The sequence below is a fragment of the Acipenser ruthenus genome, chromosome 23 (assembly GCF_902713425.1).
Source record: "Acipenser ruthenus chromosome 23, fAciRut3.2 maternal haplotype, whole genome shotgun sequence".
In the NCBI taxonomy this organism is placed as follows: domain Eukaryota; kingdom Metazoa; phylum Chordata; class Actinopteri; order Acipenseriformes; family Acipenseridae; genus Acipenser; species Acipenser ruthenus.
In genome coordinates, this window is record NC_081211.1 from 317,814 (window position 1) to 606,171 (window position 288,358).

At 41.7% G+C, this 288,358-nt stretch overlaps 2 protein-coding genes across 3 annotated transcripts; one reads left to right on the forward strand and one right to left on the reverse strand.

Annotated features, from left to right (window-relative positions):
• Positions 1-48,785: 48,785 nt before the first annotated feature.
• On the reverse strand, positions 48,786-60,301 carry LOC131699727 (uncharacterized protein C1orf94-like). 2 transcript variants are annotated; one of them, XM_058997664.1, is made up of 7 exons: positions 59,817-60,301; positions 57,480-58,168; positions 55,540-55,983; positions 55,019-55,215; positions 53,138-53,230; positions 50,236-50,411; positions 48,786-50,156 (listed from the first exon to the last, which is right to left on the reverse strand). In XM_058997664.1, the coding sequence occupies exons 1-7, from the start codon at positions 60,155-60,157 to the stop codon at positions 50,033-50,035; spliced, it is 2,064 nt and encodes a 687-aa protein (XP_058853647.1). In that variant the 5' UTR covers positions 60,158-60,301; the 3' UTR covers positions 48,786-50,032. The 2 variants fall into 2 exon arrangements, with proteins under 2 accessions (XP_058853647.1, XP_058853646.1); XM_058997663.1 differs by having other exon boundaries at positions 57,480-58,171.
• A 2,503-nt stretch (positions 60,302-62,804) lies between these two features.
• Positions 62,805-224,338, forward strand: LOC117413239 (CUB and sushi domain-containing protein 2-like). The gene is made up of 71 exons (XM_058997322.1): positions 62,805-63,119; positions 75,338-75,554; positions 85,521-85,633; positions 107,076-107,270; positions 107,381-107,588; positions 137,842-137,954; positions 139,217-139,294; positions 141,018-141,105; positions 142,579-142,703; positions 145,791-145,912; positions 148,738-148,841; positions 149,398-149,510; positions 152,652-152,834; positions 155,334-155,660; positions 157,086-157,280; positions 159,245-159,383; positions 160,319-160,506; positions 161,766-161,954; positions 162,315-162,431; positions 162,701-162,916; positions 163,298-163,486; positions 163,961-164,130; positions 164,281-164,437; positions 165,091-165,282; positions 166,255-166,381; positions 175,782-175,984; positions 176,114-176,305; positions 177,132-177,270; positions 177,650-177,837; positions 178,003-178,197; positions 178,299-178,415; positions 179,704-179,817; positions 181,081-181,176; positions 181,394-181,597; positions 181,842-181,966; positions 183,209-183,305; positions 183,576-183,680; positions 185,301-185,419; positions 185,852-185,921; positions 187,016-187,132; positions 187,365-187,574; positions 188,862-189,050; positions 190,160-190,337; positions 191,784-191,929; positions 192,789-192,869; positions 194,471-194,584; positions 197,489-197,677; positions 198,695-198,841; positions 199,425-199,613; positions 200,178-200,363; positions 200,824-201,018; positions 201,313-201,486; positions 201,692-201,865; positions 201,996-202,169; positions 204,128-204,316; positions 205,538-205,711; positions 207,481-207,663; positions 209,857-210,033; positions 210,697-210,876; positions 212,240-212,413; positions 212,662-212,835; positions 212,951-213,024; positions 213,599-213,710; positions 214,162-214,341; positions 214,458-214,520; positions 214,653-214,814; positions 214,976-215,088; positions 215,390-215,477; positions 217,745-217,883; positions 218,358-218,536; positions 219,330-224,338. The coding sequence occupies exons 1-70, from the start codon at positions 62,936-62,938 to the stop codon at positions 218,515-218,517; spliced, it is 10,818 nt and encodes a 3,605-aa protein (XP_058853305.1). The 5' UTR covers positions 62,805-62,935; the 3' UTR covers positions 218,518-218,536; positions 219,330-224,338.
• The last annotated feature ends 64,020 nt before the right edge of the window (positions 224,339-288,358 follow it).

A 288,358-nucleotide genomic window follows, 5' to 3' on the forward strand; every position in this document is an offset into this window, starting at 1 on the left:
ACGGTGCAGCGTTTGTAAAGCGAGTTTAGAAAACCGCACAGCCCGGCAAACTTCACAAAAAAAGAAGCTATTACAAGAAACACATTCATCTCAATAAACCTGCCGAGCACGCTGGCACTCCTAGCTCTGCCGGCGTTCTGTGAAAGCCTGTTCCAGCTCCACTGTCAGGTGAGGAGTTGGAGGGACTGTCAGTGTTTTTGGAGAGTGTTGAAGCTGTGACATTGAACGGTGCCGGGAGCTGGCTGGCCAAGTGCAAGCTGTTGTTCACCTTGTGTCTGGATTGAATCCAGCCCAGGATGGAGTCGCTTCAAGTTTGATGTGTCTCCATTTAACCTAAACTGTTAATTTACAGCTCGTTCGACTGGGGAAATAGCATCTCCAAGGCAGGATTTTCAGCAACGCAATCTGTCTTCTTAAACTGGAGAGATTGTTTAGTGCAGTCTACAGTATATAAAGTACACCAACGCTGTCAGGTCGCTCTGGAAAACTTTTGAGTAGAGGCAAGCACATTAGTTTAGTTGGGAGACTGAAATCATCTCTTTAAAGCATTATTAGAATTATTAGAATTACATTGCATCTTCTTCTTCTTCTTCTTCTTCTTCTTCTTCTTCTTCTTCTTCTTCTTCTTCTTCTTCTTCTTCTTCTTATTTTGGCTCTGCATGTTGAAATGAGGAACTCAAAGACAATAAGCTGGCATTCTCGAGTAGCAATGCATTCAGCTGAAAGTAGAACAGGCACAGGCAGCTATAGTGAAATGCAAACATCATACAGGTCGGGGGGAGGGGATCTTACATTGAATTCTAGAATCTGGCTGTGTGATTCTGCCCCTTCTTTCCAACTAGCTGGAAATGATTCTACTGTGACATCACTACCTGTCTGTGTTCTTCAGCAGTATGGGCTGCATCAGTAGCACCTGATCATCGCTTGGAATGGATATATTCCCCCTTGAACAGAACCTTCAAAATGCACCATTAAAATGAGAGAAACAAAAAACCCATGCGGAACAAACCGAAATGCAACGACGTTTGAAATCCGAGATTATTATTTTTTTTTAAATGTAATATCCTTTTTTTACTCTCCATACTTGGAACTGTCAAGCGTGAAATTAGCAGTCGAAAGGTGAGACAATCTGATATTGGTTGCCAGCACATAGCTACTTTTTTTTTTATCAGGCAAGTCTTTACAGGTGGAGACCTGACACTAGAGCAAACCCAGTTAGACGACTCTGTTCATGAAGTGGATTGATGTGCAGATGGCAGAATACCCTCTCCTAATTGTGATGTTAATGTTTGTGAAAGGATTTAATGGCGTTCCTGTAAGACGCTGTGGGAAATTGATGAAGTACCGACAACACATTACGGTGTTGAAAGGAGCAGAACTGGTGAGCAGTCATCACAAACAAATGGGAGCCGTCAGCCAAAGCATACAGAATCATTACTTTAGGGAGGGATGAGGTCCTTTCTACCCCCCTCTGGTTCGGATTACCACCAATAAAAGAACCATTCGTCATAGTTTTCTTTATATGGCATCTATTGGGGTTGTGATCTATTAGTATTCTTGTTAGTGACATACCAGACAATGTGAGTCATCCGGCTTGTGCGTTGTTACCCACGCTGTTGTCAAACTTGGGAAAGCAATTTCATTTGCTGCTCATTATTTAAGGACTTTTTCTGTTTTCTGTTTTAACTTGACAGATGCAGACCTGCTGGTATCGTTGAGACATGGGCCGCAGCTCTCTTCAGATCCCTTCTGTCCTGTCTTCACAAACAAACAAAGCCAGGTAGCCACAAAAACCTTCCAAAGATCGTCTATCTATCATGGTTAAAATACACAATGATAACTGGGCTGAGTCTTATTCATTCATAATGCGCATAACACATGTTAGTTTTTGATGTGATGCGCATAACACGTTATTTTTTTTACCAAGAACAAATAACATGGTTTATCAATGGAAATGTATATAGATAGTACAGATAATTCAAGAACAGCAAACAGCTCTATATCCAAGGGGAATCAGGATCCACAGGATACTCATCAGTCACTAGAAATACTTGAACTATACTAGAAATATAGCTAATTAATAAAACAGAGAGTTTTCAGCTTATCAGTTACTTTTCTTCATTATGCAGTTGTGTGCAAATGTATTACAACACCCCATTGTTTCTCTAGTTTTGATTTGTTGTGCGTATGAAATCAAACCAATGCAACTGAACATCTTGGAAAACTGTCAAACTAGGCAAATTAGCTTGATTGATGACTTGAACAGACCATACGTGCCATTAATTTAAAATAGAAAGAGAAAAGGAACATATAGCTAAGCAGTTACCTGCTGTTAACCGGAATGAAGCAATATACAATATATGCAGGCGTATTGTCTGGTAACAATGGTAATAAATGGGTTTTTATTTCCCAGTTAATACAACGCTGGAACTCACATGCAGTCACATTTTAAAATAGTACAGGATGCAATACCTTAAGGATTTCAGCTCTTCTTTGTTAGTTCTCTGCATCCTGTCTTTCACAGAAACATTCAATACTTTTAAATAAAAACCCACAAACAAACAAAAGAAGGAATGATGGTGAAAAAAAACCTCCCATGAAAATGAAGGTCACCCTGCCCAATTTGTGCCCTCGTCTCCCTTGACACGAGCACCACCGGAGGCGCTGACATTTCCAGTAATAATGTGATGCTGTTTCACACCTCCGCAAGCACATGTTTTATTGATTGGGGTCTCCAAAGCAAGATGTTAAAAGAAAGGTCGGGGGTTCACTCCACTGCGCTCTGCAGGTCTTTCGTCTTCAAAGCCCTTTATTCAGCAATCAGCATTGAGAGATGACGAGTTATACACACAGCGTTCATCTCTCTCTCAAGTCACATTAAAGGACCCAACATGCCAAAATACGCTGATATACACTCGCAGAGCAGAGCTGAAACACCTCTTTGTTCTGCTCATTGTACGCTATGCATTACAGGGACAGTGATGTGCGTGCTCTGCTGGAAAATCCCATCACTGGGTACACTATTGTGTGCTCCCATCATATTAGCTCTTGACTGTAATCTAAGGATTTCAGCATCAATGTGTCATATAATAATTCCATGACTAAGGGATAAGTATGCCGTTTATTGTGTTACATATAAGCTTCTGAGTAGGGATCCATTAACAGTGGTGCACAGATCTAGAAACATGTTATTAATTATGATGTTAACAGTTATTTGTCATGTTTAGTAATAATAACACCGAGTGGCAATACACAGGAATTAAAAACAGAAATAAATGGGGAACCATCTTTTTTCTGCTCCCAGATTAACACATGGTTTGCGTTACAGATTTTTCGAATTCCTTATTTTGTTCATGAGGAGCACTCGAAATACCTCATCATGCTCTTCTTCAATAAGAGATGGCTTCCGGATACGAACACGCAGGCACTCAAATTAGCAAAGCAGAACATTTCTCTGTGAAGTACTGCCTCTATTCAAAGGCTGATACCACCCCCCTCACCTATTTGGTTTAAAAGCTCTCAATGTAAACCCCACAATCATTTAATTAAAATTAAAATTTTAATTAAAATCTAAAAGCTGCAAAGATGTGCAAGGAGGGAATAGAAAGGGCGAGGAGGCTAACCCATTAAACAAAACAGAAGAAACACAAAGAGCAGTGAACAAACGGATTGAGAAGCTTTCAACAGAGCGGTGCAGACTGATCACCCCGACGCTCAGCCCTGACTGTGAATGTTTAAATAGGTCTCTCTCTCTTCCCTTCTCATTAACCTGCAGAAACCACAAGCAAACACAGGAGTACACAGGTCTGAGGCAGTGAATTGCTTGTGTTATATATTGAGCGGCCCCAAAGCTAACAAAGGAACGTGGAGATAACCAAGACTGTTCAAGGTTCAAGACGGTCAGAAATATCATCACTGTCAAGGCTTTGGTTTTCAGAAACCTTCAAACAACTTTAATAACATCAGCTTTGCACTGGAATTTCCCGGTTTAGCAACGGCTTGCGCGTGGCAGGATTTCGCTGTGGAGTAATTAGAGAAGTCGTCCTGTTTGACAGGTTGGAGACGAAGTGATTATCGTTTTGTTCTCCGTTGTATCGACTAAATGAAATATCGAGGGAGAGACAGGTGTTGTGTGATTCGCTGGTTTTAACCCCTAAAACACAAGCTCCTCCCTGGTTTATAAAGGCATAATTATTTTAGAGATATCTGCTATTTTACACAACTCACTCAAGAAGCTTTTCTTTTAGTGTGATTGCTTATTTCACTGTTGCTTTGTGGCCTCCCGCACAGTAATAGCCGTTTCTTTCTACCTGAACCTCACTTCACGCGAGGCATTGCTGGTAATCCCACAATTCCAAAGTGCAGTAGACCTTTCTTCCTGGTTAATAATAATAATGGGCAGTACAGTTTTGGGGAGGTTTGGGGAGGTGAGAGCATTAACCAGTTGGGTGACCCTGCCATCTTGTATCCTTGGCTCTTCTGTTTGTAAAAGCTATTCTATTCAGTCTGAACAGTGCTTCAGGCACAATGCATTGTTAGCATTTAATCAATGGATGTGCTGGGTAACACTTGTTCGCTCATTAGAACTCATTTAAAAATTCATGTTTGTTAGCCTTTTCTGTCAACGCGGGCGCTGCTCTTTCAGGTAATTATATTTTTTTGTGCTTGGGGGTAAACAAACCAAAAAAAAAAGGTTGAATCTAATAGCTTTTTGTTTTTCAAAGTCCTGATTTTCTCCAAGGCACACTATAAAAAGACCCACACTATGCAGCACCCACTTTTGAGTAGATAGGTCATCTGGTTGTTCTGCATGCTCGTTGTGTTTAATCAGTGCGACTCTACATGATCTCGACAGTGTTATGCCATATAGACACACACACAACAGAGTCATTGCTAACTGATAAGACATTCCTTGAATCAGCATCTCTTATACTCTAAGGAACAGAGTACAGCCTCACTGTTAGCAAAGGAACGAGTGCATCTTGTTTGTGTTTGGCTCACACTTCTGCACAATGGGCTGCTTAATGAGAGAAGATAAACAGTGAGAAGCAGTGTGCTGCTGCTCTAAAGATCACCCCCCCCCCCCCATTACTCCTTCTTCTGAGACGTGCCTCTGCCCCGGAGAGGTAAGAGCAAACAGCTGTTTTCAAATCCATTACGACCCCTCAATGATTAGGGTTGAACACAGGAGCACAGGTGTTCACAATGAAAAGCCCCTTGTTGATCCCGTTTTCCATCCCAGTACCTGGGAGACTGAATCAGTGCAGCAGACGGTTACTTAGTTCAAAAAGGGTTCCCAACCTTTGCGTTTGCAAACAGACCTGTGCTGTTTCCCAGGGGTTTTTGTTTACCACTCATACGTTATTAAAATGAATCATTCTGGCACTTAACAATATCAAGAGACCAGATCTTATTTAAGTACTTTATAAAAGAGGACTAGCCAAGATGACTGTGTATTTACATAGCAGTTACTTAGTAAATACACGTGTAATTAATTACATAATTACAATGCTATTACTCAATGCATAGTCACAATGTACTTAATGTGCACATTTTTTGCACGACAGAACCCAAACCCTTTTCTGATACAAGTGTGTGCTTACATATAGCTTTGGGCTAGGGTTGTATTTTGCAAGAAGATTTACAGTTTCCAATGCAGCAAAGTATAATAGAATGAATGCAACAATTATTTCCTTCAAATACAGTCGTTATTGATCTTGAGTTTACCAGGAATGCTCGTTTAATTATAAATGAGTTAGCATTAAGGTTTTGAAAATTAAAAGTCTATAGAGTTTAGGTATTTGTTCGTTCAAATCAAATAAGCAGACACCATTAAGAATTCAGAGACTTCCATATAACAGTTGCGAGACAATCCTCTAATTAACTTGAGTTAAATACACAAGACTCTCAGTTACATGCAAAGCTTGACAAGCCATTCATTACTAACGAATGCCCATTACTTTGAAAGATAGTAAATCAATTGTCGCGTGTTCTGGGATCATTTGTTTTATTGGCTTTGTAATACATTTTTTAACAGCACTAAAATCAAATACTGTACCTAATTACTTTTGTGATATTTATATAACTGGCCTTTTAGTGCAAACATGATTGGATCGATCTGATCTTCACTGCAGATCAAGAGGCCAAGTAAAACTAATTGATACACTCCATATCCCCTCCCACCTCAGATAGTTTAGTGTAAAAATATTCAGTTACGAAGCAATAGTCGACGAGGGAATGAGTATCGTTTGTCATTACCAGCTAGTCATTTTTATTTTTTTTTGCTGATTTAAAACTGATTCACTTCATGGGACTTAAAACAGTCACAAAAACAGTCATATAAAAAAGCAAACAAAATAAATAAATAAGTATAAAAAAAAAATTCCGATTGGCGTGATCATGATCGTAGTCAGTATTTCAAGATTTGCAACCCTGGTCAGATTTGAAATACATGTTTACGAGTGATTTAAAAAGGTATTGTGAAGAGGCTGTTTTAATATTCAAAGGGAATGAGCTCCGAAGCTGAGGCGCTTGATATACAAAGGCCCCCACGCTGGCGTCCCCCGACGCTGTCCGCAGAGAGCAGTGTAGCAGCTGAGCTGAAGAAGCAGATGGGGGGAGAAGGGTAGACGTGTGAGGGTTAGGTCGAGGCAGCTGCATTAAGAAGCCAGTAGAGGAACCTGGAAAGAATGAGCAGTATATGTAGAACTCGCTTTCACAGTAAATCAAACTGCAGCTTCTGCGTGTCTGCCTGCTTATCCTGGGCCTACATGAACCATGGCCCACAAACACAGCCCTAACAGCCCCACAGCAGCTCTTGTCTACAAGGCAATCAGATTAGATGTAGGTTAGAAGCAGGGCTATCCAGTACATTCTAGCTTTAGCTGGTAGACATTACTGGGTGATTCAATCACTAACCAATTTTGGGGGTGGTTATTCTTCGAGTAAATCAGATTTGTGTCTCCTTTAAATTGATTCGAGCAAACAAAGAAAAATGGACTTTGCAAAGTGGGATGCAGTTCTGGCAGTACAGTGATTGCAGTAAGCGACTCAGTCTGGTTGTCTGCTTTATTGGAGTTCTTCTCTGATAGCTTGAGCTGTTCAAGCCAGACAGTTTGCTGCATTAAGATATTACACCAAGGTGTAATGCAGTTAGCCAGGAGGAAGGAAAAATACGCTGATGCAATTCAGCTTTGGAACAATGACGTTTATATAGGTGGCGTGGATCACATGACACCTGACGCGACCGCGTGCATTGTAGACCGTGGAATTTTCCAGTTGTACTTACGTTTTCTTTGGCCATTCGGTGGAAATATATTTATTTTTTAAAGATTTGAATCAGCAGAACACTTTTCATCCAGAACCCCGAAGCCAACTTAATATTTCAGGATGATATTTCCAGTTGCCTTTTAATTACACACAGCATGATTTGGTGACAAGAAGGTACAAATCACAGGGAAAGATACATTTTTCCGTACAGATCAGTTGGCACAGATATTTTTTAGCAAAAAAACAGAGACCTGGAAATCCCAGTGTTGGAGCAACAGGATTCAGAACTCCTTAGAAAACGAGACAGCAAGACACACACACACACACACACACACACACACACACACACACACACACACACACACACACACACACAATCCCGGGAATCAGTTCCTTATCTATTAATTTGAAGAAAAAAAAAACATTGATTCTTTCTATGTTTTAGTTTTATTGATCGAATTGTAATCAATCATCAGGTGGACGCCAGCATAGCTACAGTATGATTCCAGTAATTGACACATCTAAATTACGCTGCAACGATCTCATTAGTGCGTCTGATGAGAAATGACACCCTTTCCTGTGCAAAAGTGACCCCAGCCATGACGCTATGAGTTTGATTAAGAATCCTCGGAAAAGCTCTACTTGGGATCCAAGCAAACTCATTGGAAATAAGTAGGCCAATATATCATGGCTGGGAGGTTAATTAGATACTATTATGTAAGCTAGCCATGTGCAAAAAAAAAATCATTACACTAATGCTGGGCAGAAGCCTTTATCTAAATACAGGGCGCTTTGCTTAATCTGAGTGTTCCCAAGGTTGTGGCAGGGCCTTTATAAATCATTTCAGCTAAAGTTTTTGCCTGTTCAGTTTGTTACTGTGTAGAATTCACCTGTAAGTCCCCTAACCCCCCTTTTTCATTTCTTTACTGAATTTAAACCTGAATTTTCCAGCGTGTGAGCGAGCGTGCAAGCGTGTGATTAATTATTGTTTATAAAAGGGATCTCTTTGAATGTCAAAAGAATCTAGTTTTGAATTAGAAAAACGAAACGAATCCAGAGTGAATGCTTGTTCAGTTTAAATCCACTGGGGTGTATCGCTCCTCCCTCCTCTTCTATTCTCTCCTGGGAGTTACTTATAAATAATTTTTTTGTTATTTTTTTTGTTAATAATTTAATTAACTGAAATAAATGTAGTTCACTCTTCCAGAGCAGGCTAGCACATTGTGGGTTAACTCGTAGTGGCAAATTGCTTTACACGGTTTAATGCGAATAGACGTGACATTTTATGTGCGTGTAATTTATTAATGGTAAAATGAAAATACTTTATTAATTATGCAAGATAAGGCCCAGTGTGGGAAATCCCACCTGTCACATTTTATTAATACATGACCTTGGCATACAATCTGAAACCGAAAACACTTTGTATTAAAGTGATCATTCTCGCAATGCCCCTGTTTAAAAACTGCCACTGAGCATCGCTTTCAATTTGTCACGTGCTTGGATTTCTCTGGGACGGCAAATAACATTAGCTAAGTGTTCAACATAGTACAATTGATTCCCTTTCAGGGCTGACTCAATTGTACTGCATATCATGAAGGCCATTTAACTCTCTGCCTTTTGGCTCGTATTTAATTTAATGATGGATAGAGCTGATCATTAGAGTACACACCCAGTCTTTGGCATGTGATCGCATGATGCAAGGATGTTAAAGGTGTGAAATAGCCCTGAATACAGCAGAACACCTTTCTAAAACTGACCAGAGGTTTATACTCTATCCCTGTTTAAAATGTTGCGTCTGCATGTTCATAACTTCACTTTTAACTAGTTTTTCCGAGTTGAATGGGCAGTGTTCATTGGGTTGGGATGAATGCGTCACCAAACCCCGCTGTTGATTCATCAGGATGCTTCAAGAGCCACCTGGAATCAGCCACCTGGTATCAAGGATCAAATCTTATATTCCTTCAAATTCAAACCCCTGCTTCTTACCTATTATTATTATTATTATTATTATTATTATTATTATTATTATTATTATTATTATTATTATTATTTATTTCTTAGCAGACGCCCTTATCCAGGGCAACTTACAATTGGTACATATCACATTATTTTTACATACAATTACCCATTTATACAGTCGAGTTTTTACTGGAGCAATCTAGGTAAAGTACCTTGCTCAAGGGTACAGCAGCAGTGTCCCCTACCTGGGATTGAACCCACGACCCTCCGGTCAAGAGTCCAGAGCCCTAACCACTACTCCACACTGCTGCCCTAGCCTCTTTCTTTGTTGTGTCTGTGTCATGATAATCCCGTGAGGTGCCTTATCCCTTCCTCCGTACAGTAGCTGGACATTTGTGTTTAATTAAGACGTTTCAGTCAGAAGTCCGAGGGGATGTTCTGTAGAGTAACGGGAGCGGATGCAATAGCCAGCTGTCTGATCAGGGTAGCGCTGGGAAGCCGGTAGTCAAAGTGCATTCCTGGCGGTGCGAGGGTTCAGAGTGCAGTGCCACCGTGGCTCAGAGCTCTGCAGCCTGCCTCTCCATTATCTACCTGCTGGCTGGCAGATGGGCTGGGATCTGTATACCCAGGGATGCGATCTGGAACGAGGCTGGAAGAGTAAGAATGGTAACACACCTGCAGGACAGCTGACAAGCTCTGCCTCAGCGCAAGTGTAAAGAGCTGAAAGCCCTCAATATCACGTGATTTCTCAGATCCAGGAAGCAGAGAATGGGCACGGCAGTTAGACGTGGACACCTGGATTCGGGCAACGTGCAATATATCAATATTCTCATTGTCAGTAAGTGACAGGCCAATCAATCACGGATAAACTCTGAATGGTGCGTCAGAGGGGTGACTAATCCCCGGAGCAGTTCAATAATTGATTTGTAATGTTTCAAACAGCGCTGAGCAATATTTAATATCAGAACTAACATGTGAACCACGGTTAGCACTCATGTTAGCTTTCGTTCGTTATCAAACAATATTCCTGAAGCCTCAGAATAGGAAATGGAAACATCTCATTTGAAGAGTTCCATCATCTCTTCTCTCTGACCTGAATGCTTTATCAATTCCCACCCCCTCCCCACTCCTTGATGCTCCTGGAGTCTTATTGCAGCTTTCTGGTGCACCATTCACTTCAATTTTTCAACAAGCCCCCTAAAGGAAATATCTCATACAGTATAATATCTGTCCCAAATCCCACTGTGTGATGTTTAATGTATTGAAATGTGCAGTGCTTGCGATGAATACTGCATAGCCTTACAGCATTGGGGAAGACCCAGTGGCTTGTATAATGTTCTTGCTAATTACTCGCGCTGTCTCCTGTGTACACCGGCTTCTTGCATTTTTATTTTGGAACGCAGCCTCCAGTGAAGCTGTGTGAGTATGTGAAAAGTTTTTGAAACTCTAGCTTGTGACGAGCTCTGATTGCAGTCTGAGAAAGCAGCTTCTAGCTCTGTCCAGAGGGCTGAACTGATCAAACGATACCCTGCTCGGACACAGCTGAACATTGTGGCTTTCTCAACACCTTCAATTTCTTCAAGACTTCTAGTCAAAGCAATCGTAATTAAGGTTTATACATTTCTTTTAGCTTTATTACACATACCACCACTGAGTGTTTTATACTTAGATGGGTCGATTTTTAAAGCACGCATTAGCACTGGGGAAGCCTACCTACCTGTGGCTATTCTGGGATTACCCCCAAAAATAGGTGGTTAAGGAAACCCAGGGCGAATCCCTGGCAGTGTGTGAAAGCAGAGATACCCAGACTCTGATACCATCAGCTTTTATTTTATTTTTACTTGTACTTTTTTTTTTTTTAAACTTCTACTGATTTGATTTGATGCCTAGTTAAAGGGAGACAACACATCACAAGCCAGCTTGTTAGAAATGAGATTCCGGTTGCATTAAAAGCCAGCCGCTGGAATCTTTCAGCAATGTTTTCCGCTGTGATTGTGACAGATGTCAGGGGAACGGTGAGTAAGCATCATTCATCTCTTATCGTGTGCTTTATTGCTTTCTTCTTTTCGCTGTTTCATGTATTTTAATTATCAGGCTCCGCTGACATGTATAATCTGTGTCCTGACTACCTGGGAAACTCTCTTTTTTTGCTTTTTAACATATCAATCAGTGCTGACACATCTTTTGATTTAAAACATTTAAACACTGGTTGCCGAATGAAGACGGCGATGATAGAACGTCAAAGCAGCTTTCATCTTTTATTATTTTATTGGAGTGAAGAGCAGAAAGCTGTAAAGAGAAACACACCCACTCAAGTGCTTTGATATCTCTTCCTCTGATCTTTCACGCTTGAAACAATTGAATTTATTTGTTTGAATTTGTATTGTTTTATTTCCAGAATATTCCCCCAGCATTTCATTTACACAATGCTATAGGCCCAGTTTAACTAATGTTCAACTAACACAAATACTTAGAACCACTTCGAAACTCATAACTATTTTAGTTTTGATTCATTATTGGCAATGTTTGAATTGAATGAAAAGTTGCCTCTTGTTCATTGCGTGTGTTTATATTCTCCAAAAATGCAAAAAAGCAGCACCCAAGCTAATGCCATTGGGCTGCTGTAACCACAAGCAGAACCTGCTCCCCAGTGCTTTCACAAACTAACACTCTCCTGGGAGCTGCCTCCCAGCTCCTCTTTATGCAGACGGGCATATCCAGACGGGCAATCAATTAACCAATTAGGGGACTGGCCGCATTCCACACCTGTATCTGCAGGGATGGGATTTTAACCTCATCCCTGCCAAACTTAAATTCAAAATAGACAAATCCTACTTTACTAAAACACACACACACACATGCACATGCACACGCACATGCACATGCACACACACACACACACACACACACACACAATATTTACAAAATTACATGTGCGTTTACCATATAATGCTACCCTATGCTTTACTAGACCTCTCTGTGCTTTACAATGCTTCCCTATGCTTTATCAGACCTCTCTGCTTTACAATGCTTCCCTATGCTTTACCAGACCTCTCTGTGCTTTACAATGCTACCCTATGCTTTACCAGACCTCTCTGTGCTTTACATTGCTTCCCTATGCTTTACCAGACCTCTCTGCTTTACAATGCTTCCCTATGCTTTACCAGACCTCTCTGTGCTTTACAATGCTTCCCTATGCTTTACCAGACCTCTCTGCTTTACAATGCTACCCTATGCTTTACCAGACCTCTCTCTGCTTTACAATGCTACCCTATGCTTTACCAGACCTCTCTGTGCTTTACAATGCTTCCCTATGCTTTACCAGACCTCTCTGTGCTTTACAATGCTTCCCTATGCTTTCCCATCCCTCTCTATGCTTTACAATGCTTCCCTATGCTTTACCAGACCTCTCTGTGCTTTACAATGCTTCCCTATGCTTTCCCATCCCTCTCTATGCTTTACAATGCTTCCCTATGCTTTCCCATCCCTCTCTATGCTTTACAATGCTTCCCTATGCTTTCACATCCCTCTCTATGCTTTACAATGCTTGCCTATGCTTTCCCATCCCTCTCTATGCTTTACAATGCTTCCCTATGCTTTCCCATCCCTCTCTATGCTTTACAATGCTTGCCTATGCTTTCCCATGCTTTCACTGTGCTCTATTACACTTTGCTGAGCTTTTACTGTTGAGAACTCTTATAAGGGATGGTCAATGACTAGGGGGAGGGTCTGCAATTGTCAAAAAAATTGATGATGTCATTCTTGTCCTCAAACTTGCTTTTTCGCGGGGTGATGTACTGCGGTGTGTGTTTTCTGTACCGAAGCAGGGCGCTGAAGGGTGAATCAGCCCTGGCAGCAGAACCCTGGTGATTACTACTCAGACAGTGACAGATGCCCACGGACCGAGTCTGGGTATCTCAGGGTCATCTGTAACACTCGCTGCTTTACTGACCTGAGATTGTAGAACAAATTGAGGGCTTCTCCTCCCCTCCCCTCACTCTGAAATGCCCCCTGTGGCCGGCTTGAGTAATCGCCCTGGCGCCCTGTTTGGGACCTTGAGCAGACAATCCGTGACCCATGCTTTCCTTGCGTGCTGCTAGGATAAAGCTCTTCTGTTTGCATTTGCTTTGTGACGAGAAGTGGCAGAATCTAATCTAGAACTTGCTTGCTTTTTAATTATAATGTATTTCAGTATAGTGTATTTCAGTTTCTTCAGCTCCTTGCTTTTGAAGAGCTTGCTTCTCGATGCATCACTCATTACCTGCTCAGGTATCCGATGAGGAGATTGGGTGCTTATTGCAAATCTATAGTATGGTTATATGACTATTGTGGAGAGCAGACTTGACACCCACAAACTCCTCTGCAGGAAATCAGAACCCCATGCCAGGTTCCATCAGTTTCATCCTGGCTGGCCTCATAGTCAGTGCTATGTACGGTCTGTCTGATTTCCTATTTTTATTTGTCTAGCCCCTGTCAGCACCGATGATTGCTCTGAACTCAATTCCAGAGATATGTCCTTTTACACACGAGGAGAAGATAATTAACCTTTTAAGAGAGATGCTGGCATACCATTAACTATTTAATGCTTCACTGGCTCAGTCCCCAGTTCCACATCAATCATTAACAAGGATTACATTTTCATCTTTCCCTGTGTAGTACCACCACTTCATTATGAAAAATACATCTAAGAAGAGGCTAAATGAATGAGCCGAGTGTTCTGCTCTTTATAGACAAGCTCAGCTGCTTCTCTCCAGGGGTTGAGCTAGTAGGAAAAGGCAGCAAACACAATTAGAAACCCCCCCAAAAAACTATGTTACTGTTATTACAGATCCAGGGGGCAAATTAAATTAAACCCTAAACTGGAAAAAAAAATGCCTTTTTTTTTTTTTTTTTTTTTTTTGGAAATGTTATTGGACGGGACCTTCGATCATGGTAAAAAAAATAAAAATTTAGACATTTTCCCATTTCCAACAAAATTGTGTTTTCCGATTCATTCATTGGCTGCTAAGTGCCTTATAGTTTTACAACTGAATAAAACAAGTTAAAGAATCACAAGTGGTCTCTCTCCAGCGATAAGGAAAGCAGTTCCCACGTTGCTAATGTAAATCAGAGATAAGGCAACTCATTTTAGAAAGCTGTGAGAGGAATCAAGTCTTCTTTGTAAAAAAAGTTCGTTCTTTTTGTTTACGCTGTCAATTATTTTTCCCGGAATGGGTTTACTAAGAGATCCGCAAGAGGCAATATGCTGTGCTAAGAAAAACAACCACACAAAAAAGCAATTCCGTTTCCTTCTGTATAGCTTGTGCCCCTCTCTGAACATGGCAAAACACGACAGAATTCACTGAGTGAATGGAGCACCTTTCTGTACAGTTTCCAAGTCTGGGATCTCAAATGTATTTCAACCAGTTTATCAAGAACCCCTTTGAAACTAAGGGGAAGCGATCTTCATAGACACAGGCTTGGGGTAAACATGGGTCCACTGCGATAGGGGAGGAGGGGACGGATAAGCCACTTAATTACCTCTGTCAATTCTGTTCCTATTGCTAATTTGTTATAATCCGATAATTAACGAGGCGAGATTCCAACCTGCGTATTGTTGGACGTATAAATCAGCAAGGTGGGGCAATGTGAAAACACAAGCCACTGCGAGTAATATGCATGTTCTGGTGTGAATGACACAGTGTCCTTGGTGGCTAATTATATTTGGCTCAGTGATGTCGGCTCATAAAACTTAGACCCGTCTAACACCTGGGAATTGGCTTTCAGCGCTGCCGTAAGTCTTCCTGTCATGTTAGACATTGTGTACCCTGTGCCCCGTTCCAAACGACCTGTAAATCTGATCGTCAAGGAAAACAAAGAGAAGCACCAAACAAACAGCACTAAACCACTTGCTTCAGTGCAACAGTGTGCATCGTATGCATTGCTCATATTAGAAGGGTGTGGTTGTATTGATGATGCTGGGTTTATTAGCACGCTGATCCCCACACCCCCACCTCACCTGGCCCTCGAGACAGACACAGTGATCACAATTGTTACACTCGCCGGTCCACGGACAGGACGTACTCAGAGGTCAAGATCAGCGGCAGCGCTTTATTTTGAGGGTCATAAATGAGTATTTAATTAACGTGCAATTAACCGTTTGCTGATGTTTAGTTGCATGTCCATAAACAGTCAATAGATATGCCATGCATGTGTGTATCTATCATAAGCCTGCCATTTGAGCTCATATGTACAGTATGAAATACGAGGCGACATGGATTCTCCATATCGCCTCAACCCCCCGTCCCCCAGGTCAAAAACACAGCCTTTTTTATTTTATTTTTTATAGTGTTTCATTTTTAATTTCTGAATATTAATAGGTTTGCTCCATGCATGAAATTGCCTGTGAATTAGCAGATGCTCTTCCATGTTCATTTATCTGCTGCACGTTCAGCTTTCAGCTTTACCAGCTTTTGATTGAAAGCTGCTACCAATTAAATAAATAAATGGGGAAAGGCTTATCTGTAATTTACCTGGGCTGGTGTGTGAAAATACAAAGTGCAAAAGCAGCCCTGCTTCCTCTGTGTGTCTCAGGCAGCGAGGACAGCTGCAGCTCTCGTTTCATAATCCACCTGGCATTTCCAGGGGTTCATTAAAAAAAACAAAGGCATGCCGTGGTCTCCAATGAGCCTGATCGCTAGCGAACCACCTGGTCTGAAATACTTACAGAGCATCTCCTGCTAACGATTGCAACAGTGATGAAATGCCTGTCTGGGCTCCCTTCACAGAGGAAAGTTTGATAGCACCAGTGCATTACCCTTAGGGAACCTGTAGTGCTAACCACAGCATTACTGGCAAGATGGCAACACAATGGATATGGAACATGAATTTGTTGTTGTCCTGTGATAGCATGCCTGTGCTGATATGGAAACTTGCAATGATACCAATTTAAAATGACAACACATGAATACAAAAGGGTCCTGCCATTGTACAGTATCTGCAGTGTAATGGGCAGTGTTGAGTGATGGATTCTGATCCATGTGGGTGGGATGGTGTGAGGTTAAAGGCTCTAGAACCATGAATGCAGATCAGCCTGGCTCTTTTGCACAGTGGTTAGGACGCTCGTTTGTGGTGTAAGTGGTCGTCTGTTCCTCAGTGCTTATACATTTAATCCCAAAGCCACAGAAATAGAGTCCAGCATGGACTTCGCTTCAGCAGCCCATACAAACATATACCGGAAGCCACAAGCCACATGGTGCTCCTGCATCATACTGTATCTCCATTTCAATTAAACACAGCTCTTATGTTCACAAACATGGATACACGTCTGTACTATAAGCTTTCTCATCCATACCAATGCCCCCTAAGTGCTGTGCTTTGTACTTGAGATGCCCCATATGTGCAAACAAACTACTGACACAATTTACTAGCTACCATGGAATACGTCCAAGCGCAGTTAAATCAATTTACAGCATGGAAACGTGCTGCTTTCAAGCAATATGTGAACTGTTCTCAGTAAACTGTCCAGGTCACAGTGCTGTATGCACTGTAACAGAGTCTGTGGGGCATGTGCATGTTCACGCAAAACATACTTCATTATAAACTGAGTTAAATAAATGTGATAATTCACTAATTCACTGATTAAACCTGTCGCTAATTTGCCGTTTTCAATATTTAATTTTTTCTTGTGTGTAAGACAGATGATGAAATACTGAGGTAGCGCTGTAGTGTACTTTTTTTTTTTTTTTACTGTCTTTTTTTCCAGTGTTATTTTTGTAAAGAGCTTTTGGGCTTCGGCTGTGAAAGCCGCTGTTTTTAACACTGTGTGCGACTATTTAAGATTAGAGACTGGGGAGTGCATGGATGTAGTTTTTGTCTACTGGGTCAGAGTGAAACAGCGGGTCTAGGAAAAGCTAAAGCATGTGACTGTGAATATGTGAGTTCAATCAATGACTCTGCTGTAAGGGAAGCAACGACAAGCTGAGTACAAACAAAAAAGGATGTTGAGTCTCTTGCCTCGGGTTGTACTCGGCAGCAGAGCCACGGAGAGCCTGCATCAGGAGCTGCTGTACCTTTTTTTAATTCTCATCATCTAGCTGGCACAGTATGTCTTCAGATTCAAAATCAATGAGCTTTAATAACCTGACATTGCACGCTGCAGCGCTTAATACAAATCCTGGCCTGGTGTCATCACCAGCCACAGGCTAGCGCCGTTTATTGGCTTAAGCACGACTGAACCTATTTCACACCTAACTTCAAAACACAATAAATGGATATTCAGTGTAACTAAAAAAGCAACTAACTGTAATTCTAGCAGTAAAACGCGCACTCATTTTTGGAGAATGTCCCCATGCCATAAATATGATTTGCATTATATGTTAAGTGTGCATTATTCTGAGATTGAATGTATAATCGTATTTGTTCCTTTATAATATTTAGAGCAGCAGTTTTTTATTCCCAATTTACAATTACGTTTCCCCAGCAGCAACCGCTCAGGAGACCTGGAGGCCAGTGTGCGTCCTCCGATAACACAGGCAAGCGAATCCCCACATTGCATGTACTAATTCAGCAGCGGACAGGTAACTAAAGGGGGCTCAGTCACGCGAAGTCATACACAGGACACCTTTATATTTGTTAAATTCCGGTAGGTATAAAATTGGACCTTGAGACGCGACTTCGTCAATGTCTTTCACGTTACAGCAATAACTGACAAAGACGTTTGTCATTGAGACGTCAAGCTGAAGCAAGCTTAGTCTTTCTGAGCCTTCGCTATTACCAGCCGACCATCACTCCATTAGTCAGAAAAACCCTTAACATACCCGCCGCACAATAATATTTTATCTCTCTGAGAAAAAAAACACTTTTTATAATAACATCTTGCCGTTCAATTAGTTCCAGCTGATTGGAGGTAGAAAAACTAATGATGATCTGCTTCCTGATTGCTGGCAGCTCTTCGTCTATATTGCTAATGAGCTGAAGCTCTTTCAACAGCTGTTCTCAGTGCTGACAGGGAAATGGCTATCAGTCTAAAGTGCCAGTCCTCTGTGTAGACATCAACCCCACAAATTCATTCACACATACATACATGCATACATACACGCATACATACATACACACATGCATGCATGCATGCATACATACATCACTTGATAATTTTGGGTGACAAACCATATGTTTTAACCCTTGTAGAAATCTTTGATTAAAAAGATCTTTTGTAAAAAAATGACTTTGCAACTTGGATGCCATGCTTTTGTTTGCCTTTAACGTCTCAATGATTTTTTTAATAACAATCCATTTCACTGTCTGCATGCTGTAAGTATCGCTCCTTTTGACGCTTTTAGTTGTTTGCTTGTCTCCACGTGTCTGAGTGCAGTAGCCTGCCTACAGCTTCTTTCCTGTCATTACCCAACCAGCTGCTTTTCATTTCAGCCAGTCACATGGTTTGACACAGAGGACTGGCTGAGGAAATGACAGAGGAAGTGCAAGTGTAGCAGATTAAGGTACGCAAACTGAGAACTTTCTTTAAGCTAGTGTCAGAGATTTAGTACCAGATATCATGTTTTAAAATTAACATTGTAACTCACAAACAGCTATATATATATATATATTGTGACAAAGTTAGTCCTTCTTTGCGTACTTTGTTCACAAGTATGAGCGGGGACAACACAATAGACACAACAAGTGTAAGTTTATTTTAAACAGGATGTTACCTGCGTGTTTATTTTCAAGGGAAGTCCAATAATCAGAGTTGTAATGTTAATCCAGAGTGTGCCAACAATCAGGTAGTCATCCAAAATAGGGTCAAGAAAGCCAACAGGGTTATCCAAACAGTCCAGGGTCATACACAATATTGCAATCCAGAAATCAATAGAACACACAGAAATCTTCTCAACACACAGCACCAAACTCCTTCTACTCCCCTCTCACTATGGTGCTGTCAGTTTGCTCCTTTTATAGGGCTGGTCATTACCCTTGATCACCTGCAGGTGTGCTGACATACCTTAATTACCTGGTAAGGATCCTGGGTAGTGTAGTTTGTGGTGGGCGACCATTTTGGAAACTGTAGTCCTATTGGGACCTCCATTTTGTGAACGGACAAAGTCCTAACAAAATCTCTGCCCTCACATATCTCCCATTCAGGACCATGCCCTGAGGTTTATCACATATCCTCCCCCCCAGCATCGACCCCACGGGTCGAGCGATAGCAGCAAAAAAAGAATGGACACGGGATAATCCATCTGCATTTCCCATGTCTTTCCCTGCCCTATGTTTGAGTGTAAAAGTGTAAGGCTGCAAACTCAAAAACCACCTCATCACCCTGGCATTTTTGTCCTTGGACCTGTGCATCCAGGTAAGGGGGGCATGGTCACTGATTAGGGTAAATTGACGGCCTAGCAAGTAATACCGTAAGCTCTCCAAAGCCCATTTGACCGCTAGGCATTCCTTTTCAACAATTGCGTAGTTCTTTTCGCGGGGTTCCAGCTTCCGGCTTAAGAAGAGAACGGGATGTTCAACCCCCTCTATCTCCTGAGACAGTACGGCCCCTAGCCCCACCTCAGAGGCGTCTGTCTGTAATATAAACTCTTTTCCAAAATCAGGGACAACCAAGACTGGATCACTACACAGGGCTTCCTTGAGGCTACTGAAGGCCTGTTCTGCCTTGTCATCCCACTTAACCATATTGGGTCCCTTGGCCCTAGTCATTTCAGTAAGTGGAGTTGCTATTGTGGCAAAATTTGGTATGAACCTGCGGTAATACCCTGTAATACCCAGGAATGCCCTCACCTGCTTCTTGTTGACAGGTTTGGGCCAACCCTTTATAGCTTCCACCTTTGTTATCAGGGGTCTGACTATTCCCCTCCCTACCTTATACCCCAGGTATTTGGCCTCTTCTAGACCTATACTGCTTTTGGTTGGGTTAACTGTCAGCCCGGCCTTTTTAATGGCGTCAAGTACGGCCTGGACTCGAGGCAAGTGTGACTCCCAGTCCGGACTGTGAATCACCACGTCGTCCAGGTAGGCTGCCGCATATGCCCGATGGGACAGCAATATCCGGTCCATAAGTCGTTGAAAGGTGGCCGGGGCGCCATGTAGGCCAAATGGTAATACAGTATATTGGAACAGCCCGTCAGGGGTCGCAAAAGCTGTTCTTTCTTTAGCTCTAGTAGTTAGGGGGACTTGCCAATATCCTTTTGTAAGGTCAAGGGTGGTGATGTAACGGGCTTTCCCTATCTGATCTAATAGTTCATCTACTCTTGGCATAGGGTAAGCATCAAACTTTGAGATCTCATTTAATTTCCTGAAATCGTTACAGAACCGCCACGAGCCATCCGGTTTGGGAACCAAAACTATAGGGCTTGACCACTCACTGGTGGACTCCTCAATAACCCCTAATTCCAACATTTTCTTTACTTCTGCCCTTATGGCTTCCCTACGAGCTTCGGGGACCCGATACGGTCTCATATTCACTTTCTTCCCTGGTGTCGTGATAATGTCATGCGCTACCACCTGTGTCCTACCTGGTATCCCTGAAAACACCCTCTTATTTTTTCCCACAAAACCTTTCACCTCGTGTGCCTGTTCTGGGGAAAGTGTAGGTGCAATGTTGATTTCAGGTGTTCCTACCGGTGGGATGGGATACGTTTCGATCGCCATCAAAACATCTCTGTCTCTCCAAGCTTTTAATAAGTTGACATGATATATCTGTTCAAGCCGCCTTCGGCCTGGCTGTCGGACTTTATAGTTCACTTCCCCTACCCTTTCTATCACCTCATATGGTCCCTTCCATGTGGCTAGCAATTTACACTCAACAGTCGGGACTAAAACCAACACCCGATCCCCGGGTTGAAACACCCGTAGTGTGGCCTGTCGGTTATAGGTAAAACGCTGGTGCTCCTGTGCCTGTCTCAAGTGTTCTCTCACGATTGGGGTGACGGCTGCTATCCTATCATGCATGTTAGTGATGTGCTCGATCACACTATGATAGGGTGTGGACTCATGTTCCCAGGTTTCCCGTGCTATGTCTAATATCCCCCGTGGGTGCCTCCCGTACACTAGCTCAAAGGGTGAAAATCCCAGTGATGACTGTGGAACCTCACGTATGGCAAACATCAAATATGGTAACATGAAGTCCCAATTCTTCCCATCCTTATCAATCACCTTACGTAGCATAGATTTCAAGGTTCTGTTAAATCTCTCCACTAGGCCATCTGTCTGTGGATGATGCACTGAAGTACGTAGCTGTTTTATGTTAAGGAGCTTACAAAGGTCCGCCATAACCCGTGACATAAATGGGGTGCCCTGGTCTGTAAGGATTTCTTTTGGGATGCCCACCCGACTAAACATGAGCATAAGCTCCTTTGCTATGCCTTTAGAGGCCATGGTACGCAACGGGATGGCTTCAGGGTATCGAGTGGCATAATCCAAAATAACCAGAATGTACTGGTGCCCTCTGGAGGATTTCGGTAATGGTCCCACTAAATCCATTGCTATCCGGTCAAATGGTGTTTCTATTATGGGAAGAGGAACTAGGGGACTACGAAATGCCGGTTTAGGGGCAGTCTGTTGGCATTCTGGGCATGAATTACAATGCTGGGACACATCTCCATAAACACCTGGCCAAAAAAACCTTCTTAATACTCTCTCCCGAGTTTTTTCCATCCCCAGGTGACCCCCTAATATATGTCCATGGGCCAAATCAAGTACTGTCTTTTTGAAACCAGCAGGTACCAGCAATTGTTCAATTATTTCTAATCCTATTTTATCCACTCTATACAACAAATTATTCTTCATCATAAAGTAGGGATAACTGATAGGCATGTTTTCTGTATGTATGGGGGTCCCATTAATTACCTTCACATTTTCTTTTGCATGATATAGGTTAAGATCCTGTGCTTGCGCCGTCCCAAAGTTAATGGACGATACTTCCAAGTCAGGAAAATCAATGTCCTCAACTACTGGGTGGACTGACAAGGGGTTAATGCCTTCCCTACTAGTGCTGGTACTGGGTTCTTCCTGATTGACACCCGTACCTGGGTCACTACTGGTACTAGGCCCAGGGGCGTTAAGCTCCTCCTTATCATTATTGTCTCCTACTAAAACCTTTACACGTGGCTCATCAAAGTCCACACCTTTTTTTCCCTTAGGTTGTGGGATTGAGGCTGCCTGCTTTTGGCTCTGAGGGTTAAAACCTCCCTCTAGAATTGTGGTGGGCGGTTCCAATGTGCCCTTGTTTGGCCCCAATTTTGTGAAATTAGGAAAATATCGCCCCAGTATTACATCATATGGCATGGAGGGTACAACGCCAACCTGATAATCAAGAGACCCTGCATCTGTCTGAATATGTACTAATGCGGTGGGGTATTGGCGTGTGTCACCATGTATACATGTAATACTGACACCCTGATCTTTATCCAATTTTTGGGTCTGCACCACATTTTCGGCAACCAGTGTAATCATGCTTCCGGAATCGAGCAAAGCTGTCACCTCTCTCCCATCAACCTTCACAGTACACATATGTTCATGATTGGGATTTTTTCTCTCAGAAACAGCAGTTACAACAGGACAGGAATACAAGACAGTGTCTGCTTCATTCTCATTACCCATATTGCATTGCATGGGCTCTTCTTTAAGAGGACAGTGTGCAGCAATATGTCCAACTTTGTTACAATTATAACAAATAGTAGGTCGGGGCCATGACCCTCTATACACCGGCCCTTTACTGTCAACTTTTGCCAGTGTCCTTGTTTCTACCCCCAAGTCTCGTACTGTCTTTACAGCGCTCCGCTGTTCATCTTCCCCCAAGTTCCTAGGAACAGACTTACCCTGTCCGCTGGTTCGCCAGGGCCTGGGGAACGTATGTCTGTCATCCTGCCACTGCTCACCGGACTCTGCTGTGTAATATCGCTCAACCAGACCGACCAGGTTGTCAGCAGAAAGAGCTTCATTCTGCCCGACCCAGCGACGAACATCCCTGGGCAGACATCGCTGGTAGTGGTCTAGGACGACGGCCTCAACGATCTCAGCTGATGAGTGGGCCTCAGGCTGTAGCCATTTTCGAGCCAAATGGATGAGGTCAAACATCTGGGTTCTGGGGGGTTGTCCGGGTTGATAGGACCATTTATGGAACCGGTGAGCCCTCACTGCATTGGTCACTCCAAGCCGCAACATTATTTCTGTTTTCAGTTTGTCATAATTTTTTGAGTCTTCGACCTCCAGATCGAAGTAGGCTTTCTGGGCATCTCCGGCAAGATAAGGTGCGATGAACCCTGCCCATTGTTCTTTTGGCCACCCTTCTCTCTCAGCCGTTCTCTCAAACGTGGTGAGATACGCCTCTACGTCATCCTGCGGAGTCATCTTTTGCAGATAGTGGTTTGTGCGTATCTGTTGTGCTACAGGCTGGGGTTTTGGTCCAATCCTGGAGGCGAGCTCCTGGATGCTTGTTTTCAACTCTTTAGCTACTTTTTCTTGCTCCTCCCGCAGCAACTGGTTTGTGGTGTGCTGGATCTGTAGCGCCTCCTGATGCATCCGCATGGCATCTTTATGCGCCGTCTGCTGGACCCTGGTTGCCTCCTGCTGGGCTGTAACAGCTTGCATCAGTGCCTGTACAACTGCCTCCATTTTGCTTTCACAGAGTCTCAGTTGCTCTTTTCAATTTTGTATTTGTGTTGTCAAATGTAGTAGAATTGCCCGCATTCTCCACCAAATGTGACAAAGTTAGTCCTTCTTTGCGTACTTTGTTCACAAGTATGAGCGGGGACAACACAATAGACACAACAAGTGTAAGTTTATTTTAAACAGGATGTTACCTGCGTGTTTATTTTCAAGGGAAGTCCAATAATCAGAGTTGTAATGTTAATCCAGAGTGTGCCAACAATCAGGTAGTCATCCAAAATAGGGTCAAGAAAGCCAACAGGGTTATCCAAACAGTCCAGGGTCATACACAATATTGCAATCCAGAAATCAATAGAACACACAGAAATCTTCTCAACACACAGCACCAAACTCCTTCTACTCCCCTCTCACTATGGTGCTGTCAGTTTGCTCCTTTTATAGGGCTGGTCATTACCCTTGATCACCTGCAGGTGTGCTGACATACCTTAATTACCTGGTAAGGATCCTGGGTAGTGTAGTTTGTGGTGGGCGACCATTTTGGAAACTGTAGTCCTATTGGGACCTCCATTTTGTGAACGGACAAAGTCCTAACAAAATCTCTGCCCTCACATATCTCCCATTCAGGACCATGCCCTGAGGTTTATCACAATATATATATATATATATATATATATATATATATATATATATATCAAAACAAACCCCCCTTTGCGTTTGAATTTTGAAACACGATCGGTATCATCATAACAAGCTTTCTTTTTTTTTTTTTGTGTTTTTATGACATCCACCCCAAACCTCTTGATTATATTTCTGACACATTCCAAACAGGCTCTTCAGCTGCTGTTCTATTGCAAATCATATTAACATGATGACTTGCAGATCAAACCTTTTGTGTTTCAGATCCGCTTCTCTCTCAATTACGCTGATGGAAAAAAACTGTGACGGGGGTGAGGGGGGGGGCTCTGATAAATCAACGTTGTTGAGATGATGGTCCTTTTCCTTCACAGCTGCCCGGGCAATAAAAATCATATTTAAACATTGATGCCTGTTTAACATTTCCTTGAGGTGAACCTCACCTTGTAACAGTTTCAAATGCACACCGAAAGCTCTTTATAATGAATGTCTCTTTGTCCTGCACGGCTTGTGTTTCCCAGCTTGTTAGCAATACCCAGGGTCGCTGGTTGATTTGTTATAGCATTGCACATTGCATGTTAGACACTGAGCACCGTGCAATAGGTTCCCCGACAGGCAACATTGGAAGACAAAATAGCAACCCTTATACATATAAAGTAGAGTGCACATTTATTACAACACCTCAACATTTGCCATTTATATCCTTTGCATGCCTACCTGCATCAAAACCTCTGCGTGTGAGGATTTCAATTCTCAGTGCTATAGAAACAACAGGCACTCATGTGTGAAAATGTTAGACCACTTTGTGTTTTAATTAGGCATCTAAACAACTTCAAAAAAGTCTCATGCATTTTACCATTTGTGGCTTTGTGTTAATTTTCAAAATAAGACTATGCAGGCAACTTGAACACTGAATAATCCAGCCCATTAAAATACCTTAAGAAGTATTTAATAAGTCCTGCTTTTTCAAACCCCAGAAAATAAAAATAAAATAATACTGTTGCTCACATGCTGTATTGTAACAGGAGTTGTCAGGTTGCTGATCTAGCCATGAATTATCATAAAGGATAATCGCTTTATTGAATCAAACATTTTGCATCATTTAAAGCGGCTTCATAAAGCCTTCATAACGTAGCATTTCACACAAGAGGCAGAGAGCAGGAACACGCATGGTTTCTTTTCAGATCTTTGTTAGCACGCTCTCTTGAAAACACCAGAGTCCACAGCTCTGTCAGCAACACAGGATTCCAAACAGAATGCCGGGCACCGCCCCTTTTTATACACTTAGCTCCGCCCCCGGTGCAAATCAGGGTTCGGCGCGTACACACATCCCGTTGGTCCTCGGCCGCACACTTCGGACCAATGGGAGCACACACAGACGGTACCAATCACAGGGGAGGCACGGAACACAAGCAAGCAGGGCTAGAATTACACACACAGAGGTACACACAGCGGTGACAGTAATACAGCGTGGGAAGCACAAATGCACAGATCGTTACATTAACACTGTACAACTACAAAACATTTGAACTATGAGACTGCATATTCAATGACCTTACATGTGATTTGTAATGCTGATGTGATGCTGTCATCAATACTTGTATGCATGTTGAACCACACATGCAGTTACACTGTAATTACAGTGTAATCACAGACACTTCATGTAAGGTGTTAACTACAGCACATCTATGCATCTTGTACTCACGCCTCATTCATTAATGCCAGACACCCATGCCGTTGTCCTAGCAAAAACGTTGCTACTTTTAAATCCTCTTCTGTGTGCACATCAGGGCTTGACTTGATACAGCACCCTTTTAATAATCCGCTGCACAAGCAAGCACTCTCCAGGTAACGAGAGCTAACCAAATACACAGAGGCACTGATGGGAAGATGCACTTTATTTAGATCTGCTGCAGCTGAGATCAATTGAACAGACCTCGCTATCTTTTAAAGGCGGAGATTGATCTAAGATCCAGGGGTAATGCAATTCCCCTGCACTGTAGCAGAAGCCATTAGACACTACACACGTTTGCCAAGTTTACGGAGATGCGATTACTTGATTTCCTGTCGGTTCCACCTAGAAACAAACAAGAGAAAGACTGTGCAACATATTGGGAAGGTCTTGTGTTGTAATCCTCACAGCAGATTGAGTTTGATTAATCAAATCCAATTATAATACAAGACGTGCAGCACCACCATCTAAAGAGAAGGAGTTTGATAATTTTAATTACAGATCAAGAGTTTTTTGTTCATGATTTTGCCATGCTGGAGTTCTTTTTTCTGTAATAAGGAATTGCCGTTGTCTTCCACCTATGTTTTATGGTAACACTTTAGTATAAGTGGTTATAATTGGTTAGAAACAATAGCAGAAAAAAACAATGGCAAAAGTGTATAATAACTTTTTTGCAAAAGCAAAGCAGCCCCATACAATTGGTGAGACAGACATATAAATATAGACAGACATATAAATACAGACAGACAGACAGACAGGAATACAAGGACAAACAGACCTGAAGACAGGCAGACAGACTACCGTACAAACCGGTGTATAAGTCGCACCTGTGTATAAGTCGCCCCCCCCCCTTTTTTGAAAAAAGACATTATTTTTTACAATAGAGAATAGACTTGTTTTTTACTATAGAGGACCAGCTATCTGCTACAATCTTCATCTGCACTGCCAGCGTTAGCAGTGTCTGCCATTATACAAAAAAAAGGGTGTGATTGTAAAAGAGGAATCCATTTCATATTTCTATCGATTTTCTCTGTCGAGGTCAGGATGCCCAATGTAAGGGGGGTAAGGGTGAGGGTTAGGGTTAGGGTTAGGGTTAGGGTTAGGGTTAGGGTTAGTCAAGCCAAGAAAGTTCGGGAAGCCCTACACTAGAGGTTCTGCTTTTATAAGTGTTCCAGTTATAACACTGTAACCATGTGGCGAGTGTCACCAATTAATTTCTTCTCCGTTCCCTCAGATCCTGGTTGAGATGGTAACGGCAAAGCTGCTGGAGCAGAAAGCCACTGTCCTCCTTGACATCTTCATTTCTAAGCAACAGCGGGAGCCAGTTCAGCGGCTGGGATCATTTCTCACACCAACCTTGTTCTTTTTTCTTTTCTCTTTAAAATCATTAAGATTTCTAATGGTCTTTACATTAACTACCTATTATGTCATGCATGAATAAATACAGTTTAGGGAGTCTTGTGCTAATTGTTGAGTAATCCAGGTTTTTGAATAATCGTCATGCCTCCACGCTCCATCCACTGCCCTGAATGTTAATAAGAGGAGGCAGGACTGGCGTACTTCAGTTTTGAGAGACTGATTTCGAATTGGTGAAACAGATATCGGGGTTTGTTTAACCTGCCTTTTAAAAGCGAGCTAATGGAAATGTGTCTTTATTAATGTTGGCAGGATCTGGTTCTACAAGAAACCCAAATTGTTTGGCTCTCTAACTTATGGGTCAAAGTCTGGGACCATTTAGCTTCCCCTAAGCCCAAGCATATTGTGCTTATGTGCCTAGAAGATTAAATGATTAAACGCTTGGGGAAGCTATTGCTTTGTGGGTTTTCAAGCTGATACGCTATTGATCTGTTGACCCATTCTCCAGCTTTCCAGTCTCTAACGTTCACACTCATTCAACTCCACTCTTATTATTTTCATAGTCAACTGACGGTTATGCTTAGAGATGGCATTGCTGAAGAGCTGAGGATCACGTGACCTGTGATAAGGACCACACTGCCTCTCGCTGTTATATTGGTATTTTACTGCAGGTATAGATATAATGGCTATATTGCACATTTTAGACAAACATTTTAACAAGAAGGTTCCAGGAAACAGCAGAGGTCTATAAAGGGAAAACAAAACAAAAAAAAAAAACTGCAGTAATAAGGTGACAAGTAAAAAAAAAAATGGAATGAAATAACTGGACGCCCGACTACAAAACAAATGGAAAGCATTAGACGGCCAGGCAATGCCATTCTTCAGAGGGACTTTCGCAAGTCAGTCTTGGTTAAGTGGAACGCGGAGCGCTGTCTGAATGCCATTGCAATTGGATGAGTGTCTCCCGGGCCCTGGCTGTCTTCATACTGGAGGAGGCTCATACAGTGAGATTTGCTACATGACCTTTAAATAGCAGCATTATTCAGCTTCATTACAACAGCAAAGAGCTGCAGGGAGGGTTCTTGCAGCCCGGATTTTACTGAAGAGCACGACCTGCTAAGTCTACATCCTGCATCTGCACTAGCCTGAAACACAGACACTGCACACAGAGATGCTCCTGATAGCCCTGGCAGATCTCTTTAAGGATCGATTCAGCTTCTGGGGACTGACGGCAAGAGATCTAATATGGCATTCAGATACTGCCAATGGCTGGGAACATTACCTGCTTTTATAATTTGCTGCCTATTGCCCCAGGGCCTCACTTAATAAAGACATGCATGCGTAATTTTAAAAGATCATGAAAAGCGGCAGTGTCACTTTAACCTTTGCATTGCGGTGCATGGACTGTCCACACGAGGGAGTCTAGAGTTCAGTAATAGGTCCCAAGCCTGAGCTCCCAGGTTCACAGTGTTGTATCATTAGCAGTGGCCCCGCAGCGGGGCGCCAGTCAAGTCTAAAGCAGCAGTGCAAAATGCAATACATTTTCAAACTAGCAGGAAGCAAGACATCCACGATTCCATCAGGACTGATTTAAAAAGGATTTGAAATCAGACTCGTTTGTTTTAATAGCAGATCAGGATCAATTTGATTTCGATTGGGACTCTGTCAGCACCATTTAAGATTGTGGGTCGTCAGAACTCTCTCCAGCTACATTGTAATTCCACTGCAGTAACAGGTCAATTACTTATATGATTGTGAAGTTGCAATGCAGTTGTGCGCTGGTTTTACGCACGTGGTTAATTGCAATGTAATTACCATGTAACTATGTATGCAATTACAGTGTAATTACTGTGTAGTTAGAGACCCTTGACCTAAAGTTTTATATTTGGTTAAGTTGTGGGTAAGACTCCTATTGCATAGCAGTTTCACCCATTCCGCGTTTTAATGCAAGTTTGATTAACTACAGTGTGTATGTAACAAGCTGATGTGAGTCTTATTGAACTCCTAGTAAAACCAGGAATGGAATGAACTGCTGTGCAATGGGTCTTATTCCCATAACTGATGTGTCGCGATTTTCTGTTCCCTGATCCTTTGTCCATTTTGTATGGTTATTGTTTTTTTGTATTTAGTCATGTGATTATTGCATATGTTTCCACTTAAATCGGTCATATATATATTTCATCCCAGTCTTTTTGTTTCAACCAGGTGCTAAATATTGATTGTACCATATCTTTGACTGTGTGGTGCATGTGTTACACACACTGCAACACTTCTATAGATATTTTGCTGACTGCAAACTAGGGAAGGCAGGAGACTCAGGAATCCGTGCATACTGTAATGCTGTACCGGGAGGAGATCAGAGGACTGGGGTAGCCCGGAGGGTTTCTACTATGGAGGAGTGAACGGCCGTGCCTGAGGTGGTCCCTCCATAATCCCCCATTACCACCTGACAGCCCATCATTGATCTTGCCTCAGAGCAGCCCAGGAATAGCTGCAATCTGGTCGGAGTTGGGTTGTGATTTATGGCAGGGTTTTGTTGGGGTGGCAGGCGGACGCTGTGACAATCTGCTAGTGTTTGCATGTCGCCTCTCCTCACCGGAGTTTCTCGCTGGGACCGGAGAACCCACTGTAAGAGTAAATAATGACCTGGAAAGCAAAGGTGTGCATCTCTTTGTATCACTGGAAGTTGTTCTCTGTTCTTCCTGGAGTTTCCTGATTACTTTTCTTTATGAAAGTTCAAGGTGGTTCATTTGAATGGTTGCGGAGGGATGCTCTTCCCATCAGATCAAAGAACTGCTATAGTGCCAGGCCAATGGTCCAATTTGAACGGGCTCGGTGATAACATTTTGTTGCATTGTTTGTGAATCGTATAGAGTCTTGCACACTTTTGAGGCAGTTTTGCTGCAGTTGTGTAGGCTTGGTAAACTGCAGGTTCAACATGCAAGTTCACAGTGGTCTGCTTTTACTGTATAAAGGAACTCAGGCATTGTGCCCATAACTGTCAGCAATGTTTTTAATCACCTATATTCCTGAAAAGTCCCATACAGTGTGTTAAGAAGGCTGAAGTTTGATAGATCTTCTGCAACATGTCGATGATTCATTCAAAGGTCTGAGAATCACCAACCCGCGCTTCATAAAGAGCTGCGATTCGATCCTAATGGGGAGAAAACGTGTGTCTACCTGTCAGCGGAAATGGATTGAAATGTATTCAGTTCCACTTTGTTTTAATTAGCCAGCTAGCAGATCAATCTACAGGCAGGATCAGGCTGGAATTAGTAGTTACCCATCCAAATGTCAGCGTTTTTTTTTTTTTTTTTTTTTTTTTAAATCTTGGATACCTGCCATTAAAAATGTTAATGTGTTGCTTTCTAGCCTTTATGCAAAATGCATGGCTGGCGGGATCCCTTGTAGCAGATTTCTAAAATGCAAAATAAGAATACTGCCTCCCTCCAGACCCCCTAAACAAAGGGAGTAAGATAAGAGAGCAGCAAGGAGATCGCACTGGAGGGGAAACTCGCAAGGCTGGCAGAAGACAGGCTAAAGTGATTGCTAGTCAGACGACGCATAAGAACAAAAGCAAAAAAGTTGTTTTCCTTTAAACACATGAAAGGCGTTATCTTAACTAATATTTTTCTTGTTGCTTTAATCTTTTTCTATCAGAAGTAGAAAGATCCCCTGTAGACCCGGTGAAAACCATGCCTAACCTCTAAGTACAGCTGGTACCCCAGTGTGAAAGCATTAACTTGTTCACATGCACACCCTACTGGAAGGTCTGTTTGTTGATGTGTCTCATGCATCCTCTTGGGGCAGAGTGTTGCGGGGGGGGGGGCGGGGGGGGGGGGGGGTTGGGGGCATGTTAGTGGGTACACTCTGGTGTACCAGCTGTAGACATGACTCTGAGAGATCTACTGAAGCCAAAGAGGATGCTTTTAACTTCTGATGATGACTGAACTGATACAAAGTGAACCCAAAACAAGAAGAAGACTATATTAGTTTAGATGCCTTTGATATTGCACACCCATTCCAAGTGGCTCATCCATAGTCAATTCCAGAAGGTGGTGAGAGATTTTCTGTGCAAACTGCTCCCCGAGCCCCCTTTGAAAGCGCAGCGGAGCGTACCCGGGAAAGCATGGCTTACAGTCGCATAGAACTACAAAGCACTGAGAAGAAAAAGGGGTGTAATTACTTTGAAAAGTAGGTCAAGCCTACTCAGAGAAAATGACCTCAGAATTGCTGATCACACACAGTGTTTTCTATCACTACAGAGAAGCACAGCATCTCTACTGTAGTCATGTCTTACATTGTTCCTAAACGTGAAGATCTAAGAGAGAGGGCTTTCACACCACACAGAAACGGCAGCTCTCTTAACAGCACTTTGGATATAACAATATTTCGGTTAGAAATAAATGCATAAATAATACATTTACTGCTTTCCAAATAGCCCTGCGCCTTATTGCTGATTGTCCTAACACCACGGCACATTGCATCAACACCTTATTTTTAGTGGTGATCTTGGGATAGACATGGTTAGCTGGATGATACAGCCCAAGTGCACTTCACAGTGCTAAAAACAAATCCAATGCTGGCATTGCACAGGCTGTCAAAACCAGCCTGTAAGTTTGTTCACCCTCTATAAGAATACAGACCAGCTAGTAAAGGCTTGCCATTTCAAACCTGCTTTGTGATGGTTTGATGGGTGGAGAACTGGTTTCAATATAACTGGATGGTTTCAGGAAACGAGATTCGGATGTATTTGAAGATGGGGGACGACTTGTTCAGGGCACCCAAGATATTTAGTATTCAAGTATCCTCGAACCAGCTCAAAAAGACTGACAGTTTTGAAATATAAATGTAAGCAGTTTACAATACCTCCAGTATTTTTAGGGACTTTCTGTATATCTGAGCTCCAAGATCTTAGAACCACATTGGAATACAGATGTTGCTTATTTTCCAACCATTGCTTAGTTTTCTTTTACATTTTCAGAGGCTTATTTATACAGCTTCAAGTCATCCGGCATAAGCTAATTCAAGTGAAGAGCCATTCCTGTGGAGGAGAGCAGCTCAGATGAAACACAGGCTGAGGCATGTTGCTGATATGCGTGCTTCTTATTCTTCTGCTTCTTCTCGTAATCAGCAAAAGCTGTATTAATCAAAGCTTCCTAGCAGCAACATCTGTTTAGGTATCAGCCGGCATATGCTCTTCTTTCTCAGTGTAAAATATTGCCAGATCATTTCCATATAAAGTACCCTGGAAGCCGTGATGAACTTTCTCAACAGGGGGGATCGCTCACTTTACTAAAGATCGACGTCGTCCGACACAGACAGGCGGCTTTCGCTTACTCCTCGTCAGCAGATAACGTTTTATAAAGTAGAAAGGAGTGAGAAAACTAAAGCATGTGTCATTTTTTTTAATAGGTACCCAGCGTCGTGTTTGCTATGCTCACGAGTCCTGTCCCTTTATTAAACGCAACGCCATTGTCACGGCTTGCTGCGGTTCCCATTTGCAATTTACATTCAGTTAACAGACAGTATTGGGTGAGGCACTGCTATTACAGATTCTGCTCATGCAATCAGCGATTTCAATACAATAATACATGAACTAACATTACATTTCACCAATATAGATTCTTACAAATCAGAATACCTTTAAAAATGTAAATGTTTCAGAACAAATTGCCTTTTTCACTCCATTCAATTTGTAAAATTTCCATCTAACGTTTGGCATTTATAGCAAGTCTGTTGCTCAGCGAACCAGCACAGCTAGATTCACAGGTTCAGACACAACTGTCTCTCCTTAACATAACATAACGGTTATTGATTGCCATGGCTTTTATTGTGCAAGCCTCAATTACACTTGTCAATCGGTGAATCCACCTGGAGCTGTAGCTGGAGCCTCGCATATACATTACATCAGCACATGCATGTCTATCTGTCTGTCTGTCTGTCTGTCTGAGTCAAAGCTGATCTGCAATACAATGAAAATGATCAACACACTGCACACACACACACGCACACACGCACACACACACACGAACGCACACACTCACGCACACACACACACACACACACACACACACACACACACACACACACTGTGACTCCCGGAGCAAAGTCAATGATCCACTGCTGTACAGTATATTCCCTGAGTTTGTTCAGCGATACTGTTTACCACTGAGATATCTGAGTACCCCAGGGCCATATCAGTCACCTCTTATCTATTGCCTGGCAATCATGCTCAGAGCCAGAGCCAGAGCCAGAAGCAGCCTCGCGCCCGAGCCTGACTCCTCCACCCCAGATCCTTTCAGACAGGTGCATCTGTGTTTCAAGGAGGCTGGGAAAGGCCAGTCAGCTTGGGACCGTTCAGAGACTGCTTTTAAAAACCACCTCATCTGTGCAATCTCGTGCTAGGAAGAGGTTTGGTTTACCCTGCGGAGCAAGCCAGGGGGATTTAACAGCAAGAGACACCAGAGGGATTAGCGTTACTGTCCTCTCCTTTCTCCAGGAACATTAGGATCTGTGGTCGGATCGATTGATTTTTTAATTCATTTTTCCCCATGGTTAATTCCGGCTAACCAAATGCAGTCTTTACTTTATAATGCAAACAAGAGTGTCCAACTGAAAAAAAAAACATTTTAAACAGGTGGAAGAAGAAATGGAAATAATGCATTAAAAACTTTGGAGATCTATCTGTATTTTAGAGCAGGATTGCCCAATCCTGGTCCTGGGGACCCCCTGTGTCTGCTGGTTTTCATTCCAGCTGAGTTCTCGAGTACTTAATCAAACCCTTAATTGAACTAATAATGTGCCTAGTTAGACCGTTTTAATTGTTTTCAGCTTTTAAACAGCTGGAGATTTCAAGTTAACTATACAGTTGTATAAGTAACTTGAAATCGCAGCCAGCTTTTAAAACACTCTTTTCATTGCCATAGAGTGACCCTCAATTGTAAGGACAGCTTTTCCTCTTAAAGGCAATTCTGAGTCTGAGTATCAGCACAGCTCTACAGAGGACAAACACCTGCCATAACAGTGTCAGCAGGGTGTAGGACCATCGTGAGCTCAGGGTCAGGGTAGAGGTATGTGTCTGCTCTGCATAATGGTTCATATAATTGTCCCTAATGAGTTTATTGTGAATGAATAAATAAATACAAGCTATGCAACATGGTAATTGTTTCCTAATCAACAATAAACAACAATACCAGAACGAATTGCAATAATAATAAGAAGAAGAAGAATAAGAATCTCCTGGCTCATTCATCAACAAAAAAAAAGAGACTCCCTGCGTTTGATCCCATTAAATAAGTGAATGGATGAGCGAGCAGTTTTATAAAAACTCACATCTCGATTGTCTGTTTACCCTGTAACTGATCTGCCTGCCCTGCACACCTCAGGGAGGAAGGCACTGATACACTAAGCAGAGCTGTCCTTTCAGCACCACAAACTGGCGTCTTTTTGTTATTTTTTGTTTTGTGTCTGCACTATGTCAAATCAAATAGACTTTCTCAAGCTGCTAGGAACAGGAATGTATGTATGTATGGATGTAGGCATTATTATTATTATTTATTTCTTAGCAGATGCCCTTATCCAGGGCGACTCACAATTGTTACAAAATATCACATTATTTTTACATACAATTACCCATTTATACACTTTGCTCAAGGGTACAGCAGCAGTGTCCCCCACCAGGGATTGAACCCACGACCCTCCGGTCCAGAGCCCTAACCACTACTCCACACTGCTGCCCCAATGTATGTATGCATGTATATGCAATGTAACTATGTAGCAATCTATATTTCTGTCTACTTTTCCCATTCAACAATCTCAAATTCTTGGATCCAAAGTAATTGCAATGTGAATGTGAATGTACCTCCGTTGCTCCTCCGGCGCAGAAGGGGCCAGTGACCCACTGAAGCGGGCAGTGATTAGCCTGCCTCTCTGCAGACAGAGATGTGTTAATTGTGAGTGCTTGGCGGTGTGCTCCGGGCTGCTCTGCTGTCTGTGGCAGAGCTGGCAGAGCTGGCAGATGGCTGTGCAGGTGCGCCGGGGCCGCCGTGCTGTGCCGAGACCTGGGCTCCTCCACCGCGCTCACAGGGGCCCGTCACCAGACTGACGCCTGCCAGCACCTCGGAGCCTCAGAGCGGGGTGAGAGAGTGAACAGGTGTGTCCAAGAGGGATTCTGTCCTTGTGGCTGTCATCACCAGCAGCAGCTGATACAGAGCGCACCGCCTATCACTCTTGAGACAGCCTGGGGGGGATTCACAAAGCATTTCATGCACAACATACTACAGGTTCAAATGAATAGCCTGCGTGGCTGTTTTAAATAATGCGTCTTACTAGTTCTGCAATGTTAGAAGAATGCTATTAGTTTATATACTTCTCCTTGCTTTGCATTCACAGCATCTTGTACATTAAAAAAAGTCAAAGTTACATCAAATTAGAGCTCTTGAAACACGTTTGATGCAATGCGATACAATACAATACAATACAATACAATACACATTTATTTTTAGATCACACCCTTCATGCCAGAGCATTGTATAAAGTTAAGAACAAAACAAGTTAAAGGATTCAGACCAGGTAATCTATATAAATCACAAAGATGAACAGCATAACCCAGTTTGGTTATAAACCTCAATGAAGAATGGTACAAAGAATCCAACTCATGTATTGGAAAAAGAAGGATTCTTGAGATATTTGTTCTTAAAGGCTCCAGAGATGTTTTAACTGCTGTAGATCTGTCTTCTGTATTGCCGTACAGTACACGGCAATATCTAATGAATCTCACGTTTTTTGGTACAGTAGAATGCTAAAACACACTGTAATTATCTCTTCAGGGAAACTGTTTTATTTCGAAGGAAAATTATTACAGCTGTTCATAAACGTGTTTTTCTCCTAACTTACTTTTTATTATTTACATTGTACAAAATATAATAAATCTGTCTGGAAAGCTGTAGACATTCACAGGTGATTCATAATGAGACGAGCTGATACATTTGAGGGTGAGGAACCCAGCAGTCTTTCCTAGGGGGCATTAGGACTGCAGCCACCCCACCTTGCAGCCTGCTTGGAGCCTGATCAGCTTTAACAAGCTAAACAAGGTTGGGCTTAGTCAGTGCTTGAGCTCCATGGTAAAGCAGGCTCTGCAAGGGACAATCCTATCACTCTATGCCAGGGATCAATCAATGCTTCAGCATGGGTCTGGCATTTGGACGAGATATAAACAATTTGGCTGACAATTGAATTAAGATTCCCTGGTGGACTTGAGGTTGTGATTCAGCACTAACACTGCCATGGGTTCGAGTCCGTGTTTTATGGACTGGGTAACATAGCCACGTTGTTGATGCTGAATCACTGGGATCCTTCAAGACCCGAATTGACAACGTTTTCAGATCAACCCACTGGGGAAAGGGTGAGCACGACTGTGCCGCATGGCCTCGTTTGTAAGATTTCTCACGTTCTTAAAATCCAACCAGATCTATTTCTCAACAAAACAAGACTTCAGGTCCGCAATCCTTGTAAATGCAGTGCTGTTTATCACTGCATCTGTCCTGCTTGAAAATCTTCTACTAATAATACACATTTTACGGGCAGAGCTGGCTCTCTCCACTGCCAAGTATTATAGCAACTTGGCCACCTCCTGTAAGATGGCATTTATCTGAACTGCTCATCTAGGATATTCCTCTGAGCATTACCGAATTAAGGACCACGCTTCTTCTGTCCTTGTAAAATCATTACAAATCCATCACTTGTGTTTGACAGCAATGCTCTAAACACAATCAAATAATAATCAAATACCAGATGCTCCCATCACTGTGCTCCCATCTCCATAGAGAAGCTGAAGGTTGATCCATGGGCCACGGTGCCCTTCTCAAACGTGATTACACTTGGACAGCTGATAAGCCCTGCGTGTCGAATGGGTCTGTCCGACTCGCTCCTCTTCGATTGAATGGGTTTCTTGTCATCATGCATTGCCAGCGAACCTTGGCGTGACCTTGGTGTGAACACAGACATGGATCAAGGCACTGAGATTTTCTCCTTTTAACCTGATTGATTATAAGTCAATCCGCGGTGCGGAGGCTGCTGTTGGGTATAATGACATCATTTTTACTCGCGCGTTGGGTGTTTCGTGTCCTGTAAGTCACCGGGTCAAACCGTATCTATTACCTTGTTAAGTAAGAATTGCTTATGTGCGATCATTTCCTGCTCCGACTGCTTTGAGACACTGTCCTCGCCTGACAGGATGTGTTCTGTCACAGCGGCAGGACCCGGTGTCATCTACATTCAAGTGTTAATTGCTAATCAGCCAAGAGTGACTGAGCTGAACCCTGTGACCCTGATAGCTGCAGTGCAACCTCTTTGCAAAGTGACTGCACGCTGTGAGGTTACAGCACGTGCAGCTCGCTGTTATTCAGCCTTGCTTGTGCTATTTCTTTTTTTCGAGGTTTGCTTAGATTGCTGTACAAATATTGTACTTAGCTTATTGTTTTTTTTTTACTAGATCTAGGTACTTTGCTGTTACACATCTATTCTGTTAATGAAAAAAAAAATGATATCTGGTACTACACTCAGTCTTGTGTTTGCTTTGCCCTGTACATTTCGACTGCCGTGTCAGTACAAAAAGATTAAAACAAGAGAGATTATGAATGATTTTAAAAGCAAGTCGACAAACCTTTTAACTTAACCTCCTATGTTTGGAGAATGAAAGCAAACTGCTAATAAAACTTTTTCATACAGTAGCGGACAGAAGGAAAGGCTTTGCACAAACGCGGCAAGCAGACACAAAGAATGCAGTTTAATGTGATTGCATTTTTGACTTATGCATTATACTGTGTAATTATGTACATGTCCTTGCAGATACGTCTACCTGAAAACCAGCTCCCCTCAAGTGCAGTAATATGGTGTGATAGACCGTCTTTATGCATTCGCAAAAGAGCAAGATTTATCTTTTGACAGTGCAACATCACACAGAGCCATGCCCCCGAGTTTGTCATGATGAAAGGGTCCCCCACCGAATGCAGAAGGGAAATAAATCCCAGCACTAATGAATCTACAGCACCCTGGCTAGCATTCATTAAATGATGCATATTCCGAGAAGCTTAAACTTTAGCTTTGCAGGGCATGTGTTCACCTCTGCAGCACCGGAGTGTGTGTAGCTGCTGCAGCAGATGCCATTAGCAAACCCTTTCAAAGAGCTGCTGCAGCAGATGCCATTAGCAAACCCTTTCAAAGAGCTGCTGCAGCAGATGCCATTAGCAAACCCTTTCAAAGAGCTGCTGCAGCAGATGCCATTAGCAAACCCTTTCAAAGAGCTGCTGCAGCATATGCCATTAGCAAACCCTTTCAAAGAGCTGCTGCAGCAGATGCCATTAGCAAACCCTTTCAAAGAGCTGCTCTAATGTCTTTGCTGGTTGCTAGCTGCATATTTCCAAGGCTTTGATGAATCATTCATACATTTCTTAAAAAAAAAGTCTTGTGTATGGTAAAAACAAACAAAAAACAGGATTCTTATGATCTCAGATGAGAAAGTGCCTTAAAGAATTAATTGAACATTAAGCTAGAAAGAGAAGGGGGAGGAAGAGAGAGAGAGCGACAGAGTGGGGAAGGGGGAAGGGGAGAGGATAAGCAGGAGAGAAGGTTAGGGTAGAATGGAGCTGGTGGCTGAAGCAGGAGTATAAATAAAACTATATAGAAAGGGAGGGTACACGGAGATGAAAGGGCAGAGAGGGAGGAGGGAGAGAAATCTTACTTTGTGTCTTCTGCTGGCCTGTAGCCAGTGCTTTCTCAAAAGAATATTTAAAAAGAAGCATACAGCATTGATTAAATCAATTTCACAATGAAAGGGTACCGAGCCTTGCCTTTTTATTTTAAAGTCTACTGGATATGTATAATGTAAAGTATCAGAAGTAGGTATGATAATTCACTAGAAGGCAATCCTTCAAGATTTCAAAATAAGTGCCTTCCCATTAAAACAACTGAGCTTTTGAAATAATCCTACAAATCTTATCCTCGCTGTGTTTGCAACGTAAGTCTCCCCTCCGTGGTTTCAGAAGAAACTCAACGGCCAAATTCAATTTAGAGAACTTTTTCTGATGCACCCGCTTTGCTATGCAAATGTCTTTACAAAATTCGAATCACCTGGAATATAGTCTACCCTGTTTTTACTCGCGTTGAGTTCAGTCATATTTAGCAAGCATTGTAACTTGCTGCGATACAAGTTTCAAAAATATCTAAATGATGAATATGGACATGCATCGAAGACATGCATGAGAATTGGTCAAGGATCTCGGTTTTGAAATTAAAACCCCCATGCACTTGATGACAACATAATTTAACAGCACTGAGACACAGCTGGTAAATGAATTATCCCACAGAAGCATTCTAACAGTGCCTTTCACTGCTCGTGATTCCTGCGGTCAACTGCAGTGTCACTGAGTGCCCGAGTGAAAGGGGACAGGTACTGTGGCTAGTGGACTGGTAGAATGTGAAATGACTTGACAATAAAGACCCAGCCTTAAAGTTGAATATAAAGTGTTTTTTTTTTTTAATTCAGTGAAGACAGCTTATATCTACTTTTAATAAACTCTCCCGCATCCTTAATGTAAATAAGAAACGCAGCAACTCTTCAGCAAACATGCAATCTGCAGATGAGACCCTCCAGGGGACGGTTCACTCATCTGAGGATGCCGCAATGATTTATTGATATCTCGGGGCGATGCCTGTGTGTTGTTTGCAATGAGATAATTGTTCCTGTTCATTGTTTTGATTGTGTCCGTGATGAACGGGTGGACCGGTTATTAAACAACAGAGCATAATACTGTCACGGAGGTCACTGGTGTCATTGTGCTTTATCATCTATCTGTTCCACCAGTGAGGGGAATCTGTTAACAGCGCAGGCGTAAAGAAACACAGAAAAGAGAAATGCATCCAATAAAGTTACCCAACCAAAAAATAAACAGCTTTTAATCCAGGAGCTTGAATGGATTATTATTGTTGTTTCTTGCAAATGACGATTCTTTAGTAAATAGTTTTGAGAATGTAGCCCTGTATGTTATTTGAGTGTCTGGATCTGAATGGCATTGCTGGGGTGTGCAGAGTGCTATAGATATCCAATGATGGTCTAACCCTTTGAAAAGCAGGAGTTTAGCAAAGCGTGAAGTTTGTAAATGATAGCAAATGCTTAGCAGAGTATAACTACCATCTTCAACAAGAACTTTCCATCAGTCAGCCTAAACCAATGTGCTACTGCAAACTAATGGAAACAACTGATCTGTTTTCCGCTAAAACCAATTTAACAGAACATTGCCGTTTGCCAATGCTTAAGTGAACGACTTATGCAGTCTCTGATACAGTCAAAGGCTTTGGGAATGTAAAGCACATCACAGCACTCAGTGCAATGCTTGCATGAAGCTGCTAGAGGCTACTGGGGAATAATTTAGGAGACATAATATTTAGTGTCTTAAAAAAAAAGAAGTACTGTGGTTGGAATCAGTTTGTTTAGACTGAGATGTCGAGCTCGCTGCTTTGAGTCATAAAGAAAGAGTCGATGGAAATGGCCAACTGTCCAGGTTGCTATGGCGATTGAAAAATTGTCGCTGATGTGAGTCAAGCTGATAAGAAAAAATTGTAACTGTATACAGGAACAGAATATCTGCTCGCTGCACCTCATGCGTTTATATAAAGAGGCTCCCGTGACTGAATCCCTGACCTGTATCCTGAATTATATACAAGCTGCATCTCGCTTGATAGTTTCAGTCTCAAGATAACTTGTCTTACAAGTTCTCTCATGGTGCAAGAGCCACTCTGATGGTACGAATGAATTGGGGTGAAAACTGCCGTGAGTGTGGCTGAAATCTCTGACGTGTTATTAGGACTCCATGAGGCCGGCTGAAGAGCTGATAACTGAAGAGGAGAAATTCCTACATGCTGTAGCGGGCAGACATTCCTGCATGCTGTAGCGGGCAGACACTGCCTTCTCTGAGCTGGTGGGGCATTACAGTTTCTGAACTAGTCATGCATTGCCATTCAGACCCCACTAGATGTAAGTGCTGAGGCTGAGTAATGTTGCGAGATGGGTTTGCAGAGATGACCATGAACCCTTTCTGGGTGTCTGACACTTGCCATTTTAGGTGGTAATGATAGCTTCTGATTAATAGTATTTCAGATCAGTAAGTGGGTTGCAACATTCGAATTGGGCATTTCGAATCAGGTTAAACCATTTCTTTTTTAATGATCCAAGGAAGCAATCGCTATTTAAACGACAGACGGTCATCTTGTTTAGTAGGGGGTAGGCTTCTATTGAAAGCTTGCTGTTGTATACCCTGCTCTTATTATTGAGGTGGAGGGGGTACATGTACTGTTCCACATTTCAATCACGTCTCTTCACAAGCAGCTGTCATCTGGACAGACCTAGGGGAGCACTTCAGCTTCAACACGCCCAATAAGAGCTTCATCTCCAGAGACTGCAGAGATTCAGCCCCAAATTCAAATCAGTACATATCACTTAGTATATTAGGCTGAGCTGCTGTTTGCCTGCCTGGAACATATGGTACGGCTTAACCCCTTCAATGCCGCGGCTTCCAAAGCTCTCAGGTGTGCAGGCTTGAGGTACACAGACCATCACCCCCCTGAGAGAAAGGGGGATCCCTCCACTCTGGTGCAGGCTTGAGGTACGCAGACCATCACCCCCCTGAGAGAAAGGGGGCTCCCTCCACTCTAGTGCACACTTACTGCTGCTCCCTGTGCCCCGAAGAGAAAGGGTGCTCTCTCCAGTCTAGGGTAGGTTTGAGGCAAGGAAACTGAACTGCTCTCACACCCCCTAAGAGAAAGGGGCAGGCTTGGCAATACTGACGCTGTATTTGTTATCCCAGCTCTGTGCATAAATAGAGAGCACCATTCATTTAGCTAAATCTCCAGTATTGCCAACCCAGCACCTTTTACGAGACCAATATTCATCCGAAAAATGTTAAAAAATGAAACAGAGGGTGAGTGAAGTGCGGTGCTCGTCTCTGGAGCTGTGTACCAGTGAGCAGTGAGAAGCAGGGGAAAGTGACAGCAAATCATTGTGCTGATCTGTATGAGTCGTGGCTGGGCTGATGGGTCAGGCAGATACCACTGCCTCTGACAGTGATGGATTGCAGTCTGGAATTGATGAAGAGATGGGAACTTCAACAGAGGTTTGGATCAATACCTAGCTAGCAATTTGACTTTTTTTCCTCTCCCTTCTTTCACATACAGTATTCGTGCCCAGTCCTCAGAGGGCTCGCACTGTACATAAATACATACTGAATTCTCCTCTTTATCGACTGATTCGCACATTGTTTGAACATTTAATACCTGCTGTGTTCTAGTTTCTGTTTTGTAGCCAAGTGTTTTTCTTCTTTTATTTACTCTTCAGAGGAAAAGGTTTTGAAAATGTCTCCCCTGCCTTTCTGTATTTGGTCAAAAAAATGACGGCGATGCTAAATCATTTGAATTTCCGGTAATAGACAAGTTCAAGCAAACATTTTGACAAGACCACCTTCTTTAGTTATTATTGACTGATGAAAATTCGAAATGTGTTTAAATGCACAATTCCGTTTCTTTCAGTATTACAGTAGAGGGTGTGATTGAGAGTCTGGAAAGTTATGGATGGACAGCATTGCAATTTGAAATAAAACCAGTTGAGATAGATTTGAGTAACGTTAATTAACTCCTGCTCAACGAGCGCGAGGGGAAACATATAGCATATAAAAACCAAAACGAAGCTAGACCTTGACTCATTAGAACGACAGTCAGCAGCAATAACAGCGCATAGTGAGAAATGAACAGGTGTCAAAACACAAACAAGAATTTAAATAAGAATCTGATGAAAACATGCCGCTCACAAGTCAATCATTAATCACTTTAAAAGCACTCCATTATTCTAAGTTGCCATGCAAGCTGCTCTGCAGTCCCACGTGTTTGCAGTGTGCATTTACCATCATTTACTGTCTTTGTTTCTGCTGCTCTTAACTGCACTGCAATGCAGTCACTGTGGCGTACCGCGATACACTTTCATGAGGTTAGAAGGGTTTCAGGGTCTGCAAAGTTATTCTACATTGTGAAGTCTGCAAGAGCGATCTGATGACAGCAAAGCTCTTCATCAAATCTAACCCTATGGTGGCCCCTGTATATTATGTGGGTATTGACTGGGTATTGACTGGGTATTGACTGGCTTCCCAATTAGGATGACGGATTGATCCGGGGGGGGGAGTAGTTATCAGCCTTAAACATATTTAAATGAATGGTCATTACTTCTTGCAGGTCCAAGGGTTACCAGGGTTAAAAAGTCTCACATCCAAGAAAACAGCAGTGGAAGGCAGAAGGTCAAAGTATATCACAGTATCTGTGGGTCTGTCTGTAAATCCAGCTATCTGTTCTGCCTGTGTGTCTGGCTATCTTTTTTTTCAGTGCAAATTGGAAAGAGAACAGCTCACCAGCACTGTAACCACAGAATGAAGTGCTACTGGTATGTGTTCGCACAAGGGTCGCTTTCAGCCCCCGTTCTCATTTCAATACCAGTCATTGAAAACAATGACAAATAGGCAGGCTTTCCTTGATTCTATGTTTCAAACCCGTGTCTGTACAGCAGAAGAATACTGTAAGATTCTGCCTGTCTGTGCTGCCTGACTTTCTCTCCTCCTTAACAGCAGCTATCACTACGTCTTCATCACAGAGGCTGGTCCCTCTGCAGAGCTGGAGAAGGCTGGCCCAGCACAGCAATGCTGAGGACATACAGTACCTCTTGATTAGTACCCTCCACACAGGCCCTGCGTTCCCGTGAGCCATCGTCAGGACAACACAATCTCTGCCTCTGTTTATCACAGTGTGAGGAGGATAGTACAACACAATCACTGCCTGTGTTTATCATAGTGTGAGGAGGATAGTACAACACAATCACTGCCTGTGTTTATCACAGTGTGAGGAGGTTAGTACAACACAATCACTGCCTGTGTTTATCACAGTGTGAGGAGGTTAGTACACCAGGCGCTGAGGAACACACCATCGGGATCACAGAGCTGGAGAGGTACCCCGGAATTCTGCACAGAACCCCAAAACATGTCCTGGGCTCAGATCTTATTCTGTTTATTTCATTTATTCATCATCATAATAATAATAATAATAATAATTATAATAATAATAATAATAATAATAATAATAATAATAATAATAATAATAATAATAATAATAATGAATTCCATTACACGAGAGTAGATGTTAAAACTTCATGCTGATTTGAACTCGGCTCTCGCCAAGATAAGCACCAACTAAGACGTAGCTTTACAGTAAACTAATGTGATCCATATGCGTCTCCATCCATTTACGTTTCTTCTTTTCAACTGTTCCTCTTAATCTTTCCAATGCAACGCAGAGATCTGTGTTTACTGTGTCCCATGCAGTTTTCTCACAAGCTCTTGGCCATTTAACTCCAGGCTTGTGCCCGTTGAGGTTCTTTTCTCTCTTATGCTGGTTTGTCTGACCGGGTTCACAAGGATCATTAGGTTCATCACTAACTGTGTCCATGCAAGTCCTCCTCACATCTATGACAGGGGTGCTGATATCCTGCGAACTGTGGTTTGCTTCCTGTCGCTGGATTTCATTCGACTGACTTGACTGACTTCGTAAGAAGTACTGATCAATGCGAGGCCCTTGTCCCTTCTTCCTCAAGCATTTCATTCTCCCTTGATGAATCTTCAAACCCCTGACCGTTGTCGCCTTGCTCCAGCCGCAGACACAAACCTGGAGTTCTATGTCTTTGTTAACTGCAGATCTTGAACTAGTCTTTTGTGAAGTACTCTCCATACTCATATCCGTTTCCGTTCCTAAGTCGTTAACCGTGTTGTCCAACGTTGAGTCATCTTCCGCCCCCGCTCTCGCAGACTCTAGGGGTATTTTTCTCTTTAATTTCTTAGAAGCCTTGGGCGGGTGTCTCCAGCATCCTGTAAACACAGAGCTGGATACTGCCGACAAGGGTAGCTAACCCTTACCAGCCCCAATGGGGTCTCTTTCCTCCTGTCAGCTGTCTCTCCAGGCTGTCACAAGGTCTTTCCCTTGTTGCCAGCTGCACTATTCACAGCAGTCACTGGACGTATCCAGATCTTCATGATTTCCATTACACGAGAGTAGATGTTAAAACTTCATGCTGATTTGAACTCGGCTCTCGCCAAGATAAGCACCAACTAAGACGTAGCTTTACAGTAAACTAATGTGATCCATATGCGTCTCCAATAATAATAATGCTGAATATTATGTTTTTTGTATTATAGTTCATCATACATTCTGACTTGCCCCAGACAACATCACAATCCTGTGTCTGTCAGTATCTGACAGGCTTTTACTTGTCGAATCAGAACCTCAAATCACATTCCAGCTTCTCTATTTCAAGCACTTTTTACAGCTCTGCCCTTTTAAGTGCAATCCATCAAACCATTAAACTAATAAAAGTGACCTGGTGTATGACTACACTAGATAATAGGTCCAAGCTTTTCTTTGTGAGTAACGGACCGAATACACAGTTATCAGACCTATTAGGGGCAGACGAGAGACTCTGCTCTGCTTGATCTTTCAAGGAGTACTGCGGTAATTCCATGAGTTAGGCTGGATGAATAAGCGACGAGCCCCACAAAGAGACGAGTCGCACTGCAGAAAGTGCATGAAGAATTCAGCTTATACAATAAGCAGAATGCATATGAAAGGATGTATGGAATCACATTCCTTACGTCAAGCAACACGAGACACTATTACACAACAAGTAAAGAGATCCAGCATCTGATATCCTTTTCGATGCTCCTGACTGAATGCATCCATGCTGCTTGTATCCATCTCTTCAGAAAAAGCATTGCTTAACTTCCTGATATACTGAAGGCTTCGGCATATCCGAGCTATTTAGCATGCAGAAGATGCAGGACAGGTTAACTAAACTGCATATCGCATTGACCTCAATTTTCCACATGGCAGTAGACCGATTCTCATTCAAAGCGCTATCTTCCATTTGGTAGTTGAGCCCCCTTACTCTTACTCTTTCTGTATATTGTGTTCCCTGGTGTTTTCACCTGCTTCTTATTCTCCTTACCCTTGTTTTCCCCAAAGTTTAGCAATCGCGAGCCATTTCTTTGAACCCTATCTTAACTACATCTTGTGTTAAAAAAAATGTACGAGACAAATTATTTAAATACCGGGGGGGGGGGGGGGGGGGGGATTTTGTTCAGTTTTGTCTTTTAAACTCAAAGCAGGCTTTTAAACAGCCGATATCCCTGAAGCATCACATCTCATCTCCACCATGCATTATCAAGTGAGATACGCACCGGACTTTATCAATGTTTAAGCATTAATTTGAATCAGAATTACCATGTGCGCACATTCAGCTGATGAGAATGGCTCCACGCACAGATGACATTACATGAAAATGACTTTTTTTTTCTCATCAAGTGCATCCCAGCGCATTTTCATTACCATGACAATTGGATGTTTCTAAAGGCGCTTGTCATATCATGGCAGTTGCAATTGTGCCCAGCTTCAGTCTCAGCCATTTGCTTTAAGGTCACATCAGAAACAACGCGCCGGGAGGTGAGCAGCTTGTCAAAGTCTCATACTCCACCAGTTTGACCCCTTTTCTGTCTGCTATTTAAAAACAGGACTGCAGTGCATAGTGTTGAGAAAATATAACAGCTTAACGACGCTGTAACCACACACTAAAGTGGAAATGATATTTTTTCACACGACACCATCGCACATGGAAACCTCTCTGGGTACACAAGGGCTCTGAGTTCAATACCATCCATTCAAAGCAATGACAAAGTGTTTTTCTTAATTATGTGTTTCAAATCCGTGATGTCTGGAGAGCATAAACAGGCATCATTCTGTGACTCACAAAGTCAGTCAGCCACAGTGATTTCAATTTGATTCTACTCGGGAGGTACACAGCAACGCTTAAAGATATGCAGGATTCGCTCTTAACTCTAATGATGATCATTTAGGCTTCTGCAGTGCCTTAAATCCCCAGCCTCCAGTGAAATAATATATACGTGTTCCTGAACCATCAGTGCTCGCTCCGTCGTCCGATTCACACAACCAGTTAGCAGCGCTGCATTCTCAAAGCTGTTTACTCCAACACGTCATTAGCATGATCTATTCACAAAGTAATAACGCACCCGAAAAAGTTACCAAACAACCTAGGCATCTGGTGCTGGGGCTTGCGAGCAGTCTGTGCTAATGGAGTAAATAGCTTTGAGAATCCAGCCCATTGTCTTCCATTCATACCAGATCTCATACCAACCAGCTTAAAATGTATAAACCCGATTGCTTATAGACCTCCTTTTTGCTGTATGAGCCGCACCAGGACCCCTACGACTTTAACATCTGAAATGTAATGTTTACTCCATGTTGTTTTAACACGCAGCCCAGAACTGACCAGTCATGTTTAGGGTTTAAAATTAAACAACTGGCAGCTACTGACGGCACTTCCCTGTGGGTTTGGTTAACTAGCAAAACTTTATTCTACCAGAAGCTGGGGATTTAACACACTGTGGATCACAAACTTTAACAAACTTCTTAAACGGGTTTGGAAGATATTGTTTTTAACTACCCTGTTGGGAAAAGCCAGCAATGGCCAGCGCTGGTCAGTCCTGGTCAGATCTGGTAATTGTGCCGGCTTGCTCGTAGGTTAACAGCAATAGCAATGTTATTATTGATTTTTATAGTGCCTTCAAAAATCATCCCATAAAGCCATACGAGTGCTGTCTGAGGTGCCAGCTCGTGCTGGCAGCACGTTGCCAGTGCAGGGACGTTGCGTTGCTGTGCAAGGGCCCTACGCGAGGAAGTGCTGTATTTCACAGTCAGATCTTTTGATGTTTAAATCAGCTAAATGAAGAGGAGTGGAGAGCACTGCCTATGTAGAGTGCAATCGAGTGTTAGGTGCGAGGGAGAGCTCGCTTCAGCCCGGTTTCAGAGGCTGTAGATCAAGCTGCCCGCGCACTGACCTTGGTTTAGCGACAGGCCTGTAGGAGAAGACACTGAAGAAAAGCCCTCCTCCTCTTCCTATCCCCCTCGGATTGATGATCCATTGAGAAGTGCAGAGGCTGGCTCTCCGTTAACACAGAGGTGAGAGAAGGGGGTCACCTCCCCGTCGTGATGGATTCTGCACCGGGCTCTCGGATATTGATCCCGTCTCGTAGTTATTAAAGATAATCAGCGATTTCTGCAGGCTGGTTTATTTTTGCACATACTTACATTTGATGGATGATCATTTTTATTACATACTGTTAGTTAATGAACCCTGCAGTGAAACGGTGGCACTGAATACATTTCCCCGTCTCCAGGGTTTCTGTCTTTATTTCTTTTGCTTTGCATCTTATCAGATTTACAATGGTTTACAATACTTTACCATTGATTCTTGGGTTGCTTGGAGAGTCAGTTAGCATGTGCATTGACTGGGTGATTGATTCTTGGCTTGCATACATTTTGCATACATTTCTACCGTACTGTACATTTTGGAACAGTGTTTTTAACCTTATACTACAAGTTAATACCATGTGTGTCGGGTGAAACCTGTAGACAGGATAAGAAGACAAAGCCTTAACGGTGATTAATTGATTTCTTATATGTGGTTTAGAATGTATAAAGGAAGGCATGCGATTAAAAAAAAAGAAGAAAAAAGCACGGGGGACCATTGTCTTGCAAATGAAAAAAAAAGGTTTACAAGTTTTATCAAAATGACATTAATACAGAAACATCTGAATAATAATAATAATAATAATAATAATAATAATAATAATAATAATAATAATAATAATAACAACTATCTAACTGCTTGTCCTAATTTCCGCAGTGCTCAGCTACATGGGCCCCATGTACAATCCATCGGTCGAGAAGCCTGGAGGAACTGGAAATGAAGAAAAGATATTAAAGTCATTGTCAACACAGTGGAATCCCCCAGCTGCACACCAACAGATGGCACTGCAGTGGGAGGTGGCCTAGTGTGAGCGCTAGGGACTGGGAGTCAGGATCACAGTTCAACCCAGTGAGTCTCTGCAGCTTCTCTATAGATAAGGTTTGAGAAGTGAGAAGTAGGCGCACTCGGAATTGCCTTTAAGAAGTATCTAGTTAATTGCCACGGACTGGTGCTCAATTGTTAAAACATGATATCTGGAACTCTCGGTTTGCAGTCCTTGTTTTAAAAGTCTTGTGCACTTTTTGTTAGTCAGTTCCCCCTGGGGTCATCCCCCGCCCTTCATAGCCTGCTTTCCTGTCAGCACATGTGTCATCTACTTCCCACCATGACTGACATGTCTTGCAGCCAGTGGGATGACCCAGAGCACACTGCTGAGGAGAAATTACAGTACAGAGGAAGTGAGGCAGTAAAAGACTTCCTGGAAGGCAAGGCAAGCAAAACTAGGAACTTTCTTGACCCAGTGTGAAGCTCACCTCAGATCTGATGACCTCAGAACCCGACGCAAAGGATTCCCCTCGCAGCTCAAACTAAACACAGTGAAAGAAAACCCTACCATTTGTGTTGCTTGTGAAATAGGGCTGACTGCTGCTGCTGCTGCTGCTGCTGCTGTTATTGTGGTTGTACATGTTTCTAGAGTGTGGGGAGCTGTATCTGTAAAACAAAGACAGTGGATATGAAACATTGTATACAATACAATACAATAATGGGCTCTGGTGATCCGGTCCAGTACCTGTATGCGGGTTGGTACAGGTACTGAGGCCCGTCTCCCGCCATGCCTGATGGATTGCTGCCGGGGGGCTTGGAGCCTGGGCCCTGCTGGTAGGGCTGCACCATGGGCAGGAAGCCGAAGCACGGAGGGTAGATGAGGGACTGCGTCATCTGGGGGTAGGGGAAGTGATTCACCTGCTGGGGGGCATGGAGGAGAAAGGAGAAACATCAGAGTCCTGTCACTAATCCCAGAGAGGACCACCAGAGGCAGCAACTACACACACATACTGCACTTCTAAGAACGCTGGAATAGCGCCACAGAACAGGGAACAAACATGGGTGCTGTGCCTCCCCTTCACTATTCTTTAACACACTTTACTATGCCTTTAGCACCGCATACCTCAGTTAAACTTCCAACAGGCAACCTTGAAACAGTATCTGTTGCATCTGAAGCAAGCCCGAGATGAGCGGTAGACTTTTCGCGCTGCTGTTTTTTAATTAGCAGTTTGAAATTCAAAAGACAAACTCACATAAACAATTTAGAAAGGGCCGAGTAAAACATTCCGTTCCTGTAGTGCATTCTGGGAGCCGGGAGCTGACGGCATTGCACCGCTGTGTTCCAGGCGTTAGGAAGCATTTGTAGTGACTGCTCTATTGTGTTGAAGAACTGAAAAGTTCAGCTACACAGTGATAAGGGGAGCAGTGAAAATGGAACTGGCTTTTTAAATCTGCAGACTTGCGAATTCATTTACTGATGGAACACATTTACTGATGGAATCACTTGTAGTTTTTATAATCTGATTCCAGAAATATGACAAATACAGCATTTAAATTATTCATTTTTTTTTAATTAAAATGTTGTTTTTAGGGTGGAAACGGCACTTAATGTATTAGAGTTTGCAGGAAACATTGACAGTGCATACTTAGTACTCCATGAATATTAATGCCTTAAATCAATGTACAAATATCCATACGCTGCAATGCTACAGTCTTCATTATTCTGTTTTCATAGTACTTAAGGAAAAAAAACCCACAAAGCTACTAATGGTTCATTTGCAGTTTCTGTTGAGCTCTCCAAAATGTACCTCTAGGCTTTCTTTGATTAAAAATGAAAAAAACATCATAATAGAGGGTCCGGGGTTACACAAGTACTAACGATGAATCATGAACCACACTCACATGAACAAAATTCAATCATTAACATCTTCTGTGAAATACGGTTTGTTGTGTCACTCACTTAGAAAACGATTATGTTAAAACATATCACTGGAGGCATTCAAGATAAAGCCTACAGGAGGCTGTGTGGTCCAGTGGTTAAAGAAAAGGGCTTCTAACCAAGAGATCCCCGGTTCAAATCCCACCTCAGCCACTGACTCATTGTGTGACCCTGAGCAAGTCACTTAACCTCCTTGTGCTCCGTCTTTCGGGTGAGACGTAATTGTAAGTGACTCTGCAGCTGATGCATAGTTCACACACCCTAGTCTCTGTAAGTCGCCTTGGATAAAGGCGTCTGCTAAATAGACTGATAATAATAATAATTCTAAATGCTTCAGCAAATGAGTTCAAACAATTTATTTTGAATGACCTCATTGTATAGTCACAATATGGCACTCCAGGGCGTGTGTCACAGTGCGATATTGACACAACACGGGCTACATTGCTTACTTACTACCTGACAAACAGTGTGCAGCCACCACAACGCTAGTCTTCTCAAGTAATTCAGCACAGAGATGTACGGTAAATACAAATCAAAAGCAGTGGAGAAACACATGGGAAAAACTGCAAAATGTACCATGCTAATCTCTCCTAGGGCTGGTCTGAGTGCTGCACTGAAGACGATGCTTCTGATTAGAAGAACATGAGAAAGTTTACAAACGAGGGGAGGCCCCATTCAGCCCATCTTGCTCGTTTGGTTGTTAGTAGCTTATTGATCCCAGCATCTCATCAAGCAGCTTCTTGAAGGATCCCAGGGTGTCAGCTTCAACAACATCACTATTACATCTGGAATATGGAGGGAGTCGGATTCATATTCTGAAGATTTCTTCTCACAGTGGAGTTATTGACCCTGGCCCTTCGCTCAGCACAAAACCACACAGCGCACCTGATCAGGAATTCTGCTAAAACCCTGCTGCGCACTCCACTGTGGTGTGAAATGAAACTGCTGCGTGGGACTTGAAAAAAAGAGGCATCGCAGGGGGGCACAGCCATGCTTTAAATACACAAACACCAGCTGAAAAAAAGCAGGAGACCCTGCGACAGTGCTAAGCTCCCAGTTAAGGATTATGCACTGACGCCTCTGCAACACTGATGTGCTTCCAACTGCCTCGGTTCAGAAAAAACAACCTCGAGGAGTCTTTTCAGAAGCAACCGCTGAAATGGAAACGACACTCGAGAATGACGGGGATGAAGATATTTAAGCGATGATTAGTTTTTCAGTGTAGCGTAGGAGGAGGTGTGGTTCTTCGGTCTTGATACCAGCACATGGATTTTTTACACAGCAGATCCCTGTGTCTCAAACCTAACAGGGAAAATATCTGCAAGGCAATCTAAATATTTATGATGCATGTGCTGTCTGTTTAAGGAAAACAATCTCAACTTGCTTAGATAATAAGTTATGCACCATTGGAAAGATGATAGGGCAGTGAACACTTTTGCAAGCCTTTGTGATTTACAGAACCGAAACTGGATTTCTGTTGCAGGGGGGAGTGTGATAACTGCATCCCAATGTTCCATGCAAAGACTCAGGGCAGCTTTGCAGACTTAAGATAAAGGGTGCTCCCTCAAGTCCAAGGCAGGCTTGAGGCATGGAGACTGAACTGCTCCCACCCTTAACAGAAAGGATGCTCCCTCCAGGCCAGGGCAGGCTATTCTGTGCTTCCCAGTCTCCCAGTGCTAGCAGTACAGCACTAGTCTACCTCACTTACCCGTCGTGCATGATATCCAGCCTGGGAGTTCAGAGCCTGCTGGTAGTGTGTCTGGGCTCTATGCTGCTGCTGCTGCTGCTGCTGAAAACAGTTCTGTGAAACGATACACAGGATTCAGAATCTAAGCAAATACACACATGCATAGTACAACTTCACAATCAAGGCTACTCTCGTTACAGTGCTGATCTGCTCATATGGACAGCAATATAAACCCATCTTTAGCATTAGGTATTCAGTATAAAGAACAAACAAGCAAACCCTTTGAAAATGTGGAAGCGGCATGATGCAGCTTGATTGAGCTTAAAAACAAAACATTAGACAATAACACCAGTAAGATGGAACTGTTTGCTTACAAGATATATATATATATATATATATATATATATATATATATATATATATATATATATATCATAGAATGGAGGAAATTGATAGTTTTATACAAGTGGTGCCAAGAAAATACCAATACAATGTTTGGGGCAGATTTTCATTCCTTGTTCAAAAAGTCGACCGGGATGTCTTGTCGTTTAACCCAGAGAGAGCGGCTCTGTAACAGAATCGAGCTGAGCAGTGGCATCTCACAGACACAGCCTGCAGTCCCACGCTTTATCAGTTAACACGCCTTGCGTCGGTGTTATATAAGAGATGTCATCTCGTGCAGTTTGGGCGAGAGGACCGCGAAGCGAAGCTGAGACGCTGTGGCTGCTCCAACTGTGCGCAATAAAGGATAAGATGTCCAGGATAATATATACTGGATATGTGATTTATAATGACTGATAATGTACTCAAGGTACTTATCAGAAGGATTGTTGTTTTGTGTGTGTGTGTGTGTGTGTGTGTGTGTGTGTGTGTGTGTGTGTGTGTGTGTAACAGATTGATGAAAAGGACCCCTGCTGTATTCTCATCATATTAGTCCCTCTCTCAGCCTCCTGGGGTTCTGCAGACAATGTGAGATTCAAGGGTCACTTTAAAGCTGTCTTTAATTACAGAACAGTGACACTGAAACAAAGAGAAACAGCCAGCACGTTCTGGTGTAGGTAACAAAGGCTACATGGCATGCTCAAGGGGTTTAGGAATATTTCAGCTCTATATACGGCCAGAATGTTGATTGATAGAAAGACTGATGGATTGAAATACATGCATGCATGCATACACACATACATACACACATGCATGCATACACACATGCATTTCACTATGGTAAACTGTTTATAAGGGAAAACACTTTTTTTGTCAAGGATCTGTGTTGCCTAGCAACAGCACGCGGCGGAATTAACTGCATTAAGTAATTAAGGAAGCCGGCGAGGGAAAGTTGTGAAACAAGTGTCTGCCGGTAGTAGACAGAAAAAAATGATTACAAAAAAAATTGCTTTTATTATTATTTATTTCTTAGCAGACGCCCTTATCCAGGGCGACTTACAATTGTTACAAGATATCACATTATACATTATTTCACATTATACAGATATCGCATTATTTTTACATACAATTACCCATTTATACAGTTGGGTTTTTACTGGAGCAATCTAGGTAAAGTACCTTGCTCAAGGGTACAACAGCAGTGTCCCCCAGCTGGGATTGAACCCACAACCCTCCGGTCAAGAGTCCAGAGCCCTAACCACTACTCCACACTGCTTTTATTTGATTAGTAAACGTTAGGCATTAATCAGGCCACTGTGTAGCAAAGCTGAGAACAGCTGCTCAAGCCCTATAGCACCCTAACAGCTCAGAGAGCAACTTTTTCGTGGTAAGACATGGTTTTCCTCAAAGTAACATCAACTCTGCTCTACAAGCTATACAAGGGACCTGGATCAAAGCAGCAGTTCCCAACATTGCCCCAACCGACCCCATCGGCGAAGCAATACTGTGTGGCTGGGTTACCTGGTAAGGGCTGAAGCCGGGAGGGTTGTGTGGAGGGGGCTGGCAGCTGATCAGCGGTGTCCTGGGCACAATGCCAGCCACGCTGCCTGGGATGAAAGTCTTCCCGGTGTACTTCAAGGTGCTGCGATGCTCTGAGGCTAGTGAACACAGCCTGCGGTCCGGACAGCACATCCTGCTTTCTTCAACAGCACAGGCAGCTGTTAAAATGACAGCATTTCAAAAAGCGCAATAAAACATGGTACAGCAGAGGTAAGAATTGTAAATCCTAGAAAGGTATTATAATGCACATTATAAAATATGACAGACCGTGGTAAATTATGGTAAACAACATAAGCATGAAATAAAACATGGTCAAACTGTTAAAAGGGTTAGCTATTGCCTTCATCAGTGTTTCTTATTTTCCTGTTAACCCTAAATGACATTCAACTTTCTATTGCCTGGGCTGTTTAAAACCGAGGGTCATTTCCAACACACACAATGACAAAGAGCGAGTGGAAAAAGCCAGTTCCTTTTTAACTTACGGATAGATTCTGGCGGACCGCTCGTGTGGACCACCCTGCAGCTGACTGCAGCCTGGCCATCTGGTCTCCTGACATTATCCAGGAATTCGTAGTGCAAGCCTTTCTCTGGCGGAGCAATCTGCTTCCTTGTGCAGTCCTGCCCGAAGCCGGATGAGCTGGTGGCTCCGAGCCTGTCACTGGCCTTGCTGGGCATGTTGGGGTCCTTCTTCCATGGGAGAAGCTGGGGTGCCAGACTGGCCTGTCTAATCTGGGCTGGCACCCTGGCTACAGCTGGAGAGCCTGGGTTCAAACAGCTGGCGGGACTTGGCTTGCAAGGCACATGTATGTCTTGCCCCTGGCAGGCTCCTCCAAACAGGCTGGTGTTCGACATGCGCAGACGAAACTCTGCAAGGGTCTCTTTGGTGATCAGGATATGTTTGCTGACAGTCTTCAAATCAGATTCAGCTGAGGAGGATAAAGGAAAGAAAAAAATCATACATATAATATAATATATATATTTTTTTACTGATCCCTGGTTTCAAATCCTGACTACGTTGTATAATGCCCTTTAAAAGTTTCAGTGCGTTTTGACAACAATATCATGTCCACTTGATGCTTATTTCAAAAGTTACCTTTAACTGCTGTTATTGCAGGAACAGACAAAAAGCAACGCGGTTGTACCGGGAGCTTTAATTTTGATGCTTGGAAATGTAATGTTTTCGAATGTCAGATCTTCCAATTTATTGGAACAAAAAGATGGGAAGTAAAATAAAAAAATCAGTTAAAAAAAAAAGACAACTGGCTTTATTATCTTCCTTCTCCTGTGCTTCAGTCTGTCTTCGGAATCGATGTCTTATTTTGGCTGACTGGGTATTGTTCCTCATCATCGCTCCCTGGATTCAAGAGGAATTAACTGCAATAAAAACTCATTGCTGACTGATTGCATTCAGCCCAGAGCAGTATAAACAGCATTCATTTTCAGAAAGCCATATTGATTCAGTTCTATGGAAACCTGGTGGAAAATGTTTTCGCAAGGATTTAGTGACGTGATACCTTTGAGTAAATGCTAATCTGATCAGTTCTTGAAGGACTCTTTGAATGTGCCCATTGATCCCCCCTCCCCACGATGTGTTTTACTGCCGTCCCAACAGAGGAGGGGTGCCTACACATCAAATTGCAGCTGACCCCAAAGCACAAATGCCTACACACCCTCCACCCCCATACTCCCCCACTCCCCCACCCCTGCAAACAACAGCGATTTTTAATCCTAAAGCTCTGACAAACTACTTGTGAAGAAAATGACTTTAATTTATCTTTCAAGCCATAGGTGTGCCTTGCACAAAACTGGGAGATTAATTAGTAGAATCATCTATTCACCAGCACAACCCGGATCTCATGTCAAAAACACACGCCAGCTGCAGTCTGGCATCATGAAGCACCTTTTAATTACCCAGCTCTGGGACGTCATTAATATTAATAATAAATATAATCAGCAGCACCCTTTGCCTGGACTGTTTACGCATTATAAAAAGACAGCGAGCTACACTGTGCAACTGAGCAAAGTTATGATAAGCTGTGCGGAGTATCTTAATGTGACAGTGTGCAGAAGCATTGTACCCTCTCAAAAAAATTCTAATGAATAAATATATAAATCATTCCCTTTGGAAAAGCCAACTTTCCTTCCCGAAACCGCTTTACAGTTTCAAATGGTTATTGATTATTTATTATCGACGCTGGTAAATGTTCTTGGGATGATTAATGAGTTTTGCAGGCAACACAACTCAATACCTGCCTGTCTAAATAGACAATCAGTGTAAAAATATATAGAGATATCATTCCTGGACCAAACTAGCAGCGAAAGTGAATGACTGTACAATGCACTCAAACTATGATGTTACTGCTCTATTATTGCAAGGAATTTACAGACTGGCACCTGTGGTATTACAGTGATCCTAGCATACCTATGCATTGGGGAAGCCCATTCCTTTGCTTCTCAGGGGTGTGGAGTCTAGCAAACACTGGCAGCAGCTGGGGGGTCTTCTTGCTGTCCTGGGCCTCTGCCGGGGAGGGGGTGGGAGTGGTGATGGGGGAGGCGGAACAGGCACTGCCACTGCCCCTCTGATCACGGCCGCCGCTGTTACCACTCTCACTGCAGCTGCCCGAGCGGAAGATCCTGTCCTGCAGTAAATCCCGGATCAGTTTGGCTTCCTCCAGCCCCACCGTGTTATCAGGTGCCTGGCCAGTCTCGCTCGGCTCCTGAGGGGACTCGGAGAGGAGCTGGGAGCCCTCGCTGTTTAAAACAGAAGGAGAGGGGGAGGCGGTGGCAGGCTGGGACCGGCGCCGGGAGGGAGGGTGGACTGCAGAATCAGGAGCAGATGCCCCCTGAGCCCCGGAGCCCCTGCTCTGCTGCTGCGTGCATTCGATCCCCCGGATGACGGACCTCAGGTACTTCTCGATGTTTCTCCTCACCTCCTCGGCAGCGAGGGTCAGCGAGGTCCCGGTGGGGGGGCAGTCCCATTCTGCTTGGCGTTCCTGTGGGTTCTGGCTGCCTTGGGAGTCAGCATGAGAGGTGAACTCCTCAACCAGGCTCAGGTACTCCTGCTGGACCATCAGTGAAATGTCGTTGTTCACCTGATGACACCTCACAGACCTGCTGTTTAACACAAACAATTGAAAAAGAGCTTAACCCTAGCATGACCTCTTCTAGTCTTTATATGGGACATGTGGGAGACACACATGCATGATAGGCTCATATGAGGGTGCAATGTTTTCCCCATATAAAGCAATGGATTTAAAAAAACAAGTTGAATAAAAAATGTATTTATTATGTGTCCAAAACTACTTTTTTCAGCTATTGTTTTAAAATATGTCCTGCATGAAAGGGTTAAGGATATGGCCTTGCCAAATCTTGCCAAAATTCAAAAGCTAAGAGATTGATTTGATCAATTCATACCCTGATAGACCACAGCTGGATTTTTTAGAGCATGTTACAGCACTGGGGATCACATTGGATTGCATCAACGATCTATTGGTGTTATTCCAGGATTAATCCTACAAAAAAGGTATTTGATGCAATCCACGGGGATTCCCTGGTGCTTTGACCCATTCGATCAAAGCTTATCAACACCAACACCTTTCTGATTGATTGTCTCCAATAATCAATGAAGGACAGCTTTCCTCAAACCAATCTGGACCCCATTGAAATCCAAACTAAACAGGACCAGGCAGTGTATGGTGTAAGAAAGAAAGAAAGAAAGAAAGAAAGAAAGAAAGAAAGAAAGAAAGAAAGAAAGAAAGAAAGAAAGAGAAAGTGCTCTTCAGGGGATAGTAGCAGTGACACCAACACAGTCAGCTACAATGCGGCAAACGGTGTTCTATCTGGTCTTAAAAAAACAAATACATATATAAGTAAGCTGCACGGTCTGATTGACAAACGCCGCACAGAAGCCTCTACCCCGCTGTGCAAATAAAATTAATTAAAATGTTCAAATGAAATATAGCACAGCTAAGTTTTGTTCCGGGCCCGGTGGGTGCCTCGGAATTATCAGCTGCGCGAATTCAACAATGTATGCTTTCCACTTCATTCGCATCCGTGACCCTTTGCATCTCGGTGCTTCAAATTCCGCTTCCGAATCAAGTGAGTATGTCATGTTATCTTGTAGTACAACACCTCCCGTTTCTCATTACAGCGCGCCCGCCCTGAAAATGCAAGCTCAGCGCTGATGACACTCATTACAAAATGCACTGTGATATAATATCTTTCTCCTAATGACTAGTCTCAGCTTTGTGCTGCTGGGCTGCTGTAGCTGCGCGCCCCGGTGTGACCTGCGAGTCCTTTACATAAGCTGGACAAGCTGTCTCCATGGTCACCTAGGACAGAATGCTCCTGTGGGCGTTCCAAACGGAACCATAGGAACCAAATGAACCATAAGTGTGCGCAAACACTCAAACAATAACACCGGTCCCTTACACCTCCAATGACACTCCAGTGACTTTTTTAGGTCTTGAAAGAAAGCTAGTGTTTGTCCACACTTTTTATTGCACCCTTTTCTTCTTATTTTAAGTATTTTTTATTTTTATTTTTAGCAGAATAAGATAGCACTTGGAGACGTATCATACTAGCAGGCCCACTTCTCAACCACTGCTTTTACGCAGTCAGAGAATAACATATTGGGTTCTAAAAAAAAAAAAAGCGAAGTCACGGCTCTCTATTATTATTATTATTATTATTATTATTATTATTATTATTATTATTATTATTATTATTATTATTATTATTATTACGTGGGTTTACTCACTCTCTTGTCCGCTCCGCTCCCCTCTCGCTGCTGTAACTTTCAATTGCCTCTTGTTGCAGAAAGGATGAATCATTAATACGCAGACCCTTGTTATTTATACCGGAGTCTTGGTTCTGAGGGTGGGTGGTCGATAAGCCTTCCTTCGAGTGGCCGGTGTTTTTTGTGACCGGTGCTGATGCTGTCGATATCCTTTGAACTCTTTTCCAGATTTCGTAACAGATTCTGTCCAAGGCGTCCTGCGGAGTATCTTCGTGGATCCACACCGACCTGGGGAAAGGTCCGAGAGGACAGGATCGTTTCACTTGACGCTGAGGATGGACAAAATTCACCTCAGCTAACATTTCTTTTTGGGGGGGTGTGGGAGAGACTTTCGGTTCGTTATCACGTCCTGCTTCTCAAGAAGAAATGGGACAGTTTTGTTTTTAATCAGTACGTGTTGGATCAGGGTGTATGATGGAATGTTTAGTTTTGAACTCGTTGTTCTTTAATTAAAAACAACAAAAATAAAAAATTGATTGTCAACAATACATTTAAAAAACCCTAACAACCAAAAGCCTAATATCAACATATTGTATTTATAAATTTGTTTCTTTGCACAATACACGTTTTATATTCGATGTTAATAGCTCCAAGCTCTTAAGATTATTATTATTATTATTATTATTATTATTATTATTATTATTATTATTATTATTATTATTAGTAGTAGTAGTCGTAGTAGTAAATGGATGTGTGTGACAGCGCTAGTTAATAGTAAGGTTGGACGATTTAAACAATGACGTGATTATTTGCTGGTTTTGAAAGCAAGGCTTTGGCTCTGTACGATAGTAACAGCATAAACTGGGAAATGACGCCTATCACCTGTAGATGGCGCTAAAGAGAAGGAATCCACGCTGAACAGCCTGGCTGGTCTGAATTCGACTGCTGTCCGCGGCGCAAGGTACTGAAAGTGGAAGCGTTCACACTAACTCACCTACTGTACAGAACACGCGGTTAAAAAAATAAAAAAATAAAAAAAATCCTATTGGCTGCATCGTTGTCATGCAGCCTGTATAACGCACACTGTTACGTTTTAGCATTTTATTATTTAAAAGGCACGCGTTTCACTAACCAGATTATTTTATCACCAAGGGCATAATAAAACGAATTACCTGTTACATGCAAAACGCAAATGCCACTGGAATTTATTAGCGTGTGTTCCGTGCTGCTAGGAATCCAAAGAGCAAGTTTATCGAGCAAGGAGAAACAGACACCAAGGGCATACAAAAATACACCATCGTGTAGGCAGGGGAGCGTTACAGACAGCGGTGTGGATTTAAATATTTAAATCGGCTTTCATTGCTGTTTAACCCCGTTACTGTGGCTCGCGGGAAATGAAAAGAAAAAGTGATTATTTCGAGCTCAATGCTGTCCAGCTTCTAATTAATAAAGTTTAGCTGAAGAATCGATATTGTAAGAGCGAGGCATTGACATGTATCATTTCCCTGGTGACTAGATAACGAGGAAGTAATACCCAGAAGACCCAGCTTACATGGCCTCCAGTTTATCATGGCGGCTCTGTAATATAGACCGGGGCTCCTTGTGGCGTTCCTCGCTATTCTTTAATGTTCTATTAAGAAAATAATATTATATATATATCCGACCGACTGTTGTGGAAACATGATGCAGCGTCTCTCTCTCTCTCTCTCTCTCTCTCTCTCTCTCTCTCTCTCTCTCTCTCTCTCTCTCTCTCTCTGTTTAATTGTAAAGTTTTGTAAAATATGCCTAAAAAGTTTGTAACTTGTGTTACCTTTGCCACACTACCGCAGAGTGACACGCCTGTTATTACAATGCAGATTAGAACTTGCGCTTCCCTTAACATTCAGCAAAGTCTTCATTTCAGGGTCCGCTCTGCCGCTTTGAAGCGGGTAGCGTTGGCTGGTCTGAATTCCAACGCCTCGCCGAGGCACAAAGCGCCTCTTTCATAGTCGGGGTTTGGTTGCCTTGGCTGCTGGCATCAGTTTATAAACTTAACTGCAAAGTAGGGATGGGGGGGCAGGGTTTGGAGGGAAGCTCTAAAAAGAAAGAAAAGGAGAGATTGATTCTGTCAAGTCTACAGAGCGCGATATATATATATATATATATTTTCCTTTACGGCTGTCAAACGGGTTCATTGAGGACAACTGTGGCAATCTAAAGCGGAAAGTAGAGGGGATATACTCCCAGTGTGGGGCTGATTGTTTCGGGTTCTAAACCTGTCTCCACCGATACAGCTTGAGCCCCAGCGATGAATGGAAAACACTGTGGCGAGTATGCGCAGAACCAACGATTCTACACAGCGAACAACAGAGACCTCTGAAGTTCAGTGATAAAAAGAACAATACCCCCCCCCCCCCCCCCCCCCCCCCCGGTAAATCCATTGAGTTGAAGCTATTATTATTATTATTATTATTATTATTATTATTATTATTATTATTATTATTATTATTATTATTATTATGTGGTGAGTCTTTATACAAAAGGATATGGCGATTCAGTATTTGACAGGTACGTTAGATAAATACATTCTGGAGCACGCCTCCGACAGCCAACTGCTGTTTATCATCAAAAGAGAAGAAAACACTCACGGTGGCATATTAAAGACAGCGGCAAACACGAGGACTACTCCAGGATGGACACCGTTGGTGTATTAGAAAATCAAAAACAGCACACAGACTGGCACCCACAACTTTGATAAGAGAAAAAGAAAGCAAAAAGCACACGACATTCCACCGCACTATGAGATTGGTCGCCATGCAGACCGCATGATCCTATATAATAATAACAATTTATATACAATAAAAAAGGGGCTTGGGTCTTCCAAATTTCACGAGAGAGAGAGAGAGAGAGAGAGAGAGAGAGAGAGAGAGAGAGAGAGAGAGAGAGAGAGAGAGAGAGAATCAGACGAGTCAGACGAGTCAGACGAGTCATTTTGCTGAAACCTTTCCCTGCAAATTCGCCAACCCGCAGACTCTGGGCGATGGTTCATTCCAACCGCAGGAGCGGAGCCTCAATGCATTGGGATTTCTCTCAGCGCCGACACGAAGTGAATCTTCCTTTTAAACCCTCCGGTAACGTCCCTGCCCAAAAACAATCCTGATATGAGAGCCGCTTCGCATTGTGAGGGACCGGGACTGGGGAGGACAGCATGTAGGTGTTCACTGAACGGGACGAGGAAACGGGACAAAATAGGATTTTCTGCAGTGATGAAGGCGGGAGTACTCGTGCAATATTGGAGTCGGGTTCTGTTCGTGTATATGGGGCTACTGGCTGCATCTGCAAAAGGTAAGCTGCTCAATGCACGGCAAACACAGGAATGCAGGAGAGGAAAAGGCACGCTTTCAGTGGCTTATGTGTGAACATGCTGGAGGTATAATGTTCATTATATGGAAGTTTCACGGGCTTGGGTTTGAATGCAGCGGTATTATTATTATTATTATTATTATTATTATTATTATTATTATTATTATTATTATTATTATTATTATAAGGAGGTGCTATGGGTCTTCTTGGTTGGCTTGGGAATGAATAGACGGCAATTGGAGTACCCGTTGCTGTTTGGAGTGTTGCATTTAATTCATAGAAACGCCGAATTCCAATTGGCACTTGTTTTTTCGTGTGTCTGGATATAATCACTCCATTCTTATTAAGCGCATCGCAGGTAGTCACATTAGCAGGGCACGCTGTTTATCCTGTACATGTTTATATGTCCTGTTTTCAATACTTGATTGTTTTTCTTAACCCCCCCCCAACCCCATTACACATTCCCGACGCGCTGCAAATGTATGTCGAAAATGACATAGGAAGAAAACCAAAATTAAACAAATAAAGAATATATCAATATTGATCTATTTGTGTATTTATTATCACAGGGACAACACGATGCGACTTCATAATGCAAATAAAACAACACAAACCAAAAACAAAGCTGGGTTTAACTCATACACCTGTCGTTTATGCAACACGCTAAACCCAAAACAGCAAAACTGGAACCCTGAAATCGACAGATATTCTCGTTAAATAAACTTCAGTTGATGTGCTAGTTAGGTATTTTATTGTATGCGTGTTTATTAAGTTGGGAGTGGTATGCACCAGCGCACATGTTTAATGGAAAATGGTTGATTACAAAATTCACCTTGAAGAATAGCCTTTACTGGACATGTTTTACATGTTCAGGACATTGTATGGTTTCCTAAATAATTGAGTTAATATCCCGACACTGGTCAAACCATGTTAACAGCTTATGCCGTGTGCTTACAGCTTGTATTTCCACAAGGATTTATCATATCAAACGACTTGAACGTTACAATATCTGTAGCTGCTCATAGATATTTGTCACGGGTGTTATTACCATTGCACCCTTGTGAATATGACGCTCGAGCACAGTGTGGGGATATTGGAGTGAACTAGAAAGGTTTTTTGGACATATTAGCCCAAACCAGCATGCACGCTTCTCGTTTTAAAAGTGCAGGGGTGCCCTGTACTGTTGTGTGTGGATTGTGCAAGGCTTGCGACTTGTTCCTCATTCTAACCAAATAAAATAACATGACTGACGGCTGTCTTTCTGCACCGTTAATGAACAGGAAAAGAAAACTCGTCAAAGCGAAGCTACCCCACCCCCAGGACAACGTTGCGTTTGTGTGTCTGTGTGTGTGTGTGATGGTGGCGTGATTTCCAAAGCAAGCATTTCCAAAGTACCACCAATGTATGCGCTGCGGTTAATAATAATAATAATAATAATAATAATAATAATAATAATAATAATAATAATAACCATTTAGGCTTTTAAAACGAACTGAGCTCCTTTTTCATTTCTAATATTTAACAGTACCGATGAAACTAGTCTGCTGCTGTGTTTTTTTTTCTTATTTCGTTTGTGTTTTACATGGTAGCATTCAGACTCTTTTAGAAGGCAGCAGTTGCCTGCTCTTCCCATTGAGCGGCACCAAAGCTTTACTTTACCCGGGCCTGTTACGCAATACAGCGAAGAAATCAATAGGAATACCCGTGCTGAGAACCTATCTGAAAGAACGGATCCTCACATCCAAATGCACAGACCGATACAATAGCCTTTGCAACAAGGTCGCCTTTTCACCACTCCTTAATGGTGGAGATTGATTTAGTAAACGGAGACAAATCAATTCAAATAAACACCAAGACTTCATTCTTAAACATTTAGCCTTTGAATCTCTCTCTCTCTCTCTATCTCTCTCTCTCTCTCTCTCTCTCTCTCTCTCTCTCTCTCTCTCTCTCTCTCTCTCTCTCTCCTGTTTTAAGCAGACAATTATTTTCCAGGATAACTGTGTAATTTGGTATTTACGTATTTTTCACACCCACATAATACCAAGAGAAGCTATCAAAGGTTATTCACTTTCTCATCAGTTACAGAGACAACCGGTGTCAAGTAGGCGTTTTTTTTCCCCTGAGGCAATGATCACATTATTTTGCTTTATTATTATTATTATTTTTTAAAGTAAACTATTTCTATCTATAATTCATTCATATGTTTAATGAAAAGAAAAACAGAGACTGGATGTACTTTACCTAACCCTACCCCCGTTTAGAAATGTTTGCATTTCTATGCAACACCCTTGTAGAATATATTTAAAGCCTGTCAATATATCCTTTTTCTTTTTTTTTTTTTTTTATTTGCGTGTCAGCCAACAAGCTGTTTTGATAAGGCAGGCCGAGTCAATGAGACATGTATTTATTCCTTACTAGCGATGTCAATGGTGGTTTTGATTTACTGTAGTTGCGCGTGACAGCATCGTTTTTACCAGTGACTCATTTAATTTCAAACAGCAAACCCCACACACACACACAAAAACACAACCCACTGCTTCCGCCCCCTTCGCCCACTTTCTCGATTAAATACCAGCCCTGCGTCATAGTGTTTGATTAGCGTTAATGATCGATTATGACTTTCTTTTAAATGTGCCCAGTGCTGGTTTACCGCTTGTATGAATGTCACAGTAAGGCGATGCTCTAAACCAGTCACTGATGTCTCCTTTGCATTCCAGCTGCACCCTTAACTATTGAACCGAGCAGTTCAGGCAAGTGTTGTTCCAATCAGGAATTTAATGGGTTAACTGAAGCCAGGTGTGCAAATCATTCATTATTTAATTAATTAAGTACCTGAGTGGAGCATGGTCACGGGTTTGAACAGACTGACTCACAATTCACACTTCCCAAATAATCACGTGTTGACAATTACAACTTCTGTGTTTTAAAATACATTAACAATGAAGATACAAGGACTGGGGCTGGTTAAATGATGGCATTTATCGATGTTTTCTTTATAGGTGACCTTTTTCATTGGTGTTATAAGCATTGTAAAAAACAAAGCTTTCTTTTTTTAATCAAATAAAATGTTAGATTTTGCTGCACAGCATTGGTGGTCATGCCTTAAAGACTATTGAAGAGTTTTTTTTTCAGTCCAGTCTCCACTCCACTCATATCAACAATGAAGCGAGGTATGCACGGATGGTTAGTTCACCATTGCTAAGAACTGTTTTATCACTTTGTGGAGACATTATTTAGGGTGCAAAATGCCTTATATTGGTAAGCACTTTTTTTTTTTATATAAAAAGCTTTGATGTGCACGGATGCATATTTGATTATTTATAATCATGAATGCCTTTGTGCTCGTATTTCTCACATAAAGCAAGGCTTCATTTTGCACCCCTGTTTTTTCTTTCAGTTTTGGTTTTGAATTGGCTTAAGTGCTCCTATTTCTTTAAGATGCAGTAGAATACTCACAGAGTGCGTTAACAATGAATGTGAAATAAAATAATACCTATGCAGCATCCAGCCTACATGCGTGGGTGACAGGGATACAAAGTAAGAATGCGAAAGTCATTTACATAGGTAGAAAGTTTGTGTCAGATGGGGATATTATAAATAATGCACATTATTTTCTTATGCCATGTTTTTAAATAGGAAGTCTCATGTAATCTGTGAGATCCTCAGAGGTACTCAAAAAAACCAAACAAAACAACAAAACAAAACAAAAAAAACCCATCTAATTATACTTTGACCTCGTTGCTGTGTGTTCAAGTTACAGTGACAGGGTGAATTTAATTTACAGGGGCCTATTCAAGTTTCTGCTGAGAATGTATGCTCATGTCAAAGTGAGGGGCAATGGCAGTGGCTAGAGGTGAAAGGCAATACTGCACCCTTCACATAGCCAACAGTGCCTGCTGCTGGACAAATGTGGTAATGACAATTTATTTCAATGGGATTTTCCCTAAGCATGCAGTGCCTGCCGGTGGCTGAATGTTGCCATTGTTCCTTTTGGGTATTTAAGTTGTCCTAGACATGCAGATATTAAGGCATGGCTCATCTTGAACCTTGCAATGCTGTAAATAAGCACAGACCTTTATTGCAGCTGTTACATTTGCCCCCTAGCTTTAAACTGGGGTTTTGCAATTCAATGATTATGGTGATCCAAACGTAATTATTGTGTGCATTTCCATCTTAAGGAGTTGTGGTCTGTTTAGGGACACTCCTCGCCCCCCTTCCTACATGGAAGCAGTTTATTAAGCCAGTCGTTACTGGCGATACTCACCAGCTCTTCATTTGGTGAGAGGTTCTCAGGGTTCCATTGAAAAGCTCTATTCACTCAAATGATAGTCACTTGATCTTAGTGGAGTTTTGAGGGATACGAGTGTTCTAGAAATATTGCTTTTAAAGACTGGGAAGTAGATTTGTAAAGATGAGGTAATGGTCTTGTTTTCAACATATATAAATAAACACAAACAGATGCAAAACGCATTACATTCACAGATATTATTATTATTATTATTATTATTATTATTATTATTATTATATAGAGATGAAATATAGTATAACATATGTACGTCCCCTGATAGATGGTTTAGGCTCTTCTGATTGATGTGTTGGCAAACTTTAGGGTTGATGTTGCTCTGCAGTAGGAGGCATTTTAAGTCTTTGCTTTACAAATCTCCCTGACATGACCATCTGTAGTCGAATCTCACCGCAAGTCTTTCGAAGTGCTGCCTGATCCACGTCAGAAAGGATGTACCGATTGAAGCCTGAAGAAATGTTACATTGCTTTGCATTAGCATAGAGATCAAACCCCTGTTTCTTCGCATCGTGGAGCCCCGTGCTGCTTTCAGTTCACAATGCCAGCCTGCTGCAACAAGGTTTGGAATTCTTTCAGGCACCCCAGTGGAGCGCGCTCCATTTGTTTCATACACCGGCTCTCTCGATATTAATGGGCAGGAGGAAAATGATGTTTAATTGACTACACAGAATTCACCTTTTGTAGCGGATTGTTCCTGCAAAATGGCATTCACCTCAGAAATGCACGCAAGGATCTGGAAAGAAATCCACTGAGATGGATATTTGTTAGGGGTTTAGCTGTAGGATTGGGGGACAGTGAAACACCAGGGACCGCTGTTCACGCAGGGGCTGACCCAACAACCCTTATCAAATGACCTCAGGATGTTTTCAGGGTCACATATTTTATTTTATAGTGTATATCTTTTTTATTCATTCTAAATTGGCCAAGCAGGCTATGCACTTGTGTTTTAACCTTGCTTATTTCACATCGGCAGTCAGCTATGCTCTATAATCCCCTATACCTTCTTATAGAAATGTACACAGGGCCCTCTATATTCTTAATAGCGATAAACCGTCTGTACCGTTGCACAGCCCATTATCTAGCAAGCGACGCCCACTGTGTGACATATTTATGCTTTTGACACATGAAGTACCCACAAGGGCATTATCAGACAATAGCGCCCAGTGTGTATTATTGCCATTAGGACATATTTGCTGAACAATCACATTCATGGCTCTTTCTCATCAGTGGTGTTATTTTGTAGGTAGCAGGCACCTGCTCCATCAATCAAATACTGATTCCACAGTTTAAATTGCACAGGAGGACTAATTGATAAACAGTAAAACAACAGACATACAAATAAACACTAGAGACAGAGACAATTAACTCCAATCATTGGGCTTGCTTCTGTCTCGTGGCAGGGCTGATCTGCAGTTTGTTTAGATCGAATGATGTTGCTGTTATTAGGCTGTCATTGTTTAAAGGATTCGATGCAAAACTGAGATTGCTGTTTGAAACAGGCTGACAGCCATAGATCTCTGCAGGAGTTCTTTGTGTTTCTGTTCTGCTGTGGAAGCATTGCCCTCCAGAATCACACCAGAGAAGAAGCTTACTTATATATATATACATATACAAGTGTGGGTTCAGAAGTTCTGAATTGAATCACTCCCAGTTAAGATGTTGTGCTCAGTTGTACATTCGAGCCAGAACGCGACACCCAAATCAAAGATTTCTTTTTACAAATCCGACAGAGTCTTCTACGTTCAGTTAAGTGCCTCTCTGTGTCACAGGCTCTAAAAACGATCAGGGCAGCAGGGGTGAAAATGGTATAGAAGATTTTAAAGCTGCAAATTCAGAAATCCGTGCTGTTTAACAAGACGTCTCCCAGACACCCTCTTTTTTTTGCGTTCTGCTGGTTTTTGTGGTACAGCTTAGTTCTTTGACATCAGCGTTTTCTAAGCTTTGATCCCTTAATTAGATTAATCTGAATCTAATTTTTTTTTTAAAAGGATAATAATCATCTCATTATTTTAGCCTTGTAACTAGTTTTAACTGTTTGTGTCCCGGTTTAATTATCTAACTTTTCTGCTAATTCCTGGGAATTTGTGCAGGGAATATGTGGGAAAGAAACCCAACTGAAAATTAAAAGTGCTAATACATTTTATATTAGCAGTATAAACTGTTCCTTAAAATAGAATGCATATCTTGTCTTGCAAAGGAGCCTCCATTACAAGGAGATTCATCTAGAGCCACAGCTACATACCCTATTATACTGAAACCTCTAAACTGTCCCACGAGTAGCTAAGCAATGAACCTGTCTCATCGGCCCCCTCCTTCTTGCTTAAACTTCAGAAGAGCTTCTGGCGGTATCAATGCATTTTGATTGTCGTGCTTATAGTTTCTCTTGTGTTCAGAGTAGTGGGACTGGGAGCAGGATTGATGACAGTTTGGTTTATTGTCGCTTTTATCACACCAAGCGGTCTGTCATCAACCTCCGAAGTGGGACTCAAGCAGAGGCAGCACCTGTGCTGCATTTAATGGCATCTCTGCTCATCGAACTTCCAGTTTCAAAGTTAACACCCTGGGGAAGCGTGCCGGGGTTCGAGGCTGGGGTCAAACTAAAGGATTCATAGAGAATTGGGACAATATTTCTAAAGTCTGTTTCCATGTATATTTTTATTCGTTGTATATTTTTGTTGCACATAATAAACTGAATGGCAGACGTTTCACACAGAAGTCTTGCTCAATGTTTAACTGTAAATCTTACCTAACAACTTCTAAGGTTGGTTTAAAGGTGCAAAAGTGTGCCTGTGTTGTCTGTCACTAGACATCTACAAGTTATCTTCTCTTAAAGCCCTTCATAGAGCAACATTCCAATAGAAAAAACTTTTTTTTGTTATTTGGTACTTTTTAAAAAGCTGTGGACAGCAGTGCAATAATTAAAATGTCCTTCCAGCTCTGTGAGGCTGTGTGTGTGCCTGGCACCAAGTCGGTTCTGAATTAAAATTCACGGCAGAGCCAAGTCCCAGCGCTGATTCACAGGGGAGGAGCGGACCTGGGCAGACCACATCTCCATGATTACCTCTGTCATTTACATAACGTGCCTCGCATCCAACAAGCCAAGCCTGAATATTAAACAAGCCAGGGAGCAGCGCTCTGCTCAGGCAGAGTCCGCACTGGCTATTATGGAGCTTACTTACTTTCTACCTGAACCCTGCCATACCTGACTCACTGCGCGAGGCCGGGGGAGACGGGCGGGAGAGCTGCTCACTTTACAAGAAAAACAACTCAGCGATTTAAAAAACGAGCTGAGAAATGCAGGGTCAAGCAGGAGTGCAACGAAGCAAAAAAACCTCAAGTGAAGCCCTTTGTTCAAGCACTTGAGAAACCCACTGCTTTTGAAACAGGATTTTTTTTTTAGAAAGCAAACCTTGAAACACGTGCAGCTTTACTTGCATGACTTTGCTAACATGAAATGGAGCGCTCTTGCATGGTTTTGCTTGCTGTCTGTGTGTGTTTTTCTGACACGATACCTACAGCTCGACGTCTGAATGGTTTTTAATACTCCCTTCTCTCGGGAGGTAGTTCAATTAGACCCACATGGAACATCAAACCCACAACAGACACACTCAATAAATCAGGGTTTCTTTTCTGTGCAGATCTTCCATTTCTTTCCCCCCCTGCCCTGTCCAGGCAGTGACTCAGGAGCTTGTTATGTCCCTATACATGCCCAGACAAGGGCAGGCTGCTGTCCTATTCTCGTATTCTCCCTCTCGTTTCACGGCTCAGCCGGCACTGTGGTTCCATGGCAGTTTTATTCTGTATTACAGTGTTGCAACGTGAGCGCGAGACTCGGGGCAGACATTGTAATTACAAAGATATCCAAGGGTTAGATCCTGCAAGAGTGTTGTTACCTGTCAAGATTAACTTGAGATGTCTTCAAGCTTAAATCACCGTGGAGGCTCAGAACAGCAGTATCTTACAAGAACACGAAACCCATGAAAACTCTATAACTACTGCCTGATACATTTTCTCTTTTCAGCATCCGGCTCCTTTCTCAGATTTCTTCATATTCTGTTCAGTTTTCTCGTGCCACAACGGCTTATCGACAACTACAGTATAAAGCATTATTTCACTCGTAAAATTATTTAAAAGATGTTTCAAAACATCATCCAATCACGGCTTAGGATTTGTTAAAATACCTGCTTTGTAATAAGGGTAGCACTTTAAATTGCGTGTCTCTAATTACTGTGTAATTACACTGTAGTGTCTTAGTAATTGCACTGTTATTATGCATAGTTATAATGCACTTAATGTGTACATCTTTTTGCACGAGTATTTTGCTTCTTTCCTTCTCACAGGCCGTGGTATTTTTTTAAACAGATTTTCTTTTCATTTTAACAGAGGAAGATTTTACATGTATTGCACTTTGAGCATGGTCCTGACTCTACCTAGGAGTCCCGTGAGGTTCCAATGTGGTTCCCTACGGCATATGTTAACATACAACGCTAAGAAAGCCAGGGCTGAAAGGGCTAAAACAGTAGCTTTGGGGATCAAAATTTTATTAGCATTATATTTGCTTGTTTCTGTTTTTTAATATTTATAAAGAATGTAATGTGACGACTATGACTGCTATGACTAATAATAATAATAATAATAATAATAATAATAATAATAATAATAATAATAATAATAATACATGCCTCCCTGAATGAATAAATGGTGTCTAAAGCCGTTCCTAATCTGTTGCTCCAGGGCTGAGTTTGCACCATTTAGTATTCAGGGAGAACAGAAAAGAATCTGTTAATGCAAGAGGTCATCACATTGTGAAAATCAATGGGCTAACCAAGCAGTTAACATTGCCTCCAGGAGCCCCTCCCAAGCCCTGCTCTGTTTGCTTAAACCACTGATCGGGCAAAGGAGCCACCGATTACAAGCCAAAGGTGGCTGGGGTTGTGTGCTGATGCCTTAACCTTGTGGAGTGGCATCTCCGGGGGTCTCTCTAATCCGAGAGAACAGAACTGAAAACTGAATGGCAGCTCGGGATGTCGTTTAACTGTGCGATGGTGTGGTCTGATTTAATAAAGCAGATATCCGCGTCCCTTATCTGTACTGTATGTTAATGACGCTTGGAATGAGTCATGAGCTAGAGCAGTGATCTACAGCTGTGCAGAGCTTTAAAAAAAAAATAAATAAACTGATTGTCTTTAGTTACTGGCTGTTTTATTTATTTGTTTAGCAAACGGCAAGCACATGCACACTGGCTCACAGTGCATTTCCACAGTCAGACACAGCACACAGGAAAACGCTTTCTTTAATGCATGGTATCAAGCAGCTCAGTCTCACTCCAATGGCTTTGCAGCAATCAGATCACGTGATCTAACACACAGGAAGTGATTCAGTAACAGTGTCTTTGCCTACTGAGAAAGAACCCGATCTTTGAAGACATTGAGAAAGACTTCTGGTCAACTTCTGGTTTATTTTTATTAAGTTTGTTTTAGCAAGTTAACATTGTGCCCAAACTTTGTACTGTAGCTCCACACTTGGCTTCAGAAAGCAAGCTGGTTACAAATTCCATTACAAAAAAGCAAAATCAACAACGTCTCATCTTTTAATATTTTTCAGTTAATGAATTGGTTTCCCAACGATCTGGCTTCTCATTTCTCACCTGGAGAAATGGGAAGCACTGGGCTGCACACCAGTTATACTGTTATACTGTTAGTAGATAACATCACCTTTAATCGTATCCTGCAGTCACCCTTGACAGCGTCAATCCCAGTTGGAGCCCAGCATTGACCGACCTGCTGATCGCCTCCAGGGCCAGCATGTTTACAAGCCAATAACACAGTCATAATCACAGAAGGGATTGTGCTTGAACTCCATGCTTGGTTAGTGTGGAAATGCAGTACAGGAAAGCTCTATGTCCGTTATTGATTTCTTATACAGTTGAAGACACCGTACCTATTTAATTAGTTATCCCCAGGGTCGTCTTTTTATGAAGTTACTTTGTGTTGAAAGAGTTAAGCAAGACGGTATAAAAAAATAGGATGTGTACTTAGTGCATAAGAACATAAGAACATAAGAAAGTTTACAAACGAGAGGAGGCCATTCAGCCCATCTTGCTCGTTTGGTTGTTAGTAGCTTATTGATCCCAGAATCTCATCAAGCAGCTTCTTGAAGGATCCCAGAGTGTCAGCTTCAACAACATGTATGCAGTGTGTATGTAATGTGTATGTGTGTATGTGTTTGGTAGCTAACGGCAAGTTTCTCAGGAGAGGGGGAGTGAGGTGCAGGAGGGGTGTAAAAGGAATGCACGAGAATGAGGTCCCAAGCTCTCCGGATTGTCTCGTCGTTCACAGGAAAGCGATTGCAGTTCTGACTATAAACCGATAGCTCCTTTATTTAATAACACAATGAGACTTTACACTCTTTACTAATGCGTGGTCTCGGCCGAACGTGTTTGTAAACCAAGATCCGCAGCACAAAAAGATTGAACATGGAAATGAAGGGAAGCCTGTCAAATGAGCAGCCTGCAGTGTGTGCATGACAGCCTCACCCGAGGATGCAATTGAAAAAAACAAACATGCAAAATATATTTATTATCCAGAATGTATCGTCCCAAAACTGCATCCAAAACTACTTGTTTCAGATAGTTTTAAACAATATGTTGTGCATGAAAGGGTTAATACTGCCAGTCTATAATTCATAACCCAGATTTGTCCTCATTTTTGTTTTATTTGTATTGTTTGTAGAAATGTTGATTAGTCTATCAGTAAACCTCTCCTGATGTTAACCCCCCAGCTGGATTAATACAGAGTTAAAGAGCCACACTACTGTCTAGATCATTAAATCAATGATTACCTGAAGGTATAACAGATTTACACAATTTTTCTGCCAACATATTTATGTGTTCTGCAATCAGAGATTTAAAACCAGCCCCTGAGTGTTTTAGTTATACATCCACACTCAAGGGATATGTTTCAACGTTTATCCCTTTAAAGGAAATATGAGTCACACAAAAAGATAACTATATTATGTTTTGCAAGGAGGTGCACCAAACAGGATTTTAAAAGTACTGACAGGTCGGGTCTGGTCAAGCTCTCTGTATGGCTTCAGGACTGCTGTTTTGTGAAGTGCACAGTATGCTGCAACCTTAGCAGACGTTTAAAAGCGTGATTAAACGTACATTGCACAAACAACTAGCATTTAAAAGCTGGCAAATTACAGTATGTATTTTAAGCGATGTTGAGCAAAGCTTTAACAGTATACATATTAGATACAGGAGACTGCACAGTCAGGGGAAAAAATAGCATGCAGCTTCATAAATTGAAGACCTTATGGAGGTTTGTTGGCAGAGTGTGGAGTTAATTACCTTTTGCTTTGTTCAGCAACTGGGACTCACAGAATCTTAATGGGAATGTGGACAAAAAAATGGACGAGGTTATTTGGAAATCAAGCCAGATGAGTAATTTGGCCCGGATTGCTGAAATGTTATTGCAATTTAATATAGAATACAAAATGCAATGAGTAGCCAGTGGAATACATGCAAAAGAGCATCTACATTAACCTAGCATTGTTCCATTTCGATAGGGCTTACTCAAACTATACACATGCATTTGTTAACACCATGTTACTGTTAAACATGTTATCCTTTTTGATCTGAAACCTATGTGTTCTGTATAAAGTGGTGCCCTAATACTTCTAACCCTTCCCAAAACAGTTGACAAAGATTTCACAAACTGCAAACTTGATTTGGTTAATCAAAAACAAAAATAAACAAAACACACAAAAAAACCTTAAACCGTCCTTAAAGCTTTGTGACCCAATGTACTTAACAAAACCCAAGGAAAAATATTTGAATATGATAATGGGACACCTTTCATGACGATAATCGCTTTTTTTTTTGCTTATCTTTCAGCTCAGAATTGCAGCCACACTTTAAGCGGGCCGAACGGGACGATAGAAAGCCCCGGATTCCCCTACGGCTACCCCAATTACGCCAACTGCACGTGGACCATCCACACACAGGACCACAGCCGGATCCAGCTGGTGTTCCAGGCGTTCGCGCTGGAGGAAGACTTCGACGTCCTCTCTGTGTACGACGGGCAACCCCAGCAGGGGAACTTAAGAACAAGGTACGTGTGTCACTAGCATCTCAGTCTGGCCCTTATGACAGTTTACCGCAGTATCTCTGCAGTTTCCCCCCATGCTTTTCCCATGATTTTACTACGCATTTATCATAGTTTAACCTGGTTTGCCGTGTTTATTAATATGCTTCACCATACCTCGCTACGCTTTACCATGCTTACCTATGCTTTACCATGCTTTCACTTTGCTATGCTTTTGACATTCTATAAGGGCGGGCTCGTACCTTTTTGAGACAGCCAGCATGCTGGCAGCTTCATTAGCATCTACTGGACAGTACTGCTGATGTTAGCAGAGAGAGGGAGAAAGTCTGTGTGTGTGTGTGTGTGTGTGTGTGTGTGTGTGTGCACCAGATTGGTATGTCATGGCGTTGTGAGTTGATGGGAATGCAAACAGAAAGGGCTAGACAGTGGGAGGTTTACTCCACCCCCCCGCACCCCCCCGCACTGGGTCTTTAATATTTGAAAGGTTTAGCATATTTTACAATCACTGCTTGTTGACAGATTCCGAGAGAATGAAGACAAGATCCTTAATTAAACTGGGACTTTGGCTCCAGACCAGCGTGTCATTTAATGAACCCTGTGGAGCATTGCCTGACCCTGAGGCAACAAACAGCACAAGAGAGGGAAAGGTCAAAATGAATACATTACATTAATAAGAAGGGACTGCTTACGGCTCCAGAGTGGATACTTTTTAATAATAATAATAATAATAATAATAATAATAATAATAATAATAATAATAATAATACACATTAGTGGCTAATACAAGCTGGGACCGACATGTCAGAGTTAAGCATGCTGATCTGCTTTCATCTTTACATCAAGGTGCGTTTTGCATCATTTTTATTTGTGTGAAAGGAAATAAAACTGTTGATGTCACCAAGCTGTTGACAGGCGATCCATCTCTCTACCTGCTTAGATGAATAGATGCACGGGCACAATGGATTCATTCCACTACATCAGCGTGGATAGAAATGGCCATGTTTGCATGTCTCATTTCTTAGCAAGGTGACACATCATTTTTCCCCCCCACTTCATAAACACAAGAGTACCGTGTAAAAGTTGTCATTCAAGTCGTTTCTTTGCAGGAAGACTGACGGGTGCAGTTTTGCAACATTGCATTTGTTTTACACCTGCATTTGTCTTCAGACATTTTTTTCTGAACACGTAGTAACACCGCTTAGCCAGGCAATGTGCTGATGAGTCAAGATGCATAACATGCAGGTTTCTTATCGTTTTTGTGTTCTGTTTTTAATTGGGGTGCATCCCGTTCACCTGGTTCATCTGCTCTATCGGTATCCGGAGCCAGCATTTCTTTATTACTCGTGACCCTTCAGGGGGCACGGTGGACAGTTTTCTCCACTGAATCAGTTTGGTGTTTTCTCCTGCAGTCTGCTTACTGAATGCAGCTCATTTATCATCTGATTGCTACATCCTAGGACCAATGTGCCATTTATCAGCCCTCAGACAGTCAGGCACTGGAGTGTACAGAAGGGTTCTTTCTGTTGAGAGTGGAGAGGAGAGGAGAGGAGAGGGATGGGGGCCAGGGGCGAGGAGAGCAGAGGAGAAGGGAAGGGAGGAGAGAAAGGAAGGATATGCATGTTGTTTTTCATGTTTGTTTGTTTAATAAGATATCCCTTCTATATCTTTCTTGAATTACACACTACATATTTAATTCCAAGTAGCAGGCTGTTCAGATCTCACAAGTGGCATGTGGGACTCACAAGTGGCATGTGGGATCCGAATGGCCTCCTCTCGTTTGTAAACGTTCTTATGTTCTTATGTTCTTATTCATTTAGCTGTGATTTCTGTATGACTTCCTGGAATCTAGAATATTAACAGTATGCTGCTGGATCACAGTGCATTATTGCCGCTAGTGCTGTTGTCTGCTAATGGTGCGCCTCTGGTTTACTCAGGGTAATACACAGGGGTTACAATGAGATCCCAGTGAGGTTTATCACACTTTATGTGAAAGAGCCCATTGCCAGTTGTGAAGGACAGTTTCATTGAATCTATCTATTGCTATTCATAATGCTAAACCATCTGGAAGGGGAAATAAAGAAAACAGCCAGAAAAGGGAGCTCCGTTGTGTGTTGATCCCACATCACCATCTAATCTCCAGCACCTGTGGATGAGGGGGATTTGTTTTCAGCAAATTGCACTCAGCACAGTGCAAGAGAAAATGCTACCGGGAAGCACTTTCCAGCCCAAGACACTCCAATTATCTCCTTATCTGCGACTGTCAGTCTCCGATTATTCCTGTATGATTGGTCTCGTATGAGAATAATAACCCAGCAAGTTTCTAAGCAGACATGAGGTAATGGAGGACGCGGATTATCAGCCATTAATCCCCAGGTCTCAGGGTGTGTGTGTGGGGGGGGGTGGGGGGCTGCAAATACAAATGCAGAACATCTGAATATTTCAGGACAACAATAACACTGGTTTGTAAACTGCCTGTGATGGCAGGTCTCGGAGTGATGTGCTGTAAACAGAAGCAGCTTCCTCAGTGAAACATGTTGGTTTGGGGAGAACCAACTCATTTTTCAGATTCGTTACACGACTGGAAATTTAGGGTGCAATTTGAACAAGATCGTAATTTTGCACAGCAATTTTGTAGTTTTCCCATGCTTTTCCTACGGTTATACTGTGCACTTAGCATGTTTTTGAAACTTTCTTTACCTTACCTCTCTAACCTGGAACAGACCCCTCTCTACAGGGTAACTTAGTACCAGACTGTTTGTCGCCTCAGTGAATCGATACAAATAATTCCATTCAAGTCATTCCACTAGAAGCTCCTCGCATAGACTTCAGTGTCAACACTCGTTTTGCTTTAGGCATCATTAAAACCAGATGTATTTTAGCAGTGAATTAAAAAAAAAAAAAAAAGTCTTCACGATTACTGACGGTGTTGTAACTGAATCTAAAGAATAATAAATAAATAAATAAATAAATAAATAAATAAATAATAACACAGTTTCCCCATTCAATCCATTTATTGAATACATTTAGGATTTCCTAAATGTGAATCGAATTGTCACAGTCTTGTGACATTTCCTAAATGTGAATCGAATTGTCACAATAAATGTCTTGTGTTCACATGAATCAGAAGATTGGCAGGATTTAGGAGAGGATGACTTTGCTGATCTTTCAAATATGATTTCTTATGGCTATACTGTGCCGAATAATCATATTTCAACCAGGGATGTTTTTAGTATTGGTTATCGAGGGTCCAAAAACTTCTCATGAAAATGTTGGAGCCCACAGTACATTTATTCAAATGTGACCCCCCAAAAGCATTAGCAAAGTGTTTACAAAGTAATCCTTGACTAGGATGTTATCTTGTACTTCTCTGACATGCAGCTATTGGGGAAGGAAAGGGTTATAAGCCTGAGCGAAAGCCAGAGTGGCTATTGATTACAAATCAGCGCTTGGGATCAGCCGTTTCAGCTTGCGCTGCTCCCCTAAGCCTTCTCTGATGTTTTAAGATTACACTCAAGCCATATCGGAGATTAGCGAAGCCATGGACGCGCTTCACTGCTGATAAGACGTCTTTTTGACAGGTCTCAGGAAGAGCCTCATCCTCTCCTCTTGGTACTGTGTTCTGACGTCACCTTCCCCCAGCTCCCTTCTCAAACTGTAAAGCACAATCGGCTTTGATCTTTCCTGTGCTGCTCAGAGGAGGAGGAGAAAGGAACCAGAAGGGATTCAATCAAGTTTTATAAACCTTGGGAGAGAGGGAAACAAACCCTGCCTTGGGGGGCTGTGAGTGTGCGTGTGCGTAAAAGGGGGGCAGGTGCACTGTTGGATTCCTCTCTGCCTAGAATTCTAGAATTTCCATTACCTCAGCATTAAGAAAAGTTAGGAGAACCGGGAAAAAAGTAGGCATTTGTTATTGAGCAAGTAAAAATCCAGGCCGAGCACAGCTCCTGCCCTGAAAGGATGTAACTCCCAGGCTGATATTGTTGCCTGACGTTATTGATTGCTCTGGAAACCATACTTCATGCCGGAAGCATCATTAACCATCTTGTCACACTGGTGCTGGTTGGAAGCAGCTGTCTCCTTCTCCCCTGAGCCGTGTGCAGAGCAGCGTTTCAACACTGCAGACCCCACATCGCTGGGACCTGAATCTCCAGTCCGGTTACTCAGGATAATTAAAGGCTGGAGCCGGGAGGGAGGAGGGGGTTTGGTCATATCTATGCATCACGGCACTTCAAGATCGCTTTCCTTTTCTATTTTATTTTTATATATATAAATAATTAGCAATGCACAGAACTTCCATGCCATTACCAATTTTACAGTTTCCCCAGTACGTTTCCCATGGGTTATACTATGCATTTTCTATGGTTTTCCGTGCTTTTAAATACGCTTTGCCATACCCCTCTCTGGGGTTCACAATGCTTGCCATCTGCATTATCATGGTTTCACTATCCTTTATGACACTTTGCTATGCTTTTAACATGGGCAGCTTTTGTAAGGGTGTGCTCTTTCGTTGCTGCACGATAAACGGCAAAGTGACTTTATATTTTTACAAAGTGGCAAAAAATGAAGCCGTAATGTATTCTGGATCCCATAGGATAGAATTAGCCACCAAATAAATACATTTAAACACAGAGTCCGCTGTGGATTAGAGGTGGGAGGGGGTGCTGGGGACCTGTGAAGCAAAATATATGATGGAAAAATAAAGGAATTAGATTGAGACAGTACTCTATACTCTAAAGGATGGACAGTGTGTGTATGCTCTCAGGTGAGAGAGAGCAAGGAGGCTAAGAAAGAGGAAGGGTGGGGAGAGAAAGGTACAGAGAGGAAGAGAGAAGAGAGGGAGAGAAAGAGATGAAGGGATGGGATGAGTGACTGGGAGGAAAGGGTCGAAAGGAGAGGGAAGGGAAACAGGTCGAGGGATTGCATGAGAGAGAGAGCGAGAGAGAGAGAGAGAGAGAGAGAGAGAGAGAGAGAGAGAGAGAGAGAGAGAGAGAGAGAGAGAGAGAGAGAGAGAGAGAGAGAGAAACACAGCCATACCCTGATAGAGACAAGACTGGCATCTTTCTGATTATTTTATAATTGCCCATCTCCATTGCGTCTGAATTAAAAAATGGAACAGGGTGAAAAAGTAATACAGAATTGTTTAGTAAGCTGATGTATAATGCAAGCCAGGATGGAATTTATGGGGGGATGTTATAAAGTGCTGAGAAATGAAGGCTGACAGAATGGGTTCCAGGAGGATGACAAATAAATGAATCACCACCTGTGTCCCATTTCATACAGGGGGAAACAACGGGAAAGAGCTCAATGGATTGAATCCATTGTCATATTGTAGCTCCCGAATATGCTCTCAAGAGTCAGAACCAAATGTGTGATGGCTCAGTCTGAAGACCCTGCATTGAAACAGTCTGTTTGTTACACCAATGAATCATCCATATCACACGTTTGGCAATCCCAGGATTTTGATGGGGATAGGTCTTATTCTAGTACACACGTTTTATCATCAGAAAGCCTGTAGTCTGATCATGATTATATATCCAGTGTAACTCATTTTCATGGAATGACCCAGGACCAACGTTTCCGCTCTAAGTCCAGGACATACTGTCACTCCTTATCTCTCTGTTTCGGGCAGCGTTATAAGATGTGGTACCCAGTGTAGACCCTCTAGCATCTCTTTCTATAGCCATGCTTCGTGTGCCCTTTGCAGGAGTTCTTACTTTCCGTGCCCTTTCTGCTCCGGCAGGGCAGTGTAAATATGTACAGTATACACACACTCCCTGGTGTTGAGAACAGCCTTGCTCTTGAGCCGAGGCTGAAGAGATGGACGAAACATCTTTATTGGTGTTAAAGGTTAATGCCACGGTTCCCATTCCCACTCCCTGGCTTCAATGAACGATTGGCCACTTGACATTCAGCAGTTGCTGTCAGGGGAGCAAATTATTGCAGGTTTAACCTCTAACTCCAGTGGGAAAACCAGTTGTGATAATCGAGGAGAAATGTGATTGCACTGCCGTCAGTCATCACGTTCCCTTGGCACTTACTGTAATGAGATTTGCTCCTCAATTCTTGTTTCACACTGTAACTAAAGAATTGAGCCAAATTGTTATAAAAAAAAAAAAAAACAAGAGTGTAAAGAAACTTCTTAGACAATATCTGAGGGACGTTCTGTAACGTTACCGGTTAGTTTTCCATTCACAAAAAAATGCTGCAGATGTATTCCTGCGCTCTTGTTTAATTACACTGCTAGGCTGTTGCTCATGCCAGTTTACAGTGTCGCCCTACTTCAGTTTTGCTGCAGTAGGTTTTCATGCATAACTGTTAAAAGGAATTTTGCTTTGTGTTTAAGACAGTGTGACTTGTTTCTCAAAGCTAATCCAAATCATTAGAGATTTTGTTTCAGAAAGAAAAAAAATTGAAATAAATATCAATAAAAAAAGCAATTCCAATAAAGCTGCCAAATCATAAGTAATTTATTTCTTAGCAGACGCCCTTATTCAGGGCGACTTACAATTGTTACAAGATATCACATTATACATTATTTCACATTATACAGATATCACATTATTTTACATACAATTACCCATTTATACAGCTGGGTTTTTACTGGAGTAATCTAGGTAAAGTACCTTGCTCAAGGGTACAACAGCAGCGTCCCCCACTGGGGATTGAACCCACAACCCTCCGGTCAAGAGTCCAGAGCCCTAACCACTACTCCACACTGCTGCCCTATATAAGTAATGAATGATGATGTTTGATCTCAGGGCTTATAAATAGTGACATTTTAAAAGAAACAGTCAAGCAGACAGATGGTTCAGGCAGCACCTTCATCAGTGTACTATTTCAAACCGTACGTGGTGATATTATCAGTTTATATCAGATTGCATAGTCTCCAGTTGAGCAAAAATAAACCCTAATGGCGATTCGGTTAAGCCTGCAGCTGTGAGAGTTAGCTCTTTGTCTCCCAACTTGTTTGTGTTGTAGAAACCTCTACACAATCCTCGATTGGGATTCTTTCTTTTAAACATCATTCAAGAGCTCCCAGAATCTGGAAGGCAGTTGCTTCATCTTTCGGGACGTGCTTGGAATGCAGCCCAGATCGGATGGACAGGACACATGAACCTTTCTGATGGCTGAAGCAGAGAGGCTCCATAACTCATGTCAGCCTTGTTCCAAACACGCCAGGCATGCAGATAGACAGAGCTCGCCATTCAAACACCATTCCTCCTTGTTTTTCTTTTTAAAGCTCCAGTCTTGCACTCATCAAGTTCAGATTCATACTAAAAGATGTGGTGTCTCCTAATTACTGTGTATTTACAATGTACATAATGTGCACATCTTTAGGCATGTTAACCCTAACCCTTTTCTGAACCAAATGTTACTAGATATATTGTGCAAAAAGATTGACATATTAAGTACATTGTAACTATGCAATTGACTATGCAGTTCCTTCTTTACAACTCTTTCACTCTGAAAAAGCATGCACAGCTACAACCTGCTGCAGAAAGAGATTACGAATCAGCATGGCCAACAAAGACATACAAGGAAACAACAAAACTGTCATTTTTGAATCGACAGCAAATTTAGTTTCGTTTTGTTACGAAGGCCGGGTTGAGAGGCTTGTTTTGCGTGTTGAACCCACCGTGTCACCCGGCTTCTCAAACTTCCTTTTTGAAATCCCTCCCCGCCACGTTTAAGCCAAAGTGACTACATATTAATAAATTATAGGGGAACACTTTTTAAAATAATTTCCTTGTTGTTTTTATTTGCTTGTATTTTATGCAGATATTACAAAAAAAGAACAAACACTATAGAAGAAATAGTCACTGCTACTTGCCTGGTGCAAAATCATACTTTTAAACACTTTAGGAAGTGAATAGATACCAGGAATAACAGCGTTTTACCTGAACAATCTGTACACAAGAGGGTAGAAATTTTATTTTAAACCTTGGTTAGCGCTTCTTAACCTTTAACCCTTCGGAGTGTTTCAAGTCAAGGGAAAAAAAAAATAAAATGTTGCAGGAGCCTTCCTCTACGGTCTCCTGCGAGGGGGGTTCAGTCCTTGGGTGGGAGAGAATGAAAGTGCCATTGTGTCCGTCGCTTCCACTTGTTCTGACAGACGGCCACGTTGGTGTCAGGAAGGTAGCGGAGATATCCAGCAGCTGAGACACAGTGTCACACCTGGGGAAATGAAATAGGGAGAGGCTGATAGAGGAACGCAGGGCTCCTGACAGCTTCGCGATGGACTTCCATTTCAGATGACACTGATTCCGGTCTTCTCCAGCTCTCCGAGAATAATGAGAAAACTTCCCCTGCCGATAAATAACACTGTCCGTCCAGGATTTATCTACTTTTCTTTTTCTGCTCGTCTGAAACTCATGGCAGCTTGTCTGCAGTTTCTTCGCATTTGAATGAGGTTGGGGAGAAATGTGAATCTCAATTCAGTCTCTTTTTAAGGGGAGCAACATGAGTGAGAATTGTATGATTGAAATATTTCTCTAAGCTTTTTCCTAAATTTGCTTTCAGTGCTTCTGGCTCATATCTTCTGATTGAGTGTTTAAATTTACAGATGACAGTTTTAAATGTAATTAGACATACTGCTGTATTTAATGTAATATGCCCTGTATGTAATGTATTATGCATTGTTCCTCACTATCTGTAAAATGCTTTGTGATGGTGGTCCACATATAAAATAAATATTGATTGATTGATATCGATCTCCGGTAGAATTCTGAAGACACTCTGATGTTTTGAGAGGATTCATTAACATTTAGAAGAAGCAGCTGTGATAATGCATGCCATGTATGTTAATTAAAGAATTTGTGTTTACTGATTTATCTGTTTTTAATTTAAGGTGCAGGGTTTTGCTGTATCAAGTAAAGCACTGAACTCGGCTCCTGTGTGTAGGACCAATGTTTCTATCATTCTGGATTTGAACATCACACTCATATTTTATCTAACGCAGTGTGCACACATTCTGCTTTGTGAGAGGTTACAATGAGGTGATCTGTTCCTTATGAACGACAATGTTTTTTTTTACACAGCAACATCTGAGTAAGGACAAGTTTTTTTTTATCATGACTTCTGAAGAGTTTATTAGTAAACAAGACCTTCAAAAATCTCAAACTGTTTTTACAAAAATCTATTCCTCAGAAACTCCACACCCACTTTGTCTGTACCTCATTTTAAAGTCCCTTAATTTAATCCCCACTGTCAGCTGGAAATACCAGCTTGTCACTTCCGTCGTAAAGTTTAGACCTCATTTCATCAGACAACTGCTACTGTCAGGACGCAAGAGTGCTGGGTTCCCAATGCTCCTCGGTTCCGATTCCAGAACTAATTCTTGTGCATGTGGAATTGAGTTCTGTCAATTTTAAACGTACTGTTCTGCAAACTTGCTGTTCAACTTAACAGCCAGCATTCTCCTTTAATTGTTTGCAGCCTGAGCATGCAGCTGTAAAGCCGCTCCGCGGAGGGTGATTTGTGTGATCTTTATATTTATTACTTTCTTTTATGTGTTTTTTATTATTATTTTGCTGAGCAACAAACAATATGATGTTGACCGCAATAAAAAAGTATTTTTTTTTTCTAAATCATAGCAGTTTATGATCAGTTAAAAATAAATAAATAAATAAATAGATACATAACGTTTTATGTCTGTTAGCTTTCACGAGGATTCATCAGTGCTACCGTAGCTCTGCTTTACCATGTGGAGTATCAGATATTTATAGGATCAGTCTTATCTGACTGCCCACGATTGCATTCGCAGAGTTGAGATATACAACTGGCTCAGCAGCAGAAGAAAACAATGGATGGCTCATCCGGTCTGAAAATCAACTGGTTGCTTTTTGATCCTGGATGGTGCTTGAATACAAGTAGTGGAATCTAATTTATCCAATCTAAATATCCGAGCTGAGCTTTCAGAGACTGGTCCATGCAGGATTCACTAATCTATATTTATTCTCTGTTTGTTCACAGACTGACTGGTTTTCAAGTTCCAGCCCCAGTGGTTAGCACAGGCCCCCTAGTCACACTGTGGCTTCTTTCGGACTATGCTGTCAGTGGACAAGGCTTCAAGGCCACCTATGAAGGTAAGCTACCGATATTGTTCATCTTCAATGAGGTGCCCAGTGAGTCTTTCTGTGCATCTAGGCGATGAGTATCAATAAAAAGCTCACTGTGTAGGAGGTTCCCATGCTAATCTGTGTCCTTGATGCCTGGCAGATCTCTGACAGCCTGCAAGATTAATTTTTGTGAGCTGTAATGTGTTGATTTCCCAGCAGGGGGCGTTTATGTATATACTCACTGTGGTTGTGTATATACATAGAGATAAGTTTTGATTGTTTTTGGATTAAAATAACTGCTTTAGATGAGCTAAGTAATTACACATGGCTTCTTACATGGTTACTATTGTGCAATTGTGTAGCAATGGGCTTATGAGCAGCATCTTGTTACCTGATGTAATTACATGCTTATTACAGCCGTAGTTACCACATACAAGTATGCAATGCTATCCAGTTATTATCATGTTACGGACAGAAGGTAGCGCTTCAGATAATGCACCCGAAGCATTAAGCACACATACTCTTTGGAAGGCTTTGCATGAAGCAGAGAAGGTTTTTCTTCCTTCTCTAAATCTTTCAGATAAGACCCGGGAGGCTTTTTATTAATTTGCCCATATTCACTGTGAATCAACTAAGTGTTCACCAGTCCTCCACTTTTCCATTTAATTTGTCTCTTAATATGAGATTGAAAGAGGAAAGAGGACTAAATTAGCTTGCTGAACCCCAGCCCCACACCCCACACACAATAAATTAGAAGTCACAGCATAATAATTGAAATTGAAGGACTGGCATTTTTGTGAAAACTCTCAGGGTTTTACTCAATGCATTTCAAGCCAAAGTGAAAAAAAAAAACTAGAATTGGATATGGCATTGCTGTGGTGTGTCACGAGGTAATAACGAAACTCCTGAGTCGATAAATAGCTTATTACCTTTGTATGTCTAAACCAACCATCGCAGCAAACTACAAGAATCATCTTGTCAAGAGCAGGGCTTGAGCCTCCATGGCAACATGTGTCAATAATTAACTGATTTCATCTGAGCTGTGCTTTATTTATTTTTTTGGTATTATGTTATTGAGTAATAACAGAATGGCTGATCTCCATAGATGGGAAATGTTTCAAATCCAGTGTCTTTTCATTTGGGATAGCGCAGAGTTAATTCTGATTAATGTATCTCCAGTTCTGCGGTCAACACATGTGATGGTTTAATATACATATCAGCCCCGTAATGTGACGATTTCCATTTCCATGTGGTGCTGTCAGATAATCAGTCATCCACGACCTATCAGCCCAATCAATTGACCTGTTTGGACAAAAACCTCAACAGATAAATACAAAAACGAAAATATTGCTTTCTCATCAGCAACTGGCAGTGTCCTTGAGGTTCGTCTCAAAAGTTGAGCGTGGGCCAACTTTTCAGGCATTTGACAGGTCACGTCTGTTCCGTAAGAAACAGGACATTTTTGCTCAAATGCGAAAGCAAATGAGTTTTGCAGTAAATGTCTTCTCTTTAATGGGAGCTGGCAAGACTCTACTTAGCAGAACAGCGGACTGAATATCACAGCATTACTGGAACGAATTATTATTGATAACATGTAATTAATAAAGGTGAGTTATAGAGCGTTCCTGTTTTTGAAACTAAATGAAAAATAAATAAATAAATAAACCATTAATCACATCTGGAAGGTTTTTATAAGATAGATGGCAGAAAGTGAAAATACATGCCTAGCTGGATTCTTTACAACAGCATCCCAAATAAATAAAAGACAAGCAGGAAAAAGAAAAAGGAAAAGAAAAATGACCTTAACTTCTTCAGCGGGGTCCTTAGCCTTGTGCGAGGATCAGTCTGGGTGGGATTTGGTGATACAGTTCTCCGATTATTTAGTGGAACCACTTCTCTATATCTTTGTACTGACAGGAGTCCAAATGTCACACTTTAAAGTTAAACCTATCTTCAGAGAACCGCTTATGTGATAACACTGCCTGTGATGAAGTCAGGATCTTATATATTATCTTATATATGCAATCTAAGGAATCGCCACACTGTTGTGCATATAATTAGAGAAGGAATGTCCGAACATTTAAGAACGAGAGAAGCCATTCGGCACATCGCTGCTCACCCGGGTCATCCCAACGACTCAGCATCCACAACATGACATTTTTGTGATTATTGCCCCCCCCCCCCCCTCAATTTTTTCTGTTGCTTTTTTAATCTTAAAATAATACAGAGTGGTTGCCAAGAAGATAATGGCACCCTTCTCATTGTTGTGCTGTTCCTGAGCTTTGAGCTGCCATTCACATACACAGTGATTCACTTGGGGTCTTTGTTAGAGTGTGAACAGGAACGATAAGAGTATAATTGTTCATTTAATAATTGGTTAAATGTGCACTCCCTTCCATTAGATCTCAGTTGATTAAGAATCTTGGCAACACTTATCTGGAATTCTGTTAATTGATATTTAATTATGCATTCAGTACTAATTAAACTGTTTTTAAAGAATGGAACACATAATCAAGTTTTTGAATAAATGTCATCACTATTTAAGGATTCCTGTTGAAATTTGCTCAGCTGCTTTTATTGAAACAACAGCAATGCTGATAACTGTAAATGGTGGTTTGGTGCTACCATTGTACCATATAATGAAGTTATCCATTAATGATAAACAGCAAACTGAATAATAATAATAATAATAATAATAATAATAATAATAATAATAATAATTTACCATAAGATTCAATGGTGAGAGCTGAGCAATAACACGTACTGGTATTAAATATTCAACGCCAAGGAAAATGTTAATTATGATCGTTGTTTCCAGGGGAAATTAATACAGCAATAAATAAGGGTAACAGTTTTTGAAAGATGAATAGAATTACCTTTGTGATCTTTTCTATCAGCAGATCATTAAGGGGTTACCAGATGTGCTCTTTTTTAGATGAAGCACCATTTGGAAGGGGAGCTCAGCTGCTGCAGTGTGGGCGCCGAGTGTTCAGTTTTGTGTAAAAAGTGGCTCAGAAGCAGCACGGCCCGGTGTTTACCAGCTGGTTCCCTGCCAAAGCCCCGCGCTGGAATTTAACGGCTGCGAGACTGCCAGTTAATAAATCGTGCTGTTGTGAAAGTCGTCGTGAATGGACCACTTATCTTAAAGCACTCTTTTGTGATGAATTGCTGGCTTAGTGTGTTTTGAAATGTTTTCCTTTCTTTTCTTCTTGTTCCTCGCCTGTATATTTTTAATCTATTTAATGAAAGCACAAGATGGGCACATTTTATTTTATTGACCCACGTAGGAATAGCATCTATTTTTTTGTTACTGGAATTCTGGATTTAGTGGTGATGCATATCCCTGGCAATGAGGGTATAGCGGAGCAGCGTGTCTGTCCGTACGTACATCCATATCCTGCTCATCCCTTGACCCGGTTATCCAGTTCTGAAGAAAGGTGGTATGATCATGAATTAGAACATGGAGATATTGATCGCGTCATTGTTTGGACATTCTGGCTTGATCTAAATTGATGACGTAGCTAAAACTGTGCCTGAAGTGTCTATAATTTGAAAACTACTGCAACAGCACATTAAGCATTAATATCCTGTTTTATGCGAAGTCATCTTATGTTCATGATATATTCCATAGTTTATTTATATGAGTAGACCTTTATCATAGCTGAACATGTCTGCATGTTCCTTACCTTGTGATTGGAATAGCCCCATCCTTTTAGAAGCTGAGTAGTATAATATTCTGTGTTCTACCTCTTTTCAAAGTGGTATCGCAAAAAGGATTTCCAAGCTGCTGCAGATGGGTTTAAATATGCATATGAAAACATAATTTATTCATCACATACTTATTTTTTAAATCCTTTATTCGCAAACACGAGGATGAGAAAAGAGTAAGACTGACGCCTCGTTTTGCATTGTCAAGATGCAAGACTGCACTTAGGGGTCTTTTTAGCACCCAGTTTTGCAGATTAGTTTCAGCTTTTAAGATAAGAACAAGAGGGGTGGCTGGTGGAGAAAGGGGGTTAGTTGTGCTTCAGCTAGAAAGGTTACAGCATTAAGGAATAATTGAATAATCTCCCTGTCTGTATACACTGCAGAGTCTCGCTGTAGCAGACGCCCACACTGCCCAGGGGGGAGCGCCTACTTTGCTACAAACAGACAGAAGGAGAGGCGGAATCCGGCTCTACTGAGTGCTGAACACTGGATTGCTTTGAAAGCACACCAGCATAATTAACAGTGCAGGGTACAGAGGGCTGCTTGCGGGGGGACTTGATAAAGTATAATGCTGCAGTTTTTCTTCCGCATGCCTCTTCTAGGCAGTGCAGGTCAGCAGTATTTCAGCCCCTGGGTGGATAGGCTGATTCCTGCACTCAGTCCTGGGGGGAAGGATACATGTTTCTCCTGAGCTTGTATTGGAAAAGTCACTTCCCTAAGATAATTACATCCCTAAGCTGGTGGCCACAGCTTTCACTGTTATCCCTACTCAACGGAGTCCATTGGTTCTATAGAAAGTTATCCGCAGGGAAAGCTTGGTTCAAGGATATTTATGAGATGTGTCTTTCGCTTTAACCTCAAAACCAAAATGGATTAAAACTCAAGGCTGTGCATAGTCAGGTCTACTGTAGAGTGCATGTTTTTGGGATTCTGCAAGCGTCCTTCTGTTTCAGAACATCACTATTAAGTCTGCATGCTGATGCTGCTGTGCAAAAGACACTCTAGAGGAGAATGGGGAAGGGGAGGGGAATGATAATGTAGAAAGGGGGGGAGACTTGTTTCCTCTTCAGGATTAAATATTGAAAGTCAATCTGCTCATTGCAAATCAATCTTTGCAGGCTGAGTTGATTCAGCACTGATGTTCACATGGCATGTTAGTTGTTTCTGGCTGTTAGGCAGAGGTGCAACCGGCACCCGAATTTCGTATTCGATTATCGTATAGACATTTATCAACGATAATCGATGCATTGATGTTTTTCAAAATAAACAAACGTTAGGTTTTTTTTTTAACAGAAAATCTAATAAATAAAAACACTGTTGTGCATTATAGTTAAACAAAAAGGTACGACTTGCATTCAAATGAGAACACTTCCGATTATAACAAAGAAATACAAAGGACTGAAAAGAATATGCGTGCGTCCGCATCAGATTAACATTGTAATCATAATAAAAAATACTAGATTTTAACAGAAGTCATTTCTGAACGATGGTTGTTCAGTGCTGTTTACAATTCATGTCCAAAAGCAAATCATTTTTAATTTCACAAACCCTGACTAATGTAACTATCGTACTAAATTCAGCTTATTTTTCTATAATATTGCCATAGAATCCAAACAAAACATGCCTTGAAACAAAAGGTAATTGGTAGATTTAACAGATAAAGAAAAAAAAGAAAAACGTGTTGCCTTAATTTTCTAAATAAAAAAAAAAACGTGCATATTTGGCCTACTTCTGATTTGTCTTATCCAAAGCGTAATGTAGTCTTGAAGTGTGTATCCTAGCAACGTGCTAATCTACCGTACTAGCACTAGAAGCAGCGCGCTCACACTCAAGGTTTTAATGCAAACCAACAACAGGAGACTTAAAACTGGGTACTAATTCCATGCATCACCAGAATGTAACAGAAGCTTGGAAAATGTAAGGACAGATGATCAATAATCAATGCATCGATTACTTGCTGCACCCCTACTGTTAGGATCTGCTGGCACACCAGGCCTAGCCCAGGCTTGTGAATACAGGTTCTTTATAGCGTCTGACTTATCGGCTCCCATACTGACCTCACTAATGCTGTCCCGCGCCACGGTGCAATAATTTTTCTTTGATTTATTCCTCCTTTTTCTTCTTAATTCTTTAACTCTTTGTTTTATTTGCACCCTTATATCTACTAAGGAGGCTGTATGGTCCAGTGGTTAAAGAAAAGGGCTTGTAACCACGAGGTCCCCCGTTCAAATCCCACCTCAGCCACTGACTCATTGTGTGACCCTGAGCAAGTCACTTAACCTTCTTGTGCTCCGTCTTTCGGGTGAGACGTAGTTGTAAGTGACTCTGCAGCTGATGCATAGTTCACACACCCTAGTCTCTGTAAGTCACCTTGGATAAAGGCGTCTGCTAAATAAACAAATAATAATACTTTTCTTTCCCGAATTCTCTTGCTTTTCTTCTTGCCCAGCAATTTTACAGGGACGTTCTACTGAGAGTGGTAAGAGGCAAAAAAATATATAATAATATATAGCAACCGTCTATCAGTTAGACATGGAAGCTAGATGGTTGAAATGCCAGTTAAGACTATGTGTTGCTAAATACGGATGTGACTAGCTCAGGACCTGGATTTAGGACACTGAAATACATTTACTGAAGCAATCCACACACAAAAAAAAAAATCTACCGCCATTCCTAGCTTCGCACACCCACACTCACTCCAAACAACATCATCACTGCAATTGCTGCACGAGGTTAGGGGTTTGTTGTGGCATCATATTGGAGTCAGCAACCTCCTGCCCTGTAATAACTTAAGAGCTGAAGCCATGCTCTCAAACAAATAAAGAATAAGAGTGCAGAAACCCTACCATTTCATTTACTCCTCTCAGTGGCAATGCCATTTCCTCACCCTGTGATTTTGCAACCCGGTATACAAAACAAAACAACATAAAGGTGATTACTTTCCCCTGGATAAACTAAATTGCCTTACATTCACGCTTTCTGCCTGTACTATAATTGTCTATTTGTACACCGTGCCGAGCGTGCATTGGACTCATTGTTAAATCTGTTGGACATGGCAGAGGTGACGACACAAGGTTTACACTTCTTGCTTTTGCTGAGAGATGTTTAGCAGCCTGTATCACCTTAAAGAAACAGCCCTAACCCTAACCCTAACCCTAACCTTGCACCATTGAGTCTCCTCTGACAGGTCCAGTCTCACCTACAATCGTACATGATAACAGCCTGCAAACATTACTCGCATTTGCTAGCATTATACATGCATAATTTGCATAAACATAGGTTTAATAACAAGCATATATGTAGAGGGCAGGGGACAAATGTTCGCTGGTGGGAGCAAATATTCAGGAAAAATAAATAAATACCAAAAAAAAACAATGACACCTATGATTGCTTTCCTTTCGATGGAGACACAGTATTGGGTAATTAATCATTGATAGTTATATTTTTTCAAACTCTGTCACTGTTATAACTGTCAGTGTTTGCATAACCCAGGCTTTCGGATGAACCATAGAGAAGCAGATGAGCACAGGGGCTCCCGCTGCCTTCATCATTGTCATACTCCAAACTGACTTAGTAAGATCACTTGACTTAGTTTCTCCTCCTTTATGATTGAGCACTTGAGGCAATGGATCTGAAAACGCTGCTATCGTGGTGATGTCTAAAACACCTCGGGCGAGACAAGGACTGCAGCAGGATACCGAGGAAGGTTTGAAAAGCTAATGGGAGAGTTTGGATTCAACCTCCTTCTGTGCGTGTGTGCAGTCTTTGTTGCCCCTGTATCCTGATAGCCCATTCTGTAGTCGGATAATCACATGTAACATGCTTTGTGCTCACTACCATGGAAAGAATTATTAAAAAAAAAAAAGATGAAAAAGAGTTTTACATATCCATTTGGAAATGGGTTGGAGTAAAGAGTCCAGCGGCTGCTTGTTTTAGGCCTGTCACATTTGATATTGTAGCACAAATTACTTCTAAGCAGAGCTGAGATTAAAATGATAAAACACACAGAGCGTGTGAAATCTGTGCATAATTGAAAAATGAAGCTGGCCCTTAAACTTAAGTGTTCGTTAAATGAAGTCATAAAGCAATGGGGCAGGGCAGTCAGAGTCGCTCACTGTCTTTTCCTTTGTTCTCTTTTTGAAGGAAATCTACGTTCCATTTCCTTTTGCCACCCTTATTTATTAATCCTCAGCTTTTCATTTGAAATCGTGGCCAGGGACTCTTCTTTTGCAGAGGTTTGGGGCTTGGCAAATACCCCAAACCAGTGTCAGGCTGTCGTATCATTTAAAACAATGTATACATGTTAGATAGTGAAACACCAGCACCTGTCATCCAGAACAGTATACAACAGCAGCTCTCCCAAAGGCATCACTTCAGTTATTATATTTGGTATGTGGCAATGCAAGTGTAACTAACTACATAGTAATTACACTGTAGTAACATTGTAAATACACATGTTGCCTTTCAATGCAACAACATGTTTTATTACAGCTTGACAGATGTTGACAGTTGCTAGTGTCTTTAGTGAGTACACTGCGTTTACACAGGCGGTTGTGTATTAGAGACACTTAATGTAATTCCTCTGAAATTGAGCTTCGGAATCACATCTCTATATTTAATCATTTTTCTAAACTCCCCTCAATCGAGTACAATATTGAAATGATCAGGTGTCAGGTGTTTTAGCAGTCAGCCCCCTGTTAAGTCAACTTGAACGACTCTAACTAGTAAACCTGCATACCCAGGTGAGAATTATTCATGCTGTGATAATGTGAATTGTTTCAGAGCAGATTTAGCAGGGTGTCTGATTGATCAAAGTCCTGGCACTTGGTGATTTTTCTTTCCATCCTCTGCTGTACCTAAACAATGACATTTCTGAAATGCAGGTTGCACAGATCATGTGAATTTCTCCTCCCCAGGGAGTAGGAGATAGACTCAGGTAATAAGCTTGGTATTTGTTCCAATGTGCTTCCTCAGGTAACAGCGATGGGAAAGGCGTAGAAATGACCCCTTTAGCAGAACTGAAGGGATTTGATTATTTTTTCCCCTGTCTGCTGTAGAGCTGCTGCACCTCACTTTTCAATGCTGTCGTTTCACAGCATGAAGGGATCAGCACTGCTGGCTGCATTGTCACTTCTGATCTCCTAGTGCAATAAAGAAAAAAACACATCAAAAACTGAGTCCGACGACAGCGTTTCGGACACAAACCCCAGGACTGGTTTTAGTAGATCTGCCTTCTTCTATACTCGCCTTCAATCAAACGGTTTGAACAGATGCAGGCAGTACAGAAATGCAGCATGTCTGAAATATCAGAGGAGTGGAACTGAGCAGAACAGGGCTGTGACGAGAGTAAACCACCTTTTGTACCGTTGCTTTTTTTTTGTGCCTTAAAACCTGATGCTGGTATTCATGTGTTCTTTGCATTGTCTTTGACAGTATATTCAGAGTTGAAGTGGTCAAAAGTTAAATGACTTCATTGGAGCCGTGCTACAAACTGATTGCAAATCTGTTAATAAACAGCAAGTAAACCTGAATGCAGTCATGCAGTATTCACAGGTTTCCTGAGTTGCTCAGATTCTGACAGGAATCACAAGACTGGCTAGCGCTACCCAGGAGCCCTGAGCAACAGGTGATTACATTCAGAACGCTGACTTCCACAAGTAATTCATAATCGATTAGCATGCTGCTGCTGCAGTGTAAACCTGGATCTCTTTGGTGCTGACATATCAAAAATACATCTGGAGTTGTGGTTGTCACAGGCTGAGGTGTGTGTTTCAAAGCAGGGATAGATACAAGAATACTATTTCAATTTTAATTGCAGGTTTTAAATTGTATTTAATTAATACTTTTTCTTATTGGATTAATCTAAGCCTGAGATGTCTCTCATATGGTACGTGTTTATGTGGGGGAGAAAAAATCTACTTGAGGGTTTTCCTTACCTTTTATCTACCCCGTTTAATCATTGCATCAATCTTGCACACACTCAAGAGCTGGAGTGGTCCAACATCACAAACGCAGGTTCCATTAAAACGCATCGGCTGCAATTGTGATTGGATTCAACTGGTTTAACCTCCTGTAATGGAAAACCCTCCCCATTAATTAGCGTGCGGTTTGGTCAAGTGGTTTGAGTAAAGGATCGAGTGCCTGGAGACGATGGAGTTTGAAGCCAAGTCCACATTAATGTTTGCTGTTTGATCAACAGAAGTTCAGATTTTTCCCTGAGTGGTATTTTCTGGTCTTTATTGCTCTTTTGCTTGATTGAGTGAGAGCCAACGCACTATACAGTGTGGCAACTCAACTGAGGGTTTAGGTGAGCTGCAAGCACCAGTTAAAATCAGATTAAAAAGTAAATCAGGACACTCTTGCAGTGGATATTCTGCCAGCCCACATCAAACGCTTTTTTGTTTTGTTTTACAGAATGACATTTGCAGACAGAGAAGTTTTCTTTTCATTTCTCGAACTGACACAAAGAGTAATACACCCTGCTGTGCCTGGCCTCCCTCTGTCTCCTAATTCCCTTTAAACAGAATAAAAAACTAAACAAAGTAAAAAAAAGGAAGGCCTTGCGGCAAATTGTGTTTGAACCCTTCTTGATATTGCGATATTGGAGTCGTGTCTCATTAATTCATACAGGGCTTTTCTTTTCCTTCTCCCAAAAAAAGATAAGGTAGACAAACACAGCAGATGATTGAATAGCATCAACGAAAAACAAGTCTTCTTTTTCTCTAAATATTTCATCATTACTGTCACACGTATCGATGCTGCGGTGGTTCACTGAAAACTAACCCTAGTCCCCAGCCACAAATGTCTTTTATTTTTCCACAGATATAATTAAAGTTATAAGTTTCCTCCAGTCTTCAAATAACATATTTTTTAAAAACTAGAACCCAGCAACCTAATATATCATTCAAGGTCTCCTGAGCACTCTCAAGTTTCCAGGGTTGGAAATAACGCTTCTGTTGCATAGCAGTTTCACCCATTCCAGGTTCTATTACGAGCTTGATTAGCCACAGTGTATAGGTAACAAACTCATAGTAAAAGAGGTTTAGAAGTGCTGGCAGAGGTCTAATCAGGTCTTCATAGCATGCTTGTCTGAAGGAGGCAATTCCACGTATACATTGTTTTAAAGTGGTGGGGTTATTGCACAGAAAGTGCAGCTTGCACTGTTGCATCTCTGACAGCATGAGAATGGTATTAATTGCTTCGCTGGGCGATGCTCAAGGCTGCCCTGTTGGGTCTTTGACACAAGGTCTTTAATGACACTGTTGAGGAAACAGATGCTGCTGTTATCTGGAGAGCCGAGGGCAGGCACTCCGGTTAGCTGGCATAATAGAAACATCAAGAGGGCCCTGACTGTGGGGTGCTGGTAATTGGGGCGCACGTTGGATACTTGCCCATTGCGGTCAGTGTGTTCTAATGATTACAAGGCGACCAAAGGGTCAGGACGCTCAGCTCTCCAATCCCAGCTCAGCCATTATTATTATTATTATTTATTTCTTAGCAGACGCCCTTATCCAGGGCGACTTACAATGGACCCAAGCCAGGTCACTTGACCTACATGTTCCTTCCCCCGTTAGATAGATATAATAAGGACAGCTCAGCAACCACCTGCTGGACACTCAGCACATTACACCAGCATTCTGTATTAGTCCAAGCCACCTTTTGGACACTTAGTGCATTACACTTATAGTGTACGCTTGGGTTCTGGATCTGTGTTTTAATTGAAATGAAAAGGAAAGGATTTATGTGGCTTCTTCGGGACCCTGCAAACCCTTCCTATCGAGAACCACGGCTGACAGGTCACCAAGCGTGGCTTTCTGATCTGACACCGGTGGAGCGAGTATCGCTGGAGCGGAACGAGGGCTGTGGAGCAGGCTGCCGTCTCCTGCGTGCGGTGTGTGTATCATCTCCTGTTGCTAGGCAGCAATGTGAGTGGAGAGCATGAGTGAAGTCAGCTTTGCTGAGGTTTGTCTCCCGTGCTCTGTCTGAGAAGCAACCGTGGTGTCAGCCGAGAACGAGATAGGTATTCCTGGAGATTCCCAACAGTCCAAACAATGGAAGAGAGAGAGAGAGAGAGAGAGAGAGAGAGAGAGAGAGAGAGAGAGAGAGAGAGAGAGAGAGAGAGAAAGGCAGCATGCATTTACTGCTATAAATACTGTATTGCATGATAATGCACGATAAAATGCACATAACAGGGAGAGATGGGAGGACAGAGAGTTAAGATTGTAAAGCAAAATACTTTTAAATCCCCACACAAGATGAGAGTCTGGACAGGAGCATGATGCATATTGAAATGAGCACGGGCGATTCAAGAGCAGCCCACCAGCCTGCAGAAACACAGCTAGCTGGATAGCAGGACAAGCAGAGGCTTCATTTTTATTTTATTTGATACTCAGATTAAAAAGATACTGTGTGACAATGGGACGTTCGCACAATGCAAAATCACTACAATGCAGGGGGCTGTGGGGTTCAAAGACCCCACAAATGTATTTGCGTAATCGGCAAAGTGTAAATACAAGCCTGTAACGCTAAATGTTTAAAGGGCATGCAAAAACAAAGGCAGCTTGCGTGTCCCTGTTTGGTTTTCTCCGAGTATATCATTGAATCACCTACAGCAGAGTGGTGCTGCTGCCAGGTGAAATGTTTCCTATAAACCTGCCGTCATTCTGAGAAAAACAACAGCAGCAAGAGCAATCCCAATCCGACGTGTGAGAGAGCTGTGTTCAGGGCTTGAAGAGTGGCTGTGATAATTATACCGACGCCCCCCACTGCGAGTCAGTGCCTTCGAACTGCAATCCGCGCGTGGCCATGCCAGAGGGTGCAGCAAATTAGCACTTTGCCGTATGCAAAGTATTATTCATCACTGAAGGGCTTGTGCTAATGAACCTGACACAGATCACCTCTCTCCCACACAAACAACACAGAACTAAACATAACAAAATCATAACTGTATTAATGGTAGCAACAACAAATGAAACAAAAACACTGTATATCCCAGTCAGGTCATTTTATAGAATGCTAATCATAGTGCAAGCATGTTAAAGCATTGGTAAGCACTGTAAGGACCAGCAAGGTACTGCAAAAGCACATTAATAAACCTGGCAAACTACAGTAAATGCACAGTATAACCGTGGGAAAAGCATGGGAAAACTGCAGAAATACGGTGCAGAAATACGGTGGTAAACTTTTGTAAGGGGTCTGATGGCGCTCAATGCTGCCAGCCATACCTTTCTCTGCTCCTGGGTCTGCTGTTGCTACCTGTAAGGTTTCATTCCCCTGACCAGTTCCAGTGAAATTTATATTCATTTGCAGAAGGTAGAATCTCTGAGTTGTCGAGGGATGGGCTCTGCCTGCGAAGAATCTGCAGTGCAGCACTCTCCCGATATCACTTCATCATTTCATTTCATTTTTAATAATGGGATCGGATATGTGATTGCCACATCTCTCGGCTCGTTTGCATGCTAAATTCAGAGGTGCCTTTCACCGACACAGGGCCTCATAAAGGATATGAGACAGAAGGAGACGAGGTTCCTGGATGAGATTTACTGAGACTTAGGTGTAATTAATTGCATTATTTGTGCAACTAAATAAAAGTAAGTAAGCAAATAAGAAGTTATTTTAAAATGCAAAACTGTAAAAGCGTACAGCTTTCTTTCTTCTTATTGCTTTGCAGACACATTCGGATGATGCATGAAGCCTGTTTAAAATGGTCAATGGATTTGAGCATCTGCCTGTGCCCCTGTAACCCTAGAGAGCGTGTTGAATGTTAAATAGTAATAGATTACTAATCCATAGCAGCCAAGCGGCCTGCTGACTTGAGGGTAGTGAGGATTGACAGGAGCTGGCAGGGGGATGCCAATAGCTCTGCCAATGACAAGTCTACCAGGAATGGGGGGGGGGGGGGGCAGATTATCCATAAGAGAAACTACCAATTAAAGAAATAATTACGATGCTGCATTGACTACCGTCGGTCTCTGAGCCAAGTGTTGAGCAGGAGGGACATGCAGGGGGAGTGGAAACTAGCTGCAAGGACTTTTTTTTTCTCCCTGTAATTGTTTGGAATTGTTGACCAGCATCTTACAAGGCAAGATTTACAGGAGTAAGAGATTGCAGGAGTACGAGATTACAGGAGTAAGAGATTGCAGGAGTAAGAGATTGCAGCAGTAAGAGATTGCAGGAGTAAGAGATTGCAGCAGTAAGAGATTGCAGGAGTACGAGATTGCAGGAGTACGAGATTGCAGGAGTACGAGATTGCAGCAGTAAGAGATTGCAGGCATGCATTGTTTGAGGGCTTTATTTCAAATGAAGCAGCAGCAGACATGGAGTGCCCCTGCATCACACAGCGTCTAGAATTTGTATTGATTTATTGATATATTTTTGGGGAAGTGTTTGAGAGCTTGGATCTTTTGGTTGTACCTTCGTTTCGTGGTTGTTTTGAATTACGGTTCTTCAGTATTCATTAATGGAAGTTCAAGACCTGCATTTGAAGTTTTTGGAGAACGTGGATTGAAACTGTGTCTTATTGCTTTTGAATTAGAAGTGCATTCATTTGGATTTACACATTCTCGCCTTTTGAGGTCTGCATGTCAGCTTCAATGCGTGCCTGTGTTCCTCAGTAATTTTCCAGTTATGCTGAATTATTTAGGTCAACTTTTAACATGCCAGTACAGAGAAAACAGAAAGTGTCACGGATGTTTAGAGAGAGCCTCACATCTTGCAGTTCCTTTCTCTTCAAAGGGTAACCAAGCTAATCCGCTGCACCGGGTTGTGATTTAGCTGACAGCATATCATCTCGCTTATCCATCGAGAATGTCTTCAGAACTCAGCTCCTCAAAGGCATGCCATTCCCCATAGGACCAGAAAAAAAAAAAAAATGTTACAGATAACTCACATAGAGAAGCATTCAACTCAACTATCAAAGCAAACTAAATCATGCTCGAGAAATCAACTCATCACCATTGAAGACAAAATTACTTTATTATTAGCTCCTGAGTACTATATCTGTCTGTTTTTTTTAATAGGTTAATATGCCCTGTGTAGGGTGTCTCGTACAACAGAAATAATTTCACTCAGATTTTGAAGACAGGAATAAGTCATGCTGTTGAGGCAGAATCACTTGGATCCTTTAAAGACCCAACTTGAAGTTCTGAGATCAATCAGCCACTAGGAACTGGATGAGCATAGACAGGTCGAATGGCCTCCTCGCATTTGTAATTTTTTTAGGTTCTGACCCAAACTGCACGAGATGGCATCACATATAACAATATGAGACATCCTACACATAAAGTATTAACTGATAGTCCGGGACTTGGGTTCTATGTCTGGAAGTTTGATTGAATTCAGCCACAGGGCAGGGATATAGTCCAGGTTATAAAGCAGCCTTGATCGAAAGCACCAATTTATATGTTATAAAGCTGAACTGTAGAGGGACCCAGTGTGTGAATTTGAGATCTTTGTTAGCTCTCTGGCTCTGCTTTCGGAGCTCCAGCCCGTGTTTGAAGTGTAAACAGCTGCCACTCTCCTCTGATAAGTTATTGGGCTGTGTATTGTGAAGCAGAAGGTGAAACAAATGGCATTTGTTTGAGGATTCAGCCGAGCGTGTCAGTGTATCAGCGTGAAGGTATTTTAAGATGAGTGAGATGCATTAAGATTCCTGATTAAGGGCTACACATGCCAGGTGAAAGACTAAGGTGTCTGCTAAGGTGAGTCGTAATCGGAATCCGTTGATAAATCAGAGAGGAAGGAAAATGCATTCCCATGCTGGATTCATTGGCTCACTCTGCGCATTCAGATGATAATAGCTGGCAGGTGATTTATAGGTGAAAAAATGAGCTTTTGCTGCTCCCCTGATCTGTCCTTATCCAGCCGAGCGTAGTTATTTACTGCAGGAATTCCATATCAGTAAAACCAATCAGTTTTCTGGATGTATTGCAGTAGATATGTGTCACTGTCAACAAGGCCAGATTTCCCGTGATAAACAGCCGGCTCTGCTCTGAAAGAAAAAAAAACAACCCTGCAGAGCATTACACATCTGATTGACTGACCCGCCAGATATTACCTTGCGTTGCATTGAGAGGAGAGCTCTGGAGTGAGGAGAAAAACAACACAGGAGTACAAAATAGAAACATGTAAAATCAACAACAGCAACAGCACAGGGATTATTTCTGAATTTATTTTATTTAGTTTGGGTAAGACTTCTATTGCATCACCCATTCCAGGTTTTACTCCTAACCACAGTGTACAGGTTAGAAGCTCAGGTGTGTCTTATTAAACTCATAGTAAAACCAGGAATTGGAAATCGCTATGCAATGAGGGTTCTTTCTTCCATCCCTGTACACTGTACACCTCAGTCACGTCAGTGCGCAATAATAATAGCATCTAGTATTGGATTCAAATAAAGTACCCCTTAACTCTTTCTGCACTGCAGACTTTAATGAGATCCCAGATCAACAATCATTAGGAACCATCATGGATTTAATGATTATTAATCATTGGGTGTTGGACTGTCGTTAATCCAGAGAGGCATTGCTATTTATCAGGCACTGGCATTGTTATTGATTATCTGGATTTTAACCTTAGTGCAAACCAATACCACTTGATACACAGTATCCCCGTTAACACCATGCTCTCTCTCTCTCTATATACACACACACAGGAAATTACCCAATTACCCAATATTCACATATTCAGCTCATAAACTGAAAAGAGCTGGCTGGTCTCAGCAAACAGCTGCAGAGAGGGCGGCGGAGGATTTGACGTCAGCTGTTTTCTAACTTAATAGCTTGTTAAGTTTTTGTTTGTCCTTTTTTTTGGGTACTTTTCTGCTTCTACTGTAGCTCCCCATGCTGACCCAGCATCGCATACTCCCTTTGTTTCTTTTAAACACCTTTGATGTTAATAAACAAACTGCATTTACTTTACCCTCTTGTCTATCTCTTGCTGCCTGGTAGTGTAATCTTTTCAGTGGATAATGTTATTTTGGAATAAATCATTTAGCTGAAATAGCTGCAGCCACAAACACACCTTTACTTTACTCTTACAAATGTGTTGCAATCTCTTCTATTTGCTGATCTCGTCAAACCATCAGGAAGATGGCATCACACATTATTGCATTAAGACTGAAAGCCTCTTTATTTCACCTGACTACCACCTTGCTCTAATGCCTTTGAATCTGCAGCTAGTGCAGTTTATGGACAAGGCCTGTCAGGGCAGTATTGCACCACCTCCTTCTATTTTATTTTCACATTGTGAAACAGTTTCTGTCTGACTCGTCTGTTCCATGTTGCTGTAACTAAAGGGATGTGAAGCGACGTTCAGTTTTTTCAGTATGCCAGTGGGGAACGGGATAAATAAATGAAATGTCAGTGGTCTGGAGTCAAAGGGAGGTACAGGAACGGCGGGATCACTTTATCTGCCAGAACAGGAGGAGCTGCTAGGATCAGCCTGCCTTGGTTAAATATCACTGCTGTGTTTCCCCTTGACTTTATTTGTCATACTGTGTAAGAAATACAGAAAACTGAATTTTCAATGTTGACATGGGCAATTACTTGCTGACCTTTTCAAAGTCTGTGTAAGCAAACAAATGTGATGTCTGCAAATGAGTGGGCACCATACCAATTGCTGTGCTCGTAAGTTTCCATTTATTAATTCCAACCAATATTCAAAAGTTAAACACATATGGCTGAAACATCATCATTAGACACGACAGTGTAGCACCTGGTTATAAACCGAAATCAGCGTGATCAATGACCTCATTTTCTGGGAGAAAGCTCGGGTACACCAATGGTCTGTCATCAGGAGAGGATTCAGGTAGCTTTTCTCACTCGCACGTGCACGTGCCTGTCTTATATATCTTACCTAACTGTGTGTGTGTGTGAAGCTGAACCTTGTGAGCTCTGCTTATACTCAGTTTTCCTAACAATATCTAAACTCAATTTCTTGACGTGAGCTGCAATGTTGTTTCAGACACAGAGCGTCATCTACACAAGGTCCGATGTACCCCACTTTATGAATTCCTTCTTCCTTTGTATCTTGGGTTGGTTGAGTTGACAACGTCCACAGCTTACCCTACAGCTCTGCCTGAGCACCGTGTTCTCCAGTGTGCTCACAATGTTTGTTTAACCTTTGTTGACCCCTAAATCTGTTCCGTGTCAATCAAATGCAGTTTCATAATCGCAAAATCTCTCTGCTTGGCTTTAGGTAAGTTTTCATGAAGCTTGGGTTTTATTGATAAAAGCAGATCTTGAAAAAACAATGCTCTATGAAGGTCATCCCTGACAAAAACAGATAGATTGATCTGATTTAAAATTTAGATTTGTTTTTTAATGTTATTTTTGGAAAAAAAAACCTGCATATCTTGTGGCATTTGTTTGAGGGGTACCATCCACAAGGCAAAAATACCAAACCTGGATGCTGAAAAGCAGAGTGCTTTCAGATTCAAGAATGGTTTCTAGTAATGCCACAATGCTGTCAGTTTGAAATTATTACAGATACATTAAGGTGAGCGATTTCAGACTGGTACGGTTGTACAAGTAAACAAAGTGAGAGCGATATTGAAAGACCTCTATCCACCTTGATTTCGACACAAAATGGCTCCCTGACATCTTTCCCTGTGGTCATGGAAGTTGCCTTGACAACCTTGTCAGCAGCACGGATTTCAAACTGGATCTGAAGGAGTGAATCAGAGGTTTCAAACAGTCACATTCCTTCACTTAATGCATTTATATTCTGAATCAGTGCTGGAGAGAGCCTTGGTGTAGGTCTCTCTCTTTGAGAAATGTAGTTTTCTTTGTGTTTGGGATCACTGGAGTAGCCTGTTTCCTTCAGGGTTCTCGGCAGAATGAAAGAAAAAGGGAATTGAACCTGATTCTAATACAAAGAAAGAAAGAAAACACTTTCAAGTTTAATGCAGCTTCAGTACCCTGAAGCATAAGGTCCACAGTGCAGCTTTCACACATACAGGCCCTCTCCTAGGCTGTAAGGAGACAGACTGGACCTCTCCCCCTCCTAGTCAATGAGTGACACACAGAATTAATCTCTCAGTAAGTGAGTGTTTGGAAATAAATCCTATTCAACTATCTGACCATTCGTGCTGGCTTGGATAAACCTGAAGGTATTGCTAGCTGCGGTAAATGACTCTATTGAGAGCATGCTTTCTGTAAAAATTCAGCACTTCTATGAAATTATTTTGGAATTTAAAATTCATATGAATTTGTGGCCATAATTAAAAAGTTACAAAAAAGCAGACAGATATAGATTAAATGGGACAGTTTGAAATCCTATATTTGACTTGCATCAAACTGTCACTGTGCAAAGGATTTTTATGAAAAAAGTCGTTGCGATGTGCTGTAAGAACCGCATTATTATCACCTTACCAGGTACCCTTGTTTCCGGTATATTAGCAGTGGTGATCTCCCTGGTTTTCATGTGAAGGGGATATTTCTGCACAGGCGTCCCCTGAGCCGGTCCCTGTCCCAGGATGAGCAGTGGAGTGGAGAGAGCATTCCACTGGGAAGCACTGTGAGTGTATCTGCTCTCTCCTCTCTGAGGGCTGCGTTGATGTGATCAGCACAGCCTGCCTCCATGGGTAGAAGCTTGGACCCCCACCCACTGACCCACCCACCTATCATGCTGTATGTATTTATTTGTAGATCTTGCTGCTGAATAGATCATTCTTCAGAATAAAGACAGGGAGAGGGACGGCGTGAGGGACAGCCGTGTTTGACAGAATTAACATTTAAAGGTTTTATGTGGTGACCAGCAAACAACTGTGGCTTCATCAGGAATATGGGAAGTCAGGCTTTTGGAAGTGATAAGACTGGTCAGAAGGCTGGGCTGTGTGTGTGTGTGTGTGTGTGTGTGTGTGTGTGTATATGTCTGTGTCAGTGTGTGTGTGTGTGTGTGTGTGTGTGTGTGTGTATGTCTGTGTCAGTGTGTGTGTGTGTGTGTGTGTGTGTGTGTGTGCGCGTGTGTGTGTGGATGAGACTGCAGTGAAATATTTATTTGCACTGGGGATGGTGGTAGTTCTGGAGTAGAATTAAATAATGATACAGATATGCCTTTCGTTTGCAGGCTTGTTGAAATACCGTATGTCGAACAAAGTGGGCCACTGCTCTGGGAATGCAGGCCTGCTAGAAAACGCTTTGGGGCTAGATCTCAAAGCTGGCTACTCCAAACTGTCCAATTAGCACCTATGTCATTAGAACCATTTTGTAATCAGAAAAAAAACCAACAATTACAATTATAAAACAAATCTAAAACAACTACTTACAAGCATAAACATTACATTTCTCAGCTGTTTATTTTGCGCATTTTACCTTTCTAAAAAACATTGTGCTGTTGATGATTCAGAGTAAATATCTTTAAGAAACTAACCCTCTGTTGCTTGTTCTCCCTATTACTGTGATTCGCTTTCCCTCGGGATTTAAAAACAGCAAGCAATCCCATATATCTATATATAGAAGGGAAAGTGATGACTTTATTATAAAATATGAAGAGCATTTTGCATTGCTTTATGAAAGAATTATGCAGTAAAGGAACAAAAGACAAATTGCTCCTATTTGCTCACCTTGTGAGCAGCCCTTGTCATGGTTCTATGGAAATACCTCTTGGAAAGGTAGGAGAGAGGAGCCTCAGTTTGTTAGTGAAGTTTCTGCATCATCAGCAGCCCTCTTGATATTTAATGATACACTCCAGCGAGGCAGGAAAGGCAGCACACTCAGGATCATTATGGAAGAAGGATGCAGAAAGGACCGGTTCATTCCGTCTCGTTAGAGGACGAAACATTTCTCAAGTAGTAGTTGTTGCCTTTCCTCAAGTTCAAGGATCTTGGAGAGATGTGTCTTTGGGAGATAATTTGGCTGTTGCACATTATCTGCAGGAAGGCTGAATGAATGGTGCTGTTCTTTATTGGGGTGCATCTTCTTTCATTACAACGCTGCCTGTATGATACTTATAAATCTAATCATTTCAGATAACTGGGATCCATTCTGGGTGACATGTTATTAGCTAGCACTCCAAACAATGCTAATGTGGTCTGGGAAGGGAGAGTGATTGAAAATGTACAGTCAAATTAAATTCAACATGAAACCTGGAAACGTCCTTTGACAACATACAGCTGATTCGGGTGTCAAAAAAGGAGATTTAAAGATGCCTAGGTTTTACTCCATTCAGGACATGATTAATCTTAAAACCAAAGCTGTTTTCCTCTTAATTAATCCAGTCTTCATTTTCCCCCACTGGACAATTTAGAATGTAATTTATTAACCTCAACGATCAGGGTTAGACATCATAGGATGGCGGTATTAAGATCCCTCTTTGTTTAGATCATTAAAATAGACCCACAATGTGGTTCTGCTTTGTCAAAAGGAACCATATAGGGACCATTCTCGATCTGTCACATACTGTATTACACATCGGCCATATTCACGATACATTTATTACAGTGCTGCACACATTATTTTAGGTTATTTTGCTAGCAAGAGACGGCCATCCTAAGGCTCAAGCAGTAGCTCTTAAGCGAACATCCTGCGTAAATTTATTCAACACTTTTAAATACCAGTGTTTGTTTTTTTTCTTTTGAAACGGGTGTTAACTCAGCATGGCGATGAATGTTTTGTTTTGAGAACACGGCTCTGTATCTCTTGCTCAGACTTCACTCTCTCACTCTCTCTCACTCTCTCACGCTCTTACTCTCTCACTCTTTCACTCTCTCACATTCTCACTCTCTCTCTCACCCTCTCACTTTTTCTCTGGTCTCCTGCAGTTCTGCCGAGCCACACGTGTGGAAATCCAGGCCGCTTGCAGAACGGTGTCCAGCAGGGCCCCTCCTTCAACATCGGGGACAAGATCCGCTACAGCTGCACAGCTGGCTTCATCCTGGAGGGGCACACTGTCCTCACCTGCCTGGCCACCTCCACAGGAACTGCTGCCTGGGACTTTCCCCTGCCATTCTGCAGAGGTAAGCCTGAAAGGACCAGGCGCTGCTTGCATGAAACACCTGAAGTATTTTGTATAATTGTATTGTAGCAATTATCGCGCTGTAAATAACTGTGCTTTCTACCACTGTAGCAGACGATGGCTGTGGCGGTATGTTGCGGGGTCAGAGTGGGGTCATCTCCACTCCCCACTTCCCTCTGGAGTACCACAACAACGCAGACTGCACCTGGACCGTGCTGGCGGAGCCGGGAGACACCATCGCCCTGGTCTTCTCAGACTTCCAGCTGGAGGAGGACTACGACTTCCTGGAGATCAGCGGAACCGAGGGCCCCTCACTGTGGTAAGAACTCCTTTCAAATGAACAGGAAGATAAAGTGGCACCAACCAATTAGAAAGGCATATTAGTACAGATTCAAATGCTTTAGAAATATAAATTTTTTTGTGTGGGGTCACAAATACTTTGTGGGGTTTAGCATTTTGCAGTGAGGTCTTTGCACCCCCTCCCCCCCTCTCCGCAATCCCCTGTCTTGCTGGAGACACCAGACAGTGTAGAAATCCCTTATGCCATCCTTGGCCGATCAGAACAGTAAGGAATATAGGAATGCACTCAAACAAATGTGCACTTGTCTTCTGAAATCGGTTACCCTCTGTTGCATGTGACTTTTTTAAGGTCAGCAGTGTGGAGTAGTGGTTAGGGCTCTGGACTCTTGACCGGAGGGTTGTGGGTTCAATCCCCTGTGGGGGACACTGCTGTTGTACCCTTGAGCAAGGTACTTTACCTAGATTGCTCCAGTAAAAACCCAACTGTATAAATGGGTAATTGTATGTAAAAATAATGTGAAATAATGTATAATGTGATATGTTGTAACAATTGTAAGTCGCCCTGGATAAGGGCGTCTGCTAAGAAATAAATAATAATAATAATAATTTTAAAAGTGGCACCTACACTTGTATGCCCTCAGTCTAGTGCTGTTCAAATATTGATTTTCTTAGACATTTATTTGTGGTGTTTACTGACTTTTCCAGGAAAAAAAGCTTGTAAAAAAACCTTATACCTGCAGCTCAAGCTCTGTCCGAGAAGCCTAGGAAGCAAAACTATTTTTTCCCCATTTTTTTTTGTTACCCTCTAAACATCTGCAGAGCTATTATTTTCAACATGGCCTCTAAAGCGACTTTTAAAAAACAACAACTAGGAACTGCATTAGATACGGAGTGCATTTCTCCTCTCCCCCAGTGCCATCAATTAGCACATCACTGACCGCCTGTCTGTACATGAGCCAGTGTTGCGTGTTCTGTTTGCTTTCTGCGGTAATAGAAACCTGTGAGGTTTAGCGGAGTCAGTTAAATCTACCTGCCTGGAGGGAGAGGCTGGGCCTCCCACCCTGCCTGCCCCCCTTCCTCCCTGCCTGCCTGCCCCCCTTCCTCCCTCCCTCCCTCCCTCCCTCCTTCCATCCCTCCCTGCCTGCCTGCCTCCCTCCCTGCCTGCCTGCCTCCCTCCCTGCTGATTCATTGCACCTGTACTTTCATGAATTCTTCTTCTTCTTCTTCTTCTTCTTCTTCTTCATAATAATAATAATAATAATAATAATAATAATAATAATAATAATACAGTCAATTCTGATTAATACAGCTTGGATAGCATTATATTACAGTTTCACTTGGCGTGCATTTCCTGTTACTGTGATTCATTTCTGGAACAGGTAAAAAATCAATACATTTACTTTGGATAAGAGGAAGCACCGTAGATGTGATGCATCTGCAGACAGATGTGATCAATTCTTACTGGCTTGTTTTCATGGGATACAGATTTTTTTATGAACAGTAGTCGGCAGGACTATTTGGCATAGAATCCTGATCATAAAAAATCCTGGAAAGAATTTTTTTTTTCCCCTGTTCCATTTAAATTAATGAAAAAAAAACACATATACAAGCCAAAATGTACATATGCATATACAAACCATTTTACCGCTGGGTATCCCACAAGCCCTACTCCTTGCAAGGTGAACCTGGCCAGCCTGCCTCTGTTCCGGGAGGGGATGAGAGTGATGATCGCTGGGTCGGCAGCATCTCTCCTTCCAGAGATCAGCCCAGGCACTGGAGGAGCGTTCTGTTTAATTGGAGCAGTGCTGACACTTGCTTGGTTTACAGGTTGGCTTGTAATCCAAACCACCATGCTATACATCACCGACCCACATTAAAGCTCACCACGGGACCGCAATTACGTCCGGCGCTTAATGTGAGATAAATATCCTTGTTCACCTCTGCCTGCTGCACAGCCTGGTAGAACATGCATGCTTTATTGAGCACTCAGACGCGACGCTGAGACTCGCAGCATGGCCAGCTTCAATGCTATGGACCTGACAAGAGCAATACCTAATCGGAGCCTGGACTGAGACAGGATCAAGGCTCATTTGTTCCGTGAACAGTAATGTGCTTCTCACTGGAATTGGCTGGTCTTACTAGAAGGTTGATTTGAAAACCCCAAATGCTTTGTGATTATCCTTACCTTTAAAATTGTGATATTTACATATTTATTCTAATTTAATGCATATAGTGGCAGTTGTTACTGCATTATTATTATTATTATTATTATTATTATTATTATTATTATTATTATTATTATTATAATATTCTAATAAACACATGCCAACAGGTAGCTAAAGTTGCAACTGCAGTTCTTTGTTCAGAGAGGGTTTGTTCTGTGAGGCTGTTTTTCCTTACGCAAGGAGGCCATCCTTTGTTTCTCCAGCATTCGAAACGAGAAATACTGTATTGAATGTACGGTATGTGGAGGAAACAGAGAGATGGCCATTACTGCATGTCCAGTCTTGATAAGTACTTTAAATGCATGTAGAAATAACCTGCAGCTGCTGCCCATCCTGTCCCCCATTACCTTTATGGGTAATTATGTCACTATTGGAAAGATCCAGACGGCTAATGAACAAGACAGTAGAAAGCGAGTCTTAAACAGTCTACAGACACCACTCAGACACGCATTCGTGAAATGTTTGTGTTTACTGTATATACTCTCCTGGAATATATCAATAACATTTGGGAGTGCGTGATGCAGAGATGAGCAGCTGTCCGTGTGGGTAGAGCGTCATGCATGCTTTCAATTATTAAATACTTAGCCTGGCAAAGATGGAGCTTTCTGCACATTCAAATAACTTATTGATGACTTCAGTTCAACTCCGTTTGACGACTAAATCCCCGAATCCAAAATGTAACTGTGTGCAAAAAGGCAATACGTATTTAAAAAATGATTGTTGGCATACCTGTGCTGTACAAAAAAAATAAAAAATCTGCAGTCCAAGCTTGGCGAGGTCTGAGACTGAGTGAAGGGTGAGTCAATGATGCAGAGAGACTCACATAGCACTGCCTGAGAGGGGTTCATTCAAACAGTCCCTCCGTCGAAGATCCTGCTCAATCAAATGTGACATAAAAAAAAAAAAAAGATTGTTTATTTGTATTCTTAAATACGTGCAGCAAAGCAAACCCCAGCAGCAGCACAGTCTTAGTGGTTACACAGGAAGTACATTTATAGTGTTGTGGTAGGATAAATGGGGTCACCAAAGTAAATATACAGTCTGGTGTACGGCCGAATGATAAGGGACTTAAGGAAGGGAAAAAGATGTTGCGATAACGAAAGTTAAGAAAAAAAGTTATTATTACCCTTTTAAATACTGTTGAAGTCACGACTTTGAAAAGAAGCTTTGTCTCCGGTAACTTTTAATGAAATCAGAAGCATCCCACAGGTGCAAGCTAGATTATCTTACTTAGCTTCACCGCAACTACAGCGTTGATCTGTAAGACGGAAAGCTAGCCAAGTTTAGAAATTTAAAAAAAAAATTAAAAAATTGATTAAAAAGTAAACAGCGCACAGGCATGGCATCGAGGGATTTATGAAAAAAAAACCAAAAACATCTAGATCGATAAAACCTGAGAGGTGAAACAGTACCCACAACTGCTCGGATTATAGCGGACAGTGCACTGCATTGAGCTCTTGTGCGCCCTTAATTCAGACACTGTGAGGCTCTTTTCTTTTCTTTCCATCAAGGTCAGTCCTGTTCAGATAACCTGCAGATAACATCTCTGGTGTTTGAGGTGGTGTCTGCGATGTGTCCCTTCTCATGTTGTATCGATCAGCCGTTGTGAACAAGATTTCTTTTAAAAGGTCGCCCGCACGACACCTCTCTCAACAGCCTCCTTTATCTTCAAAGCTGCTCGGTGAGAGAACGCAGGCAGCTTGAACTGTGAGCAGGCAGGAGGCTGGGAAGGAAGGGCAATCATCTCAGTGGTTCACTAGCTGAGGACAAGCACTGAGAAGATAATCGATGTTTTTTGCCCATGTGTGGAATTTCAAGTGCGCTGAAACCTTGCTAATAATAAGGCCAGTCAAGGGACCAACAAAATGTGGTCTTAATATAGGGTGGCCTTAGTACTGAAGTTACAGTATAAATGCATGCCGTAGGATTCTGTTTATTGTAGTGTATCCAGTTTATTCTACTGATTTAAGCACCCTAGATTTATTTCAGCTTTCTTTTATGTAACATTCTGAATTGGAGTCATGCTGCTTCCATGTTCCAGTTGGTGTTTAACATCATTAAACAGAGGCTTGATAAGGACTTCAGAGGGTGACCTTAGTGCTTGTTTTATTTGGAGAGAAATCTGTCTCATCTCACTATGGAAATTCAGTTATTAGGAGTCTTATCAGAAGCAGTCCCGGTGATTGAAGAACAAATGCAATAGTTAATAAATAGTTAATAATAAAAAGGCAAATATGAGCAAACATGTAACTCTTTAACTACGACATGCTCAGAAACAGCACGCTTCCCTGGCCCTGTTCTTCATGACAAAGATTTGCAGGCTGAAGCAGACACTCAGAAATTCACCACACAAGCATAAACTATTTGCCTAAATCCCCTGTTCGAAGTCTTCACATCCATCAAGGGGAGGGAGGCAGGCATTGCCTGCCATCACAAGCTTAACCGTTTCATATAATAAAACACTCAAGCGTGGGGGGGAGCGTGCATTTATACTCATACTCAGCTTGCACGATGGAGAGCAGGTAATTGGCCCCTCGCTTTCCTTGCTCAGAAGATTATGGAAAAGCTCTTGAGGTGACAGAATATTTGTCATCTGTCCTCGGCAGCTCTTTGTTCCAGTTGTCCCGGAGAGAAACGGGACAGATTGCATTACAGCGAGGTTAAGCAATGAGAGTAAGGCAGGCATTGCGCGACTCAATATGAATTCAGGGCCTCATTTGTTAAGGGGCACGGCTGGGAACTGAACAAACATATCCACTAGCATAAAATTGCCTTTTACTGAGGTGAATGCTTCTGATTAACACTGTATTGTAATGTTATGCACATAACACAGCCATTATTATTATTTCTCCTCCTCCTTCTCACAGTTGTTGGCACAGTATTAATCACGTAGTCTAATTCATCTTTTGCTTTATATGCACTAATCATACTAAATATGATTCATTCCTTTGATAGGCTTACATGTAAAGGGAATAGATGGTTAGTGGAAAATGGAATTGGTTGTGCTGGCAAAGCTTCTGCAGAAGTGACGTTATAATAGGAGGAAGTCAGAATAAAAGCCACTGTTGATTTTGTTGTGTTGTGTTGTTTGAACAAAACAGAGTCAAGTTGCACTAACCTACAATAAAAGCACCCCTTATGCAGTACTCTGTTACCCTGCCCATTTCCATGTATTTACACACTGATTCCACCAGTAGTTACCATGTAACCCTTGGTAGTTATCCAGTTATTACCTGGTTACATAAGCCCCATAATATAAAAGGCTGACAAATGATCTTATAATTACTGCAATTGCAGAAACAGATTGAATGAAAGAATGTTTAATAGGAGAGTGGTTTCCTAAAGCAAGCATAACATACTCTAGATTTGATTTATCTAGTTTGTTTATGGGAAAAAGTTATTGAAATTAAAAATAATGCATATGTTTTGCATTAGAAAAACACACATCCCTTAAAAGAAAAAAAATTGCTTTCAAGCTGTTGGGAATGGAGTGATTAAAACATTGACAGGGTTTAATTTAATTTTCACTTTATTGACAGACTGCTATTAATGAAATCGTGTCTCAAGACTCTTTCTGCTGAATGTCATAGCTGTAATATTGCTGAGAATACAATTTGGTTCTCCCAGTTGTACTTAATTGTTACACAAAGTCAACTCTCCTGTTTATCCAAAGGCTGCCTAATGCCTGCATCAATCACCACAGAAATGGCTTGCGGGGTCGCCAGTGTTTCTGGATGTTGCCTGCAAGGAGGCTCTGCATCAGCTAGCAAAAAAAAAAAAAAAAATTTAAATATTAAATATGTGTGGGTGAGAGTTTAGGACCGCAACTCCAAGTCAAGGAGTGTTGTTCCATTACAGGTTTAATTACACGCCTGTTGTGATTCTAGGGACAAAGTTCAGCTCACTGACTAAAACACAGAACACCTTTCACTAAGTGTTCTTAACCCCCCACCTCCCCCCTGCATCTGTATATCGCTTCTGAGTGGGTCAGGGATCCTTGTTGTCACACCTCAATCATGGGAGGTCAAGACCCTGGGCCAAACAGTCTAACCCTTCCATACTGCATTCTTGTACTGCACTACATTTACAAGTGCTGAGCCACAGACACAATTAAACAATGAGGTGCCAAACTGCCGCATATGCATGGCACCTCAGCCAGACTTACGGTCCCAAGGGTATGCTTGAGCATGCATAGCTTGTTTCAACCCTCACCATTGCGTTAAAATCCCTGGGAGTTGCAGGCAGCTGCTGCAGCCTCTGACCTTTCTGCCCGTCTCCCTGCCAGACACGCAGCGCCAGCCTGTGCGAGGACGAGCTGTGAAAGACGTATGACGGTTAACAACAACATGCCACAATGATACTCTCTCAGATTGGGTTTGATGAGCAGCACAGTCCTTGGTGCGAGACTCGAGGGCCCACAGAGTGCCTATGAGTCCTGTCAAAGCAGAGCAGCCAACAAGCTGTTGCTTGAGGAACGCAGTGGTGTGGTTTTATCTTAACAGGACTGCTTAGTATAGTAGTGGAAGTAATGCAAACCTGCTCTGCTAACGTTGATTCATAACAACATAATCAGTTTACAGCAAGCGAGGCCAATTCAATTGATCTAAACAGTGACAGATCTAACACCTATGTGGCTGCTCCACAGAGGGCCCTATTAATAATACCCTGGCACGCAAGTGTTAATTGCTGTGGCAATACGCGATACGAACGGAGCTGCGTAAGCAGCGCAGGAACCTGCAAGAGACTTAACAGTCTCACTTTTCAATGTGGTTAATTCTGGCTCAAGCCCCTGGTGGAAGCGGGCCAGTGATATTGGAATTCAAGCAGAGCCCACAGTGTAGCTGTCTGGCTATGCTCCTTCACAAGGAGCTGTATGCCGGGTAAATATTGCATGCTGTTTGGCTGTTCTAAAAAGTACAAAGGACTGTGACTGTATTAGATTCACAGCTGAGCCATTTAATTAAATGAAACCAGAGATTAGACTTTTGCCTTAATGAGTAAATTACTGTTGTGTTTTTTCCTCCTGTGATTTATACCTATTAGAAGCTTCCATCTTAACCGAGATCCTATCCCACAGGACCATCCATGGCTGTTGGGTTACAGTATTGTCTTATTTTTGTACTAAACCCAATTAGAAGGTCAATTTGAGCTTGGTAGGAGCAAGTGGTGTTTCAAATCTGAGTTGATTGGACATTGACTGAAGTTAATGAATGGAAGATGAATTAAATGTTCATGTAAAAGATTATGATTGAATCACTTTCTCACTGTCTTGCTCAGTTAAAATCCCAGTCTTTTGAAATGTAGATAAGGTATTAGTTTCACTAAGACTGACGCTGCTGTAGAAAATAAAGTATGCTGCTAATAAGTGTTATGTTGTTCTGCTTGGGATTTAAATTAACTGGAGGGTTAAGCAATATATTAGACTGACATGAAAAATGAAATTTTCTGTAAAATGACTGTATAGGCAACCTGGATCTGTGGGGAAAAAACAACCAAATTTTAAGATGAGATTTGCTGATTTTGTCCATGGATAACACAGAAGGTCCTGTTCTTACAGACTTCTGCACAGAAAATTTGCAAGGTATTTTTCAGTTCCTCATGCTTTTCACGTATCTATACCATGCATTTGCCATAGTCTAGGTTCTTCAGACATGTTTGCATATGTTTTTTTTTTAATAAGCTTTGCTGGAAAAACGAGACAAAAGGATTAGAGATCAGTTTGTAGGCGCTTGACATAGATTATAAATAACCAGGCAAAGGTTTTCATTCAAATCGGGACCCCAGTATGTAAGAAATTGATGTAATACACCATAGATCTCAGAGAATGTCTATGTGAGAAATAGAGAGAGAGAGAGGAATGATGCAGTTGTTTTACGGTGTGCTGAACACTGCAGAATCAGTTCACTTCTTCCTGCTTTATTTAACACAGGTTTGTATCAACACTCAAAGATACTTGGCTTGCACAGGCAAAAGAAACAGGCTGGAAGCAGCACAGTCTGGAAGCAGCACTCTTTGTTAAGAACCCGATCTCAGTGAGGCTTGTTATTGGTCTGCATGTTTCTGTTTTACCAGGATAACATCGTCCGCTTGCACAGTGCATTTCCATGGAGATTCGCGATTTGCATGAAAAAAAAGAGACACCCAGTTTTAAAGCTGTCAGTGAATGTAAAGGCAAAATGCATCAAAGGGGTTTGCAATGCTGGTTTGCAATAGGGGTGTTCGATTCCTTTTAATTTCCTAAATGTTTAAACCTTAGTATTAAACATTATATTGGGAATAGCATGGGGAGCCCTCCGATAGAGTGCTGGGATTTGTTTTATGATACACCCATGAGTGTGAGACTACTGAACATGTGTACAACATTAATGTGTATAAAGAAAAGACTTGAAATAAATATTACATACATAACCCTACACTGAACACATCCTAGTGCAGAAGCACACCCGCTGTGACCACATTCCACATACGTATCGCTGACAATGGAAAGCACTTGAAAAAACTTTCCATACTTACCATACCTAGTTTGTAATCTCAGCTTTATTTTGACTCCCCTTAGTGTTATTCTTTGGGGGGGATCCGATCCCAGTTCTCATGATGCCCTGGTCCTGCTCAGCATTAGAGTTCAGCTCAGCTCAGAATCCCTGGATAGACTGAATGATCGTAGGGGATAGCTGTCTGCTCACTCATTTAAAGCCCCTTACTCTGAGGCATTGTATTAGTTGCGTGGTTAGCAGTCTATTTTAATACTAATTGTAATTAAAGCCCTTTTAACCTTTTGCGACGGGTTTCATTTCATAAAGCACAATTAGATTCCGCACACCGTATCCTTTGCTAATCTCCCCCCCCCCACATGCATTAATATGATTAATTCCTTTCGCCTAAGGACCCATCTGCATTTACATAATAGGAGTCTGAGATGCTGAGCTATACGGAGTGCTTTTGGTGTAATAGTTAACGAGAAAGTGGTGAAAGAGACTTCAGCTTAGGGGATCAGGCACACTGGATTGGCTGAACAAGCCTTGCACCGGGTTTAATGTTGCTCTGCGTTGACTTTAAGGTTTCCTTAAAAGGACACAAGGCAAACAACGTTTCTGATAGCACTTTAGAGTACAGGACATGCATAACAATCTAATTACATTGTAATTACACATGGGTCCTGGTTTTACTGCTGTGTGATTGCATACGCATGTAAACCACATCTTCTCACCTGATGTAATGACATGGTAACAGCATGCCACAGGCCGTTTGTATTCCACCAGTAGTTAACTAGTTATTACCATGTTATTACACGATTATGCAAGCCCCAAAATCTAAAGTGCTGCCACATTTCTTTAGTTATACTTATATTTTATGATTGTGCATTGAAGGGTAGGTTGGCACATGCACAATCTAATACATGACTTTACCTGAGCTGAACCAGTAAATGTTTTGTATAAAAACTCCTACTACCCCAGTTTATTACAGTCTCACCCCTTTCAATTGCAAGTCTTTCACCTGACTCCCGTCACTGTATCAATTCATTTTCTTCCTCCAGAAAAACACGAAGCAAATCACTTGTGTCTTTATCCACCCCTGCTTTACATGCATATGCAATGCATGCCATTCAATGCGTGTCATTGAATATGATTCAATGGCTGCCCACTTCTCACCTTTATTCAATAAGGAGACTTTCTGTATGAGTCAGCACCTCTGTCAGTGCAAACAGAATGGCTTCATTGACAAGTACAGTGGCTCAGAAGAGAGGGTGACAAAATGTAAATACGAAAATACCCCCTCTGATTTCCAATTCAATTGCATTCATCCCTCTCTTCTATAAAATACTATTTTAAGATGTAATTATGATGGTAGTCATTTGATGGGTTTGCTGTACGAGTCGCATGTGGTCGCTTTGTCCCCAGGCAAAGAGTCCAGGAACCACTCTTCCAGGAGAAAACATTAACCCTAAAACTTCTTACTTTGAATTTAACCCTAACCTTTTTAGTTTGAGACTTCAGACACCTTCCGTTGCCACCACAATCCCCAGCTCTGAATCCAACGTTGACATGTTTGTGATGAACTTGAAGGACACATTCGTCATCCTGATCCGCTGTCCACCTCTCTACACCAACCGTGTGGATTAATAACTGCTGAATCGATTAACATCCATCAAGACCCATTCAAGAACCCTGTGGAGTCATATCATGTCAAAGGCTATGATCAGGTCAGATCATGACCCAACCCCATATTAGGTGCCTCCTAAAAAAAAGTGGTCTGGGAGCGTTTACATCAATTAACTGGGGGCTGTATCATTACAGGCATGTTATTATAGACTGAGCCTTGCTGCATCCAAAGCAGTATCACAGCTCCTTCTCGCTGGGAGCGCAGACCAAGCTGTCACGATAAAAAATGAATACCATAACAATAATGAGATCAGATCAGAGGGTGGCGATGTAAAAAATAAAGAAGATTAAACTTTGCATGTACAAAATATCTCAGAGCATCTCTGGCATCAGACTAATAACCCTATTACCGCTCCCCAGGAGCCAACGTGGCCACGTCTTTACTTTGGACCCACACATTTTCTTTCTGTTATTATTATTTATTATTGAATGTTACTGTATTTAGCTGGTTTAGTGCTTTATTACTCTGAGTCTCTTTTTTTGCAGTTGTCATTCGATGCATAGAACATTAGTGTAAAGGGGAAGACATACTGTATCTATTATCATATTCAGTTGCATTAATACAGTGCATGCATAATACAAAATATGTAAAACATTCTTTAAATAACTTCCATGAAGTTACATCTTTGTGAAAGGGGGACATGCACGCATACATATTGTACATGCATAACAGATACATGCACAAGACACTGATTTTTATTCCATTATTTTTTACTTTAGTTTCTAATTGTTGTAGAGCACACAGTGCCAACAGGTGTCCAAGCACAGTAATGGCATTTTTTTCAAAGATCTGAAAGGGAAAGTCCAACCTGGACACCCCTAATTCAAACGCTGTTATAAGGACAAAAGAAATGTAACTTGCTTTTGTGTCTAGGTTATTAATTCCTTGTGTTGATACCGTTGGGCTCTGGTGCTTTTTAATTAGATAAGATGATAAGACTATATATATATATATATATATATATATATATATATATATATATATATAGAAAGGAAATTGGATAAAGGATTAACACGGGTTTAGCTCTCTGAAGATGGAGGAAAAAAGCAACAAAAGTAACACAGCAAGATGCCGCAGATTATCCTGCTAATCATTTTATTATCAACTTTGCAGTCAAGGTGGAAAAAGGCATGTTGGGGGGGGGGAGGACTCACAGAGAAACAGAGCTGATCAATGGCACTGATTAATGCTGATGATTACAGGGGGAAGGGGGGGGGTGATACGAATGAGGTTAATCATTGCGGCAGCAGAATGGGATTGCAGTTGACGTATATAAACGAGAGCACATATTTACAGAGGCAGCTGGAAGCTACAGAGCTCCTGCTCTCATGATAAAGTTCCTATAATCAATAACGCGCACACTCTCAATCTCAGGCATGCACACACACAGAAATGGGTGCAACATACCGGTGAATACTTTACGATTAAGTCCCTGTGTGATTGAGTCGGGTTTTGACTAAATTGGATTGTTTGTGCTGTAACCAGGGAAACTGAATCAGAGTTCATATTAACATATTTAAATATTTATTAGCTATTCCAGCTTTCCCACAGCACAGCAGCAGCATTCTTGGGCTTATGTGATGCATTCCACAGCTGAAACCGCCCCAAGTCACTTTAATAAAAGAACACCTGAACAGAAAGAAAATTCAATAAAAAATTTTACAAAATGCAATTTAAAAAAAAAGTTAAACCCATCCACTGAACCAGTGTTTCTGATAGAGGATTACTGAAGTGGAAGGTCAGTGGATGAGTTCAAACTCTCCAGACGCTGTTTGGAGACCTGCAGCGATCCCTCTCCTCTCGTCTGCCGCACCGCACGGCAGAGAGGAAGAGCCGAGCTGTCTGTCCCTTCCTCGCTGCACAAACTATTGATGAAATATGACAGGCCAGCTCCGGAGGTTAATTAGTTTGTTTACAGCCCCCAGAATCCGTGGGAGCCTTGGAAATCATTTCCCTTCACCTCTTAATCACCTGCCTAATGTATGCAAATAGAAAAGCGCCATGCCCACAGAACACATCATCCACTTGATTAGAGGCCAGATTAACGATCGTTCCCGATGCCCCTTACATTTGCAATTTGCTAACAGGAGGGCTTTGGGCTCACCTGAAATGTATTTTATTGATTCAGTTTTTATTTAAATGTTAATTAAAAGTGCATGCTTGTGAGGGGGCTATTGAATAAATTAACTGAACAATTAAGATGAAGGCTAATGAGAATTCGATCAGGATTTTTTTTCATTTCTGTTCATGGATAGATAATAGATAACAATAACTTTTAAACTGTTGCAAGACACGCAGCAGTACAATGAAACGATGGCATAGCTACCTTTAAAGCAACTTTAACAGAGTACAAAAGAAACAGAAGTGTGTGCAGCTGTGCAAACAAGTGCAGACACAGCCACACCTGTGACTATCCTCAGTGCTTACACACCTGTACCATGCGCTTGTAACAACAGTAACAACACGCCACTTTCTTCTCCTCTGATCCCTGTAGATGCAACCTGCCCACTCCGAATCTGAGCTGCCGGAAGCACTGTTGTGCTTCCTTCAAAGGTGACCGCAGGATTGCTCCATGCACAAAAGCAGAGTTCTTTCAATACACCATTGAGAGACAGGACTTTTGCATGAAAAGCTTGCTCTGCCTTTTTGATGTAAAAACTGAACAAATTAGCCCTGTGCGGCCGCTCTGTGTGTTTCAGCTTCTTTTGTGTGGGATGCTGGTCTCCTGTGAACTTGCTTTCAAAGATGAAGAGACACATCTCTTTCTTCTTGTCTCTGTTTCGAATCTCATCACACTTCTAAGCAGTGGAGGATTGACAGCGATGGACAGACAAGGAAATTCACCAGCTTTTTTAGATGTATAAATCAGATGAAGCACAGAGCATTAGTGTTGGACTTTCCCTTTACAAGAAAACATTTTAAAAGACCTTTTTCAAAAAAGAAATAATAATGTAATAGGCCTCCTTAGTATGTTAGTGTAGCTCTGTGTATACATCTCCTGACATTGTGTTGCTAAATGTTATCACATGAAATTGTTATCAGAGCTGTGCCATATTCCAGCAACACGGTATATTAAGGTGCTGCTTATTAATGTTTTATAAATATGTAATATAGGCTTAATACCTATGTTATAGAGTGTTAATAAAGCAATATAGATGGTTTTAAACCATGCAATAGCCATAGACGGAATTACGTTAAAACATCCCAAAGTACAATAGATGGCTAAAAACTGTCCCCTTTATAAAACTAATTCTGCCTATTGCATGGTTATAAACCATCTATAATGCTTTATTAACACCCTATAACACAGTTAGTAAGCATATATTATATATTTATAAAATGTTTATAAAGCAGTTATAAGCATTACCTTAATATAAAGTGTTACCCATATTCCTTACATTGTGGTACCCTGCCTTTGGTTGTCCATCATGCCACTAGAAAGACATTCAAGCCAAGTAACTGATGATGATGATGATGATGTATGCTTCTGGTTGTGGCATAATCTGCATGTGTATTAACTTCTGTGTGGTGTTAGTCATCGGCACAAATAAATGCAGCAAAAACATGAGTAAATACAACAATTAGGAATTAAATCTAAAACAGAAAGGACAGAGCAGGCTGTTTAATTGCTGGTTTAATGATTTCATGCCTGCTGTTTAATTTGGGTTAATTGAGTCCAAAGGGACGGCATGATGGACTGCGTATTTGATGGAGTGGCGGCTCGCTTTTCTGGTGGGGGTGTCAGTTCTGCTGCTGCTGTGTTTGATGTCCTTGTGATTTTAATGAAACCGCCTGGATCGCTGTCCTCTGTCTTTTTGATCAGAAGCTGAATACTCCGGGGGGGGGGGGGGGGGGTCAGAGCACTGCCATCCTTGAAATAAACGCTGTGTAATCGGTCATTATCACAGGGGTTTAGTGTCCTTGCATCTTGAGCCCGATAGAAACATCCAGAGAACCATTAGTAAAGCATTTATAAATATAATAAGTAAATAAGTAAATATGTGAACAACACAAGGCCAAGCAAAAGAGAAGCTGTCGACTACAGCTACAGCCTGATTGACAATGCGCTCCTTCTCAGTCTGCATGGGAATGATACCGTGGTCTCTGGCAGCTTTGAGATAGAGAGAGCGATGGAGGGACAGAGTGCTGCCTGAGATAACCTGCTTATCTAGTCTGAGGTGACCTTTCTTATTACAGCAATTAGAGGCATGATGTTATAGCTTATACAGGGTACTGTACACGTTTGCTTTGATATATATATGTGTGTGTGTGTTCTCCATATCCCCAGCACTCTCTGATTGATCATGTCTTTAATAATACCATCTAATAATTGTGTAAGTTAAAACGGGTAACTGCTAATCAATAAGAAATTAACTTTGCCCTTCGCAAGACTGCTTCTGATGTTAAATTTCAGATGAAAGACACCTTTATTATGGGGAATGAATGGCTTGACTGTCAATTTGGGATATGTATGTTTTTTGAGAACAGTGAAGATGTGTCTGCTGTCCATTAAAGAGATCATTTACACCATCTGCCTTTCATTACTATTTCATTCCTTACCTGTTTAATGTAATATTACATGTGTGTTCTCTATCATAATCCAATTGAAACTCATTTTCCTGAGAAATATGTATATAGGTGGTAGCTGAAAACACTTATCAATCTGCTAAATAAAGCTGGTTTTAAAGCAACACTATATATATATTTCACTAAATCCAACCTTAAATGCAATCCCACAATGTGCATGCTTTAAAGCATGCTGACTAGAGAGGTTCCAACACTTATGTTTTATTTTTCTGTCTTTACTGAGGCACAGCACTGTAATTCTGTCTTTACTGAGGCACAGCATTGTAATCCTGTCTTTACTGAGGCACAGCACTGTAATCCTGTCTTTACTGAGGCACAGCACTGTAATCCTGTCTTTACTGAGGCACAGCACTGTAATCCTGTCTTTACCGAGGCACAGCACTGTAATCCTGTCTTTACCGAGGCACAGCACTGTAATCCTGTCTTTACCGAGGCACAGCACTGTAATCCTGTCTTTACTGAGGCACAGCACTATAATCCTGTCATTACTGAGGCACAGCATTGTAATCCTGTCATTACTGAGGCACAGCACTGTAATCCTGTCTTTACCGAGGCACAGCACTGTAATCCTGTCTTTACCGAGGCACAGCACTGTAATCCTGTCTTTACCGAGGCACAGCACTGTAATCCTGTCTTTACCGAGGCACAGCACTGTAATCCTGTCTTTACCGAGGCACAGCACTGTAATCCTGTCTTTACCGAGGCACAGCACTGTAATCCTGTCTTTACTGAGGCACAGCATTGTAATCCTGTCTTTACTGAGGCACAGCACTGTAATCCTGTCTTTACTGAGGCACAGCACTGTAATCCTGTCTTTACCGAGGCACAGCACTGTAATCCTGTCTTTACCGAGGCACAGCACTGTAATCCTGTCTTTACTGAGGCACAGCATTGTAATCCTGTCTTTACTGAGGCACAGCACTGTAATCCTGTCTTTACTGAGGCACAGCACTGTAATCCTGTCTTTACTGAGGCACAGCACTGTAATCCTGTCTTTACTGAGGCACAGCATTGTAATCCTGTCTTTACTGAGGCACAGCTCTGTAATCCTGTCTTTACTGAGGCACAGCACTGTAATCCTGTCGTTACTGAGGCACAGCACTATAATCCTGTCATTACTGAGGCACAGCATTGTAATCCTGTCATTACTGAGGCACAGCACTGTAATCCTGTCTTTACTGAGGCACAGCACTGTAATCCTGTCTTTACCGAGGCACAGCACTGTAATCCTGTCTTTACCGAGGCACAGCACTGTAATCCTGTCTTTACCGAGGCACAGCACTGTAATCCTGTCTTTACCGAGGCACAGCACTGTAATCCTGTCTTTACTGAGGCACAGCATTGTAATCCTGTCTTTACTGAGGCACAGCACTGTAATCCTGTCTTTACTGAGGCACAGCACTGTAATCCTGTCTTTACCGAGGCACAGCACTGTAATCCTGTCTTTACCGAGGCACAGCACTGTAATCCTGTCTTTACTGAGGCACAGCATTGTAATCCTGTCTTTACTGAGGCACAGCACTGTAATCCTGTCTTTACTGAGGCACAGCATTGTAATCCTGTCTTTACTGAGGCACAGCTCTGTAATCCTGTCTTTACTGAGGCACAGCACTGTAATCCTGTCGTTACTGAGGCACAGCACTGTAATCCTGTAGGCTGTTTTGGGTGCTCATTAAACTATCAGATTGGTACGACCAGTAATTCCTTGCCTTCATTTCTTAGCAGTGAATTTGTTCACTTTGTGGCGTTTATTTTAATGAGTAAAGCGAAATCAAGGAAGCGGGTATGTGGAATGAAATTAGGGCCACTGACCTTGCTTCAAGAAATTTTCCAAATATACAGTATAAATATTTCCCTTCTATTAGTATGCAAAACCGCTGTTGATTTTCATACCTTTCCTGCAGTGACACTAAAGGAATACATAAAACCTCCACACACTACTTTAGGATTCATTTTAAGTGATTATACATGAATCATGTTGTAATATATACATGTTGACAGGAGCTGAGACTTATGGTGGAAAACTATTGCCCCACGTGGGTTGAAATCTGTGATGCTATTGCTGGTCCGCCATTTTGTTTATTGTGGGTTGGTGTCAGAGGGCGCTATCGACTGATATAGATTACAGACTGCTTTTTTGGGTAACAGTTCAAAATATTTTTGACCATGGTGACCTTGAAAATGTTTTACCTATGCTCTGGGAACATTTTAACTGTCGAAGAGTCATGTTAAACAATTAACCGGATTTTAACAAAAATGCACAACAAAAATCACCTAAAGCAGGCTTTTTAAAGAAAAGACTAATAGCAAAGTCATCGAGCACACAGGTCTCTATGCTCTCACTCCTGCACTGACCGCTTGGCTGGACACAGCCCTTTTGTAATCACCTGCCTTTTACAGGTGTATTGATTTATCCTTAATTGATTCATTGCATTGCTAATCAAAGACCCCGGTTTCCTCCATTCCAGCCGCATTCTCACATGGCTGGAATGGAGGGTGCTGCGGATCAATTGTCCTGCATAGATAGGACATTTAACCCCATCCCAACCAAATTACATGAGATCTACTAACCATGTGACAGGTGAACCACGACCCTGCCACAGTCTTTCCAACGTTTTTAAACGTCTGTCTACTAGACAGAGACGTTTCTGTTCTTTCAAGCAGGCTGCATGATCATTTTAAGTTATGCACAGATTACGGAACCAAATTTAATATGTCTACCTCAATTGCTTTGTTTGAAAAATCTCCAATGGCGGCTATGATGTTGGTTAGAAAGCTGGGATGGTCCTGAGTGTCACAGACCACGTGCGTTGACTGGTTTTAATGGCCTTAGGAGCAAGAAAAGGCTGTATTAATGCCCTAATAATGCTCCCCATGAATTGGAATTGAGATGAATATGCTGCACTCACTCGCAGGTTTGGAACAGAACGCTATAAATTCACAAGGAAGGGAAGTGAACGCGAGTGTATTAGAGAATGATGTATGGACAGTATCTAATGACTTGCTTGTAATTATTGCTAATGAGTGATGTGTTTGCACTGCTGTACATGTTGTTTCCTGCAATAGGGGCTGGATGGATCGGAACTGTTAAACTTTATCATGTACGTAATTGCTGGAAGTGTTTTATTGCGTTGTTGTTGTATTAGTGTTCTCTGCGGATATCTCTAGACAGGTGTTTGGTTTTGTGTTCTCATTATGAATGGGTAGGGGAATGTGAAAAAATGGTGGTGTTTCCAGAAGAGGTTAAATTACTACTAATGCGCACATTTATATAGAGCAACACTTGTTTATATAAATTACTTTTTATTTAAGGAGTATTTTAATTCAAATCAGTTTGACTGGAAGCATTACAGAAGTGTAATGTGTTTATTGTCCAGCAGGGGGCAGGGCCTAATGCAGGTGCCTGTCATAGAGTTTGTATCAGGTGATTGTTTTTTTCATGTGGACCAGAAACTATGCAGACAGAGAGCGTAAAACAAAATTGCATTGGCAGCGGATGCAGCTTCTGTCTCCAAAGCAGCCGTCTGGACCCTATTCTTAAATAGGTAAATTGGACATACAGAATATGAAACAGAAATCTTCAAGGACTCAATATTTCACTGACAAGGGCTGCATAGCATGCCTGTTTATTGCACTCTACCCCTGAGCTCTCTCTCTTTCCCTCAGAAATCCACAGCAGGAATTCTTCAGACTCTTCTCCAGTCAGGAATGCCTCTGTGGTCCTTTGGGAAATGACCACTGTCTCAGCTCTGCAGCTCTCTGCCACACTAGCTGGGACTGGTGCTCGGCCCACAGGAGTCCCCATCCACTCTTCCAGTGATGCTGATTAATGCTGGGGCTGGAAACAGACTAAGTCTCAGGCTCCAGCACTAAGTGCTCTGTGCCTCTGGGTGCACCGTCCCTGTCTGGGGAAATTCACCCTTCCTAAACCAGAACTGATTGTGTTCTTTGTCTCTAGAAACAAAGCTTTCTAAAATGGTCAGGTGGCAACAGTCAGGCTCTGTTGCAATCTGTAACAGACTGATCATCTGTATTACAGGTTATCAAACTGTAGGGCGTTCCACCTGAGCGATTCAGCCCCACTTTATCTGAACTGCACTGGAGAGAGTCCTGCATGCACTCTGTCAGGAAGTGGAGACTGCTTCCGAGCAGACAGCGTGTTGGGAACAGTAGAGTTTGCACAGTGCACTCACAAATCCCCTACAAGATGTCATTATTATTAATGCATTTTGTACATGCTAACTAATTTATTATATCATTATATAATAAGGCATGCATGGAATGATCTCTCATAACAGCATAACGTTATTTGCAAATGTTTTTGTGGAGTCCCATTTGACCAACTCACTGGTCCCATTTGACCAACTCACTGGACCCCACTGGACCCCACAGCCCCACTGGGGTTGAAAATTTCAGTTTGTATACATTAGAAAATAACACATTCTTGGAAAAGGTTTTTGCTTTATTTGAAACTCTCTATATACAAACATTGCTTGTCCCCGGAGTGGTTTGCATAAGCGTGGGTTCTGCAGCTCTCCTGTGCGCTCCCCTGGCTGGGTCACGTTAATCGAGGCACAGCCTGGAAGAGCAGATGGCGCTGAGGTCAAGGCTGACGGCCTGTTCCTGCCGGTTCAGCCTGCATTGACTGGACTCCCAATGCGCTTGCTGTTTACCGGGAAAGCAGGCGACGCTGTCGTACGAGAAGCTTTCATATAATTGATATTTCTGGCAGGGAAGTAATTAATCAGCAAACGAAAGTCTTTTTTGTTGCCTCCCTCCTCTCCTCCTCCACTTTGCAGCAGGTGTTCACCTTGCTCTAAGGGGGGGTAGGAGTGTGGCCCTCTTGTCTGCCTTTTACTGGAGGCATTTGCTGGCTGTGTGAAGGCTCTGAGAGGCCAGGCCATTGGAACAATGTTTCTGCCGGTTCTCTAGTGAAATCTTAACAAAGTAACCTGTTGCAGTAATTACAGTATTAACTATTTGTTAGTGCCTTAGGTAACACTTCACATTAAGTGTCTCTATTTACTGTGTTTATAGTTATATTGAAAGCTGTGTATATTATAGTTTTTTCAATTTTTTTAAATATTAAAAACATAGAATGTGGCTGCGCCGGTGGACCACCCGGGACTGTGTCGCGGGTCACCTTTGGGCCGTGGACCACAGTTTGTGAACCCCTGCTCTAACAAGGCAAGCGGCGCTCGACAGATAATTCCAAGTGACAGGCGTTCGTTCTGCCAGCAGTTTGTCCCTGCAATCCGAATGGATCAGGGCTCCTGAGTCAGGAACGTGATTTGCATAAGTGGTTATTTCTAGGATGTTTAACATTAATGCACTGGTTAAGGGATGGCTGCTTAGCCCTTAATTACATGTACAGCGCTAGATTTTGTTTTGCTACTGTCAGAGCTAAGGGCTCCAGCAGCCGGTGGCCTGGGTCCCGTCTTTATTCTTTGCTCACAAGGTCAGGCGAGCGAGTCTTGCAAGCAGAAGTAATTGGCTACGGCGTGATGCACACCGATGTGATTGTAACTCGGGGCTGTTTCCAATGAGTGCCACTTGTTTCGCTCGCCTCTGTCTGCTCAGCTGTTGTGATCTAAGGCTCACTGTTACATATGGAGAGATACTGGCTGCCTAAAGACATCCATCTCTTACTCTTCCCTGGAGGGCATGTGCCGAGAAAGAAGAGAGAGAGAGAGAGAGAGAGAGAGCTAGACAGAGTGAGAATAGGCTCAGGTTAGAGAGCTTGATATAATAAAATGTAAAAGAGGATATGTGTGCAGGGGTGAATTTGAAGTTCCTTTTTTATTTTCATTTTGATAAAAGGACGGGGTGTTCCGCCTTGGGTAATGTTATAAACCATTAAAAACCATAACAAGCCTGTTTTTTTTTTTGTTGGTTTTTGTTCAAAGAGAAATCGCTTTCTTTTTTTTTTTCTCTCTCTCTCTCTGCTGTGTGAAGGACTTTGCTCCATCCTCTCCTTGCATTTTGAGATTTGGTAAACTGCTTCTTTGTCGTAAAGGGACAAGTAAACAGAGAACCAGTTTCTTTATGACCTTCTGAAGCATCTTGAACGAGATTCCTTCAACGCTTATTCTCACACAACACATTTATTTGATCATTCTCTTTAAAAAGTTCTGTTAATTAATGGTATTATGCATTCATTACTCAGTGGAACTTGATAGTATTGTCAAAAAAGTCATGTCATAAAATTGTGTATTTAAAGCTACTTGGAACAAAAGTAGTCACACTGTCTGCCTGTCTCTTTCTCACTCTTCCCCCTTTGCCTGTCAGCTCTCAGTGCCAATTAGTGCCAGCTGTGCAGAGGGGCCCTGTGATGTGGACTTGTGCCCAAGAGAAAGGGCACCACATACAAACCACTCAATTACTCTGCCTGGGAAGCAGGAAGGGCGCTGTCTGCAAAAGAGAGCGCTGCTTCTGTTAATTAAAAGTTTAGTAAGAAACTTCTGAAATAACGTTCCATTCTTATTTCAAATGACTTTAACATGTTTTAGGCGGCTGGGTACGTTGTCTCTTATTGTTAATATTGTTATTATTATTTCGATCTTTGCAGTACTTAAAAAGGCTGCACAAGTCTACAGATCTGAAGGGACTAAATGTATGTGTACTATATAGTATTTAAATATGTATCATGCACTTAAAATATTAATCATTTTTTTAATCATTACCCAAAAAAGACCCGGGTATCTGGGTATTTCTCATGGCGGGTACCCGGGTCCGGATTTTCTACCCGTGTGACCTCAAATATATATATATATATGTGTGTGTGTGTGTGTGTGTGTGTGTCTGTGTCTGTGTGTGTCTGTGTGTGTGTGTGTGTGTGTCTGTGTGTGTGTGAGTGTGTGTGTCTGTGTGTCTGTGTGTGTGTGTGTCTGTGTCTGTGTGTGTGTGTGTTTCAATTGAACTGCAAAAATAATATAAAAAGACATGAAATAAATGTCGGGTCTCTGCATTAGATTTGAAGATAACAAAAGCAATTGAAGGGCTTCTGTGATGAATGTATACTCAGGAGCTCTTTAGTGCTGTGTTGGGAGTTTTATTTTAATAATGCTGTTTATTTATAGAGTGAAGCTAATGTTCCGAATTGAATTGGGCTGAGCGAGTGTTTCACAATGCTTCTACAATCTCCCTTTAGTGCTCTTTGATAGCTGATGCTGAGATGCATTTAAGTTACTGCATCCCAGGTCTGGGCTTGCCCAAGGTCTTGCTGTGTTTTCATGATTGTTCTTATAAGCATTGTTCCAGTCTTTTCACTAGGGCTAACAATTGCTGGCTTTCTATCACTTACTTGCATATTGCAGGCAGTCTTGCTGAGCGAGCGAAGCCTTTCAGACTGGGTTGGGGTTGCATTCTGTCCAGTTTACTTTATAATCTGATATTCAAGGTGTGTTTTGAAGGTTAAAATCTATCTTTGTATGACTTTTATTTATTTAGTATATATTTCGATTTTTTTCCCGCAACAACATTCTTTTACACTCCATCTTGTAATGGATGGGCATCTCAGCCCATTGAATTGAATGGAGAGGCGAGGGCTGGACGTGAACCGCAAAACATCCGGGTCAGAGACCAGCGCCATTCAACTGAAGAGCAAGCTGTGTATTCAAGCACGGGTCTCGTGCTGATCCAGTATTATTAACTCCTCAGCCGCTAGGAGGAGATTCATTGTAACCTGCCTGGCACTAAGCACAGTGACCTGCAGTCCACCAGCATTATTAACTCCTCAGCCGCTATTGTAACCTGCTGGACACTAAGCACAGTGACCTGCAGTCCACCAGCATTATTAACTCCTCAGCTGCTAGGAGGAGATTCATTGTAACCTGCCTGGCACTAAGCACAGTGACCTGCAGTCCACCAGCATTATTAACTCCTCAGCCGCTAGGAGGAGATTCATTGTAACCTGCTGGACACTAAGCACAGTGACCTGCAGTCCACATCCTTGCGTACCTGCAGGACAAACGCGTTCTGTTATTTATCAGGATATCGACTCTGTGTAACTCTGGGGCTCTCAAGGATAACCACAGGGTTCGTGGACCCCACTACCCTCCCGTTTGGATTCTGTGCAGCCTGGGTATCACAGGCTGTACAGTAAACAGGCAATCTCAAAAGGGCGAGTGCATCTCGATATGCTGCGATATATAATGAATACAGCGACCAAATGAATAAACAAACAAAGAGACAGAAGCGAGAGAAAGAGGTAGCAATTGAATAAACCTTTGGGAGATATCTAGTCAGCGGGACTTGATGAAAGAGGTTTGTGTGTGTGTGTGTGTGTGCGTGCGTGCGTGTCTCTGTGTGTGTGTGTGTGTGTGTGTGTGTGTGTGCGTGCGTGCATGCGTGTGTGTGTGAACACCACTTTGAGCACACAGCTAACTGCTGCTTCTTTTCAGCGTGAACTCTTATTCTTTGGCAGAGCAAGTAAAAGCACCGCCGGCATACAGGAGTTGCTTACACAGGGTCACTTGTAATGAGAAAAAATAAAAAAAAGCCAGAATCTGCATTCCTGAATCTGCACAGATTTTTATGTATGCCCATTTTTAAAAAGCTGAGATTAAATAAAGTAACGGGGGAAAGAAAGGATAAAAAACATTACATTTCCAGAGGGCAGTTCTTTCAATCAAAATCTACAGTATTTCAATGCCAAAGAAAAAATAAAAATTGTAGCGATTTAACAAGCAGCTATCAAACTGCCATAGGGAGTCTTATGAATAATTTATAATTGCACAGTGGAAAATAGTCATTTTAAGAATGATGCAGACTCCGCAGCTGCTCTGATATGTTATGCAGGGCAGCCCTTTGAATATAGCCTCTGTCTGTAATATATACAAATTACCAAAAACCCTTGGGTGCATTGCATGTGATTAAGCATCTTAGCTGGGAGACTGCTACTCGGTGACACTGGCTGCCCCTGCAGAGTTTGTGTGCAATAATTTACCAAACGCCTGCAGGTATTATTACAAGACCTTGCCCCACTCTGCACTAACATAATGTTTACAGGTGCAGGAGACATACACGCTGTAGTTCGCTCGGGTAAATCCATAAATATTCTGATTTGCCGCTGTTCCTGCCTTTGAAAACCTAGCGGGGCTGCAGGCAGCAGGCTGCAAACAAATTTGACAAAAAAGTGAAAGAATAGAAGTCAACACATCCCTAGATTATGAATTGTCAAATCCAACCAAATTGAAAGACTGAAGTCACCTCAATTAGTTTTGTACAGTGTGCTGAGGGCATCTAACGCTTTTCTGATACCATTGTGAACTTTCATATACTGTGCAAAAACATTTACACATTAAGTACATTGTAATAGCATTGTAATTGTGTGTCAGCATTTACGCATACTTGGCAACATTAGGAAACTGTTCAGCGGGACGCTCGTTCCGTGGGAGGGGGGTTCATGCACATTGGAGGGGTCATACGCGAAAAAAACACTCATTATCATATAATAGACGTATCCCCCCAACTCAACACCACACGACCAGCATGACAGTAAAAACAGACTCAATGAAGCGTTCTTCCCTTTGTATAAGTTAGTGATAAGCAGATGTGTCAGCCACACGAAGAGCACAGGTGGTTTTCACTCTACTGTGCAGAATAAATGATTTTTTTTCTATGGATAAATATCAGGACTTTCTTCCTATGCATCGGGATGCGGGACATTTGCTAGGAAATCGGGACTGTCCCAACCACATAGAGACTGTTGGCATGTATGATTTACTAACTGCTATGCAAATACAGAGTTATTGGAGACGCTCAGTGTAAAGTGTTAGCAAGTGCAGTAAGTGTTGGGAAGAGGTAGCTCCTGGGCATCCTGTACTGCACACATTGTGCCAGGCTTGGATGCCAACGTGCGTCCCTGGAGAGGCAGTGTGATGTCAGAGCTGTTCAGAACTGTTTAGTGCTCCTCTGTTTAGCGCTCAGTGGGGATGTAACCTGACTGGAACAGGATGTTGTGTCTGCAGCTGTCCCAGGGGATAACAAGTTACAAGATTTTTTTTTTTAAACCTCTTGCAGTGTTAAACACACAGAAATAGATTTTTTTTCTTTCCTTTTTGCAAATCAATTGGTCTATGTTTTATTTATTTTTTAAATAAGATGAATCAGCCAGATAGTTTACATGGATTCTCTAGTCCTTTGGTTAAAAAAACAAAAAACAAAACACAATTTGGTAATATGGATTTAGAGGCAGAGATTTTGAAAAAGAGCATTTGTTTCAGTTCCTTCAGAGAAAGTCTACATTGTCTGTTTTTTCAAGCAAAATCATCTCGCAATTCAGATATATTAATCACAAAGCCATTAAAATGCTAAAATGTAACACCTAGAAGCTGCTGTGACCCCCATATCTAAAGGAGCCTGGTGCTGAATACATAACAGCTTGTGAATGATCCTCCTAAATAGCAGCAATTAAGCTTGTCCTTGTGTGTTAAAGCTGCTTCATGCTAAAATATATCTCAACACAGGCGGTTTATTCTGTCGCTCTTTAAGATAATGGTATGAAATAAAGAAGAGGAGCCTGGAGAGAATCAAAGAGCCCTGTTGCAGCCTGAAATCCGTCAGGTTTGCGTTTCTCTGCCCGCCGCTTCACCTTCCTGCCTCTTTCATCTCCACGTTATTCAGTTTAGATGATGTGAGTGATCAAGGGAAGGAAAGCACAGTTTATTTGAGCGTAAAGGTTAAGTGGTGTGTGTGTACAATAGCACCAACTTTACAAGTGTGTCCTTGTTGAGTTTGAGATTCAAATTCTCTGTAGCAGCTGTTGATGGCAATTTAGAAATCTGTATACCTACCTACGAACACACACACACGCATGCACGCACGCACACACACACACACACACACACACACACCCCGGTTATTAGTTTTCAGTTTTGTTCACAGATAAGTGAGGGAGCTGGTAGGAATCCCTTGGTTGTATTGACAGTGCTTTGCTAAAGAGGGTCAACAGGTGTGAAATAGAGTTGTTTTTCCTGTGTGTGACTTATGAAGAGACATGTCCTTGATTGCCTGTGGGGAGAGGAGTTACCTTAACGCTTGAATAATGTAGCGAAGAGCCAGGAATTAATGAGCCATCTTTTATAGATGAAGGGTTTCAACAACATGTGTTTGTTCCAGATTCATGGTTGCGTGGCTTTGTTTAAATATCACCGTGCAGCCGGCTCTTCAGGGGCTTCATTTCAAAAGTGCCTTTTGAACAAATGTTTGTAGAAATGGTCCTCTATCCCCAATACTTTGGACAAGTTCGCTTAGAAGATCAGAACTTTCAAGTTCAAGGCCATAGAATCATTTAAAATCCTGTATGAATAAGTCTTGGCTTTATTTTAATACAGAATTAACTCAAGGAGGACACAGTTATGTGAGCCTTCTCTGACCTTGTCGCAAGGGTTCTATATTCTATCTAGTCTATTCTAACTAGGGCCTTATTTATTTCACTGAATAGTCCAAGCAGGTTCAATTAAATAACTGGTTAGAATAACTTAATCAGTGTTCACTATAGCTGTACTTGTTAATAGATATGGCGCCGCTGTAATTTTGATTTAATTGGGGTCCTAGTTGGAACAAGGTCCTGGGCTGGAATATAATGCATGCTGTGCACGGGCACGTCTGCATGATCACAGGGCTTCATTGAACCTGCATCACTCCCTCCTCAAGCAATGTTCTGCAGAATCGCACTGTGATTGAATGGAGGCCCTGTTACTGAAATACAGAAAGAGGTCAGGATTGACTGGGGCTCCATCAGAGTTACTGCTCCTAATCCACATAACTAGCCAATTCAATTTTTCAGATTTTCTATCCAGGGGCGCTTTCAAATCAGTAGTGTGGAGAGATGAGGTGAGGGTGAGGGGCAGGTGTTCTGGGTGTTAACCTAAAAACCTGCAATGTGAAGATTATTTTTATTTAAGTGCTGATCGTTGAGTGTGTGTGGGGAGGGGGTCTGGAATTGGAGCACCATGCACATTTCTGCCATATGAACACTTTGGTTGGTAAGGAGGTTCAATCACCCACAATTTATGAGCAGTCTAATTACCCAAATGGATAATTTGCTTCTGGCTGTGAAAGCAGATGGTTTATCTGGGGTAAACCGTTTCCTTAAAGAAAGAAATAAACACTGATTTAACATTTTGCAGCACACTAATAATGCATTTATGACCTATAATGACACTTTGGATCGTCCTGCACTGCTGCTGTATTAAGAAGAAGACAATAAAACGCAATGCTGGAGGACGCGTTCCAAGTTTAGAAGACAGTTTTAGGCATTCTGTTCTAACACGCCATGACTATGTTATCCACTCAGATAAGGAAGGAGAAAGAACAAGGTGATCATTTGCCAACAAGAACGTCTTTGATACAACAAGGAATATAGTTAGTATGGCAATTTCAAAAGCAGCAGAAAAACTCAAAACTGATATAACCCTTAAAATACAATGGGAAATGAGAAACAACACAAGCACGATCAATAACGTATTTATTAAATCCAAAACCACCCCTTTCATCTGATATTCATTTTACATAAAAGCTCTGGTAATTTCCATGAACAGCCTGTGATCCTTCAGACATGACCAATCCCGGTGCTAATGAGCATTAGTTGGATTTTCAGGTTTTGTTTTCGTATGGTCCCTAATTCCACAGCCTCTTTTAATTATTATCGTTAGCGCTCCCTTACCATGTCATGATGCTGGCAGTCATTACAGTGGATCGTATTGCAATTAGTCAGCCATATAGTGATGTTATGCTTTTTTTTTATTTGTTCAATTATTTTGCTGGCAATACATTGCTGTGCACGAGAGGGTGCTGGCACTTACTAACATAAAGAAACTTTGGATGATCCAGCCTACGCAGGAGACATGATTGCATTTTTGATGTTGCTTAGGGATGAGGAGCTTAGTAAATAGTCTTCCTCTACGTGCATCTTAACTCATTGGCTATAGTTTTCTTATGCCTTACTGCTCATTGAGAGGTGCATTGGATATCCCACTATATTCTGAATCTTCTAAAAAAAAAAAAAGAAAGAAAGAATGAAAAAAAACAGTTACCCACAAGCATTTCGGTTTGGCTGGTAATATGGGACAGGATTATCATAGCAAAATGAAACTGTGGGTTGTGTGAAGTTATCCAGGACGCCCCTCAGTTAGGATTGGTTGAGTTGATTTTCACCAAGCTTGGAGATCACCAGCTGGTTGAAAGTGTACAACATACAGCACACATGGGAGGAATTCTATGAAGTTAAAGGGTATTTGATACCAGCTACATTAACAGAGCAGTTCATTCCATGCCCATTTAATATACTTTTACACTATGGGTGTCTTGGATAATTCTCGATTTACTGTTTCTGCTTAGGCCGTTGTTTACCAGGATTGTAATTAATGTTCAATGACAGGGTGTGCGTTTAGGGATGCAGACCCAGCAGAGAGACATTTGTTTGCTGGAATAGTTAGTCAGCATGACAAGCAGTGATTTAAGCAGAAGCAATGATGGTGACTGATAGAGAACACAAATAATAGAATATTAAACAGGTGAGAAATTACACACATGATATTACAGCAAATATCCCATTTAATTTGCACGGTTGACCCGGTCTCTTCTGGTATTATTATTATTTTCTTAGCAGACGGCCTTATCCAGGGCGACTTACAAGATATCACATTATTTTTACATACAATTACCCATTTATGCAGTTGGGTTTTTACTGGAACAATCTAGGTAAAGTACCTTGCTCAAGGGTACAGCAGCAGTGTCCCCCACTGGGGATTGAACCCACGACCCTCCGGTCAAGAGTCCAGAGCCCTAACCACTACTCCACACTTCTGTTTGTATGGAATGAATTTGTGTCATGGATTTCTACCCTGTGGGATCCCGCTCCTCTTTGGGTAATGTGCTTTTGGTTTCCTTAACAACAGCAGCCTGGAGATTTCATGCATACAAAATGTTATTTATTCCATCACCCCAAAACATCTTAAAATATTTACATAACTGAATCTAGTTGACTCAAAACTCCACAACCAGACTGTTTAAATAATAAAGCATGGAATGCCTGTTTGTCTGTACGTCTCTTGTCTTCATACATCAGGCATTTATTATTATTTTAGTTTTGCATCACCTACGATCAATGCACTATTGGAACTTGCATCAGCAGCAGTTATAACACAAGGACCAATAAGCGTTTAGTCCAGTGCTGTGTCTTGTGATTGAGAGGCTCACTGCACAAGCAAGTCCTTGCATTGCTGCCTCCCCAGCTGTGCGGCTACTCGTTCTGTATCAGGAAAACCACCCAACTGAGGAGAGCAGGACCCAGGCAGCTGAGCTCAGCCAACGAATCGGAGTGGAGTGCAGAGTAGCTGCCATGAGTCCAGCTGTGCGCAGACCCCTGCCACAGCTGGATCTGTGTTACCAGTGACACCAGCCCCTCGCACTGCTGCTATGCACACTAACTGAGGGCAGCCAGGCTCCTTCAAGCAACTTTTGCATGGATCATGCAAGTTTTTGGGTCACTGTAGGTTTTTGTTCAGCCGTGAGCATTCTTAGTTGAAACATCGCTGGGCGCAAAAAGTTTCACGGTCATTTGAAAAATCCTGAACGGATGGTTATCAAGGCCTTTGAACACACACTTAAAAACGTACCGAGACTGAACATGAGGTATTGTAAGATTTGCATGAATAGCCTGGTTACCAAGGAGGCTGTTATAATGAGCAAGGATGTATTTACTGTATGTACCCAAGTGTGTTTCATTATGCACAGCTCCCTGAGATATTACCTGGGTTCCTGTTTAAATGGAGAAGCCCCAGGCCTCCCGATTTAATGTTAGCTCTTGGGCACAGAGTTTGTTTTCCGCCGTTAATAACTCACAGACTCTGAACGGCTGCTAGCTTCAATGCACAAATTGTTTTTGTTAGAATTGAGAGTTACAGTACTTTAGCAACCCCCTCCCCGCATTTGCATATTTCGATGTTTTTGTCCTCACTCCTACACATTTGAAATATGTAATGCATATATTTTGTCGTCTTCGTGTTCGCCTGCATATTAAAGTTTGTCTGCAGTTCTAATACTTTTAGATTTAATTTCATAACTAGTCTCTTGATCTTAATGAACACTGGAGACTGAAGTTTATAGCTACACAGTTTACTTGAAAATAAACACCTCTGGGAGTAGAAATACATATATTTGTTGTATATTAGATTAATTTACTAGTCTGCTCTTTTGACAAAATACAATGGGGGCCCCCTGTTATTTTTGGTTTTATTCGAACAAATATGTTATTTCGTCATTGGCATGGATTTCATCTCTTTATCGATGCAGGTTTACGGGCCTGAGTCTGCCGTCTCCAGTGATCAGCAGTAAGAACTGGCTACGACTTCACTTCACCTCAGATGGGAACCACAGGCAGAAGGGCTTCAGTGCACAGTACCAAGGTGAAGAGCTTCCCTTAACATGAATCATCCGCAGGGTGAAAATACCCAAACAGAACTGATCTGTACAAAGTGCAGCCTATTCAGAAATTACAGTTACTCGATCTGTTGCCTACTGTTTGGACAGCCTGTGGTGCATTTGACAGCAGGTCAGAGTTTCTAGCCATGCAAGAGCGAAGGCTTTTTAGGGAACACCTCATTACTGGTATGCAGCACATCTAATGATGTGAGTGACTGAGATTCTGTACCTCCTTTTGAAGAAGATGAAAGACCTTGATCAAGGCTGAGCTGTGCAGTGCTGTCCTTGGATTTAGTAATGCTTCAGCATCACGCTACTGTCAAGAAACAAGAGGTCTGGTACCGTTTGTGTGTGAGAGAGGGAGGGAGAGAGATCCCGGGTTCTGGGTGCTGGTGAAACTGTTGTTCATGGTATAGTTATCTAAATAAGAACTCCATTGGAGTGTCGTTGTGTAACGGTGTGTATATTTCTGAAATAGCTGAACAAAAACCGCCTTCTCAAAGCTTTCAGCTTTTTCTGAATCGAGAGGCTTGGTGTCAGAGAAAGGTACAAGGGATTTACTCTGGTTATGTAAGAGAAGAGTCTTAAGTGGAGAGGGTGCTTAAGAAGGAGATAGGATTACAGGTTTGGCACAGAAAAAAAACTTTCAATATAAATAAATTTCATATTGATTTCTGAATGCAACGGATAACCAGTTTATCCGGGAGATAGTGGTGGTAGCTTAACATGGTACTTAGTCCCATTACATCCATTTCCATTACACAGAAAGGGATTAAGAGATTAAAAAAAGGGTTTTCCCTTGATGGGACTGAAGAGACGAGAGAAGGGCTTCTTCAATCTATTTATAACACAGGGGTGGCCCCAGGTCCAAGAAGTTAAAACAAATGGTTGGCAGATCTTAATACTGCCGCCCTAGATCTGGTAACCCTGTTGCATTGTGTGTTTATAAACTGCATTTTGATTGTGTTCAGAGATTTTAATAAGAGGATCAATCAGTTTCTCTTAGGGGAATGGCTTAAAGCAGGGTTAAAGGATGACGGTATTAAGACCGGCCACTGCGTAGACCATTAAAGGGTGACGGTATTAAGACCGTCCACTGTGTAGATCATTAAAACAGATCTTATCTATATGTACTGCATGAAAAGGGACTAGCCATAGCAAATAGCAAAGTTAAGCAGATTTTTTTTTTTTGCAGTGGTTAAAAAGCTTGCTGATCGCTCCTCTTGTTTTCTTTCTCTCTTTCCAGTTAAGAAAATGACAGAACTGAAGTCCAGAGGAGTGAAACTGCTTCCCAGTAAAGACAACCACCAGAAAATCTCAGTCTGTAAGTCTTATCTATAATGCAATCCTGCTTGAGGTCATCTTCAGCTGATTCCCAAGATTGTCCTCCTTTCAGACTGCCACCCTCCGAACTGGGTTTAAAGGATGGGAAGTGATTTTGAACAAACACCATATTTGCGCAGATTCCACATTGGAGAGTAAATGTTTTAAATGCACCCTGAGCGATCGATGATCGTAATTGATGGATACACATTAAATTCACCTAAACAGAGAGAGCTCTAAATAGCGCGACCATTCAGTTATTAAATAAAGCTGTTTGTGCACTACGACTATCAAAATCAAACATCTAAGAGTCTCTTTAGTGTAGGAAATGGGAAATATATAATACACAATGCAACTAAGCAGTGGACTAGCTTGCCTAATATAAAGTAGACACTTTTTTTTGATAATCGGCGTCTGTGAAACCAGACATATATTACAACAGGAGCAAAGGAGTAATTATACCAAACAAAACGGTTAATAAAAAAAGGGAAAAGAGTTATATCTCAAGTTACATTGAACAACGCAATACTGATGAAAATGCCACAACACATTAGGTAAGGCAGTCCCACAGTGTCTTACTGCACTGCATGTTCACAGTATATTATATTTCTCCCCTGTGAAAATCCTATTCCTGGATGGTATGTGGCCCTGACAAGCCTCGGCGTTTGCGCTAATTGCTTGGTTGAGACCATTCCAGTTGGAATAAAGAATCTCATTCAATGCGAGCCCCATGATTAATACCAGGCAGCTGTGTTATTTACATTTCTATTACTTGAAGATCATTGTAAGAAAATGTCACATTTTCATGTGGCGGCCCTGGGAGATGCCACAGAAATTGAGTTACACAAATCCCCATCCTCTCCTGATCAAGATGCCCTTTCGTCTGGTATTAATATGCATGAGAGCCGTAGTTATGTGAGATTTCCTATCAACATATGTCAGATCTCATTTCCAGCGCTGTCTGAGCCTTCAGCAGTTTTCAATCTCAGAGTCAGCTCTTGTTTTTTTTTGTTTCCCTGTCAGGGCAGAGATGATAAAATAGGATTCCCTACAGCGGCAGTGAGCCATTCCGGGTTTTCCTAGGCACCTAGTTAGAGAAACCATCTTCGTGATGTACAGAATTAAATTTGAATACATAGTAATACCTGGAATGGCTCAGACCACTATACCACAGACCACTACTGCCCAGGTTTTACTCCAAAGTGCTGCTCAAAATAATTGTGAAATAAAAATGATCATGTTATAAAACTAATAATATATCTTACAGCCATGGGTTTAAAGGCTGGTTCATGCTTCAGAAATGCGATCACTGGGAAACAGTGGAGAGACTAGAAATCGCCCTCAGCGATGGCCACATGAAGTCTGAACCAGCCTTTGCACCTTGTCAAACACATAGCCTCTATTCCAATTTCATGTGATTTCAGTTTAGTTTTGTTTGGTATTGAAGATCCTTCCCCTTATAAAAGGTCACCATAGCAAAGTGTAATAAACCATAGTGAAAGCATGGCATAGCATAGGTAAGCATTGTAAAGAAAGTGAGGTATTGTAAAGCATGTTAATAAACATGGCAAACCAGGGTAAACTGTGGTAAATGCACAGTATAATCATGGGAAATGCATGGGGGAAAACTGTAAAAATACTGTGGTAAACTTTTATAAGGGTCTGTCCAGGGTTGGTGTAACTAGTTGCTGCAGTACCCGTCTTACGCCTGTCTCTCTCCCCAGTATCACAGGTTGGTGTGTCCCAGGGGCTAAACATGTGCCCAGATCCTGGGATCCCAGAGCGAGGGAAACGAATCGGATCTGATTACAGGTAATCCTGCAAGTGGGACGTGGGAACAGTAAATGCCCTTTTTCCCTGGGGTGCACGTTATTATTACATTACTACATAATGCACACAAACATAAATAAGCAACACTTAATCAGAGACTACAGCGTATGAAAATGAAACCTAGAGAACTCAATAGCTGATAACCAGATTTCCCAGCTTGCCTTTTCCTTGTTTTAAAGGTCATAGTACGGTATGAATGCAGCGTACACAAAAACAGAAGAGAGTTTGCAGAGCTGCTGAGATCAGAATGTAACAAAGTGAATGACCTTTCCGTCACACCACTTAAATACATGAATACTGCAGGCATTGCAGAAACATTCATGTACTTCTGAAGACAACATGACTGAGCAAGAGGGTGAAGAGCAAGCCTTTGCCGGCTGCATCAGGGTTCTTCTTGTCTTCTTCACATCATTCTTGTTAGTCTCTGGCCCGGCCGCAGTAGCAGTAGGGGAGATGTGCTATGAAGCGTGACACAGGGAGAGCTCCTCAGTATCACTGCTGGGAAAGCTAACCCTGAGAAGCAGACACAGCTCAGAGGTAGAGCAGGGGAGGAACCACTCCAGACCACGGCAGGGACTCTCCGAGCTCCAGTCGGTTGTTCGTAGGAGCCAAAGCAATCTGTGTTGGAATTAAAGTACCGCTGAGGTGAAGAAAAAACGATTTTCAAATTGTTATCGAGTCACTGTCCAAGCTGGCTTTACCCCAAGGCCCCTGGCTATGTCCTAATTGGTCTTCAACATCCTTTTCATTTTCTGCGCTTGGATCATGGTTTTATAACACTCCCATCTGTATTCTGCTTTTGTCTGGGACCGGCTACAGCCTTGGGGAGGAAGATTAAAATCAATGGAAGTCGAGTCAAATGGATGACCTGTATTCCTATCTGCCCTAGATGGGATGTAACGTTAAATCAGAATTGAAAAAACACATCTGGTCTTCTGTTGTGCTGAAAGTGGAGGATTGAAGAAACACATTTCCTATCCTATCCGCACATAAAGAAGAGGGTGTAGTGGTTAGCCCTCATGCATACAAAGCAAGCAAGGGACAATAAGGGTACGAACGATACTACAACGACGCTTGGGTTTCATTTTGCTCTCATGGCAGCTTTAAAAAAATTACCAAATAACAAAAAAAGTGTTTGCAATTACTTAATGCTAGCAGTGCATAAAATGCCATAAAAATCAGCTATTTTTATCACAGTTTCTTGCTACTTTGTAAAAGCTGTTGTAAGGATAGGGCCGACGTCATTAAAATCTTATCCTTGGAAAGAGGTATGCGTTATTCCCCTTTGCTTTGATGCCGTTTAGTTTCCCAAAGGAACGTATCTGTATTAAATGAAGGACTCGATGAATGTTAACAGAAGGCTTTTGCAGTTTTTGTTTAAAAGTTTTTTTTTTATTCGCACCTCTTCTCCTGCTTGATGTCTCGTGTTGTTTTTGTGTTGCTCTTCTCTCCCAGGCTGGGGTCCAGCGTGCAGTTTTCCTGCGATGAAAGCTACGAGCTGCAGGGCTCCAAGAGCATTACCTGCATGCGAGTGAGCGAAACCTACGCTGCGTGGAGCGACCAGCGACCCATCTGCAGAGGTGAGGGCTGAGTGACTGTGCTCTCCCCTTCTCTTTCATTTTCCATCTCATGTTCCAACTCCTCCTCTTCCTATTCTTCTCACTCTTCTTGCCCTATCCTCTCCTTTCCTCCCCTTTCCATCTCTGTCTCCTCTGTCCATTCCCCCTATTCTTTCCTCTTTTCTTCCCCTCTCCTCCTCTTTCTACTATACCCTCTCCATAATTTAAATTGACAAGTCATCATGCAAGTATTGCAAAAATTAGTGCATAAATTACTACACATAGAATCCAATCAGGCAGCTTAGATCAGTGCATCTATTTAGCATTTTCTATGACACGACAGAATGCAACATATTGTGCTGAATGTATTCCTGCCGCTACGGCAGTCCTGTCACGTTGTTTACAGAGAACGGCCTCTCTGGGCGTCCAGTTTAATGTGTGTCTGCCAGTACCTATATCCTTTCTTTTTGGTTGCTGTTTCTATTTCTGGGCGGTTGTCTCTCAGAGTTTTGCATTTCTCCCTACAGTTAGGTAATCTGCCAGAGTGAAGTTTATGCTCTGGAATCTTTCCTTCCTGTCACCAGCCTGTCCTTCACGGCATCGGTGTGTGACAGAAAGAGAGGCTGAGAAAGACTGCAATCTTAAAGAATAACATACCTGAAAAAAAAATAGCATGACCCAATCTCTATTCATTGCTTTAAATGACAGCATGTTTAAGTAAGGTTTAGTACCGCAGCATTTTTTTTTAAAATACAGAATGAATAGAACGAAGGTATCAGATTTTCCCCCCGACAAATTTAGCGAATAATTCTTTCCAGAAGCTACTAAGAAAAATAAACAAAAAAAAAATTATATTCTTATCCCTGAATTAGCATGAAATAATAAAAAGAAGTGAATTAAAATATTGTCAGTGCAATAAAAAGGGAATTGGTAATAATGCTATTATAGCTAGGTAAGAAAATGGATTTCTGCAGAGCAATACTTTAACTGAGCACAGCCAAACATCATTTAAAAATACAGCAATAACAGCAGCAAACAAATGCCTGCTTGGTTTGGAAAGTAGGTTTCCTCCAAACTGCCTTTACTCACACAGCACTCCAAACAATCACCAACACTGGAGACTTATAACTGATATATCCCCTACAAAAGTGAGCCTGCATGTGCGACGGACAGTGTGTGACACGCTGCATTACGGATTGTGTTCCCTGCTGGTGAGATGAGATGAGGTTAAAAGCTGACGAGCCCGGCTCTTTTGCACTGTGGTTTAGACGTTCGCTTGAGGTGTGCCAGGTCTCTGTTTCACAAACTGCACTCGCTGCATTGAATTGCACAGCCTACACAGCTGCCTTTCTGAACTGAAAGTGAAGCACAGTGTGTAGTTCCTGTTTAAACTCAGATCCCCATCACGCAGTATTCCGTGCGGTACCCAACAGGAACATGGGCTGTCTCTTCTTGTGCACTTGCTGCTGTTGTTAAACCAATCTGAATTAATAAGCAGACTCCGAGTTGTGTCCGAACAGCGCTTTGGATCAGATCTGTGTCAACAAACCGTATTAAGAATAATATTGAGGCTGTGTGTGCACGTGATCTAAGTGGTACAAAGATGGACAGACAGACAAGCAGACACCAGCATTCAAGTATAATTATACTATAGAACAGAATCCTCCAGCTTATCTGCTTTTCATTACAGCCCTGCGGGGAAACGCTTACAGTATAAAACCTCTTTTTAATGGCTATTCATACTCTTAATCCTCTTATTTAGCTCCAGATGATTTTTGATTCATTCATTTATCAACCAGTCGCCTCGCTTTTTCTTTTCTTTCTTTTCCTTTAAGAATGCTTACAACTAACCACTCATTTCTCAACTCCCCCAGCCCGTCAGCCACCCCCGTCTGTGTCACAAGCGCTTATTTGAAGGGCTGTGTATCAAATTCCTTTTCAAAGTCTCACGCTGGCTTGAAAACAGGGTGCTTTTTGAATTCCAGGCAGCAGAAGACCCTGGATAAACTGTGTCGGTTTAAGAGATTATTTTGGCATATGCCGTGGACAAAGCGACAAAAATAAAAAAAAAAAATGACAAAATGCAGAGGGTCCCCTGATTAATTTGATTTATTACGGGCTTGTAGTGTAAGCTCCCCAAACGCGAATCTGTTTCTTACAGTACTGCTATTGAGTGCAGTACAGTACAGCACAGCACAGTGGCTATACTGTATACTGAGCAGGAGCCCCATAGACATCAAAACAAGTCATTAGTGAAATATAAATGCTCACAAGATATTCTCAAATGATCCAGGATATCATGCTCTAAGCCTGTTCTTCTTTTGAAGGAGGCTGCACCTTCCACAAGGTCTTTTAAAAACAAACACACCCACCATGAGTCATCCTGCACTGTCTTGCGGACCTAAAGCACCTTGGCCTGAACTTAAATGAATGGTTACAACTTCTAATGGTCTCCCCATGTCCTTGCGCTCATTAAAACATTTCTCTCAATTTTAACGGGGTGTGTGAAACTGATATAGGACTAGAGGTCAACATTATAATGAGTTCAAAACTAGTTTGTTTTTTAATTATTATTGAAGATGAAGATTTGTTATCAGCTGAAGCTTGTAAAAACTGATGGATTCATTCCTTCCCAGTATTTGAGGCATTAAACCTGCTCTCAGCAAAGTCCCCCATGAGGTAAATCATCCTTTTTTCCATGTACTGTGTGGGAACATGATGCTTAAAAAGTCTATTTGCTATAATGTGGTAAAGGATAGGTAAAGTGTTATAAAATATATAATAAACCTCACAGATTGTCTCGGCCAATCAGGTTTGAGCAGAGCTCTCATGAATCCACTGGTGGACACCCTCTGAAAGCTAACAGGGCTTTATAATCTCGTTATCCCTTTAAATGGAAACATCAAACTCAAGCAGCCTTAGAGAACCATAGCGGTCATCACCTGTAGATAAACTGACCGTTCAGTGGCTTCTCCTTCAGCTCGGGACACCTAACTAGCAGTAGGTGATGACAGCTGCCTCGGATGTTAACGATTTAGGTAAAGTTTCATGTTAAGGGGCTTGTGCAGACGAGTAATCAGTTCTGCCTTTCTCTGTTCCTCTCTCCAGCGCGGATGTGTGGAAGCCACCTGCGAGGGCCGAGTGGAGTCATCACATCTCCCAATTTCCCAGTCCAGTACGATAACAACGCCCACTGCACCTGGGTCATCACTGCCTCCAGCCCTGCCAAGGTCGGTCTAGCGCTTTGTGTTATAAACGCCTCTGTTTTATCGCACACCCTATCTACAGCGGTTGTCATTAGTCTTGCTCAGATATCATTATCCTGATGGTACAAAGCACAGCATCTTGACAGTATTGCCGTCCAGAGGGCTTTAGACACCAGGAAACTATAGAAGAAACGACTTGTAGGGGATATTTTGAAGCAACATTCAACGTTTACAAGGTTCAAGCATCAAAATATGGTGAAAATGCCATTTACAGCTTGTTTGTATTGTGTTTCATGGACATCACTCTCTGCTTGTGTGAGTCCCAGTACTGAACTGAGGTGAGCTCTCTGTCTCACTTTCAGAGATGTAGGGGGATGATCTAATGGCACAATTCCTGCCTGTATCCAGTGCCATTGTACTCTCATGAGCACTAAGCTCATATGCACCGAACAATAATAATAAAACTCACTGATTAAAAAAAAATGAAATGTTCTTGCATCCGCACTTTTAGAATATTAATGGTTTCATATTGTAATTCAAAAGCATCAACGCCTCTCTCTAAAGCACAGAGAACAACACAAACAAATATGTTGCAATAAAGCAGCACGGTGTGTTCATTTACCAGACGAGACTCTTGTTCCTTGGATGTATTGCAGCTCAGAGCCCTGCGTCCAGGGAGCCATACAGTAGCTAAGAATACAATTGCAACAAGTCATAACAGCAGCCATTGAGAACCCACTGCAGGGCTGTAGAGCTGTCAGCAGCCAGGTCAACAGCACTGTATTGAATAGGAACAAATGAGCAAATTAGCTGCTGCCAGCAGGGAACCAAACACATCAAAGAATAATCAAGTTCAGTTGAAAACTACAGTATATATATATATATATATATATATATATATATATATATATATATATATATATACATACACACACTGTATCTACAGTAGGTGTGTATGTGCGTGTAATGATCTTTTAAGCTTCTCTTACCTTGGTAGTTCCTTTTTTCCCCTCTGTATAAATTGCTGTTGCCCTGAATGGAGGGGGAACGATGAAAAGCAATGAAAGAACATTATAGGAGATGACAGGGCTATAGCGCTGTACTGTGGGGAAGGAATGACTTTCCTTGCTCGTTCAAGGCCGCAACACAGCTCGCTTTGCCAACATTTTTTTTATAGCGGCATGAACAAATGGATTCGCAGATCTGTGTCCTTATCAGGAGGGCATTGTTTCCCTGTGCCACTCGGCGCAGGCCATGGGTGACTTTCATTGAAGTTCAGTGTAGTTTATAGCATGGTAATAGGGACTTCATAAGGGTTTAGGGTTGGGACTGGGGTTTGGGGTTAAAGATCAAAGTTCAGTGCAAGTGATTGTGTTTTATTGTTAATTGCTTTAAATAGGCACAAAATTACTGTTTTGTGAAAAAAAATTTTGTTCTAGAATATTAGGGTTAAGGGTAGAGTTAGGGCTGGAGTGTAGGGTTATGGTTATGGTTAGGGTTAGAGTTAGGGTTAGGTTTAGGGTTAGGATTTGAGTTAGGGGTAGGGTTAAGGATAGGGTTAGTGTTAAGTGTTAAAATGCTAAAATGAGAACTTTTGACTTCTGCCAGTGAGGAGGACTGAAATGTATCAAAAAGTTTTGAATTTGCACTTTTTTTTCATTTAAAAAAAAAAAAAAAAATGCCAAATAGGAATATGTCAAGGCTGACTAAGTAGTTAGCAATCCAGGAATCTGCTGATATGGTTTTTACTACAAGGACATGGCCCCTGATATTGAAATCATCAGATAATCAAGCTGCATTCAATACCATTTTTTTTTTTCAGCTCGCATCTTCGACAAATGAATAGAAGTCATTTCCCACATGCCTCACCCTATTTTGAATGGGTCTCTGTTTCCTTGATTGCTTTCCTAAGCTCTCCTGCCAGAATATCTGTTATGTGGAGTACACACAAGAATTTATTTCCAATTTATTTCAGTATTACTTTTACCAAAAACACAATACGTGCCGTATGTCAGGAGGCGGCTGCTTCTCTTTTAATCACATGCACAATCACAAATCGATCCAAAGCTTACATTTAAATGTGATGTACATTGTTTTTTTTTTACTTTAAAGTCTATCGAATTAAAATATTGACACTCTGCACGGCTTGAAATCAGTGTTTCGTGACTTAAAAAAATGAGGCGCTCTTCCTCTTAACGGGTTCTGCAATTTAATTAATCAGAGTTTCTCTCCAAGCCCGTTTCCCACGATCGAAAGTTGTAAAGTGCAATCCAACAAGGTTACCAGCCTAAGCATATCACAAGTTAATTGTCTTTTTAATTACCAAGGTCTAGTAAAGACCTTGGTCATTTTTAACTCCGTCGTAATTAAGTACATGCCACTTGGACTAATGATGTGGATCATTTTACAGCCCTGCATTATTCCTGTTAATATAGTTGCACAATCTAACATCATCCCTAGCACTGCCAAATCATGTACTTTGAAACATTTATTAACTGGATAATTCGCTTTATTTTCCCTTAATGAACCCTACAGACCTGTGGATCTTTCAGTCCATTTCAATCCAGGAATCGAACTAACTATTAAGATTAATTAAACAATTAAAATCCTGGTAGTAACAAGGCTATGGAATGTTCATTTGAATAGTTAAGGACACAGGCTGGGAACAAGATCCTGGACTGGAATGGAATGGAGAGGAAGAGCCTCAAACACATGCCTCTGGAGTGGGGGGGTGGGGAGAAGGGTCAAGGGAGCACTGTAGCCCAGGGACAGGTAACTCCGGTCCGTTACCTACATTCCATTTCAGTGTAATTCAACTCATTGACCCCTGACCCCTGTGTTCCCTGCAGGTGATCAAGCTCTCGTTCGAGGAGTTCGGCCTGGAGCGGGGCTACGACACGCTGACCGTGGGGGACGGGGGACAAGTCGGGGACCAGAAGACAGTTTTTCATGTGTGAGTAAATCCCCCTTCATCCTTCGTTAAACGAAATCGGTTGCGATTCTGTTGTGGTCGATCCTCTACATTTTCAGTTGTGCCGTTTTGGGCGGTTTTGAATTCCGGTACAGGTCACAGGTTAAAATGAGTTCATTGGCCTCAATCTAGAGAGGTCACTACTAATAATCGAATTATCCAATAATCGGTTCAAGCAATCTAAATGTCACTACCCAAATATGGCGCAATCAGCATGCATTGAAACCACAAGGTTGCGTAAACAACAGTGCATTATTGAAGTAGTGTGAATAGGGTATTAATATTGTCTTTATTACCATCATAAGACATTAAAAAATAAACACCACAAGAGGCTTCAGTTGATCCGGATATTGACTCCATTACCGCACACAATAATCCATGGATCTGTACTTGGACAACCGTGTTTAGCCGCTCCGTGTGCACTTTCCATTGGTACCTGTATTGTCAGTGGATCGACCAGTCGTGTATGTCAGTGGTTTGTCTAAGTGGTTATAAGAGCAGGGTCAGCCTGGTTAATGATTTGTCTCTCTTGGTCCAGGTTAACTGGCACCACCACTCCAGACCTGATTGTCAGCACCAGTCACCAGATGTGGCTCCTCTTCAAGACGGATGAAACCAGTGGCTTGCTGGGGTTCAAAGTTTCTTATGAAGGTAGCGTCCCGTTTTAATTATTTTGGCTTGGATCTACACCCACCTCACACACCTGCCTTACCTGTTTTATTTTATAAATATGGAACATAATAATAATAATAATAATAATAATAATAATAATAATAATAATAATAATAATAATAATAATAACATTTAAGAAATTGAGCTGTAGCTCTGTTGGTCCCATAAATCAGTCTGGAAACTGAGTTAAGCAAAGGTAACCATACACATCTGAGGTGATTTGAAATATTTATAACTCTGGGGGGGTGGGGGGGTGTAGGGGGTTCAAAGATCACTGTGCCTCTGTGGCCCAATGACTTCAGACAGACAGGATTTCCGCAGTACTCGGTAATTGATTGAAATTGCTACAGTTTCGCAACCGGCATCAGAAAAGGCCATCGATTTCCCAGGAGCCTTTATGAACACTGCCAGTTGAGATGTTGGTTTAGAAATATAAAATTACCTTTCAACCTCTGCAACAACTTTTGACCTCTCTGGTTCAACCAGAACTGAACAAAATGACAAATCAAGTATAACGCAGTTCATTTTTGATAAGGTACTGTCGTGTGTGACACAGAGAGGATCTCAGCACTTAAATATAATCACAACCACATTTCTCTCAGCAATTTCTGGAGGGTTTTGTCCCTGGCCTATAGCTCTCAGTGTCTCATTGCTTTCTATCCTGTATTAATTAGATAGTAGCAAATTATTCCTACCTTCAGCACAATAGGGAAAACAAGCATCTTGCGTTCGTACTGGTGATGTGAACGTTTTTGGACGCTTTGCAGCTGTGTTGGAACTGAGTTGCAGGTTATGTCATATTCTTTTCAGACTACCCCTGCCCACCACTCCGTAAAATGAATCTGATCTGAAGGAAGCTCCCTCTATCTCCTTAAAGCAGAGTTCTGGAGACACCGAAAAGAAGAACAAGGAACAAACCCCACGGATCGACATCCGCTGGAATGAGTCGTAAAAGAGAATTAAGGCTTACATAATCCAGTTTCTAATTCCGAATATTTATGGTTAAAGAGCTGAGGGATTTGCATACTCTCCTTCCAGCCTCCGGCGGTCGCTCGTAAAACATTAGACTGCATTAGAATGTTTGATTTCCTCTGTGACTCTCTGTTTTTATAGACACCTTTTTAAATGGAAACTACAGGACATTGCTGAAAGAAACTTAATTTATTAAAACTCAGGTTGTTTCAAGTTTCTATGTTAAACATCATATCGTTTTTTTTTTTTCCTTCTTTGCTCTCTGCAGATATTCAGAAGTCTGTCTCACCTGTGAGGTTTATAGTTTACATTTGTAAGACAAACCAAGCTATCTGAACGACTGAAAGGTATTCCTGTTCAATTTCCACGGCACAAAAGAAACTGTCCCATGCGTTATTTCGACAGTAGAACCTAGTAAAGGAGCCCTGGAAACGCACAGCATATGGTCCTATATAAAACAGCCAGGTACCATCCCTTATTCTGGGGTTGTGGCAGCTTTCGTCACTTGAAGTCAATATGGTGTGTGTGTCTCAGCAGCCAGCAGGTCTGGGGTCAGGAATGAGAGAATCGCTGGACCGTGCTTTCCATCAGCTGTCTCTGACTGCTCCCTCAGCCCAGGGCTCTGCTCCTCGACAGAGGAGGGAAAGCTTGATAAATGATGCTGTTGGGTTTATTTATGGCAATATCATCGAGAGGAGTTAGATAATATGCTCCATTTATTATCGTGTGTGGTTTTGAATTCTGCTGTGTGGTACTCACAAAACAAAAGCATGCTACATTAGACACTGAGTTTGCATGCAGTGACCGTTGGGGTTTGGTGTTGATAAACTGCCTTGGTAAACTGTTTGCTTACCCAAACTTTAAATATTTCTAAAGATTGTGTAAATGTTTAAAGTCAGTGCTGGTGTACACCAAATCCGGTAGCTGTTAGGGATCCATGCTAATTCATATAATAATAAGTATTATAACATTCCTATTCTATGTTATTCCAAAGTGTATACCTGGTTAGCTTGTAATCTCCTGTTTCACAGAGTCATTCTAACACAGTCCTAATGGATGAGTACTGGCACTTAATTTATCTTTAAAATGGGCATTTGGCTCCTATTGCATTACAAACTGCATTGCATTTTTAGTGGCAATTTCCGTGCTGGATTTCTGCATTCCAAACCCAAACACAGACGTCCGTCTCAATCTCTCTCTCTCCCTCTCTCTCTCTCTATTTCTCCTCAATAGACTGAAAAGCTTTAGTACATTTAAAATCGTTGGTGTCTCTCACGCTGTGACAGGGAGACATTCCTCTTCAACAACTAGTCACTGCTGTTTGCTGGCAGAATGTAAATTGAGAAAGAGAGCATTTCAGATTCAAGTTTTTTAACTCCCTGTTGAGTTCAACATTCAGGCACACACCCTCCCTGCTTTTTATAGAAGAGTAGAGAACTGATCTGACAGGCTATAACGAGGGAGCTTGCAGATTCAGGAACCGGCCCCATTACAAATGCATTACAAGCATGGCAGTAATAGCCAGACAGACATTACTCTGCTCAGTTCTCCTTTTATTCTGTCTGTTAAATATGCATGCCGTTGCGTGGCAGGTGTGTGACAAACAGGGCCCTGCATGTTTATTTGTAATTTGTAATTTTAGCATTAGGATGTACTGTACTAAGGGGCTCCTCTGCAGCTGGCACTGGGTCAGGGTGGCCTTGCCGAGAACAGGCTGGCCGTCTGTATGTGTTTGTAGGTTTCTCTGCGATGGCTCATGTGGGTCTGCCAGTGCATTGCTTTGAAGAGGCTGCAGTGGGGAAAATGTTGGATCATCCAGTGCTGGTAAACAATCTAAAAGCCTTGCTGTTGTGGGAGTTCACTTTTCCTCGATGGATTTCTTAATGATACAGTATGTAAAACAAAAAAATAAATAAGAAACTAAGTCGCGTAGACGTTTCGTCAGTTTACCGTACACAAAAGATGGCACAAGCCAAAACGTTATTGACGATATAGATGCAACAAACCAAATAAATTGTCCATCGGAGGTTGTGTTTAGACCTCAGTCCTGGCGAGGGATTGTTCCCGCTTTCTTCCAGTTCAGTGACTGTAATAATGACCAAGGTGCCCGAGTCACAGATGGCTTCTCTGTTTCTTGTGTTTTTGCAGAGATCGAGCAGGGGAGCTGCGGGGACCCGGGGGTACCGGCCTATGGCAGGAGAGAGGGTTCCGGATTCCTTCACGGGGACACTCTGCGGTTCGAGTGCCAGCCTGCCTTCGAGCTGGTGGGGCTGAAGAGCATCACCTGCCAGAAGAACAACCAGTGGTCTGCCAAGAAACCCAGCTGTGTCTGTGAGTGGGAGCGAGAGTCCATCCCAGCGCTGGCTTCCTCTCTCTTTCTACTTGTTCTCTCCCTCCTTTCCCCCTTTGCCTCTCTCTCTCTTTATCTCTTATTTAAAGTGTGAGTGCATCCCAATGCAACTCCCGCCATGTCCTCCTCCCCATCACACTCTCTCACTTTCTTTATCCCTCCATCTCTCTCCTTCTAACTACTTTGTCTTATTCCGCCCCCTCTCTCCTTCCCGTGCCTCCACTCTCTCTCTATCCCTCGCACTTTTCTTTTTCCTCCCTTACCTTCTTTCTCCCTCTCTCTCTCTTTTTTCTTTTTGTCAGAAGCTCTTCTTGTACTGATCAGACAGCACTGTTGTTTCATTTCAGGGAGGGGAAGGGATCCATAGGGACACAAACCCACAGCCGCTACCTCAAAGCAGCTTCCACTGCCAGCCAACTAAAAGGCTGCGGGCCACGTTCACTCATAACTTTTCTTACTCTAATTCCTCTCAAGCTATGCCTCTGAAAACCTCTCTCTCACTCTGATCTGATCTGACGCGGCTGCCTAATTACCCACCTTTATTCCGGGTTAACGCTCCCAACCAATCAGAGCTTTCCTACTGGGCTTCGTACTCGGAATGCAAGAGGCAAGTCTTACTGAGCTCCTTGCAAAACCTCTTTCTGATAGAGAAACTCTCCGAGTGCCTCCGATGAGGTATAAAAGCGTCCTCCAAACATTGAATCCTCACCCGACCCACTCATATAACCATAAATCCGGACCTTTAACCTAACCTTAACCTTTACCCTCCCTCCAGCCTTTACCATAACCATGACTCGTAGCTCTTCCTAAGCATCACTTTCCTTTATCTTGCCTTAATTATATCCATTACAGTAAACCTAAGTCCTCTGTGCGCCATCACTTGCCAGGGATCTTTCTACCTCAAGAAAATTAATTTTTTTAACAGATAATATGTTCTGAATTGTAAGATATGCATATGCAAAATGACAAGAGGGTTTTAGTGCAGAAAGCAGCATCGGTCATTTTCTGATCGTTTTCACCTCCTTCCTTAAGATGGAGAAATCCTAGCATCGCTCGTATATTTTTATTTAAATTTAAACCGCTGTTTCCTGGTACCTGATCAATTCCTGTGCTGTAGGTCAGCCTCAATCCCTGTTCAAAGAGAGATGTAAAGAAACACCATTATTCCATTAGGCAGGTCTTAAAACATTTTCATTGCAGCATACATAACCCTAAAGAAATGAAAGGAAAATGAAAAAAATTGACATTCTTTAACAAAAATCAATGGTGACTCAAAACAGTGTAAAAATGCTAAAGAGCTGATTGAAATTGAGGGGCAGTATATCTGTTATTATAAAAGCTGCATTTCTGTTTTATGAAGTTTGCATTATCTGCATCTTATAGTTTGTGACTTGGTGAAAAGGTAATAAACAGGAAGGATCTCTGTCCCTATGGAAAGGATACAAAGTACGTCAAATACATCTTTACTGTTCCACAGATTCCATTAATGGGTCGTTGAGTTGCCCCCTTTCGTTTGCATCGTGAATTAACTAGGTATCGTTGTCTGAGCAAATCTGGTATTCTGTTAATTAAATGCCTTTACCAAAATCTATGCTCTTAAAGGGTATAGATCTAAAATGTCCTTTTTTTATTATTTTACCCTTCCTGATTTCTATGACCTTCATCAAACTATAGCTACCAACAGCTAAACAAAGGCTTCTTGCTGAAGTTCCTTTTCAGTACCTGTATACAGCAATCTAAAAGATATATATTTTTAAGTAACTCCTGAGTTAAAGCTTTTATAAAAGTTTCTCGCAGTAAAAGCATGGCAAACTGTAATAGAGCACAGTGAAAGCATGGTAAAGCATGGGCAAGCATTGTAAAGCACAGGGAGGTTTGGTAAAGCAGATTGCGAAACACGGCAAACCAGGGTAAACTATGGTAAATGCATAACCATGGGAAAAATTACAATCGACATGCGTAATTACTAATTATGCATGTCGATTGACAAATTGCACATCAATAACCAGGCACTGCCTCTGGCTATCATAGAAATAATCGGAGTCCTTTACCTTGTCACTGCGTGAAGCATGTCGGACATCACCGGTGCATAGGGTAAGCGAAGGGGGAGGTGGATTGTGAGAGCTAATCTCATCGATCATATCTCCATAGCCCGGCATGGCTGATAACTTCATAAATCAACCAGAGATCCCTGGCTTAGTTTACCTCTCCTGCGCCTTGTAAACCTGCATAAACATCTTTCAGAATGAGACCAGAAGCTTGCAAACTACCGTGCTGAAGGGGAAATGAATAAATGATAATGATACGACTATTACTACTACTACTACTAATAATAATAATAATACAGCTCTACATTTTCTTGGTTCCTCACTCCCTCTCCCCTTTTTCTTCAGCTCTACTGCGTTCTCCCAGTTGTGTATTCACTCCAGTTCTAGATCCCTCACTCCCTCCTCTCCCCTGTTCTTCTCTCTGATCCTCAGTCTCCTGCTTCTTCAACTTCACCACCCCAGCGGGCGTGCTGCTCTCCCCCAACTACCCGGCGGAGTACGGGAGCAACATGCACTGCGTGTGGCTGATCATCGCCAAGCCCGAGAGCCGCATCCACCTGGCCTTCAACGACCTGGACGTGGAGCCGCAGTTCGATTTCCTGGCTGTGAAGGACGGGGGCAAGGCGGAGTCCCCCGTGCTGGGCACCTTCTCCGGGACCCAGGTGCCCTCCCCCCTGACCAGCAGCGGACACGTGGCCAGGCTTGAGTTCCTGACCGACCACTCCAATGCCAAGAGGGGCTTCAACATCAGCTTCACCAGTGAGTACCAGTCCGGCGCCGCATTTTATAGGCATCTTATAGAGGATTCTCCATGGCCATCCATCCTTATGAGCAATACAAACACAGCCCTCCATGCACAGTCAAGGATTATTGTGTTTATATAACAAATGCAATGCCTGGAAATGTGTAACCTTAAATTAAACAGCTGAATTCAGAGCGTTTTCCTTTGATCAGGCTCATTCTATCACTGGATTTAAATGAATGCAAATAATAATAATAAAATACTCTGCTGCCGTGCACAATTTCTAAGGTAGACTTGTGAATGTCAGATGAAATAGGGCTCAATGTTAGCTACAGTATAGAAGCTGAGCTTTACTGTGCAGGTGTTTAAACACACAGACTGCAGGCTGGAGTGCTACCTGGTGGGTCCAGCTATCTCCCCGGAGGTAACGCAGGGCTCGAGGGAGTGCAGAGTCACGCAACACCTCCAGCACCTCTCCCACCACTCTGTTTCTGTCCCCTTCTTATTGCTTACTCGAGAAACACTGTGTGCAGCCTCTGTCACTTAGCTAACCGTTAAGCGAGACAGACATATAAACATCTGTGAAACATACCGAAACGTTGGGAAATTGGCTCTTTTGATATAGGGCAGCAGTGTGGAGTAGTGGTTAGGGCTCTGGACTCTTGACCAAAGGGTCGTGGGTTCAATCCCAGGTGGGGGACACTGCTGCTGTACCCTTGAGCAAGGTTCTTTACCTAGATTGCTCCCTTAAAGAAAAAACAAACAACTGTATAAATGGGTAATTGTATGTAAAAAGAATGTGATATCTTGTAACAATTGTAAGTCACCCTGGATAAGGGCATCTGCTAAGAAATAAATAATAATATTATTTAGTATCAGGGTTCCAGGTCTTTAACATCATGCGACTGTGTAACACCCCTTCCGAGCTGACGCATTATATCATTCATGTTAATTAAGAAGATGACGAACTCTATTGCAGGGCTTGTAGCTGGATTAATAAATGAAATGAAGGTGATGGATGAGGCAGAAAGTGAGTTTGGGGAGAGCGGCTCCAGGGTATTAATCAGCACGCCTGGTGTCAGCGCAGATCTGACGCAGCCTCGCACAGCACTGCCCGCTGTGGACGGATGGCTTCTTCACTTCCACATTTCTCTTCTTTAAGAACACTTTAGCCTTTCTAGCAAAAAATAAATAAAAAATACTTTTGCAACAACTTTTAAAAGCATTTTCTGAAGTGAGATGGTTTGAAAAACGACCACTAGAGGTGTGCCGCGGTAACAACTGCTCCCTCTGACGCGTTAGACACTAATTACTGTAATTCTGTGGTCCCAGACACAATAGACTCTCAGATTCAGTTGTATTGGATTTTACCGTGAAGCACTATAATGAGATCAATGTGATGACAGGAGCTATAAAAATGCAAATTCAACTTCTCTGTCTAGCATTCCGCCACAACGAGTGTCCTGATCCTGGAGTTCCAATAAACGGGAAGCGGTTCGGAGACAGTCTGCAGCTGGGAAGCTCGGTGTCCTTCCTGTGTGAAGAGGGCTTCCTCAAAACTCACGGATCGGAGACCATCGCCTGCATCCTGAAAGATGGGAATGTGGTGTGGGACAACGCGGTTCCAAGATGTGAAGGTATGCAGGCTTTCAATAGCAATACCATAGCAAAAAAAAATTGATCCTTTTCCATGTCCCAATACTGGCAGAGTAGAATGTTTTCTTGAGATGTATAAGATATTTCAAATTATGTTAAATATAAATGTTACATAGAGGTTCAAAATCACCCCCTGAGGTTTGGAGAGTGAACTGCTTCCTCCTCTACCCCTTAAAAGAAGTCCTTGCCTGGCTTGGGGAATAGAGATTCAACTGCTCCCTCACCCCCTAAGAGAAAGGATGGTCCCCCCGGTCTAGAGCAGACTTGAAGCACAGAGACTGAACCTCCTTCATCTACTAAGAGAAAGCATGGAGTATGAACTGCTCCATCCCTCACACTTTAAGAGAAAGGGCGCTCCCTCCAGTCCAGGGCAGGGTGCAGGCATGGAGACTGAACTGCTCCATCCCTCACACTTTAAGAGAAAGGGCGCTCTCTCCAGTCCAGGGCAGGGTGCAGGCATGGAGACTGAACTGCTCCATCCCTCACGCTTTAAGAGAAAGGGTGGTCCTTCCAGTATCTGGTAGGGCAGAAAGCATTGTGGGGAAGCTCAAATTGCTTTTGCGTGTGCTGCACCTGTTCCAAAGATAAATTAGAAGCCTTCAGTTTCTGTCAATCCAGCACCTTCCATTCACACTGCATCAATCATAATAAATAATAGATAATATTTCAAATAAGAAAAAAAAACCATGTTCAACTCCACTTGGTTTTGTCAGGCAAATATTAATGGGAAATTGCAATATGTGTCTGGATTTAAATTATAAGATATTTATTTATTTATTTCTCTGAAATGTAATACTGTTACATATCCTTTAAATAGCTGTCTCATGATTCAGATGTATTACAATATTAAAAAGGCAGTCCTTGGTTCTAATTTAATTACAGTTTCTCCGGAGTGGGCTGCCTGCTTTTTCGCATTGTTTTAAAGAGGCAGTGATCCTGACACACATTTTCCTGCTGTCCTTACTCCATGGCCTAAATCCCAGCTCCTGTTTCTTCCCTTGCGATTACCTGTGTATAACCACAGCCCGGAGCAAAATATTTGACCCCTATATTATTGTGACCCACCTGCAGGTCACAATAACGTAGTGTTGGAATAATAAACTGCACAAATACTGGGCATCTCATTAGTCAGATATATCGATCACTTATCAGTGTAGCAAACGTATCATGTTCAATAGCTCTGACTGGCCCCTGGGGTACATTTGCACAGTAACTGCAGTTTTCCCATGTCTTGCCCATGGTTATGCATTTACCGTAGTTTAGCATGGTTTGCAATGGGTTTTCAGTATGCTTTACCATACCTCTTTGGGATTTACAATGCTTACCTATGCGTTGCCATGCTTTGCTATTCTTTTACTGTGGCAGACCTCTATAAGGAGGATTCTGGAGCTTCTTGCTGCACAGGGTCACGATGCCTCCCGTAATGAGGCTGGGAATGTCTCACTGCGCCCCTGACAGCGAGCTGCTCCAGCCCCCTTCAGACCTGTGCTTTTGTTCGGTGTGGGAAGAGCAGAGCAGCAATGATGAATCATGTTTGTACTTCACAAATAGCCGTGATGTTGTTTGTGTGTTAGTGTCCTGAGATTTATGGGTTTGAAGTTTTATCGCTGGAGTTTGCTTTTGGTCTTTTTTTTTTTTTTTTTTTTCTTAAGGCAAGTTTCTGTTTGAAACATTTGGAATACATGGATTGGAATAAACTAACGTTGCCAAGGCGATTTCACTTGTTTTTTGTAGTACTTTTTTTCCTTCCTTATAAATAATATAGATTTAATACTAAAGCTACGACTTATATAGATTTTTTAAAATGATAAAATCCACATACCGATGAGAAACGCTGTGTAACTCTGTCGATGTCGTGACTAAATGTAGCAGATTGCTCGGTTCCACGCTGTCTTCCTTCTCATCTGGGTTGTTCTCTTGTCCTCACCCCCCAATCCCCTCACAGCTCCCTGCGGAGGTCACCTGACAGCCCCCAGTGGCACCATCCTGTCCCCTGGCTGGCCTGGATTCTACAAAGACTCCCTGAACTGCGTGTGGGTCATGGAGGCTCAACCAGGCTATCCCATCAAGATCATCTTCGACAGGTCAGACCCCTCACACTATACACTGTGGTTAGGTCTTGTGCAGAATGGGCACCCCCCGCCTCCTGTACTATGAGACTCTTTCCAGCCATTTACGTTTGTGGTATCTGTTTTTATTGCTCAGAGGGTTGACAAGCGTCTTGCAATGCTCGTCCGTGAAAACGGGTCGCCCCAAAACGAGACGTCTCAGAATGTAGTTGAATCAAGAAAGAGAAAAGAAAGAAATTGCAAGCTCGATTTGAGAAAAAAAAGCTAAATAAGTGTCTGCTGCTTCTAGATTTGTGATCAAAACCCCAATCAACTCCATTAGTAATAAAGCTAGTCCCAAAAGACTGGAGAAAAGCAGCAAAGCAAAGTGTTTGTTACTGTTGATTACATGCTGCATACATACAACATTGGGTGGTTTCTACTCAGTTGAATTTATATTTTTTAGTAGCTTTTCCAGTAGCTTCCCATTGTTATACTGAGATAATTGATAACAATGTCAAAATACAAAACAGAATCTGAAAATGCATTACAGTTAAAAGCACTTTGGGAAAAAAAAGAAACATAGGTTGAAATTTTCTCTCCCATTCTAATGCCAAACATATGAATAAAATCTAAACCTTTGCTTAATTCACTTGGTGCTTATGACCTAATCTTCAAACAGCGTGGTCTTTTGGCTACAAAATAACCATGCTCTATGGGCAAAGGCAAACCGTTGTTATCTTGCACCTTTCACCACCCGTAGACCGTCCATCTTTCATCATCGTTTGAATCATTAAATAAAGGGGACTTGAGAAAATCAAGGTCTCTTGATGTCTCTTGACTGTATGTCATCAAAAGTACGGTTTTAATTACCCATGGTCCTCATGTAATATTTAAAAGCTTGTACAGACCCCTATGTTTGGTTATACCATCTCTGCCTCTATCTCTGTATCAATCTGTCTCTCCTGCAGGTTTAAAACTGAGGTGAATTACGATGTTCTGGAGGTGCGTGACGGGAAGTCTTACTCCTCGCCGTTGATAGGGAGCTACCAGGGTACCCAGGTCCCCCAGTTCCTGATCAGCACCTCCAACTACCTCTACCTGCTCTTCACCACAGACAAGAGCCACTCTGACGTTGGCTTCCAGATTCGCTACGAGAGTAAGTCTCGCGGGCCCTCCGCTTCTGGGTTTAGTTTTAATTATGGTGCCAAAAGCCTTAAGCTTTAAAGAAGTATCCAAAAAGCAAAACTGAGTGAAGGATGATTGCCATTTTTTTAAACACAGCATTACTGCTACTTGGCACTCCTTTTACAGATGAAATAGGATCGATGGATTCATTTTGCTAAAATCAAGCATCAGGCTGATAAAACCAACCCCCCCCCCCCCCCAAAAAAAAAACAATAATCTCTTGGACCACTTTTCACCAGCACTCACCATTCATTCCCCATATTTGGGTGAATCCATTTTGATTCTGTAAGACTGGGGGGGGGGGCTGAGGGAGAGAATGTGTAGAGATGTGCTGCTCCCTTCAGTAACTGGAAAACAGGCCTTGTTCAAAAGTTACAGCTGCACTGCAATACCGGTTTCCATGGAGATTGTTGGCAACAGCTGAAAAAAAATCATTGCAGCCAAATGGATAAAAAAGACAAAAAACACCCCCTGAAAATTGCACTAGACTCTCAATGCAGACCTGTTGCTAGGCTGTGAATCAAAAACCCTTCCCCCCACCACAGTAGACTTTCCGTCCGTTTTTGTTTTCACTCCAGGGATTCAATTTCTGTTGTAAAAGGAAAACACTCCGGTAATGCGGAAAAACTTAGGTGATGGAAATCAAAGAGATCAGAGCCCCTTTAAATCTTAAAAGTAATCTTTTGAGTTATTTCTCTCCCTGGTTGTGTAACTAAGCCTGTTTTATGCTCTGCGTATATTACCAAAGTGAGGATAAAAAATCAGAAGCATGCTGCCCATTGGAGCTCACTGCACAACCCTTGTGCTAAATTTAGGCAGTCTCTCTGCTATTCCTTATTACACTTACTAATTGCACATGCAGGATTTGAATCTGCAGAGGACCCAGGTGTTCCTATGCAGAACACAGCCGAGTACTTTGTATATCAGGGACTATTTAAATTATTCATTCAGTGTCAGATCTACAAAAGCATTAACCCTGTTGACCTCCTCATTAACTTAACAAGACATAGTAAAACATATCGCTGCAAACAAACGAGTTTAAGGGCAGTAGTGTGAAGATCAGCCGCCATTTAAGTCATTAAGATCGACCAGATGTTTAATGTCAAGCTGATTATGCATTCCTTAACTTAAAGCAGAGTTTGGAGATTAAACGTAAAGTAAGTCACTTCTCCGATTCCACCCTTCTGTCTCATTCTTGGTCCCTGATGTGTCGTTGTGTTTGTGTTTCAGCGGTGAAGCTGCAGTCGGATCACTGCGTGGACCCCGGAATTCCTGTCAATGGGCAGCGCCACGGCAACGACTTTTACGTGGGAGCTCTGGTGACGTTCAGCTGCGACTCCGGGTACACGCTGAGCGACAACGAGCCGCTGGAGTGCGAGCCCAACTTCCAGTGGAGCCGACCCCTTCCCAGCTGCGAGGGTACCTGTCACACGTTCCCCAAGAAACACCACTCCAGATTCAACACGCTAAATTACTCAATATGAATTTAACATGTTCAATTCTCACTGTGCCTGAGACACCTGAACTTCATGCAGTTTAAGAGACATTTAAAACAGTGATCTTGCACAAAAATGCATAAGAATGATGTGCAATCTAGTGTGCAATCAATTTACGCACAATATTCGTGGATGATAAATAACATTTCCATGCACAATGGCCTTAACACATATTTTCAACACAAAACACTCCTCTGAGCCTAGTTGTGTATTCAGAATTAGCATTCATTAATCTGTTCAAGCACCCCAATTAACCCTCCCTTATCTCTCCTCATCTCTGTAGCTCTCTGCGGGGGTTACATCCAGGGGTCAACCGGCACCATCCTGTCTCCTGGATACCCAGATTTCTATCCCAACAATCTGAACTGCACTTGGGTGATCGAGACCTCGCACGGGAAAGGTAATTGTCAGCTCTGGTGATGCACGCTTGACTTTACATTAAGCGTCTCTAATTACTGGGGATTTACACATCAAGTACAATTACTGTGCATAATATCATTGTAATTATGTGTAAGTACACATGTATTTACTATGCATCTGCTATGTAAATACACTGTAATTAGAGACACTTAACGTGAAGTGTTACCGACTTTTAATCCCTCATCATACAAATTCTATCTCTCTCTCTCTCTCTCTCTCTCTCTCTCTCTCTCTCTCACCCTCACTCAGGTGTGATGTTCGCCTTCCACACATTCCACCTGGAGAGCCCTCACGATCACCTGCTGATCACGGAGAACGGCAGCTTCTCCCAGCCCCTGAAGAGGCTGACGGGCTCCACCCTGCCCTCCCCTCTCAGCGCGGGGCTGCACGGGAACTTCACCGCGCAGATCCGCTTCATCTCTGACTTCTCTGTGTCCTACCAGGGCTTCAACATCACCTTCTCAGGTAGCTTCTCATAGACATGGCCTCTGGCTGAGCAGCGGTTGCCTGGGATGGATTGGAATGGATTTTAAAATGAAGTTTTCCACTGGAAAAGCTTGGGACTTACATCTAGGGCTTGCTGACTTACAAACAGTAATGCCGTTTATAACATGCTTCATAAAATATGTGTAGGTGTATTCATATTGAATTAACAAAGCATTCATAAAGCATGCATCCTTATTAGTTAAGTGAGAGCATGAGAATTTGTACTATGGTACTAGCTGTGTCATGTTTGATAGATAAATAGTCAACAGTCAGGTGTGAGAGCAGCTGACCGCACAGTTTATTTCATGTGCTCAGATGTCTTGTTCTTGACCAGTGTACGGCCCTGTGCTTGCGTTTCAGAGTATGATCTGGAGCCCTGTGATGACCCTGGGGTGCCCACGTTCAGCACCCGCAAGGGCCTTCAGTTTGGGGTGGGGGACCCCCTCACCTTCTCCTGCTTCCCAGGGTACCGGCTCGAGGGCCCAGCCAGAGTAACCTGCCTGGGGGGCAGACGTCGTATCTGGAGCTCGCCTCTGCCAAGGTGTGTTGGTAGGTGGTCATGTGCTTTCATTTTGCTTGGCTGACATTTAAACGAAACAATAAGAAACAAAAAGAAACAAAGGAGTCGATTTGATCAACCTGTATTTCCGAAGACGATTTCTAAACTTGAAGGAAAGGAATTGCTACCACTAGGATTTGCAAAGCGTTTGTGTCATGTTTGATACAGGAACGTAGTGGAATGAACAAATTGATTTTGACAAATAGGTTTGCAATAGTTTGAGATAATGTCTAGGGCATTCAGATGAATAGGGACAACACAATTATATGAGAGAGAGAGAGAGAGAGAGAGAGAGAGAGAGAGAGAGAGAGAGAGAGAGAGAGAGAGAGAGAGAGAGAGAGAGAGAGAGAGTTAAAGCAGATGTCAATTGCAATCTTCTTGTCCAGGCTAGGTGTGATGTTGCTGCTTTATACTCGGCAGGACAGGGTAACACAAGGCTGTGTTTCTGTTTTCTTCCTCCACAGCGGAGTGTGGCTCATCAGTGACTGGGATCCAGGGCGTGCTCCTGTCCCCTAACTATCCCAGCCACTACGGCAACAACCATGAGTGCATCTACTCCATCCAGAGCCAACCGGGCAAGGGCATCCAGCTAAGGGCCAGGACCTTCCAGCTACAGGAGGGGGACCTGCTCAAGGTAGGGACAGTTGTTTTGGGACACTGGATTGAGGTTACTGGTCAAGTTTAGTCATTCCAGTCTTAATTGCCAGTAACCTGCATCCGTGGTTTGTTTTCTTTTGGCTCTGCACCAAACTCCCCTCTCATCCCCTCTCATTTCTTCTTGCAGGTATACGACGGCAGCAATAACTCTGCCCGTCTGTTGGGCGTATTCTCTGGCTCCGACATGCTGGGCATAGAGCTCAACAGCACATCAAGCTCTCTGTGGCTGGAGTTCATTAGCAACTCGGAGAACACCAGCAAGGGCTTCGAGCTGCAGTTTTCCAGTACGTGTGCTTGAGCTTCTTCTACAAACCCAGAGCTGATCCTTTCCACACCACTCCAACTTTCTAATGCCGAAGACATTGACAAGCAGACAGGGGCTCATAACAATGTGTTTGTCAGTTACGGGTATAGAGGGTTGTTATAATAGCGTTTATTTATTTATTTATTTATTTTTCAAATGACAGATTTTTGAAGGTAAACGTAAATCTTAGCTCAAATCCTTTTTTTTTGCAAACTCGTTTGATGTAACTTTATGAGATCAGCTTGTTTGGGTCTCTCTATAAATGTTATAAGCCATAGTTACAGTACAAGGTGCCTTATTGTATTGGTTGTAATACATTTTGTATTTAACTGTAAAACAATATTAAAAGGTTGCTATCTAAACATCAGCAATGAGAATTACCGAATGTAAAATGGGATCTATTCAACTGAGCTAAATAAACCCCACTGTCAGGATAATTAATACAAGACCCTGCTTTGTGTACCAAGGTTATGAAAATCAAACATCAAACAGAGCCTGATGTGAGTCTCTTTAGTGTACTTTTGTTTCTACCAATATTAAAAACACCAGGGCAGGATTTATTTTAATGAGCATTTAATTGAATCAGGGGTTCTTTCACCTGTTTTTCTAAGATGAGTTGTGTCTCTCTTCCAGGTTTTGAGCTCATTAAGTGTGAAGACCCCGGGGTCCCCCAGTTTGGATACAAGCTCTCGGATCAGGGACACTTTGCAGGCAGCACGGTCTCCTTCAGCTGTAACCCCGGCTACTCACTGCGGGGGAATCCCTCCATCACCTGCCTGACCGGGGAGCGGCGAGCCTGGGATAGCCCCCTGCCCCTCTGCGTGGGTAAGACACTGGAGCATCTCCGATCCCCTGAACTCGGCCCCTCATCCACTCCCAATCACTTACAAAAGTGTGCCATGGGATTTCTGCACTGTATTTTTGCAGTTTTCCCATGGTTGTACTCTCCGTTTACCCTAGTTTACCCTGGTTTGCCATGTTCATTAATATACTTTGCCATACCTCTCTGTGCTTTACAATGCTTTCACTATGCTTTATTACACTTGTTGGCATTCAATTCAACTAAATCACTGAAAGGTACCAACTATAGCATCCCCTGTCTCCTCTGGTGCTAGTCCTGTGTAAGCCATGTTGTACAGTATACAGTGCCAGGTCTTCTTTCTCTATGGAGAGTACTGCATTTTTCACAGCATGAAGCTACCCACCTTGTGTAGACAGGCAGGCAGGGTGAAGGAGCTCAGCCCTCCCACGTCTTGAGCAGGTACAAGCTAACACCGTGGATTCCAGGTTCGATTCTTGATTTATTATCTGCAGTTCCCTCGCGGGTACAGCTATCTGTTAGAAGCTCAGTGAAAAGTCTGTTGTCTCCAGATGTGAAGATGAGGATGATAAATTTCAGCTGAAATTTACGGGACAGTTGATGTATGATTTTGTTTTAATTTGTGGTTTGTTTGTGTTTGAAATGCAGCTTCTGTTTTTTAAACGGCGCCCTGGGTGTTTTTTAATGTTATGAAACATCACTTGCCACCTTGATCACTTGGTGAAGGCAGCGCTTTGGATGTGATTGATGAACTAACTCCATATTCAGAACAGCAGTGCATGCACGCTCCAAAAGGGTGGTACAGAACAAATCTCAGACCGGTCATTCGTCACCCACAGTAAAAACCAAATGATTAAATGTTCTCTCTCTTTTTATTATGAAACCTGCTCGATTAATTCCGGTTCAGCTGAATCTAGACGTGTTTGCTGCTGTCCGCAGCATCACCCTCGCTCATTTTTCTATCATTTGTTTTCCAGCTGAATGTGGGGGTCAGATCCGTGGAGAGACGTCTGGAAGGATTCTCTCCCCAGGTTACCCCTCTCCTTATGATCACAACCTGCACTGTGTGTGGACCATCAAGGCGGACTCGGGAAGCACCATCGGGTAAGCGTCTATTCAGTGGGCTGCATATTTACTTATGTATACGTGTAGGACAAAATAAGTCATTTGCACTGGCTATGCTATGTTTGAACCTTTAGATTACAGGTTTGCATTAATGCACGATTGCATTTGGACTATTAGGGTTCCAGTATATCGATTCGGGGTTCATCTTTATGTAGGGAATACAAGGAGTGAGAAGGAGAGAGACATGTGAGTGAGTTATTGTGTATTGACTCCCCAAGCCCTACATATGTAATGGGCAGTGCTGTGTGGCACACTGCCCTTGCGGATTCTGTCCCCTGTTGGCGAGATGAGATGATGTTAGAAGCTCTGTAACCATGACTGCGGAGTAGCCTGGCTCTTTTACACTGTGGTTAAGATGCGTGCTTGTGGTGTGCGGGGGGCGCCGCTTCGCACCCAGCCTCCGTCTGCTTATATATAAAAAGAGCAAGCAGCTTCAAATGGCATTGCTTTTAATTGTTTATTTTTTTTAACCACTGCAATTGGTTCTGGGTTGTGTTGCCACGAGCCTGAACGGGCTTCCTCGTTCTCTGCAAATCATGTGACAATGTGAACTTTCAAGTCAACTCTGTCTATTTAAGTGAAGAGTATGTGAGGCTGGCAGAGTCGCCACGTGAACGAGGACATCTGTTCAGTGCGGCTAGCCTAGATAAACTCAAAGCAACCGGCAAATGTAAACAGTGAAATTAAAAATAACATTTTAAGTGACTTACTTTTTAAATGTGTGGGCTGCACTACGCAAAAACTAAAAAACAAAATTGTATTGAACAAGTTAAGGTGTAGGACCTTCATTCCCATATCATTTACAGAGCATTCTAGCATTAAATTGTGATGACAGAGCACGGTGGTAGGGCTTATCCCTTCACACAGGGGGGATTATGCATTCAGTTAAGGATAAATGTTTGCGGGTGAAATTGAAATTTTACTCGATTTTAGTTAAGAAGTTTTACAGATGCTATCGCTTCGGCAGTCCTACAACTGACCTTTCAAAAGACGGCTGTTTAAATCATTTGAATGTGTTTATTTGAAATATGACATGGCACTTGGCTTCCAATTTAATAGCAGCTTGTATTAGCTATGTGTTTGTTTTCATCAGTAAATGTATACAGCTGGGGTTTAGTAATTAACTGCTGATTTACATTACAGGAAGAATTAGTGTAGATAGGCAAGTGTGGGGGAGGGAGATATTATTATACCAATATTGATTCAAAAACAATACATGCCCAATAGCTGTTTACCACTACAGACAGAATGGCTGGAGGTTTGGGGCAAGTTCCGAACCCCCCAGATATGCTATGAAAAACGTATGTAAAAACACAACCGAGCAATTTGTAAAAGACTGATGTTAAATAAAACATTATTCCGTGCCCTTCCTCTTCTCTTTGAGGAATGGAGGAGAAACACATTGCTGGATTTCTGACCACTCTGTAGTAACTATGCATCTCCAGTCCATTGGAGGGGTTTCAGTGTTTCGTTGGAGCCAGCAGCACTGCAGCTTATAGAAAAGGATGCGTCTCTTCTGTTTTATTTATTTTAATCTGCAGAGGAATTTATCTCTCCTGTATACAAAGCACATGGATGGAGTGTGAAATAAAACTAGGGGGGTGGGCAGCAGGCAGTTGATGTTTTATGAAAAAGGAACAGTGTAGCTTTACTGTGTAAACTGGTGACTTCTAGTCGCCACTGGTTAACAAGAGAGGCATTGTGTGATTAACATCTCAAAGGCTGACCGGGCTAATCAGAACCCTTTTTTGTCATGTGGCCCCGAGCATAAGCAATAGTTTCGCTCACTCCCAATTCGGTAGTGTTTGGGGCTCATGCTTTATCTTTGTGCACATAACTACTATTTTCAATATGTGCCTCTGCAATTAATGTACCTTCCTCGGTTACCCTGTGTTGAAATAACGTTTTTTAAAAAGACAGATTTTTTAAGGTTAACGTAAATCATAGATCAAATACTTTTTGCAAAATCGTTTGATGCAACTTTACGGAAAGAACTCGTTTCGGTCTCTCTATAAATTATGCAAGCTTCAAATTTGCGTTCCCCAAACAAGCTCTCCTCCCCTTGCCAGAAGGCATCTTGTGTCTTAATTTTATCTTAATGGAGTGCAAGCAACACAGGAGGAGCTTTTACAAGAGAAATGTTTCAATGCAGTATAATTCAAAGAAAGGTAACCTAAAACAACACCCATGCTGTATGTCACTTTAAAAAAAGCATGTTAAATTAATATTTCAAATGATCCTGGTTCAGGCAAGGAAACTGATGTTTATTTGTTAAATAGTAATACATCTTCAGAGACGCTTGGTGTCATTTTTTTCTTCTTCTTCTTGTTCTGCATCCAAAAATCCTCTTTTGACAAGCGACAGGCGCTCTTGTGGCACCATTTTGTTTCGCTGACAGGAGAGTAATTCTCCACCCACAATGCATCATGTCTCCATGGCAACTTCCCATTGTGGAATAGGTCTATGAAGAGAAGCTGTCCCAGAGCGTTTCTCGACCGAAATGAAAAACTGACACCGTGTGTTTCCTGTGATTGTTTTACAGGTAATTCAGCAGTTACAGCTGTGCAGTACAACGTCGTCCTCAGTGCGTTTCCGTGAACATTTCAGGTGGCACTGCGAGGCTGCTTTTGATTTTCAAAAAAGATCTATAAAATATGTTTTGGCTGTAAGTGCCTCTTCAAATGACCCTAAGGAAAAGAAAAAAAGAGAGATTAGAATGGTATAACATCACTATTCTTTCCCTTTTAATTAGAATACATTGTTATTATTATTATTATTATTATTATTACTATTAATATTACTATTATCATTATTGTTATTGTTACTTTTATTGTTATTAATATTATTGTTATTTTTATTATTAGTTGTTGTAATCGTATTAGTGTCATGGAACCAAATAAATGTTAAATAATTGCATCAATGTGTGCTCACATAATAGCAAAACTCAAACACAGTACAGAAACTCGTTTTCAGAAGCTGTTTATCTACAGCATGATTGGTCACCAAAGAATACTATTCTGAAAGCCAGACAGCGACAGAGAGACACTGCGAGGGGAGGAGGGGGGGACTGGAGGGGATAGAGTCTGGTTCGTCTCACATCTCCACAGAATCGCTTTCATTATTTTCTGTGGCGCTGCACGACATGGGCGGGGAGGTTCGTCTGCAGATCAGGGTTAATTAAAACCTTTTTTTTATACTACAGTATGAGGTATGCATACATATTCTTTTGATCCCATCTTGTGCAATCAATTATTAAACATGATTTGCAATTCATTGGAAAGGACTGCTGAAATAATAATTATTTTAAAAAATCTGTTTTGCCAGGGTATTCAATAAGCCTTCTGAAGTGCCAGGCTGATTGACTAGGGTTGCTTTGTGTCTTTGTGCAGGCTGCCAAACAGGGAGCCACAGTCTTAACACTGTAGAAAACACAGACAGCTGAACCCCCGACCTCAGGAAACACCTGCATTGCTGTGCCTCAGTTTGTGCTGCAGTGTGGTGGTTTAGTATTTAGTGGGGATTGCATTATCATTAGGAGATGACAAGCTTATTATTACCAGTTGTGGAGCAAATAAGAAAATAAGACTGCATGTGCCACCTGTAAATAGTAACAAACGCTTTACATTATTATTATTATTATTATTATTATTATTATTATTATTATTATTATTATTATTTCATTGAAGCCTACTTCGCAATGGAAATCGTATGTGTCATAACCTATCATCGTGTACTTCTCTAGACTGACACTAGATGGCAGCATCAAGAATCACCATATAGTCCGTTATGATGTAGTCTACTGGACTGAGCAGCAGTATTCACAGATGATGGTGTTAGCAGGTCAAGGACAGGCATCGCAGGGTTACGGAGGCTGTGTGGTCTGGTGGTTAAAGAAATGGGCCTTAGTTCCCAGTTCAAATCCCGGCTCACTCACTGACTCACTGTGTGTGACCCTGAGCAAGTCACTTAACCTCCTTGTGCTCCGTCTTTCAGGTGAGACGTTGCTGTAAGTGACTCTGCAGCTGACGCATAGTTCACACACCCGAGTCTCTGTAAGTCGCCTTGGATAAAGGCGTCTGCTAAATAATAATAATAATACACCACTCCCCTTTCAGCTGCGGAAGCGTCCAGCCCGAGGCCCTCCTGTGAAATGGGTGGATGAAAGGCTCGGGGGAATTGCAAGTTGTATATGGTGCTATACCTTGTTATACCTGTTGCTAATGAGCTTGTGGCCCTTTCACTGTCGTGGCATTAGGCTTGCACGAGTGGATTTTTAATGCACACTGTAGTCAAGTAGACTCTGAGCCTACTAGAGTATAAATACCAGGCATAGAGGCGACACACACAGAGAAGCTCCCGGTACCTCCAGATCATCAGAGCCATCTGTGTTAATACTAGTGGCACGTATTGTATCTAAACAATAACATTCAATGTAGACTGTAAGGTTTGGTATTTGGAACTAACAAATGGTAACCATTGTTCAGATTTGAAACACGGTCTCATCCTCATTGCGTAACAAAGCAGTTCATTCCATGTATACCTTCATTTTTATTTAGAGTTAGATTTAACAAACTTTATTTTTCTGAAATAATACGCAATAGCCAGTCACACAAAGCTTGCAGTCTTTACTTTTGAATGAACACATATCTGATACTGCACTGGTTTAAAATGGGCACATGAGTAGGGTGATGAGAGGTGATCTGTGCAGACTTTGTAATGCTTAAAGAGCCAGGACTGCCACACGATGCTTAAGAGCACTTTGATATAAAACCGCATTGTAAAATGGATGAGCCTCATGGATACGCAGTGTAGCATTGCTGAGAGGCGATCGCGAATCTGCTGATTCAGGCACAGAGCTCTTTATAAAACGCAATCCTAAAACAAAGTGTATTGAGATTACCATCAATAATAAAGCAAATGTGCTGTCATGACGACGGAGGTGGGAGGGTTCCGGTGAGGTCATAGAGAAGGGACCATGGCTACTCCTCTGCTATCTATTTGGGAAGTCAGATTACATTCATAATGTGTAAGTGGCCAGAAAATGTCCAAGCTGATTAAAAAGCAGTGCGTGTGTCAAGTGACTGCAATCATGCCCTCCTCTAAGACCAGACCACCCAAGGTGCTGGATACTACATAAAAAATAACAATAAAACTAATAAAATAAAGTGGTATACCGGGAGTTTGCAAGCTGAAATGGTTTGTTTGTATTTTTCAAATATCTTGCAGTTCATTAGTTGAGATAATAACGTTCTTATTTATTTATTTATTGCCATAGTTGTCTGAGCACAGCCACTTACAAACATTTTGCTTTCAAACAGTGACAGTTTTGTCGAGTAATAATAATCAGAATTCGCTGAGCCTGATTGTGGCTTTACAGTCAATGTTTTTTATTTAAATGCAAATCCTCAAGCCACGCTGCAAAGAGTTCAATATGCATGTGGAAAACAAGAGGATTAGTGTGTTACCACTTCACACAGGGTGCGCGGTAAACTAGCAGCTCAGCTGGGTCAAGCAGCGTCCTCTCTGTAATGCGAAATGTTAACTTGCACAAATTCAAGGGCTTGTGATAATGTGCCATTGAAAGAAATCAATTAGACTCATTTGAATGTGCATGGAGATATCTCTCCTTCTCACTCACTCACTAACTCAGACACGCACACAGTCACCATATAGTCCTTCACCTTGAGCCCTATGGGAAGTTTGATATTTTTTAATGCAAACGCGTATCTCCGATATGAATTAGTCATTTAGCAGACGCTTTTATCCAAAGTGACTTCCCGAGACTAGGAGGTGAACTATGCATCACAACTGCTGCTGCAGTGTCACTTACAATATAACCTCTGTTTTATGTCTCATCCGAAGGATGGAGTACAAGGAGGTTAAGTGACTGGCTCAGGTTCACACACAGTGAGCCAGTGGCTGAGCTGAAATTGGGAACCTCCTGGTAACAAGTCACTTTCTCTAACCACTGGACCACCAAGGGCTCGTGCTGTAGGGAACTGAAATGCCTCTTCAGCAGAATGGGATATGTATGGTTCCTTCACAGAGTGGCTGAACACTAGTAGAGAAGGGTTGTCTTTGGATTAAGTACCCATGACAAGACCTGCACTCTGTTAACTATACTTGGTTTAATACATCTTGACTCCACTGGGTACTCTTTCACAATACAATTCAACGGGTCATATTTCCAAAGCGTCTCCTCCGTTCTTTAATTAACTCCTATTGCTTGAAAGGATAACAAAATAAATCATGTTTTTGTGAAATGAAATGAAAAACAAAACACCTTGAGAATGCATAAGGGATCATGGAATATATAACTGTGGCAAAGTGGTTTTTCAACGATAATCCAGGTGCAATGGTGTTTATTTATAATCCAAAGTCACTTGACAACTCTAAATAATAATGAATGGTAGTACACAACGATGTGTACCCAGGGGGTTCAGTCCCGAAATAATAAACACAGCACAAACACACACAAAACACAACATGGTCACAAGTCCAAAGTGAGTGCTAACGTGCAAGTGGTGAAATACAATTTCTTAGGTGAACAATAATGCAGTGTTGTCCAGGTTTATGCTGGCCTTTAGCAACAGCTCCTGGTCGTATTTTGCCGTCTAATAATAACAAACGAGCAATAATTAGACATGACAAAACAAACAAATTCACGGTCCTTTGGGTACGTCCGTAACCATAACAAAGGAACAGATCACCTCGCTTCGTCCCCTTATGTACTGTCAATCACGCCCCCTTGGTAAACGATTGCAACCGCTCCTCCAATCCGCGGCTGCCACATCGCTTCCCTTCCAGGTCGATGACTTGGTGTACTGTAGCTCTGCCCCTTTTCTAGATGGCCACCTAACCCTGGGAATGAATTGTCTGGCCATCCAGTCCAGGTCACTCTGTCCCCTTTACACAGCACCCTCACAGGGAGGGAGGGAGATGTATCACCAAGAATCATTCTGTCTGTGTCACAATAATGTAGTTCCTTGGTTTTAGTTTTGTAAAATTAAACAGGGGTTTTAACTCTTTGAAAATAAGGAGTCAATTAAAGACTGGAGTAAACACTTTGAAAATATGGTCCAATATGTCAAGTTGACCCTGTCTTTTGTGGTATACGCATCATTACTTCCGGAACTTTGTTTGAATCACATAAGCGACATACTGGCACAATATATGTTAATTCTTACTACAAAATAAATGAAATCTACAACAACATAGGGGACTAATGCCTCACATCTGAGCACTGGCAGTGCCCAACCAAATGTCTGTCAGCCATGCAAACACAGTTCCTCAAACATAAATAGAAGATGCACAATTACTAGATAGCACAGTATTTACTGTGTGCAGTAAATCTCAATGCCGGTAATTATATCGCTTGTTTATTAGAGACTTTCCCTAGTAAGTGCTTGACAGCTCCCTCTCCGGATGCAAGCTGCTCCTGTCCTCCATTAGTGCCCCCTGGCACTGTAAACATGTCTGAGAGTCCATTAGTCTGGGTCTCTCTGCCATGGCGTTTAATCGCTGAGGTGCCTGAGCCTGAGATAGGGTTTGCAAGAGCATCCGAAATCATCCGGATCATTTACTTCTTAATTCCTTCCGTTTCCCTCCCACGGCCAAATGAGCTAAGTGTTCTCAACGCCCTTTGCTTGAAGAGCAACGTGGTAGCAGATAACAGGATGATTGACTTTCATGCTTATTGGTCATTTCAAGTCAGAAAAGAAAAAAAAAAGAATCGGGTCAGTTCAAATAACGCTTATTGTCAAATTGGGCTTGCTGGTTTGGGGTCAGTTCGTTCTGTGCTGATATTATAATGACTGTATTTTAAACTGTTTTATAAGAGGGTGCACGGACTAGAAGATATCGGAAATCATATGCTGTGCCGAGCAAACAGGGTGAGTAAAATTGAGAGAGAGGGAGAGGGAGACAGGCTCAAAGAGTGCAAGCACAGACAGGAAGAGTGGTTTAAAACACAACTGAGATGTGTTATTAGGTAAATGCAGTGAGGAACTCTGATATGCGTGTCACGTGATTCTAACTGGGTCACTTTCTGGACTGTCACCACACAGTTCTTTAAAGTGGTTTCATAAAACGCAACAGCACTGTACCTAACTTCATGTTCTTGTTACACAAGCACACATATTAGATATATTTAAGACTAAGTGTTTAAATATTGATAAACTTACCTACCCAGAAACTCATGTCTTTGACGCTATGGGTTCCTACTGCTGTGTTTTAGTCTGATAGACTGGTGCTGATTTCTTTTTAATATTAGAGAGATCTCAAACGGATTGATGACGGCTCCAGGTGGATATGACCATTCTGCAATTGAGTAAATATTCAGAACTGGTTTTAGTGAGGTTTTTAAGTGAATATTGTTATAGCTGTATTGATTTTTCTTATGTCTTTGCCAGTTTCATCCTTCCCCCTGTTATGGAAATACGAGCTTCGCCCTTTGCTTTCAACCGCAGCTATTCCAGTCAATCTTACATTGGTTCCTATCAGCGCTATTTCCGATTCCTCTGGAAATGCAATTGTAACTATGCCACGCAATAATGCACTAGAGAATGTGGCTGAAATTGGATGCCAGCCCAGTTAATGAGCATCCATGCGAAAAGTGCCTTATGTGTAGGATCAGTCGTAGATCCTACCTCGTGATTGATTCACGCTTTATCTCAAATATTTCATGCACACTGAAGGGAAGGGAAGATGCACTGGTCAGAGCCGGGGGTAGTGCATGGAATATATCAACCCAACAGGAACGTGACCCTGTCGAGTGAAGTGAGGAGGGAAGGAAGTGTATCAGAGGAATCACAGGAATCTCTGTGTATTACCTTACCTGAGCCTTGCATTACACTCCTCTAAAAGTACTGCATTAACACTAAGAACCTGGCACAACAAGACAGTGGCACTGAAATCTTCTTTGTCTGTGTTGTGTTCTTCTTGTCGTTCTTCTTGTTGGCCTCAGATTTCTGTACATAAAAACTTTCATCTGTGTTCCCTGAAAAATATTAGATTTCGATGCAGTACATTGTCTCACACTAAAGTGTTGATATACTAATATGCTACTGTTAAACTCATGCTTAGCATACTCCCACATGTTTTAAAGTGTTTACATCCTTATAAAAATTTGCATAGAGAAATCATTATAAAGCATAGGAAAGCATTATAAAGAATACCAAATTAATAAGCACAGCAAACCAGGGTAAACTATGGTAAATGCATAGTATAACCATAGGAAAAAGCATGGGGGAACTGAAAAAATGCAGGGTAAAGGGTAAAGACATGCTTAGCATTTTCCCACGTGTTTTCAAGTGTTTTCTCTGGTGCACTGGCTGTGTGTGATGTCGTATGTAAAGGTGCCTTGGCTTTCCCTTTCCAGGCTGCAATTCCTGGTTTTCCACACAGAGGAGGTTCACGACATGCTGAAGATATGGGACGGGCCCCAGGACAGCGGGATCCTGCTGAAGGAGCTGAGCGGCTCCACCCTGCCTCCCGACATCCACAGCACCTTCAGCTCCGTCACCCTGCAGTTCAACACGGACTTCTTCACCAGCAAGCAGGGCTTCGCGCTGCAGTTCTCAGGTAACTCTCTGTCCCTCTAACTGGAACAATTGCATGTGGCTTTTAAATGTGTTTAAGCCAGAGATTGTGGGTGTGTGTTTCTTTTTTAAGCTAATCTACTGTACAAGTAACCCTTCAAATGTCTCGCAGTGTCCACAGCCACGTCCTGCAATGACCCTGGGACGCCGGCCAATGGGACACGCAGTGGGGACAGTCGAGAGCCAGGGGACAATGTGGTGTTCCAGTGCGATCCCGGGTACCTCCATCAGGGGGCAACCAAGATCACCTGCGTGGAGATTGACAACCGATTCTTCTGGCAGCCAGACCCTCCTACCTGCACAGGTACGCCAATGCAAAAGGGACCAGAACCCCCACTGGGGAAAACCACGACTGGTTTTCATTACAACCTAGGAATCAGCACCTCTCTGCTGTTGACCCCCAATGTGCCGTTCTGATGTGCTTCATACCCTTGACGCCTGCTTGCTTGTTTACTTATTTGTCCTCGAGAAACTAAGAGAGGAAACAGTGAGTGCTTATTCCACTGCCTTCCCCTCCCCATGCTGTCAGATCTATAGAGACACAGCATAAACCACAGCTGATCTGCCTGCAGAGTGACTTATTGATAAGCAGGGATGAAGGATCTAAGCCTTCAGCAAGAACTTATACTTGCTTTGCTCAGAGTCACAGTGGTACATTATTAAGGGTGTTTATTAGAAAATACGGGCAGGCTCATCATGAGGCAATTTGACGCAACTGAGCTGAATCCTGTGATGAATGGGCCACGTTAACCATTGTGCAGAATATAAGACCAAGATCGATCACAGAAAGTCCTCAAGCAAAACAGCTAGCAAGCTGCCCTGCCTACACATGCCCACCGTACTAGAGTACTAGCAGGTCATTTCTTAAGTTAGAACAAATTAGATATACACTCATGCATTCAACCCATCTATGCTCATCCAGTTCCTAGTAGATGACTGATCTCAAACCTGTGTCAAGTTAAACTAAGTGATTGAGAATTAAAAACATGACTAGGGAGACCATTCCTTACCCTCCTCTTTCCTCTGTCTGGAGTATATTTATGGTTGTGGTTTCTGTGCTGTGCTTAAAGTATTGGTAAACTCCTTTTAAGATGCTTGTGTGTGTGTGTTTGTTTGTTTGTTCCCTACAGCCCCGTGCGGAGGGAGTTTAACTGGCCCGATGGGGCTCATCCTGTCTCCAGAGTATCCTGAACCATACCCTCACGGCAAGGAGTGTGACTGGACCATCACGGTGTCGCCAGACTACGTTATTGCGCTGTCCTTCAACCAGTAAGAGTCCCTCCCTGGAATCCAGTTCAAACAGCATCACCTGACTCACGGGAGACAGTGAAGGCTGCCCAGGACTCTCCCAGCAGCCTTTGGGACGTCATTCCAGTAGCTGTGTCTCCTATGAGTCATGTGATAATTCTATGATCCCTTCTAAAAAATAAAAACATTGGGAAAACTGAAAATTTGAAATATTTCCTGAAGATGTCTCAGTCCGTGGTACTTTGTGTCTGTGATGGTGTACCAACGAATGTAAGGGAATATCACTACTTTAAAATATTGCTTTAATTAAATACTCGATGCAAATGTTGCTAATGTAGACCAACAGCATTAATGAGTGTGTTTGTCTTTAAATTCTCTCTTGTGTCTTTTGTGTCCTCAGCTTCAACCTGGAGCCAGGCTATGATTTCCTCCACATCTATGATGGTCCGGACTCCCTCAGCTCGCTGGTGGGCAGTTTCTTCGGCTCCCAGATCCCAGAACGAATCGAGAGCAGCTCCAACACGCTCTTCCTGGCATTCCGCAGCGACGCCTCGCTCAGCAGCAGCGGCTTTGTCATCCAGTACACGGGTACGCTTTGCAAACCACTCGCCTCCCTCACGTCCTTCCTCGACTCACCCACAACTTTAAGCACTCAGTCGTGTCACATCTAGTAGTCACATGAAGTTTCACAAGGTTTTCCTAGTAATCAGAGACTTGGGGACGTGTGTTGCTGAAATGCTTGTCTTTACACAGAGAACCCGAGGGAGTCCTGCTTCGAGCCTGGGGCCGTGAGGAACGGTACGCGGGTGGGATCTGACCTCAAGCTGGGCTCCACCATCACCTTCTACTGCGACAGCGGCTATGTGGTGGAAGGCTTCTCCACTCTGACCTGCATCGTGGGGGACGATGGCAAGCCTGTCTGGAACCAGCCCCGGCCAGCCTGCGTGGGTAAGGATCACAGAGAGCCCATGCTTCTCTGAAGGCAGATTTGTTCTGAACCACGCAGATTTTCATTCTTCGGAGTAATGCTCTCTCTCTCTCTCTCTCAGCCCCCTGTGGAGGGCAGTATTCTGGCTCTGATGGGGTGGTCTTGTCCCCAAACTATCCCGGTAATTACTCCAGCGGACAGAGCTGCCTCTACTCCATTGAGGTGCCCAAGGACTATGGTGAGCCCCTCCCTGGAGCTATTCATATATGCTTTATTTGTTTAGCAAAAAATAAAACTGCAAGACCGCAAAGCCAGTGGTAGAGAAACGTGCCTTTATGAAGTCAATATTCCCCATTTTACTTCTGTGCGTAACTTGTGTAAATAGCTGTAGCTCTATCCTCGGTGCTGTGACATAGGGCCTCTCATGGTCAGGGGAACTCCATTACAAGGCCTAACTAAAAAGAATTAAACTGCTGTCAGCAACCAAGGGTTTAGTTGTCAAGCTAAAATGATCGACTCACAGACCTGTAGAAAACGTCAGGTGACACGACTCAGGAAACCCTGAACGCAAGCAATCCAGATGCAGTCACTCCCCTGGTAGCACAACATCAGCAGATACCGCAGACTATAACACAGCAGATACATGCAGGATTGACTCGCTGACATTAATTTCCTGCTTGGGCATCTGTTTACCTCTTGAATGTACAAGATCCCACTGCAGGTAGACAATATGAACTGCATTCATAAAACATTTGTGTCAACAAATGCATGTGGCTGCAATGGCTAAACGGTAGCGTTTTCATTCCAAGTGTGATTTATTAACCAGCTTATTATCACTGAATGCAGTGCATGTTAAAGCAGATCTGCCAGTACAGGATATTTTCAACAAAGCTTGCTGAGCGCAGCAGCACCCCCTCCATGGGATGTCTGACATGCAAGTGCTGTATAAATGTCTGTTTTACTGCCGAGGATATTGCATTGCACTGTGCTGTAATGCACAGAGCTATCCGGGGGTTAACACTCCTGCTCCTCTGCAAAGCACTCTGGGGCGGACCACAAAACCGCAGAATCCTGCTGAAGATGCATGAGGCTGGATGGGATGCACTGTACAGTCCACGCTGCTACTTTGTAGGGGATTGTTGAAGGTTATTGCTGGAGGTCTCGGTCGATGATAATGATTGGGCTGTTGCTGGGCTAAGTTAGCTTTATTTTTAACCCCCCCGTTGATTGATGAAATCAAATTAAATCTAATAATGCAAGCGCAAACAAAGACAGCGCCTGTGTTAAGCTTCTTAAATGCCGTACATTCTAAAATGTATTTGCTATAACAGCTAGCTGCCCGTCCCGGTATTTTACAGCTTCAATGTAAATCTTATTCTGCTGAATGTTTTGGGGCTGACTTTTACTGCAATTCAATATCATGCAAGCTGTGTTATTTATCAATTAAATCTGATTCATGGCTGAAAACAAGCCTGAGGTATTATAGAGGATGAAAACTCATTAAGATTTTTTTTTTTTTTTTTTAGTTGTGTTCGGGCAGTTTGCCTTCTTTCAGACGGCTCTGAACGATGTGGTTGAAGTGCATGATGGGCCTACCCAGCATTCCCGGCTCCTTAGTTCTCTCTCTGGATCCCATACAGGTAAACCGAGCTCTGCAGGACAGAGGGCAGACTTCTGCTGTTGTTACGTTAAAGCCTCTCAGTCTAACCACCAAAGCACATTGCCTCCAAGTCCCTTAGCTGTGACCCCCGGCCTCCCAGTTCCTCAACTCTAACCACCAATCTACACTGTCTTTCTACCTAGTTGCTTATCTCTAACCACTTGACCTCCCTACCTCCCTCTCTCAGCTCAAAACACTAGGTCACACCGCTTTCCTCCCAGTCCCTCAGCTCTTACCACTAGAACCACACTTTCTAACCTTATTGTCCTTCATCTCAGATCCTCCTCCCTAACCACTTAGCTGTGCTGCCTTCCTCCCTCCAAGTCCCACATCTCTGACCACCAGGACCTCACTGCTTTCCAGTCCCTGGGCCTATCACAAGGCCATGCTGCAGTTATATATGTTAGTTCTCGCTATTTGACTAGTGCCTAAGGCTGCCCCCTAATGAATGTCAAGGGAAATATATTAACTTTCAGTTGCCTTTTAATTCACAGCAGAAGAAAAACAAACCATAAAACTGTGCTTAATCATTACTTTGAGCATTTCTTTGCTGTTTGCAAATATTAATGTATTCCAGGTCTTGATTTTTTTCTTTCTTTCTTTAACCAGCAAACTAAAAGCCCTGGTTCTCTAGGGGCTAGTTATAATGGATCAAACTGAATAGTACAGCTACAGTACAAAAACACAAAGTGTATATGTTTTACTTTTTCTTGAACCAGCCAAGCAAGTTCGAAGAGTCCCGTCAAGAAAAAACGAAAGGAAAAACGGGTTTCCCCAGTAGAAAAAAATAAAGCATATATAAGATGCACATCCCACATCTTCATTGACATGTACTTGCAATGATACCCTCTGCATCGGGTAATGCCAAAACAAAACTGGTCCAGAATCAATGGAAATGTTCCATACGTGTTAGTTGTTATTCAGTCATCCAGTGGATCTGGGGTTGTGACGAGGTTCTCTGGAGGTGACTGGGAACACTTTCCCTGCTGAAGCGAAATCACACAATCCCAAAATCATCGTTTGGGATTTGTATGACCGCTTGAGGTCCAAGGCAGCAGTGGCAATATGAATATCCGAGCTGAAAAAGAAAAAAATAAAAAATAAACAAAAGGTGTTTGTCTCGATTGCCTTGAGCGATGGCTTTGAACTCTAAAATAAATCCGCGCGATCACGCTAATCCACTTCATAAGCTGGCGTTTCAGTTACTGTGTCTCTTACTCTCTGTGTCCTGTCTGTCTCCTAGGCGAGTCGGTGCCCCTGGCCTCCTCCAATCAGATCCTCATCAAATTCAGCGCCAGAGGTCACGCCACCTCCCGAGGATTCCACTTTGCTTACCAAGGTCGGTGACGCTTGTGTCTGTTCTGAAATAGGTTTTGCTTTGCTTCCTTTTGGTTTTTTATTTGCCACTTTCATTGTTGTAGAACTACAACTGTTTTGATCGCTGTTGGACTGGAGAGTGTCACAAACAGCTACTATACATAAAACATATATATGCAGTGTCTTTGTCTCTCCTCTGTACTCACTCCCCTCTCCCCTGCTCTCGCTCTCTCCTCCAGCGGTTCCCCGCACCAGTGCCACCCAGTGCAGCTCAGTCCCGGAGCCGCGATACGGGAAACGGATCGGGAATGACTTCTCCGTCTCGGCTGTGATCCGCTTCGAGTGTAACCCAGGGTACTCCCTGCAGGGCTCCGGCGCTATCGAGTGCCTCACTGTGCTGGGAGCCCTGGCACAGTGGAACAGCACAGTGCCCACCTGTGTGGGTAGGTACAGCCCAGGCTTATGAGCAAACGTACTGAGAAAGTAAGGACCAGCGAGGGACAAATAGCTCCGAAGAATGAATTCATTTTAGACTTTCACCACCAAACTGAATTCTCTCTTACATAGTAGGAAGGTTGGTGGGTAGGTAACTAGGTGACGTGATAAGTATAGCACTGCTCTCTTCCAACCAGTTCCATATAAAGACAAACTCACCTTAGTGTCTCTCCCTCCCCTTGTCTGTCGCAGTGCTGTGTGGGGGTAACCTGACTGAGAGGAGGGGCACTATCCTGTCTCCGGGATTCCCTGAGCCCTACCTCAACAGCCTCAACTGCGTGTGGAAGATCACTGTCCCGGAGGGAGCCGGCATTCAGGTACCACTCGCCCCATCCCAATTTATTACTATGTGTTTAATATTATGAATCAATGGGTAGAAAGGATTAAGGTGAATGGAGAGAGAGAGAGAGAGAGAGGGAGAGAGAGATAGGGAGAGAGGGAGAGAGAGAGGGAGAGAGAGAGATTGGCCTGGAATTGCTTAGCTTCCGATCTCTAAGTGTTTTCAGAAAGGAAGGTGAAACTTTCCTTACCTTTAGCTGCTCTCTGGAGGAGAGCCGGCGGCAGAGATAGATTATAAATAATGGCTGGTGGATATGCAAGCACATCTGTGGGCTGCATGATAAGAGGCATGGCAAGGCCGTCTAATCCTGCGCCTGCTCGGAATTAATGCCCCTCAGCACTCAATAAACTGTGGCTTATTTATTTATTTATTTATTTGCTTATTTGTTATAAATATGTGTGTATTTTATTTTCTTGTAAATATATAATGACTTTTGTCGGATCCTTTTTTTCCCCCGCATTTTTTGGTGTGTGGTAATAAATTGCCTTTTTGTACAGTGATGAGTGCATTTGGAGAGTAACCCTGCTGAGCTCAGACACACAGCATGAACGTATGGGAAGGGATTAGAGTTTAGGGTCTCCAATGGACAGTAACACAGACGTCTCGGTTTGTTGTAGTCAGCGCATCACTTTGTGCGAGCAGCTCTTGACCAGCTAAGCTATCTAAATTATTCATCTCGTGGAGAGCGAGAGCAAATAAAAGAAAAAATTAAAGGACCAAGAGTGAAGAGCATTGGAACGTATAGATCTGGAATTGAAATCAGCAGCCACCCTGGTGTGACCGTCCAATTTTAGATTTGTTTGAGAATATAGAAGAATGTATGTGAACCGCTTTCATTCTCTAACACAATCTGCAGGTTGTGAAAAATAATAAAAAAAAAAAATGCCAGGGATTTCGAGTTGTGTTTCTTGAGCAGCAATCTGGTCTTTTTATGTATACTGCTGGTATTGTTATACAGTATGGATGCAAAGGCCAGCTTATTTGCATTGGTCTTTGGGTTAGGGAGGAAATTAGGCAGGGTTTAGTTCACCTTACCGCTCTACAGCGACCCCTACTGTTCAGGCAGAAACTAGCCAGACTGGGCCTCTTCTCCAAGGCTCATTAAAATTGGGGGAGAAAACAGAGGTAAAATAATGAATTATTGGTCCCAAAACGCACCATTTGAAAAAAACAAAAAAAAAAAGATCCCTTTTTGTATTTCCTGTTCCTTTTCCTCCAGATCCAGGTGATCAGCTTTGTGACGGAGCAGAACTGGGACTCTCTGGAGGTATTTGACGGAGGAGACAACACAGACACCATGCTGGGAAGCTTCTCAGGTGAGGAAAATAGAGCCTCCTGACTTGACCCATGAAGCACTGGACTCGTGGTCCTACCAGGCGAGTGAGAACAATAGGACAGTCCTCTCACACAAACTGCATGAGATGACATCTCATCATAAGAGATAATAAAAGTGTGTGTGTGTGTGTGTGTGTGTGTGTGTGAATGCAATCAGCTTGGTCACTGTAAGGTGGATTTTGAATCAGTAACCCAAAACATTTTTGCTAACATCTGCCTTGTGTGTGTGTTTTTTTTTTTTATTCCGCTAGGAACGACTGTGCCAGCCCTCCTAAACAGCACTTCACACCAGCTTTACCTGCATTTCTACTCTGATATCAGCGTGTCTGCTGCAGGCTTCCACCTGGAGTACAAGAGTAAGTAGAGAGAGAGTAGCAGAGTCTGAGTTTAGAGTTTAGAGTTTAGAGTCCCCAGCGTCTTCAGTCGTTATAGTGTTCAGGGTTCCGCTTGGCACCTGCTCGCGTCCTACAGAGTGATGTGATGTCAGTTTCTTATAAACCCCCACAGAGCTTTAGAGTTTTTAGTAGATCATACATTTGTTTATGTTTCACTCTTATTATTTTACTGCTATCTATCCTCAGTAACGGGATCTGGGTCTGATAGACCCCAAGGCAAGCACGTACCTTTCTGTTTGCCATAGCTAAAATATTGAACCATACCTCAATTTCTTTCCCTGAACTCAAAATAGAAATATTGGTACCTCTTTAGATTACAGGGCATATATAGCCACGTAATAACTAGATAACTACCAAATGCTCCTTTTCTTACATGGTAACCATTGCGTAATTACATGTCAAATGTCTTTAGCATGATGTTACCATGCAATTGCAACTTGTAAAAAGATATTCACAAACCACCATATTATCACACATTATTACACAGTAGTTACTATGTAGGAGCAGGAGTCATTGGCAATTACCCAGTTATTACATTGTAATTACATGGGCACTAATGTCCTGTAATCCAATGGGCCATTGACATTATACTTAATAACCAAGATCAACAGGGACTGATTCCATTCAAGCAGCACCATTATGCCCATACTAATATTCCTAATAAAACGTATCTTGAATAAAGGCAGTGGTTTTGCATGCATGCATACATATATACAGTGTTCGAATGGGCTCTGTCACATATCCCATCAGCTCCTGCAACACTTTGTCTAGAAGCAGCTGCAGATGACGCAGACAGACCTTTAGCCCAGAAATGTCTTTTGAAGGTTATCTCGCTCCGGCGGCTGGAAGTGTTTCTGGGGAGACAGTTTGCAGCGATGTGGGCTGAGCCTCTCTAGGCATGAGGGGACTGCTAACCACCCTTCTCAGACTGGCTGGCAGCGCTCGCCGGGGGAGATAATGTATTTGAAGTTGCAGTGAAAGGGATTACCTGCGTGCATTTGCTGTGGCAGCCCTTGCCAACAAAAAAGAAATGAAAAGAATGTCAAAGTTATTTTATTTTCTTCGCCCACATATTTTAAACAGAATGGTTCACGCTCAATTGCGCTTGTGATAAATCATGAATGCTTGTCAAAGGGCTGTGCCGACCTTGCCCTGAAACCTATTTTATTTTCTGGTAGCTGCATTAAATATTGGAGGCCGCTTGCTCAGCATGTAATAGACTATACTATACTATACTGTACATCCCCTAGATGTTGCAAGCTGTGCTCTCGCTTAAGAACCAATCAATATGTGTGCTTTTATAAGAAAACCAAGCTAGCAGCGGAACTAACAGTCTTTCAGAGACATTAAACAGATTTTCTACGTACTCTGTGTGCATTACAAATCCCATGGCATTCTTTCCTGGCTTCTTAAATCACAATAACCATCAATAACTCTGCCGTGGGTTTACTAAGTTGCCCTTAACCTCACAATCACAAACTTTAGTCCACCTCCCCTGAAACTGAAATGTATGCAACTAATGGATCTAGCCATTAATTCACAAGTCAACACTGTCGCTCTTTTTCTCTTACTCCTGTATAGCTGTTGGTCTCTCCAGCTGCCCAGAGCCCCTCATTCCCAGTAGTGGAGTTAAACTGGGTGACCGCTACCTGGTGAACGACGTGGTGTCATTCCAGTGTGAGCCTGGATACACACTCCAGGTAACTGAACCTTCCTGCATTTCAGCATCTTCAACACTACAGAACAGCATGGAGGTCTGAGAAAGATAACTCCACTCCACACTGTAGACCTGTATAGAGTACTAGGACAGATAACTATAGGAAAGGTACATCAATAATATAGACCTGTATTGAAGTCTAGTAAAGAAAACTCCCCTCAGCACTGTAGACCTGCATAAAGGTATAGGAATAAGAGAGCTCTACTCAACACTGTAGACCTGTGTAGAATACCAGGAAAGAGTTTCACTCCACACTGTATACCCGTGTAGAGGTATGCAGGAAAGAGAACTCCACTCAACACTAAACTAATTTAATGAAGATCTATTTAATGAAGATCTATTTTAATTGTCTACTATTAAGTAAAAACAAGAAAGTAAATAGACCCACGTGTAACAACCCTTGTGTTGTTTTCAGGGTCACTCCCATATATCCTGTATGCCTGGGACAGTACGGCGTTGGAATTTCCCTCCTCCTCTCTGCATTGGTAAACCAGCCATGTATTTGCATCTCTAGCCATAGATAGAAGCTGTTGCAATTATTTGTGACTCAAGTTTCTTTTATTTGAAGGAACATTGTTCTTTAGTCTTTTTTAGCACACATCTAAAGTCTTTTTTTTCAATTTGGCTTAATGGTTTGGTTAAAACCAACTGGAGCATGCATTCAATATATTGTTATACAGAACTATAATTTTACATTAAAGATACCTGGGAAAAATGTCTCAGGCTCTTGTGCATTGCACCCTGGTTACATGGTGGGGTTATTAGTTTACCTTTACCTTCTTTGTTAGTATTAAGAAAAGCCTCCAGTTTACTGTAGTTACAAGTTCTGTGATATTCTAATGGAAAGCATTGGGAATCTAATGACATATGTGATTGGGTGATATGTAATACACAGTTCAAGTTCAAGGGAATCCACTTTCCAGATTTAACTGGGGTCAGATTGACCAGACCCCATTTAATCAATGTCCTGCCAACAAATCACTGGGTCAAATGACCCAACTTAAAAGACAGGTGAGAAAAGGTTTATTGCATGCTAAAAGGTTAGCAGGCCCACCAATTCAGCTTTGTATCCTCCTTCAAGAAATAAAGGAGTGGGAATAGTTATACTAGGACTAGGTCAGGAGTTAAGAGTGAGCATGATTGATGTTCTGGTCCGGTAATGTAAAAATGTCACTTAAGTATTAGAGTTCCTGGATCTTTTCATGTCGCTTCATGGGATGTATTCCGGGATATCTCGCTCTCAAATTCTCCTTAGATAAGTGGTTGAATAGCAATTGCTTTTGAAAGACTTTTCTGATGCTCTGAGATGTCGGAAAGGCACAATTTTCTCTGCCTGCGTAGCGAGGGTCAGTCTCAGTCCTGCAGTTTTAAAAGGGTGGGCAAATGTCTGCCCTGGAGGGCCATTACACTCCAGGTGCATTTAAATAATGAACTACATTAGACCTAGATGTTGGTTTAATTGGTTCTAGTGAAGGATTTAGAACATGGTTGGAGCGAAGACCTTGGGTGGCACTCTGCCCACCCTCACAGTAGCAGCTACGGCAGTTGTCACTTCCTCTCCCTGCTTGCTATATTGAAGCTCAGTGTGGCGGGACCTCCGAAGAGATGGAGGGAGTGATCCTGAGCCCAGGTTTTCCAGGCAACTACCCTAGCAACAGTGACTGCACCTGGAGAATCTCCCTGCCCGTCAGCTTTGGTAAGTTCAATACCTCGCCTTGCATGTAACATGGTGTTAACACAACAACGAGGAAGCCTGTAGGTCTCCTTCTGAGACATTTGGAAGGACAGAGCAGTTGAGTGAGAAGGTGGTATTGAAAGGCAGGGTCAGTGATACTTCATTTAAAATGTAGATAATAAAACACAGTTCTCTGTAGATATGACCAGTTTTTTTGTTGTTGTTGTTGTTGTTCCTCCTTGTGGATGTTTAGGTGCCCACATTCAGTTCCTCAACTTCTCCACTGAGGCGAACCATGACTTCATCGAGATCCGGAACGGGCCCTTCGATACGAGCACTGTGATTGGCCGGTTCAGCGGGCCCGAGCTCCCGCCCTCCCTCCTCACCACCTCTCACGAAACGACGGTCTATTTCCACAGCGACCACTCGCAGAACAAGCCCGGGTTCAAATTTGAGTACCAGGGTAAGAGCCAGAGGAATCTCACTGGACCAGAAGACCTTATGAGAGATTGTGGTAGCCAGTTAGACACAAGTTTACTTTGTTATTCCATTGTTAAAACATTGCAAAATATAGTAAAGCACAGAGGAATCTGAATATGAATAACAAGACCTCTTGCTACTATGAAGAAGAAAGGAAGCCAATATATATATATATATATATATATATATATATATATATATATATATATATATATATATATATATATATATATATGTGTGTATGTATATAGACACATAGTTATGCAGTAATAGATAATACATTGTCATGTGCTGAAATAATCTCATTGGAAAGGGTTCTATTGCATGTCTCGAGGAATGGTTTTATTTATCCTGTTAACACACGCAGTGATACCTCGCCGCAGCCGCGGATAGTCTTAAATATGTCTCCCAATCTGACAGCACAATTAGCATGATGTAATAGGCTGCCCCTCTGGTCACACTTCATTCCCTGCTTACCTAAAATCACATTATTCTAGCTGCAGATTTAATAAGGAGCGCGTTCCACTTCCCGTCACCCACAACAACTTGTTTACAGCAGTCACAGATGGCGGACCTTCCAGATCCTGCTCAAAAATCTGAGTCAAGGATTTTACGGCAGAAGGTTTGATAGAAGTCTTTAAGGCTAAAAATTGCTTCCCCTTTAAGGAAGGCTGTTGTACCCAAGATTAAGTCAACACTGGATAAATTTAAAAGGATAATTCCAAAACCTAATTAAGAAGAGGGACACTTGTGGCAGCTGAAGAGAAGCAGTTTAAACTCATTCAAGTAAAAAAAACCCTGTGAGAATGTGGTCAGGCTTAATTGGGTAGTTGATTGCCAATTTAGCCTGGCCACGTGTATATAGGAGGAACAGGGAGAGAGCTCCTTGATTTTCAACCTGGAACTCGAAAAGAGTAGTTGGCTGCACACTCTATCCTGTCCACTCACATAGCTTTAACTTGGGTAATTTGTTAGTTATGCTGTACAGAATACAATACTTTTTATTTTGGGCATTTCTATCCAACTGATTTTCAAATAGCTTCCAGTATTTATCTATCAAGGCCGCATTGCTTTTGTGAGATGTGGGAGTTTGGTTCATATGTGTTGAAATAAGACGTTTCATAATAATGTTTCATAGAGTTTCTCCACACAGGACGATTGATTAGTTAATTGCAATTAAGGTTAAGATACTTTAGTTCCTGTGTAATTTCAGTGGAATTCATAGTCTCTGATTTCAAAGAGTTGCATCCAAGTTTGTTCATTTCCCCAGCCTATGAGCTTCAGGAGTGCCCGGACCCAGAGCCCTTTGCCAACGGGGTGGTGAGTGGCGCTGGCTACAACGTGGGCCAGTCCATCTCTTTCGAGTGCCTGCCAGGGTACCAGCTCGTCGGGCAAGCCATCCTCACCTGCCAGCACGGGACCAACCGCAACTGGGATCACCTGTTCCCCAGGTGTGAAGGTAGGGGCCAGAGCTATCGAGCAAGCGAGAAACAGCCCTGCTTCCTGCTTAAAACACAGAAAGGGCATCTTGTCTGGGGTGATATAAAGTGTAGTGTTGACATTTGATTTGGGACCAAATACAGGGTCACACGCCACCTTGGTGTGGGCAATGGGAAATAGCAAAGAAACCAAAGAAACACAAAAGGCATTACTGATGCTATTCCTTCTCGATCAGGTCCATCTCAGTTCTACTGCTATTTTTTTTATTTAATCTTTTTTTTATTTTTGCCTCCCCTGATTCTGCACTCTTTAGCTTTTCTCGACTGAGATGGATTACTTCCTGCTCTCAGTAAATGATGTCTGATTTCATTATTGCCTCTTTCTTCTGCATACTTGACAGTGCTTCCTTGAGCTGGCGGCCTGCCACTGAATTCGCTGGGAGGTGGAAGGGTTCCAAAAGCATTATTGCTCTCTAAAGTTAGGGAGCAAGGGTTCAATAAAGCATGTCCAAAACTGGTGCATAATTCAGTGCATCTCTCTGTGTAGCTGAACAGGGCTCCAGGAGTGATAACCAGCCCTCCTGGCCTGCGTCTGTCAGCATATATACGTCATTTCCATTAAGAATTCTTCCAGTTTAATTTGCAATCTTTGATTGAGGGTTTTAAGTAGAGAAAGTGTTTGAAAAATACTCATAAATAACTTCACTATTTCAAGGCTTTTTAAGCTATAGCTATAGGCTTTTTTAGCACTTACATTGGTACTTTGAATATTAATTTCAGATCTGAGTGAAACTATAAGGAGGATGGACAGGAATCACGTTCTTAAAGAATATTATCACTGTAATTGTTCACTATGTTTCTGATGATCTCTTGTAACCAGAATTCCCTGCACAAGAAAAAAGCCCAGCTTGTTTTACAAGCAAACATGTATTGCCAGTGCCTAAGGTCTGCTGTCCTCCGCCTTTTCCCTGAGTGACAATTTAGATACTTTCATGCCTTTATCTTTTCCAAACAGTCAGCTAAAAGGTCTTGCCTCTAACAGGCTTTGGAGCTAATCTTTGGACCTGACAAGACCTCTTTCTCTGATTCACTATTTCTTTTCTACTCACTCACTATTTATAATTTGCAGTCCCCTGTGGAGGGAACATCACGTCCCACAGTGGCACGATCTTCTCTCCAGGCTATCCGAGTGAATACCCCGATGCAGTGGACTGTACCTGGCTGATAACGGTAGACCCGGGCTATGGGATCCGCGTGAACTTCACTTTGCTGCAGATCGAGAACCCAAACGACTTCATCACCATCTGGTAAGGGGAACATCCCTGCATGCCTATGACTTCCCTTTCTGCTGATCATAAAGGTTTAGCTTTACTTGTCAGGCTGTGAATTGAATTGAAGCTTGTGTTTAGCATTGCATCGGAAGGGATAAAGCAGAGGCCATTCAAGAGCCTGTATTAATATATCGTCTGCATTTGTGTTCTGTAGATATTTAACCTGGGGAATATACAATACAGAATGATTTATTAAGTCACTTGACCACCTTGCCCTACTGCTGGGGAAGCATGCCGTATACCAAGAGGTGATGTGCGTTTCTGTGAAATTGCTGCATTCTGCTGTTTAGGAAGGTTGCAACCTTATAAGCTCATGTTGAAAACACCAGCCCTGTAAAATGTGATCTGAGAGTGTGTAGCCCAGTGCTTGGTTTCAATGACAAGAAGGTGTCACACATCGGTGTTGCGAAGAAAAAAATGTTGCACAAAAGGACATGCTAGAAACAGTCACAGAAGAACCGTATTTTAGGATAAAAACTCAAGTCAATAATTAATTTAGAACAGGTGTTTTTTTGTTTTGTTTTTTATCACGAGGGACCTGTATTTAGACTTCAGGAGTATCGGGCAATCTTTTTTTCATGAAAGAACCTTGGTGTGTTGTTTATCAGGGTTATTGTTTTGTTAACGCACTGGAGGGTCTCTCTGGGATCATTGTCAATGTTTTTTGAGTACAATGTGTTTAGAGAACAGCATCCCAGAATGCAACTCTAACATCCTCCCCTTTAATGTTGCCTCTGAGGCTACACTGAGTCTCTCCTGTTTACTCCAAGCAGATAAATGTCAGGGAAATGTACAGCAAGAGGGTGGATTCATCTTTCTCTTTACTCATTGATTTACTGAAAGGTCTTTTTTTCTTTTTAAACATGCTCTGCTGGTTGAAATTGAGCATGAAGCTGGCTTAAATCCTTCCAGGCATTTCAAGGGGAAAACACTGTTTATAAATCAGATGACATTTGAGTAAAATACATAGAAGCGAATTTGCAAAAGCAAACATAAATATCACAGATTAATTCCTTTTACATTGCTTGGATTTTTGCATAACTGACAGTGGTACCCAACCAAGTGGCCAGATGTTGTAATTGCAAGGGGTGGGGGGCAGGGGTCTGTGTCTCTATAGATGAACCCCTATTGGAGAATGCAAATAAACTGCAAAGCCCTTCACAGCATGCTTAATTATAGATAGTGTAACACTACTGCTTTAGCGTGCTTCCTAAAAGTCAACTGCACAGCATGGCATTACCCAGGCAACAAAACCATACTTATGGTGCATTTATTTATATATTTATTTTTTTAATATGAACCCTTGATGAAGGCTTAATTAGGAAAACCTTAATAAATATTGTTACGCTAATATGCAGGACTTGTTCTTAATACGGAGGGATGGATCTAAGCTCTTTCCTTTGCCTCTTGTCTGTGATACAGGGATGGTTCCCAGGAAGGTTCACCGAAGCTGGGGGTTTTCACAGGGGGCATGGCAAAGGAATCTACCCGTAGCTCCTCCAATCAGATCCTCATCACCTTCCACAGTGACTCGGCCAACGGAGGGCTCTTCATGCTCAACTACCAAGGTCAGGGGTGATCCCAATTATGCCAGGCAAACAGATTCACTCAACAGCAGCCTTTCCTACTGCGATAAGAAGATTCTTTTGTTATCTGATAGATTCATTCCCTGTTTGCCTGAGCCATGAGCTCCTCCGCTAGCTTTTATATTGTTACTAAAAGTAACAATCATGTTGTGCCAGGAACAAGGGCTCCACTGGTTTTGTGTTTTCTTTTTTAATGGGACAAAGTGGATGCCCAGCTGTTTTTGTTTTGTTTTTTATTAATATTTTTTTTCTGTTCCTCAAGATCTTTTAGTTACTTTGTAGTTAATCCCCTTGGTCTCTGGCTTTGAGTAAAAGAGTGAAGCTGTTTCTTTATTGTACTGCAGACACATGTGGTGTAATACAAAGGAAGCCAAGACAAAACGGTACAGACTTTCCCTGTGCAATGCAAAAACAATTGCGTTTTAGATCGAATCGATGTTTAGAATAATTTCTCTTTTAAACATGAATGCATCACACCATAAAACGTACATTTCACAAGAGGAAAACAGACGCCTTCACAATTTAAAATATTCTGGTTTGAACATGTTCCTGAGTCTGTTTGTTGTATTGTGCTTCTCTTTAACTTGATTTAAAGACAATTTCATTTGCTGGGAAACATTTTTAGGATAGGTATTGTACTTTAAATTGGATTTCCCTTTTTTTTTTAACTCTTATAGTGCAGAAATGACACAACTGTAATTCTATATTGTGTTACAGAGACTTGTCACAAGTAAGTAGGACAGGAGTGAAAGTTGTAAGTATCTACAAGCTGCAAGTTACAATGCTCACGCTACTTTCTGTTTCTCTCCCTCTCCTTTTTTTATGTTCTTTCTGTTTTCAGCCTATCAACTTCGGTTATGTCGCCCTCCACCCACCACCCCGAATGCTGAAATCTTGACTGCGAGTCAAGAGTTTAAAATAGGTAATTATGTTCAGAGCCTAGCCCGGCATGAAGCACGAGCCTCTTAGGAATTCAGTGTGCATGCTTGGAATGCCACCACCTATAATCACACTCAGTTAATAACGCTAGATCGAAGTGTGCTCTGTAAGCATGCAAGCTGCAGAAGTAACACGGTTAGTTTAATTCCACACTAAAAAAAAAGGCTTCATGGGAAATCTGTGTTCATGTTTTGGTGCAGCCTTCTTCAACAGGCTGGAAGCAGAAAAGCTGCCTGTGCTCTGGTCCAGTTCCAGTTCCAGGCTCTTCTTAAACATTCGGCTCTTAACCTATTTTCGATTGGATTAAACCCAACCTTGTTGAATTAGTAATGCTGTCTTTGTGGCTCTGGATCCTAGCAGTATAGCCTCCATAGTTGATTCCGTCTACAGTAAACCTCATTAGCTTATTAAACAGGACGTCCAATGGGTACGGATAGCTGTGTTTAGTATGCCTGCGACCTCATATTCCCCTCTGAGGCTGGGATCCCAGGACTAGGTAGGGGCAGGGAGAGTCAGCTGCTCTGCTGTGTCTTTGGGGTGAATTTCGAAATCCAAGTGGCGCCTAATTTGGGCTTTTTTTTCACACAGTCACTTGCTTCTAAGGATGGACGTTCTTGATAACTGATTATTCGCCGCATTAGCTAAGTTAATTTACTGATTAATCTGGGTTTCACTGGAGGGAAAACAAAGGCATTTTTAGTATTCCGATGCATTGTACAGTGTCCGGGCTTGGCGTGTTAACTAGGCTTGCAGGGAGAATTCAGACAAGCTGGCACGCAGCCAATAACAGTGAACTGAATTTCTTGTGCTGTGCCTATGTCAGTGTTCAGCTGAGTCAGCCTCCGTTTCAAACTGCGTAGTATGTATGATTGATAACTATGTAACTGATGCATGTTTCTGTTAATGCTTTGCTATCTGCCATGTTTTGAAATATAAGGCAGAGCGCTGCAGTTTTTTCAGTTTGTTGATATGTAATCTGTTTGACGCTGTGCTGGGATGGTTGGGTATTTATTTTTATGATTTTATCTTGGGCTGCTGCCAAAATCATAGCAAAAAAACAAACAGTATTGTGACTTCAGTGCAATTACATTTTTAGGAAGAAAGGGTGTTTTTGGAAAGTAAACTATCCCAAAAAGGGAGTGAATAGTTATTCAGATGAACACCTCATTAATGGTTCAAATCAAAAGTGAAATGAATCCAAATGAGCTTGTTTTTTTGCATGCATTAATATTTTAGCCAGGTAATGAACTGAACCCATTGATACACGCCAAGTAGAAACCGTTTCTTTTAAGCCTTTAAGGTACACAAGGAACTGAGCGATTGTTCAAACGGTTTCTTCTAAAAAATACATTTGGGAGTGACTCAGGTATCACAAGGAAACTGACCAGATCCAACCTGTTTTGTGCATCTCATTGCAAAAATAAAAATAAAAGTTAGCATAGTTTTATTTGCTGGACACATGTGCCTTATACCTTAAAGGGTTAATTGAATGAACTTCAGTTTTCCCTCAGCCTTTCTCTCCAGCTTAAAGGTCCTTCAGTCACTGTGAAGCTGCTCACTGCCCTCTCTGCATTGCCTCTGCAGGCGATATTGTGCGGTACAGGTGCCTGCCTGGGTTCTTGCTAGTGGGTAATGAGATCCTGACTTGCCGACTGGGAACCTATCTCCAGTTTGAAGGACCTCCTCCATCCTGTGAAGGTAATGTCATGCAAACAAAAACAAAAACCAATTAAAGAAAATCCATCTAGAATGTGAGCGCTCCGTTATTGAAACAATTGAAGAGACTGCGACGCGTGGCACTGTGGTCAGGCATTCTAATTGCAGGGCTCCTCTCTTCAATGGTTTGAGTCCTGCTGTAAACCAAACAACCTTCCCCACTGCACGGCTGCACACTGTCTAGAGTAACACAGATCATCTGTCAAAAACCACTTATTCGTCTGTGGAGTATTTAATCTAGTGAGATTTCAAAGGCAGAAATCCGTGATCCAGGCTAAACCCAAGCTCCCTGTCTAGTACAAGTCTTTCAATACCGCTATTGTTAGCCCTTTCAGTCAGATAGTCTGCTGTTTTCCCCTTGAAACGGCTTGTGACACACAGCTCTGTAGTGGAGTGTATTTCAATCTGCACTGGATTGAATACAAAGCGACTCGGGCTTGGGGGCGTGAAGGGTCGGGTCATCTGTGTTCATGGATTACAGGCTAAAGGAAAAAGCAGGGGAGTGATTGCAGAGAGCCAGCCGAATGGGCCTTGCTGCAGTGCCTCCAGATAGCACGGGCTGCTCCCAACCAGCCTCCTCATTGGCATGCAAGGGAGAGGCAGTCTGCAGCTGCACCTGTCAAATCACAAGCTTTTTAGAGTTCCTTCACGCCAAAGAGGCGTTGGAGCCCTGTTATCGCTCGGTAAATGTATCACTTTGATATGATCTGCACTTCACAGGGAAAGTGCTGTTTGAAAGAATGAGAGAAAAACAGAAAGAATGGGTGGCTCTGAAAATTCAGCATTTGATATGCTTTATAATACTACCTCTACTATGACTACTATTACTACTACTACTACTAATAATAATAATAGTAATAATAATAATAATAATAATAACACTAATAATAGTTTTAAGGCAAATAATATATTTACAAATAACAATAACACACAATAAATATATATTATTGATTCCTAGAAGTACCCGTACTGTTAATCAGTCAAAAGTTCAATAGATATGTCTGGAGAAACGCTTCTCCACACAATCCCTCACTGTAAGTTATTGGGAGTGCAGGAGCCTGCCTGTCTGGATGGTAGGGATGGATGTAGGTCATGGTGATCTGCTTTTCCCCAATTCCGATGAGCTCTGATCTTCTATACACAACTGTGACAGGGAGGTATGTTGCTGATATGCTCGTTGTTCGCTCCTTAAAGAGGGGGTGGGGGGCATACACATCCTGGAGAAATTAATCACCTGTTACTTCCGCTGTGGAAATGATGTAGCTGCAGAGTCCCCTCCTCCTCCTCCTCCTCCTCCCTCATTGTGAAATCCAATAGGCTACTTGGTCTGGAGGCCTCCCTCTCTTTATTGGGCAGCAGTGTGGAGTAGTGGTTAGGGCTCTGGACTCTTGACCGGAGGGTCGTGGGTTTTCCATGTTCTTTGAGAAGTTTATTAAGTTTGACGTGTTGAGATGTTGAGGTTATTGATTTTAATAAATTGTTAGGTGAAGGCTTTGAAAAGGTTAGTGTTTTGTACAGCAACTTGAAAGCTTTGAGTCATGAAAGATTGAGTCCTAATTCAATCCACTGTGAAGGAACAACGTTTACAAATAACTGCTCGGACAGACTTCATTTAGAATTTAATTGGAGGAAGCGACCTCGGCTCCATGCTTTTCAAAGGATGACTCAGTAACACAGTAATGGTAAGGTAAAGAGAGGGTCATTTGTGGTAATATTTATAAAATAGGGCCAACAGGTGACATTGCCGCTGGAGAAACAGTAGCTGTAAAAATGTGCAATGGGAAGAGTTGTCTATGAATATTTGTGAATGCCTAGGTAAATACTGGCCTAATTTTAATTTTAATATACATCTATACTGTTTATTTTATTCAAGAGATGACTAAGCAGTTCCAGTTGCAGATGGATAGAAATGAGCTAGTGCTTTCAACAGAAACCCACACGCTTCACACAAAGCACTGACTAAACACAAAAAAGGGTTTCTTAAATGTTTTTCATGCAACACTTAATACATAAATTAATATAGAAATGAGAGTTGGAGGGTTGGGAGAACTGAATGAGGGTCTGTAAGGGGAGAAGAGAAATGTATTATGGTGGGTTACCTGGGTTAGAAAACTATACTTCCCACTGTGATTTTCACTCTGTTCTCGAGTCCCCCCCCCCCCCCCTTTGGTGCTCGTTTCACACCGAGGAGCATTCTTCACTCGGGGGAGTGAAAGAGCAGCGTACGAGACCATCAGGAAAATCCCTTCACTAACAGGGCTATAAATTATTTACAAATAGACACACCCAAGGTGCACTGTGACACACGACGGTCTAAATCTTTACATGAGCCTCGAACAAGCTGCCAAGCTCGCAGATTACACTGTCACACTTCGGAGACTCCGAGGCTAATTGGATCCTCAGAATTCTCATCAGAATCCTCACCCCTGGGTGGTTTCCAGAGTCGGGACTGCCGCTTCCTGGCACACGGGGCAGGCAGAGTGGTTCATCTTTAGTGCTTTGTCATGGTCGAGAAGAGGAAGGTTCTTATACTTTGCTCTGTGCTGGTTAGACCTGTCTCTATCTAAAGCTCCAGGCTTTCCTTTTAGTTTAGCCCCTTTGATCTTCTCCAGGTGCCTGAATAAATGGTTTGGCTTCTCTGTACTGCATTGCTAACCCCTGTATGTCCCTGCTGTCCTTTGATCGCTGTACGGTGTTCATAGCCTTTGTCTATTTAGTGTTTTCAAAGTACACTGAGTTCTGTTCCAGACCTGTGTATGAGTGTCTGGTGTCTTTTCTGTATGTGTGTGTGTGTGTGTGTGTGTATGCCTGACTGTCTCTCTTTACTCCACTGGTCTCTGTACTAAGTTGCTAACTTGTGTGTGTGTCTCCCTGGTCTGTCTCCAGTACACTGCCCTATGAACGAGGTTCTGACGGCCTCCACAGGAGTGATCCTGAGCCAGGGCGTAGCCGGCAGCTCCCCGCACTTCCAGACCTGCTCCTGGGTGGTGAAGTTGGATCCGGGCTTCAACGTGTCGCTCAACATTGAGCACTTCCAGAGCAACAGGCAGTACGACGAACTGGAGATCTTTGACGGTGAGCTTCCTCCCGGAATAACTGAACCCCCTCCAACCAGAGGTTAAGTTAGGCACTAAATAGACACGTTTGATGAGAAATCTTTGTACTGTCTTCATGTCTTCTCTCTTTATTTCTGAATAGTGGATCGGTGCACTGGGGAACCGTCAGCAGTTTGTATGGTTATTTGCATAGCATTTAAAAGAGGATGGTGTGCTTTATTCTTGCACCCGTTTATCACATTGTCTGAAAGGCATTTTCAGTTAGTCATTAATGTTCTTTTGAAAACCATTCAACACAATAATAACCGTTGAATGTCATTGCACATGTCGAAACCCAAATGTAACACTGTACCGAATTTTGAGCAAACTGGGCCCAGTGCGCTTTCTAGTATTCCAAGAGGACAAATGCAGGAAAATCAAAAAGCCTGCTCCCATACAGATTCACTTTAAAGCAATGGACCGGTCTTGATCTTGCAATCTCTATCATTATGCCAGATTCATTTGAGAAGGACACATTTTTTCTTTAAGAAAACGATAGAAAACCAATAATTGTGGAGGCCTGGAAGCTGCAGAATTTCCCTTTGAACAGAATGTTACCTCGCAGGGGACTGTGTTGTATAAATATTTAAAAAATATAAATCAATACATAAACAAGCTGGAATCACCGGAGACATGCAGACCTACATAGACTACAGCGTCAGAATCAAAGGGTTTTCCAGGTTACTGCACTTGACTGGATATCGGTGAAAACTGAAATGTTTTCATTTCTCTGATAAAATGAAGTGCACCTGGTGTCAAGGTGGGTGGGGAGCAGAGGTGTCTCTTTCTCTGCTCAGTCAGAGATACCACAGTGCACTTTGCACTTTGTACTTCAGTGTGACACAACCACAGCACATGGAGCATTCTTGGCTTTTATATAGTAGCACTGGGTTTTGGCTTTTTTTTATTTTGCAAAAAAAAAAAAAGCAGCATCAGGAAGCAACAACCAAAGCTGGGTATTTTCTGTGCTGGTGTGACGCTGTACTTGTCCCTCCAGGTCCCTCTGGACAGAGTCCCCTTCTGATGACCCTGAGTGGAAACTACTCTGCCCCGCTGAGTGTCACCAGCTCCACCAACAAGGTGTACCTGCGCTGGTCCTCCGACCACGCCTCCAGCTACAAGGGGTTCCACATTCGATACTCAGGTACTTCTGCACTCATCTTAGTTAAAGCTTTGAGACTTGCACTCCAATATCTTGGAAACCCCATTTTGATGCACCGATGCAGGGGTATTTTTTATGCTATATAAATGCTGCGGTTGGACGGCATGGTGGCATTTTTTTTTTCTGTCCAAAACTAAATACATTAGGCCTTGTTTGCAAAGCGTTTCCTCCATTTTTTAATGAACTCCTATCTTTTTGAAAGGATAGGAAAAAAAAACATGTTAGTGTTACAAAATGAGATGCAAAACACTTTGAGTGGGCTTAAGAGAACTTGAAATACGTGACTTGAGTTGTTTGGTTCTAGTTTTGTAAAATTAACAAGTGTTTTACCTGTTAAAAAACAAACAATTAAAGTCAGGATTAAACGCTTTGTAAATATGGCCCGTTGTATTTAAAGACTCCGATTTCTGATCTGAAGCTCCTTTAGTTCTCAGAAACACTGCTAATTTTTTAGCAAATAATTTAGAGCAAATTAGATTAGCCCCAGTAGAAACAATGCATAGGGCTGTGCTGTATAAGCACTGGTGTCCTTGTTTATGGTGGCTGATACCCTGTTGTTTTGCAGCTCCGTACTGCAGCCCCCCCAGCGCTCCCTCCCATGGTGCAATCCGCAGTCAGACTGGCACCAGGCTGGGCAGCACTCTGCGCTTCAGCTGTGATCAGGGGTACCGCCTCGTGGGGCAGAACAGCGCCACATGTACCCGCTCCTCCCAGGGTCTGTACCAGTGGAACACCCCCCCTCCACTGTGCCAAGGTGAGAGAACACAAAGCAACAGCACATCCCTTACACAAAGTCTCTCATAAGAAAATCATAGAACAGTGTAATAAAGCATAGCTAAAGCAGGATAAAGCATAGATAAGCATTGTACAGCCCAGAAAGTAAAGGTAAAGCATATTACAAAGAAAAATAAAACATGGCAAACTATGGTAAATTCACAGTAAAACCATGGGAAAAGCATGGGGGAACTAGAACATTACCATTCAGATTTACTTTGGTAAACTTGTATAAGTTATACAGTAAGCTTTCACTGTAGGTTTCACTGTAGATATGCTGATTAACACATACCAGGATACCAGGAAGCGAATGAAAAACAATAAGGACCTGCATAATAACTATCCCAAGTCTTACATTTATGAGAGCTACATATTTATGAGAAACATGCTTGCATCTTGCAGCAAGTTGAAAAAATGGGGTGCGGCTATAGACATTCAGAATCCGATTTAATACCAGTGATATCTTATATGGATGTGTTGGGGGGACACTGTTAACATGTACAGCCTCTCTGACAGCCTGTTTTCTGTTGTGTCTCAATATCAGCTGTGTCGTGCAGCGTGCCGCGTGCCCCCGCCAACGGCTCTGTGTTTGGACGCGAGTACACGTTGGGCACCAGGGCTGTGTACCAGTGTAACCAGGGCTTCAGACTGCTGCCCGGCCAGCCCACCTCTGCCATCTGCCAGGAGAGCGGAGAATGGAGCCCCTCCAACATCCCTCCGCGGTGTACTGGTGAGCAAGCCTGCAGAGAGAGGAGTGAAGGGGACCCACCTCCCCAGACACCACTGTCATCGCCATCAACACTATTGCAGCTCACAGTCAGGTGTAAGGCTTGTGTATCAATTGTCGATACACAATAAGCGGGATCAGAAGGCTTTGAGGAGGTGTACAGAGCAAAGGGGATAGTGCAGCTGTCTCACTCACGTTTCTCTCTCCTTCTCACTCCCTGTATCCCCTACATAAACCCCCAGTCAATATATGGGAACCTTAATAGTCCAAATGCAAACGTGCATTAATTGAAACCTGTGATTTAAAGGTGTAGACACACCTTTTTGTGCTATTAAATGTATTGTTATCCCTCTGTCCTATATACAGTGGATGCCTGGGGTCATTTTATATATATATATATATATATATATATATATATATATATATATATATATATTAATTTTATTCACCTGATGTCTTTCAGCAATAACATGTCCAGACATTAGCCATGTTGCAATGGAGCATGGGAGATGGAGGCAGATCTATGGTACCCAGAACTGGTACGGTGCTCAGATGATGCTCATCTGTGACCTCGGGTACTATTACAGGGGCCAGCGCATCACCACATGCCAGGCCAATGGCACCTGGACCATACAGGAGCCCAGACCGACCTGTCGGAGTAAGTGATGCCAGGGGTGTGTCTGGGAGGAGAGGGGTGGCGTGGGGTGCGGTTCTCCTCCTGTAAACTGAATTGGTTCTTTATTTCTTTGCTTAAATCCACTGCTAGGTTCTTTTTTTTAAAGCAATGTGTGAAATGTGGGTTAAACCATGGCAGTGCATACAGGCTCCACTCTGAGCCTTGACCAGTGACTCATTATTATTAGACTGCCCGTGTTCATGATCACTGTGTGTTCCTGTGGAGATGTTTCCTGATCTCCACGTGTGTTTCTTTGCCTCTTCCCCACCCCTTCAGTCATCTCATGCGGAGACCTGCCCCATCCCCCCAGCGGGAACAAGATCGGGGTGCTCACAGTGTATGGGGCCACCGCCATCTTCTCCTGCAACACGGGCTACATACTGGTGGGGTCGCGAGTTCGAGAGTGCATGGCCAACGGGCTCTGGAGCGGCACAGAGGTCCGCTGTCTCGGTAGGTTCCTTGTTTTTTCTACTACTGTATACCGCTATTGAGTGTTTTATAGTTGATTACATATACACACTTGTGAACAGTGCTGGGTGAAATGCAGTGAAGATCCTAGCGGGCTTGAGTCCGTCTGGGTGTTTTTATGAATTGGACAGTGTGCCATTATGGGTTCAGTGCACTAACTATCTTTCTCTGCTGTCCCCCTTCGCAGCTGGGCATTGTGGCACCCCGGACCCCATTGTAAACGGGCAGATCGTGGGTGAGAATTATAATTACCGGGGCAGCGTGGTGTACCAGTGCAACCCGGGCTTCCGTCTCATCGGCATGTCCGTGCGGATCTGCCAGCAGGACCACCACTGGTCCGGCCGAACCCCTGTTTGTGTCCGTGAGTATGGCCCGAATGAAAAGCATGTTACCAGTGTAAAAAAAGATGACATTCTCCCATTGAGCATTGAAATGTAATGGATGCAGGCACTATCAATAGTGAATGCAATGGTTTGCTTGATTCTCCATAGCCATCACCTGTGGTCACCCTGGCAATCCCACCAATGGGCTGACGCAAGGCACCCAGTTCAACCTGAACGACATGGTGAGATTCGCCTGCAACACCGGCTACATCCTGAAGGGGGCAGTCAGGTCCCAGTGCCAAGCCAACGGCCAGTGGAGCAATGCTCTGCCAAACTGCAAAAGTAAGTACTGTACGGTGCGTGACTGTGATTGCTCTTTTACCTTGGGTGACCTCTTCTGCATCCAAAATGAAATGAAACGGAATTGCGAAAGGGCGCCTCGTGGCTCTGTGAGATAAGGCTAATGTGCCCATTTAGAGAAATGGAAAGAAGAAAGTCAAAGGAAAAACGACTGATTTAATTAAGTTGTTGAAACTGTATTTCAGAGACGCTAGGAAAATTGGGACATTAATGTTATTTATGAGATGTGTGATGCGGCTGATTTCTGAGACAGAAGTACTTCACTGAGAAGCACACAGTCAACGCAGACCTAAATTACCTTTTTAAAATACATTCAATTTGACCCCCCAGTGAATATGGAATTATAGATATATTTTGTAGAAAATATATCATAGTAGCTATAGCAATGTTATGTACGTAGGGCCTTTATTAAAATCAGCTTTGTTATTGTTTCTGGGACACTACTGTGCTCATAGTTACGACGACATCATATCCTGTAGTTCCACTGCATTGCAAGCAGCCATCAAGAGAAGGTCCCAGTTTTGGAGGTTGGAGTTGGATCAGTTCCTATTCAAGCGGGCTAAGGGAAATTGCTTGACCACCTTGCATCAGTAGCTTAAATCAATTAATTGAAACAAAATCTGTCAAGGTCTTCCTCCAAGAATTGTCATATTTGCAAGCTTTAGACACGTTTTTACCAAGTGTTGAAACATTACTTTTGCGCGCACGCAACCATGGGAGCGTGTTCTCCATCACTTGTGGTTCATGTATCATCAACCACAAATGGAGGAGACTCCACCTCCCCAGGGTTTGGTCTCATGACCTGGAATGGTCCAAATTTTACACCCACTACAGAATACTATTAGTTACTGAAATCAGCCTGGAGCAAGCCAGGAGCAGCAGAGGGGTGGTTTAGTTTAGTAGCCTGTGGTCACGCTAATAGAATCTGTGACTGTGAATGTCCTGGGAGTGTTTGATGGTAGTTGAAGCTGTCCTTAACCTTGTTTTTACATTGCTTGGAAGCAGGACAGCCTCCAGGAAACACAGCATGCCTTACAGCTTGAAGAAGCGCAGTCCATTGAGACCCATACAGTCGTTTAACATAGACTCCGCTGGGGCCGTTTAGACCAAGGCCACTTAAAGAGAATACCTGATGGCTTTGTTAGTTCACTATTCCCTACAGGAGAGTAGAGTGAAAGACTGCCTAGCATCGTGTAGGAGCTACACAGCTTGCCTTGTTATGTGTGTATATATGTATAAAATTGATTAGGGATTGTCTTTGTCAGTCTCAATTGAACAGTGCTGTCCCGGTGGTTTTAAAATCCATTAAGCTTAAGTACCATCATTCACTGCTGCACTTATCAGTTTTTAATGTATTTGGAATTCCAGATAGTACAAGGCTACTTAATGTCTTTCTCTGCAGCACAATCACTCGATACTGCTCCTGAATGTTATGTGCATGTAGCCCCTGGTATAAACTCTCCCTTACTTCTCTCACTGCAATCCCTACAAATGCCTGCAAGCAAAGGGCATCCTTCATTAAAAAAACACATCTGTTGGATCTGTTCAGAAATTCATCCTTTGTCAGCGTCCAAATGCAGTTTCATCTCATCCTGCCAAAAAGTTTATTGCTAACATCTGTGGTGAAGTTTAATACTGCATCTAGGAATGTGATTCTTAAGTCTTATCCAAGGTTACAATGAAAGAATATCCTTCAAATCGAAATGAACTGCAGATCAGTTAAGCAATCACAGTGTAACAGACCTGTGGTTACGTAGCAATTCAATTGTAATTACACATCTGCAAGTGTAAAGTTGTGTAGTTAAACATGTAGCTGCATTGTAATTAAAGCTGTTGTCGCAGTGCAATCAAGTGTGTTTAGGAGTGTTAGCTACTCTTGTTAGCATTCTGAAACCCCAAGCTGCTTTGGTCCTGACTGTTTGTCACGGCTGTTCCCACAGTAATGAACTGCACAGACCCAGGACATGTTGATAACAGTGTTCGGCAGGTACAGTCGAGTGGGCCTCATCGATTCAGCTTCGGGACAATCGTGTTGTTCCAGTGCAGCCTTGGGTACTATCTGCTGGGCACGGAGGTACTGTCCTGCCAGGGGGATGGCACATGGGACCGCTCACTGCCGCAGTGTCTCCGTAAGTCACCCCACCACAACCGGTGCCTGTCCTGAATCTCAATGCTGTGTTTATCTTTTACAAATACAGTAACGTTTTTTTTTTGTAAAGTATTGTTGTGCAATTAGAGGCATAGCCATGAGGCACAAAGTGTTTATTCTGAAAGTTAGAAAAACTTAATATAATTCATGTTGTTTGTTTTTTATTTTGTAACGGCTAATGCTTTCGTCTGTGTTACAAAATAAGCGTTTTCTAAATCATGTTTTTGAGCTGGCTTGCAGGTCTGTGACATTTGATTTGCATTGCTTGACAGAAAATAAAGTTCATTGATAATACAGCAGCTGTAATAAAAGCACGCTTTTGGTGACAGACAAGTGTTGGAGTAGAATGTGAGCTATAATTAAGCACGCACCAGGAGCCGAGGGAGAACATTGTGCAATCAAATGTGCCATTAGCATTGAAGAGTGGCCATTAAGCAGCAGCGTTGGAGGCGGTGTGAGAATAGAAATGAACTTATTTTCCAATCAGCTCTTCATTCCCTTCCAAGTGCAGCCGGCACAATTATCCAACCCGGACAGTTGCTGTGCAGAGAGAGCAGATGCATAAACATGCAATAAGATCTATAGCTGAATGGAGCTTGTTCTTACAGCGACACTAAAAAAGTAATCATGTATATAAACTGTGCTTGATCTGCCACTTGAGAGAGACGCAAAATTTAGATGGAATCCATAAGCTATATGATGCTGTCCCTTGTACTATAGTTACAATATATGGTACCACACACATGCTTGTTGGAGTGTAGTTAGCCTCTTTATATGACCATTGGCAAAGGCCATTGTCTGCTTTGCTCATGGATAGTAATATGCAGTTCTTGGGCAATGAGCTTTACAGAGATCAATATTGTGTTGGAGAATTCACCTCAGATATTCAAACGCAAGTCTGCCTATCCTTGTTCTGTAGTAAAACAAAATGCATTTATCAGACTGCTACCCATTATTTATACATTCTGTTACAGAACCCTGTTTTTTTTAAATGTATCTGTTAGTTTTACTATATTTCTGATGAAGTAGAACCAAAAAGAAAACTCTGACAAAGGCATTGGGAAATATTTCTGGGGGAAAATTCTGTTGAGAACTTGTACAACCAACTGCTGTAGACGGACCGGCAGTATATCTTCTGATTGAGGGTGTAAAGTTAGGCTGGAACATTTTATCATGTGTTTCTGTCTCTTGTTTTTGGCAGTGGTGTCATGTGGGCATCCCAGTGTGCCCCCCAATGCCCAGCTAGAGGGGGACAGATTCACTGTAGGCTCAGTGATCCGTTATAGCTGTGTGGGGCGACGGGTGCTCATCGGGAACTCAACCAGGATGTGCCAGCTGGACGGACGCTGGAGTGGGTCGCTCCCTCACTGCTCAGGTAGGGAGAACTAAACAGAGACCACAAAAAAAACTGTGGATCTGACATCTCTCTAAGACCACAGTTATAAAAATGTAATTCTCCTGTCAAGTAGCTATTTGCTTTTAAGCCATAATCTTTCAGAAACTGCTTGACAGTTTAACAATCTTGAAAATTGATCTAGTTTTTTTTGTTGTTGTTATTGGTTGGCTCCAACAACCTTGACATTGGGGAGTTAAAACCTGTTATCGTTTTTACTCTGGTAAATGGTCATAAAAAGGAAAGCAGTTGTAAAGAAACGGGTGCTTGTATTTATGGGTTGAAAAATATCAACGGATTATGAAAATCTCTTTTAGAGAATATAATCATTTTCTTACTGTAGAAAAGAGAGATGAGATGTGTATTGGGTTTGACAGCTGGCATGTTCTTCGGTTATGTGTTGTCTAAAGATGTAAGAAAAAGGGTTTCTCCTCTGCTCCCCCTTAACCGGGACTCACTTCCCACCAGTGCCAAGTGCTGACGAAGGCTGCTGCCTGTAAGAGGCTTCAGCGCCTCTAGGAATACAAGCGCACATTATATGTTACTTCACTCATAATGATATCTCAATTACTGAGATATATTATGATTAGAGCTTCTGATTTTTGGTTTTAACCCATAAAAAACGATAAAACACCTGCGATACAAAAAAAATGAAATCAGTGTATATCCAATAAACACTGGAAAAACACTAGTTATATTGTTACATAATGGTTACTCAATTCACATTGACTTGACCCCTTTCCCCGTGGATTTTGTTTTATAAAATGACCTACAAAAACAATACATAATAACTTTCCCAGTGCTGCTGGGCAATGTCCCTCCTTCCTGACTGGTATCTCACATTGATGTGTTCTGAATATTTTAAACCCACCCCAACTACTGAGCAGCAGCAACAAATTCCTACATTTCTATTGGAGGATTGTAACACGATTGTGAGATTTAAAACGAGATTACAATTAGAAACGGAGGATTGTTCTTGCTCTCGAGATTTAAAGCTTTGTTAACGTTCGATAGGGAGGATTTACGCACTCGTGGAATTTAAAACAGGATTGCAAATTGTGGCGAAATGTAAAAAAAACACATAAACACACACACACAAAAGAATGTGCCTGTGACCATAACGATTTCGTTGTGGAAGACAGCAAAGGAAAGAAGGTACAATTGAAGTGTACTGTGACACAAAAATATGGCCAAGAATTTTGGAAAGTAACCGAAAACAATAATTTCATACAGTATAGAAAAAGCGAAAGCTCCGAAAAAAACTGATTTGCATAAAACTCGAAAATAGCTAAAAACAAGCACTGAAAAATGAAATGAATAAAAACTGAAAAACAGAAGCCCTAATGATGATATATTATATCAGTGTTGACAGAGCGTTTACACTTCGTAAAAGTATAACTTGCTTAATAAACTTCGTTGCCAAATATTTTCACTTTCAGCATTGAGAAATCATTTTTAGTACAACTGCATTTTAAATTGATGGATGAACATGATTACATTTCAGTTAGAGGGTTACCATGGAGACTTCATTTTGTGTTACTGTTTCTATGAAAGATGTTACCTAAAACAAAAAAGTTAGTAAGCTAAAAAATAAAAGCCCTAATAGAGGCAAGCTCTTCAGATTTTCTACAAACTGAAAGCGATGGTGCTAGAGAGTGGTCCAAATAAATGGTAAGCTGGGTTTATAGGATCACAAGGAATTCACTGTACATTTCAAGCCAACATTTGCTTTCTTGTGCCCTGTTTTCCAGGGGAGTTCCTTGGCATGTGTGGCGACCCCGGTGTGCCCTCCCATGGTATCCGGCTAGGCGAGGAGTTCTCGGTGGGCAGTGCTGTGAGGTTCAGCTGTGAGCCGGGGTACATTCTGAGAGGCTCCTCTGAGCGCAGTTGCCAAGCAAACGGCTCCTGGGCAGGCCACCAGCCTGAGTGTCACGGTATGGCAACTTTCCATCAACAGACTACCTCTTTATTAGCAATAAGCAGAGAGATTGTTGTGCTAGCAAGTCTGCTTCTTTAAGGTGCTAGTTTGGTATGGTTTGGAATTTGGTGTTTGGGCTTTTGTGCACACCCCTCATACAGAGGTAGTGCCCTGTGCGTGTTTTTAAATATTGAAAAAATGATAATAAACAATACTGGATATTTTTAGCTCATTAGGTGTTGCTATAAAAAATGATCAACATAACAAACATGGAATTTGATCCATTTCTGTACAATCCAAGAATTAAATCACATGGGCCTCCCTCACTGGTCAAAGGGATATTTCCCATTCTGAACAGTTCATGGGCAGGTTGCACAGGATTTTATGTGAAAAACTGCAATCCCAGTTTGTTCAAATTGGCTATGCATTGAATCTCTGTGACTCCCAGATGAGTTAGCTGACATTATTTATGTATTACCATAGTTTCCATCCTCCCACAATGTGCCCATTTATTCTCAATCAATTCTTTTTTTTGTGGCACATAACAGCACTTGCAGGTTTTATCTTGTTACTGGGCAAAGCAAAGAGGCAAGAGAAAAAACGGTTTTGTTAGCTACTTATTATAGATGCAGCATTTAAATAAACGAAAGAGAAGGGGACTGTTTAATATTCTGTTTCTATCCTCATTTAATTTAGTGGTTAATAACAATGAAACGATAAACAGTAAGAAAACTTAAGAGGTAAGTGATGCTTGAAATCCCAGGAAAGTAAAACATTCCCGTGAGAGGACCCTGCTCCCTGCGGAGAAAAACAGCTTCTAATTAGTAAAGGACGAGGCCTGCCACAAGGAAAGGCAATTTAAGGAGGACTGGGAAACAAGTTAGCAAAGTGACGCAAAACTATTCACGATTTTGTGATGAACTAAGTTTTTAATGACGTGGTTCATTTATTTTTGTAAACGAGTATGTAGTGTGTAGGGAGTCTTTTATTGTTGCAAAAGATTGTTATAAAATTTGGATGAGAGGACTACAAAGCAAAGCTGAGAGAAATGATTTCTGTTATAATGAGAGAAACCCTCCACATGACCTATTAACTTAATATAAATGACAAAACCAAAGATTGTACTGATGAACTATGTTCTAAGGATGGGATTATAGATAGATAGATAGACAGATAGGTAGGTTCTTTCCTGCCTGCTCCTCCTCTGCAGTAGACAGAGAAGCTCAGTAACCCTTTAGCTCTCCAGAATGAACCGCGACTCTTGTAGTGATATCTCCCAGCAGAGCCTGCTTGAGTCATGAGCTTGCCAGGAAATAGGTAGATCATGCAGGGGAGAAAATGGACCATGCTATTTTAATGAACAAAGTTGGGTAGTCCACAGTCCCTCGGCTTGGGGTTCAACCTCTTCTAATTCACCAGGTGGACAGGGATATATTGGCCTCAGCTCTCCACAGCCAGCTGTCACTCCAGATTGAACATACGCTTATGTTTTAAACATTTGTGGCTGGTTTCACAGAACCAGATTAGCACTAATCTTGGTTTACCTTACCTAAATTAACATTGGGTAGTACAGGAGTAGTACTAATCAGGGTATGTGAAACCAGCTATTGGTGTCGGAAATAAAAGAGCTGCATCCAAAACAGATTTCATTTGAAAGTTTGTCTGGGTTTTTTTTTCCCTGCCTGTCATTGAGGTGCACACCTGCAATTCGGTTAGCAGAGACATCAATGGGAACACAGCTGGTCATTAAAAAGGATTTACTGAGCAGATTAAAAAGCCCCAAAAAGGAGAAACCGTAAGATGCAGCATTATGAATTATTCAGAACCCGATTCTGCCAAATGTCTGCTCTTTGCAGATGACCTTTGTGTTACAACTTTTCCCCGTTTAGTTTAGTCGCTCTCACTCTTTCTTTTGCTGCTAGGATGTTTTTTTTTTAAGCTACACCTAAGAGACTGTTGCTCAACCAAGTGGCTTGAAATCACACTGACCAGACATCTGTCTCCTGTAGTGAGCATTTGAAATAGCAGACTACCAGGAAAACAGCCAAGGTGTGACGCTGACTGGCGTATGAGGTCTTAAACATAGCAAAGCGAGGGATTTTCTTGGTGTGCTTTTGAATCTCCAGTAAACGGTGTGTTTCTGCCCCTCTGCAGTTCGTGTCCCATAACCGTTGGTCTCTAACGCTTTGTGGGTGTCTGTGTTCCACAGTGGTGTCCTGTGGGAATCCGGGGACCCCCAGCAATGCGAGAGTACTCTTCAATGACGGCCTGGTCTTCTCCAGTTCCATCAACTACTCATGCCGGGAGGGCTACTATTCCACAGGACTGCTGACCAGACACTGCACCATCAATGGAACCTGGACCGGAGCCACTCCTGAGTGCACAGGTACGCCGCCTTCTGTAAATCATGGTCAAGCACGGACAAGCATGGGGATTCGGTGGGAGCTATGATAAAGCATGAACAAAAAAATCCAACCATGGTAAAAATGATAACTTCAATATTCAGACTTGCATCTGTTTAGCGATAAATGCATAGGCAGTAACACACAAGGTGGCCGGGCTCACATATCAGGTGGGTTGTGACACACGAGGCGTAGCCGAGTGTGTTCAAACCCCTCAGAAGTTAGTGGTATCAGTACCACCCATGCCTTCGAGTGTGTCATGAATTTATTTCCATTTTTTAAAACTGTGATTTTCCAGATTGGAATGAAAAGAGATCAGAACCATTAAATAGCCATTTTATAAATAGTTTTTAATTACAATAGATTAGTCATATCTTTACAGGCTTTGGTAAACTTAACAACACTGTAATGTGTTCAAGGAATGGCAACTCTCGTGCTGGAGGGCCATTCCACACCATGTTTAACAGGTGCAGTGAAGTAGGTTATGGCTTTATGATCCGGATGGTCGTTATATTGCTCCAGTTGAACAATTACTAACATGGATGGAACAAATACCTGGTCTGGAAGTTGCCCTGATTTAGTTCAAGCCTGTTAACTCAGTAGTTCCGGTCTCACTTCTAACCTGTCCTGTTTGTGCCCCTCTTCAGTCATTAACTGTGGTGACCCAGGGGTCCCGGCCAATGGTCTGCGAGTGGGCAGCGAGTTCACCTTCAACAGGACGGTGTCCTTTCAGTGCTTGCCTGGGTACAGCATGGACGTGGAGCGAGCTTCCACCCTGCTCTGCACCAAGGACCGCACCTGGAACGGCACAAAGCCCCTCTGCAAAGGTACATGGAACTGTTTCCATCATCCTATGAAGATGGAGTGTGATCATCTTTCTTTCTCTGGTTTTAAAGATCCTATTTGGTAATGGATTAGAACCTCCTGCCAATGCGCTTCCCCTTCAGACCGCATTAACAAGTAGACACATGTCTTGTTAATTCTGTGCTTCGAACTGCGTTTGTATTGTGGTGTTTGTACTTTGCCGTTGTCTTTTTTATGGTTTTCCAGGACCCCCTTGTAAATGGGGTCTCTGTCTCAATGGGTAAATCTCCTTGTTAAATAAATAAATAAATAAATAAAAATAACATGACCTGAATAAAAGAGTAGAATCGGAGGTTAGTGAATCAACATGATGCACAAAACATTAGGCTTACATTTTTTTTTTTATTACACTGCAATAACAGATTTCCCTAGATCACAGAGCATCCATTACTTTACATTTTAAATACTAAAAGCCACTTAGCCATCTCAATGTAATTAAGACATCGTCTTTAATCTTAAGGCAGAATGTTTGTCACTGAATTTACTAAATTTCTTCTAGTAAGACATAGGTGCCATTTGGTCCTTTCTGCTTAATTCTGTAAATCTTTTAATTCATCCTCACTGCCACCAAAGGAGATATAGAAGCCCGATTAATCCTTGCTTACTTAATTACAGGGACACAAATCTGTCGATTTCAATAGGGAAACGCAATTTGTTTTGGATGGATGAAAACCTGCTTAGTATTGATCTGTGTGTGATTGTATTAAATGTTGTATGTTTGGAGGCTTAGTAATTGCTCAGGAGGCAGTGTAGCTGCGCGTGAATAGAGCATGCTCGGTGTAGCGACTGCTGTTCAATAACTTCACACACATGCTGCAGAGAGATCAGAGGGTCGGTGTCCATATGATGATGGGTTAGAATGGCCACCACTGTCACCAGGCCTTGTTCTCCTGAAAAGACCTCAGCGATCACTGTTATGTTTGTGCATCCCATGAACAGCTGGCAGTTTGGAAGCTATTTGCCGTTGTAAAGCTGGGTTACATTGTCAAAGCTATTTATTCCAAACGCTCATTAGAATGAAATGCACACACATTAGAGTTAATAAACAACTCGTGCTGAATTAATGGGCTTGTAAGCTGTCTCAAGTATATTTTTCTTAGTCATTTTATAACTGTCATTATTTATAATACAAAACATGGGTAACAGCTATGGCAATCTGGCTCCTGTCTACATCGATAGAAAGAGTTGTGTAAAGTTGTGCACGTTACCCTTATATAACAAATATAATTGAACCAAAACACAACCTTTGCTCGGGTGTTGGTGAGACACTTTTCAGAATGAGATTCATACCTTGTCTTCATGTAGTTTGTAACGCCTCTGTTTCAGCGATCCTGTGCGGGACGCCCCCCATCGTGCCCAATGGGAGGGTGGTGGGTTCGGATTTCCACTGGGGGGCCAGTGTGAGCTACGCCTGCGTGGAGGGGTACCAACTCTCCCTGCCAGCCGTGCTCACGTGCCAGGGCAACCGCAGCTGGAGCGGAGAGGTGCCACAGTGTTTCCGTGAGTATAACCAACACTGGGGCAGCACACACACCCACACATGACCCATATGTTACGCCATTTGCCCTGTTTTTTGATGTGAAAGGAAACAAAAAAGTTTTGGGGTGAAGACCTTGATAAAACTGCCCCCCTTTCCTCTCTGTACTTCATGTCTCTTATCTCTTTACATCCCCCAGATACACTTAATGCTCCTCCCTCTACTTTGTGCGTGGTAGTCCTGTGCTCACTGTCTCTCTCTCTCTGTCTAGCTGTGTTCTGTGGAGACCCTGGCATCCCGAATCAGGGCAGAAGAGAGGATCATGGATTCTCCTACCGCTCGTCTGTCTCCTTCTCCTGTTTCTCTCCGTTAGTGCTGGTGGGCTCGGCGCGGCGCTACTGTCAGTCTGATGGCATCTGGAGCGGCACGCAGCCCTCCTGCATAGGTAACTAAGATGCGCAGTACTAAACTAGCTTAGCTTAGTTTAGCTGAGTAACAATAATCAACAATTCAAAAGGAAGGCAAGCTCACTTTTTCAATTTTGCTTTACCCGGCAACAGATCCCAGCCACACAACATGTGCCGACCCTGGAGTCCCCCTGTTTGGAATTCAGAACAACTCACAGGGGTACCAGGTAAGAGACTCGGGGACAGGGTACCCCTACAGTCAAGCCTGCCTGTGTATCTGACAGTCTGTCTGATGATCTCGTCCAATAGGCTAGAATAGCTCTCCGCAACCAGAACTGCCTATTCGTAATCTACTTCATTTGATCATTGCTTGTAGGGTTTAGTTGGAATGCATGACGGAGTGTTTTGAAGTGTTTTAGTAAACAGAGGAAAGCACAAGCCCAAACATTCGTTTACTTGACTTAGTTTCTCATACTACTTCTGATTGAGTGTTTTGAATTTTGGGATGTTTTGAAGCTCTCCAGCCTCTCTGTGTCACACTAATAAGTTAGCACGTCTTGTATCAGTGTATCTTATATGAGAGAAGGCATCTCGTGCAGTTTGGGTGAGAGAACCACAAAGTAAAGCTGAGACGTCGTGGCTGCTCAAACTGTGTTTATTTTGATTTTTGGACATTGGAACTAGGTGTGGTATTCTATGCACGGGATTACATCTGTATACAGGATAAGGTATACTAGAATTGTGGCTAATGCTTTACTGTGACTGGTTGATGTGTGATTTATAATGTTTTGGACGGGTCAGATCGGAAGCATGCTGTTCTACAGCTGTAAGAAGGGGTATCTCCTCCAGGGCTCCACCACACGAACCTGCCTGCCCAACCTCATCTGGAGCGGGGTGCAGCCCGAGTGCACAGGTGAGCGAGACCCACAGCCCTTGGTGCAATGCTGCTGACTTTTTCCATTAACCCCCTTTGTGTCCTGGATATACCTGCAGGTGTCTCCGGTACTAAAAGCTCCTTTCGCAGCAAATAAGATGGGGAAGATAATAAGTAGTGAATGTGGAGTTACAGACTAAGACTGTGGAGCAGATCAGATAAGGGTAGAAGAATTGAAATACGCTTTTTTTTTCTTCCTCCTCAATGAATCATTTGAGCTGCAATATTTTGCCTGTTGTTTTGTACAGCTCAAGGTGTCTATCAACTACAGGTCACACGCGCCGTCTTTAACCTAGAGGCGTTGCATGGCAACTGCAGATAATAAGGCTGTACACTCCTGCTGTTTCTAAAGATGTAAACGTTTACTACAAACAGTACCGCTACTGATAGTAATAATGATAACACAGTTTTCTGTGTTCCTGCCCCACAGCGCACCACTGTAACCAGCCAGAGCTGCCTGTGCACGCGGATGTCAGGTCACTCGAGCTCCCCTCTCTGGGCTTCACCCTCATCTACTCCTGCCAGCCGGGCTTCTACCTGACAGGGGGCTCGGAGCACCGGACCTGTCGCGCCGATGGCAGCTGGACTGGCAAGCCTCCGCTGTGCACCGGTAAGAGGAAGCAGGGCACCCACTCTATTGAGTAGTCACTTGATGAAGACCCTCTACCCACGTACATAAGCATTATGATGTATTTTGTTTGTTTGTTTGTTTGTTTGTTTTTGCAGCCGATACAAGACCCAGCGGGAATCCAATTGGAAATGTGAGAGAAACTCCGAATATAATTCCAGGTAACCAAAGAACCTTGCGTGTGCTGTGCGCATTTTAATTTAAATTATGCGTCATAGAGTATAAATGCTTTGATGAACCTGCTCAGTGTTGTGTTGTGTTGATGGCGGTCTGTGCTCCCTTTTTTGTTGCAGTCCCAGCCAATGTGTTTGCCAGAAACTCTCTGTGGAAAGGCTCCTACGAGTACCTGGGGAAGAAGCAGCCGGCCATGCTACGTATCACCAGGTTCGATGCAGCAACCAGCAGAGTAAACGCCACGCTTATCGACCACAGTGGGGTGGAGCTCAAACTGGGAGGTACTGCCACGTTCTGAATGTTCTTGAAACTCCTAAATGAAGTCCTGTTTCTTTCTAGTTTGCTTGTTAGCTAATGGACAGTGTTTTTTGTAATTAATTTTACTCGCCGCTAGTTCAGATGCAGTTCCATCACGGACGCTGTTTCATCTCATTCATTTCAGGTATCTACAAGAAGGAAGAGGTCCATCTGATGCTGCAGGTGTATCAGATCAGAGGCCCGATCGAGATTTTCGTCCACAAGTTCAAGAATGATAACTTGGCTCTCGACGGCCATGTAAGTAGATGACTAATCCATGCTGGCAATCCGCTGTACTGCCAATTTTTTATGTTATTGTCTTCTGTTCAGTGCAATGCTTGTTCAGATCCATTGTGCTATCATTGATGGTTGGGCTATAGGGCCCCCGTTTAAAAACACGAAAGGACCGGCTCATGGAATACATTTAATCGAGTTTTCTGTTCATGAAAACGTTTTCTATACTGTTTAAGAGTGGCTAGGGCCCATGGTCTGTCAATGGTTCTGCTGGGGTTTCTTCAAGCCAGTGCACAGAGATTTCATGGGGTCCCATGTTTTTCAGGTGTCTTCAGAAGCCTCAAGCGGTTCCTTCGTCTATCAGGGGTTTGTTCGGGGCAAAGGTTTTGGGCAGTTCGGCCTCCAAAGATTAGGTAACTATCATACTTTTTACTTCAGACAAATGTTGTTACCCTTATTTTGAGGGGTAGAAAGGGTTTAAGAGCTGCACCGAGATTGTAGAAGAAGACTGAGATGAGAGGGAATACATGTAAAAGAAGGTAGGAAGCACTTTGTTTTAAACAGGAAGTTTTATAAATGCATGGATTAGCCTACCAGTGGAGGTACTAAAATCTACAACATAAGGAACAAGGGGGGGAAACACGATTTGATTCTGTTCTTTAAATTACGTGGTGTGCTAGGAAGGGATGAGCCTTGATGGGCTGAAAATGTAATTGCTAAACTTTTTTTATGTTCTGACATTATTGGAATTGGATCATTTTGGCATGGCCTACAAACGAAGCAGGTAGCAGATGGTCACTATAACAAAGTTACTTGTACTGCATATATACATTACGCATTAAAGCTGTTGACTTGGAAAACATCAGCATGCTTCCTAAACCTTAAGCACTGAGCTGTGAGCCCCAAGCTGCTCCGTCTGCCTCCCGAATGGGGTAGTTATCACATTGCCACTGGAGCAGACCAGATGTTGTTTTAACGGGCAGCTATTTAGAGGTATTTAATGGCAGTGGTGCCACAGAAGAAGGAATGGTCCTGTCCTTCATCTGTCATTCTTAAACAGGACTCAGGTGAAGGCAAGTTCTCTTCTTTAACAAGATGTTGTGTTCAGCAATAGAGCATAGTTTTTAATATATATACAGTATATAGCACATTTTTTTCGTAGAGCAGCCCTCTTCGGAGTCAGTCTTATCAATGTAGATTCTGCAACATTTATATCTTTTGAAACTGCTGCTTGAGTTTCACCTTTTCTTACTCTGTCCACAGCATCGAGTTTCATTTTATCAGAGAAAGGTTTTCGTTTTGTGTTGCTGTCATGCTTCGTTCACCCAATGTTTGCCAGTCAAATTGCATTATGGAGGAAATGGGAGCCACAACCGTGTTATTACTGATTCCACACTATAACAGGTTGCATTATAATGGAGTAACAATGTATATATATATATATATATATATATATATATATATATATATATACCTCTCCCATAATTAGCCATCTCTAGTTGTTCTGTATTCCTAGAAAATGGAAACCATTGAAGGGAAATGACTGCACTTTGGAAATGGCTTTCTCACTAAAATCTTTATACGCAGAGAGTAATGCTAGGTTAGGTGCCCAAAAGCATATCAGTGATGCAGCACTATTAAGACTTATTACTCTCATTCCAAGGTTTTTTTTTAGCTTCAATTTACCCCTACGCTCACCGTCTGCTCTGAACAGAAGGTGAAGAGTTGGCAGAAACAAAACCAGCACAAAATGAATGTGCAGTACGCCTCCTCTCCTGAAATATTCAGAATGTGGTTTTGCACTTTTGGTTGTTTGTTTGTTTGTTTGCTGGCAGAAGCGCTGCTCCTTCCTCTCCATGTGTTTGACGTGTTCTTGTCTGTCTTTGGATGCACCAGCCAGAGATGCACTGCAGTTTTCCTCTAAGTCTCAAAGCTGTTTTGGGGGAAATCTGTAACACTAGGAATGGAATTTGTGAGAAGTGAGAACAAGCTCATTTTGTGACACCAGAGTATCGAGCGTTGACATGGAGGTGCTGTGCTATAGAGATCCTCATTTGTACTTCCCCATGTCTGGACCTGTCCTGGAACTGAAATCATCAGGGCTTGAACTTGAAAAGCAGCCACATCCAAGTACAGACAGAAGTGTCTTTGAATTGAGAGGGTCTGTCTAATAATGGTGTAGTTATTGTAACAGGTGTTGAGATTCTGAGCTGGGAAAGGAGTTTGTGAATCAGCAGTCGTTGCTGAGACAGCAGGTTAAACAAACTGGCAGCCACTGATACTGCAATACTGATGGTGGAAATGACAGCTTAATAATAGTCAGGAGGTGATAGGTTTTAATAACTCTATAATGCATAGCTTAATTTGGGTATCCTGGAATTCATTTTTATATTCTGTTTCATTCATCTTTTTTGAGGTTTGGCACTGTTTTTGGACTGACAGGAACATGATGGAAGACAGATTTATTTCTCAGACTTATTCCTTGTCCAAAAGTGAAATTAAATAATATTGTGATTGCATATTTAAACAGCACTAACATGAAAACTACAGCTAAAAATACTCTGATTAGCCTAAAACCATTGTCATATTATAATAATAATAATAATAATAATAATAATTACAGTAAGGGCTACTCATCTCCCAGTGGGCCCTCTCCTCACCCACCCTCTCTGTCTTTCAGATACAAACCTGCTGGATACAGAAACAGAGTCGATGGGGTATAACTTCGCTTCAAACAGCAGTTCCGTCGCAGCTGCCATTCTAGTGCCTTTCATAGCCATGATTATCGCAGGCTTTGCACTGTACCTCTACAAACACAGGTAGGTATCTCACCAGAGCCATTCTCTTTTTATTCAAAAGCCCTCTTCACCAAGCCCTTGGGCACCTGCAGTACGCAGCCACAATTACACATCTAGACTGGTTTATATTCTCCAGCCTGGGTGCACCAATCCCAGACTCGAGTTGGGACAGTAGTTACAGTTATTTAAATGTTTAGTAGCAGGCAATTCCATTAAAACTTGTTTGACCATGTTTATTTATTTATTTATTTATTTATTTATTGTTTATTATTTCTTCCTGGTTTTTCAGAAATCACGTGCTATCAGAGCTTTCAACTGACTATGAACATCAAAAAGCCGCATGACATAACTGCCTTTGCCTACAAGCACTAGGACAGCTAGTCAGTGTAAACATATCCACATTAGAGCTCATAACCATTCAGAAAGATCTCATGTCCTTTAACACATACGCCAGGGCTCCAGAACTGCCCAGTACTAAACCCTCTTACTCCACAGGAGGAGACCGAAGGTCCCGTTCAACGGGTACGCAGGCCACGAGAACACCAACGGGAGAGCCACATTCGAGAACCCCATGTATGAACGCAACATCCAGCCCACGGAAATCATGGCCAACGAGACAGAGTTTACAGTCAGCACTGTCTGTACTGCTGTATAGCACCCACTCGCCCCTGCAGGTGAGACCAGAGGACACTTCTGCTGCTGCCTGTGTTATATTCAGATTTACTTGCCTTGGGCGTCTAGCCGTAATAAGTTCAATATCCAGCAGGTGGAGTTTGTGCATCGATAGTGTCCAGTTGGTGGTTTAACTGCTGAGAGAAGGGAAGGGGGGTATTTTGACATCGCTAGGCTGCCATATGTTTGCAATGTGTTTTCATTGATTAAGGCGTGTATCCTTCAAAAGGGTTGAATGATATAATGGGTACCGACAGAGCCCAACCAAACACTCTTCTTCAACACCACAGTTTTTTTTTATATTATTATTATTCTATTCTTGATCTGAATGTAGAAAAATGAAAGCAATTTTCTACACTGCAGTATCTGGAAATAACCATGGCGCACATGCATGGCTGATTACATTGGAGAGCTAAGTACCGTAGTAGAGTTATATAAAAAACAATTCCAGGTTATTTTATTTTTTTCCCCTGGATCATCTGGAAACGGGGATTTGGAAAAAGATGGCTTTAATTTTTTCTTATACACATATATTTTTTAGAGTCTCTTATATATCTTTTTAGAGTCTCTTATATCTTAAAGCCATGGGAGACTTAAAAGCATGTTAAACCCTAAAGTATGTCATCAAAATGGTTTACATGCATTTTAATAAAGTTTGCATATCTGCAGAAGCAGAGCGACAAACTCAAACCAGATTTATTGCAGGCTGAGCCCAACCTGCATGTCGTTCATTGATGTTTGTTTAGACCACTGTCCCCTAACGGGTTTGTTTGTTACCGCCTCTTCCCTTTGCAGAACCCAGAAGGAATGAGTGTTGTGTCACTTCACATGTCTTCATGCGATCCCTGTCTGAAAACGCTCTGAATGTGGACTGGAGGTGCCTGGGACCGGCGGGGGGGGGGGGGGGTAGTTATTGTGTTCTTTACTTGAGACCAGACGACCACAACGAGGAAGAGAAGGACAAGTTGCACTAAAAAGAAACTTACGGGAATGTCTGAAAAAAGAAAAATCAACCAAAAAAACAAACAAACAAAAAAAACCCTGTCCCGACAAGACAGAAAACGATACAAGGACAAGTTTCTTTTTAGCACTATGGGATCTCTCCTGTGATGGAGTAAAGTTCTCGACAAGACACAATGTTGTACAGGTTGGAGAGGTCCAGATGGGTTGGTGAACTTCGTAAAGACCTTCACAACACTTAGCAAAGAACTAAAACAACAACCAGCTGTCATGCACTGTGCTGCAAACCTGAAAATCTCAACAGGTCACAATCGCCCTCACAAGCAAGGGAACGGACACTTCTGAAATTGAGTCATGCTGTGGATTACCAGAAAGGATACCTGTGTGTTACCATGGTTGATAACAGAACCCAGTAAAGGCGGTACATCTGACTTTAAAAACATCCAGATCACTCAGATTCTGGGTAATTGGATAACGTTCTGAAATTGGGCCTCTGTTATCGTTTTGACCTTTTATTTTCCCCCAAAGGTGTTAAACATGCTCTCCATATTTGATTTCTTTCTGGGTCTTGCACTAAGAAAGCTGTCAAATCTACTAGGAGATGAAGCAGAAGTGGGAATCGGCATCTATTGGCAATGTTAGATTTCTATCATTGTCATCACTTCATCATTTTAATCTCTACTATCGTTTCATTATGTGCTGGGACAGGACGGGACAACGGGAGTTATAGCATTAGACCACAGGGGAAATCACATAAGTATATATATATATTTTTTAAAACCGCTGCCAAAGGAAGTGTATCAGCTGCAGCAGTAACTCATTTCTCCAGCTGTACGTACTGCCCTATCCCATCTCAAAGGAGAAGCGGAATATTACAGACGATACAAATTGTTGACTTTTCCATTTCTTATTCAAACACAGTTCAGTCTTTGATTTATTTTATTTTTTTACGACTCAACATGAAATATTGACAGGGGTATTACGGGGGCGAATCCTTCCTGGGATGCAATGGAAACGTTTGACACTGGCAAAGAAGACAGGCTATCCAGAGGGGCTTGTCAACAATCCTTCTCCCAGCTCAATCCTGAGCTGAAGGTGGATAGTACCACACAGTAATAGACAGGCTGGATTCATTCTTGGAGGACAGGGGGTCATTTTTATGGGCGGTGGACAACGAGTCCCCCGAACCAAAGGACTTGTAAGGGAGAAAGTTCTCTCAAAACATTTCTGTTTGTTGTATCAAATGGGATGAGAGATCATAAAATGAGGTTTGTAGAATATGGGGTGGATTAGCATTCCCTATATACTAGTGGACATCTGGATACATTACAGTTACACATGGTCATGAGCCCATATCAAACGGAGCATGGTTTCTGTATGGATTAGGGTATAAAAAACACTGAATGAACTCTGGGCTGATCACTGCCTACCAGTCCCTACTGATTCAACTGAACTGGGTAATAGGGACCGTTAACCTACAGCTTGGGTACAGCAGAAATGTTGGTGTCACACTGGAGGCTGCTCAAAGGTACAGCATGCATTCAAACCAAGAGGAGGGGGAGGATGGCTTGGGTTTTAATATATCTGACACCATCCCAGCGTCCACTCCCCCCTGCAGGAATCACTGTTTGTAAGCCTGCCAAGGGTTATATTACAATTTTTCTCCATTATGTCTGGGTCGTTCAATTTTCCCTTTTCCTAACTCAATGTATCACAACGATTGCCTCGTAGCGTGTGCCAGCAAGGTCGTTTCGACTTTGTCTTGAAGATCCCGACAGGCTGCAAACTTCACAGTGACTGGCAGCTCATACGTGTGAGGATAGGAATAAGACTGGGCATATGAATAAGCAAACAGCTTTATTATGAATCAATAAGAGATTCATGGGAATTCAATGGGAAGGTTTTTCATCAGTTCAGTTGTAATTATATCTAATTTTACAATTTACTTTAAAAGGTTATAAAAGTTAAAAAGGCATGCGTTTGGGGTTGCTATGTGGGCTGTACCTGACCACTTGAAATACCAGGCGCGACCAAAAGAATTATACTATTGGAACTATAACAAAAAAAAACCTCTTTCATGCTGAAACATTTAAAGCCATTTATCGGAAGAGAATTTGTGGAAGGAGGGAAGGGACATTCCCCAAATTTGATAGCAGCCCCTCTCTCCCCCACCCTTAAAATCTAACTCATGGCTTCCATCAGTCTTGACATTGCTTTATACAAAACAGGAGCATTTTGTAGCAAATCTCAAAATTGCCCTTCCGACCTGTTTTACACCATCACACAGTTTCAGTAATTGCTTCTGCAGTTTTATTAGTTTTAAATCCGTTCCTTATCTCCCAAGCCTGAATGTAATAACGCACCCTGCTCGTAGAAATGCTGAGACACTAAAGCATTTACATTTCTCCAGAGGTTTCTCAGGCACTGTGGGTGGCAGATACATTATCTTAAACCAATTGGCATTAATGTTTTACAGAAAGTACTAAAAAAAAAATGGGGGGGGCGTTATATAATATAATATTAATATTCACCTTTCCCTGCCTAATAATAATAATAATAATAATAATAATATTGCAACCTTAACAAGCATAAACAGACTTCTTATAGTCCCCAAGCAGTGGTTCACAACTGCTCTCAGTGTGCTGTAAGGGTTTGTATGTGCAAACAGCAAACACATCGGGGAAACAGTACTTGTGAACAAAAAATACAGAGCTTAGAGTTCTCAATTGACCCTTAGGTGGAGCTTTACCTGTTTCTGCTGTCAGTCTCCAGTATGTTTTTTCAAAAGGGTTTATTTTTTTGGCCAGGGGGGAAAATAACTCAAGTGTGCAAAAGCAAGAGATTTTGTTTAGCTCCCACAGGGTTTTCTCCTAAACCGACTGCGCTGAGACAGCATTTGTTACTGGAGATTTGAAGAGAAAGGCTTTACTTTTTAATGGATGTCTCATTAAAAAATGTGACGTGACATGTTCAATTTGACGCAGCCTACAAAGTGAAGTAAACGCTGTGATCTTTGTTTTCTTTTTCTTTTTTTTTTCATCCCGGACTGATCGAAAGCAGGACTTTGTATCTTGTCAGCACAAGGAAAAAATCCTCTAAAATGTAAGGTGGTCAAAACAGACCTTACCGATATAAAGAAAAGACAATAGCCTGGCTAGCACTATATTTATATTCATATCGCAAGCAGTGTTGCTTTCTGATTTATTTAGTTCGTATTGATTTACAATACAATGGATATTGTTCTTTACTAAAAACATATTTTAATAATATAAGTAACTGTATGAATAAACCTTTACATGAGTGGTCCAATTTATCAAAAATATAAAGTAAACTAAGCAGGTAGAATATTAAATATATTAAATATGTGTTACAAATATCATGGCTAGTAAATCGGAGTGCAAGTAAATAAGTAAATAAATAAATAAATAAAGATAATTACAATATTTCCGTCTACAGGTGTTTTAAACATTGTAAATAATGTTTCATCCTCTAAAACACTGTACCATTCCATAAATGATCTCCGTTTTAATTTAAGTATAAAATAATGACCCCCCTCCCCATCCTGAAACGTGGTTTCACCTTCAATACACTCCAGGTATTGAAACAGACGGACCCCTGAAACCTGCTGGTGAAAGGGGTAGTCTTGCTAATGCTTTTGGCGGCTGTTAAATGCATAACAGCTGTCTATATCCATGCGGCTTACTGAACCGACCTGCTTTGATAATGAAGGTGGTGCAGCATATCTGTCGAGATCTTAATTATGAGAGAATTGGTCTGAGGGAATTATGCAATTAGACTGAATGCTAAAATCCAGCAGCGGACACGGGTTCGGTGCAGCGATGTATCATATTGGTAAGGTTAGCTTCAAGGAGTGCTAACCAAGGCTTGTCGATTTTCTTAACTCTTATTAGCACTAACAGTATTACTACCGACTTCCCCCCTTTTCTGTTGAAGATCTTTCGGTTCAATTAGGGATGTGCAGTTATTTTAAAGACTACAGAAGTAAAAGCTGCTGTTACTTCCTGGTTCGAAATCACTTCCTGTGTGTTTCCTCCAATCAGAGACCAGGAACAAACAGTTGAATTAGACTCGATCTGCAGCGATTACTTGAAAAATATGTTCAGTATTAATATATCAACAACAGCTGGGGAAGTAAAAGATCTTCAACACAGAAAGAGGGCAGTAACCATGTTGCAAATGTTAATAAGAGGTTAGAACATTGATTTTATAACCTTTTCATGGGTAACCAAATCTAATAAGTAAAACAGTTCAGCGGACAACTGGCAGTCTCAGACTACAAGCATTTAGAAATAGATTAAAAATAAAATAAAATAAAAAACAACGTCATAGTTCATTATATTGTGTATACAAAGTCACGCTATTCCATTACAGTAACATCATATGAATTGTGGTGTTGGGTTTGAATTGGCTTAGTTCAGCTACAGGCTGAAATCACTTGAAGAGTTTTAGGTTTTACGTGTGTGTGGAACGAGAACAAACAAAAATAAAAGTTTTTGTACAGAGATATATTTTTATGAATATAAATTTGTAATATAGAAAAAAAAAAGATCTGTACATGTTTTTCAATATTGTAGTAAGAAAAATGCTATTGGGGTGGAAAAAAACAACCAAACAAAGCCTTTTGTAAATGTAATAAAGATTGTACATACAAGTTTACATACATATTGTACATATGTAATATATACCCGACTTGGCTGTTCTGCAATATCTCAAATGTATTTTATCCATCTGTATATGATGCTTTGCATTGTGTCGAAGCTTATTCTACTTTCAAGAACTCAAAACCTATTTTAAAGTCTTTTTGAAATAAAAACAGAATATTACCTTGTCTTTGTTTATTTCTTTATTTTACTTTGTATTATTATTATTTATTTATTTATTTATTTATTTATTTATTATCAGATGCCCTTATCCAGGGCGACTTACAATTGTTACAAAATATCACATTGTAAAGTATCACATTACAGAATATTACATTACAGATAAGAGCAGTTGTAAAGTACAATAAAATCAGTAGCAAATAAGATCAAATTCAAATAAGAGCAAAATGAAGAATACAGTAAATAATTACACTTAAGAGCGAGTTTGACTAAGAGCCGTTAACTTAGTAAAAATATTTCCCAATAGTCCAGTAAGAGCACTTAGTACGATAAATGAATGAGAATGATTTCAAATGAGCCATTACCAAAAAAAAAGTGAATACGGATACCTATAAGAGTAAAATCAAATACAAGATAAAGGAGGTAGTTATAGTTAAAAGCAGACGTAGCTGCACCAGTCTCTAGAGCAGCGTCGTCTTTGAAATCAGCATTTTCCAAAAGACATGAAGCAAAAAAAACAAAACGTCAGCAGAAGGGACCAATGATGCAATGATGATATTGCTAGTTCTGATAGGAAGTAGGGAAGTGAATTTTGATACATTGGTTAGCTCCTCAATAAAGTGCAGAAAAGAACGATGTATTGCTTTCAAACCATTGTGTATTATTTTAGGAATATTCTGTCACGTTTCCTATGGTGGTGCGTCAATACACTGAGGAATGCCTCTCTATTGAGATTGACAAAAACAAAAAATAAAGTTCAAACAAAGTTTAGAAACCAGTATATTTTGTAGCTAACAAGAATGTACAATGTTCACCAGACTCAAAAGACAGCCACCGATTTTTGATCCAAAGTCTCACATAATTGCCATAGTCCACTAATACATTTTTACAAAAAAAAGGCTGTTCTTAGTGTTTACTGTGTTACTGGGACACCAAATGTACAGGTGTAATTTCAATAACTTCTTAAATCTTACCCCCATCTGCCCTATTCATATTTACCATCCCTGTTTTATTATGTTGATTATCCTTTGGTTATTCACAGGTTTGATTGTTTTTTACATTAAGGCTAATATTTTAATAACACATAGATAAGCTTATAGGGAGACAAAACTAAAAAGGAAGTGCAAACACACATGGGCTGATTGCACGGGAGAGACACCACAGCAAGGTTAAGGCACCCTCCCCTCCTTGCCCTTGCTGAAGGACAATCTCATATAAGATTCTTCCACCTGACAAAACTATCGCTGATAATAAATAAATAAATAAATAAATCGCTCACACGGGCTCTCCATTCCTCGCTCCTGAAATCCTCCTGTCAGACAGTCGATTAAGTTGTTCCAGTCATGTTGAGCCCTGCAGCGGAGACTGCTTCGGCTGTCATGTTGAACAGAACTTCTGAAACAAATCTTACCCAGGCGACATGCAAGTTAATAAGGTGTGCGTTGGATACAATGGGAGTCAATTACTTTTTAGAAGATATTTTAGCCCTGCTTAGAAGCCTGGGTTGGCCAGGTGTGTCACTTACTTATTGAAATGCATTATTACTTTCTATGCATGTTTGCTATTGAGTATAACTGTAAGCTGGTTTATCCATGCCATGTTTTAGTCGTGCACTTCTTACAGTGTGAGGAACGTGCCTGGTATGTACAGTACGTGCTATGTCATTGTTTCATGACAGCAGTGAGAGAATTTCTAAACTTTATGCAAACCGAGCCAACGTCTGTCTTTCAAAGTCTTGCAGAATTTATTTTATTGATCATTAAGACATGTAAGAAAAAAAAAAGACTTGGTCCCGATGTTATTACAGTCAGGGGGAGTTCTGTATCTCACACTGTGAACATTTTAACAAACTCCAGCCCAGCCACTAACTCATGTCACCCTGAATGATAATTCGATGGAAAATGATGTGCCGCAATTGACGACACCAGCCTGGATTCAAATTGCATTATCCAGCTGTCATTATAAAGATTACTCCTCGCTTTGACTTCTGAATTGCTGTTCCTCACACCATTAAACACCCAGAACTGGGAACGTTGAGCTGAAAACCAATTTATTTATCTCTGTTTACCATTAACCCGCCCACATCCTTATAGAATATAACACCGATCTACAAACTATTTTTTAATAAACAGCAGTAGACACTGTTTGATGACTGATGCAGCCATTCACCAACCTTCTCATTCTTGTACCTGTGGAAACCTGGATTTGAATCCAGCTCACATCACATAGGAGGTCTCCATCTAGTCCCCAGTGTCTTGAGAGGGGTTGTTCAGGTCAGCATTGAGGTGTGCTCTTTTTTGCCTGTGGAGCTCATAAGGAGTCTTTTCAGAAGCACTGGTTAGCAAGCCTGGTAAACAATTATCTAAGCAGCAGTGAAGAATCGTCTAACAAAATACAGCTACTGTAGCAATATATTAAACAGTTGAGAAATGAAATGTTATCAAAGTGTACTGTCGATGACATACTGTAAAGCACCCCTTTAGTATTTTACTTGAATTAGTAGTGGTGCATCTCCTATCTTCTCTTTGTCGTCATGTCTATATCGTAACTGTAGAGCAGCTACAGCAGACTGATCTCAGCAGAGTTGTGAAGCAATGCAAGTCTTGCGTTTGACCTACTTTCCAACCTCTGAAGCAATTAGCATTTCTTCTATATAATGAAAGTGACGCACCCAGGCTGTGGAGATGCAGGGCTGATTGCCAGGCTAGCGCAGGATCGAGCCTCTTATCCACGTAAGCTGACGTTCGACAGCAGACAGAGCTGATTGCTTTAGTTGATTTTAAAGAAACTGCCATTTAACTTTTCATTTGAGAGCTGCAGATGTACAGATTCGTGTAAGAGACTTTTCGAAAGAGAAGTGAGATGAACCACTTCTGTTTCCTCTTCAGGACTGTCATGTGACTCATGTCTTTATTAGTTTCTGTTAAGGGAGTCTGAGCATCTATGGCAAACTGTACTGAGAAATGAACCCAACCAGGTACCACTTAGAGAGGGGTCAAACGCACTTCCCTCGGCTCTCTCTAGATGGTAGCATCACATGTAGTGAACAAAGTTAGTTTATCAGGGAGTGTAAATGTTTCTCATTTCATTTTCTTTAGATTCAATAATAATAATAATAATAATAATAATAATAATAATAATAATAATAATAATAATATAGCATGTTTTGGAGGGAAATTTAAATGGGCTAACCAATTACATCTATGCATAGTAACTGAAAATAAATAAATACATAAAATCTTTTATCTATTTTACTTTCTTGACTGAAATGAAATGATTTTTGCCTCCCGCTGTTTTTAAACATATTCATACTCTCAGGTGCAGAAGACACCTCAGACACTAAAGAGTTAAAGCTGTGCAAGCTTTTATGAAACAGAACTTTGCACTGAAAACTGCGAAAACAGCTCAATACTTTTATCATACGAGTTCGAAGCTAATGCTTTGTGACACTGTTGACAGTGCAGCCCCGTCTCCGCTCTATACAAAATGATGGCAGTGGCCTTGTTAGGATCCCTCATACTGTCTATCTACGATGCTTCTGCAGCACGAGGGTGGCTATTGAATGAATCATGCCGGCTGAGAGATGGAACTTTCTCCATTTGCAAGCGGCGCTCAAGCATGGGATAATGATCCTTCTGCTTCCATTAGCGCAGAGCAGGTATGAGGAATTGTGCTGCTGATTTGCACACTGGCAGAGGTTATGGGTCAGTAGCCTGCCGTAATCCCCGTGCTAGAGCTAGTCCCCTGAGCGCACCGAAGCCATTCCTTTCCACCAGCAACATCGCTAGTCAGCTTTCTCAAGGGTCACTTGATCTGCCGCATGTGAAAAACTCCATAATTGCTATTAATCTCTGTTGTGCCGAACCCCGTGCCCTCCCCACCAAAATAAGGACTGCGCTTTTGCAAGGGAAAACCGACTAGCGACCTCCGCAGCCAGTCATAACCCGCTTGGATTATTGTGAAATTCAATAAAAACGGAGGAGGAGCTGACAGAAAGTACACTGTGTTCCTCTTCTTAGGGTGCTGTGCTCAGTTGGATTATCATTATTTACTATGTTTGATCACGTGACCTGGCTTCCATGGCAGTGAAAGCTGACATACCTCAAACAGAGCTGGTTCTGTGTACTGTATCGGGAATATCAACCACAAACTACTGGCTAAAAGAAAAAGGCAAAAAAAAACAACAACAATCTGAATCCTCTGTAGTCATTTACTGTTTTCCGTTAAGCTCCTAAGCTGCTTCCCCAACCAAGGCAATATCTGTCCCTAATGAAAAGCTTGCTGCAGTGAGGTGATTTCGTTAAGAGAAAAGCCTGCAGCAGCAGATAAAAATAAAAAAAAAACAGCAACACAATTCCTCCAGTAAATACTGAGTGTGAGATGTGAACAGCACACAGTACAGACTGCCTTGTCTTTGATGATCGTCCCTTCATCGGTTATGTTGCGGAGAGGAGCAACGGTGCTCAGGCAGTAACATTACAAAGCATGATAAAGAGTTCCTGAAGCTATCACCAGTGCTTGTATGATTACACTATGATTCTCTATCGTTGGTTCTGATTAGTTAAAAGAAAAATACATCTGAATTGTTGGGGAGGCTGATGGTGAGTAAGCGAAGGCTTCAGTGAACAGCATAGTGCTTACACGCTTCCTCACAATCAGCACTGAGGAGTCTTCTCAGAAGCAACCTGTGACGGCATATCGGTAAGCATTAGTGATCAGCAGGGATCCCAGGAATTTTTAGTTTTACACTTGAGGCTTTTTTGTTTGTTTGATAACCAAACCAGTGCACTTATCATATATAATCAACACAGGCAGTTTTGCTTTGAATTGAGTAAACACACATGTTCAATGAAACTGCTTCTGGTGTACAGAGGTCAAGGTTGAACGAGGTGCGCTGTCACATTCATGCTGAAACGCAGCTGCAGTTTACTTCAGTATCCAGTGCGTTGTTACTGTTTAAAGACGCCGAAAATTATCAAAATGTACTGCACGTGATGTAACGCCTTTAAGTTTTGCATTCTTAAACACTCTGTGATTGCACTTGACTTACAATTCAGAAGAATGAGGAGGTGGGAAACACGATTTGTGTAATAGCCTTCTGACTGGTACTTGAATTGCTGACAATAACATGTCAGGGCTTAAGAGAGTCAGACAGCAATTAAACCCTTGTAACAACACATGTACAATTACAGCTCTCCAAAATTGTACTAAATTGACATAAGGTTTTATTGTTTATTTTATGTGCATGGATGACTTGCAGGTAATGTGTCTGATTTAAAATATATTATTTCATTGATTTACACTGAAACTTTTTGTTTATTTTTAAAACGTATGTTATCGTGCTATGTTCAAAACCAACGTTATTTCACAAAATCAATTGTATCAGAGATCTTTTTAGTTACAGCTGTGTTATTTTGGGATGTAAATATAATGTCACTATTTACACGCAACCATTAACCACCGGCACTGCAAAAACCTGATTAGAGGCGATCATTAAAACAATTGCATTGATTTAACTGAAAACATAATGACTTAGTCATCAGTATAATATTGCTAATGGTTTAAGCTGAATGTGCCTTCCACTAAGAGCACAATCAGGTAGTTTATACACACACACACACACACACACACACACACACACACACACACACACACACACACACACACACACACACACACACACACACACACACACACACACACACACCCACACCATGCATCAGACTTTACAACTTAAATATCATCCCAGTGATCTGAAGAGGCAGAGGGCAGTCCGCAGGTCTGGTAAACGCTCTTCAACCCTTTGAAATTTAAAACATGTGCTGATTTCATTATGCAGTCGGTGTGTCTTGCTTTAGGCTTCTGAAAGCACACTGGAGCCCAATGGTCCCCGCCTTTGACTTCATTTGAATAATGTCTCTTAGATCTGCAATGCATATTCAACAGGCAAGGGAAAACACTTTCCCTCTTGCACAATATTCAGTGAAAAAGGCCAGAAAGGACAACGTGAAGTGTCGCATCAGGAGTGCTCCTGATTCTTCTAATGAGCCCGGTCACACTCTGAGAGCATGCAACAGGCCAGGACTGTGGAAGAGACTAGTTCCTGCTTTTCTTTCGAAGAGCGAAATGGGATTGGAAACCGCCGCTCAGCAATGCATAATGAAATGCTGCCACCGATTTTAAAAGCCCTAAAAGAAAATGCATATCATTACATGCAAGATGACTCAAGTTCACGTTGAAGCTATATTTAGTGAGCACATTCAAATGCCATTAAATACTGCTGCTGTTGTTTTTATCAGTAGCTGACTGACTTTCAGTAAATGTAACAGTGACTGTGATGTTTGAACTGCTAGCTGACTGCCTAAGTTATATTTAGCTTTTATGAATAAGGATAGGGAGTAAGGAGAGGACGTGTTCGCGTTTGAATGGGAACTTGAGATGGGAACACAGAGCCCAAAAGGCTTATGTTATCTGTCTATGTGCGAGCGTGTTGGGCACTGAGGTATTGAGGTATTGTCAGGTACCCAAGCCTCCCAAATCTCATTATTTCAGTCAATGCATTCATGAAGTCAGTTCTCTGAGGCACAAGGCCACATGTGACCTGTACAGAGATCTGTGTATTAAGCAACACTAAAACTGTTTGCTTTGACGATCAGGCAAAGTGACAGGAATATTTATTTATTTATTTAGTTCTCATTTTGTTAGTTGTGTGTTGGAGGTTTAGTCTTATCAGGAATAATAATAATAATAATAATAATAATAATAATAATAATAATGTTTTTTTTTTTTTTTTTTTTATTAAATTTAGTCGTCGCCAATTATTTTTTACCCCGGTTTTCACCCCAATTTAGCATGCCCAATTATTATCTGTATCCCCGGCTCACCGCTCGCAACCCCCCCGCCGACTCGGGAAACGGAGGCTGGAACACGCGTCCTCCGAAACGTGCTCCTTCCAAGCCGTCATTTTTCGCACTGCAGATCCACAGCAATGCCACCAGACCTATAGTGCCGGAGGACAACACAGATCTGGCGGCTCCGCTGCAGAGCCACAGGCGCCCTATCGGGCGCAGGGGTCGCTGATGCGCGGTGAGCCGTGGATTCCCCTGCCGACCTAAGCCCTCCCTACCCGGGCAGCGCTCAGCCAATTGTGCGCCGCCCCCTAGGAACTCTCGGTCACGGTCAGCTGTGACATAGCCTGGATTCGAACCTGCGATCTCCAGGCTATAGGGCACATCCTGCGAGGAGCGCCTTTACTGGATACGCCACTCGGGAGCCCCATAATAATAATGTTAAACTTATATTAGCAATTAACCATCCTGTCCATGCCTGTTGCTTATGAAAGCTACAATTGACGATGTTTCTTGCAGAAATGCAATGCCATTTAATACAGTCCTGTATAAGGATGATAGTTTAAGACAGCCAAGAGAATCTTGTTATGGAGCAAGCATATAAAATACTTTGTTACCGATGCATGACCTCAGTGAAGTGCGTTTCAATCCTGGTTAAACTTAAGGAGGTACAAAAGGGAAAAGCTATTGAAGAATTGGACCTAAACGGTTCTGTTGTGCATGGAGGTGATTTAACCATTGGTGAGAAGGTTACAAGCAACTGAAGGTTAGGTTTGCTAAAACTAGAGAGTGGTGTGAGAAAGTAACTGACTGCCTGACATTAATTGATCTAAAATTGTGTTTGCTAATGATGCTTCCTTGAGGCTAACTGTCTTTTTATAACAGGATTTGTTTTTCTCTTTCCTGGTATCTAGAAAAGGGATGACCTTTCCAAGAAGCTTTTTACTGACTCAGTCTCACCAAATAGTTTTTTTTTCTTTTCCCAAAACAAACAATAACTGCTATTTCAGTTTGCACTCGGGAAATGAAAAAGAAAAAATGAAGCATACCGAATTTGAGTGTTTGAGTGGGTTTCTTACCAGCATCTTCATTGAATTCATACGCAAGAAATCTGACTAATAGGCAGGCAGCTTGGCCCACACCCACACTACAGACTAGCTGTTTATTTGTTGAAGTGAGACATTAAACATCGAGTCACTTCTGTTTGTGGAAAATTTAAAAAAAAAAACATTAAAAAGGGAGTAGTAGAGAAGGTGACCATGACATGTTTATTTGTAGAAATACTAAAATAAACTTTTTCAAATTTTTTTTGACAAGCATTTTGACTAGAAGCCTGTAATCAAGTTCCTCATAGAATTTCAACACAGATTACATTTGAGTGTTGTGCAGCTGTGTATGTTTCTTGAAATGAGTTGATGTCAGATGTGTTTTTAAAGATGCAGTCACTTATAAAAACATCCATAAATATCAAACCCCCCGAATAAAGAGACACGTAACAATGCTACAGGAAGCTAGCACCACTTTAAAAGCTTTGTCATGATTGCCCAGATGTATCTATAGTCAAACCAAATAAAAGAAAAGGCATGTACACATTTCAGCTAGATTGAGCTGAATTGACTCTAGCTTCCAAAAGCTGTTGAGATCAGTCTGGATTATAATACTTATTTATTTCAATCACCAGATCCAAGCACAAGGCGAGGGCGTGCTGTCCCAAATTGATGCTCAACTCGAAACAGCAGTTGTGGCATCATGAACACTAACTTGCATTGTGATTCTGTTACTTAGATAGATTCTTCGGCGACACAACAGAAAATTGCATTAGATTGTGCCTCAGCCTGGGGCTTTAATAACATCCCCTCAATTATCTTCGTGACGGCCGTGAAGATTGCAGACCGCCGGCAGCTTAACCGTGAAGAAGTAGCCATCTCTGCCAGTCATTACTGCATGGTTCTGTGACTCCCTTATGCAGCGCATCGCTTACTCTAACTCTTTAGTCACTGGGCTCCGTTACTGGAACTTGAGGGAGCTCTGCAAACCCCCTTCCAGCAAGCCAGAGACACTGCCAACCGAGCAAGGTCAGTTGCACCCTCAATCAAATTCTACTTTACTTTGCTCCTTATGAACTTCCGGTTCATTCAATGATGCATTGTGAAAAATCAATAATGCATCTATAAATGCATTATAAGAGAAGTTCTAAACAATATTAGATGGTTATCAATAACTCTAACTTTAAGAACTGTTTTGATTAATTAAATTAAGTTTGATTAAGCTGATTTTGAGAGGATCTACTAGTTTATAATCTGTATTTAAAACACCTTTTACCATAAGTGAATTTAAATTCAATTTCTTAAAACAGTCCTTAAAGTTTTGAGAAAAGTTACAAGAACACATAACTAAGGTATTAAATACAGCAGCATTAAACTCAGTATGTGCCAAGTGAGGATTGCCAGCTGTCTGTGCCCCCTCCTCTTCACTCTTCTGTTTAAGAAAAGGCTACTCCAGGGTCACGTCTGCTTTGCAGGCTCAGAGGTACCTTGGTACAACTTCAAAGAAGAGGTGCTTGTATTAACAGGGGTATCCTGGCTAAATTCCAGCAAAGGTCACGACCTGAATTTCTCTTGCTCTGGCTAATTGAATTGTTTTATTTTATTATATAAAAGCTATTGCTAGTGAAGCTATTTAAAAATCTAAATAATATAGTAAAGAGAAGCCACCATAGGAGCAAACAAATTATAGATTCATATCTACAGCTATGGTCAAAAGTTTAGCATCACCTAGAATTTTAGGATTGAGAGATAATAATAAAAATACTAAATAAATAAATAAATAAATAAATAAATAAATAAATAAACACAATTTAGATATTTTATTTAACAACATGTAATCAAAGAAACTACAATGTCACATTTATGTCAGTTTTTCGTTAAGCATACGGAAAACTACAAAGCTGCATGTAATTCAATATGTTAACGTAACATTATTCAGCAGGTTTCAGTCGACTTTATGAAGCTAAATTAGTTAATTCTCTAGGGTGATGCCAAACTGTTGGTCATAGCTGTAATTCTCAATCTTTCCTATAATAATGTGTTTACAGGGGTCTTCTTCATCTTCATCTCTGTCGTCTCGCTTCTTCAGTCGTTCTCTCAGCAGCAGTGCCTGGGAGGAGCTGGGTGGTTGATACTTCTTGAATACAATCTGCAGAATCTTTCAAAATGTAATTAAGACGCACACTGAGTCGAAGGCAAAGCAACGCATTAGCAGAAGTGTTTTCATTACTGCAACCACTTACAACATAGATAAGCGAGGATACAAACAGCTTTTGTATTATTATTATATTTCCAATAAACAATCCCTGTTGGCAGTTGCTGGGCACAACGTGTCTCGTGTTTAAAGAAACAAATTAACCTCACTATATTTCTCCAGAGTACATAATGTACAGAAATGCTGCGGGGTACCTAAGCCAATTAGAGCAAAGGACAAATTGCAAGAGAACAAGGTTGCGTTGATTATTAAGAAGGGATAACTCTTTACAAAGTAATTGCAATTGCGACTGTGGTTTTATAGTAACTACATTGTAAAGAGACAACCTTGTGTTTTAAGTACAGTGCAGTTACAAAACGTGCTAGCAGTTCTCAGCGTTTTTCATTTTGTCATTAAAAACACTGTTACATTGTAACTGCACAACCATATCTGTAACAACCTTGTAGTTAGCGACACTGCAAAGCGTTACTCAATAAAATGTTAGACTTTTTAATAGTGTGAAACGTAATTTCATGTTATGGATGTTGTTTGCAGAGTACAACAGCAATGACTGTGTTAATCTGGGAAGATAATGGCAGTTTGACGTTCTCATTCAGCTTTTATCTCAGCTCCGGGAAGCTATAAAATTACATTGTAAAAAAAATACAAAAAAAAAAAAAAAAAAAAAACTCTGGCAGCTAAACATCTTCAATTAAATCGAGTTCCTGCAAGCAATATGCAGTGTTCAGATAAATACTGCGTACTTATTTTTAATAAAATGAAATCATGAGTGATTGTATTTAGTTAAGTGAAAAGCAGAATAGAATATAGCAATTAACCACAACAAGGGCTGAAGACAAATTAACATACTTGAACAGAGAACCCTGGAGTTTAGAAGCATGTCATAAAAAAAAGCATAGTATTCCTTTTAAATTAGGAGTAGTGGGCTATATTAAAATCAATTCTGTGATGGCATGAAGGAGCACAGTCTACTTTATAAATTAGCATATTAAAATTCATTTTGTAGGACACTGGCGACTAATTAAGGACAGTGATTACTGGAGTAATTTTCAGAAACCAAGAATTCTACATTCGGTTTCCTGTACTAGGGAGATTATAATAAACGGGGTAATGTGCCAGAATGGATAGCTAAACAACACATTAAGCATAGTGTATAATTGGGATTACCCTTTTAAGAAAGGCCCTCCACGCATATCAGCAGATAGGTCAACAGAATTTTCAAACTGAGACACGTGTCAGAGAAACATGCAAGCACGTGCATGTACAACCTTACACATGTGTGCCCTTGAGCCTTCCCCAGCCACTGCACTGTCACAGGACCCCCCCTGATTAATATCCCTGTGTCACGCCCCATTGCACCAGTGTTTCACACCAGTCACCTTCACAAAGCGACTTCTAATGCTGCCTGCACTCACCTTAGTCTATCTAGACGAGGTCACAAAGGGTAATGCATCATGCTGTAGCTGACACCTTCTTCACCAGGAAGGGCCATCAAAACCCGGCTTCAAGGTGTCCCTTTGTGGAACGTTTGCTTTATATAATGACCACCCAGAGAACTTAAAAACAATACTCAGACCTCATGCGCATCACCCACAAAACATCCAAAACATTATTCAGAAGAAGAAACAAAGTGGTTTACATTTCAATTGACTCTTGTTTTTTGAAAGGAGAAAAACACTTGCGTAGCAGAGCAACGGCATGTGGAGCTATACAAGTTTGCATGTTATTGTTTGCATGGGAAAGGTGCAAGCTCATGTGATGTTATGCTTTTTTTTTTTACTTTAAACACAAGTATCATGCTCCACGCTCTTCAGTTTTCAGAGTTTTTCTCTCTCCACTTTCACTGCGCTGCCATGTGTTAAACTCTGCCGGCTCAGAAGTCGTGGTCGATTTATCATCTGGTTGCTTCTTCACGGGACTTGTGTGTATAGCTCATTCATCAACATGGAGACAACTCCGCCAGCTAGCAATCTAGAGGGTTTGTTTTAAGCACATTTAACATGGAGCCTGACAGAATAAAAAAAAAAACTTTCTATGAATTGTTTTTACATTCGAAACGCTTGGAGTGTGGCTTATCACAGCTGGACAATAATGGAATGTTCTAATGCTCGTGCATCATTGTGGCAAAGTGCCCCGCCCCTGTGTGCATTTGTGTGATATGTGTTGTATGTTGCGTGTGTAAATGTTGGTGTATAGATTGGTACACGGGATATAAACGGGTCTGTGTTTCACGTGTATTTAAAGTGTAGATTTGTATTTAGGCACGAGGAGAGCACAAATCACTTCACGTGCTGGTTAAATGTAATATGTGAGCACGGGGTTGCACAGAATTAATTCACGTGCTGGGATTCAAGTGAATAATTAATTAGTAATTGAATCCCAGCACAACAGTATAAATAGGCACATTTTTAGTCACTCGTGTTTTGGTGTTCGGTGAGTGGAGAACGGGAGAGAGAGAAGGAGAAAAGAAAGTCAACAGTAAAGTAAAGTAATTAGTGTTTTCACTCACCGTGTTTGTCCGTTTGTCTGTTCACTGTTTAGTCTGTTTTGTTTGTCTCTTTATTTTGGCGTATAGTGCCGTGTCCCGTGTTTTTGTGTTTCAAACCTTTTATTTTCTGTTTATTAAATGCTGAGCGCGATCACGCGCCCAGCTTATACCAAACCACATCTCTCTGTGTATTCCTTCCTGCTTCCGGTCTGACACCACCCACTCTGGCCGTCTTTGTGACACGTGGTGTCATCGTGGGGTAACAGCGCCTCCAAGCGTCAGACCAGGAGAGGGGGTTTTGTGTTTAAAAAAAAAAAAAAAAAAAAAAAAAAAAAAAAAAACCACAGGACTGGTTTCAAAAAAAAAAAAAGTGAAAATGGAAGGCTGGAGAGACGGCTGCCGGGACCTGGAGGACCTCCTCGGGGGCCTCGAGGACCAAGGCTGGTGCATGGCCTATGGAGTCTACGGACACACGGTGGCGATCTGCCCCTTCCAAGGTGAGGAGGAGGAGGAACCGGATAAAGAGGTGAAGGACAGGGAGGAGGAGTGCCGCCTAAGGGCCAGGCATCCACGGCGATGTAACAAGCCATCGCCGGGGTGCCTCCTCTGCGACCAGGATCACCTGTTCGCCCACTGTCCCTTCCGCAGCTATGGGGAGGAGCCTGAGCGTCCACAGACCAAGCGGGAGGAGCCTGAGCGTCCACAGCCCAAATGGGAGGAGCCTGAACGTCCTACGCCTGAGTGGGAGGAGCCCGAACGTCCTACGCCTGAGTGGGAGGAGCCCGAACGTCCTACGCCTGAGTGGGAGGAGCCCGAACGTCCTACGCCTGAGTGGGAGGAGCCCGAACGTCCTACGCCTGAGTGGGGGGAGCCCGAATGTCCACAGCCCAAGAGGGGGGAGTCGGTGCGTCCACAGCCCAAAAGGGAGGAGTCGGTACGTCCACAGCCCAAAAGGGAGGAGTCGGTGCGTCCACAGCCCAAAAGGGAGGAGTCGGTGCGTCCACAGCCCAAAGGGAGGCAAGTCGGGGCTTCCACAGCCCTGGGACCCAAGCCACCAGCAGAGGGAAAATGCCTGCTGGTTCAGCCCCAAGGGCCGGAAGGGGAGGAGTTACAGGCCCAACCCCCTGGAAATTTTTGGGGGGGAGAGGGGCAGGAGGCTGGTGTCCCCCAGCAGCCTCTATTCATGCTGCTGAAGGCAGCACGGCGCGCACCAGCCCAGCCGCCACAGCGGAGGGAGCCAGCGCCGCCAGGAGCAGAGGAGCTGCCTCTGCCTCCGCCACCTCCACCGCTTCCTCCACTAGGAGCAGAGGAGCAGGAGCTGCCTCTGCCTCCACCACCACCAGGAGCAGAGGAGCAGGAGCTGCCTCTGCCTCCGCCACCTCCACCGCTTCCTCCACTAGGAGCAGAGGAGCAGGAGCTGCCTCTGCCTCCACCACCGCCAGGAGCAGAGGAGCAGGAGCTGCCTCTGCCTCCACCACTTCCAGGAGCAGAGGAGCAGGAGCTGCCTCTGCCTCCACCACCTCCAGGAGCAGAGGAGCAGGAGCTGCCTCTGCCTCCACCACCTCCAGGAGCAGAGGAGCAGGAGCTGCCTCTGCCTCCACCACCTCCAGGAGCAGAGGAGCTGGAGCTGCCTCTGCCTCCACCACCGCCAGGAGCAGAGGAGCTGGAGCTGCCTCTGCCTCCACCACCTCCAGGAGCAGAGGAGCTGGAGCTGCCTCTGCCTCCACCACCGCCAGGAGCAGAGGAGCTGGAGCTGCCTCTGCCTCCGCCACCGCCCGGAGCAGAGGAGCAGGAGCTGCCTCTGCTGCCCGTACCTCCGCAGGGAGTACGGTGGCCGGAGCCCCAGAAAGGGGAGCTGCCGGCCACGAAGAAGGGGGACGAGGTCTGGAGACCACTTTCCCCAGCAGCAGTTTCGCTGCAGGAGTTCTTGTGGCCGGAGCCCCACAGGAGGGAGCTGCCGGCTACGAAGAAGGGGGAGGTCGGGGGACCACCTGCCCCCGCAGCTTTTTCGCTGCAGGACGGGACCAACAGGCTGTCAGCCGTGCCACTACCGGCAGGGGTGCTGACAGCATTGCCAGCCAAGGGCCCACTGAAGCCTCCCTTCCCAGCCCGAGACTTTGTTCTGGACTGCTGGGTTTTTAAGGGGGGAGGTGGCCGTTGAGGCCATGTGTGCTTCGCACAAGGGGGGGTATATGTGGCAAAGTGCCCCGCCCCTGTGTGCATTTGTGTGATATGTGTTGTATGTTGCGTGTGTAAATGTTGGTGTATAGATTGGTACACGGGATATAAACGGGTCTGTGTTTCACGTGTATTTAAAGTGTAGATTTGTATTTAGGCACGAGGAGAGCACAAATCACTTCACGTGCTGGTTAAATGTAATATGTGAGCACGGGGTTGCACAGAATTAATTCACGTGCTGGGATTCAAGTGAATAATTAATTAGTAATTGAATCCCAGCACAACAGTATAAATAGGCACATTTTTAGTCACTCGTGTTTTGGTGTTCGGTGAGTGGAGAACGGGAGAGAGAGAAGGAGAAAAGAAAGTCAACAGTAAAGTAAAGTAATTAGTGTTTTCACTCACCGTGTTTGTCCGTTTGTCTGTTCACTGTTTAGTCTGTTTTGTTTGTCTCTTTATTTTGGCGTATAGTGCCGTGTCCCGTGTTTTTGTGTTTCAAACCTTTTATTTTCTGTTTATTAAATGCTGAGCGCGATCACGCGCCCAGCTTATACCAAACCACATCTCTCTGTGTATTCCTTCCTGCTTCCGGTCTGACACCACCCACTCTGGCCGTCTTTGTGACAATCATATACTGCACTCTTCCTTAGAAACAAAAGAACAATGAATTCATGTAACAATAGTCACAAAGCCTGGCACCAAAAAGGAATAAAAAGAGAACAGAATGGGAAATAATATCCAAAGCAGAAATAATCGTGCAGAATATACAGTAGGTAACAGGATATTAAACAGAAAAGTAATTATACATTAAGGAAATTGTTTAGATATAGATAATTCATTTAAGTTGCAAAAATAAAAGCATGCTGCAGAACATTACAAAGTATGTGTTGTACCATCAAAGCATCATGGCAAAGCATGCAGCATTGTCCTCTTGAGTCAGACCCACAGCTACAAGATTTGAAAGCACATAACCAGCTTTCATTAGGTCTGAACATTGCAAAAGCTGTTTGGAGGAATGGTGTCGCTGGTGGTGCAGAGTAGAGCTATTCTACTCCGCTTTAACCCTGCAACTTAAAAAAAACCCTCTTTAATTTAGCAGACCTTCTACAATGCAGCAAAGCATTCTATATGTTGCATTCAGCAGGGATTCAAATCCCCAAATTATTTTATCACAAGGTCTTTGCCGTTCAGAACCCAATCGACAGTGTCCTTTCATGCCGTCTCCAGTTCATTAGTTAGAATAGTGCTGTGGGGCTCCGGTTAATCAACATGCAAGTCCTCCTGAGGCTGCTGTAACTGCATTCACTCCAAGACGCATTCTGAAGGGGTATGACCTTGATGCTTCCTGGCAAAGTTTACCGTCAAACCTTACTAAGACTGATTCACCTGTTGCTGGCTGTACTGCTAAACAGAAGGGTGCTGAACCCTGACAATGTGTTTCTAGCAGGCTCACTATCTTATACTCCCAGGCTTCATTGATAGCACCCATCTGCAACCACTGTGGCTGAAAGATACATTCTTAACAGCAGTTCAGGTAAAGATCTGGAATGGAATTGCACACGCAATCGGAATGGGGCCTTATTATACCTCTTCATCCGAACCTGGCTTTAGTGTCAAATCCCAGTAAAATATTCTGTACAGTAAACAGTTGCTGGTCTTTGTTTCATGCCTACACTGCTGCAGATTTTCAGATTCTGATCACAATTCCGGTATACAAATATAAGACCACAGCTTAGATCCAGCATACGCAGCAATAAAAACAGAAAACTATTAGATTCAAACACAACTTTAATCCCCAAAATGTCATGCACGAAATGCAGGTTTAGGTAAGGACATCACCAATCCCATAACACACCACTTCTGCAATGAACCAGTAAGCTGTAGTGCTTTATGGAATCACTCCCATCAATGTATTTTCAATGCACGGACTGTACTGACTACGTTATGATCTCATTTTTGAAGAGGAAGCTTGTTTTAGCACTCCTGCAGCTATGAGACGTAAAAATAGCCTCTCGCCCCAGTAGGGTATAAGTCATCATTTACAAACATTGAATCCCCGTAAAGTCACAGCTAATCCATCTGACTTCACGCCCCAGACAACAAAACACACCACACAGCATCTTCAAACAAACAAGTCCACAGACTTGACGCACTGTGTGTGCCCAACACATGTGCTGCTGTTACAGGGGTAAGGCGCGTCATCATAAATCATCAGCCGATGCCTCCCTGACAAAGACATTAGTCTGCATAATTAGAATTCTAAGGACAAGACAATTTAATGGGAACGGGGAGACAGATTTTGATCCCCCGGCAGGCTATCTTGGTCGAGTTCAGTCATGGACAGGGATGATGACACCAATGGCTCGTCTACCAATCAAGGAAGGGCTGGCAGCAAGATTGCTCTTGCGCTGCTAACTGATGCAATACAGAGTTTTACATTAATCCTTTGGAAAGTCCTGTCACATTTATCACATCACATTCACTGAAGGTCTCACAAGATTGTGTGTGTGTGTGTGGGGGGGGGGGGGGGTAATGTTTAAATTAACTATATTTCAAGATCCCTGGAACCAGAGAGTGATGGCTGCACAATTTTATATACCTAAAATTTAACAGCGAAACGTACAGCCAGATTACATAGGACTTGGCACACTTCTGAAATAGATTGTAACAGATATTACTCAGACAGACTGTTTCATTCAAAGCTGCAGTAAGTCACAGGTATATTCAATTTTACACTGAAATACCTATTAAAATGTGCTTTGTAGCAGTAGTTCTAGTTATAGAGTCATATCCAGCTTGCCGCTAATGAAAGGTATGTTCCTGTTAGCCTGGCAGCAGAGGTGGTTTTTAGACATTACAAGCCACTCTGCAAAACCAGACAGATCAGAAAGTGAAAGACTGACTCTTGGACTTTGTGCTCCTTGAATTATTTATTTCTTAGCAGAGACTTGAATGCCTTGATGGTCTCATACACACAGCTGACATACATATTGTTTCTAAGAGCTAACAAATCACATGTTGTAGTAAAAAGCTTTGCAAATAGGGGCAAATCTGTTAAAGCAATGTTGAACAGAGCACCCAAGGAGCAAACCACCGTGTGGCTGGTCCTTGGTGTAGTAAATGCACATTTGCAATTATATATTAGCTCAAAGAGCCAGCTGCCCCAGTTTGCAGATCCAAATGCAAACAGTTCATTTCATCCACTCCAATTGCAATCTGTGTGCAGGAAACATAAAACAATCAAGTAGATATCCCTGACAATTTGAGCTACAGTATTAAGCACAACAAGCAGAATTTCCAAGTAATGTTTAAAATATCCTGTAGCCCAAGCCTTTAGAGCATTATCACCTGAAGGAACAAATTGCATACAAAAACAAGCCATCCTCTTATCATCATGGGGGTCAAAAGACTGAACAGAGGTAGAAATCTATTTCGCATAGCAGCAGAAAGACTGACCCACTCATCATCAGCATCACATGAGATTTAATGGACAATCCTTTTAAGGTCAACAAGTCAAGTACAACAGTAGCGCCTGGGTTACCTAGTGGGTTTGGTCACCCTGACAAATGTATTTGGAGGCAAAGCCATGGCAAGACAGTTCAGAGCCTTGAAAATCCCAAGCAATCAGTGCTAACACACAGATATGGGGACCACGTTAAACCAGTCTCTCTACAAGACACAGAGTTACTCACGTACTCCACACATTTGTGTTGTTTTTTCTATTCTGCCCAGTGTGTTTCTTCAGTACCTAAGCCAGCTTTCCAGAGGTTAGTAAGGGTAAAGGAATTAATGAGACAGCAATCCGATACAAGGTGAAACTGCCGTGGCAGGTTGGATCCAATTTGCCGCAAGGCTTGATTGTCTGGCCCGTAAACAAATCAGAAACAGAAAACTGGGAAGGAGAAGAGAAGCAGACACAAAGGTCTGTATAACACTTCCAGCTGATGAACCAGACTAAAGAGGACATGCCAGTCACTTAGGACAAAAAGGACACAACATCTTCCGTGGTGAGGAGGATTACCAGCATTTAACAAAGTTATTTACCAAGAACAGGTAGTAGCTAGCTACAGTGTAGTTAATGTACTTTTATTTTTTAGGTCTTACCTGTGAAATGTTCAGCCTTTCAGAACCATGTGGAAAATCGACAATCACCTTTTTATTTTTAGAACACTAACCCTACACTTCCTGAGCTGAAACACATGGGATCAGGTTCAGTATTCTACTGTACATCAGATTTATTTGCAGTGGTTTGGCCAATTTTGAGAAAATGACTATAACTCACAGGAGTCAGGCACAGCCTACTGCAGCAAGTGGAAGAATAGCTTTCTGAATCACAGCTTGACAAGAAAGTGTTACGGTCTCTTTTGAAAACAACATCAAAAAATAGCTTAATCCTAGAAAACTATTTATCATTTTATTCCTACAAAATCATTATTTTAACAGGATAAGGCTTAAATAAATAAATAAATGCATACTGCAGGATTATATACAGCTTTCCATAAAGATAACACAGAGGGTCTGCGTTTCTGTCTTTTTCATTATAGATCTTCTGGATCCTGTCCATGTTGAAAAGCGTGATAAGCATTAATAAGATGTGACAGCTTGGCGGATGGTGGATTTGACTGTTATTTTTTTACAACACAATTATTCCTAACGTCACACGACCCCTGACCTCTCAACATCTTCATTTCAACGGCAGTACTATTTTACTCCAAACAACTGTTTGCTGTTCCATGTCGCTCTGCTGTTCTGTTAATGTCATCCTTGAACAGAGTGAATATTTTGTGCATTGTCATTTAAAAAAAGAATCGAGGCACGGCTGTGGGAATTTGCTGAAGTAAACTGACCTTCCTCTCCTGCTTTTCAAGTGCGAACCGGAATTCATCAGTTTCACTTTTACAACTTCTCTGGTAGATTAGCAGCCTGCGATCTGAATTTCTCTGGATCGGAAGGCAGATCCAGATCAATATGTTATCCGCCTGACATTAAACAGGGCGATGTGGCAACAAACAAACAGCACATTTGTGAAATAATATTATCCATCCAACCGTGGCACTCAATCACGGGACCTGTCAAATTACTGTCTGTGCTTTACTTAAAAGCTTTATTTCAAAGTGTGTATTTGTTTAACTGTGATACAGAGATCTTGAAAGGGCATTATGGGTGCAACCACTTTGTCATGCTGAGGATGGCAACAGCTGCAGAAACCAACTAGAAATTGGAATCAATAAACAACCTACAAGGGAAGAAGACAGGAGCAGAGGATGTCTCCACTCGATACACAAAGACTAAATGAAGGGTAGGTTTCATTGTAAGTTCTGTACAGTATATATTACCGTGCTTTCACGGCGTTTCTGAACAGCTGTATGCATCACAGCTCTGTAGATGCTAATCTCAAAACACGGTTTAGTATACTGATGATACAACAAAACAGAAGGCAGCAAATAAGGACGTGCAAGAAAATCAATGTCGACAGGCACCCTTCAGCAGATGCATCTGGACAGAGCAGATAACTTAATTAGTCCAACTAGAATTTCTGCTTTGTCTGCAGATACTGCCCGCCACAAGCTTGATTTATACCCTTAGCTTTTACTAGTGGCCGATATCATTGCCTTATTTAGTTTTTTTGTGACTTTTCTTTCCTGCGCCAACACAGCACTCGCTGCCTCTGCCTGAATGGCTAATAATTCGCTGATTTCGTCAGCAGCGTTCTGCAGCTGTTTAACATGCCACTTGGATTGATATAGTCTTTCAAAATACTATTGACTATGTGTCCCAGATTGCCATCGCCCTTCATGTGCAGAAAACTATTTTGCAAAATTAGAATTTTTAAGGCAGCTCTTGGATGCTTGTAAAAAAAAATAAATCCATGCAGCATTTCTGTCAACGAGTAGAACAATTGCTGAAGGGGTCATTTGAAAACGAATGTTTTATATATACCTGTAAGTAATTTAAAGGCGTGTAACTAAAGGGTTTAAAATCCATTTTGTATCTGAGTTTAGTTTAATGTTGGTCTGCAGGTAATAAGTGGGAACATTCCACTCTAATCAGCCCTCTGCCCTCAACAACTATGGCTTTGATGCCAAAACCCCATCTTAATTGTGGGCAAGTCTGCCAAGGGTCCTACTGCCTGGCATATAGATTCATATGTAGACTCCATTACAAACACCCTTTTAGAAACCTAGAACTAAAAGGAAAAAAAAATGCACAGTTCTAAATTCAGCAATTGTTTGTATTATATATCTAAAACTACACATTTTGGCAGCATTTATTTTCACTTCACTATGCTGTGCATTTTTTAATATTCATTACTCTGCCATCTCCTGTTGAATTTAGTAGTGAACTGAAAATAGCTTCTCCGTGTTGGGTAATGTACCATGCACAGTGTTTAGTACTGTTTTGAAGTGAGACTGGCTGATTCAGCAGTTACATGCCGTGGGTAATGAGCACACGATGTCTTTGGAATAAAGTGCAACAGAAATAAAATGAACGAGACTTCTTGGCAAGCCTGTAACATTCGACGTGAAGGTAATACAACGCACAGAACATTCACACATTTACACTTATTGTAAGTGACAAAAAAGACTGAGGTGGACTGGGTGCAATGATTCACGGAGGGGATACAAATCACAAAGGCTGCATGTGAGCTCCCATACTCCCTTACCTAATTCCATCTCAGTCTGTTTCCTATTAAGTCCTGATCAGATCCTTAAAATACTGAAGATCACTGTGTCTTTTATGCATTCGCTCATTTTTTTATGAGAAAAATCTGGAGAAAAATGTATTATTTTTTTAGCACGAAGAAATCAATCTCTCTGTGCTGACCCCTCTTCCATTTCCTCCTTTGTTGCTCTGACAAGATCTATCAAGGTCTTTAGAACTGGCACCATTTTTAGAAAGTAAAAAAAAAACACATACAGCTGGAAATGCTTCAGAACTGGTCGCAAAACAAGCTGCTGTGAAAGAAGCTGTTTGTTTCTAGTCTGTGACATTACAGGAGAGCTACAGTAACCATGGTTTTAAAATCTATTGTTTATTTGCATTAACAGTACAAGAACAGCCCAATTTTCCTTTCAAACCTGTCAGACGGTTTCTATAAACTCTATATATCAAGCAGGTAGCAGCTTAGATTACGGGGAATACGTAACCAAGTAATAACATTGCAATAACTGGGCAACTACCAATTGTAACTTCTAGTGGAACAACTGAGCCATGGTGTTACCATGTAATTACAGCAGGTGTTTACAAGCACTGGAGTAACATTGTAAGAACAGGAACCATAGGAAATTATCCAGTTATTACAGTGTTATTACACATATGTATACCATCTGCTACCATCAGGTATTAAAGACAGATTATACCGGATGTTATTTATATACTGTTCTGTAATTTATTTATCGTAATATGTTGTTTTGTGTGTCTAAAACAATTCAAATAAGCGATAAAATATATGATTCATGTTTAATTCTTTAATAATGTGGAGGGGTCTGATTGAAATTAAAAAAATACAAAAAAACATGTACAAACTAGTCACATACAGTACAAGTCTTCCTTTCTTTTGTATCAAGGGGCCTAATAAGAGTAAGATGCCAGCCTAATGTATCATGCAAGGCTAAAGTAAATGAGTTAATCTGCTGTTTAATTGTGGGCTTATTTGCTTCAGCTCGTTGTATTTTGCTTCTTATCAGTCTCCACTTTCTCATATGACATTTAATTGTCTCGGAAAAAACTTTTTTTTTTGCACATTTAGAATTCGTTTAAAGGCTAATTTAAATTCACTTGGTAATTTTTCAAAGGTTAAACGAGTTGGAGTTCAAAGTGTCTGGGAGTTATCATACTGTTCCGAAGGCATGATAAAGTTACAGTGGATCGCAACCATTTGCAAAGCCAGTTATCAGATTATCTTTCCATTTTTCCCCCCCATCTCTTTTAAGGGATGTAATTTTGTTAGAAAAATGTATAATGGCAAAAGTCCAAGCGTTTTTTTTTCCTCCAGTGCTAAGCTTTCACCATTTGGTATTATCGGGAAGTCCAGCCGATAATACTGCAAAGGTTATCAGGTGCAGCCACGAAGGCTGGGCAGATTAGCCTTCTTAAAAGTGTACCACTGTACAGTGTGTCTGTAATCACAAAACGTCTTTCTCTTGTGACCAGCACAATAATTGAATACAGGTCCCCTGAGATTTAAGACTAATGTACCATTCTGCACCTGGTAGCGACTATACTGTGAAACTCACACAACCAAAAAAAAAGGGTGCACGTTTCTGTTTTAATTATGTCTGAAATCTAGTTCCCTGGTAAATCATGTGTTGGCTTTCATAATTCATTAAATCATTAAACTAATGACTCTGGATACTTGCAGGCAAACGTTTCATTTTGTTTCTTTGAGTAATCACACAGAAGCAATGCAGTTTTTTCATTTATTTGAATGCCTCGGGCACACAAAACATTTTTTTTATATCTTCAATACAGTTCCATGCATACAGTGGCTCTGGCATTAGAATCACACACTGGTGACCAGCATGCACTCAGAATAGCTTTGTTTGCCAGTGGAAATCCCTCACTGGATCAGAAGGAATACAAACCACAAATGGAACATTTATTTCTGACCTCCCTTATAAAAGCTTAGTGTAGTAAAAGCACAGCAAAGTGCAATAATACATAGTGAAAGCATGGTAAAGCATCAGTGAGCATTGTAAAGACTAGCGAGGTATGGTAAAGCACATTAATAAAGATGGCAAAGTATGGTAAACGATGGCAAATGCATAGCACAACCATGGGAAAAGCATGGGAAAATACTGTGCAAAAATACCAGGGTAAACTTTTATAAGGGCTGTAATTGAGTTTGAAAATGTATTCTGCTGTAAGTTTACACTGGTAGAAATAGTATGATTCCAAAAGAAGCTAGCAAATAGTAAAGGTTCCATTTTGTTAATAAGTGTGTTGTTGCATTGTAACTACACACGCACATGTGTAATGACAGTGTTACTACATTGTAATTACAGTCTAGTCAGAGTCCCTTAAAGGGAAGTTTTAAAAGCAATGTGGTTGTACAGTATGGTACTACTGCTTTAAGGGAGCAAGACCAGCTCAGGGAAACGGTGGCCATGCACTGACAGTACATGCTAACTAGGCTGAATAAAATGACATTATTGGCTTGTCAAAAAGTGCCAGCGGGTCTGTGCTTGTGGCATTTCTGGAGAGGCATCAATACAGAGGTCATTTTCTGGCAGGGAAAGTCTTGTCAAGCTGCTTTTTGTCTTTTTGTGATCAGCACCATATGCCCAGTCGCATCACAGTGTGATTTGCACATCACATTATTCCCAGTGTGTTTACTATGGCATGCCCTAGATTAAGTAGAATGACCCTATGTTTTATTCAGCTGTGGCATGGAGGCATAATGATTAAAGGGCCCATGATCCGAGAATTTGAGTTTGCCTTTTCAGAGGAATGATTGGAATCTGCTGAGGGAGGGGGTGTGGGGGGTAGAGGGAGGAGGCATTAGTGTTGCTGGTGTAAATTGTGGAACCACATAGACTTTGATATTGTCTTCTATGTTGCTATTACTTTAACAGCTGCTCACTTTGTACCTATTAATCCAACCAGCAGGTTTACTCTGTGAGCGAGTGAAAATAGTTTTTGATTGAAATCCGAGGATTTCAAGCAACCCCAAAAATGGGAAATATACAATTCTGTGTCTGCATGCAGGAACCTGAGATCACACACACTCAGATACACACAGACACAGACATGCAGACAGACGCACGCACAGGAAGATGAAATAAATAAAACAGACATCCAGATTAAATAATTGCTGTTAAACGAAGCAATCTGAATCAAGCATGCTCGGCTGATTGGGTTACTCTGACATTTTAGACAAGCCCCACGAAATACCTGCCTTCCTGGAGATGGGCAGATAATTAAAACAGCTACTGATTAAAAAAAAAAAAAAAGAATATAGTTTGACCATTTTTTTTATACTCCTCAGACGACTGGCTAGTCCATTCATATACATAGCATGTGATCACTGTTGTCACAGCAACCATCTGTGATACGACTATAGAAGGTAAATGACCCATGGACTGAAGAAGGAGAAACCCCGTTTCGTTTCTCTAGAGACAGTCTTGTGTGGTGCTGTGCTGGTTGGATCTGATCTAAACGTGTCGGATCTTAATAAGACCGTTACAATAAAAGTGGACCACACTGTGGATTCAGTTTAACTAAATATGGAGGGAAATAGCAACAGCACAGAATGCATCATGCTCTACTATGCTTTACAATTCTTGTGCCACGGCATAGTGCAGGAACCCCTTTTTTATCGTTTTAGAATTGTTTTCACAGGACTCGGTTAGCACTAGAGTACCTTAGCCCCAACCTGACCCGTAAAAACAACCATTAAACTATTTTAGAATTGCTTGTATAAACTATAAACTTTGTATAAACTGTTATATTCTATTTTAAGCAAATAAATTATACATACATTTCCATGCCTCAGGCTCCCATGCAATTAAAAAATATAATATTTATTCTCCTAAAACTTTTCTTTTTCTTTCTTGAATAACAAATATAAAAGTAGTGTTAGAAAATAAATCCTTTTGGAAAGACGCAGCGGACATTTGTATGGGCTAGAGGCACAGTTAATATGTCTTCATTTAAATGATTATACTTATACTTCGTATTTATTATATTAATTACAGAAATGTATAATTTCCCCTCGAGTCTCCTTCATGTTAGAAAGTTAATTGAAATCAGGGCGAAGGGGATTAGCTTTCTTCTGGGACTTAACATGGGTTAAATCGAGGTAATCATTACTAATATAAGTTGTCTCTATTAGGAGACACGATTAGTGTTTCTTAAGACTGTAACACATGTTGATTTAAGCAAGGGAAATACACTAAAGCAGGACCAATGTGTCTTAATAAATAGCGCATTTGGAAAATGTATCCTGATAGCTGACTTTATTATTTATTTTTCAGCTGTTGTTGGCTGAGAGGCATTCCCATAGACCAGGCTCTGTGAAGTCAGTGCCATGGGTGTTCAGATGTTCAGATCTTATTTGGGGATAGTTCCTATTTTGACACCCCTATGCGATGAGGACACAAGGAAATTAGAACAAGCTTTAGTGTTTGAGTCTGTGAAGGAGTTTAGCTTGGCATTAGAGCTGTCATTGGACGCTCCAGCCAGGTCATTCCTCTACTGTCTGTGAACCCTGTCCATGTTAACTCTTCCATAAAGGATGCAATCATTACAAACTCATACTGAATCAAAAGAAATCAGCCTGTTCTGTTTGTGGGCCACTTATCAATGTATTGATGTCTGTGATAAGTGTAGACCTTGTACTGGCCATTATTATTATTATTTGTTTATTTAGCAGACGCCTTTATCTAAGGCGACTTACAGAGACTAGGGTGTGTGAACTATGCATCAGCTGCAGAGTCACTTACAATTACATCTCACCCGAAAGACGGAGCACAAGGAGGTGAAGTGACTTGCTCAGGGTCACACAATGAGTCAGTGGCTGAGGTGGGATTTGAACCGGGGACTTCCTGGTTACAAGCCCTTTTCTTTAACCACTCAGCCTCCATTGACTATCCATCTACATTAAATAACTGTATCTGAATTTACTTTACCTACAAATTTTAACTGTAGAAGACTTGTATAATTTTCTAAATACACACGTACATACATACATACACATATACAAATACTTGAAGCTGGAAGTATTTGTACATGTATGTAAATCAACCCTATTCTGTGCCATTCAACTCCAGGTTTAATAACTGAACTATTTTAGGAACGAGATTCAAATGTAACTGTCTCAATGAATCAATTTAGAACATGGTTGGAAGCCTCACCAGATTTCAAAGGGTTGGAAACAGCTGATTGTATCCTGAGAGCCATTGGAACAGAATGACAGCATGAATAGAATTCGGAATTACTTAACTTTCTTCAAATAATTGCCTTTTTTTTTTTTGGTTGAATTATTGAAGGCTCTGCTGGAATGTTTTATTTAGGACCTGCAGACAAGGTTGATTTTCAGCTCCTGCCTGTCATTTTCTGGAGTGAAATGCTAACAGACAAGTGATCACGGTGCAGTGTCATCTCACCTTTCAGTCTCTAGTGACTTCACACAGCGTCGAGCTCCCAGCTCACGGGAAATATGAAACACGGACGACACGCAGCTTCACTGCAGACACCGTTTCAATTACTACGGCTGCTTTTTAGCACACAATTATTGGATGGCTGGGATAACCCATTCATAATGGAAAGTCTAAATGAATAACATGCATTTGATAATGTTATTCTCCCCATCAAAGAATTAAGTGCATGTAATAAAGAAATTAAATGTATTACTAAAGTCTAGGGAAGGTACATGCAGGCACTGTGCTGTTCCTGTATTTTAACTGTTGGAGCTGAAGGCACATGCGATATCTTTGTACTAAGAGGAGGCACAAAGGAAGCTTTTAAAAAGAAGAGTACAAGGCTGTCATTGCTGGATTGGTAACTACTCGGACTTTGCATGAATACACACTGATTTCTTAATTAGCATTTGGTTAGTCTTTTTAAATTGCTATTTTATGCACACACAGTTAGCTTGGCTTGTTAAACCATTTGCAGTTTTAAATGGAGTGTTCATGTTTCTTTAGAAAAATTATCATTCTGACAGGGATATATATATATATATATATATATATATATATATATATATATATATACACTACCGTTCAAAAGTTTGGGGTCACTTAGAAATTTCCTTGTTTTCCATGAAAACATACATGAAATGAGTTTGAATAGGAAATATAGCAAAATGAATAGGAAATATAGTCATTGACAAGGTTAGAAATAATAATTTTTAATTGAAATAATAATTATGTCCTTCAAACTTTGCTTTCGTCAAAGAATCCTCCATTTGCAGCAATTACAGCCTTGCAGACCTTTGGCATTCTAGTTGTCAATTTGTTGAGGTAATCTGAAAAGATTTCACCCCATGCTTCCTGAAGCACCTCCCACAAGTTGGATTGGCTTGATGGGCACTTCTTACGTACCATACGGTCAAGCTGCTCCCACAACAGCTCAATAGGGTTGAGATCCGGTGACTGTGCTGGCCACTCCATTATAGACAGAATACCAGCTGACTGCTTCTTCCCTAAATAGTTCTTGCATAGTTTGGAGCTGTGCTTTGGGTCATTGTCCTGTTGTAGGAGGAAATTGGCTCCAATCAAGCGCCGTCCACAGGGTATGGCATGGCGTTGCAAAATGGAGTGATAGCCTTCCTTCTTCAAGATCCCTTTTACCCTGTACAAATCTCCCACTTTACCACCACCAAAGCAACCCCAGACCATCACATGGCCTCCACCATGCTTGACAGATGGCGTCAAGCACTCCTCCAGCATCTTTTCATTTGGTCTGCGTCTCACGAATGTTCTTCTTTGTGATCCGAACACCTCAAACTTAGATTCGTCTGTCCATAACACATTTTTCCAATCTTCCTCTGTCCAGTGTCTGTGTTCTTTTGCCCATCTTAATCTTTTCTTTTTATTGGCCAGTCTGAGATATGGCTTTTTCTTTGCAACTCTGCCTAGAAGGCCAGCATCCCGGAGTCGCCTCTTCACTGTTGACGCTGAGACTGGTGTTTTGCGGGTACTATTTAATGAAGCTGCCAGTTGAGGACCTGTGAGGCGTCTGTTTCTCAAACTAGACACTCTAATGTATTTGTCCTCTTGCTCAGTTGTGCACCGGGGCCTCCCACTCCTCTTTCTATTCTGGTTACAGCCAGTTTGCGCTGTTCTGTGAAGGGAGTAGTACACAGCGTTGTACGAGATCTTCAGTTTCTTGGCAATTTCTCGCATGGAATAGCCTTCATTTCTCAGAACAAGAATAGACTGACGAGTTTCAGAAGAAAGTTCTTTGTTTCTGGTCATTTTGAGCCTGTAATCGAACCCACAATTGCTGATGCTCCAGATACTCAACTAGTGTAAAGAAGGCCAGTTTTATTGCTTCTTTAATCAGCACAACAGTTTTCAGCTGTGCTAACATAATTGCAAAAGGGTTTTCTAATGATCAATTAGCCTTTTAAAATGATAAACTTGGAATAGCAAACACAACGTGTCATTGCAACACAGGACTGATGGTTGCTGATAATGGGCCTCTGTACGCCTATGTAGATATTCCATTACAAATCAGCCGTTTCCAGCTACAATAGTCATTTACAACATTAACAATGTCTACACTGTATTTCTGATCAATTTGATGTTATTTTAATGGACAAAAAATTTGCTTTTCTTTCGAAAACAAGGAAATTTCTAAGTGACCCCAAACTTTTGAACGGTAGTGTATATATATAATATATATATTAGAGCAAGATTGTATTCAACATCTTAATTGATTCTCATTACTGCCATGTAAAATGAAATCAATTTCAGTTAAAAAGCACAAATGTAAACAGCTTCCAAATGAAACGTTCTATTTTCGTGTCTTCGGGGAAAGGCTGTAATTAAATCTGATCTCTAAATACCCACGGGCTGGCTCATTTCACTTTAGGTTTACATTTAACACTGAGTGTCTCCTGTTTGCATTTCACTGAAATGAGCCTTGATCAATACCCTTGCGTAGCTGTCTGCTACAGAGTATCATTGGAAATGATGAATACTTCAGTGGCAGCTTCCAGATCTGTCAACATCGCTGAAAGGGGCGCACACCCGTGGTCTCAGTCTAGTTAATAAACGTGTAATACAAACCCTGAGCTATACAGAGAGACTACAATAATTACATTATTATTATTATTTGTTTATTTAGCAGACGCCTTTATCCAAGGCGACTTACAGAGACTAGGGTGTGTGAACTATGCATCAGCTGCAGAGTCACTTATAATTACGTCTCATCCGAAAGACGAAGCACAAGGAGGTGAAGTGACTTGCTCAGGGTCACACAATGAGTCAGTGGCTGAGGTGGGATTTGAACTGGGGACCTGCTGGTTACAAGCCCTTTACTTTAACCACAGGACCACACATCTCTTCAGCCTATAGAAAAAAAAGTAGGAAAAGACAAGTTTATAAAACCCTAAATGTATAAAGTTAACTCAAGTCACTCCTTCCAATCTAGCACAGGGAGTAAGGGGGCATCAATGGATGCTGAATGAAAGTAGGTTTAGAACCAAAGACAGGAAGTTATAAAAATCCCAGTGAGGGGTGCTATGAAGAAACTGCACATTGCCACTGTTTGTGCTTTCTCTCATCCCAGTGTAACTCAGTTACCACAGTATATCACCAGTTACACACCCACACCCAATTTTACAAGCTTTAAAATTCATCGTGATATAAGAGCACGAACAAATTAAAATGTTCAGAGAAATAAGACGATCTGCCGCAAGACAAGTGCCAGTGAATAAACTATATCTGTGGTTAAATAAATAAATACATCATTTCATAAATAAATACATCATTTCATAAATAAATACATCATTTCATAAATAAATACATCATTTCACGGCAGGAACACTTCTTCAGCTCCTGATCCCTACAGATTGGACAGGCAGACTTCTCCGTGCAGCACAGATAGGTGAAAATGTTCTGAATGTCAAACAGTTGAATATAGCCCCGAAGGTTGGCGCGGGGTTTACATGTCGCCTTGGGTACGGTTTTCTCTATTATTGCTCTCAGTGCAAAATCCTCATTCATCATAATAAATGGAGCTGAACACTCATTTATCATTCCTTCGAGGACCTCGCTATAAAGCAGTCCCCGCACCGGATGGGAGGTGCCCTCTAACAGTGGTAATAAGGTTGTGTCGTATGAAGATGCATTAGATGAGATTAGTGAGAACTGGACCTCTGTTTACCATGCTTAACATGAAGAGGGTTTCACAAGTCGAAACACACTAACCAGGTGGCAACCAAAAACCAACAAAACAAAACAGCGCCTTTAAATTGAAAGCTCATCAATTCGGTCTATTGCAGGTAGGAGTAATTATACCTTATAGCCATTTATCATTTGTTGATCTCAAACCAAGACTTTTTTGGTTACAGATCTTGTCTATCAGGCAATATTCCCAACTTGCCAATGTTTCGCTATGTTTAGCATACCTTTGTCAAGGGAAAGTGTGTTTGAAAACAAGCATTGGAGGTATTTGTTATTTATAGGCTTTTGATGCCATGGTAACCACATGTATTTCTCTTTAAAAATCTAATGTCTTTGTGATGTCATTCACTAGCTGTACAGTCAATCTTGGTTAACTCAACATCCCACAGGGATGCCATTTAGTGTTGACTTATCCAAGGTGTCGAGTTACCACAGGTGAGCCATGGCATTAACATGCATATAAGTAACAGAACTCACACATTTACAGTATTACAAGTTTATTTTTAGTTACATGTCCTTATGAAAACAGTTGAAAGAACTGCATTGAATGATTTTTTTTTTTTCAAGCGAGGCACATTTTTCTGTAATGAATAAAACACAGACAATTTGAATTAAAAAAAAAAAAACGTATAGTAAACCCTGTGTGGTAGTTGACTGCATTGAATAATATAATGATGTGTCTGTCTGCTCTACCGGTCAAGCCAGGAGCTTTAACACAGCAGGTGGCACTTTGGTCACTGAACCTGGAGGTCAAGGTTTGATCCTCTATATTAGGAGTATTGTAACTGAGATATACAAGCATGAACCCATGTGTTGAGGACAGGTACAGATGACTTTACCTACAGCCGTGTTTTAAACAGGCGTCACACCAGTGCTGGATCGAGTTTGAACAATTCCAGGTTTTGCATTTAAATTTAGGCTAAATCAGACTTGGTATCTGCAAACTCAAGGCTATGCTTCCGTACTAAATATGATACATAAATGGCTAGTTTCACATACCCCTATTAGCACTAATCTTGAACTATCCAATGCTGTTTTAGGCAAGGTTATCTGAGATTAGTGCTAATCGGGGTCTGTGAAACCAGCTGAAAGAGTCCTGTTTTTGGTTTTAAACCAGTAAAAAAGACATCTTTTACTCCACCTGCAGTGTATCACCATATGCCAGTGGTGCACAGTGCTGGCTCTCCAAATTAATTCCCAGAACCCTTAGCAAGTTGTCATACCGCTGTGCAATACATCTATTGTAAGGACACAGGCATGGCTTTCTAACGCTTCTTTACAAACCTGCAATTGAAAGCAGCTCTTGTGCTCAGAATGCTTTCCTGAAGATTCTTGCTTATCAACTCCATGAAAGAAAGAAAAGTAAAAACAAACAAACAAAAAAACATTGCTGCTAACGTGCAATCTAATTTCGTACGGCTCTCGTTTGACTTTTTAAATCAGCCGGCCAGTGGCAGCATGATCGGAAATCATTGAAGCCTACAGCGACTTAAATCTGGTTAAATCCACACTAATTGAATATCTCGGCAGCTCCGGCAAAGGCTTTTCTTTGTATTTATTATTAGCATGTTCTTAATTAATTGCATCCCTGATTAATGGGACCTCCAGCAACCCTATTGAAATGCACAGGTACACATTGCGGTTTCATTTACTTGGATGATCCTTGGTAGCTCATCAACAATGTGCTGCAAAGACTGAATACTTTGTTAAAGGTGGAAGAAAAATCATTAGATCCCAGCACTCTTCACTTTGCAGCTTGTATGTCTTAATTAGACTAGATTCGGCGCAGAAATGTTAAATCATATGTTCCTTAGCAGAAAACATCATATTTTAATACAGAACTAAATGACCCAGCAATGCTTTTAATTATCTGCTTGTCTTCTGAGCAATCTGGTAGGTTTTGTTGTTATCGTTAAATCAAACAGATACACATGAGAAAGAAAGAAAGAAAGAAAGGAGGTCAAAACGTGAGCACTAATTGAAGGAGTCAGATGTTAATGGTCTAGTAAAGCTTTGATGGGAACGTTAAATCAGAAATTCCTGCCCGTGTGTAACGTTAAATACCAATAGCAATGGGAATCTCCTCTGGCACTTTGTAGGCATTATAAAACGCGTGTTGAAGCTGTTTTTAAAAGGCTGGCTTTTCCACAGCAGGCGAGCGCAGAAGCCGCCTGTCACTGTCCTGTTAGACTCTTTGAAGATAAAAGAAGCGGTTAACCACAGCAGCCTTCAGACACCTGACCTTTCTGCATACCTCATGTTCACCAAGACCGATCAATAAAGCATGTGCATTTGTCGGGGGCTCCATGAATGGGTTGTGATTGATCATTGAGTATGTGATGAAGGGAAGACCAATGAGCATTTAACAGAAACCATTACAAGACCAGCGTCTTACCCCAGAGAAACCCTTGCAGAACAATTACCCAAACAGCAAGGTAACGCAGCAACACGCCGGACAAATATCGCACTGTGAACCTGACAGGATATCATGGCAATGGATTACCAGTCTGTTTCAGTTCATAACAGAGAGTGTCTCCACTGTGGTACCATTCTACCAATGGCATCCATTTTGATACCATTGCCCCTTACGCTACTGTACGCTGTACATGCTCTATACATGCTAACTGCATTGCAAGAGCGTTTGGTGCTGTATTTACAAAAAATAATTATAATAGACTTAATTGGAACCAGAGACAGTTATTCACTCCATAGGCAGAAGCTAAAATGCATTCCTACCTAGATTAACACTGTTTAGAGGGAGCCCATTCTTACCTCATTCTTACTAATGCTGGGTAACATATGTATATATATATATATTGCTTCATATTCTTTCTTGGGAAAACACCAACATTCATCGCACCTTCACCTTAAACTCACCAGCATGACAAAACTCATTTATAAGGCCGCATGATCCAATCTTCAATGGAAGATGCGTAATGTTCTATTCATTTCGGATTTCATGCTAAGCATTCATATTTTCAGTAATTCAATTTACAGAAAGGACAAGTGCCTAATGATGGATATGGGGACACGTGTATGTCAGTTTGTTGTGAACCATTACTTACAGCGAGTTTACAGGTACTGCACTTGAGAGCTCAATGACAAGCCACACACACCCTCAGTTAAAGTGCTGTAGTTATTCAGAGAACTGCTAAACGTTTGCAATGCTGGGTTACGATTTAAAATAATGGGCGCAGATCCACCTGAATTCCAATGCAATAGCTGTTATACCTGCGGTGTTCCATTTGAAATAATTATAGTTTGTCACCATTTTTTAAAATGATCTTCAGGACCAGAAAAAAAAGCAGCACAAAACATCAACAAACATTTGATATTCAGATGTGACTTCCATGCAATGTTCTGTTGAAAAATCGATGTATTGAACTTACATGTTTGTGATTGTTGTATTAATATGTTTAATATATTTTGCAAGAAAGCCCATTTGACCACACTCAAAGCCTAGCCTAGTGAATTGACCTTTAATGCTGTTTATGCTGTTCCTCAAAAGGCATACCTCACTTGAACTTACCCCCTTTAAATTATAAAAATAAGGCAGTTCTGATGAAACAAACCAGCCAGAGTTTCAACAAAAAAACTAACTAAAGGATGGAAGATCAATATAATTGCAGACTTATTTGATTTACTATTAATGCCTTAACTCAAATGACCTATTGATAAATACTCCAGGAATACAATATATCCTCACAGAGGTTTACTGCAGTATAGTTAGAGCATAGAAAAGTACGGTAAATCACAATGATAGCATTGTAAAAAGCACAGGCAAGCATAGTAAATCCGAGATACTGTAAGAAACGATGTATAAGTTGCACTGGTGTATAAGTTGCCCTTGTACGCTTTACTAAACAGACCCACTGGCGCCCCCCTAAGACAACCTATAAAATAGTGGTTAGGGCTCTGGACTCCTGACCGGAGGGTCGTGGGTTCAATCCCAGGTGGGGGTCACTGCTGCTGTACCCTTGAACAAGGTACTTTATCTAGATTGCTCCAGTAAATAACCCAACTGTATAAATGGGTAATTGTATGTAAAAATAATGTGTAACAAATAATGTAATTGTATGTAAAAATAATGTGATATCTTGTAACAATTGTAAGTCGCCCTGGATAAGGGTGTCTGCTAAGAAATAAATAATAATAATAATAATAATAATAATAATAATAATAATAATAATAATAATAATAATAATAATAATGATTAAATGGGTTAATGCAAAGAAAGGGGGTAATCTGAATGTTAAAGAACAAACACAGATACGGTCTGAACATACAGCACGCAGCTGTTCTTGCACAGGCTGTTCATAGAAAGCCCTGCTGACTGTAACTCAGGTACTGTGGGCTTGTCTAAGGGTGCATGCTGAATGGGAAGTGGAGGGAGGTGGCGGGCAGCCTCCTTCTTAATCTCCCTGAAGTGTAAGAGATTATGATGCAGAAGAGGCAGAGCAACACTTTATCAGCATTTCAAGCTGAGATGTTGCGCTTTGGTTTGTCTGTCAAGAGTGAGAAACATCTTAATCCTTTTATATCTGCAGCCCAGAAAAAATCCAATTGCCTGCAAGTGAATGTAAAGGAATGTGGGTTCCTGGCTGTTTTCATCAAGCATTTCCTTCTTTCTTTGATTGCCTGTAGACTTCCATCACTGGTGTATAGACTTGAAATAGAATTGCATTAAAACAAAATAAAAAGTAAAATAATGTGTTCCATTCTGCAAGATTTGGTCACCTGACTTAAAAAAAAAAACCCTGTGAAATATTGAAACCAATGAATTAGGGAATTTTTTTAATGTATAAATATTGTAGGAACACTGTCATTTCTTTATTTATTTATTTTGCATCATTGAGTATTATCGTTGGTTCCTAGGAATGTTTTAGAATCAAGAATATTTCCCTGGGGCGTCTCACTGTGTCATCTGTACCTACTATTGAAGAAGTACACACCTTCAAATACTGTGGGCTGTGTCATCGCAGGATTTATTGACACATACAGACTCTTGAGCATAATAATAAGGACGATCCTTAGGCGATAGCTGCTTGATGATCATCATCAGTTGGAACTCCACCTTTCCAACCATGGTCGTCTCTTCTCCTAATGACAGATAACCCCAAGGGCAGACCAAGGATTGATCGATGAGCTCAAACGTATTACAATGTGCTTCTGTCACTATGTCTTGTCCATGAACCAGAGTTCACATGGAAACCTGGCAGACAGCTCAGAAATAGCTCTGGATATTGAGACTTATAGCGAAATAACCATTGAAAAAGTTACAGACAGATGGCTTCATTGCTCACCGGAGGTCATTTTTGCAACCCCCCAGTTTCCCTCTATAATATGAAAGCTGCAGTCAATATCTGTTTAATTTAACCTGTGAGGACAATAGTTCTTTGACTAACTTGTTGGCAATAGAACTATATTTGGTCACGTGACACTGTATTAGTCAATAGGCAGCAATTTTCAATCTAAGGGTTTCACAATACAGCTTGCACAATGTAACACTGCTAAGCGCAACTTAACACTATTGTCAAACCATGTGTTTATTCTGCATGTAAAGAAGAATAGAGAAGTGTTATGCATTACATATAGGCAGCAGTGTGGAGTAGAGGTTAGGGCTCTGGACTCTTGACCGGAGGGTCATGGGTTCAATCCCCAGTGAGGGACACTGCTGCTGTACCCTTGAGCAAGGTACTTTACCTAGATTGCTCCAGTAAAAACCCAACTGTATAAATGGGTAATTGTATGTAAAAATAATGTGATATCTTGTAACAATTGTAAGTCGCCCTGGATAAGGGCGTCTGCTAAGAAATCAATAATAATAATATATATATATATACTGTATATATATGATCTAATGCTTTGAATGTCCCCCTAACTGTATGAATCCTTTATCTTTCTTTGTAAAACACGAATGAACTGAAACATCTAGTACTGAAAGCAGCAGAGACACACGATGCAGTATTTTAAACTGTTCCATTGCTTTGCATATATTAGTCATGCTTAAGCATTATACTCTAGGGCCAGTCTGCTAATGTTCTTCAGCTCTCACAGGATAAATATGGGAGACAGTCATTAAACATTCAAGCACCTGTTTCCCCACAATTGCATAACTGAAGTACCTTATTTTAAGGAAAGCATTACAATCATGTGCAACATTAATTATTCATATTCACAGTTTTTTATCTCAACCTACAGATAGTCCTTAAAATAGAGCAATATGACTTGAAGCATGATGTTTTAACTGATCATGATGTTTTAATGCTCTTTAACACTGTATTAATGCTGTATTATATATGTGTTAATAAGGGGGGAGGTCTCCCTCATACAATAAAAATAAAGTGAAATTGTGGTATTGGGATCAGCCACTGTTCAGATCAATAAAACCATGACTTATTTAAAATCTGATATGATATTATATTAAGAAATAAAAAGCTCCCTATACTGTTGCTCTATGTATACACATAGCAGGTAGACTGATGTTTGAAAGTTTGCTTTTTTTAATTCTCTCTGTCTTATACACACACACACACACACACACACACACACACACACACACACATTTATTGTAAGCGACATAGAGTGTGTAATGAAATGCCACTTATAGTGACGTTCATTACACAAACACACTGTGATTTTTATTTAATGTTACAATTTAGAAAGCTCACAGCGCCGTTCTCTGAAATAATTTAATGACACAGAAACTGAGCAGCTTTGGGAGATTAAAAAATGATTACACATATTGAAGGAATAAATTCCCATACATGTAGGCTGTTTTCTTTTCTTGTTTTATTATGTAAATGTTGGTGTTCTAGGACAACCATGTTTGCCCTTATAAAGGGTTCCCATTGTAGAAGTATAACATAGTGTAATAAAGTATAATGAAAGCATGGTAAAGCATAGGTAAGCTTTGTAAAGAATAGTGAGCATATTGTTAAACATGGCAAACCAGGGTAAGCTACGGCAAATGCATGGCAAAACTACAAAAAAAATAAAATAATACAGAGCAAACATATTATAGTAAACTTTTATAAGGTTACCTGTCTGCCTGTCTGCCTGTCTGTCTGTCTGTTTTAAGTCTGTCGGTTGCTGTGCGTTTATCAATGCAAATCCTTTCTAGATTTGAAGTGTTCAAGGAAAGCTCAATATACATCTCTATTGTATTGCATTGCAATATTCCTTGTGTCTGTGTGTCCCCCCGATCCACCCATCTGCCAATCAGTATGTCATTGTTTTCCCTTAAAAAAAAAAATAGTCAAAGATTAAACAATTGCAACTGACAGACAGACAGACAGACAGACAGGTAGAGGGAGACTCCTGTGGAGCGTGTCTTCATTCCTGTGTCTTCAAGAAGAATCTGTGATATCCTGGGATCACTTGCACATGGCTTCAGCAGTAATGAGCAACATACTGTACATCCACAGGCTAGAACTACAGAAGCAAAAAAACTCTTCCCTTGGACACCTTCAGTGCAAAGGTGCCTGCTATCAATCTAGTGTAACTGCAGCTCCCTTTAAGCAAATGAGACAACTCAAGAGATCAAGAAAGCCACTAGAGGGTGTGCAGGGTTGAGACACCCTGCTTCAATCCTTGATCACCCCACATTCACACATTATCATTCATGCATTATTACTTATTTCATAACAGACGCCCTTATCCAGGGCGACTTACAATTGTTACCAGTTATCACAGTACAAAGTATCACATTATAAAATATCACATTGCAGGTTATCACATTGTAAAATATCACATCACAGAATATCATATTCAATATAATCAATTCAAATAAGAGCAAAATAAAGCATACAGTAACTCATAAGTAAGAACACAGCTATCGATGTCTCCAGCTGCACATACCGGAAGACAAATTGCACACCAGCATGATCCTCAACGTGTTGACAGGTCCTGTGCTTATCTCACCAGTAGATGTCCGCTCAACTTTGGAGCTGGTAGCTGTCAGCTTAATTAAGGCCCCCAAATTGTTCAGAAAACATTTATTTTTATTATTATTATTATTATTATTATTATTATTATTATTATTATTATTATTAATAATAATAATAATAATAATAATAATAATAATAATAATAATAATAATAATAATAATAATAATAATAATAATAATTGTCAGTTATGCTTACCTGTGTTAACCATGATTTCACTTGGCTTCTATAATGATTCACTACATTTTGCAATCGTATTCCACAGTAAACTTGTCTCGGTAATGGATGCTTTGTATTGGCTGGTGGCTGCCAGGATTAATTGCACGTCTGATGTTGCACGAGTTTTGGTACTCACTCTTGCAGAAACACATTTTGAGGAGCAAAATGAGCAGTCGTTATGCACTGATATACTTGGAGTACCAAAGCATTGAGAAATATTACTCATTCAAATGCTTTGTATATATTTGAAGACAGGGTGATTATTAATTTAGGGATGCCAAGCTATTTAGTGAGCATGAAGGGGGCTGAATGGACAGTAATCATCACAGTGAAATGTAACAAATATTGTTTGTTAGTTTTTTTTCAAATGGGTTTTGTGCATCTCTAAAAAAGGTTGTTATCAGTCCACATCAGACATGTCCGGTAAGAAACAGAAAGGGGTTATGATTTTCATTTATATCTGATTGACCCCCTCTGTCTCATCTCTGATAAGAAATGTCTCATGCCATTTGTTTCACGGCTTTGCTGTGCATGAACTGCTTATTTCGTAAAGCTCTTGAGCCCTCTAGTGTTTCTGCAGCGGCTCTGTCCCTTGTTAAAAGTTTCTTGCTTAAATTAGATCTCAGCTAATGCCATGCAGGGTTTGTCTTCCCCAATCGATTGAGAGGGGATTGACATTTGACTTAGCTGCCTGACGCTGGCACAGGGAAGGTTTTCGTGGTTGTTTCAACCATTCAGTGCCAGTGTTTTCCCTTTAATTCTGCAAGGTAATTAGATTTTAAAAGGGGGAATGGATTGGCTGCCTCTGTGACTTCGGTGCATCGTGGAGAGAATTGGAATTCATTGCTCGAGACTTAGCAGGAGGGTTTAATGAACTAGACCATTTCTCATTTGCACTTTTTTATTCTAATGTAATTCATATTGGTACAAACTGAGGCATGTACTGGAAAATAATAACCCATCAACATTTCATATAGGGGTATTATGTTATTTTCTCGTCACCTGATTATAGGAGACAGTAACAGTGAGTTTTTATACTGCACTTGAATCACTAGAGAATTACTGTATCAAAGCATGAGTTAGCCTATAGAGCTTATACATTGCACATATATGTGTTTACATCTTCTAATTATACACCTTAAATGTTTATTGAACTCACAATAATGGTGTAATGCAGTAAATTCAAGGTCTCTACTTGGACAAAGTAAAGCAGAGCTATGTGACCTGAAACTGAAACCCTAACCTGGCTATCTCTTTATTTCATGCATGGTAGCTGTAATTGCTATGGTAAGTTGTTATAAAGTAATATTATAATGACACTGTATTTACCAAAACATGACCTACTTTAGGAATAAACAATAGGACTTTAAGTTACAGGCATACATAATCGTGCAATAACAGGGTTACTGGGGCCCTGCAATGTCATAGTAAACACTGGTTTAATATGGGTATATAGAAATGGCCTGTACCATGCTGTTGATATGTAATTAAATCAGCTGTTGTTCAAGGCTATTTCCATGCAATTGCACAGCAGTTACCATATAATAGCAGAATCCATTGGTAGTTCCATTATTATTACAATGTAATTACATGCCTAGTCATCACGTCATCATCATCCTCATCCTCGTCATCATAACACGCTCCAAATAACAAAAAAAAAAAAACTATGTGCAATTATTTCTTGTCAACGCTACAAAAAAAAAGGTTACCTACATCACAACTGCTGATTCTTATACGGATAGCTGCGCCATAATTTACATTTACTCCATTTAATCCAAGGGTTAGTCATTTCAATAGTACACATGTCCTGTTACTCTAAGAAACCAACAACAGCAGCTCATTTTGGATTAAGATATCGGATATGAGCCCGTTGAGAAACACAATGCGATCCGATGACTTCAACTGCCGGGAGATAAATAAATAAAACTGACTAGGGAAGAGAGTCTGTTTGGAGGTCAGAAACAAAATGAAATAAAGCACAAATCTACAGGGCATCTACAGTAACTGCCAGGACTGTGTGACATCAATCTTAGAGCCTTTAAACAGCAAATAAAAAGCCAGCATGTTCAATGGCTCTCCTGCACCTGTTTACTGTGCACTTCTGTGCATTGAGATGATCAGTGATATTAGCAGCCCCGTGTCGGAGACGTGGCTCTGCATTCATTCATGGTATTTTCTTTTTACTACATACTGCACCATGTGGATCCATCAAAGGACATGTAAAAAGTGAGCAATAAAAGGACTCTATATCTAATTCGCCCCCTGCCCCAGATAGGGGCCTGGGCTATTCATTATCCCTTTGGCGTCGGTGACTATAGCAGGCAGACAGCTCATAAATTATTTACAAGGGGCGTAATTCCCTTCCGTGCCGTTCTGTGAGTCAAAGCCCTGCTTAGGCAGGGAGCGTGATTAAAATCAATCAGTTATCGGAATGAATAATTCTTGTAATGAATTAGGGGTTTAATGAAACTGATCTGTATTCCCTTTTCATAACCAGGCATAGATGCTCGTTTGTATTTATTTTATAAAATGTTTTTTAAAGAGAGTGCTATGTTCTATGTATTTGTCTTAGTCTATTTTACAGCAGTCTATTTGATAGTTAAAGGAAAATTGTATACAGTATTAATGAGACTAGACCTTCTGCTTTTAAAGTGACCGTCCCAAATGCATTCTATTCATCTTACCTGTCATTCACTTTTGCTCAGTATAAAGGTCTTATTAATGCGCACACAAGTTACAGCTAAAATATATTCTAATTTTAAAACATGGTGTTGATCTAGGGTTTTTTTTCATTTTTTTTTTCAAAAAGCCTGTTACTGTTTCACTTCCAAGGTCATGTCACCCTAGCAGTGTCTTCGTGTCAAAGCATGTCACTGGCTGCAAAACATGTCAGTCAAAAAGGGGAAGCAGCTGGTTGGTGAATGCCATGAAAAGAAGGGGGGCATGCAAACAGTGATTTCTTTAACCAAGTTAAGAACCAGAGCAAATGAAATAATATGCTTGCAATAACACATGTTTCTTTGCATGTCTGAAACCTATGTAAAGAATGGAAGGGCACTAGGGGTAAGATTAATGTACGAGCTGATCGCTACAAACACTAAGAAGAAAAGAAAACACTGTGCCTTTCACATAGCAAGCACATAACACGACACGGGTAACAATGTTCTTATTTTTGCCAACTCGTGTCAAAATCAGCTTTCTAAATCCTTGAACAGAGTGATTATTTAAAGTCTAATAATTTAAAAGTTCTTCCAATCCATAAGGACCAGACGTCTTTCTGTCTGCGCCGGCCATGCGGCCACCTCCCACACATTGATTTCCTGTCAGTCACAAACGGGAGAGCTGATGATCCGTGCGGGGAGCCAGAGTCGGTAGTGGGTCCTCTTTTCAGTTTTCAATTCATCCATTAATCTAGGAATCAATAATACACTGATTCAAACAAACACACACAAAAATCAGTTTGCATTATATAAGATGTGCTGGAGCAGAAGTAAAATCACACAAGGGAGCTTTTCAGTAGATAGCAGGAGTGCTTTTGAAACAGGGGCTCGGGCGTGGACTGGGTAGAGTACGGAGCAATGGGTCAGGTGACACAGTGATGTGACATTACCAGAGTCTTGGAGTCAGATTGTAGCTTTGATCATAGAAACTATGGATTTCAAGGAAACGCACCTTCTAAAAGCTTACTGTGGTGTTGCATGGAAAAAACATAGCAGTGTGTGAAGTACAGCATAACAAAGGGTAGAAACCATGGTAAGCTATAGTAAATCCAGAGTATTGGCAAACATGAATGGCAAAACTTGGCGCAATTCACTGGAGAAGGGATTTATAAGGTACCAACAAAACAATATGTTTCTTCCCTACATTAGAGTAAAAAGTAATCAATAAGTATATATAGTAATAACTTACACTGCTTTAAGACCATTTTTAAATAATTAATTGCTGTAGGCCAAGAACGTGACTGGATTTAGACTTATTGACAGAGCAACGTACATACAAACTTAGAGGAAGAGAGGGCAAAACAGACACTTAGTAAGAGATAGATAGATAGATAGATAGATAGATAGATAGATAGATAGATAGATAGGAAAAAACAAGCAAAACTAAGAAAGGCATTATCTTCCAAGGGGAAAAAAGTGTCGGTATTATGAAACTCTGGGCATGATGGATTTGAGAGGGGCAGCTTCCAGAAGGTTGATCTGTCTTTGGCTTTAACAATTCTCCAGTCCTGTCCTCATGCTCATCGATCAGGGCTGAGCGATGACAGCTGCTGATTGAAGCCTGCTCCACATTGCTCTGCCGGTGGGCGACAGTCAGCGTTGTATTGTGCAGGTAAAGAAAAGCACCAGGTGCCTTTGTAGCTTTTCTGTAAAGGACTGTTATCAAACCGCACAGCTTTATTTTGACATGTTTCTTTTGAGAAGGAACAGAAAAGTTGATTTGTCTGTTTCTGAGCTCCATTGAGCATTTCCACTGCACTTTTTGGCAAGCACTGAGACTGTGCTGTTCCAAAGATCTTCACCTCCTCCCTGGTTCTTTCACATCTCAATATGGAGAACAGTCGGTGCAACATTCTCAAAGCAAGTGGAGTGAGCTCATATGACTAAACAAAACAAGCAAAGATGTTAAAAAATCATTTGACTAAAGTAGAATTGTTTTGATTTTATAAATATCTGGCCTTTTTTCCAACTGTGGAACCAAGGACCAAACAAACAAACGAGAAAAGTCAGGGAACAGTAACCTTAACCTTGAAAATAATTATTTGTTTTCTAAATTGCCTCAACGAAGCTCGTTGATTACGCTGATGTGAGCACTATTGATTTGTATTTGTTTAAAGCATTTTGAGAATAAACAACGTTGATTCTGTTCTCTAAAGGTAGGCGCACAGGAGGATAATCTGTCACGTTCAAACCAACCATCTGATTCACCCGTCTTGTGGCTTGAGTCTACTGAGGATAGAGGATAGACCCCTGAGACAGAACATCTCCTTTACAATGGTGTCCCAGAGGACTTCCAGTATGTTACATTTATCATCATACAAAAGACATATACAAAAACAATCACAACAACGGAGATGAAGATTATTCTCTCTTGATGGGTCAAGACTAGCCAAATAACAGATTCCAAAGACCTTCTTAACAGGTGGAATATAAAAGTTCAGACGAGCTGCGGGACATAATGAGTATAGAGTAAGGCTTAGCAGGCTAGTCAGATAACGGTAGATAAGGGGGTAGGTGCTCCAATTGAACTATTAATCTATAGGTGGCCAGAATGGCAGAATACTGTCCCCCATATATCTTCCAAGGAAAATTGAGTAAAGGACTCAATCAAAGGCAGGGTGAACTATGCTTGGGACATTTCATTGAAACTTTTTCTTTCACCTCTGGATGTGGGACTCGTAAAACACTGTCAGCAGAGTCTCCAGCAACAGGGAAGATAATGAAAAGCGCTGTACTCAGGTCAGGACATGCGGTCAGCCTGGATTTATATCAAGAACCGAGACAACACTTTGATTCATTGCCTATACCTGTGACATTGCACGTGATCAATCGCTACAGCCAAGCCAGATCTTATACTTCAGGACCGTATGAGGGCAATATGTTTTTTGGGACGTTTATGAAGTTTGCTTGTCCACCTGCATTTTTCTATACGTCACTTCACAGCATGGTAAACTTTTTATTTTTTATTTTTGGGTGCTCACAACTGCAGGCAATGATGCATCAGCTTGTTTGTTTTTGTCTCTTGTTGTCCTGTCAAACAGCTCGACCTCAAGTCAGACACTACAAGAGTCCCCCTTCATGGCTCACAGAGATATTGACAAAAAATGAATTCTTCCGGTCAATCATTTTTAATTTTTGTGTGAACTCTATGGAGTTTGAGATGTTGCTCTGCCATTAATTAAAAAAAAGTCATATATACATTATGAAATATATACCTAGATAGGGAGTTTATCATGGTACAATTGTGCACACAGTGATTGAATATATATACTATAAAGCACTGTTCAGGCAGTCTCAGCCACTCAACATCTCCTGCTGAGCCTTTCCCCCTGTAAAGCTCAATTAATTTCTTAAAGTTGAATAATCTTTGGGTTGGCTGCCCATTAGGTTGCTAATTATACTGAGATCCGGTTTGCCCTCCGTTTCACTGCGTTTAATCCAGTGAGAAACGACCTTGTAATTTACACCACTGCTGCAAACCCATACTAACCCAAGGCTACCTCAGAAGCAGGCTTGCAATTTTTACTTAAGAAGAGAGACAAGACATTGGTGGCTGGCATAATGAGCCATTCTTTGGAGGTAAATGAGACTGGGGAGAACCTTGATTTCCAATTTGTAGAAATCACTTTCCCCTCCCCAGAGGCACAGAAACTCATCAGCCTTTACATTAAAAAAAATAAAGAGAAAAATAATTCAGAAGGAAAAAAGATTGTCTTGTAAAAAGCTGAAAATGCATTATTTGATCATGACCCTAATGATGTATGTAAAAAACATTGTGTGAATTCGTTCCAATTTTCCAAATTTCTGGTCTGGTTGTTTTTAGCTCTTAGTTAATGTGATGTATATGATGCACAACAGACAATACTATCATTTCATTATGCTGTGTGCCATATAAATACCGTGAGACACAAAATCATGATACACACAGGTGTGTGGAATACACACGCACACTGATGCTTTCTTTATTTTAGATATATTTAGTCTAGGAAAAGAAAGAAAGACAGAAACAAAGAGGTCAGCATTAGAGCAGGTTTATGCATTTGGGGTATTAACCCCTGAAGGTACAGAAGAAATCTCGCGGTTGTTGTTCAAACAGTTTCTTCTTAAAAATTGAGAGTCACTCAAGTATCATGAGAAGGAAACTGACAATGTGGATGACCAGATCCAACCTGTCGTAAATTGTAAACTCTGTTTCGTGCACCTCATTGCAAACGTAAGTTAGCATAAATGTATTTGTGGGGCACGTACACCCCTTATACTGCCTTAAAGGGTTCAGACCTGATGTTGTTTCATTAAAACAGAGCCATTTAAATTGCCACTTAAAGTTCAGTTCCAGGGGCCAGGAGCTGTGTACGGTATCTGCTGCATGCTGATAAACTCTTAGGTATGTAATTAGAAATGCATTTGGGTGGGTGTCTGCAGTCACCCATCAGGAGGGCTGCCACTGCGCACCCTGTTCCACGCGGGAGCCCCTCTTTGTATTTCACGCTTCGCTGCTTTAGAGAGGTGCCAGCATTTACCAGAGACCCGCATGAAAATAACAACAACAGCGACAACAACAAGAATAGTCTCTCTGTGAGGTAGTGGTGCTTAAATGACATGCAAGCGAAGCATCTGTGGACCATGGGAATCGTAATCAGCTTTTTTGTAAATTGTTACACTCCCCAGCATCTTAATGGTTTTTTTCTTTAATGATCCGCACGGTAGGCGATTGCGGTGTGTAACAATGGTATGAGCAATTGACAGCTCCCACAGTGGTAACATTTCCAGTTTTTGACAAGCTAATGGTACTTCAATGTATTTATTGCTGTATTATATTACCACTAATGTGTTACCGTGTTGGGATGCATTGACATTGCTGGCAAGGTTCTTCAGGGGATTATAATGATATCCCAACATCTGTAAGACTAAACGCGGCTCTCTGGCGTCAATCAGCAGCATCTGACTGTAATTCACACTCGCCTCCCGCGGGAACAAGATCATCTCCAACGAGATTCTTCCTTTGAGACTCCTGTGCAGACAGACCGACACCTCCACCAGTCCCAGGCGAAGTCGTCTCAGGTAGACTTTCTCCATGGTACTCCAGGGGGGGTTTCCTTTTCTGCTGTAGTCAGTGTAAAAGAGCATTGCTGCCATTGTCTCAATTACTTAAGCAACACCAGAATGTGAATTACCAGAGATTAGCAGAAGACTGCTTTCAGGTATTCCAAAAACGTCCCTCAATCCTGGTAATTACTTAAGTAGGGTGCATTATAGCTACTGGGTACTTGGCAGAAAGCCATCCTCCCAGCATGCTGTTTGAAAATGGCCAGTGTTTAGGGTTTGGGTTATTATAAGAAATGTATAGAAGTTTTTTTCTAATTCTGGCATCCTTTTCCTTTATTAATTACCTGCCACAACAAACCACATGAAGACTGATTTCCCAATACAGTTTTAGTCAGGGATACAGACGGACACCCAGTAGTACTGCCCTTTAAAGAGAGGCAAAACGAGGCAATAATTGAATAGTTTGTTTAACAAGACGTTAAGCTGTCATTTGGGTTCTAAATAAACTCATTCTTTCTCATTGGATTTATGTCTCTGTCACGCAGGGTCTCAATAATGCAACACTTTTGGACTGCCCCTCCTCACTTCACTTGTGAATGGTGCCGTTTTTTGAACTACATTGCATCATGAAATGTGCATTTATGAATGCAAAGCAGTACTAGGGTTTGTAGACCTAATTATTATTATTATTATTATTATTATTATTTCTTTTAAATGAAGCATGCAAACGGGTTGCTGTGTGTTTGCAGAATATAACAGTGCATCTTCAACGTCGCACTGCAATCAATAGTCTGTTAGCGCTATCGAACAGGGTTTTGAATTTGGATACATCAAACTGATGACATAGTCTTCATATGCAATCACATTGCCCGCCAGAACAAAAAGAAAAAAAAGAAAAAGAAAAAAAAGCATGACTGTAAATATTGAATCCTTGCACTTTATAATCAAAGTGATGACGTGGCGGGGTTGCAGACAAGGAATTGGTGATCTTAAACAAAATCTGTGAATATTAGCAGAATAATACATCCAGACTTGTCAGAATCCCAGTACATCTTATCCAGCGTACAGCGAGACTGTTTAGAAGTTTTTTAAGATTTATTAAAGCACAAAGTGGTCTAACATTTTCACACATGAGTGCCTTTCATTGCTACAACACTTATTATTGATCAAAAAATTGAAATTCTTGCATCCAGAGGTTTTCATGCAGGTAAGTACAGTATATAAAGGATATAAATGACAAATCTTGAGGTGCTCCAATAAATGTGCACACTACTGTACGATAAGTAAAGACCTACACACAACGTACTGACTTATGACGTGTCCCTTATTCAGCTTGCTACAACATTCAGTGTTTTGTTCCTGTTCAGTTACTCTACAGCATTTATCAGGACTCACCTGACCTCAGTCTTGTGTGCTATATTAAATACTTTTATCTGGCTGCGCCACCTCACCCTTGCAGCTGGATTCTACAGCATATGTGCACGCCTGGTAACAATCGACTTCCTAAAGTCTGTCCACATTTTTTAACAGCCTGTTTATCCTTCGTCGGAACTGTAATGCTGTTTGATCTCATCTCTCCCTTTATCAGTCCCAGCGCAAGGTAAGCGAACTCTCCGGATGAAAGCCTGTGTCTTTCCTTTCATGGACCGGAAGGCTGACAGGCTCATTAGTGGCGTGTTTCTTGGTTTCTCAAAGTCTGGAGGTGTGCTCTGCAATGATCTATGCAGTCAGCTGCCCACACCTTGGTTAATCTGCCTGCACAGCGATGCTCGTTTTCAAAACGGGACACATCAAAGAGCTGACTCCTGATCTTTGGGTTTCCAGTGGCCTGCGCTTGATCCCAGAAGGGTTTTGAAGTTAATCCTGCTATGTTGATGAGTCGTGAGATTTAAACCACCGATGGTTCATGTTGACACATAGCAACAGATACATGCAGGACAAGTCATGTTTTGATCATGGCCAGTTATTATAATATTCACTGTATTTTGTTTAAGATCATCAGTTCCTTGTCTGTAACCCTGCCACTTCAGCGCACTTTGATTATAAATGGCAAGCATTCAATATTTCTAACCACACATGTCGAAAATGTAATAAATAATATTGGATTTATACAAGTGCAGTATACATCTCCTTAATCCTCTCTGCAACGCGTGATTAAAGAAATCAAGGTTTATGTAATGCAATAGTTTGCAGATCAGTACTGGTGCACCAAACATTATGAGCAGTTATTTTCATTCAGTGTTAGTGTGAGTTTTTATCTTTTTATAAAAGAAAACTGTAAACTCTGCAATATTGGTTGGGTATACAATGCAGTAAGGCTAATGGTTAGTGAATCCATCTTTATAGTTTCCACATTTTGTAAGGTGTGTTGAAAATACCCTTTTATTTAAAATAGCCCAATTTAGGCAATATGATCTTAAATATCATTTAAGAGTAAGAGGTGAAAAAAAACAGACTCATGTCAGAAGGCTTACTTAAATAAACGAGACAATAATTACTGTTACAGCACAGTGGACTCAACAACAGGTGTGGCCAGCAGGTGGCGCTGTTGTCAGAACTCAAACCGCTCCCCTGAGAGTCTATATCCAGGCCTGGGCAGGCTGCAGCAGCTTGGCTACGCTATTGGCTGTATGAGAAGTGTTGGCGAGTGACTCGCTGAGCTTGTCTGGACAGACTGTGCCTTCACACAAGGCAGAAGCGTGGGGGCCGGTTGACATTTACTGTGATTGCGATTTATTTAAGTGATGCATATTATGTCATACTCAGAGCCTGGATAGGCTGCTGGTGACATTTCCTGTATTGTATGTAACACTTTCCAATTAAACTACGAATGCCATAACAGGGCCTGTCATTCCTGACAGTGTATCATGAAGCATACGGGCCGACGGGATATGATTGTTTCTCTGCTTGATCAGAGTTAGAGGTTGTGGAAGACTCAGAATATTCTGTGTGTACTAGCTACTGAGCATGGCAGGGCCCTGCAGCAAAGGATAGAACATGACATGACATGTTTTTATATCATTGTTTGGAGATGCAATTAATCAAAACAATTACCGCTCTAATTATCAAGATAATTAAAATAACGCCCTTGTGCACCATGGTTAGGAAACATCTTACAATGCACCTGAGTCTTAATTAGACCGTTGGCAACTCTTTATTTTACTGTGAAAGAAAGGGGGTAAAGATGAACTGGCCGACAAGAAATCGGCAATTAGGATTGTCAGAAGATATAACGGATACCAAATGCTGACAAATACACAGCTCCAGGGCAGGCCTGAGCTCCATCCTTGCTCTCAGCAGCAGGCCGGTGAAGGAAACCTCTGCAATCCATGAACAGATTTTAACAGCAGGGTATCCTCACCAGCCATGTTGTACTGTTTTAATGGACGATGGAAATGCAGTTCCACCTGCCTGTGTTCTGCCTGTGGTGAGCCTGGGCTTATGCACTGGATGCATGTTTTAAAAGCAACAGTCTTCCCCATAGAGGCCGCTTGCGTTGACTCTCCAGAGAAATCAATCGATTTAACACAATCCCTCCACCCCTCCCCCTTTTCTCCCTTTTGTTTAACCCATGTTTTAAGAGTCATTATACCCCTAAAATATTGATTAGGATGACATTATTACATAGCCTAATAGGAGTCTGGGGAAGCAATTAGTGGGAGAGCATCCCTGTGTTGTGTTTGCTGTGCTGGCTGTGAGCTGCATTCTGCTCACTTAGCCAATTAGCAGAGGAGCGGGTGTGTCAATACAGAGCGTGCTCCTGATAGTCATTCTCATGTTTTGGACAGGGCTGACAGCGTTAATAGAAGCACAAGCTGTAAAAGAACAGTCCTTCCCCAGGACGCTCCCCATTTTAAATAGGATATATTTTTATCTGTATGAAAAAAAAAAACAAATTTTAATAAACATGAAAGATCATGGATTGAAATCCGAGAGTGAATTGATACAGTACACCACATTTTAGGCTGAGAAGCAGCTGTTTGTTTTGTGATCTTGAAGGTGCTGCTGGGATCTGATAACACACTGGCGGTAATGTAGTTTCTGACACTGTATAGGAGCACTCTTTTAACTACGTGTGAGTGTAGCACCGCTGTTAAGCTGCATCAGAGCTGGAGCTAATAAAATGATCAGATTGCAGAGACAGGTGATTGAAGCTCAGCTCCCCGCTTTGTTAAAAGCGGGCTTGGTTTCATTTTGATCAGGTTGGTAAAGGGTTGATGGTTCCCAGTGGTGGAGAGACACCCTCTAGCTTTACAATTATTTTAATATTCTCTGGTTGTTTTAAAACAAGCCCAACAAATATCAGTTTAAAGAATCATTTTTAAATAACTGTTCACTCACTGGTGTACATTTCTAAGCTTAATCCCCAGTTTATTCTATGGTGCAATTTTGCAAAGGGGTACATAACATTATAGTCCTTATATAAGTATGTAATATGCCACCTTCCTGGGTTCTGCTTGGGAAAGCTAGTACTAATAGAACAAAATACTGCAAATGCACCTGGTTTAAAACATTCCTTTAAACCGTTTACCCCACTTAATACTAGTACAGTAGTTACAATGTAGTTAACGTGTAAATAGTTTTGTATACCATAAACCTAACCCTGTCCCTGACTCTAACTCTACATGGACGCTGAACCCTACTAACTGTAACTCTTTTCTGATACAATTGTGTACTTACATATCGTTCAGAAAGGTGTACACATTAAGTAAATTGTAACGATGCATAAGAACACTGTAATTATGTGTAAGTACACATGTGTTTACTAATTAACAGCTATGTAAATACACAGTAATTAGAGACATGTCATGGAAAGTGTTATGAAGGGTAGTGACAGTGCTGCTCTGGTTCTTTTTATTTTTCACTCAGATCTCCACAGTGTGATCATAGAGTCTTATAATACACAACCCATCCTCTATTAGTCAGTCCGTGATAATAATACTAACAACGATAGTGTTGGGACTTGAGATTTTCTTAAAAAAAACAAAAAACTATTCTGTGGACTATTGTTGAGAATGCAGTTGTTAAGCCAACTGATGCCAGGGGAGACTCCTGTCTGCCTCCCTGTAGGTTCGAGACCAGTGATTGCCGTTCGGGCTAAAAGGACTCTCGGGACACTCCTGTGTGAAATAAATTGGAAAGCACTGCTGGGTATTCAAAAAGATTTGGGCAGATAAAGGCGCAAAGCGTCTTAAAACGATCGGATTCCCTAGACCATTTTAAGTGCCTTTTTCAGCAGGAGCTGCGTATGACAGAATAATAATAGCAATAATGATGGAAGTGATGAGACAAAGCGTTCCTGAAATTTGCTTGATTCTCAGGTGGTTCCCTATACGTGCTGTACAGCTGTAATTAAACTCTAATGAATCGCTGATTTCGTGGCCTCGTTACTGATTGTTTTTAGATGACGGAGAGCTTCACAATCCGCCTACACAAAGCAGAACTTTTTGAAGATCAGCGGACCTGCCCTAGCAATCACACGATGACAGACACTGGACACCAAAGGCCTTATAACAATTGCAAGAAATAATAGTAGCAAAGAGGTAAACTCTCTAGAAACTGCACAGAAGTGGCGAGGAGGGGAATGAAGACAGCCAGGGAAGGCTTGGCAGCCGATCTGCATCAAGAGAAGAAGACGCTCATTGATTTCAAGCACTTAATGCTTTGAAAAGCGTCGACACTGAAGTCTTAAAATCCATTTTCCTCCCCTCGGTTTGTATCACTGCCTTTTCATCTTTGAAACCTCTCTGAAGGTACAGGGTAAAAAAGAAATACCAGAACCACCCTCTCTTCCATGCTGGTCCGCAGGAGTGTTCTCCGAGTCTGAATACTTCGGCTTCGGGCTCATTAGTGCTAAAACACAATTGACAACCCTTCACATTAAGTGTCTCTAACTACACTATCAATATTCTCTTTTAATTACCTCTGTTGGGTATTATTGTTTAATTATAAGCCTTGCTGTTGCTGAAAGCAATCACGTACCCCACACTGTGCGATAATGTTTCTTTTGTAAATGTTTTGCATTGAAAATCGAATGATTCCTTAAACATGATACGTTGCAATCTGCAGAGCCACACGTCTGCTAGTGCGGCAGCATCTTTTTGAATCACTAACCTGAAGATGGAATTATTGAAGTACTCTGTAATTGCCGAGCAATTGAAGATGCAATTATCTTCTCTGGGCTTCGCATTAGAAAATGTATTGATTCCTTGCAGTGAAAAGCAGCAGGCGATAATTAAGATGGAAATTGTACTTGGGATGGGATTGCATTTAAGATCTAGCTGAATGTTTTACCTTTGGCGACTGTGGAATATTATACAGCGTCTCAATCTGTCATTCCCGTGCCAGCGGTGTAGAGATTATATGAAAAATAGATCTCATTAAACCCTCCTTCTGTACTTTTATGAAGAAATTACACTTTGGATATTATTAACCTAATAAATTGCACCGGAAGAAAATGATTAAATATGGAATAAGGTGGTTTGTAGTGCTGGGGGGTGGAGAATTTGATGCCCGTTCTATCTCCCTCAGACCACTTGATTAGACTACTAAATATATAATAGCTACCCATCTACTCTTCAGTTATTTTCAAATGGTTTTAATTAACTCTTGCAAGTGCAGCAGTACCCAAAAACAATGCATGGGAGAGAGTCCAAATCAAGCATTCATTCCCAGGCTGCTATTAACTATCATCATCCATGTTTGGGAGTTTTGAGCTACCTATAGGAAAGTATAATGAACGTCAATTTTTTTTTTTTTTTTTGCAAATGTGAGGCTTGTAACAATACAGATCAGGTTGAGTTTAGGAGACAAAATAAATATAAAAAATGCTACGTGGACAAGAGACACAGCAGGCAGATTGGATCATGAAAAGGAAGCCCTTTAAACCCTATTCACACAAGCTCTACAGTCCATTTTCAACACATGCCCCTCATTATTAACGTAGTGCAAGCAGGTTGTTATCCTCTCAGACGGTGTCTCTGATGTGTGAAACCAAGCTGTCCAAGCCCAGCATACATGAAAAGTGCTGCAGCTTGTTGCACGGCTTCTTTTTTCCTGCATCCAACTGTTTCAAGTGTAAATGCATTCGGAGGAAGCAGATGGCTACCCGGTTAGGTGATAATTACTTATTTATTATAACCTGTTCTTAAGCAGCTGTATTCAATTTGCTGTAATGAAGTGAGGGTTCATTTGGTAAATTCTGCACAGCGAGGACGACAACATAGACTTGTTGAAAAATGATTCAGCAAGGCAGCTGTTTGAATGTGAGCGCTTTCAAACGCAAAGGCTCCAGCATGCAGTCATGCTAACAGATACCACGTCCAGCAACAGCATGCTGATTTAATGTACTGTACCAGGATACTGGCAAAGTCTCAAAAGACCAATTGGTTTTATTTTCCTGCTGCTCCCTTTACTTGTTGCACAGTCATTCCCAGTCGTTCTTACTGCAGTTATTTGAAGTCCTTGCTTCCACCTGAGTTCAGGAGCTGCTCTTCGGTTCTAGTCGTCTCCCATAGAAATATGTAACTTTGGTCAGATCAAAGGAGGCCAAGGAGGCCTGGTGGTCCAGTGGTTAAAGAAAGGGGCTTGTTACCAGGAGTTTCCTGGCTCAATCCCAGCTCAGCCACTGACTCACTGTGTGTGATCCTGAACAAATCACTTAACCTCCTTGTGCTCCGTCCTTCAGGTAAGACATACAACCAAGGTCCTTTTGTAAGTGACTCTGCAGCAGCAGTTGTGATGCATAGTTCACCCCCTAGTCTGCTAAATGACTAAATAAAAAGAATAAATAAAGTGTCTTAATAGAGGTAAGAGCATCATCTAGAGATCTTCCACACTGGCTCAAGTTTCCATTGGTCCTACTGGCAATACACAGCATAGCTCTGGATGGCTCTGGAGCTTGCTAATATAAAGAGAAGATGTGAGCTACAAAACATGAGATGGGAGTGTGCTTGAGACACAGTGACTACTAGAAGTAACTTGGTTATTTGGTTTTGTAAAATCAGCCAACAAACAAATCCAAAGAGGTTTTTCTTTGTGTTATTGCTAATTGAAAATAATACTCATCATCCTCTTTTGCTGATGTGAGTGCTTCCAATTCCTTTTGTGAATTCCAGATTGCTTCACAATGACAGAATCGAGGTCATGGTTTTAACAAAAAGAAACAATGAAAGCCATTAATTAACTCAAAAATCAAACCTCATTACGCCTTTTGAAAAGAGTGAGGAGCGACATAAATGAAGCTTTGATGAAAGAAAAAACGAGGGCGTAATGTAACGAAAAGTAAATATGATGTATGAATCTACTGAGGGAATTAAAGCAGGGAAATTCAAATGAATATGTAATAACAGCTCAAAGTTACACCCTGTAGTGTTTGCAAGAAGAAAAAACAACATGACCTTCCCATGTGCTGTACGTACCGCATTGAGATGGTACTGTATGACAAGATGATCACCCATAAGCACATTCAGAATACAAGAAGGAAATGCACCTTCCTTTGAGATCTAGCTGAGTGTTTGAGTCCCTTCCCTTGTCTGAGAATGGATACCGCAATGGTGAAGGGCGGTCAGCAGGTGGCAGCGCTAAAGAACTCCTTATCTATGGTGGTAGAGAACTGGGATGTCTCTCCTGAGAAGGGAAGCCATTCAGAAAAGTAATTTGGTTAAACTGGAAAAGTTTAACAAAATGTTTTGGCTAGTGTCTTTGTAAACTGCATTGCGTGTTAGTTAGGCGGTTGCTAGTTAGGTTGTGTTATGATATTGCCATGTTGCCATGGTACCATGCTACCATGCTATCATTTACTTGCAGATCTACACACGGAAGCTGTTTGTGTGCTGGTGCTACAGTCCCTATTGTTTTGTGTCTTATTCTCTATTAAAAGCTGTCAGCAGCTGGATAGTCATATAACCCTGTTGGGAATTAGAGTTGGCACAATTCTAATGGTGCATGTCCACCAAGGCTCTTTTATAAGAACTGTATATGCGTTGTGACTATTTGGCTGAAATAAAAAGCTGTAATGTGCTTTTTGGTGATAGGTATTTGCCAAGGGGGATCTGTGAACTGTTTACTAAGCCTAATCTCTCTTCATTGTTTGATTTCTTTTTTATTACACCACATTCCTGATTTATTAAATTATTCAAAGAGAGACGCTTATTTGGTGCAATTGTATTGCTGGGAGTTGCTATTTCAAAGAAAAACGAGCGAAGAGAAAGATGATGCAACCTTGTCACAACCCATTCCCAGAGACAAACAGATCGGAGCATACAAGGTGACAACACAGGATTTTTTTTCCCCCAAAGGTTCTTGCATGCAGTCAATTGAGTTTTTACCACATGAAATGCATTTAGTAGATACCACGCACAATGCAGAGATAGACTGCCATATTTATATGTTGTGCACTCAAATCAAGGCCAACTGAGTACAAAGGCCACAATTAAGGCCACTTTTTTACAGTCCTGGTTTTCTCCTATTCTTGTAAAGGTAATATTAAGGCCACCCCTCTAATCGGTATTAAAACCACAAGCTGAAGTCTTGGGTGTATTAAACCTCTATTATTTCCTCCCTAAAAAGACCAAATTACAGACACAATCCTTAAAGTATGAATCAGTGTCATTTTATTGTGTAAACAACTTTGGGCTGGTCCCTCGACTGGCCTTCATATAGAGATTTCACTGATTATATATTTAGAACAGGAACTCAAACACAAACTGGGTTTGTTTTGGGTTTCAGCTTCATGCACACCCCCATTAACATAATCATAGCTCTGTGACATTTCAGAAGAAAAGTATTTTGTTTCTACATCAAGTTGGCTGCGTTCTGTATGAAATGGGGGCTTAATCTATGTCAGCACAGGAATTGTACTGAGAATTGCTTTGTCAAAACTGTCAGAAATAAGAAAAGGGATCAGTCATAAGACTCGCTGTTTTTTTTTAATTTATTTAAACTTTTGCTGTTGATATGTACTACAATCCTGCAAGACATCCCATTTCTGATCAGGCTGAAGAAGATTTTAAAAGGGCTTTCAGCTATTTTGCAAAATGCATTAACACGATGTAATGGAATCGGTGTCTCAATGTCAAACAGAAAGCCTTAGATCTGACTGCTAGTCCACGGATAGTGTGGATAAGTGCCAATCCACATCAGTAATAATGCCTCAGAAGGTTCTGACATGACTGTATATCATCATCATCATCATCATCATCATTATTATTAGTAATATTATTGGTGTTGTGTCTGACCACTGACAACAGTTAGGTCTTTTTGATATCTTCTTTATCTTCAAAATCTGGGTTTTAAAAAAATAAAAAATAAATCACAAACCATTAAAACACAAACATGCTACAAGAAGTCATCCAAATTCATTAAAAAAAACAGTATCACAGTGCCCTCTGTAGGTCAAAAGCGTGACAGTGCAGCTGGTGACTGCGTAGACTTCAGCCAAGCCTCTGCAGCAATATTCTGCTTGCAGGAACTGTGGAAATCATTTAGGAAATCATTTAATAACCCCCTAATCTCTCTTCCATCTCTGAGCACAGAGGGAGAACCGTATGCACATAGTTCATTTAAAAATAACGATCTCATTCCTAATTAATGTATAGGCTTTCTATACAATACATACAAAAACAAGACCTTTTCCAAAGATGAGCTGATTGTTCAGGTATAAAAGACATTTTGATCTGACGTGAAAAAAGAACAAGGACCAGGGGTCACAAATGGAGATTAGATAAAGGGGCATTCAGAACAGAAAATAGGAGGCACTTTTTTACACAGAGAATTGTGAGGGTCTGGAACCAACTCCCCAGTAATGTTGTTGAAGCTGACACCCTGGGATCCTTCAAGAAGCTGCTTGATGAGATTCTGGGATCAATAAGCATTGTATTTATCTTGCTCTTAATTGTATTATTACTTGTACTGTGATTCTTGAAATGTATTTGTTTACGACTGTAAGTCGCCCTGGATAAGGGCGTCTGCTAAGAATTAAATAATAATAATAAGCTACTTTTTTGTATCGGGGGTGTTTTATCATTTCTGTATCGGTTAAAAAGAAAATCAGAAGCCCTAAATATAGGGTTGGCTTCAGGTTGCATAGCACTAGGAACCAATAAAAACAGGATCTGTTTTTGAATTACAGTATTCAGATCAAGTCTGTTCTTGGTTTTAAACCGTTTAGAAAGAAGAGCGTGACTGGACTTTGAATTCCCCAATGAGATCAGACACACTTTACTAACATGCCTGAAGTCCTGAATAAAGTGCTATTCATATTACAAACGCGTGGAAACAGGCGGCGTGGGATTGGAACTGATATCTATTGAATATGATCACTGCGATCACAGCCTGCCCGTCCTGCATATCAGGTGACAAGCAAACAGAGACAGGCCAGCTGAAAGCCCTCCTAATACATTCATTAGTGCCTCTACGCTGTCGGCCTAACAAGTACTGGCAGCACCTTTACAGTATGGCCTAGGGCTGCAGAGAGATTGTAGCCGATTACATCTGTCAGCTTAACATTTGTGGTTAAGTTGGCCCTCCACATCTCTGAACGTGTTTTCCTTTCTTTTATTCAAATTTGTGTTCAACTCATTGATCTGTGTGGCTAAGGAAATGTGTGCTTGAAAGCTAACCCAGCGTGCCTTACCCATGCATAGCTTCAAAACACAATATCAGGTCAAACTATTAAGAAAGGCTACAGCTAGAAGTCTTTATCAATGTCTTACTAGATGACTCTGCTTTGGCATCACAATGCCAATGAAAGGTGTCTGCTCAAAAGGGGTAGAATAGGGCCAAATCATTGACCTGACATACCAACTGTATCCCAGTGGAATAAACCAATCACCACTGCTGTTAACAATAACTGCAGTGCCATGGTACCACAGCAGTATTGAGGGCTGCTAATGGTGCTGTCAGAAGATGCACCTAGCAATCCATGCCTTGGTCTTAATAGCTCTTTGATCACAAAGCTGTGTCTAGTCGGGTCTTAAAGGATCCCAACCAATTCAGCATCAACAACAGGACTAGGTAACCCATTCCATCCCCACCACTCTCTGTGTGAAGGACTATAATAATATTTAAAACAGAATCTTATTTCAATACCTCCACCCTAAAGACTTCTTAGTTCTTTTAAGCTAAAAAAAAGAAGTTAAAAAATAAAGATTACCAGCACAATAAAATGGGGAGCAATGATACTGTTCGTTAGCACTTGTTTTCAGAGCACATGCGCTTGCTTTGAATCAAAGTGCCTGCCAGTTACTGGTACTTAGACTTGCTAAATACAATATTGGATTAGACAAATTCATATTTAAAAGAAAGAAGGAGGCAAAAAAACACTTGAAAGTGCTTTGATGTGGAATAAGATCAGTACTGTAAGACATCTGAGGCCTTGGTATTGAATTTCTCCAAACTGCATTCGGCACAGCACAGCCATCTGCAGGTTAGCTTGTTACTGCATATCATTTACCAAAGCAGCCTTTACTGTACTTCACACAAAGGGGAAGAAGACGATTGTTCTGGAGTTTGGCTACTGAATCACTAGATCATTTGGGTATCTCTCCAGCTCGCTATTTCATTTATCGTCAGGTGAAATTCTAAATAATAACCTCTTTTAAATGTTGTCTGTTTTTCACAAGCATGTCTGTGACACAAAGTATTTTTTTTATTATTATGCCTCAGTTGCATGTTTTATAACACCTCCCCATTGAATGTTGTTTCAAACATCTGTTTATAGATGTATTATTACAGACATTGTAACATTAGATGCATCCGTTGCATCATGTGATCTTAAGTACCAATACCAATATGAAATGTAATCTTCATTCACGCTGCAACAGTCCTACATGCTCTCGCTTCTTATCGCGTCTCTGCCTAAGATGTATTAGTATGTAAATGCTCTTCTCTCGCAGCTTAATAGTTTACATCTCTGTGCCTCGCAGGGCCTGTCTGAAAAGAAAAAGGACAGCATGCTGTGTGGGGGCTGTCCCGCGTAAACAACCCCTAAATAAATAGATGAATTATACCGTCAAGCAGAGTGCTGGCTTAATGGGCGAAATACCTTTAAAATAAAACCAGTGTGTGTTGGGGGGGTGGGGGGGGGGGGGGGGGGGGGGGGGGGGGGTTATGCATATAACACATAATTTAATGTGCCTATGGGCAAAGATGTCTTGCAAAAAAATTATAATAATAATAATATTTAAATGCGGCAGCTTTACCCAAACAGTCCTGTTTGCACAGTTTTAGAATTAAATTGAAAATTGGAATCTAATTGGAGTCTGAAGATAATAGGAAGATGGATGTCTCTATGATAGAAAAAAATAATAAAAAAAAAACAATACGATCACTACATTTGCTGGGAAAAATTCTGATTTATTTTTAAAAGTTAGATAAATGAAATGAATGCAGAACATATACCAACCCTGAATTTAGAACCGTTGGAAATAATGGAGAATAATGCAGACTGTTTCGATTCATAAGACTTCCTCAGCTCCATCATATGATTCATATGTACCCTTCTGTAAGTGTAGACGTGGCAGATAAGATTCATGTTTGCGTAAAAAAGAAACTCTTGATTCTTAGGCAAAACTTCCAGGTAAAAGTTAACTTAAAAATAGGAGCTTTACTTAAAATGTGATCGCTCAGCTTAACTCATTCTCCTTTAAAAAGTGCACATTCGGAACATTTTCCGTTCTTCGTCTAAACTATTCAGTTCTTAACTCATATTTTGCTCAGTAAACGGCTGCATTAAAAGCAAATGTACCATGGAAATGATACCGTTTGAATAATACAAGTTAGAAGCACAATTTACGATACGAATTGTACGTTTTATAACTCATGCAGTATTTATGCATTTGTGAATTTACAATGCCGGGGGGTGTTATTTAAGCTGCATTCTGCGTATCTTTATAGATTTGAAATTGTCATTAATACATTTAGAACAAAAATGGGAAGCTAGGTCCCAGTATAAGCAGCAGTGTGGAGTAGTGGTTAGGGCTCTGGGCTCTTGACCGGAGGGTCGTGGGTTCAATCCCAGGTGGAGACACTGTTGCTGTACCTTTAAGCAAGTTACTTTGCCTAGATTGCTCCAGTAAAAACCCAACTGTATAAATGGGTAATTGTATGTAAAAATAATGTGATATCTTGTAACAATTGTAAGTCGCCCTGGATAATGGCGTCTGCTAAGAAATAAATAATAATAGAAGAAATGAAAAAGGGTGTAATGTAAAACAACAGCAGTACTGTCACATTGAGACAAATGGGATATATACAAGGTTTTTAATTTTTTTAAATCCTTGGCGAGAAGACATTTTTAAAGATCATTAGTCCTGGTAATTGTGTATAATGGAGCGGAACAGGCCAAAGTTATGATGCTTAAACTCTTCTTAAACAGTAAACTTATCTGGCCTAAACAGAAAAGAAGAGAAGGCTTTCGCGCTGTGTATCCATTTGAAAGCTACCAGAACGTCCCAGCTCGAAGACTGATATGTTTACAACACGTACAGTAGCTAAAGGCATTCACCTGCTCAAGCAGGCGTAAGAAACTGGCTCCAGCTTCGTTTAATTATGTGCAATGGCATGCCATGCTTTATCAGAGGGTATCATCATACATCAAGGCAGCGTTGCAGATTAATCATGAGAAGCAGAGAGAGATCGGCAACATAAAAAATCCAACTCTGCCACTGCTAGCTGCAGCCGGAGACAGGATCACTCAAGGAGACTGTCCACCTCTTCTGAGAAACAGAAACCAAAATGAATGAAGCCAATTGGGCTGCGTTCAGCTAATTAAGCTCCGGCATTCAATCATTGTTCTTCAGGCTGACGGAAGGCTGTTCGATTGGTGTCTGGCACTCACAGCAAAATAAGAAGTGGGATTCAGTTGCTCGTCGTGGCTGTTTCAGTTCGTTCCAAACCAGGTCTATAATTAATCAGTTGGACACCCAGGTCCAATTAAACAAGTGAAGACCTGCTTGTAACAAGCCCCAGACTGCTAAATTCAAACATAAACCAAGGACATGTTGGAACAAGGTGTGGGTCTGGGATTGAAGGTGCCCCAAGTGAGTGCCACTGAGCTAAATATAAAGAAACCACCAATCCTGTGTAGTCTTCTAGACTTTGCAGCAGTCAGCAGATCGATACATCTGTGACAATTCCCTCCAGAGAGCATGTATCTCAGGTGTATCTCGGGTGTTTAGAATGCTTAAAGAAGCAGCCTCACAGAACATTGTCAGCATGGGATTTTGAAATCTCTTTATTGACTGTTAAGTGCTATTTTTTCCCCCCAGATTCTTGTAAACAAAATACATGCAGAATCGCTCGAATCTTTGCTGTTTTACAGCCATTCTTTAATGAATTGAATGTGTGCATTCAGACCAGATTCCACACGGTGCTTATTAGATTCTTTTGACATTTCCAGGGTGCATGACACAAGAAAAATGCTAAAATCAACCATGGACACAAACGGAATGGAAATGAAAGCTTGGCCCATGAACTTGGATATCCAGGGGCAACTCTATCCAGCCATGAAAGCACGGAGGAATACCTCGGGACTCTCATTGTTAGGGGAGCAATCATAAAAAAAAAGTAAGAAATCTGTATTTGGAACCTCCAGCTCCGCCAGACTTAACCCCTGACCCCTGAGAGCCAAGAAACTCTCTGTGCAAACAGACGGAGCGCCGGACTGCAGCCCAGCCTCCCACTGCACAGCATGATATATCATCTCACAGCCTCGCTGTCCTCAGGAAATCATTGTGAGAAACATTCGCTTTGCTCTTTGTTTTCACTCTGTGAAGTAATTCCTCTTCAGGCAAAGAAAGGGCCGCACATGCATTCAAATAATTAAAAATCAATTATTTATCTCCTGCATTGCCGCACTGTATGGTGTTTGTAGGTCTTGTGCTTTCTTATTCCAATCTAATTGTGTGAATATACTGTAGCAATTTGGTGGGTGGGAATCAGCGTCTCAGGAGACCCAGTAAACCGATGTTTGTTGCACTTTTCAGTTTACCCCGATGTACAGCCGTTTGGATTGTAACAACTGCGTGGCAATATTAACACATTTGTTTCTTTTTTTTGTATTCCATCTGAATTCCCAGGTGAATGCCAAAAGCATTTTCTGACAGTGAAAAATAAAAACGTGTAAAATATGGAAATTAAAGTTGTTAGTCAAAGTATTGCATGGATAGCATGGTCTTTACTGATGAAAAATAAACGTTGGTTTCTTCTGAATGCTAAATACAATATGTGCCACTGCCAGCATTGCTTTGGTGTTTCTGGAAGAGGCTGGTGAAAAGAAGTGCTAGTAACCAGTACCATAGCAACTGGCATCATGTTGAATTTAAAATACCACCTGTTGTTTACTTGTTGGATGAGTAAAAAGAGCTCTTCTGGAAGAGGCTGCAGACAATAAGAGAGAGGCAGGGCAGCAGCAGCAGACTGATCAATAAGAGAGAGGCAGGGCAGCAGCAGCAGCAGACTGATCAATAAGAGAGAGGCATGGCAGCAGCAGCAGACTGATCAATAAGAGAGAGGCATGGCAGCAGCAGCAGACTGATCAATAAGAGAGAGGCATGGCAGCAGCAGCAGACTGATCAATAAGAGAGAGGCATGGCAGCAGCAGCAGCAGACTGATCAATAAGAGAGAGGCATGGCAGCAGCAGCAGCAGACTGATCTGCTTTATTAGAGCATTAGGGACCGGCTCCTTCACACGCAATCATTTTCTTTTAACTACAAGCTGTTAACTGGCTTGCTAAAGTTTTTGACTAAGTCAGAAGCACACTCTACCATCATGCTTTTAATTTTAATTTGTATTATTAAGAAAGTTAACTTATTTTCAAAAGTTTCACAATTGGTTAGTTACAGTACTATCCAGTAACCTGTTTAGAAACTCGTACCCTTTTAAGTCATTGTTTGGGTGGAACAAGCTCCCTTCCTAAATAGTTGAGATCTGTATGTTGGTGTCTCTTTTTATCTCCTTGCCAGGAAAGTGATTATCATCAGCAAAACCCAGCCTGCGTGGTCTACTTAAAGAGCAAATTACATTCCAGTTATGTAAATGAATGCATTCTTGTTGTTTAGAATCACTTTGTAAGGGTTTATCATCGTCTGATTTATTCATGACATCCTAGTTTTAAAAAACGTAAAAGTTTAAAGCACCCCTGTGGCCTCAATAGAGCTCTTAGAGACACATCTTATCTCTTAGTACATCTGGTACACCAGAGTATAACCATTAACCTGCCCTCCTGCAACACTGCCCCCTAGAGGATGTAAGAAATACTCCACACGTCATTTCCATCTGAAACTATCTGATTCTGTGCAGAGTTAAGTGACCCCCAAGTTAATGTGGATAGAGAATTAGTCATCTTAAAAATAAAAGACAGAAATCTGAAGACGTTGGGAGTTTGATCAAACCAGGATGTAATGTATTTTTCTGTTTCATGTCAGTCCAGCTCAATCTCTCTTTGCTTTACCGTCTC

What these genes read in the sequence shown, in the direction of transcription:
- LOC131699727 (XM_058997663.1), bottom strand. Translation starts at nt 60,157, where the DNA reads ATGTTAGCTGAGGTGAATTTTGTCCATCCTCAGCGTCAAGTGAAACGA. An exon ending in TGGGCTTCCCCAATGCATAG is followed by an intron (nt 55,984 to 57,479) that starts GTATGCTAGGAT and finishes TATCCTCCTCAG; the next exon opens with CTGAATCTGATTTGAAGACT. An exon ending in CTGGATATCATGCACGACGG is followed by an intron (nt 50,412 to 53,137) that starts GTAAGTGAGGTA and finishes CATGCCCCCCAG; the next exon opens with CAGGTGAATCACTTCCCCTA.
- LOC117413239 (XM_058997322.1), top strand. Translation starts at nt 62,936, where the DNA reads ATGAGAGCCGCTTCGCATTGTGAGGGACCGGGACTGGGGAGGACAGCA. An exon ending in ATTGCGCTGTCCTTCAACCA is followed by an intron (nt 177,271 to 177,649) that starts GTAAGAGTCCCT and finishes TTGTGTCCTCAG; the next exon opens with CTTCAACCTGGAGCCAGGCT. An exon ending in TCTCTCTGGATCCCATACAG is followed by an intron (nt 179,818 to 181,080) that starts GTAAACCGAGCT and finishes TCTGTCTCCTAG; the next exon opens with GCGAGTCGGTGCCCCTGGCC.